The sequence below is a fragment of the Sebastes fasciatus genome, chromosome 5 (genome assembly GCF_043250625.1).
Source record: "Sebastes fasciatus isolate fSebFas1 chromosome 5, fSebFas1.pri, whole genome shotgun sequence".
NCBI classification, from domain to species: domain Eukaryota; kingdom Metazoa; phylum Chordata; class Actinopteri; order Perciformes; family Sebastidae; genus Sebastes; species Sebastes fasciatus.
The window spans coordinates 10,885,678-11,174,035 of NC_133799.1; the positions used below are offsets into that span (position 1 = coordinate 10,885,678).

The following is a 288,358-nucleotide window of genomic DNA, read 5'->3' on the forward strand; positions in this document are numbered from 1 at the left end:
AATTTTGGACCAGGATGACAGGCCAGGCCCCAATTCAAACCCAGAACATCAGCAGTGAAGGGCAGGTAACACCTACTTCATGGTCAAAAGGCACAGTTCACAGTGCAACTGGGAATAAGTGACTTCATCTAAATATTGTGTACAGCACAAACAGAGACAAGGTCAAAGTTAGCAATGAATGAAAGCAGGTAAACAGACTCCCTTGTCTCTGTGTTGTTCCTCTCAGCAGCCAGAGTAGTGAGTCAGTGACCAACGGCCTCACTGTGTTGGCCTGAATCTTTCCTTTTTCCCATCAGTGGAAAAGCACCACACAGAAAAGCAGAGGTGGGGTTCTCTGACTGTAAAAGACCTCTCTGTCCGGACTTTGGCTCGCAGCCAGGCAGCGGCACCAGAGACGTGTCAGACCAGGTATACCAGAGAGACTCTACACTGAGCTTCAAATACTTGAACTGAGAGTCTTGTGACTCCTGAATGACACGTTGTAGATGTAAGAGTTGTAAACCACTAAAATATACAGCCTCTTCTGAGATTCACACAAGGACTTTAAGCGAGTCTTGAAGATAGAAGCTGGACTTTGAATCAAGAGTTTTCATATAAAGTACAGGAGAGGGGAAAGGAGGTTATTTTACCCGACAGAGAGAGGAAGAGAGAACGAGGCCATGGCCATGTGGAGGACCGCGGGAGCTCTGCTGCTGATACTACAAGCTGGTAAGAGATGATGTTTTTAAACTATCACTGTAAAGTTACAAAAAAAATGTCAGTTTTTGCACATATATATACAGACGTGGACAGAATTGTTGGTACCCTTCCGTTAAAGAAAGAAAAACCCACAATGTTTTTTTTAAGGGTACCATCATTTTTGTCCAGGCCAGTTTCATTAGTTTGTTTTTTAAAATGATTCTGTTGAACCACAATTCAAAAGCAATGTCTGATTTTCATTAGTTAATTTTCAGTAAATTTTTATTTATTATTACTTTTGGCAGTTTCAAGTTATTTCAGTGACCATTGTGGGTTTTTCTTTCTTTAACGGCAGGGTACCAACAATTTTGTCCACGTGTGTATGTTAAGCGATGTGGTCTGCCGTGTAAAACCAGTTGTCTTAGAGGCTGACTAAAATGTATTCAACTCATAACCACATTTTTCCAGTTGACCTCAACTTATTGTTTATGTATGATGGCCCTAATAAGAAACAGAAAATGTAGATGTATACTATTCATCAGACACTGACTGGTTCATAACCTTTTTTTTGGCTTGAGTAGCAAAGTCTACTCATTATCCCTTTTCACAGTTCAACCAAAAAGGGATGTGCTCTTCTCAGTTTGTTTAATTTGCATAGTTGTTAGAGGTTTAGAGAGCTAAAAAATCTCAAGCACTTCACAATAAATCGAAGCAAAAAGTGAGAAGCTTAAGAAAACATAACTCTTTCCATGTTATTATTCGTCAGATTTATATTGTGACCCTTTGACGGGGGGATCATCAGCACTGTACTGATGCAGAAAGTACAGTGGATATGGCAGAATATAGTTCTAGTTGTTGGATACTTCAGATTTTTTCATGAATCATTTGGTGGAATAATAAGAGCATGATGAGTGGTCGCTGTGTGTCTGTGTCTCTCTCTCAGTGTTCGGCCAGAGCAGCATCAGATGGTGCACCATCTCCGAGGCAGAGCAGAGGAAATGTCAGGCCATGTCGCAGTCTTTCGCCGAAGTCTCCATCCGTCCGTCCCTCAGCTGTGTCAGCGGATTGACAGTTGAGGGCTGCGTTCAGAAACTACAGGTCGGATTTTGACAACAGGAAGTCAACATGTTTGAATAACTTGTGATTATAGTTGTTACTTTATAATCGTACAGTCTTTTGCATTGTAAAATATTTTACTACTTGAGACATCTATTAATCAGTCAGCACATCAGAGGACTCATTAAAGGCTAATAAAATACTTTGAGTGGCAGAACACACAATCAGGCATCAGATAACAAGACAGGAACTACATGGAAAGATGCAATAAACTTCTAAATAGTTGATACAGTTATCAGGCAGCACAAAGCACAACAGGCTGTTTATGACAACCACTAACTGGAAGATTTCTAATCTCAGAACAGGACGTCCCAGTTACCTGAAGCTGAACCGGGAGCAAACACATTTATACATTTCCATATAGATTATATAAGGAATACCTGATATGCTCAAATAGCTATTAAATATGCCATTTTCTCTCAAAAGCATTTCTAATCTGGTAATGAATCTTCAAACCTCTTGTGGATCTGAGCCTGACAATACTCAACTAGTTTTCATTAGATTTAGCTAGACTTTCATGTTCTTATTTTAAGAGGAAAGATATGGTTGTTTTGTTTGAGAATGTTTTCTCTAACGCTACATTTTTAAACTCCCAATGTGTCTTCATACAATGTTCTCCAAATCAATTAGCTGTCCTTGTGAAGCTTTGAACATTGCAGCCATTTTGGCATGTGAATGCAGGGTAAACACACGTGTAATTGCTACAATTAATTATGGTCCTGATTTATTTAGTGTCACAGCCATTCCAGTGAGCCAGCATGCACAATACCAGGCCCACCTAAATGAAACAGGGCCATAGCCTAATTGCTTTTATTCATTACACCTGTGTATGACATGTCAAAATGGCTGCAGTTAAAAAGGCCTATATTGAATGTATAGTGGAAACTCTAAAATAGTGATATTTATAACACTGTTAATCTTTTTGGTTGTTGTGTCTCCGCAGAACAAACAAGCAGATGCCTTGTCCATGTTCGGCACTGACATCTACAGACTGGGAAAGACCGCTTCCTTCAAGATAGCTGCCGGTGAATCAAAGCCTGATCGTAAGATGTTTTTTTTTCTTTCTGAAAGAGAGACTCAAACAGAGAAACATGGAAGAAAAGAGACAGTTATTTAGAGAGAAAAACAGGTGTGAAATGTGATTTATTAGATTTGAACATTTGCTCCTCAGTCAGATTAACACTTTAGAAAGACGAGTTAGCTCATTCAGTATGTGCTGTTTTAATGTTTGGCGTTGGGAAATTTGCTTATTCTCTTTCTTGCTGAGGTAGATGAGAAGTTTGGTACCACTCTTGTTTCTTTGCTCTAAATGTGAAGGTGAGCCAGGCAAGCTTGCCATTAGCTTAGCTTAGCATAAAGACTGGAATAAGGGAGAAACAGCTAGTCTGGCTCTGTCCAAAGGTAAAAAAAAAAGAAAAAAGACACACCTCGAAAGAAAACTGATTAACACTTTATATCTCATTTGTTTAATATGTACAAAAAGAGTCAAAATAACATTTTAGCAGGTGGGTAACATAATGCAGGAAATGCAAAGGCATAATGATAGAGGATAAAGATGAGGCTGTTAGGAATATCAACATTTTCCTCAGACCTATTATGAAATTACAAAGAAAAACAATATAAGCCGTACAGTATTAAGGTATTATGTACCGAAAAATTAACTTCCATGGCCTCCGCCATTTCTGACAACGTCAACAAACGCATCACAACTCATGAACTCTGAGCTTTCAGAAACTTTCTACTTACGAGGTCATGAATAACACAAGAGGGGGGCGTTCATATGGACTCTTCTCGTGAACACGGTAAACACGACCCCATTTGAAGGCACCAATAGGAGTGATATCTTCTCGACAAGAAAGCAAGCAAATGAATTTCCCAAAATGTTGAGCAGTTGTTTATTATGGATAACCTGGACCAAATTCAGACAGGCATGTCCTGGGTTATCACACCTGTTGCTCTGATTATAATCACTGTCCTGCATGTGGGATGTTTCACAATAGGAGTGGTGGTCTGCATTTTGATCTCCTACACACTTAGATCTCAGAGCCACATTGCTGTCAAAGCACTCACAGCACTTGTTGTCATATGTGTTTCAACACCTGTACTGTTGTTGCCTCAGGTACCGGTGCCTCCTACTACGCAGTTGCTGTGGTGAAGAAAGCAAATTCTGGCATCAACATCAACAACCTGGCAGGAAAAAAGAGCTGCCACACCGGGAAAGGCCGAACAGCCGGCTGGAATATGCCTTTAGGATACTTCATAGACCAGGGCTACATGTCGGTGGTGGGCTGCAAAATCCCAGAGGGTAGGAAACATACACCGTCCACATATACATAGACGTACATAGACATACATACAGAAAGCTGGAGAGACATGTGCTTGTTTTTGTCAGGTGTGGCCCATTTCTTCAATGCAAGCTGTATCCCCGGAGCAAACGAAGCTGGTGACCCCGCGTCTCTGTGTGAGCTGTGTGCAGGAGATCTTCACGGAGCGCACAAATGTGAGAAGAGCAACAAAGAGATATACTACAGCTACGAAGGAGCTTTCAGGTAACACAGAGAAGCTACAGCTCTGCAGAACTATGTACTGTATGTACAGTATGTATGTCATTTTCATTCACTCAAAGACCTATCTTATCCTCTTTCCTCTTTTCACGTCAGCCACCTTAGTTCTCCTACGCGCTTGCTTGGCATATGAGAGAAGTTTCAGTTGGTTGCAATCTACAACTTCACCACTGCCAATCTTACACACTGCACATTTAATAATGCAGTTTTATCTAAATTAATGTGCAGGAAACACTGGTACTGTGTCCCACTGGCCTATTATATGTAATTTATGCATTATACATTTTACATAAAATAGGCCTACATAATTATATATAAATAAAAAAAGCTGTTTTTGTCAGTTTCAGGGCTGTTTTAGGATACACATGTTGCACAATGTTGTAACACTAAGATAAAACGTTATCATCCCTAGAGCCACGCTGCTAGCATGGTTAAAAACACATGCAGGGCAATAGAGTGCACTGCTACAGGAATGAGTCCTAAAACTGGGAAAGGAGTTAACATTTTAGCACTTACGGTTCCCTTGTCAGGAAGTCAATGGGTTTTTTGAATGAGTTTTCAGTTAGATGCCTGAAATAAGGTCTGTGGTTAACACAAGATTAAGAGATTTTAACGTTTTGTTCTAGGACATGAAATACGCCAATAAATACCCTACTTGTGAATTTTTAAGCCTTTATGTGTCTTAAAAAAGGCGGTTGCCAACAAGTGGCTAAATGAGACTAAAAAACGTCATCAAGTCGACTCGTCCGCCTTTACAGCCTCGTTGTGTATACTCGCGCTGATGCGACCGTGGTGTAGTTCGTCTATAGCCTAACGTTAGCTTTTTACTTCTGGCGATTGCATCTACACTTCAAAAATCATAAAAGTGGTGTTCATTTGTGAAGATTATCTTGCTGAACAAAATGTATAAGTATCATAAATGTTTGTTTGCCACAGAGCTTATTTTCTGCAATAATCCAAAATCCAATGGAAAAATCCCATTGGCTTTTTGTCGAGGGAACCCAGGGCGATGCTAACTTCCTGGTTGGCCAACAAAAATACGTCATCCCTGGAGCACTCTATACCAAAGCATGTTAGCATCCTCTTTGTGACAGGAAGCAAAGCAAGTTTTATGAAAAAGTGGATTTGAGGAACACTAACACTTTCAAAGCAGCTGGTGTGAAATTCTGCAAGTAGCTTGCATCTTTAATTCTCAACTTGTCCTCCTTTTTGTTTCGTCTCTGAAGGTGTATGGCTCTAGGTCCAGGAGAGGTGGCCTTCATCAAACACACAACTGTCGAGGAGAACACTGATGGTAACATCTTAGTTAGCTGGATAGTCAGTAGTTAGTTGGTTATAACGAGTGACACATTAAGGCAACTTTGTTGTTAGCATGTCAGCATGTCTGTTCGCTAACCAGGTATTTTTGCACCAGGTCGTGGTCCAACCTGGGCAGTCCCACTGAAGTCATCAGACTATGAGCTGTTGTGTCGTGACGGCACCAGAGCTCCTGTCTCTCAGTGGAAAACGTGCCATCTGGTTCGCGTCCCATTTCGTGGGATTGTAGTCGGCAATGACGTCACTCCGTCTGTGGTGTCCAAAATGCTGTCGGAGGGCCTGGTACGTCCAAACAGCTCACAAACAGGACTGCTGCTGAAGTATCTTAACACACAGTGAAGCAATCAGACTTCGATATAACCACATTACTGTGAGATTCTGAGATTAACTAAGAGTAACTTGCTGTCTGCAGGAAAAGTCGAGCTTCAACATGTTTTCATCTACGGCGTATGGAGGAGGAACTGTACTCTTCTCTGAGTCATCCACCTTGTTTCTGGGGGCCGAGTCAGACGACCCCGCAAAGTGGATGGGTCGCTTCTATAATAATGCCCTGAGAGCCATGGACTGTAAACCTGAAGGTGAAACAAAAATGGCACTTGTGGCTTTCTTAGTAGCTTCTGTGTGAAATGTATTGATTCATTTAACCCTGTTTAGTCAACTACATACCTACCTATCCATCAATCTTTCTTTTCTCATTTACCACCCACCCGTTTTTCTACATATATCCCAGCTGTCCTGCGGTGGTGTGTGTTGACCAGCGGTGAGCAGCAGAAGTGTGCTGACATGGGCACGGCCTTCAAAAGTAAAGGTCTGACTCCAGACATCCAGTGTGTCTACGGGGACTCTGTGACTGACTGCATGAAGAGAATCAAGGTAACATAATGTTTCTTACTGCCGGATCCTGAGGAACAGCTATGTGGGATTTTCATTCACTTCAAATTAAAACATTAAACATAAGAGTCTGACAGAGACTGGATTTTTTAGACTAATACCAATTGTTATATTTCAGCATTTATATTTGTAACATAAACAAGCATTTTTGAAATTGATAATCAATGATTTGGTTATTAAAAGGTGTGACTAGGATAGGTACTGAACATGTATTGGCATGAAACGGGCGATACGATATATATCATGATACAGGGGTTACGATTCAATGTATTGCAGTCTGTAAGAAAGGTGATATATTATGATTGTAATTTTAGGAAAACTGTCATAGCATAAGGAAGAAACCACCATATGCATAAAATCTGAGTAAAAACAGTTTACTTTTTTATGAAATCAGAACAGTGGGATTACAGTCCCTGTAACATCCAACATCATAGCACAACCTTTTGCGCAATCTGAGCCACTGTCTGCCACGAATCTCAAAATTAGTCTTTAAAAAAAACTTGTCTGTGCTCTCTGGTGGAAAAACTATGAAACAGAGACACTGATTCTAACCTAGCACAAACCAGAGGTGTGGACGAGAGTCATATGACTTGGACTTGAGTGAGACTTTAGATGGGCATGTCTGGAAGGTAACCCACAGATTGCAAAAATTCTCAGGAGACTTGCTGCCCAGCGACCTATCCTCACCTTAACCATTCAAGGTCAATGCTTTACATTAAACATCTACAAAGAGTTTCGCACCACTTTCAAAAACAAAACAAAAAGACTTGCAACTCGATCATGCTGTGCAAGCAGGAGGGAAGGGAGCATTTGTCAGTGCAGACCAGCAGCCAGACAACAGTCGATATCTCAAATGATCACATTCAGATGTCTACAGTCATGCCAGCAGCTCTGTGAGGGTGTACGTAAGCTAAATGCTAACATTAACATACTAACATGCTCACAATGACATGCTGATGTTTAGAAGTAAGATTTACCAGGTTTACCTTCTTAATTGAGCTTGATAACATGCTAATATTTGATAATTAGCACTGAACACAAAGTACAGTTGAGGGTGATGGGATTGCCATTAGTCTTGCAGGTATTTGGTCATAAACCAAAGTGTTGGAAACATATTTTGACTTGATGATGGCGCTAGATGAAAAGTCAGGGAATCGCCAAAGTGGTTCTTTAAATCTATTAAACTAACTCTTGTTAGTATTTAGTCTGTTAAAACATGTAAACTTGGTAAATAAGGTCACATAATGACTTGTTTAGGACTCAAAGTTTAAGACTTGGACTTGACTCGAGACTTCTTGGTCTTCACTTTGAGACACAAGATTTCACGGCTAAGACTTGAGACTTAGGAAAAATTAGGAATTTGGCATTTCTGTAGTACAATTTCTTGTTACCTCATCAGCCAACATACACCGATACTGATATATCTATGTGATAAGCTGATATCGGTCATACTGATCCATTAGGCTCTAAAAAACAGAAATCTGTGACAATAAAAACACCAAATGATGGCTTTTTTCTAGCAGTTCTGGCATCTCAATCTCTTCTGTTCCTTTTCATATTTGTGTAGAACAACGAGGCTGATGCCGTCACTCTGGATGGAGGTTACATCTACACAGCAGGCAAAGAGTACGGCTTGGTACCTGCCACCGGCGAGAGCTACACAGGTAAGAACACACACTCACAAAAACAAAAGTCACACATTCTCGTTTCGAAGACGATAGATACAGGTTGTTGTTTTTTTCTCCAGAGGACCGTGATGGTTCCATGTACTATGCAGTCGCGGTGGTGAAAAAGAGTAGCGTTGACATCCGTAACCTTGACAACCTGCGTGGCCTTCGCTCCTGTCACACCGGATATGGTCGTACGGCTGGCTGGAACGTTCCCGTAGCAACGCTGATGGACAGAGGCCTGATCACCCCTCAGCACTGTCAGATACCCCAAGGTCAGTGGGATGTTGGTGTGTGCGTGTAGCAGAGGTGTGAGCTGTAGTAAACATGGCTTTGGTTTTAAAGTCACATGTTTAGTGGGGCTGTCGATCGATGCAAATATTCAATCGCGATTAAACGCATGATTGTCCATCATTAATCGCTGTGATGACCTGACTATGACTTGCCCCAAACTGCATGTGATTATCATAAAGTGGGCATGTCTGTAAAGGTGAGACTTATGGGTACCCAGAGGACCCATTTTCATTGACATATCTTGAGGTCAGAGGTCAAGGGACCCCTTTGAATATGGCCATGCCAGTTTATCCTTGCCAAAAGTTTGGAGCGTTATTAATCCTCCTTCGCGACAAGCTAGTATGGCATGGTTGGTACCAACTCAATTCCTATTTTTTGGTTTCATATGATACCAGTATCTTCACTCTAGCTTTAAAACTGAGCCCGCTACAACCTGAAAATCGCAAGTTGCGTTAATGCATTAAAGAAGTGAGTGACGTTAAAACAAATTTGCGTCAACGCGTTATTATCGCGTTAACTTTGACAGCTCCAACGTTGAGCTTTGTGAATTATGTAATCAGGCAGCAGTAAAGTAATAATCACAAGAACAACTGGGGAACTTAGGCATATGTGGGTTCTTGTCACTTAAAAACTATTTGGCAAATTAGGTTAGAAAACGTATTTGGTTTAAAAGCCTGACTTTCCCTTCCAGTCTTTAACTTTCTATTTCCATGTTTCCCATGATGCTTAGCGGTGGGAGGGTTCTTCAAGCAGAGCTGCGTGCCAGGTGCCAACCAGCCTGGTTTCCCCGGCAACCTGTGTGGTCTGTGTGTGGGTGACAGCTCAGGAAAGAACAAATGTGAGAAGGGAAAAGACCTGTATGATGGATACAACGGTGCCTTCAGGTAACATCCCAAACGCCTGCACCTCATCAGGATCACATGTTTCAACCCCAATTTTACCCATTCTGTGTTCACATTATTTTAATAATATCCTCGATGTTACTGAACATAGAAACACAGGACTCTTAGATAATGTCACGATCCTATAGGTTTATGTTATAACCCAAGTTTAATTATTTCAAGTTTGTGAAGTTGCTGAGAAATCTTGAACAGGAAATTGAACTTATGCCACACACTATACTGTATGTGTCCATCCATCTGTCTATTCAGGTGTCTGGCAAAAGGAGATGGAGATGTGGCTTTCGTCAAGCATTCTACTGTCTTCCAAAACACCGATGGTAAGACGAGTAAAATGTTCTCCTTCTAAGAGTCTCGTAGTTTTAAGGGACATAATTAACCACCTCACTTTGTGTGTTTGTTCAGGTAACTCTGGTGAATCGTGGGCAGTGGATCTCCTGTCTACAGACTTCCAGCTGCTCTGCGCTCAGGACACTAAAGCCGAGGTCTCCCAGTACAGACACTGTAACCTGGCCAGAGTCCCCTCCCACGCTGTAATGGTACGGCCCGACACCAACATCCACGCTGTCTATGGACTCCTAGACCGCGCACAGGTAAGAGTGTTCATACGTCTGCACTGTTTGTGAGTCAGAGGCTGAGATTTGAGATTCTCGAAGGTGCATTCAAAGATACTCTGACATCTGAGAATTGATAGTTGGCTTCCAAAAAGCATCACAGTGATGAGCTATGTTGTCGGACAGTCAAATTAAGAAAAAAACATGTGAAATAGTTTTTATATATTCAATTTTAGTAGAGATATAAACGAACCAAGAAATTATGCATTGTGTTGTATAGTGGACAAGGACCATGCTTCACAAGTTTATTTATTGCATGAAGTGATAATGTGCACCCTTCAAAATAAAACTCTCCGCTTAATCCCTTTAGGATTTTCCAAGAATTTATAATGTGCTGTCCATAATTAAGCTCATCAACACTATTATAATCATTGATTACATGTCCCCAATTATAAGTAGGTGGAATAGTTTCTTACACTGATAACATTTCTGTTGAGCAGGCAACTCTCAACTCTCAACTCTCCGATGTATCCTTGAAGTCAGGGAGTTTTCAAAAAGGAGCCTACAGGATTACGATGTGAATATTACATATATTTGAGCAATAAATAAGTAAATGCATAAATTATTAATAAATAAAGGTGACAAAATAGTCACTGTCATAGATCAACACTTTCTCAGATAAGTGTCATGTCTCTACAAGTTTGAAAGTGAAATTAATGGAAATCAATGGCTAACTGGAATGTAGGAAATCAGTTTTGTTGGTCAGTTTTGGAATTTATCTCTGATTCACTATCTGTCTGTTTCCTTGTAGACATATTTCGGCAGCGACACGGGTACTGGTTTCAGGATGTTTGACTCGACGGCCTACGAGGGCACAGATCTCGTCTTCAAAGACTCCACTGTTCGCGTCGTGGGCGTTGCTGACAGAAAGACCTACCAGGATTGGCTGGGCCAGGGCTACATGGACTCACTGGTTGACTTGGAGTGTAACTCATCAAGTGCAGGTACACTAAAACACACTAAATCATTCCTCACAATCCAATGATAATCAAAGTGACTGCTGTTTTTAATGTTCAAATATACCTTCTAAATCCTCTAAATTAAACAAAAACACCCACTTTAAAGCAAGTGATGGATGTTCTTCAATTCACTTAAAGGAATAGTTTGACATTTTGGGGAATACGTTTATTCACTTTCTTGCCGAGTGTTAGATGAGAAGATTGTCTAAACGCTAAATAAAAAGCTGGAGCCATATCCAGCGAATATCTCCCAAAACGTCAAGCTATTCCTTTAACAGTGTGAAACTGCTGTGGTAAGAAGTTGTCTAATGTTCTCAGGCCTATATGACAGCACAGGCTAATGTTTAAACCGACTGTGCTGACAATACAATCAGTAACAGTTATGTCACCTTGTTTTGACATGTGAATAAAACTCTCCCTTACTCCAATAAGTGTAAATCAAAAAAAAAAAAAAAAAGATTATGTCATGCTGTAGTGAAATGTGTTTCATCAAAATCCAGCCATGGGTGTCTGAGATATTACAGATGATATAATGGAAATATGGATGAATGATATAGCAGCCTCTTGGGTTTACCGGTATCATTTAGAAAATACTGGAGTGCAGTGATGAGATGAAAAATGATGAGAAATGATGGACAGATTGATGAAGGAAGACAGAAAGACTGATCCATACATAAAGAGGGAAGCTTCTACTGATTCCCATTGTTTTCTTAAGCACAACCTCTCTAATATTTCCCATTTTTTTCTTCCTCTTGCAGTGATGTCGTCTGTATGGCTGCTGCTGGCGGCCCTGTTCAGCTTCATGCTGACCAACCTCTGGATGTAATGTGACACAGACGTCCAGCCTCCTCTCCTACTCCCTTCCTCCCCCACTTTCTCTATTCCTCATCCCTCACCACTTTATATTTCCTGTATCCCTTCCTGTGTCTTCACCCTCTCCACATCTGGCTCCTCAGTCCAGTTTATCCCTTCTATCCCTGAATCTGTGTTTTTATCTTAAAATTGCATAATTTCTACCTGATTGTGTGTTGTTTTAATATGGGATGGCACGTTGGAGATGCCTTTTGGATTTAAATAGTGCTGGTGTTGAAATGAAGCACACTGTCTCCTGTTTTTGTGGCAGATAAGCGAGATTAGCTGCCAAAGCACTTTGGGCTCGTGTGAATCAGACATGAGGAGAGAAGGTGTTGCTGCCACTTTGTTTACTGAAGGTGAGCTGCCATATCAGTGTGTATGCTGCCACCTGTTACATTCCTTAGTGGGTTGGGCATGCCTGTCTCTCCAAAGCTGGTTTTACAAAGAACAGACAATCTGATTTTTAACTTCACATGAGCCACAGATAATGTTGGTTTACCACAGAGTCCCTAATAAGATCTAGGTCACTTTACCGTCTATGTTAAGTGTACGTTTTGAGATCGGTGACCAGGCCATCTTGTCTTTTAAATAAGAGTTTGACATTTTGGGAAATGCTCTTATTGACATTTTTGCAGAGAAGAGATTATCGATCTGTCTCTCATGTCTGCGCTAATTATGGAGCTAGAGCGAGGGGTTAATTAGTTTAGCTTAGTTTGACCTTAAAGCTTATTGATTTTAACCGGCTGTAACTGACCCCATATCAGCTCCCCCATTATCAGAGGCTTCATGTGAATATAGACGTCAGACTGCTGTGCTGTTCTGCTGCCTCTTGCTCTGTGAGTACTACTAACCAACACGGCCTTCCCTTCAGTTTAGGCCGTGTTTCTACTATAAGCTAATGCCATATCAGTGAATATGCACTAGTTTTGCCTCCATGCAGAGCTGTGCTGGGAATCGTGTGATGATGAGTGACTGAGTGATCGTCCATAGGCTGTCTGCTTCGTGCATTCTCCTCAAATACCTAAAAAAAAATCAAGAATATAAATGATTTAGTAATTCTTTTATTATTATGATTATTGATGGGAACTGCTTTAACAACAGATAGTCAGAATACCTCCCACCTGCAGCCATCATTCACTTCTTTTTAGCATTTCAATTCATATATTTGGACAGAAATGGAGCGGGTAACCTTGACACTGGTCAGGCTCCATCAGATTTGGGGAGAACATAAAGAAAACATCCTGTGGTTTGTGCTGGAGAGTGAATGAGTTTTTGTTTGTCTGGATGTCAAAGAGGAGTTTGTGTCAGTTGAGGAAAGACAACAGGCTTTCATTTGTTAATGTAATTTCAATTTGTTATAGTTAAAAAGGGTGTTTTACTTACTTACGTCATGCAAGAGTGTTAAAGGAATATAATTAAAATAATATACATGTTTATACTAGACTGCTCTGATGTCCTCTAACCCAAACAACCCACTCCAGAAACGTCTCCTTCTAACTCAAACTAACCCGTTCGTAGTTTATCTACTGTACTTCCTGCTGCTTGATGCCGTTTCCTGTTTTTAAAATGTTGATTGGATGTGTATTTTCCTATGTTGAGAGATTTATTTTTATATGAAGTTCAGATGCCATATCAGTGTATATGTACTGACTCATGCCGTCAGAAACGAATTGCCTTCTCTTCCTCCCGATAGAGATTTATTTCTGTGTGAAATGATGTAACATGTAACTAATATTTAGTGCCAGGCCAGTGAGTCTGCACAAGTATTGCTACATAAAGCTGCCGACTCTGCCTGTTTTCTGTGCTTGTTCAAATGAAATAAAGTTATATTAAATGCATTTCGTTGAGCTATTCTTTCTGACAATCTATTGCTAATAATGTTAGTTTTCTGCAGATGTTCCAGGCTGTGTCATATAAAGACCCTTGTCATGTAGCAGTTCTGTAAAAGGCCTCTAACCCAAGCTACTAAAAACAATTTATTTCCATTTGAATCAGAACAAGTGAATTTGGTTTCTTTATTCATACAACCAAAGGATAAGATCAGCAGTAAAATGTTTTTATACATTTTTTTGTTTGTTTTAAAGGAGTAAAAGTAGAGCGGCAACTTATGATTAGTTTCATGATCAATTTATCTGCCCAGTGTTTTCATGACTGATCCATATGACATCAGTAAACAGAGGAAAAAGACCATCAGATATTTCTAGAGCCCAGGGTGACATGTCTTGTCATGATCACGTCTTGTTTTGTCCAACCAACAGTCCAAAACTCACAGATGTTGAATTTTATAAGGTGGTAAGAAAAAAAGCAGCAAATTTCTCTGATTCCAGCTTCTTAAATGTGAATATTTTCTGGTTTCTTTACTCCTCTGTGACAGTAAATTGAATATCTTTGAGTTGTGGACAAAACAACACATTTGAGGACATCATCTCAGGCGTTGGGAAACACTGATCGTCATTTTTCACCATTTTCTGACATCCTATAGACCAAACAACTAATCAATTAATCAAGAGATCAATCGACAATTAAAAATAATCATTAGTTGCAGCCCTAAATCATTTTCTGACAATAATCTAGTCGATTAATCACTGCAGCTCTATGTGACAGTACAATATACAGTAACTGGGTCAGGGTTGTGTCTAGACCAAAGATAGATGGAACATGAGGGGAAATAGAGGCGGGAATCAAAGTCATTGCACTCTGACCAGACCATTAGTGTACATGTACGCAGGTCTTTGAAATTTAAAGGTGGATTACCACTGCAGTGACCAATAAAATGTCCTCTTATCTCTCTTATTATGTAATGTTTCATATCTCTGCTGTTGTGAAAGCAACTGAACTACAAGTTACAACTTGAAGGCAGTGAACTGTGAACTTCACTCCCTCTGACTCTGCAGACCTGACTACTTTTCTTACAGTCAGTCCCTGATATAAGTCCACACCTCAGTGGTTGCATTCACATAGACACACAAAAAATTATCTTTTTAAGATCTAAACTTAAAAAATTATAGTTTCCATATCCCTATCTCTGTTTTAAACCTGCTTTATGTCCATATCAATGGACAGTCTAGCGGTCTGTGTTGTAAATTATAATCTTCATTTATACAGTCAGAACAAAATGGTGAATTCATTATCTATACATATCATAATCACATATTTCTATATACTGTATGTACATTTTTGACCAATAAAATGATTTACAAAGACAACTTCATGAACAGATCCATAAAATCTTTTCAGCAGGATTGGTGCAATAGATGCATGAGTGCACATCAGTGGAGGGAAATGAAAAAAACCACATCATTAGTTGAACTAACAGTATGTGTCATATAGATGACTGTGAAGAGGGTCTATTGACATTACTCTGAATGGTCTATTTGCTTTAGAAAAGTGCATTTAAAGGGACTGTTTGTAACTTCTTACACGTATAAATCAATCCGGGTCGGTGTCCCATGCGCGCTCGCGTGTGGCTACGCTGTTCAGACAAGACTCCAATACAAACTACACCGAAGCACCAAAACCGCAAAGTTATATCAAGTGAAGCCCGTCTTGCAAAACAGTGTTGGCCGCAGTCGGAGGGCGTGGGGGAAACCGTAGCTTTGGTCTCCAGGGCCGGAGTCTCGGCTGTACTCTGCTCCTCTGCCTGCCTACCTCCACTCACACGCTGCGCTTGTTCTCGCTATTTCGCTCCACTCTTACTTGCATGCGCGTACACTACACACTGCAGAAGAGTTAGTTTAGCTCTGAGAATATCTAGTGAATGTACAGTGGACGTTTGTGCAGAAATAAATGCTGCAGCTCCTCCAGACCAACAGAGATTTTCCGTGTCTTGTGAAGTGACGGGGCTCCGCAGCGTGAAACGTTACCGTCTCGGACCGGGTGCCGGTGTCTCCCTCCGGCTGTGGTCGGGAGGCTGAGGCTGGAAAAGCCAACACTAGGATCAGCAGTGATTCATGGAGAGACCTTCATCTGGTCAGCTGACATTACGGCCAAGCAGGTGAAATATAGAGTGATATTGTGGTTTTAGCTGACGTGTGTCGCCTCACTGTTTTGAGCGATGCTCGCTCACATTCAGGTAGTGCATGCACACGGGCGAGCGCGAGCAACAGGACGCTGACTTTCGTTGACTTAGCGGCCACAGGTGTCGCTGTTACAACCAATTTCGGATTCTTACAAACAGTCCCTTTAACCTTTCCACACTAATCCAAACTTCAATTTTCCAAGACAGTTCCTGCTTTCCCACAGGCCTTTTGAAAGATGAAATAAACACTTCAGATTCGCACTCATTCTGAGAAATGTGAATACAGTTAATTTATTTATTTTACCCCACAGTTTATCATAAAACATCTGGCCACAGATTGCACATCAGTGTGTGGACCTCTACATTTTATTAACCACCATTCCAGATTGTGAACATGAAGCCACTTTTCTCTGATGGTTTGCAGGTTAACCACCACCACACACTGTTGGAGTGCATTACTGTTGGATCAATAAGTTATCAGTACATTGTCTTTAAGCACAGCATGTCCTCTTTATTTCTTGATCTGTCTGGAGCCGTCCTTCCATCCGTCCTTCACCTCGTTCACAAATGTCTCTTTGACCCTCTTGAGGCGGCCGCCCATCTCTCCCAGGTCTCCGGGCACTTTGCCGGCCTCCTCTCGGACCTGCCGGAGCGTCTGGGACCTCATGACCCGCTGCGAGGTTTCCCGGCCGGCTATCTGAGCCTTGGTGAGGACGTAAGCTGTGATCTGAGCCGCCCGGCGCATCGGACGAGACTCTGCCAGCTTCTCAACAACATGGAGGTTGTTGAGGAGGTTGAATAACATCCGAGCGAGCATGTTGTCCTGAGTGTTTCCAAAGATCCTTCACACGGTAGCTTAGCTTAACCTCGTCACTCTGGTGTATTTCTGCCCTGTAATGAGAGGTTTATAATCAATGGGTTATACTCTCATATATGTTGGTGTAAATATCAGTAACTACACATATAAAAGTTGACTTACCTTAACTGAATTAGGTGACCACCACTAGGTTGCAGGAGATGACATGTAGGACTGTGAAGTGAGACTGAAGTTGGTTGGAAGTCTTCTTCTTCTTTGAGGTTTATTGGCAAACCAGCTTATAGGTGCATTACCGCCAACAACTGGACTGGAGTGTGGAGTAGTCGATTGTGCAGAAACAAAAATAAATAAATAAAATAAATAAAATAAATAAAATAAATAAAATAAATAAAATAAATAAAATAAAATAAATAAAATAAATAAAATAAATAAAATAAATAAAATAAATAAAATAAATAAAATAAAATAAAATAAATAAAATAATAATAATGAGGTAAACTCTAGATTCCTTTAACTAAATCAGTTTCTCTTAAAAACTGAATAATTTCACAATATATGTTATCTGCTGTATTCCCCAATAAGATAAGATAAGATAAGATAAGATGAACCTTTATTAATCCCCGGAGGGAAATTCAGGGGTCAAAGCAGCAACATCAGCAAACAGAGTGAAACACAGGAGAGGTAAAGGTATACAACAAATTATAAAAACAATAATAGAGATATAAAAGACACAGAGTGAATGGGTGAACATAGTGTGTGCAGTCCGTCAATAAATAAATGTAATATGTACAATAAATAAATGTAATATGTACATATGTGCAGTCTATAAAGTGGTATATAGGATGTATAGTGTAAAGTAAGTGGTTAGAGTCCAAGATGGTTGCAGATAGTGCATGTTTAAAGTTCTTAAAGTAATAGACCTGACAATGAAAAGTCCTGATGTTTTGCCTTCCTTGGAGACTGTAAAAGGTGATTCCTCTGGATACTGTAATTCCTGCAGTGTATCAGTACATGTTCGACAGTTTATGGTTGATTACAATATGTGCATTTCCCAGTTGGGTGCTTGCCTATTCTATATAATGAGTGGTTAAGACCTGTGTTTCCAATTCCCAGTCGAGTGATGATATTTTCTTCCCTTCTTTTCTAGCCCACCTTTCTCCCTGCTCCTACATGTTTTTGTATATTGTACAGATGCCTTCCAGTTTCCTGATCATCCCAGTACTCCTGCCATACTGTTTGTGCATATGTCTCGATGAATGGTTTAGCCTCAGCTTTACTTAACTTGTAATTCAATATTCTTAATTCTGAGTGTTTGTTTGGCCAGAATATCTACCTGCTCATTTCCCTCAACACCAACATGAGCAAGAACCCAGATGAATCGTGCAACTGTGCCTTTCATTTCCTATACATTATGAGGAATATTTCATTGATTATAACTGTTCTGATTGATGATCTACCAGATCCTACGCTTGTAAGTGCTGAAAAACTGTCAGATGCAATAACGGTGTTGTTTATTTCCCTCTCCTCTATCCACTGCAGGGCCAATAATATTGCCAATAGTTCTGCGCGAGACTGAAGTTGATTTGTAGTCGACTCCTTTAAATGTATTTCTTATCCACCAACCAGGACTCTACGAAGCTGAAGCCAACTTCAGCTATGTGACAACTAGTGATGTGTCGGTCACGAACGAGTAGGCTCAAAGAGCCGGCTCTTTTAAGTGAACGATAAGAGCCGCAACGTTCTGATGCGAAGCGCTGCGTTGTGGTGCGCCTTTGGTGCGGTGCGATGAGGTGCGATGAGGTGCGCCTTTGGTGCGATGCGATGCGATGCGGTGCGGTGCGCTGAGGTGCGTTGCGCTGAGGTGCGTTGCGCTGAGGTGCGTTGCGGTGCATTGCGGTGCGATGCGCTCAGGTGCGGTGCGGTGCGGTGCGTTGCGTTGCGTTGCGTTGCGTTGCGTTGCGTTGCATTGCGGTGTGGTGCGTTGCGATGCGTTGCGGTGCGGTGCACGAATAGCAAGCAAGATGAGTGACAGTCGGAAACAAAGCAGCATGTAAAATTATGGTATTCTGGAAATTATAAGGTTTAGTATAATTATATTGAATAATTTAAGTGATATATGTGCACACATACTAATCATAGGTCAAAACAGCGCTAAATTTGGCTGAATTATAAAAGGCAGAAGTGGTAAAACGGCTCTTCTTGATGAGCTGAGCCAAATGATCTGGCTCACTAAAAAGAGCCGAAACTCCCATCACTAGTTGTGACTAGTTCCTGTCGTTTTTCTCTGGTAGCACCAGTAAGTACGTCCGGGTTGTATCGTACGTACATCCTCTTTCGGTGCCAGATTTTACCCTGATTCATCTCTCCCCAAAAAAAATTTCTCGCACGGAGCCTTTGAGAGTCTTCTCCAAACTAAAACCGTGAAACTGTGAAGCTGTTACTGCAGAGCCATGCGGGTGATCGTGTTGTTCGCCGTCACCGTGCTGTCTCTGTCTCTGAGTCCGGCAACAGGCAGCGGAGTGGAGAAGAAGAAGCTGCAGATCGGCATCAAGAAGAGAGTAGACAACTGCTCCATCAAGTCCCGTAAAGGAGACGTGCTGAACATGCACTACACGGGCAAGCTGGAGGACGGAACCGAGTTCGACAGCAGCATCCCCCGAGACAGGCCCTTCACCTTCACCCTGGGAACCGGCCAGGTGATCAAAGGCTGGGACCAGGGCCTGCTGGGCATGTGCGAGGGCGAGAAGAGGAAGCTGGTGATCCCCGCGGAGCTCGGCTACGGAGACCGAGGAGCACCGCCGAAGATCCCCGGAGGAGCCACGCTGATCTTCGAGGTGGAGCTGCTCAGCATCGAGAGGAAGAACGAGCTTTGATGAAGAGGAGGATGGCAACACTCAAAACGTGAGTTATTTATAAATGTGTGTGTTTTTTTTAGCTGCTTTGGAAGCAACAGTGAGCTGCTTTGGGCCTTATTGACCCCACATGCCTTCTCTTCTCTGTGTGCATTACTATGGAAATACAACATGGCCTCCTGGGAGGTAATTTGATTAAAATTAGGAAAAATGTCAAACTATTTCATCTGTAAAATAAAATCTTCTGCACACAGGAGTTTTTCTTTAAGCTCAAGATCAGATAAAAAAAAATGAAGGACTTAAAACTAGATTTCTTTTTTCGATTAGTCATTTTTTTATGATTCTTTCATGCTGATTGACTTAAGATAATATAAGATAAGATATTCCTTTATTAGTCCCGCAGTGGGGACATTTGCAGTGTACAGCAGCAAAGGGGATAATGCAAAAAAACAAGATGCATCAGCTAACACAGTAAAAAAAAGAGCGAAACAAAGTGTAACAAAATATGAACCATTTAAATAGAAGGAAGTATAAAAATAGGAGCAGTATATACAGTATTGACAATAAACAGACTATTAACAAAATTGCACAAGGGGAAAATGATATTGCACAATGAGAATGAAATTAAATTCCACCTGAAAATATCAGGTAAAAATCATTAAATTAAAATCATTATTTCTAAGAAACTTATAAGCACATCTCTGGTAAACACAAGATTTAAAGTGTTTTTTTTTCAATATTATATATATATATATATATTTTTCATATTGAAACAACAGAATAAAGATTCACAAACATCCCCAATAATAACATTCTCGGTAAAAAGAAACGTAACAAACGTAATATTAATATAAAATAAGCCAGTAAAATGTATGAAAGGTTTCCACATCATATAAAAATCCCTAACTTTAGCTGCTTTGGAAGCAACAGTGAGCTGCTTTTGGGCCCTATTGACCACCACATGCCTCCTCTTCTCTCTGTGTTACTATGGAAATACAACATGGCCTCTGGTTTCCTGTGGGGTAATTTGATTATAATTAGGAGCATGCACCATGTAAGCTCAAGATCAGATAAATAAATGAAGGATTTAAAACTAGATTTGTAATCGGAGCACATACACCAAGACACTATTTATGTATAGTATAACAATACATGGTATATTATGGTATATTATATATATATATATATAGACAATTTTATATATTATATAAAAAAATAAAATATAAAAACAATTTTATATATTATAAATATAGACAATTTGTCTGGATTTTTCAGTTATAGCCATTCAATATATTTACATTCACTAAAGACTAAGGCTGCCCCCTCTTAGTCAGTCTCAGTCGACTAATTGGTCGTTTTGGTCTTACTAAGATTTCTTTATTCAATTAGTCTTTTTTTATGCTTCTTTCATGCTGCTTGACTTATTTCCAAGAAACTTAAGAGCACATCTCTGGTAAACACAAGATTAACTTTTGTGTGATTCTTTGTAGGGAAGCTCAGTTTAAATCAACTAATCAATTAGTTGACAAAATCGTATGAGTGTTAGTCGGCTCAGAGTTCCTTTAGACGTGGACAGTCCTTGTAAAAACCTCTTTGTGTAGCAGTCTTTATTGTTGTGGCGGAGTCCGCTATCGCAGGCAGTAGGCTATTCAGTTGCCTTCAGTGTTTCACAAGGAACTATGCATGTATTTAATCCACAAATCATGTGTAGATACAAAACAAAACATGGTTATTTTGGGGATTTGTCAGTGGATACGCTCTGAATGTTGGAGGGAATAATGGAACAAGAAGGAGCAGCAACAGTGAGCTGCTTGGGCCCTATAGACCCCCACATGCCTCCCCTTCTCTGTGCATTACTGTTGAAATACAACATGGCCTCCGGTTTCCTTTGAGGTAATTTGATTAAAATTAGGAGCATGTAAGCACAAGATCAGATAAAAAAAGGACTTAAAACTAGATTTGTACTTAGAGCACATATATGTGTGTATATATATATATATATATATATGTATGTGTATATATATATATATATATATATATATATATATATATATATATACATATATATGTATATATATATATATATATATACATATATATGTATATATATATATATATATACATATATATGTATATATATATATATGTATGTATATATATATATATATATATATATATATATATATATATATATATATATATATATACATATACATATATATGTATATACATATATGTGCTCTAAGTATATATATATATATATATATATATGCACACGCAGTATATACACACACCAAAACACATATACATATAATCAATTAAAAAAAAAAAATCTGTCTACAATTCAGTCATCATCCTGTTCTATCTCCCTATTCACAACCATCCTGCTCCAGCAATGATACAAATTACAAGCTACCTTGGAGTGACGGTGGTAGCACCAATCCTTATACGATCACAGGGATCTACAGTCAGGCCGTTCATAAAATGTATGAAAGGTTTCCACATCATATAAAAATCCTCAACTTTAGCTGCTTTAGGAAGCAACAGTGAGCTGCTTGGGGCCCTATTGACCACCACATGCCTCCTCTTATCTGTGCATTACTCTGGAAATACAACAGGGCCTCTGGTTTCCTGTGGGGTAATTTGATTAAAATTAGGAGCATGCACCATGTAAGCTCAAAATCAGATAAAAAAAATGAAGGATTTAAAACTAGATTTGTACTCAGAGCACATACACCAAGACACTATTTATGTATACTGTAGTATAATTTTTTATTTATACAACACAAAACATGGTTATTTATGTGGATTTGTCAGTGGATATGTTTTGAATGTTGGAGGGAATAATGGAACAAGAAGGAGCAGCAACAGTGGGCTGAAGACCTGCAGGCGACAGGAAGTAGAAAAAAGTATTTACTATTGATCCTGAGTTCTGAACTTCAATAGAGTTACTTATTCTGAGAAAATCATTCAGCACACATGCTTCTTCGCACCTTCGGGATTACATTTTAAATGTTGAAGTGTTGATATCCTTTAACCTCCAAGGCCTCCTGACAGAAAGCATCTGCTCTGCTGAGGTATCCTTTAGTAACACACTAAATCCCGACTCCACCTGCTGCTCAAACCTGACCTCTGACCTCTCTTTGAGGGACGAAATATTTTGAGATTGAGAAACAATTGCTGTTATTTTATAACATAAATGTTATAATTTTCTTTCAGGTTCCAGGAGCTGCTGCGGCATTACGTGGAGATCACCTGACCTCTGTTGAAGACTACATGGAAACTCTTGGAGAAGAGTTGGCAACATCCGTCAGAGCCACTGTCCTCCTTTCACTGGCTTTGCTTATTGTTCTCTGATGTATTGGTCTGAAGTTATTTTATGATACAAGAAGTGATGTATGTCTTTGCTAAACTGTAGTAGAACTGACGGTGAGCAGCTAAACCCAGTATTTGGCCGCAGGTTGATAATAAAGTAATGCCCTGCCGTTTCTCATCTTTGTTTTGAAATGTCTGTGATTTATAAGCGGGTTCATTCATATTTGTTTATTCTTTTAACAAGATAATTTAGGTTGTTAATTTAGTTAGAAGTCAGGCAGGGGACAGATTAGGATAAATGTTTTAGTTCACTTTAAATATTTGAATTATGATAATAAAATGATAAACTTAAGGGAAACTTTGTAGTCTGAAGTGGTTTTATTTGACAAGAAAATGTCAATTTTTTTCCTTGGTTTCACAAATGTTTATTTTTTGGATCTTAGCCGTAACAAAAGCCTCCTGACTGTGGAACAAAATACAAGAGATAAGTTTGATACCTCTGTATGGTGTATAGTAGATCTACAGTTGGGTAGTGCAGTCTATAAAGCACTTTGTTAATGCTTAAAAGTCATCCATGAAGTTTGATTTATGCACTGAAGTATTCTAGTTATTACACCATGTAAATGTATTAACACTCAATCATTGAGGTTTCTCAATTTACAATTTTGCATGCTGTTAGGTGCAAATACTGTGTGAATAAGGCTAGTTTTTTTGGCATGTGATCTTGATCAGAGTCCGACACATGAACATTTAAAGTTTAGTCAAAAAGCAAGTAAAGAAAATAATATAAATAAAATATAAGTATATAAATATAAGTATCCGAAAAATATTTGAAAAAAAGATTAGTATCCATAAAACCATCTGTAAAATATCCAACAGATATTAGTTAAATCTCTGAAGAAATATTAGTTAAATATCCGTAAAACCATCTGTAAAATATCAAACAAATATTTTTTTTTACAATATCTGAAAAATATTAGTTAAATGTCTGAAAAAATATTATTTAAGTATCCGTAAAACCATCTGTAAAATATCCAACCACTGTTGTCTTTTTACAATATCTGAAAGATTTTAGTTAATTACAGTATCTGGGGAAAAAAAGACTGAGGATAAAATGGGAAGTGAAACACAGTTCAATTCAGTTCAGCTGCAATAGTCATGTGACTTTGGGCAGTTTATAGTTTAAATGCTAAAGAATTAGACATTTGGTTTATCAACAATACAGTCCTACATCTAAAATAACGAATATTAAGCACTTGATTAGATTCATTAAAGTTATGCAAGAGTGTATTATAGATTTGACTGAAAAAGTGCGGTTATGATGGGTGCAGTAAAGTTTAATTCCTTAGACCTCAAAGGTCTCAATATTCCAGCACATAGTGTTTTTGGTTTATGTGAATTTTATTACAACATGCGTTTATAGAGTGAGATCTTATTTTTTATATTCTTTTTTTTTATTGTGTTATAAAGTGATTACAAAACAAGTGAAGACATGTGCAGGGACATATATAAAAAAGACAAAATATATTATACAGAGAAAGACATACATGACATATATCTACTCTTAAACACATATACTGTAAGCATGCACACATAATCTACACACACACATACAGATGTCCTTCCTATGTGTAGAACAAAAAGAAAATAAATGAGTAAAATATATATATAATACAGTATATACACATATATATGAATAATATAAGTAATAATAAAGATGATGTTATGTTATGATGTTATTTTTTATATTCAATATACATCAAAACAAAAATCAGTACACATTAAAAACACACCAACAGGAGGCGCCACTCAACGTTGATAGAATAAAGATGTTCCACCCGGAGCTCTTCAAAGGAGGGACACTTGACCCGGAACTTGTTCCAGTGTAACAGTTAACTAGCTGCGGCTCGGCTCTCTCTGCTGCAATGTCTTCAACAATGGCTGTTAAATTAAACGCGCTGGTTAGCGATTCTTACGTTGATATTAGTCAATACAGAGACCAACATTTTAAGGTAAGTTGGGGGAAATATCCAGCAATAAACTGAGGTTTAACGACACGTAACAGTTTATCTTTTAAACTAGCAGTTAGCAGCCGTTAGCAACCGTTAGCAACCGTCAGCTAACAACAAGACAACGTGTGTTCACTTGACTCACGTTACTTAACTGTGAAGTTTACTGTCCATCTTTGTACCAAACTTGAGCTCTAAGCGTTATTCAGGCTAGGTCAGGGGTCAGCAACCTTTACTATCAAAAGAGGCATTTTAGGCAACAACAAAAAAAACAAAAATCTGTCTGGAGCCACAGAACCTTTCTTCATTGTGATGAAGGTAACGTAGTTTATAGTCTAAGTATAAAGTCTATAAGTCTAATGCAGTGAGGGGCTCAAGAGCAAATCTACTTAGGTCTAGTATTAGGGCCACACTGATGGAAAAAACATTTGAGATCTACAGAATAAATTCATAACTTTACGAGAAGAAAAGTTCAAATATTAGGAGAATAAAGTTGTAATATTACGAGAAAGAAGTTATAACTTGACTAGAAAAAAAGTCGTAATATTACGAGAATAAAGTCATAATTTAATGAGAATAAAGTCATAACTTTACGAGAAAAAAGTCGTAATATTAGGAGAATAAATTCGTAATATTACGAGAATAAAGTCATAACTTTACGAGAAAAAAAGTCATAATTTAATGAGAATAAAGTCATAACTTTACGAGAAAAAAAGTCGTAATATTACGAGAAAAAAGTCATAATTTAATGAGATTAAAGTCATAACTTTACGAGAAAAAAGTCGTAATATTACGAGAAAAAAGTCATAATTTAATGAGAATAAATTCATAACTTTACGAGAAAAAAGTCGTAATATTACGAGAATAAAGTCATAACTTTACGAGAAAAAAGTTGTAAAATTGCGAGAATAAAGTCATAACTTAACGAGAAAAAAGAAAATAACACGTAAAATTACTACTCTATAATATTATGACTCTATTCTCGAGATCTCAGATTTATTTATTTTTCCTTAATGTGGCCCTAATACTCTGTCGTACCATTGTACCTTAGACCTACAACAATGATAAATAAAAATGAAAATGTAAACAAAAAACAGTTATTCATTTCCATTTTTATAAATCCACAGGGAGCCACTGGAGAGAGGCTAAAGAAAGGCATGTGGCTCCGGAGCCGCAGGTTGCTGACCCCTGGTCTAGCCAGTAATTTGGTTTGAAGTTAACATTAGTAACGTTGGTAACGGACGTTACATTCAGTTTGCATTTAAACAAGGGAGCTCAATTGAGGTCTCAGACATTGATCGGTGTTCATTAAAAATCATTTAATACCCAGTGGCGGTATAATCAGATAATCTCTGAAAGGGCTATACACTCAGAGGCCTAATGCTGGGTTTATTAGGTAACTACAGTGGTGTTTAGTAACTCATATGCTTGTTGCTTGTGTTTTTTTAGGGTAACCGCTATGATCAGGAGAATCTGCTGAAGCAGAGCCACACTTTGTATGTTGGAAATCTATCCTTCTACTCCACCGAGGACCAGGTAGGATACACCTTCATCATTACTTATATTGGCCAAGGATGTGTGCACTGCACATACAGGGCATTTGACTCCGGTTTTTGCATTGCTCTTATTGTACATGCACAAAAGTATCGTATAATGTTCTTTTATGATAAGAAGCTGAAAAAAGTACACACAGCATCGCACACAGTGAAATTTACTTTCTGCCCCCAGTATTAGGAGCAGTGGGCAGCTTGGGGATGCGGTGCCTTGCTTAACTGCACCCCAGCAGTGCCCAGGAGGTGAACTGGCATCTCTCCTGCTACCACATAACAGTCCGTACTTGGTCTGTGCAGAGACTTGTACCGGTGACCCTCCGGTTCCCAAGCCAAGTCCCTATGCGCTGAGCTACCCCATGTAGCTCTGTGTTACTAAAAGTTCTGTTAAACTATTTTTTCATCTTGTTATGGCCTGTGACATTATTTATCAGGTTCCCAAAGTCTTGTGACTAGAAGTTAGTGAGTTGCGAATATGAGTGTGGTATACTTTTGCATCCTGTATTTAAAACCATAGACAAAGCTAATGGATTATTTTGAAATGATGATATATTTCAAACCTACAGTGTTTTGTAATTTTATGAGTGTATTTCCAGGATAGTCTCAACAGATACATCTTATCATCTCTTACACGATTCTCACTTCTGTCTTCTGATGCGCAGGTACACGACATATTTTCTAAAAGTGGAGAAGTGAAGCGCATCATCATGGGCCTGGACAAAGTCAAGAAAACAGCCTGCGGATTCTGCTTTGTAGAGTATCCTTCTTAATATGAGACCCAAATTAAAAATAGTTTTAAAATACTTGCATTCACCCATATGCACAGCAAACACACCTCGATATCAAGTCAACAGTCTGCCTGCTGGGTTACTAACCAAATCACCATGCATTATTAAGCTTTACCACCATAGCATGAAGTGTGCAAGTTTAGGTTAATAGACCTTAACCCCTGCTGTACCAGATACTACACACGTTTAGGTGCAGAAAATGCCATGCGCTTCATTAATGGCACACGGCTGGACGACCGTATCATCAGGACAGACTGGGACGCCGGCTTCAAGCAGGGACGGCAGTTCGGCCGCGGCAAATCTGGAGGACAGGTGAGGATTCTCACATGTGTTTGTTATGAGTTATTTTATGTAATTATCCCACTATGGATGCTGACAGGTTTTTATATGTAAAAATGTATGTGGAAAGCTCTGGTTACCTTACTTTTTCAAACCATGGCCCCCAACCGGAGTGATTTTCTTTTAAAGGTACCCTCTTCGAGCTAGGCCGTCAGACGGGGGAGAGAGAGAGAGAGGGAGAGAGAGAGAGAGCAACGATGGTGGAGCGAGCTAGAGAGTGAACAAAGTGAGGGACCATTAGTGAGAACAAAGCAGCGAATCAGAGAAATAAAACGCAATTTTCTGATTGTTTCCCAGTGATTAAGTTCTAAAACACAAATAAACACACAACTAACTCTGCGGGAAGTTGCAGAGTTGCCGGATTTTGAACTAGAAGTGCACTCAGAGAGCGCAGACCTCCGCCAAGGCAGGTTTCATGTACGTCGCATGAGGAAGGTAATGAATGCAGCTGAGGTCTGTGTGTGTGGCTCAGCGCTGCTCTCCGTCAAACTACAGACACACACCGATCATAGCAGCACTTGCACACAGCAGATGAGAGGCAGAGGAGCAAAGGGATCACTGGAGCACATGCACAAAACACAGCCCGTTATCATCCGTGAAATACGGACAATTTGTAACTGACGGGGCTAAAAGACTTGTGTCTTGGTATCAGAAGCTGAGGGGCGTGACAAAGCAATGATATTTGACCACCTGAACGGGCAGCACACCCTGCACGCTGTTGTTGGCTGGGACGTTACACCCCCATGTGGGGCCCAAAAGCTGTTGGCAGACGGCCAGCAGCATCCCGAGTAAAGCAAAATATGCATAATAATAATAATATCCAGGCAGAGGTTCAGTCTCTGCAGAAGCAGACACCACCACACACTTCTAGTGGGGCAGAAGTGATAATTGAGAGGGAATTTTTTTCTATCTTTCTATACATTGTTTTTTAGGAAATTCTTGGGTATTATACCTTTTAATGCAGATATATCACTGTCGGTGTATATGTCGGCTAATAAGTAAGACATTGCAGCACAGAAATCAACTATGTTTGAGGTCATTCAGAAACTGTCACCATGACATAGTTTGTCCACAAGAGAGCACTGAGGTTGATTTTTCAACCGTAAAATATCTTGCTCCTTATGTATCTTGGCCACAATTTATAAAAGAAAAGCAAATATATAGGATCTATATCAAGATGGTTTGTTTATGCTGTGTTTTTATGTTACAAAATGACTATTGGATTTAATATCATGGGCATAAATGCATATTTCCTCACTGTCAAAGATCCACTTCAGTGGGAAACGCTGAATGCTTATTTTGGCATAAAATAAACATTGCATATCAGCAGCTTCAATCCACAAATGCTTATGTGTGCTTTTTAAAAATCCATATCTCTCGCTCAAATTAAAAGCATCCCGGACAAGTCACATTGTACCATAAAATAAAATATATAGTTTGGCAGTGTTTTCCAAAATAGAGGGAACAGATAACTAACTACTATAGTAGTTTGAACCATTTCTGATGTTAAGGGTTAATATGTAGTCTATTACATGATCAGATTTTAAAACACTGCCGACCTCTAACGTCCTGGGTGTTTATGTCATCATGGTGTTCGGGGTCTCCTGGCTACCCGTTTTGTCTGTCCTTCATATTTATAACAAGTTTTGGAAAACAATATTAAAACACACCATATTATGGTATTTGAAAATGACATATGCTGAAATGGCATTCAACAAAATCAATACACTACATCATGACATTTTAATACAGCAGTATGATATTTAGAAAGTGATATCCTGTCCAAAAATAAATTATGCATGATTAACCGTGACCTTTTGAAGAGACGGCATTACTATAGCGTGGCATTTGAAAAATGAAAGTATATTATGCTGTTAACAAATACATAATCTTGTCCACTTTTGCTGTCGTGGTACACAATGAGCTTTCTGGGAGAGTGTAAATGAGGAAATGTAAATATTGGACTAAGATCTGGCTTATTGTGGGTGAAAATACAGACTTATCCCCTCAGTGTGTACCTTTTAAAATAAGACCCCCCCCCCCCCTCCATTAAACAAATGAATGGTGTGTATTTTACATGTCCTCTGGTTGTGTTTTTGCTTCTTGTGTAGGTGAGAGATGAGTACAGGCAGGACTACGACCCAGCCAGAGGCGGCTACGGTAAGCTGGCTCAGCAGCATCACTCCACAGAGGCACGTAATACGTTTTAGACACCACAGCAGTCTGCCTGGACTTCCTGCACCAGATGAACTCTCCAGCAATGCCTCTACATGCTACCACAGATTGTTTGTCCCAGCAGGTCTGCACGGACCACTGGATCTCAGAAATTAGCAGATGTTATTTATTTATTTCCTGTTCTGACTGCCTCTCTGACTTTCATAGCTGTTCTCAGTCTACATGATAGCACAGGCCAAACCTCAACATTGCTATATGATATACATATTTAGTGATGTTATCCTGCGCATTGACATAACATCAGTTTCCCCGCAGGCTGGGAAAGGCGCTGATAGCATGTGGTGACTGGGTTGATGATGTATCAAATATCAAGACAAAGTTATGTGGCGTCTCCATGTCGGGTTAAAATAATACTCTGCTGAAGTAATAGATAGGAAGCATTCTGTTATCTTACTGATTGCCATGAATGAAAATTTGTGTCCCAAATTGGGTTTACTTTTTTAAATAAAGATTTTTTTTTTTTTTTCCTAATCTGTGTGAGGTCTGGTAATCCAGCGGTTTGTGCTTGATTTTGTGAATGTCATTCAGCTCAGGCTTTTCAGGGGAGAATATTACATGTACTTAAATACATATTTAGCAAATAAGTAGATTAAACCTGCATTAACAGATTTGGTGGCCACTTGTGGGAAGTGGAAACAAGGTGTAAACACAACACTGGCATATAAATTGACAGTTACGTATTTACACATCCAGCAGACATGTAGCTCTTATTTGGAGTTTGTGCCCACCTTACAAATTTAAGTCAAATATTCGCTCTCCTTTAAGGTCAATTTTGGTTTTCACAAAATCCTGAGGGGAAATAGTTATGCTGGGTGAGTAGTGTGCAGCCGAGTTTTGGAGTTATTTCCTAAAAACATTTGCCTGCAGATGCTGGAAACGATGCTGGTGAGGACTGTGAGAGTGAACCAACACGGTAAAATTGTGGGCCCTGAATCCAAAACATTAAGCTGAAAGATGCTAAAGTTCTCAGAGCTGAGATGAACTGCAGAGTCAGGTGATAACAATTTGCAGCTACGGGTGACTCCTTTCATATTACACATTAGTCATCTCATCCATTATTGATGTAATATTGATTCTAGCAGCTTTAAGGGTAAAGTTGGACACTAAATCAATTGGAATCTCTGAATAGCCTTGTATCCTGAAATGATCCTGAAGTCCACGTCTTCCATGGCTGCATGTAGATATACAGTATATCCTCAGTGAGGGTAGTGGTTTGATGCCCCTAAACAGCTATATATATATATATATTTTTTTTATTTATCTAGGAAGTCACATTAAGATTAAAACCTCTTTTACAAATGAGACCTAGCCAATACATGGTCAATAGCAGCATACAACACATAACAAGCCAACAACTTTGAATCACGGCAGCAACAACTGGTAAGACAAAATACATTACATCATATAGTACAGCATGTTGATCATGTGTTTGATTGTTTATTCCAGAAGAGGAACACCTCCTTTGTATATTTGTATGATAAGCATGTTTTTTTTAGTGGACTGTGATTTGTAAGTGGGCATTGCTCAAGGATGTCCAGGCACCAATGCCATCAAATAATGTCCTTTCATATGAGGACTTCTGTGGGATTTGAACCAAAGACCTCTCGCATCTGAAGCGAGAATCATACCAGTAGACCAACAAGTCAAAGAAAGTTACCACTTCCACCACAGCTGTTTCTCTAATTGGTAATTTCCTCTATGAAGCAGATGTACGGTTCAGTAGGGATAAAATTTGCCATGAATTAAAATACAACCTATTTACCTCACAAAGCTGGTGTTTACCTCATTACCTCAGAATTATGATTATACATTATATTGGTGATCGTCTAGCTGAGCAGTTGGTCACGGCTGTGTTCCTGGACAATCCTCATTTCACTTGTAATAAGGAAAGTTCTTGGCAGTTTCTGAGCAGTCAGCTGGTCTCTATATCTCAAAGTGAGCTGAAGCAGTGAAGCGAGTAGCAGAGCAGGATACTGAGCAGTTGAAATTGGCTCTGCTTCAGACACACTTATGCATTATAATCCCCACCACTAATTCCTGCCATCAGCTACTACATTTCATTCTTATCAAGTCCTCTATACGCAGCACACATTGAAAATGAACACAAGATGGCAGAAGAGGAGGTGGATTTCCTTTTAATGATTAGGGACAGAGAGATGTGACAGTGAACCGACAGTCATACACTCCCCATGTTGGCTCAAGGTTCTCACTGTGATGAGAGAAACTGCCGGTTGGGACCTTTATTAGCAGTAGGAGCATTAAAGCTGGGGTAGGCAGTTTATTTTTGCCGTTATTGGGCAAATATTTCATAATAACCTTTCAGCATATTTTTTAATTGCTTGTCACAGTCTTCCTCTGTCCCTCCCTTCAGCCCCATTCTCACTTCGTCTGCATTCTTCATCCATCCACCAGATGCCTTCAGACTTTCCCACCTGTCCCAGTCACCTGACTCTCTCTCATTCACCTGTTTCCACTTTCCCTCATCAGCCCTGCAATAAATAACTGGCCGATTTCCCCTCATTCCCTGCCAGATTGTCAATGTTGCTTATACCACTGCTTTCCAGCCTTCTGAACCAGAACCCATCCTAACCCATCCTAACCATTCATTTACAAAGGAGCTAAAAAATAATGGCTAGTTGAAATAATTATCCAAACGTAATGGATAATCAGTTGAAATAGACAGATAAAACTAATGTATGGTAAAAGGTCAAGTTTCTGCCACTACATGTGGTGGTGGTGGTAGTAGTAGTAGACTGTATATAAGAAGTGGATGTAGTTTCCGTGACGTCACCCAATTAGTTTGTGGACTGCCGTTTTGAAGCTTTGAGTTGAGTCGTCGACATCTTAGTTTTTTGCAACCAGAAGTGACACAAGAGGGTGAAGCTAAGTACAACCGAATACAGAATAAGACATTTTTAGGTGACCAAACAGGATACGATTTACTTTCATAAGCTGAAAACACACTGTGAAAGGTTTCAAGCTGTAAGACGAAAACACAGACCGCTCCCAGACCGGACAACGTCGTGGTAGTGAACTGTCAATCACAAGGTAGCCACGCCCTAAAGCATACCCTCCTTTATGGTCTATTTGACTCTAAATGGGACCATACTTTACTAAATGAACATCATGCTGTATTGAAGAAAACTTGAAACTAGTGATTGATACCATAAACTCATGTTTACAATGTTTACTGAGGTAATAAATCAAGTGCGAAGAAGGGTCATTTTCTCATAGACTTCTATACAATCAGACTTCTTTTTGCAACCAGAGGAGTCGCCCCCTGCTGGCTATTGGAAAGAATGCAAGTTTAAGGCTCTTCAGCATTGGCTTCACTTTTCAGACCCAGAGGTTGCCCACTAAGTAGTAGTAGTACAAACTGACCTAAACAATTGTATATACAGTACGTATGTAGAAATCCACTTTTTATGTAGTACTACAAAACATCCTCTTTCAAAGTCAATTGAAATGGACAAATTTGGAGCATGATGAATGGGGTCAATGAAGGGGTATACTTCAGTTCACCTGACAGGGCTGTAGGGGTACGAAAAAATGTTTGGAACCACTAAAGCACTCACAGGATGCAGAGATTTGAAAGAAAGCTGAATTATAGGACTCTGTTTTTCTCCTTTTCATAGACGAGATGGACACCACCACTGCTGTTTCAGACCCTTTTTATTACTCTGCAGGCGGGTCAGAAGGAGCTGTGGCCTCAACTGCTGACAGGATCGTAAAATGATTTCATTCCGTGCTCAGCACCACACCATACCATGAACCTGTTCATGATCCATAAAAGCTCTTTGCATCCAAATGAAGTGTATTTGACACTTTGTGTGAGCCTGGGGATTTATCCTCTTCCATTTCTTCTGCAGCAGAGGAGGTGAAGCTCATCCAAGTGTGCCCCACATGATACGGCTCTTTCACATTTTCAACATTAGCTGTTATCATAGTCTGGTTCAAAAAGTCAAGATCAAATGGGGTCAAGCGAGAATTAGACAGTGCCAAGGCCAGACCCAGAATTAATGAGACGCTGATGCAAATGAGAGGGCTGTTTGGGAAAAATGGAAAGAAATGCCTCAAGCTTGAGCTCTGTCTCACTGAGAAACTCCTTATTAAGGCAGCTGTCATTGGCTGCCTACAGATGATGCAGTGAGTGAAAGGACATCATAATGTATAGACAGTGATATTTTAGAGAATAGTGTCCAACTTTGTGTCAGCTTTAGGAAGCTCCTATTCTGTTTCAATGTGCCCAAATGCAAAAAGCCAGGTCTATAAAGAAATGGTTTTCTGAGTTTGGTTTGGAAGAAGTTAACTGGCCCACACAGAGCCCTGACCTCAACCCCATTTAGAATGAACTGGAACGCTGACTGTGAGCCAGACCGTATCGCCCAACATCAGTGGCCGACCTCACTAATGCTCTTGTGGCTGAATGTGAGCAAATCCCTGAAGTCGGCTTCCAAAATCTTGTGGAAAATCTTCACAGAAGGATGGAGGCTGTTGTAGCATCATATGCTCACAGTTTTGGAATAAGATTTTCAACTATCACGTATGGTTGTAATGTTCCCGTGTCCACAGGCCTTTTACTTCTAGGCCAGTTAGTGCTTTTTGTACTTTTGGCCATAATTTAGATTTTATATCTGATATTGCATTAAGTTTTATCTGCAGCAAATGTACATGAATCTAATCTAAGACAATACTTTTGGGACTGTACAGTGGTTTGTCAGGAGAATCAGGCTGACAGACTGTTGCATCTTATTAAAGTCCCTGGATAAAACAGAATCCCAAGTACAAAAATGTAGAGGATGTTATGCTTTGGATTTAAAAAAAGGTTTTCATAACTATGCACGCAATGCATTTAGTCATAACTCACATTTTTAACTGTCACCTGCTTGTATTTTAAATATTTTGTTTTACCTAGAGTGGAGACAATAAAATAATTGAGAAACATGCTTTCAACTAATACATTTTAATTCCACAATTAGAAAAGGATATTGAATGCATAACACAAACAGACCTTGAAGTGTCAAATCAGTGGACTTTCCCTTAAAGGTTCTCTATACAATATCCAGAGCATTAATAAAGCAACAAACAACTATTTGCTGTGTAAAGATATAGAGGAGTAATGTCTACCTGAGCAGAGAATTAAGTCACTATCTCTCTGTATGTGTGTGTGTTGTAATCCAAGCTTCTCCATGCTTTGTTGACATTGCCGGGCCAGCTGAGCGTGCCTTTTAGTGCAAGTTCGTGCATGTGGGGCACCTCACAGACTGCCAGCTGAGCTCTTGCCATGTTGAGAGCCGTACAGAGGCAATAAAAATGCTCCCAATCTCGCATTCGGCACCTTCAAGTAAATCTCATAATTCTGATTTAATAAGACAACATTTTGACTTACATTAGTGTCATATTTTGCCTTTTAAAATATAACGATTTTGACTTCTCATAGTCAAAATCTCCCAGTTTTAACTTACCAAAGTATTTCTATTTTTGTGACATTTTATCTATTTGAGCAGATACATCTTTGTGTTTGGGAGACAGAAACATTGTATAGAAGAAAGACAAGTTTAATGTAATTTAAATAGAGAGAAAAAGTAATGCATCTAAAACAACATTAGGCCATTATATAATACAACCCGATGTCACTGATGGATAAATACTTCCATCACCATTCAACAGTGTCAGGAGAAACATAACCTCCTCCATATTTTTATTTGCTCCAGGAGAATAACAGCCGACAGCATTTCAAACAGTCCAGTGACTAAACATGCAGATTTCCTGTTATTGAGCTGAAGCGTGCCCATAAAGAAGCTAAAGTAGCTTGACATTTCACCATAGGGGAAGTATTTGTGGGAAATGAGGTGCTTTATCTGGTGACACGCTTTACATTCAGCTCAAATGTGAGCATTAGTGTCGGCCTAGATTGAGACTGAGCAGTGTGCTGTGATAAGGCTGAGGAGGAATCACTGAAAAGGATTTGACAGGTGGAAGCTCGATGTCGAGGCTTATAAAGGCACCTTGTCCTTCCACACAGATGCTACTGTTGTACAGTGTTTCATCATCTGTGGTTTCATTTCATCGGTTTCATCTGCCACCACGTACACCATGATGGGGTGATGCAGGGAACATGAAAACATGAGTTTCATGTCAGGGAAAATAACTGCAGGACTTCAAGTCAACACTATAAAATCCACGTCAGGGAACAGAAAAAAGTTATGATCTATTAAATGTCTTCCCTGTTTTGGACTGGGGTTAACGGCTTTCATTTGGTTGTTGAGGAAATTTGAAACGTGACCTTTTGAATGGACAAATATCCTGTTGCATTTCCACTTTTATTGTCTCTCTGTCTCAATTGATTTGTGTGGTAGATCGGTCCTCCATCTGTCAGCTGGTGAATGACTAACATGAAAGACGTATCCTCTGTAACAGGCAGGTGCTGTGGGGAGAAAATAGCATGGATGGGAGGGTGAGTAAGAGATGACAGAAGGAATATAAATTACATTTTGGAGGTGGAAACCTCCATTTGATTAGCAGAATATAACCTGGGGCAGTACTAAATGTATGAAGAGCAACTGAATCGCAAGCAGAGGGTTTCAGGGAAATATACATTATTAGAAAGGACATTGTCAAAATTGCACAAAATGTATTTCCTTTAATCAGTCTAGGTACTCAGTCTCAAACTATACAGCCCTATCACTATCTTGGATAACTGATTTGGTTGCTGGCGTGTAAACTTCTCATAAAGAGCAGGCCGAACTGCCAATGATAGGGACAATAAAGCTTGACTGTTCTGCAGCGAAGATGCAGTATGGCAGAAATGTGTCCCGATTCTAAAATTAGTCGAGGGTGATCAATTTGGGGATAAAATCTGTACACAGCAAGCTCCATTTAGTAGTCATCAGAAGTCATTTTAAGCCTTTGAAAACAGTTGTGTAATGTCTTCTGTGACTCCAAAGAGGCTTTCAAAAGTCTGAGAAAAATAACCCTACTAGTTTGACAAAATACTCTTGACTCAAAGTCGACTAGCTTTTTTTTTTTGCATCTCAGACTACAAATCTGTAACGTAAAAATTAGTTTTGCCCGGTCGCATGGAAAGGCGTGTGAATAACACGATAATGCGCCAGGAACAAGAGTGTAAACAGAACAGCATTCTTACTGTAGACATGTCATTTTCACGCCATGTAGTCTGTACTGACTGTAATGTAATGACATAGAATAAAAGAGGAGAAAGGGGTTGGGTCCAACAAACACAGGACTTTCAACCAGGAGACTGGTGTTCCAGAAACATGTTTTATTTTGTAAGCTACATTAGTGATGTTTGTCACCATTTTTCCGTACTGATTTTACGTACCGTTTCGCATATTATTTAGTTTGTGTAGTTATTTTAAGGCCAACTGTGACATTTTTTCCGAAACCTAAGTGAGTGGTTTGTTTTGTTGCACCCTGCTGGTACTGCACCTTCAAACACACGTGTAATATTCATGCCTTGGCGAGGCAAAACGTGACATTACCCGCTATCCTCTGGTGGACAGGCGGGTTTATTACACGCTTTGTCGTGATATCAAGTTGGACAGCAACATGCCGGGTTGCGTGTGAATGATGTGATCATATACCAGTTAAAGAAGGTCTAACAAAGATCTTCATTGACCACACCCATCTTCGAACTCAGCCTTCATTTTCATCTCACCTACACACCAGTAATCATCTGGCAAATTACTCAAAACCGCCTCGGCGCCTCTATGACCTCCTCCAGTGTGGAAGGCTGATGTTAATATAGTTTATTTTCCTTCACTGACACCGAGCGTAGCCAGTGAGTGTAAATCCCAAATCCAGAATAGTTTCATGTGAACATAATTCAGAATAAAAAGGGCTGTCTTTTTCGGACAGCAGCTCTAACTCTTCACCATCCTTTTCCATGTGTCGTTCCGGCTGGGAGACCCTGTCTGTCATAGCTGCTGGACTGGTGATGCTCGCCGGTCGTTACGGCTGGTAGACCTCTCGGTGGGAGGCTCTAGCCCTAATATCACGCTCCACAACACGCTCAATACCCCGCAGCTTTCTGGAGAGCTTCACCTCGGCCTCGGTGCTCAAACAGTGCCTCAGTACATGTGTTCCTCTTGCTCACTCACTAAAGATCAATGTCACCTGAGTGAAACACTTACCAGTCCAGGTTTTCCAGTGACAGACTCGCTGTCAAGCTCGAGGCTAAAAGTTTCCGCCCCAGTGTTTTTCCTCTGATACCTCGGCGTCTTTAAACACGCTGTTCTAAGTGTAATCTATGTGCAGAAACAACTGTCACGCTTGAGCTCCTCTTGCTTGAACCACGAAGCACCTGGTCCCTTCAGCAATCATGTTAAGGCTAATTGAACACAATTATAATTCCAGGAGAATTTTTCAGCCGCTACTCCAAAAACAGTGGAGGTGAGATTTCATCTCTTTCCAATATCTCAACATCTCTTTACATTGTCCCTTGTTACTGTGGATAATCCACTAAAGCACACATCAGATCTCACAAAAATAAAAAAAATAGATTCAATGAAAACTGTTCATGGATTATCCAGAGTAACCACTGATGTATTGTTTCTGGGAAGATAGGTTGCTGTATTAAGTTTTAAATGTATCCTTCACGTCCATTGTATGTGGGTGGAGACATTGGAGGATTGGTCATTTAGTCAAACACTGACAATGACATATACTATGTTTGTGTTTTTCTGATAAGCAACTTCTTGTATGTTGTATGCTAGCTAACTGTAGCCCCACTATGTGCCTCTCACACATAGGCTGTTTATAAGAAGTGGACTTAGTCACTGTGACGTCACCCATTGGTTTGTGGACTGACGTTTTGAAGCCTAAAGTTCAGCATTTTGGCCGTCATCATCTTGGTTTTTGGCTGTTGCCATCTTGGTTTTATTGGACCAGAAGTGACAGGAGAGGGTGGAGCTAAGTACAACCAAACGCTGCATACGACTTTTTAGGCCACCAAAATGTTACAATTAACTTTATCGAACTGAAAACACACTATGAAAAGGTTAAAGTTGTAAGACGCGAACACAGACAACTCCCAGATTGGACAACGCCGTGGTAGCAACCTGTCAATCACAAGGTAGCCGCGCCCTAAAGCATACCCTGCTTTATGGTCTATTTGACTCTAAATGGGACCATAATTTACGAAATGAACATCATGCTGAAGACTTGAAACTAGCAATCAAGACCATAAACTCATGTTTAAAATGTTTACTGATGTAATAAATCAAGTGAGAAGTAGGGTCATTTTCTCATAGACTTTTACAATCAGACTTCTATTTGCAGCCAGAGGCGTCGCCCCCTGCTGGTTATTAGAAAGAATGCAAGTTTAAGGAACTTCAGCATTGACTTCAGACCCGGAGGTTGCCCACTGGTCTCACACATAGCTGCTGGTAGCGTTAGCATTAAGAAGCCTGATAAACACAGGTGGAAAAAAGGTCATACATGGACGAGATGTATTCCTCTCCAGTGGCAGTAAACACAACACATGGGTCCTTTTTTTTAAGAAAAACAAAGTAGAATATTACATAAATAATAAAGTCTATACTATTTGGATTCTATTTTTTCCCTTTTAAATGAAAATCCTATATGCTAAGAAGTAAGAAAAAAAATATTTTCAATTATACTTTCATCAGCTTACATCTCATGAAAATACTTTTTAAAAATGAATCTCAGGTATTTGGAAGTCCTATTTCCACTGGTGGGAAATCTTTATAGTCACAGGAGGTGACAAATTAAAAGCAACGAGAGAAAACTGAGCTCACCACCACCAACAGAACCTCTTCATCATCTCCACTCTGAAACACTTTTGTATTAGTTTCCCCCATCTTCTGCTCATCCATGGAGAAGATTAGATAAGACTAGAGCTGTTGGTGGGATGCTCTCAGCAGGGTGGGGTCCTCCTTATCGTCCCCTCAGGTCAGTCGGTGATGTCCAGGCCGAGCTGAAGCTGACAAATGAGCAGAATCCTGCTGAGTAAATGTCATCTGTGGGTTCATGTCGGACCCTGTCAGCCTCCACCTGCTTGGGATGCGAAACCTATATTTATCCTTCCTTGAAATGTCTGTCTGGGCCTCTGTCTTTCTGCCAGCTTCTGTGGGCTTGCTTGTGTATCCACCTGAATCTCTGACTGTCTTTTCTCTACTTGCTACTATATAGTGTGCCACATGAGGCCAGTTCTTAACTGAGGTAGGCTACACCCTTGCGTCAAGGGGTGAGAGCAAGTTTCATATTACAAATTGCATTTAAATAGTTTATAGTTTGATATTTTGGGAAACACGCTTATTTGAGTTAAATGAGACTATTGATACCGCTCTTCACTATGAGAGTGACATTGGGCGAAGGCGGGGCACACCCTGGACAGGTCGCCAGACTATCACAGGGGTGACACATAGAGAAAGACAATCACTCACGCTCTCATTTACACCTACGGCCAATTTAGAGTTAACAATTAACCTAACTTGCATGTCTTTGGACTGTGGGAGGAAGCTGGAGAGACCGTAGAAAACCCACGCTAACACAGGGAAAACATGCAAACTCTACACAGAAGGGCCCCAGAGCTGCAGCCTTCCAGCAACATGCAGATCGGACTCTGATTAATTGATTTTAAACAAAAAAATCTTTTAATTAAGTAGGTGAAATGAAATGCTATTTTTAGATATAATGAAAATCAGTTCCCCTTTTGGATTATTAATGCATAAAAAAGACAAAAATTACAATTTCAACCAGAGTGAAAACCTGAAACTAATCAGTTACTGTGAAGCCCGGATCAATGAAGCACCTGTGAGGATATCGTCTTGCCGTGGTTAAATGGATGTTATGCCTCTCTGATTCCAGCTTGCATATAGTTATGACTGTGGTATAAGGCAGGCACTTAAATTTGTAATTAATACGAGCTAAATGGAAGTAAAAACTGCTTTTCCCTAAAGAGCTGAATCCCTCTTATCAGCGCCATTAACGGTCTCTGGAGGAGAAGTCAGATTTACACAACACCACTCATTTCACATCGGAGGGCTGCAGTTACCGCTTGTTATCTGGGATTTCTCTCAAGCTGCACTAGCACAGCTGTTTTGGGGGGTATTCGTATCAGACAATGATTGTTTGTGATGATTTTAGTCAGAGATGATAATGTCAGGCATGATGTGCTGGCAGGAGGCACAACTCTGCATGCCTGGAGGCTCGTTGTCTGATCCAAGAGAATGAGTTTTACTTTAATTAATCCTGAATAAATAATAAATAAAGCTGAGGAGAAGTTCAGGGGAATACAGTTTTTTCCTGGAAATCAAATTAAGAAAAGTGTTTTTTTGTAAACCTGTAATATGAGAATGTTTCAAGGATGAGCCAGAGAAAACATGAATACTGATATCACTTTTGTAGACTGTTGTCTTCTCTTCTCTTGTCTGACCTCGCTTAATAAATCTAGTCTCATAAGTAACACATTGAGGCTGTGTTTGTTTTCATTACAAGGGTGACTGGAGCATCTCTGACTTCACACCTGAATATTTTACAATGGCCTAGTGCCATCTTACACTTTGATTATTGGACATCAATAATATAATAATAAGAAATAACAGATTGCACATAGGTGTGAAACTGAGCCCGTGTGTTGGATTGGGCTCCTGTATCTCTTCCTTCCTCCCAGTGCATGCTGGGATAGGTCATGTGACCCTGAACAGGAGTAAGTAGGTTTGGAAAATTAATGAATTATACAACTAAGGCATATTGAGGCTCTTCCAGGAGCTTGCGGCAGTGGAGACACTGAATATTTTTCCAGCCAGATGACCTGCCAAAAGACTCGAGAATCCAGCAGCAGATGTTGTGAATAAAAAAGTTTGAGGAAGACTGCATTCATCACTTGGCTGGCTCCATTTGGTTTGCAAAATATATAAGAACATGTGGGGGGAAATAAAATGGGGACAGGAGATCATTGAGTGGCTCATGAACAGCTGCAAAGCAAAAGGATTTATTTCATTTAGAAGCAAATTGAAGCATAATATCAGAGGTGGTTGTAGCAGGATAGGCCATACTGCCCGGTAAACCTCAAATTACTCCCTTATCACCTGACTCTGCCAAATGATTTGCTGGAGTGGAATAAGAGCACACTGGAAAAAAAAAAAGAAGAAAAATGTTGATTATTTGATGTTATCTTCATATTAAGGTAATTTTATATATGGGGAAGCTTTGCTGAGCACACATGCTCTCTTTCAACAGAAATTACAATTACACCTGCAGCACAACCGCACACTCTCAGTATTCTCCCCTGAGAAAGTACAATTACCATGATGGGCACGGCCACCATTATAAGCTCCGATATGAAATTTCATCATCTCATATCGGCTGAACTCGACCATAAAGGACTCTGGGGTGACATAACATCCATTTTTCTATCAATATTCAGAAGAAGTGAATACACTGACACGTAACTGCTGAGTTAAATGTGCTGTGTTCAAATGTTCATCCATGTATATTGCGTTATCACTAATTCCATATCAAAATACGTTCCACAATCCAGTGAGTGTTAAACCTGCGTCAAATGTAAATGAGCCAGCTAAAACTATACACTGGAGATAAGAGCAATAATTGAAGCAAACTGTATGCATCAGCAAAAAGTCCCTGGTGTATCTGGATTCTCAGACCTGCATGAAACCGTCACCAACCCCAAACTCTCCTCATATTTTCCTCTTTTTAACCTTCATGATGTATGAAGTGGTTCCCAACCTTTTCGGATGAACTCTCAATGCCCTCCTTCATGGAATTCAATTGATTTCAAACTGGAAGTTATTTAACACAATTGACGATATAAAAGTATTTTCATACAATTGAACTGTCAATATTTAGGTTGGTTTGGTCATGTTTGTAATCGTGTACTACGACATCTTGGAGTAATCTACATTCTCTACCTGTCCACCAGATGCCCTCAGACTTTTCCACTTGCCCCAGTCACCTGACTCCCTCATCCACATGCTCACCTGTTTTCTACTATCCCTCATCCTCATCTGCCCTGCAGTATCTCCTTTCCCTCCAGACCCAGTCACCTGACCTTTCCTGCCCACCTACTCACCTGTTTCCCTCGTCAGCCATGCAATGTATAATCAGCCCATTTCCTCTGCTAGATCATCAAAGTTGCCATGTTGCGTTGTGCCTTTGCTTTCGAGGCACCAAAACCTGGACCTGACACTGTAGCTAACTGTTTTATACTTCTCTGCTTGTTAAGTAGTTTTCACGTTGTCACAAAGGTGCTAAATACAGGATTTGGAGCATTTCTATTGCAACAGCTCTCAACATGGCGACGGCGAGCTGCGGGTTGCAGCTAATGTACTAACAGCGCAAACAGTTGCAAACAACTGCGAAAGTGCTGACAGAGATAACAGTGTTTAGTTGAAGGGCAACCGGAAGGTGGGTGCTACGCTTCCACGACAACAGCGTCTGTTGGGACGGCGATATCAGCTGTAACTGTCGTATGAGAGCAATGCAGAGCAGCGGCAGTGAGCTAGCCAGTGGGGCATGCTCACATACAGGAACGTGCACTAAAAGCACACGCGGCCGACCCGGCGATGTCAATAAAGCACGGAGAAGCTCTGATTACAACCCACACAGAGGGAGAGAGACTTCATTCTCTGCTCAGGTAGACATTACTCCTCTATATTTACATAGACAATAGTAGTTTGCTGCTATATTAATGCTCTGGATATTGAACTTAGCACCTTTAATGGAAACATGTAGTGGTCAGGTTAGGCTGTCTCAATACAATATGTGGATATATAGTTTTTATCAAATCGTAATTTACTTCTTTTTTTTCCAAATTAGTTGAGCTACTCCACAATCTCTCCACGTAGCCCTTGGCAACTGTAGAAGTACCCCCTGGGGTGCAAGTACCCCTGGTTGGGAATCACTCATGCATAGAAATAGCACGCTGAAATGCACTCCAGAGCCATTAATAAGCTACCTCCATCTCTCCCCTCATCTCATCTATTGAAATGATGTTACAGGCGAGCTGAAGAAATATAAAAAGCGAAGCTGAAAGGAAAAATCAACTATAGCGATGTGAACAAATGAAGAGTTAGGTGCTTAGTGGGGAGCTGACATTACTGGACTCACTGGTCTGAAATCTACTAGCTTTGACTGGAGTAATATCTTGACAAGCAAAGGCGAGAAAGACGTATTGTGTTGATGGAGGAATTCTGTGTTTGTGACTGCATGAGGGGGCCTAAGTATGTGAGCATCTGTTTATACATATTAATGCGAACAATGATTTCAATATCAAAGTGAAGCGGATGTCTGGATAAATGAGGCAATTACTTTCACCGACTCCACTGAGACTCATTTGCACTATATGCTAACAAGGGCTAACAGCAGGTAGAAAGGAATGAATACCAACAGTCGATGCTATCTGACACAGCAACTTAATCCTGTCCCCTAGATAGATGTGGAGACTATCTAAAGGTGCAGTGTGTAACATCTGGTGGCATCTCATTCGAAGGTAACAAAAACACGATTCTTATTTTCAGGTGATTATACACTAAAGAAAACATACTTATTAATATTTAATTCCATTTCTGCCAATAGATCCCCCAAAATGTTGCACAGTGTTCCTTTAAACTTTGTCAAGAAACCCAAGATTTATAAAATGTATTAAGTTTGGGATAAATTCGGATCTACAAGAGGTTAAACACAATAAATAATTACAACTTAAACCTGCACAGAAAACCTTTGTATAGCCTATGTCTCTTCTGGATTGCGATTTCATGTTTTATTTGACCTTTTACATTATTTTCATTCACCCTGTGTTTTATGATTTCATTGTTTGTTGGTTCTTTGCTTGCCCTTAAGTTTGCTTCCCTGTAGAGCACTTTAACTTTGTGAGGAAAAGTTGTATTTATTGTATATTATATAAATAGTTTCTGAATCCTTGCCAGTTCCAGGACTAACTGCTCCGTGGCCTCCCTGACCTCTGACCTCGTTGCAGAAGCAGAAAGAGTTTTTATAATGAAAGTCAATAAATGATCAGCCTCTTGATTCAGCCTCCTTCATTAAGTGAGATAAATCTTTCTACACAATAAATGGGCAACAGACAACATCTCCCTGTTAAACACAGGAATCCATTTAACAATTACTGTAAAAGCGAGGGTGTTTTTAGTCAGCAGCAGCAGCAAAAGGTTTCATAACATCAGCTACTACTTCTCTTCCTTATTGCATTTTTCACTGGGGCTTATTACTAAGCCAGGAAGCCTTCACTTTTGTGCTTTTGCTCATCGAAGTTTGACTCTCCCTCCGGAGCAGCTCTGCCTCTGAGAGACTAAAACTCCAATCTGCAGTACAGAAACCTGAACGAATGAGTTAATTTGACAGATCTGATATGAACCAAGTACTACTTACTGTCTCTGCACCTTCATATCAAGCTGCAGCCTGCTTCCTCCTGTCACCAGGACTAAGCTCTGCACTCGGCCCCCAGGGGAGGGAACCAATCGAGCATACAGACAGAGGATGGTTTTAAAACTGGACTGCAATTTTTTTCAAATCAATGCTTAACTTTTCTTGTAACTGTACTGTTTTTCATTCTTTTCAACTGTGGTCATTTTGCAGTTTCCTTTTGAGTTCCTATTTTAATAAAAGGTGCATGCAGTACATATTCATTATGATGAAGCTCAGAGGTAATAAGTATAACAATAATAAAACATGTTTATATGCGGAGTAGAATGGGGGATATTTTCATGGTAATATTTTAAAGACGTCTCTGAGAGCGAACAAGTCAGCCGGCTGAGATGAGACGATGCATTCTCACAATGTGCGAGAAATTACTTTTCTCACACCTCCGCTGCCGAATGGTTTCACATTCAGTGTGATTGTAAGGCAGTATCATCAGTTCCAATCTATGACACAATGTCCTATTGAGAGAGTGAGTCTCTCTTTGTATATTCAATGTTTTGGGGGGAGATCAAAATCCTTGAGGGACCGAAGCTGGGAAGAAAATACAGATAAAGATGGACATGACATAGAAAGAGAGGAGGAAAAAAGAACATAAATGACTACTCAGCTTAGAATATTTATATTTTTCTCTGTCACGGTTTAGTTTGAAGAATACAACTTAATACCTTTAGATTCATCAGACACTTGGTATCCAACTTCAAGCCTCTTGAGATGATGTGTAATTGTCAATTCAAATAAGAGGCTAAATATGTGAAAGAGCAACTTCAAACCAGCTGAAAATCTTCTCACGCAGCGAAAAAGGTCACTTAATGAGAAGACAAGACTGTTCTATGGTTCTGACAGGTTGTTTCATTGATTCTTTTTTTGTTCACCCAATCATGTGTCGCTTAGGTGACGCCAGACAGATGATTGTGAGTGTGAGCGAATGGTAGACAACCACTTGTGCATGCACAGAAAAGTAACATTAGATAGTTTGGCTTTTGTGACTTCAGTTGTCTTATTTTGTTGGTTGTGCTGTCAATTATAAAATAATAAATGTTCTTTCTGTTCTTTCAGTTAAAGGAACAGTGTGTAGGATTTAGGGGGATCTATTAGCAGGAATGGAATATAATATTCATAACTGTTTCCATTAGTGTATAATCACCTGAAACTTTCGTTAGCTTAGAATGAGCCCTTCATATCTACATAAGGAGCGGGTCCTCTTCACAGAGTCCACCATGTTGTTCCGCCATGTTTCTATAGTAGCCAAGAACGGACAAACCAAACACTGGCTCTAGCGAGAGCCTTTTGCGTTTTTATGTTACCTGAAGGCCACCGTAGTTTTATGACACACTTGTGAAGCTGCTGTAACGTGAGCCGCAGCGTGCAAAACCCTGGTACCGCCAGCCACCGTCTGACTTCCGTAGCTCCTAAAGTAGTGTTATTATGGTAAGGATGGCCTCTGAGCGAGGGGAACAGCGTTACCATGGATTTGCACTCAGCAGCCCACGTTACCACAGTCTTGGAAAGGGAGGAGTGAGCGGAGGGATACTCAGTTGGTTGCAATCTGCAACCACACTACATGCCACCGAATCCTACACACTGTACCTTTAAGTACAGAGTGTGAGATAGAGAAGTCGTTAATTACCAACTTAGGTGGGAAAGGAACGTTGTAAGCTTTGAATTGCTTTTAAATAATAGTGTTTTTGTTTGTAATTTGATGAACGTTACAGTCTCTGCACATCGCTTCACACACATCTGATGTTTTCTTCTCTTCAGTGAAGCAGAAGTTTTAGTGGACATTTAAGTCTGCTTCCATTGCACTTTGTCCCATTTTGGTTTTAACGATGCAGCAGCTTTTCAGCCAAGCATAAAAACGTTTTTGCAACATTTCAATTATTTTTTTTTTTTACATTTTCAGCAGCAGTTTCCATCCACCTGTTTTCATGAAAATGTGCATAAAAACAGGTGGATGGAAACACAGCTAATGCTCCTCACCCTCCCTCCTTTACTGCACATGAACAGGTGCCTCATCTCATTCCTGCTGCCAGCTATCTTTCCTTACTGTGCATGCTTTGTTGAATATGATCATGCAGCAGCTTCATCAGTGTTGGCAGCACACTGTGTCAGTGGGGAAATGAACCGGGCGCTGTGCTGCTCATTCTGGCTCACCACTAAGGTCTTGTTAGTGCTCATTTGTGGGCTACAGTAGAGCAGGAAATTGGAGCCATGCAGAGTGGATTTGTGCCAAAATAAGCCTCTTTGCACCTGTATGTCCATGCATATGCCAATTGTATGTAAATCCCTTCATGTTCTCGCCATTGGGCTTATTTTCTAGGTGAGGTGAGCCTGTGATGGATTCCCTAATGCATCAAAATGTAAACACCCCCACATTTCTGCAACACATGACGCCATTTGAAAGGTGGTGTAATGGTGTTCAGAATGGTACCTATCACTAACTGTCCTCTTGTGTTCAATACCATGTGACATATAGCGAGACTGTCCCCAACAAAATAATGACTGTCCTCTCTTAGAAGCAAAGGCAGAAGTAGTGTGATGCCGGTATACCGCCTAAAAACCAGTGGACTACCTCCGGGTCTGAGAAGTGATGCCAATGCGGAAGTGCCTTAAACTTGCATTCTTACAAACACAAACAAACAAACACAGGACTTTGACGAAGGAGACCACCGTTAGTGACATGTAGGCGACGTGACAGCCTTAACAGGTTGGAGGATGATTTGAGTGTCCAAAACTCCACCCACACCCCCAACCCTGTTGGTTCCCCTCAATGTATGATGGAAGATTTTGCCCTTGAGGTAGAAAAGCAATTTCTTTTGTATTGTACCCTCCTGTAATAAGACCCTCAACCTGCAACACATGACATTGATGGGAAACAGCGTGCTGTTGAGAGCAGGGATCAAAGGTTGTGTGGGCGAACACAAGGCTAAGCTACTGCCGCTCCCACTGATGACCTTCACAGGGAACAGCAGAAGCCCCACTGCTGTTTCTTCCTGGTTAGAAGGTCAGTCCGGAGGTATTTGTGGATGAATGACATTTATGGGGTGTTCATCTAAAGTTTGTGACGTCTTGTGCTGAGCTATGACCCTGGGGGATAAATGTAGATTTGATTGATGTGCATCTTCTTTTAAAATTCAAGTGCTCACTCACTGAATATACTGTGTCGAAAAAGCACATGCATAATTATAAAAGTGTTTCGGTACTTTCTGCCAAACATCCTAATTGAAATCAAAATGACTGATGAGGTGTGTCAGAGCAAAATATTAATTAATCTGAGGTCTAAATACTCAGATTTGTGTGAGAAGGGCTCAGAAGTGACACTTTCTTTTGTTGTTAAAAGGTGTCTTTATTTGGCTGGAGGTGCATTGCAGCTGTGAGGACTCTTGGTCAAATCCAGCCTTCACTCCATGTCCAATTTTTGTCTCTTTTTTTGCCTCTGAACTTTCTGTAGAGGCAGAAAAATTTGAGTAATATAAAAAAAAATAAAATAAAAAAAAACACGAAAAGCTGGTATACAACATAGTCCCTAACGATTTTATTTGGGATGAATATCTGCTTTTCAAAGTGAACACGACCTTCCAAGGGAGGAAATGCATTGTAGCCTTAATATTCATCCCAGTAAGAGGTCATTACTGTAATATTGTCTACTTTTTTTATACGGATTTTGTGCTTATGAAGATAATTTCTAAAATGAATTGTGTGTTTTTAACATAGTGCTGATATTTCTTGATTATTTCCCTTGGTCCACACAAAACCCAAGGAATTTTATTCACCAAAATGAACGTTTGAGAGGTCTGTCTGTTCTGTTTGGGGCTTTTATTTGCTGCAGAGTACCGGAGACCATGTGCTACTGTAACCTCCCTAGAAGGATGTGAAAACAGGTTTTTAAAGAGACATGTCATGCTCATTTTCAGGTCATTCTTGTATTTTGGGTTTCTACTAGAACATGTTTAAATGCTTTAATGTTCAAAAAACACATTTTTCTCTGTCCGAATATACCTGTATTCACCCTCAGTCTGAAACGCTCTGTTTTAGCGCCTGTCTCTTTAAGAACCCCTCCCAAAAAAGCCCAGTCTGCTCTGATTGGCTTGTTAGAAAAATACGCTGCACCTTTGCAAAGGTAGTTCTCAAGCTGCGGGCGGCATATTCTAATGAGCCTGCATGTAACATAGTGTGGGAGCCAAATCTGAATGGCTTGTTGAATCACATGTTTTCTGATCTATACAGCCCACAAAAAAACAAGTAGGTGGTCTTATTTCACAGTTTGTGGGTTGGTAGGCACTCCAGACACCCAAATGTATGAGCACAAGCAATGAAAAAGTGAGTTTTTTCATGATATGTACTCTTTAAATGTCACAAAATGTTCCCTACAAAAATATTTTTGTGAGAACAATCGCATGCAATCATCACCTATTTGGCACCTGATTTGACTGTTATCAGGCCGTCATATAGGTGTTATCAGTCGCTATAAGCACCATAGATGTGGGTCATTAGGGGCCTACTACACCTACTACGTTGTAAAAGTGAAAGTGAAACTTAAAAGTAACGTGTTCTAACATGTTAAAACTGAATAAAACTTCACGTTTTAAACACAAACAACACGGCTTCTTTAGGTTTAAGCAAAGAGTTAGGTTTATGTGATAAAACTATAACTTATTTAGGTTTAAAGGCAAAAAAAAAAACATAGTTAGGTTTAGGCAATAAAACTACAACTTCTTTAGGTTTAGGCAACAAAACTACAACTTCTTTAGGTTTAGGCAAAATAAACAGTTAAGTTTAGGGAAAAACATTGTGTTTTGGGTTAATATAACTACGAACAAAAAGACAACTACACATTGTTGGTTTCACACAGGATGTGAACTCTGGTCTCCTGAGTGAAAACCCTGTGTTTTCCCGCCCTCCACCTCTTATGGAATTTCACACTGTCTATACTACATCACCTGACTTCCACTTCTGCTCCTGTCATAATTACTACAGTCGCTAGAGGTCGCTGTCTTCTTTTATACCTTTTTTTCGGTGATCTACCATGTGAATGGATGATAAAACCTGCCAGTGGGTGTAGGAGGCCCCTACTGAACCACAACTATGGGGCTTACAGCAACTGATAACGCCTATTTAATAGCCTGAAAACAGTCTAATCTGCTGTTAGGTTTGCACCACATAACTGTGCATTAATCAGATTTTGAGGTGAGGATTTAGACATGGTGGTTATTTTCCTTTTCTTTAAAGGGACTGTTTGTAACTTTTTACACGTATAAATCTACCTTGTCAGGATCCCATGCGCGCTATGCGCGCTCGTGTGTGGCCGCAGTCTCTGCTCTGCTGCCTGCTTGCCTTCACTCACACAGCGCGCGCGTTCTCGCTGTCTCGCTCCACCTCTACATGTGCATGCGCGCACACTCCACACTGCAGAAGAGTTAGTAGCTCTGAGAATATCTAGTAAATGTACAGTGGACGTTTGTGCAGAAATAACTGCTGCAGCTCCTCCAGACCAACAGAGGTTTCCCGTGTCTTGTGAAGTGACGGGGCTCCGCAGCGAGAAACGTTAACGTCTCCAACCGGGTGCCGGTGGCTCCCTGCGGGCACAGTCGGGAGACGATAATGCTTCTCTTCCTGCTTCAGCCCCGGCACCGACCTGCTTTTCCTGCTTCAGCCCCGTAGGCTGAAGCAAGAAAAGCCAACACTAGGATCAGCAGTGATTCATGGAGAGACCTTCGTCTGGTCAGCTAACATTACTGCCAAGCAGGGGAAAATATAGAATGATATTGTGGTTTTAGCTGACGTGTGTCGCCTCACTGTTTTGAGCGATGTTCGTTCATGTCTATTTAGAGCGAGCAAGCGCGAACCCGACGCTGACATTCTTTGACTTAACGGCCACAGGTGTCGCTGTTAAGATGCATTTCTGAAAGTTACAAATAGTCCCTTTAATTGAGAATGAAATAAATGTGAACATAGTAAACTTACAACTCTCTATATTTGCATGCAAAGAAAGTGCCCTTAATTTTCAAACAAATGAAAAAATAAAAAATAAATAAAAAATGAAGCGTTGATGTATAACATTAGGGCACAAGACAGTACTGCTAAACAAAGTTATAAAAGAATCAGGAAGTCACAGCACCACTTTGTAGTGTCCTCGAGCAGTGATGCAGTGATGCATTTAAAGTCCCCCCCCTGCACTCTAAATGTGTGTTGCCTATTGCTGCTTCACTTGACCTTAACTGTGCAGAATGATGTATGTGCAGAGTTTGACACCAGAATTAAATCAGAGTTTAACCAGCCACATGCTCTCTCCCAGTCCTGGGACTCTCTCCTTCAGGATCTCATTGTGGGAGGAGGAGGCAGTGCATGCCTTGGACTCGGACCTGCAACAGTCTCTTAAAAGCCCTCCCTCCTCTTTTTTCCTCGCTCATTCTTTCCCCCTCCATCACTTGACGGAGGGCAGGCGGTGTAAGAGCATCCCCACCGGGTACCGGCCGGTCCTCCACACTGTGGCAGCAGCAGGGCTCCTGCAGCGCAGCGCACCAGAGCGCAGCTGAAGGAGAGGAGAGAAGAGGAGAACAGGAGGAGGAGGAGGAGGAGGAGGAGGAGGACGGACAGACTGTCTCCTCTCCGACTGCATGGTGGGATTATACTCTGCAGCATCCCGTCGCTTCAACATGCCTTTGCGGAGTAATAGAGTCGCTGGGATTACTGTGCTGGTCGCCTCGCTGCTGCTGCTCGGCTCCTGTGGGACAGCAGGTGGAGAAGGTGAGAGAGCATCTCTGGTGCGCCTCCTGCTCTTCAGTGTTGTTAAAAGGGACCACTATTATTGCACTATAAGACATCAATTTGTAACAATGAGGTTGGGGAATACTGTATTTGGCTGGTTGATGACATGTAAACTGTTGATGAGACTTTAAACTCTCTACATAATGACAAATCAGCTCATTAAGAAAGACGAAGAGAAGATTAAAGTGTTTTTTTTTCTTCTTCTTTGTCTTGATATAATAGCTATGGCAGAGTGTAAATTGGTCAAACATGATAAGAGCTACTTATCATTATGAATCCAAATAAGTGAAATATGTTTAAGTATATCTATTGATTAATCAAGAGAATCCAAACTCAAATAACTATTCTAGGGCTGCCAAATGACACCTTCAGATGTCCTGTTTTATCTGACCAGCAGTCCAAAGACATCAATTTGTAAGGGCACGGGCTAACAATGAGGTTTGGGAATACTGTATTTGGCTGGTTGATGACATGTAAGCTGTTGATGAGACTTTAAACTCTCTACATAATGACAAATCAGCTCATTAAGAAAGACAAAGAGAAGATTAAAGTGTTTTTTTCTTCTTCTTCGTCTTGATATAATAGCTATGGCAGAATTAAAATTGGTCAAACATGATAAGAGCTACTTATCATTATGAATCCAAATAAGTGAAATATGTTTATCTATTGATTAATCAAGAGAATCCAAACTCGGATAACTATTCTAGGGCTGCCAAATGACGCCTTCAGATGTCCTGTTTTTATCTGACCAGCAGTCCAAAACACCCAAAGATCTTCAAATTACAATGAATGTAAGAGAAAAGCAAATCCTGGCATTGTAAAAGCTGCCGCTTTGGTAATTTTGCTTGACAAATTGCTTCAACATTTATCAATACAGTTAATCTTATGATTAATTGACTAATTGTTTCCAGCTCTAGCTTATTCCTAAAAAAAAAAAAAAAGTCATGAAATCTGCATTCATTCATTTTGTACGAGCTCTCACTTTTATTTTTCTTATAAATAAACGCAGAGGGAAGTTAAGGCAGCATCTGATCTGATCTGTGACCTGTTTCTCCAGTTTGGGAAGAAATGTTGCTCATGCAGTTTAATCTTTGAATTTATCGATTTAAACAGTTTGCTTGGTCTGATCCGACCACCGTGGGGGCTTGTTGTTGAATGGGAGCTCACGTCCTCTGGGGATTTACAACTGTCAAGTTTTTTTTTTAAGAAACAGCGAATCCCACAAGTTGTGTTCTTATTTTAGCTTTTTTTCCCCAGCATTTGATGTTTCCTCATGAGAGAAAGAGAGGAGAGACTGTGGTCTTTCCGTTGAGATGTAGGAGGAGAGCTGCACAAGAGGATGCTGCTGCTTCGGCTCCAGTTTTATACTCTGAGCAGGTTTCAGAAAAGATCCCAAAAAGTGGGTAAAGTGATGATTTCAGAAGTGAAGTCACCTAAAAAGTTGCTTATTTAATGGCTGCTTGAGTGACAGATTTTAAGGAATGAGTTAATTTACCCTGCAACAAGTGTGAGCAATAGATACAGTAGATGACCTATTCCCCGCCGTTGTTACGTCCCTAGGTGCATATGAGCTGTTATTTTCCTCTCGGTCCTTGAACTCTTGAAGTAGTGGCTCTTTACAATCTGATGAATCTTCCAGCCTGTAATACTGTACTCTCTTGGAATGATGCAGTAAATAAGGGCAGCTTTTAACGTGGCATCCCTGTAGGCACATAGACAAAAACATCACTAATGAGCCTTTTCACACACACAAACACACACACACACACACACACACGGTTGGGTGAGGAGGGTAGAGAGGAGGGATGAGCATTAATAGGCATTGTGGTTTCTCAACTGTATTGATTTGTTTGGGAAGACAACAGCTGTAGAAGGAAAACAAGAGGTATTGATAGTATGGATTGGAATTGACCCAAATCCAGATGAAATGGGTACATTGTCTGTGTTGGCTCAGACACAACATTTTCCAAGAGACAAATCACTAAACCTGAGATTGTACTGTATCACCCCACTGTGCTTCATATATTCTGCTCTGCAGCACATTGTCCATCAGTCAGAGCCTTTATCATCACTTAATGACCTGTCTACTGTCCAGATTATGCCTCCCAAGCAATGAAAAGGTTTCAGCGCAGTGAAGAACTATGATATCACTCATCCTGTTTTGTACATGAAGGACAGGAGGTTTCAGTCATTGTCATATCCATCATCTTCAGCGATGCTCTCTCTGTCTTCCTCTGTTAATATACTGTATGTCTCTCCCTCTATCTCACACTCACACACACGTTCATACTAAAGCTGACAGCGTGGTTCATCACAAGTTGATAGTTGAACAGCTTCGGAACCAGACATTGTCTGACAATTTCTGTAACTTTATGAAACCGACAATCCAACATTCACGGCCACTTCATGCAGCGATTCGCCAGCTGTGTGGAAGTTAGAGAGTAAGCAGCTTCTCTCTCAAGCTCTCTTTTTTCATGCGTTTAACAGCTATCACTATGACTTGCTTCCAGGAGAGAATGTCTGTCTGAAAATGTGCACCATTATTCCCATATTTAAACATTTATTGTGTCCCACTTCTCTCTATGGGAGTGTGGGCGTTTGAAATAGCTATAAACACTTTATCCAGCATGGTCGGATAACGTATCATACAAACTCTTGCAGCATAACTCGGCCCTTATGCTTGAAGTGAAGTGACGATCCTCACTGATATGACCCTAACCCAACTTGTGTTGACCCAGAAGACGGGTGTACACTCAAAATGACTAGTTTGTTTAAGACAAGTCATCAGACTGCGTCTGAAGGCAAAAGTGTTTCTAGCTGTTTTGAACATGTGGAAAGCCTCCTATCACAGAGAGGGGCCAGACACCATTAATCTCTCAAATGGGGATAATGGCTCACACTTTCAACATATACACGAAAAGTTAGATAAGTAATTGTATGAAAAAAAGAGATCTTGAGAGAAAGCTTGAAAGTTATAGAGAGGGTTTTTTGATGCTGTTTAACCATACTACAAGCACTATTACAATTACATCCCTAACCATAATTTCACCTGAACCTAATTCTAAAACCAAGTCTAGAGACACCACAAACAGCTGTTTGTTAAAGCAATAGGTTGTTTGTGAGTGCCTTCCAAAACAATTTAAGAGTTTCTTGCATAGACTGTATATAAGAAGTGGACGTAGTCACCATGATGTCACCCATTGGTTTGTGGACTGCCTTTTTAAAGCCCTTAGTTCAGCAATTTTTGCAACCAGAGGAGTCGCCCCCTGCTGGCTGTTAGAAAGAATGCAAGTTTAAGGCACTTAAACATTGGCTTCACTTCTCAGACCCGGAGATTGCCACCTGGTTTCTTGTGATCTGCCATCTCTATTGTAAAGTTTAGGCAACTAAAACTCAGTTAACATCACAGGAAAAATTCCCGTCAAGGTAAGAAGACACCAGTGGTGACTGTTGGTCAGAGATGGCTCAGCCTCCAGTGTAGATGTCATATGCTTCGTATGCGCAGCCTTTCACTCTGACCTCTTTCGAAGTGGTTTTGTGGCAGTATAACAATGTCATACTACTGCTGCCTAGTGAGAAAGAAAAATAATTATTTGCCTGACTGCAAGAGGTCACTTGTCAGGAGCACACAAGTCGTTGTGAGCATTCGAGCAAATTACTTATGCTATCTTTTTTTCTGGTGGGGATTGTCAACTAGTCATCATCATAACATCATCTTTATCATCACCATCATCATTAGTCTCTGGAATGCAATCCGTACCTTCTTCCTCCCTTCAACTTCAACTTTATGGTGTAATTTGTCTACTCACACACTCCTCCTCAGTTTCACTTCATTTTGCAAATACAGTACCATCGGTACCACTTCACCACAACAAGCAGTGTACAGGTATAGACACATTACATTTTTCTAAAACCTTACAGAAAACACAATTTGATCTGCATTTTGATTATTGCACCGGTGTTTCATCTCTCAGGTGGCTGAGACAGGATGGTAGGCGTGTTTGATTATTTAACTAGCTAAAGCGGAGATCGGAAGGAAACATTAAGGCACTGTTATTTTCTCAGACTGCTGGAAATTCATCTCCTCCAGTCCATCGTCAGACAGAGAATAAGGTGGTAAAAAATATGCTGGGAGAGGAGTTGATTTAAATATGGGCCTAGCTCCCTGTTTCATATGCGAACAGCCCTGTCTCATAAGAATTTATTACTTTTCAATGAGTTGGTGGTGTGCACTGAGAGAACATAAAACTCTGAATAAAATCAATTTGGTGTGAATGCGTGAGGCATTTTCTCTGCGAAACCCCGCTGTCCTTTGTGCTTCGTGCGACGGTGGCGGCGTCTTAGGGAACCGCCATCAGGAAAGAGCAAAGTAGTGGAGGATAAATCGCCCCTAACTTTTCCTCTATCGCGCCATTTATGAAAATGTGTTTAGTAGAAGTGGAGTCATGAAAAGGTTGTGATTAAGTCAAGGTTACATAAAGGTGGCAGCGGCTTGGTGGTGTGAGCCTGGAGCTGCCAGTCATGACTCCAGATTTATTAATCCAGGGACAAGTAGTTAAGCGATAAAAGTGACAGAGAACTGCAGTCCATCCATCTGGCTTTGTGACCTGAGGAATTTTGTGTTTGCCCAAGGCCAACTCCCCAGTGGATGCCTGCCTCCCTAAAAACAGACCCATTCATCAAATGGCCCTGTCATTATCTCAGATGACTTGTTATTGGTCCAAGAAGCCACATTCTGCTGAGGTCACTATTCACTGTCACTCTCTGAAGCTGGAGGAAAGTAGAAACTATGGGCATCAGCTATTAGCAAAAACACACAGTCTTAATGATGAGGGACATGATGATATACTGTGGATTCATCACCTTTTTTTTCTGACAGCCCGTTGGGGCTTTATGTGACTCATAAATTCAGTGACAGTTGATATCCAATTCATAAAAACATATATTTTTCTCTTTTCCAAAAAGCAAGGATGGTGGGTAAGAAATTTCTCTTAGGAAATAATTTGTTCTCTTTGCTTTTAGACTAGAAAATCAGTGGTGGAAGAAGTATTCAGATTAAATAGTAGTATAGTAAACAGTACAATATTTTCCTCTGAAATGTAGTAGAGTAGAAATATAAAATATCATAGAACGGAAGTAAAGTACAAGTACCTCAAAATTGTACTTAAGTACCTGAGTAAAGGCACTTGGTGACTTTCCACCACTGCAAAAAACAAGTCAGAAACGAGTCCCCCCAATGGTAATATGCTAAAAGATATATTGATAGACGTGTGCGCCTTTTTAAGCTGTTGATACTGCACATAACATAACTTAAAAACTCTTATAAAACATAATGAAAAATTGAGAATTTTGTTTTCAAATCATATTTGCTCCAATACTGCAACTTTAAAGGCAGGGTTGACAATGTTATCCAGTATACACTATTTGTTATATTGGTTGAAATGGCCTTTACACCCCGACAGCGATCCATTACTTATGAGCTCTGAAAAAGGACTGGAAAAGAGCAGTCATCTGTAGCTGCTGTAATCCTGTAAAAACGTCTACCAATCACTGCCTCGCGGTCTGCTTGGAAAGAACCTTTTTCGTCTCTGTCTTCTAGTGATTTTATTTTTTGTTTTTAGAAATAGAAAATGAAAATCAACCCGTTTTTTAAGTTAAGTTCATCCCTTTTTGACCCTGATAAAGAAAAACGCCTTGTTTTTAAATTGTTTTTGTATTTTTAAAACGAAAATCAAATAACCACTAATTTTTTGTTTTTTAATATCCGTTTGTGAAAGGAAAATCAAATGACCAAAAGATACACTGACCAATTTCCATGATACAACTGGTCTAAATTTTCAATGTTTATTTGATTATCTTTCAATATTTCTCAGGGCGAGTGTTTAGTTTATTATATTTATTATTTATAATTGTGTTCTTTTTCTCCTTGTTTTTAAGGAAGTATAACAGCTATACTATACTATACAAATTTAGACCAGCTGTATCAAGGAAATGCTACAGAGTCTAATAAAATATTGATGATTCTAAGCATTCATAAACTATAGACCTCAGATCATTTGTCACCATTGAGGAACCCCAAGAAAGAAAATTATATAGTTTTTCAAACCATACTTTGCCATAGAAATCAATAAAATATTAGGTAGTTTTTTGCTTTATGCTGTGCGTGCTGCCCCGAGGTGCATGCAGATCTCGGTGGGCATGCACAAACTTGGCAGAACCCCAGCAAGTTGCGTCAGCAAATGCTATACCGTGGGTTTCAGAATAAAAGTAGTGCTTTCTCTGTCTATTGTTCTTAGCGACCCTGTCTTTGAACCGGGACTTGTGAGTCAGTATCAGAAGCCGAGGGGCGTGACATTTGACTACTACTGTTATTGGCACCCCCACGTGGGACCGAACGGATGTTTGTTGACGCCCAGAAGCGTCCTGAGTAAGGCAAAATAATAAGAAAAGAGAAAATACAGGTAGTTTCTGCAGAAAAAGACACCGCCACACACTTCTAGTGGGTCATAAGTGATGATTGAGAGGGATTTTTTTATCAATCCATACATTGTTTTTTGTTAATTCTTGCATATTATACCTGTAAAGGAAACGGGTGGTAACAGTGGACAAAGCTGAGCCGCAGCTAAACAATTGAAGTATGTCTATTAGTGTGATGGGACAGAAGAAAGAAAGAAAATAGAAAAACAAGAGAAGGAGTTTGTAGAAGAAGAGTGCACAAAAAAAAGAGAGCGAAGAAGTGGAGGAGTTTGGTTCAGTGCCCTGCGTGGACATTCATTGTAGTTGCCCTCCGTCTTTAAGCCATGCAGTGACACTCCCAACTCCTTCTCTCATTTCACCCATCAGTGGGTTTTCTTTTTTTTCTTTCTTTTGTGTGTGTGTGGGCGTGTGTGAATCTGTGCGCGTGTGTGATGTCAGATTAATTCGCCTGACTCCCCTCATCTCACCTTCACACAGCTGCAGCTCTGTGGTGCACAGCAACACAAGTTTCAGCAATAAAATCCTGTTCTTCTGTATCATGATCATACTTTCCCGCCAGCGGGGTGATACTATATTGTAACATGCAATTACCTTTTCTTTGAAGAAAACCTTGCTTTTATGAAATAGGTTGAATGCTCTATTTGAAAGTCATTGCCACTTTCTCCATGGCAATGATCATGATCTGTGAGCAGAACTAAATTCACAAGAAATGAAAACCAATAATAAAACGAAGTAGGATATTGCAGAACATTTTAATAGATGTCATGCGCCTGTGAAAACCAGAGTCACATTTTTTTCCTTCAGGTTTTTCGCTAATTCCCTTTCTTGTATATTATCTGGTACAGAGACTACAAGCATGGCACCTTATTGTGAAGGTTAATAGCTTTAAAATGTAGTTTATTTATCAGCGTTTATTGGGCAAATATGACTTCTGAAAACTGCCTAACTTGCACAGAATATGGTGTTTAAACATCAAGCCCTCTAATGTATAAGTGCTATTAACAATATCTCTTAGACAAAACAAGACCCAAGTTGTAATAAGCTAGAATTTTCTTTTAAAGTGTTATTGTTATACATGTATAAATAGTATTACTGCACGCCTCATGCTACTTAAAAGGCTTTTCCTACACAAGTATCAGTATGTCTCAGCATTGTCCCTCATTGCTACTCCTGTCTCAATCAATTAAACAACAAATTAACATCAGATTAGCTATAAATACAGTTTACAATTACTTAACCTGTTGCTTTGACCTTCCTCCTTTCCGATTAAATGACAACCTCTTATATCTGTTGGCTGGAGGAGTGGAGTGGCACAGTGGGAGCAGGCCATGTAAGTGCCTCTTGAAACACAGTAAGTAGTAATTATACCCATCAGGACTTGTATTCATGTACGGATCTTATTCTGACCTCCTCTTCTTTGTGAAAATAGCCTTATGTAATGACATTAAACTTGCTCACCCCGAACCAGACACCATCAAGTTAATACTACTAGATCTTATTTCTATTGTTCATCACTTTTTTTTGTTATGGTAACATTTTACATTAGACAGTTTTTAAACAAGTCTATTTTAAATCCAGTTATGTTATTTTAGAACGACCAGAATGATGACCTAAACGACAAAAATATGACCCATGTTGCAAAAGAAACCTTGAATTCTCCTTTTTCACAACAAGCATTTATCTGTGAGGGCTATTATTTAAGATCTGAGAGTTGGTGAAGAGGCCTTGAGGAACAGAGTTGTTTTTCACTTACAGTTTCCAAGGAAACTTTGTCCTTGCTCACCAATCAGAAAATAAAAAATAACAAAATAGGGGTCAAGAGCATGCACTGTAGATACAGTAGTTCAATGTGAAACGTTGAACATAGAGGTTTCCATATTTTATTGTTTTAGAACAATGAATCAAAGTATTTAATGTTGCTTTTTTGTCACTGATCGACAGAAAAATATAAAGTACATGTTTGCATAATAGCGAAAAGGTGATTGAAGAGCACAAGTCGGGATAAATACAATAAAAGTCTATTTAACATTGTTTAACTGTAACTTTTTATACTCACCGTAGGTCAATGATGTACTGTATATTCCATCCTACTCAGTAACACAGTGTTTTTTTGTGTGTGAAGAATATAATCAAGTCAAAGATTACTGTGCTTAATTTCTAGCTGGATGTTTTTATTCAGCTGCTAAAATACATCCTCTGTTGTAACCACAAGAGATGAAGCAGGAAAAAAGTTGATTTGTTGGTATTCAAAACGAAATGTTCATGCAGCAGCTTAATTACAGTCTAAAAGTATTATTTGCTCAATTTAGGAGATTTTCCTCCCAAGAAAAACATCAGCGTCAGTTGTTTCAGCAAGTGTCCCAAAACGCCACTTGTTTACTTTCAAGTGACAAATATACTTGCCGACCTTGAGACATTAAAAAAAGGGAGGATTTGTAAACCAAAATGGGGGTCTGAAAAATTTGAGTTACAGAGACTTTGTTTCCTGCATTCTGGTGACTTTTAAAGAGTGAAAATAACAAAAATAATAAGTACACTGCACAGCATTTTTATGTTAATAGTTTGATTTTACCTTTAACTCCCAGGAAAGAATACAGAATAATTTGCCCCTCTGCTGTGAACTAGTGTGAATCTCTAGCATAAACTAATATTCATCAGTTTTTATTTATTTTGCTCCTGCTTGAGTATTTCTTTCTCTTAGTTCTCTCCATTTCTCTCTCCTTCTCTCACTCACTGAAGGTCCTTTCAGACACAACGGCACCACTGCGCTCCAAAACCCGGTATTTCTAATGGCTTGGGCCATACCACGACGGCTTTTCGCTGCATTGAGCAAAGCCCAACTTTGGGCGCTGCACGCTGTGGCGAGCGCAGCTTAAACATGAGCTCAAACTGCGCTGTGTCGCGAGCATAGACTGCTTTCTTCCGCCGGGAAATGACCGTTGGAAACAGTAGGGATTATACACACTGTTCAGTTCCAGAAACAGGTTAAGATAACGAAAAGGAAAAAAAGTGTGAAAATTTGCCATAAATCAGGAGAAATACGGGAGAATTGTGACCTCGGGAGGAAACTGGGAGAGGGCAATGAAAAACAGGAAGCTCCTGGGAAAATTTGGATGGTTGACAAGTAACCCCTCTAGCGGCCAGGCGGATTAAGACCCTTGTCCATTGATAGAAAAGTTGGCAGTAGCATGACTTTGTGATAGAGCCTTGAAGTATGCAGGAGGAGGTCGGGTGGATCAAAACAACAAAAACACTGCTGATCGTCTCCCGTTTCCCTCCAAAAGTCAATGACAAAAGTCCCATAACCTTGATTAGTGTTGTTCTGCAGATCAATTACAACATATTTTGTAGTTTAATTTGGAGGACTTGCTGCAATTTATAGACACTGTCCTACAAGATCTATGTAGCTCAAGGTTTGAGTCATGCTCAAGTCAATGCATTGCTTGATTATTTTAAAGAAAATGTTTTAGAAATGTAATTTCTTCTCCACCCAGAGGGAAAGCCAACCCTAAGTGCTGGAGGCAAAAGAGGAGCAAGATAATTTGTAGTGTCTTTTTTTTTTTTTTTTAACAAAGTGACTTAATGTCCTCTAAATGAGAAAAGGAAAAGAAAAGAATGCCGTTCAATTTCTTGTCCCTATTTTGAAATGCAAATATGATCCATTAATGAAATGCTCATCACGTACTCCCCCTGGGTCCATTAGTAGAAGTGATGCAACCTGCAGCAATTCTCGCAAATCTGCATAAGACTGACATAATTCATTTGGAATGATTTTTGAATCTTCCCTATCATTACTGATGTGTTTTGCATTCATTTTTTTGTTGCTTGTCTCAGCACTCCGCATGTATGCTAATGTGATGAGCGTAAACCTCGCAGACTCCAGATAAATGTTTTAATTGCTACTTTGTGGCAGTGCAGTTTTCTTTTGATCATTTAATTCTGCTGATTAGGTTGGCCTCCCATGGAGCAACATATTAATACAGTTAGCACAGAAGAAATTACAGCATTGTTTTCATACCGTTTTACAGAGAAATAGCAGTTAATTATGTTGCGGAGAGCGGTTTATCTACAGTGTACTATACATGTAATGTGATTTTCTAACAAGGGAGGTTTTAGATGGCGAGAGTCAGCAGTATTAAGGGACTGCCTGATGTGTCACCAACAGACAGATGAAGGGCTGGAAATGAGGAACAACTATTTCTCTCATTGTTCGCAGTCAGCCCGGCAGCAGAGCGTCTCATTTAAGCTGTCAGGCTGTCAGGATTCACATCAGTCTCAGCCAAACTGCTTTACCAGGCTTGCTATTAGTTTGACTTACGCAATTCTGGATGACTCAACGAAATACTTTTAGGTTACACCTCACAACTCGGATAGAAAGTCACAAACTGAGTCAATAAGTAAAGTTGATTTACTTATGAAGGCTTTTGGAAATCCGTTATCAATCACAGCTGATTTGTAGTTTAAAGTGGGCATAATTTGGAAATAGAAACTTTATTACAGACAGGCTCAGTGAGACTATAGCGTTCATTGTAAAGAAACTACATTTTTTGATATCTCAGTCTGTGATCTGCAAGAGACAGATGACAAGGCAGAGATTTTTTACTCATTGTCAGAATACAGGATGTCATCTTGAGTAGTTAAGACAGTTTTTTGACTTTGGGCATTTTTAAGTGTCAATCCTAGAGCTGTCCCGAATACCATTTTTTGGGCTTCGAAGCTTTGGTGAGAAGTATTCGAAGGTATTCGAAGCTTCGCAACGTGCCTCAAGGCAAAGCAGCGCCACGCAACCCGGGCGTGGTGCAATGCAGCAGGCTGACATGTTCTTCTGTCTGGCTGTCTCCATCTCCCCCGTTTCAGTGTCCGGGACAGTGCCGCTGCCACACTACTGTACAGTTTTTGTGTGTAGAGGTACACACCTCACACAACACATACACAAACTGCAATATCCGTCTGAGAATAACTAATAATAACTAATGTTGAATATGAATAATGAATAATGTTGAGGGATTATTCCTTATTTTTATACATTATTATTACATATTTATATAAAAACAAATTAAAAAAACGAAGCATTCGAATGCTGATTTGGAGGTCGATTACCATGGCAATGGTTGAAGCTTCGACGCATTCGGGTCAACCCCGATCAAACCTCTTTTTCTTTCTGGTCATGTTCCTCACCCTTCTTTCTTTAGATACACTAATGGCGTGGCCGTTTGGATTGCTTGGCTCCAAGTGTTGCTGCTTGCAGCGTTGTCAGCGGTCATGCCCGTTCAGAGCGCATGGAGCACAGATAGAGATTCCTTTCTTTATAGTTAGATGTGGGACTAGACAGAATGTATACTTGTTTGAGTGTATATGGATTATTCCTGTTTTTACCCCTTTTAGTTTGAGTGTCTATCACCATCTCAAAAAAAATACAACAAATAGTAACTGTCTGAAAATAAACTCTTAATGTTTATATCCATTATTATGAAGACAACATAAACAGAAGTTTGATTCCCAGTTTTTTTGGGGTTCAGGTAGTAAGTTTGAGTATGAATATTATTGTTATTAAATATTTATTTTAGTGTTGCCTCTAAGTTCGAAAAGTTGCTTAGAGTTCAAACAGTCCCACAGTGTGTAATGCAGATAAACTAGGGCTGTCAATCGATTAAAATATTTAATCGCATGATTGTCCATAGTTAATAAAAATGAATCGCAAAACGATTGCAGATTTGTCAGTATTTAATACTCTTATCACATGGGAGTGGACAAATATGCTTGCTTTATGCAAATGTATGTATATATTCATTATTGGAAATTAATTAACAACACAAAACAATGACAATTATTGTCCAGAAACCCTCACAGGTACTGCATAAAGCATAAAAAAAATATGCTAAAATCATAACATGGCAAACTGAAGCCCAACAGGCAACAACAGCTGTCAGTGTGTCAGTGTGCTGACTTGACTGTGACTTGCCCCAAACTGCATGTGATTATCATAAATTGGGCATGTCTGTAAATGTCTTGAAAATGGCCATGTCAGTTTTTGCTCCCCAAAATTTAGCGCAAGTTTGTGCGTTATTTAGCCTCCTTCCTAGAATGACATACTTGGCACCAATAGATACCGAGGTTTTCTAGTTTCATATAATGCCAGTATCTTCACTCTAGCTTTAAAACTGAGCCTGCTACATCCTAAAAATCACAAGTTGAATTAATGGGTTAATGAAATTAGTGGCATTAAAATTAATTTGCGTCAACGCCTTATTAGTGAGTTAACTTTGACAGGCCTAAGATGAACCTTTGTCTGCTGTCACCTCTTTGGTAAAGGGTGAGAAGTTTGTAAAGACACAAACAGACAAGCACAGCTGTTTTCCACTCGGCGGTGGCTGTTAGATCCTGCTGACTCTGAGAGAGAGGGAGATCACACTGATCAACAAGTCCACTCTGACTGTTTGGGACACTTCTACCGCTCTGAACTCTTTTACCTTTTGTTGAAGTGATGGATGGTACTCATCAGTATTCAGCATCTCTGGATCTGCTGTTGTCTCTCTGGGCACTCACTATTTCACTAGAATGGTAAACTGGATGATATACTGCAGACATATGGACTTTCTGTCTCTGCTTTTGTTTCTCTCTCTCTCTCCTGTAACCCTACGCCTCAAGCGCAAAACACACCAGCCACATCACAGTGTTGTCATTTGACTCGCATCAATTGATTCTTCATACAAACAGTAGTTACAGTGATGTGGTGATCCAGGGAGCAAATGTAATAAAATTGCTGCCTTTCTAAAGAGTTGATGCCCGTCGATGCTGGAAAAAAGCCCAGCGTTTGAACTTACATCGAAAACAATGGCCACAGATGTTTTGACAAGTGTCATAAGCTGCTTGAGTTTGCTGTCCTTTAGTCTTTCATAGAAAACTGAACTGAAACTGGAACTCCTCGGTACGGTTCCAGATGTAAGAAAATCATATTGACATTTGTAGTTACGCAAATGACATCCATTTGTCCAAAGAATAAATAAAAAAATAAAAAAACATTTGACATTGTTGTTTATTAAATATTTGTATATATATAGTGGTCTTTAAAGGTGCTCTATAGGATATTCAGAGCATTAATATGGCAGCAAACAAATGTTTGCTATGTAAAGATATAGAGGAGTAATGTCTACCTGAGCAGAGAATGAAGTTTCTCTCCCTCTGTTTGTGTTGTAATCCGAGCTTCTCTGTGCTTTGTTGACATAGCTAGGCCGGCCGCGCATGTTTTTAGTGCATGTTTGTGCATGTGTGCGTGCCCCACTGACTAACTCATGGCCGCTGCTCTGCACGGCACTCATATGGCGGTTACAGCTGATAACGTCGTCGTCGACTGACCGCGCCGTTGCGGAAGCGTAGCACCCAACCTCCGGTCCCCCCCAGGTTAACACTGTTATCTCTGTCAGCACTGTTGCAGTTGTTTTCACTGTTAACGCTGTTAGCACTGTTAGCTGCGAGCCGCCACTGAGAGCTGTGCGGAGGCAAAAGAAATGCTGCCAATCTCGCATTTCGCACCTTTAACAAATATCATTTCCCACAAGCCAGGTTAAACTGGATTAACTGGTAAATTTGAGGCCATTTGAGAGGTTATTAAACAGGAGATGTTGACCTTCCTGGACCAGATGTGGCTGTAACAATAGCACACCTCCGTAGCTTTTTAAAAAAATATTTCTAAAGCGAAGAAAGAAGTGAAGATAAGACTGATGAAGGAACAGGGGAAAATAGTTTTGATGACATCAAATCTGCGCCGGAAAATCTTCATATTTGTTAAACGATAATATTGAACTGTGATAAAAATTCTTTGACATATTAGGTTTTTACTTCGGTCAGTATTGCAATTGAATCCCCTTCTGCTGTCAGTCTCCTTCTGTCAAGAGTTCAGTAAAGAAACTGTGCCTTCCTTGTAGCTCTGTTTTAGAAAAGCTTTTTAGATCCATATATATCTGTGTCTGACAAAGCCCCAGCCAGTGGCTGACAGTTCAGCAGCCTTTTACCCTCATTTTCCTCTAAGCTCTCTGTATTTGTGCTTTACCTTTTTTCACAGTCACCTTTCAAATGTCACTACTCCTCCGAGGAAAATCAGCCTCGCCTGTTCAAACACCTCTGCTTCTTCTAACCCAGCTTTTCTTGCCAAGGCCGTGCTCTCACGACACATTATCCCACTGAGGTTTTACAGCGCTCATTTCACCTCTCTACACTAATTCTGCTGTATTCTGCAGTCGGTGCTCTGCTATAATCCACAGCTTGCTCTCTGGCTCTGTCAGCTTCAGGCCTGGCAAGATGGAGATGAAGAAACGGTAGCATTATGAAAGATGTTAGGATCTGCCAACATCTAAACAGGTTGTTTTCTTTAATTAGACATCATTAGATCAAGAGTGAAAAAAAATGTAACGGATTCATTTTTGATGCACTGATAGATCCAAATAGTGAACAGTCAAAAGACCCTTTTCATAGTCGACGTCATCAAAAATATGTGCGTGCATGTTGGCAAGGGAACGGAAGTGGCGTTTTATTCAGCTAGTACCTAATGAATTAAATAAGGGCTATTCAAGTGTTCGTACTGGGAAGTTGATTTACCCTAAAAAATATATATATTTATCCGCTGAGTTACAGACGTCTCTTTCCCAATGTAAGCCTATGGGAACAAGTTTTTTTTGGGCCCAATAGCATCATGTGACGGACACGGAAGTTGTAATTCCACCGTTTGGCCACTACGAAAGTTTGCTTCAATGTCCGGCGCTCTTCCTGGTGGCTTGCTTTAAACATTGAATCAAAACTGTTACCAGCTCAAAATGTCTGGTTGTTGTGTGTTCGGTTGTCAGAATCAATATTCAAACAGAGGACTCAAGCTCTACAGAATTCTACTCACTGACTAATCTGGATCTGGAAAGTCAATTTGTTTAGGTTGCATTCACTATCCTTGGTGATTATTGCCCTTGCATAGCTTGTCAAGCTATTGCACTCCGCCGTACTTCTGTTGCCAAACTGCGTGCGCACACTTGCGTACGTCATCATTGTTTGCAAACTGTAAAATGGTCCATTGACATTAACAGTACTAGGAAATGTGCTCTTTAGCCCATTTGGAGCACATCACAATTTTGACTCTTTTTCCTTTGTTCATGTTGTTATGAAGGACTTTCTGAGTATTGCCATATGTCAACATGTCACCGGTGTCAGAACATGTTCTGTATAACTATAAGCCAATCGAGCTGGCTGGGATGTTTTCAGTAGTTTCTTAATATTACTTTCTTATTTTAAGCTGTGCAGTAGTTTGCTTGGATTTGCATTTTAAGGCATCTTTTTTGCATCTGAAAACTTAAAAACATTAACCAAAGTTTTGAAAATTGAGAACTGAGAGGACAATTTCACATGTTTGGCTCATTAATAACAAACACATGAGTGGTGAGCAGAGGAAGCTTTAGTGGGTTCAAAAGAGATCTTCCAATATATGACGGTGCACTACCACATAAAGCCATGACTTTCCCGTAGATTCCTTTCTGTTTGAAGATGCAGCAAATGACCTGAGCATGAATGGAAATACACAGACAAACTCTGAAGTGTCTGCAGAGAGGAGTTAGGTGGATATGACAGGTTATTCAAAACTTGTCAACAGCCTGTGGTTTATAGTCTCCGGTAATGAAAATCCCTCTGTGCTTGAAATGAAGTACAATAATGTTGACAAAGTAATCTCAGCTGAAGCCTTGTTGTCAGTGGAGGGAGACAGGACCTTAGCACTTCTGAATTTTTTGTGAATAATTTGAACTGGCTCTCTTCTCAGTGGTGGAAAACAACATCCATTAAAAAAAGAGTTTTAGATTACACTTACACAGTAATCATGGAAACGAGTGAACATCTGATAATTACTTAATAATCAGGTATTCTGGGGAAACCGCTTCCCCGTGGATACATGACAAATCAAGTCACCACTCCTGTTTCATAACTGCTTTTGTCAGCTGCAGAAAAACAGCCTTCAAAGTAATTTCTAGCTGAAGGACTCAGAGAGCAGGACAGCAGAGTAGATACTGGCTGACCCAGAGATCTTCCATGGACAGGTGGCTTCCTACTTTCTATTGAGAAGTGCCTCTTACAGTAATAAAGTATAGCAACACATGCGAAGGCATATCACTTGATAATCCCTAACTATAACACTTAAAGGGACTATTTGTAACTTTCAGAAATGCTTGTTAAAAGCGACACCTGTGGCCACTAAGTCAACGAAAGTCAGCGTCGGGCTCGCGCTTGCTCGCTCTAAATAGACATGAACGAGCATCGCTCAAAACAGTGAGGCGACACACTTCAGCTAAAACCACAATATCACTCTATATTTCACCTGCATGACAGTAATGTTAGCTGACCAGACAAAGGTCTCTCCATGAATCACTGCTGATCCTAGTGTTGGCTTTTCCTGCTTCAGCCTCCGGGGCTGAAGCAGGAAGAGAAACGGTCGGAGACGATAACGTAACTCGCTGTGGAGCCCCGTCACTTCACAAGACACGGGAAACCTCTGCTGGTCTGGAGGAGCTGCAGCATTTATTTCTGCACAAACGTCCACTGTACATTCACTAGATATTCTCAGAGCGACTAACTTGTCTGCAGTGTGTAGTGAGCGTGCATGCACGTGTAGAGGTGGAGCGAGACAGCGAGAACGCGTGCGCTGTGTGAGTGAAGGCAAGCAGGCAGAGGAGGAGAGACTCCGGCCACACACGAGCGCGCATATGCGAGCGCGCATGGGATCCCGACGTGGTAGATTTATACCTGTAAGAAGTTACAAACAGTCCCTTTAGTGACGACTGAACAGATCAAATTTAACATTGGCACACTTGTATCCTTCATTTTGATACTTCCTCTTTGAGACTGTTGCCATATATCACAGTCATATACTTACTGTTCATGGGTCACTAATTCAGAGTTAATTTGTACTCAATTTATAACTCCAATTCCCACCCTTGACATTTATACACATCAAACTGTATGAGGCATGAAAAGGTCTGCACTGACTTCCCTCTCCCTCTGAAACCAAGTTGTCTTATTCAGGTTCCTGCTCTGTGTGACCCATTATCTGTTAGAGAGCTTCAAGTTTAACCTTTCAATTAGTAGAAAACTTCCTCCTTTCCTTCAGTCTGCTTTTCACCATTGTTACAGTGAGCTAACACGCTGTAACATATTCATCCACAGGTTCAATGAAATGATCCATGATTCTAAACTGTCTCTTCTGCTTTGTGATTGGTTCACAGAGGCATGCGACAGCCCACTGGTAGCCAATCTCCCGTTGTCATCATTCAGAAGCTCCTCCCAGCTAACCAGCAGTCATGGGCCGGTCTTTGCTAAGGTCAACAGGAGAGAAGGTGAGGAATCATCCAATGCTATGTCCATTGTCCATCTTAAATATTTTACCCCTTGCAGAAGAAGCACATTTCAAAATGGATTTATTGTTATAAATAATCTCTGAGCTCATCGATTGACTGTGATACATACTTTATTTGGTGCAGGACTTTGTTTCAGCGACTCATATTTAAAGCTACACTAGAAAGCTTTGCACTTTGGCAAACCTGAGTGTTTTAAAGGAATTCATTGCTCAGTCTTAATCTAATATAGCAGTAAAATCCTTTGACATAAAATTACAGTGTAGAAGATGTGATGATGTTCAGTCATTGTTGGTGAATTGAGGTTTCCCTGGAGAGAAAGATGTCACTCACTGCAGTTTAATAGATTATTTTCTCTTTGACTGGTCACTTTGTGGGAAGAGTTCATTTGACTGGTCAAACGCACAAAACATGACACATTGAGGCGTCATGATTAGTAAGAATGACACACTCCTCCCTGTTGCAGCCATCATTTTAGATTGGAATTTATATATATTTTGCAATTTAACTTAAATTACACTCCTCAAGTTGTTTCCATTCCAGTCTACTCTGTGGTTGAAACCAGCTGTGGAAATACATGTTTTTTATATGAAACTCCATGGCTGCATATGTGTGCTCTCTCTATCTTGTGTGGCCACATGATGTGCCACATTGTAGTTGGCCTTACAGCCACACACACGTTTTTGACATTTGCTTAGGTTGTTTTTTCCCCCCTGGATATTGTCCTGATGTATATATGTAAATTTGGTGTTCATTTTCTGTGTGTGATAATGCTCCTTGATTGGGCCTTGCAGGGTTATAAATTATCAATTGTTTTAACTTGTTGGCTTCCTGACTAGTAAAAAAAGAGTGATATAAAGATTGTGCGATATAAAGAGTGTGCCACAGTTGAGTGAACAAGAGAAACAAAACGTCATAGCTTCACGGCAGTTACATACTAAATCAGAGATAAATTACCATCAAACACTCAGTAGATTGGATGGATTGAGATGGAGATTTCAGTCCCTGTTTTCATCTCTGTTTGTCTTCTTTGCATTCATTCATTACATCCAACTCAAACAGCATAGCAACAGTAAACGGACATCAGGGTGTCTGTGTTGTTTCTCATGTGTGGGATTGAATTTCAAATGCTGGCGTGTTTTTTAAATCTGCCATTTTTCTAATTTGCCTAATTTTCACAGTCCCTCAGATGTGGTGGAAACACAGATGGCAGATGTGCAAAAGTTTAGTTCCTCTGATTCCATAGTTCTTGGAACTATTTGGTTGAAAAGGGATAAATGTAAGAGGTTCCTGCTAGCTCAAGCTCCATGGTTAACGCACGTCTCTACCCTTTTCTGTTACAGCTGTGACCTTTTCCATTTTCTCGCAGTTGTGTTTCAAAGCATAAACAGTGAGGGGTTTGGGGTGCCGGCCATCTATAAAAAGTTTCGCCTTGTGCAGCTTAAAACTTTATGCACTCGGTCAATTGTTGACATCAGCCGTCAAGAAGCACCTTCAGGCCAGTGAAATGTTGGGAACTAATGGAGAAAAAGCACCTCGACTAAATCTTCCTCGTTTTTACTGAAATGTGTTCAGTTCTGTTCTGTGAGCTGCAGTGGTGCATTTCCACTCAGTGCAGGAGGGAATCTTTGCCTCTCTATAGGACGCAGAGCACCAAACATCAAAGACAAGCCTCAGCTGGATTCACACAGTCTGAGAGATACCTCTGTGGAGGCAAGAGAAGGGATAAAGAGGCAGAGATGGATAGATAGACAGATAGAAAGTACAGCCTGGTCTCCTAAAAATTACAGTACGTTACCATTAGGGGTTTGTATCTTTCCCTCACAAGACCATTCGATACACATCTGGATACATGGTCTGCGATACGATACAAAACTGATACAGTTAACCATGTAATGATTCAATACGTAAGGGATATTGTACAGCGAGTCGGTCATTGTTGTAAAAAAACCCCGACAGGGCGATGCCGCAGGGAGGGGTGGACCCCAACGCCAAGCGGAGGGGTCTCTCATCGCCCTGAAGGGGATTCTTTCACAACAATGACCCGCTAGCTGTACATTATCCCACTTATTACATGGCTTCTTACTTAAAGGGACTATTTGTAACTTTCAGAAATGCTTCTTAACAGCGACACCTGTGGCCGTGAAATCAACGAAAGTCAGCGTCGGGCTCGCGCTTGCTCGTTCTAAATATACCTGAACGAGCATCGCTCAAAACAGTGAGGCGACACACGTCAGCTAAAAGCACAATATCACTCTATATTTCAGTTGCTTGGCAGTAATGTTAGCTGACCAGACGAAGGTCTCTCCATGAACATGATTTAGATCTGATACTAGTGTTGGCTTTTCCTGCCTAAGTGCAGGCTGAAGCAGCGGGGCTCTGCAGCGTGTCTCCCTGCTCTCTCCGCCCGCAGCCGGAGAGAGCAGAGGAGACACCGGCACCCGGTCGGTAACGAGAGGGTAACGTAACTCTCTGAAGAGCTCCGTCACTTCACAAGACACGGGAAAGCTCTGTTGGTCTGGAGGAACTGCAGCATTTATTTCTGCACAAACGTCCATTCACTAGATATTCTCAGAGCTAAACTCTTCTGCAGTGTGTAGTGAGCGCGCGTTCACGTCTAGAGGTGGAGCGAGACAGCGAGGACGCGCGCGCATTCTGAGTGAAGGAGAGCAGGCAGTGGAGACGAGGCTCCAGCCACACGCGAGCGCGCATATGCGAACGCGCATGTGTGGCGACCCGCTACATTTATACGCTTAAAAAGTTACAAATAGTCCCTTTAAGAATTCAATAATTTGACACAAAAAGGGTCTGCCAGAGTCCGACATCAGAAGTGCGCCCTTAGCAACGGCCTGCTATACATAGCAACGGTCTTCTAAAAAGAAAGAACAGACCGTAGAACGCCGTGATTGACCATCAGAATCGAGTTTTCAATACAGCCGTGTAATAAAGTTTGATATAATACTACTTTGATACGATCCATTCGGCTTTGATCCGATTCAATTTAACTTAATTCATAGTATTCTCATGACGTGTCCTATATTTCCTGTACCAATATGGCTCACTGTGGCTCATTGGCCATGGTTGTAATTTATTGCTAGTAACTTGCTTTATTTTCAGCTGTTGTTTGCCTTATATCTGTCATGATGATGTGATGGAATACTATGAATTAGTGACATTATTGACATATGCAGCCAGCCCTGTATGCAACAAACTGAGATGCACTGTGTGTTCTGACACCTTTCTACCGGAACCAGCATTAACTTTTTCAGCAATTTGAGCTACGGTAGCTCTTCTATTGGATCGGAAAACACGGGCCAGCCTTTGCTCCCCTTGTGCATCAATGAGCCTCTGGTCTGACCCTGTTACGGTTCACCGGTTTTCCTTCCTTGGACAACTTTTGGTAGGTCCTGACCACTGCAGACCGGGAACATCCCACAAGAGCTGCAGTTCTGGAGATGCTCTGACCCAGTCGTCTAGCCATCACAATTTGTCCCTTGTCAAAGTCGCTCACATCCTTACGCTTGCCCATTTTTTCTGCTTCCAACACAAAGTTCAAAGTTCAAAATGTTCACTTGCTGTCTAATATATCCCACCCACTGCCAAGTGCCATCGTAACAAGATAATCAATGTTATTCACTTCACCTCTAAGTGGTCTTAATGTTATGGGTGTATATAAAACAAAGTCAGCATTCTAGGTCTTCTGGAAACCGTTGATGCAAAGACAAGTGTTATTTCATGACATCCACTGACAATGGCCAAAAACTAGACTGTGAAGAATATGTTGGCACCATAGACTGTGTTGACACCATCTGTACGCAGTTAGCTGCTATATTAGTGTAGCAGTGGGACGCTGGGCTGTCTAAGCTAATGATGCTAGTTTATTAGCACTTGCTAATGTTTTGCCAAAGAAGGTAGCCAAAACTCTTGTGTGCTACTGTTGAATGTAGCTTAGCCTCCCGAATACAAAACAATCGCCTGACACATTTCAATACCTTTTGTTTATGTGACTCTTCTACCGCAAATTGTCATGGTGGCCAAACGGTGGTACAACAACTTCCATGTCCGTAAATCAGAGGATCATTTTTTTTTTTTAGGTAAATCAACTTTCCACTACAAATAGTACTTGAATAGCCCTTATTTAAATCATTAGGTCATAAAAGTTGATGCACTAAAAGCCGAATCCAGAGTTATTTTCCTTCCTCCATTCATGTGAATGAGACCCAGACCGAGGCTGGAGCGAGGGCTGGGAGGCGGAGTTAAAGGAAACGCTACTGCGCCAGCTCTATGGGCCCAATGGATGCGGAAGATCGACGGATGATCTGGGTCACTCTGCAGTCGAGCCATTTTGGCTTCATGAGCCACTCAGCGACTTTCATAGGAATGAACAGGAGCACGCCTCCAACGCGGTATCCAGTTCTCTTTATTCATCCATGGCTTGCATGCATGACTAGCCAGCTAGACCGCTCCACTCCTCTCTCTCTCTCTGTATAAAGCTGAGACGAAGATGAGGGGTCAGGTCTCTCCCCTAGTAACGGTACCCGTACACAGACATCTTGCTCTCTCTCTTCCACTCTTATCACAACCATGTCATACACACACATAACACGTAAAAAGCAGCTCAAGTGGAGCTATTTCTGACTGTATCGGTTCAGGGTATCGATTTTTGACTGATTCACCTCAAAATTTTAATTGGATTCAGAGTTTTGTTGTCGATGGAGCCTTATCTAAGACTATTGTATCGATCTGCATTGTCAATTACGTTTCGAGTAGGGCTGTCAATCGATGAAAATATTTAATCGTTATTAATCCTATGATTGTCCATGATTAATCGCAAATTAATTGCACATCTTTTATCTCTTCAAAATGTACCTTAAAGGGAGATTTTTGTCATTTAACCTTAAGCTTCATATGATATCTTCACTCTAGCTTTAAAACTGAGCCCGCTACAACCTCCGAAAGATCGATTGTATTGATGCATTAAAGAAATTAGTGGCGTTAAAACAAATTTGCATTAACGTGTTATTATCGGGTTAACTTTGACGGCCCTAGGTTCGAGGGAACGTTTTTTCTCCCGGAGTTCATTTGTATTTGACGTATCACAAATACATTTAATCAAAGTCAACACGGGACCGGTGTCCGTGTGAAACCAAAATTAGTAGTACTTATTGTAACCCAGAACATGATCTTTTACTAAGCCTAACCAGGTAGTTTTGTTGCCTAAACCTAAACATAATTGAGAATGCAGGTTCGAAACAGCAAAAGTGCCACAAGCGGTTAAATCACTATAACGTTCATATACACGTATGTAGAAATGTTGATATGAAATGTATTTTTGGCTCAGAAACGTAGAGATTCAATGTAGCAATGATTTGCAGAAACGTACAATGCCAACATTTTATTCTGGCGACTGGGTTGGTTTGAAAGGACAGCAGTTACTGCCAACCCATCTGTATGCATTGGAATTATATTAGACTAGTACATCAAAACTCTCCACAGTGCCACCTCCTCTCATAAGGGATATAAATCTGAGTTGTCATTCACCCACCACAATGAAAATTCAAGAGGGAGTGCGCTACAGGATGCTGTTGTGGGGCTTTGTTAAGGTCTATCATGGCTGGTTTTGGAGCTTCTTTCGGAGGGAAAGATTTGCAGGTTTCTCCAGAGCTCAGTGGGAGACTGTGTTCCCAGAGTACAGAATCGTCTTTTTCTTTTATTACTACTGTAATAATAATTTGACCAACTTGGAGACAAATTGAAGATAAGCCAGCAGAATGTTATTTTCGGAGTAAGTGCCATTGTGAAGGCAGCACAGTTTTTTCCTGTAAACACATTCCAACACATTGCAGGAAATTGATATGAGAGCGAAATTGTTGGGCTCATTTCTTGGGTCTGTAGGCACCGCTGAAACATAAAGCCAATCATACAGCTGGACCCATTCCAGCAGCCTGCAGCAGGGGTTCACAAAGTGGGGTGCCTTCAGGACGGGCCAAATGTGCCGCTGGATTTATCATACCATTGTTCATTTATTGTGTATTTTTAATAACGCTTCACCACGTTAAAAAAATCAGTGACATTTACATTAAATTTGCTTTATATTATGTTTTCAAATGCACCAAATTAGGAGAAAAAAGCAAGAAATAACCAAACACCCTATTGAAACTGTGCAGTTATGCCGCAACAGTGACATGACATCTCATGGTTGCCAGTAGGCCTGCACGATATGAGGACAATCTGCGATGTGCGATATCATTGTTCAATATTGCGATAACGATATGACTTGCGATAAATTCTTTAAATTCAGAACCGGGTTAGAATTGAATATTTTAAATATTAATAGGCTAAATGTTGTTTCTAGAGCAGCAACAAGCAGTAATGTGTACAACAGCAAAGTCACTATACAAACTCATTAATATCTCACTGGAAACAAATCTAAAATGTCAATAGAATACATAATATTCCTGAGTGGCGTTTATGAAGAATGAAGAACACAAACATCAGTCTGTATCAGTCTTTCCTCCTGTCCTCTGTCCTCCTCCCTCTGCTGATGTGATTCACTGCTGCAGGTAACGTTACCGCTGGTAGAGAGAGGAGGAGCTGCTTTGTCTCAGCCAGCTGATAAGTGTACCAGTAAGATACGTGGCGAACTAAACTAGACTATATACAGACAGCTTTAGTTTTAGCTTGTGTAGCCGAGGGTTATGTTGCGCCTATACTTTATAAAGGTAATAAATTAATAACACGAAGGCTCCGTAGTCTACACCAAGACTCCTTCATTTCCACTCATATACATAGATATCTATCATTCTCCAGGAACACATAAACACTGTGGTATTGCACGTTCCCAACATCATATATGCGTGTTGTAATGAGGCTCCCTCATCTCTGGTATATATGAAAACAATGACAAGACACTCCTTGTCAGACCTGCGGGTTGCCGTGTTGTTCATTGTTTATTTTAGGCTAAATATGTATTTGTAAGTCTACATTGCATCTGTTGGCTTTTATTCTGAGTGATTGAATACGGGCCTTAATTATTGCCATGACATGAAGGGATGCCATGGTCTAGAAAAAATTTGGAATCACAATCTGACAATATTGGCGTGTCTTTGTGCACAACACTCTGTTTATTTAAATGTGAAATTGCAATAAAAAAATGTTTTGTCCCTAATCTTCAAATAATCATGAAAAATAATCAGGATCTGAATATGATCAAAATAATCGTGATTATCATTGTGGCCATAATCATGGAGCTCTAATTTGTATGTTGTATGGAGGAACTACAGAAATGGCATCCTCTTGTTTTGCGTCTGATTTTCTTAGCTTGTGAATTTCTCAGGATTCTCCTGTTACTCTTGTTCACCTGGTATTCACCAGGAGAAGCCATCACTGACTCCCTCTCGCTGCTGAACAAGGGCAGGGGAAAGAAAAACTGAAGAACATAGCCAGTCGAAGTGTCTCGTCCATCACAAAGTAGTTATAACAGACTCCAAATATCTCTATCATAGGCCAAATGGCCAGCTGGGGTGTCGAGGTTACAGAACTCCCACATGCCTCCTTGGCCTTGGCTGCTGCCAGTTAAACCCATCTTGGCTGGTCAGCCCATATGGAGGGCTGGCATTGACAGAAATGTTCACACATGGCGGCCATTTAATTCCACTACGGTGCTGCCTCCACCTCCAGTGTTGTGCCCTACTATGGCTGGACACTGAATGGGGCCAACAGCAACGGGAGGAAGCACCGTCCTGCACTGACATTTAATCTTATTACTCCCAGGTGCATAACTACGTGCAAAGTGGACAATTAGTGTGTCATGAAGTTGGGGAGAGGCCAGAGATGGGAGCTTTGACACGAAGCTCAGCAGGGTCGCTCTAACAGATGGCTGTGAGGCCAAGGAGGCATCGAAGCTGATGGTCTCAGCAACAGACTTCATTATGTCATCAACAAGGGAGAAATATTGTTGATGTAAACTGCACTGCTGAAGACTAGTTGAGCACTTTCAATCAAAAGCAGCTTTTGCCAATCTTGACCCATGTGAGTTCTGTCTGCACTCTGAGCCACAGAGCCAAAATAAGCAGAAAAATGATCACACTCAAATTCCACCAGAGTTTATGGGGCAAAACGTTTGAGCACAGTGTTGAGGATATTGTTTGTTATTTAATCAAGAAATAGCAACTTCACATTAACTGATGTTGCTTCTAGATCCCATCAAAAAGAGCTGAAAAAAGCATTTACAGTAGCATATGTGGCACCATGCTCTAGCTGTTTGAATAGTCCACTATTATTAGGCCTTAACTGTGCCATTCCTTAAAATACAAAATAATGAGGCCAGTCTTGCTAAAAATCTCCTTCACAGTGGCAACCTGGTTTTCCCACACTAAAGGTTAATACATTAGCAACAAGTGCTCTTTATACAAGCTGATCAGTCCCAGCGGCAGCTTGCTCTGTGCCAAGACACTTGGAAGTATTTTGTAAAGCGCCAGATGATCAGTGATCCATCTAAATCAGTCAACAATCTAATCTTTGACTGTATTGTTTCTGATATGGAGCTGAAGAAAAGTAAGTGTTGAGGGGCATTCCCTACGGGGTTGATTAGGCTCATCCTAATTGGCTGCATGCTCATGTGCAAATTTCAGTATGCAGAGACGAGTAGCTGAACCCTGCAATGAATCTGACATCAAGTCGGGACCTTAAGAGCCTATTGACTGGATGTGAATCTGTTCTTTAAAAGACACAAGTTGTTGGATGTTTATCTCTCCCTCGTTTTGCCACCCATTTTGCTGCTCTAGTGTTCCTATCTCTCCAAAAGCTTTTACTCTTTCATTTTGCTTTCCTCCTCTCGCCTTTCCCCTCTTTCATCATCTATTCCTGTATTTTCACTCTTCTCTGCCACATCCTGCCCTGCTACTCTCTTGTCGTACTCCGTGTAGAGTCGGGTCTGCTCTAATTGTAATTTTAACTGCCAAGAAAACATTGAGATAACTTCATTCCATCTTATAGCCAAATGTTAATGACAGCATTTAACATTTATAGGCAAATGTTAATGGAAGTATTTAACATCTAAACTGTCTGGGTTTTTCAGTGGGCCATACTGATAATTGCACATTAGAACCACTGTAATTACGCTGAAATAGGCTTGGAACACTTCATCAATCCCTGGTAATCATTTTCTGGAAATGCTAATTTAGATTTGAAAAGAGGATTTAAACATTAGCAGGGGGCTGTAGGTTGAAATTAACTATGTGAAGGGAACCATAGAATGAGGTATTGATCTTTGTGAGATGTTAATGCGCCACCTCTGCCTCTGCAGGTGCCCATTTAATGCTGCTCTTAAACACCTTATCTGGTTAAATACCAGCTCCTCCGCTCAAATCCTCTTAATCTGAGGTTGCCACTCTCCATAAATCTAATTATATGGTTAAATATTGTCTGATTCCTTGACAAAATGCAGCTAAAATCCTCTCATCTTTTTATATCGCTTACACATCCCACACTCAATTTAAATCATAGCCAGTTATCACTTCTGTAATGTATGTTTTCCAGAAACTGCAAGAGAAGCAGATGTAATAAGGCACCGCGCTTACTTTTGCTTTACACTTTCGCATTGTTTTACAAGTAAAAGTGAAATCATTTTTAAAAAAAGGGCACATTGGTCTTTTAGAAGACACAAATTCTCTATTTTCCAGTTTTGTCATTTATCCATGATGACATGTTGCTCATGTGTGACACCGCCATCAGCTTTTAGACATGTACTACTTTTAGAAAAACACCCTTGATGCCTCCCCAACTGCAAACTTCATTGATTTGTTCTCCTTTATAAACTCCTTGTTAGCTCGAGTCCCATTACTTAGCAATCCTGTTACTTTATTTTCCACCTGCCTACCACATTTTGTTTAAATTCCCCAAAGCCAGCATCTCCAGAGTCCGGTCCTAATTTTACTCTGCTGCAAGACCCCCTAAAACTGGTTTCATTGCTGCACCTGTTTTCAAGGTCTTTATAATGGACATTACCTCACACACATGTTCCAGTGGACTGCCATATTAAAATCTGCCTCTTTTAGGACTTATTTTCTGTTTTTATTTGTGGCCTCCCATCTCTGAGAATGTTAATATAGCTGCTTGTTTGCTCTGCTGCTGAGTCATTTTTTATAAATAGCAGCGTATTATCTCCCGGGTTGTCAGAAAAACACCTTAAGCTCCACCTTAAATCCACTGCAACTTTATGACTCTCCAACTCCAATCAGCTTAAAACCCTATCAAATTCCCCCAAGCCCACACAGACGCATTTCCAAATCTTGACCTGGTAATACCGTCTGTCTCTCTGCTTGGCTGTCTGCGTCTTACACCTCTCTTTGAAACTCCATTTGCCTGTAATGGCTTGTATCCTTTTCCTCCCATCTGTCCTGTTTTTGTCTCCCTGTCCCCCTTAGTGTTTTCACCTTTCTTTACCCATTACTAGGTGGAACAGCAGTGTCAGTTCTAACCAAACATTACTTTTATTTGGCGTACACATTTGCTCTTAGTGAAGCCATTGCACTGACAAGCGTTATGTCAGCCTCTATTTCCCAGTCGACTCTTAACGCGGTGGAGATTGCAATTAGAACAGAACGGACAGAAATAATGTGTCGGGTGTTGTGTTCTTCTTTTACTGTCTTATTAAGAGAGACGGGGGCTGAAGTTGATTCTCCTTGTGGAGATGGCTCTGTCTAACACCAGGAGGGACTAGCTGAGGGTGTGGTGTTACAGAAGCCGGCTGATAGCTTGAGGGGTCTCTCTGTGGTCCAGCCTCCACTACTTACTGTGGTTCTCGAGAACAGGATTAGATTGCTCCAGCTATTCATAAATCCATCACCAAGTTTGTATGTGAGGCAGGCTGTTCTCATACATTATTCGTACCTACAAAAAGTACTGCACTGTAATTCGTATGTACCCCATGAAATCAATTTGTATGTAATCCACATAATTGTGAACCAGGAAGTATAAAGATCTTTTCCTAAACCTAACTAAGTAGTTTTTTTTGCCTAAACCTAACCAAGTTGTTTCCTGTGAAGACTGAAATTTATTTTGAAAAGACTGGAGCGCAAATTGACAAGTGTGTCACGTGTTGCTGGACATTCGTAAGAAAACACATGAAAAATGAGGAATAACTTTTTGTTAGATATCATACGAACAGTTGTATGAGGAACAATTGGTGTTAAGTCCTGTCTAACTTCTTAGTAACTAACTAAATAGGGTTAACCCATTAAAACGTAAGAAATGTCTTAGTCAAGACTTTTTAGTAATGAGTAAATCGGTTGCTGGAAGATTTGTAGCTAAAGCTAAATGAACTCTTGATCTGGTGGGCGTATTGTTGCTCACAGCATCATGTAGAACATAGAGGCTTTCACAGCAGCTTCAGTGTTGCAGAAGTACTTGAACGCATAGATATTTAACCCTCACTGAAGAACGAACCATGAAAGCTAATGCAGATTATGTCTGGTATTTCTTGTACGCTTTAGTTTATAGCATATGAAACTCTGCAGATGGATTAACATCTTGAACCTAGGGCTGTTTTTGCTCGTCCTTTACACATAGACTGTATTTAAGAAGTGGACATAGTCACCATGACGTCACCCATTGGTTTGTGGACTGCCGTTTGGAAGACTCAAGTTCGTCATTTTGGTTTTTGCCCATCGCCATATTGTTTTTTGTAACCAGACGTGACACGAGAGGGTGGAGCTAAGTACAATCGAACGCTGAATAAGACATTTTCAGGCGACCAAAATGTTATGATTATCTTTCATGAACTGAAAACGAACTGTGAAATGCTTAAAGTTGTAAGACAGAAACACAGACCGCTCCCAGACCGGACAATGTTTACAATGTTTACTGAGGTAATAAATCAAGTGAGAAGTAGGGTAATTTTCTCATAGACTTCTATACAGTCAGACTTCTTTTTGCAACCAGAGGAGTCGCCCCCTGCTGGCTATTAGAGCGAATGCAAGTTTAAGGCACTAAGGCTTCATTTTTCAGACCCGGAGGTTGCCCATTGCCTTTACACCCTAGGATGATTACATACTCACTTCATGTTCCAGCCAGGACAGGTTAGGCCAACCAGAAATGCCATCATTTGACATTTAAGTAGCAGTACCATACATGCACACATGTGCTATACATACATGGGTATAAAATGGTTGAAGGGCTAAAGGTAAAAGATTTCCAGTTCCACAAACTTGATCCTGGTGTCAGAATGTGTTCTTGTCTTTAACATAGATTATAGAGTGATATGTTGATCCACAAATTTCTCAACTAAGATCTGCTCCACATTTAAGATAATCCCAGTGGCATATGGAGGTTTCCCAGTTGGTTCCACGAATGCAGATTCTTATTTTGATTTAAAATGATGTTAGGCACTGCGATGGTGCTCTTATCAAGAGTAAATCAAGGACACTTGTGATCTCTGATGGGCACAAACTGGCTGCTGTGGGATCTGAACTTGTTATCTCTGAGTTTGTGTTCCATCTCCCACTCCTCCCGCCATAAAAAAAGTCATAATCCAGTCCTGACACGCGTCCTTGGCCTGTATCCTAACACTGTGCCAGGAGGAAAAATCCAAAATAACATTCCCTTTGATGCTTTCATGCTAGTCCAAATAAAGCCGTGTATGATTTGCAGCAATGAACTCATTTTCGAAGACTTGTTTTGGACTTGTTGGAAAACTTAAGTAAATGAGAACATGGACACCAAAATCCTCTATGTATCCTCAGTGGATTAGCACAGGATTGACCCTTTTAGTAGACAAACTGTTTGTTTTCATTGGCCTCTGGATGAATACATTTTAATAATGAAACGTTGAAACATTCTGCACTCAATACTGCTATTTAGCTAGGTTTATATTAAAATCGGTCTCTGTTGAGCAACCATGTAATCAAACTTGTATTGATTTTAGCTGCACAGTCTCCCATCGACTGGAAAACAAGAAGGTCACACTCCAAAGCTTGTAGTTAGAGAGACCTTTTGCTATGAAATTAGGCCGATAATTAAAAAGAGGAAGTGCTTTATCATTTTTAATTCAAAACTTAAACCTTATTATATGAATCCTATACATACAGGTACATACATGAAATGTGACATCTGCATTTGACCCATCCTAAGCATTTAGGAGCAGCATACGGACAAGATGCGGACAGGAGGAGCCAGGGATCCATATAATAATTGTCTACATATTCTTTAATCAGATAATTCCTGGTTTCAATTACTTTTTTTGATGTTGTTGCCAATTTTAGACTATATTATTTTGGAAAATAAAAGACTTATGTTTATGTTGAGACTAGGGATGGGTCATGATTTCATTAAATTATAAAAAATCAAATAGTTTACGTGACTATCGTTTTCTTTTAAAAAATATATTTTCCTTTGTTTTAACCGTCGCAGGCGCCACCTGGTAGTAACGTTACTATTGGTAAAACGTGTGTGGCATGTTCAGTTCAGCTCTTTTCTGTCGGAGCAGTTGTGTGTGTGTGCGCGCCCCTTGTAGTTTCAGCAGGTAGATCAGCTGTTCCAGCAACATCGTCATTCCAACCTGACAGAAACAAATAAAACTCACCAAAACCGTCTTAGTTAGTCTTTCCACTGGTCTCTTCCATTGTTCCAACAATATGGTAAAAATTAACTCTTAATTCATCATGTTAGGCTAAATGGAAAAATGTGGGGGGTATTTGCAGCGATTTTTGAAAAATGATCTGCTAGTTCCCAGTGATTAATGAATAGTATTTTTGCTTGAAATGCACATCCCTAGTTGAGACAAATTCTTTTACATATGAGAACTTTTGTTGCGTTCCTTATATTAAATGAGAAAAGTTAGAAAAACATGTCTATATACAGTGTTTCAAGGACATCATGAAAGTCTTTTGCAAAAAAATGTAACTGTATTGATGTGTTTTTATAGGCTAAATCACAAATGCATGGCATGCATACTGTAAAAAGAAAATGAAAAAGGTCTGCCTTAGGAAATCACATTCCCATCCAAGAAGTTTCCCTTGGTTATGGGACTGTTTTTCTGTGAACATAATCCAGGCAGCAATTACATTTCTTGCAAAATGTATGTGGAAAAACAATCTACAGTAGTGGTATATTACCGTTTATGGGATGCCTGTTATCACTGGACATACTCTGATGTGTTTGCATTCAGCTAAAGTGGTTGTATCACTGATATGTACTGTTTGAACAGCTCTTCATGGTTTGGGGTTAAGAGTCTTTTGTTTCAGGACACTTAAATGGTTTATTCTAAGTGTGGAAAGGAGCTTTATTCACACATACTTATCCTCTGGATTGATGACCTTCCAGCCCACTCCTACAACCTCCGACCACCGTCTCTCTTGAGGGTGTTTGGTCGGTTGGTTTTCTGATGTGGTTGACCCCAAAAGTCACGGTGTCCTGACTGGTTTATTCATTGTTGTAATGTGCTAATTTGACTGTCCTGCAGAGCAAACAATGCAATGTTCCTGACCTGTTTTTAACCTCAATTACCTTCCTGAATGGAGGGAAAAGTTTGGTGTCATTACAGACAACTAGGTGGAGAAAACAAGGAGATTTACTGGATCAGAGCTGACAGGCATGCATGACAGACACTATTGTTTTGGTGATCAAACAAGTGATGCGTGACTAACAAGGTTGGTTTAGTGAATCATTTTCTCCTCACAGATTTCCATGTGTACACTCTGCTCTCCTTCATTTTGGGCTCTTTCTATTTTCTTCTCCAGTTCGTGATGAGGTATCTACCTCTCTCTCTTTTCTCTCCATCTCTCTGCAGTCCTGTAGATGTCAGTTTATCTCTCTCTCTCTTGTCTGTTCCTCACTTCTTTCCTCTCCAATCCAGCTGTAATGAGTAAAGGTCAGCGTGTCTGCTCTCTCCTGTTGTGCTGTCAGTGTTCATGTCTGTTACCGCGGTACTTATTAGCTCTGGCCTTTAGCTGCAGCCCTAACGAGCCGGCAGCACAGCACTCAAACAGCTGGTGGAGGAACAAACACAGAAGCAAGAGGAAAGAACATGGCGTCAGACACAGCCTATTCAACCCACATACATTTCCTATCCATAAATCTGATTTTAATAGGTGTAGAAACAAAAAAAAGTTTTTAGGTAGATAGCAGTGCTTTGCTGTAATACACCAAAATAAATAATGTTAGTATAAAGGTCAAAACGACATGAAAAAACACTTAGCAACTTTCAAAGTGACATGATAACCGGTGCAGTTTGGTGAAAATGGTTTCCTTTCCCAAAAACAGTTAAATTAAGTTCTAGAAACTCTTCTTCATGAGTACATTACAATCATGATAATTCTAGCATTTATTAACTTTGTTTTAAACACTCATTCCTTAAATTATATTTTACATAAACATCCCCTTTCACCTGGAAGTGGAATATGAAACTACCAACATTTCCAAGTGATTTGGGCTTAAATGCATACATTTTGGTGCATGTGTAAGTGCATAATGCACATAAATGTTACAGTCCAACAAGACTAAAGCTCCCCTCGAGACTGTAACTCATAACACACCAGAATTGTTTTGAGAGAATTATGACTTTGCAATCGACTATGGGTGTAAGAAAATATTGAAAATATCAAATATTGCAATATTATGTTTTGTGATACTATTGATTCTCAAAAACACTTTTAATTAATAGTTTACATGCAGAGATTAACTCTTAACTTGATTTTATTTGCAAAGAGATGCATACTCTCAGTGTGTATGTGTCCTCTCAAAGTAGTGCAATGATGTTGGATGTTACAGGACTGTGACAAATGCAAATGCAGATCCCGCTGTTCTGATTGCATAAAAAAGTAAACTTTTTTACTCAGATTTTATGCATATGGTGATGTGTTCTTTATGCTATAACAGTTTTCTTAAAATTAGATAAAAAAATTGCAATATATTGCAATATATTGAATCGTAACCCTTGTATCATGATACGTAACGTTAGATTCTTGCCAATACACAGCCGTACAATCAACTAATGATTAATTGTGCAGCTCTAGGTTCTATTTAGGTGGGACAATTTTAGGGTGTTGGTATTGTGGACTCTTGCTCACTGGAATTTTTTACAGGGACACAAAACGAGACTGAGCCATTGTTAAAGCAACAAGCTATAACAAGTAAAAATATCTGTAGACGTTGAGATGTTTCACTCTATTTCAACCTGAGCTACTCCGCTTCCATGGGTAAAAAAAACTCCGTCCAACAGCACATTATGTGGAACATCCTAATGGGGTTCACGGTGTGTTGTGTTCTGATCATTTGCCATTTCAGAATAAAGTAGCTTCATAATAGATGTGATGAGATGAGGGAACGTGTCAGGCTGTGCGTCTGAAGTGCTGGGGTATTGATTTGTGTTGGCCTCGTGTCAGCATGACATCAGCTTGGCAACACAAGCTCAAGCGCTCTTTAGGCTCTTTAGTTTTATCATGCGCGAGTGTGTGTGTGTGTGTGTGCGCGTGTGTGTACTCTCTGTAGGGGAGAAACCCCTCCATCTGCTTTTCCGGCGCCATGGGTTTGCTTTGCCCTGACTCAGCACTTTTTCTTCTTAAACACGCACACACAGACACACCCATCTCAGTATTCAAAGTGTCGTTATCTTGTAGCAGCCTTTTCCATCACCTCTGATGTTTCTTCATAATCAGGTTCTGCCATAGCTCTCGCCTCTCTCTCTGCCTCCCTCACACACCTACACACACACAAACGCACACCTACACACACACACTTTGAGTAAGGGATGCCAGCAGCATCCAAAGTAGAAATGAAATTGCAGCTGGATGAATTTTGGCAATGTCTCTGCAAAGGTCAGCGCCTGTTTGAAGGCACAACTCTCACTCTCTTTCGCTCTTTCTCCTGCAAGCACACGAACCACACTGCCATCTTTTCTTCCACCTTCTCCCCCCCTCTGACTTTCTGCAACAGGTTCAACATTTTGCTGAATAAAAACACATCCACCAGATCATGAGGGTCCTTTGTTTCCCATTTGGAACTGGACTTCTCGGTGAGGTTAATTCAGAACCGAGACCTAGCCATTTCATTACTTGCTGTTTGATTGTTTTTTTGCTGAGCCATCTGTTTTAAATGCCATGCACATTTATATCTCTTCTTAAAAGGATGATTGTGCCAAAAGATTAAATTAAAATAAGAGCTTAGGGCATTAACTGGACACGAGCAAGATAATGTGAAACTGGTGCTTACTGGGGCGGCTGTAGCTCAATGCGTTGAGCGGGTCATCCTTTAAACGCAAGGTTTTCCTCCTACTCTCTGCAAGTCAAAGTGTCCTTGAGCGAGACACTGAACCCTAAGTTGCTCCCCGGGCGCTTCACAGCAGCCCACTGCTCCTAAAGGCTTAGGCTGGGTTAAATGCAGAGGTCAAATTTCTTGTATGTAACTGTACTGTATGTATATGATGATCCTAACGAAGTTTAAGTTTTATATTTAAAAAAAAATCAAGTAATATTTCAATGATTATTTTGAATGTTTACAGGTGAGTGAAAAGATCAAAATCCTGGGTGGGAATCAGATTTTAAAAAACTTTTTGCAGCATAAACATGAATGTACCTCTTATCCTCCTTTCATAGCACAAACCACTAAGTACTCCTTTCTTTACCTCCAAACCTTTTAATGGTCTGATGGTGCACACAGTAATAATCATGCCATTTGTGCTTTTTCCTAATTTTTCTCTTCACTTTCTTTTAACAGAAGTATACATTATACTTACCTGTTTTTGTTGCTTGGTGATCAGCATCTTCATGAGGCAGGAAAGACATTTTGTATGCCTTTAGGAAAATAACCATGGGGTGAAATCAGTTTAACAAGCTCCTTTTTAAAAAACAGGTGAAATGTGTTAAAAAATCTTCACAGTATACAGTTTTGCTATCACTGAAACACTGTCTCCGTATAAAAAATACACTGTAACACTCTGCAGTGATACAAAGCAACACTATATGATTTTTTCTTAATATAGAATCTTTTTTTAAAACAATTTTTGGGAAAAATGTCAGTCTCCAGATGTACAAAGCTAGTAGAAACCTATCCACACAGACTCAAGGTTGATGCTGCTGCCAAAGGTGAAGGGGGTGAATACTCCCGGGACAGTTCCGCTGCCGCACTACTGTACACAACACACCTTTACACACAACAAACAGCAATATCCATCTGAGAATAATTAATAATAATTAATGTTGAATATGAATAATGAATGATGTTGCTGGATTATTCCTTGTTTCATTGGTCATTTGGGGATTTATACATTATTATTGCATACTTTATAGAGATGTGTCATCACTTTAACATTAAATGGCCTTTTTCTGTTTCTCATTGTCAAAAAACTCCATCAAATCTACTTTGAATCAGTGTTGTAAGCCAGTAAAACAGGAATACTTCTAAAGGGGGGTGAATGCTGGTGAGAGATGTGTGTCTGCTGATGTAGACTTTTGCCTTTTTCCACCTCAATATAACTGAAAAGGTGTTAAAATACCACACAGTGTTGATGTAGCCACATACTGTACTGTCGTGCTGCGTTCCAATGAGGTTTTACAAGTTAGTGTCTTTTGGTATAACTGAAGTCATTCCAGTTTCCTGCTTTGCCTCCTATTAGTGTCAAATCACATTGAACAGTGGGTGTATATTAATGCCATTCATGCATTTTAAACTGAAAATGAGATGTTGAAAATGACCAGTCACACTGTACTAGTCAAATGATTATTTTAATACATACAGTGGTATCAAAATCTAATCATTTTCATATAATTGGCATATTTGCCAGTGCGGTGACACACATCCTCCAGGGTTGTACAGTTCTGATGGGACTAACTTTTTTTAGACTACAATATGGACACCGTGTGAGTTAATCTCATACATCCCTGGATGTCCTCTCCAGCTGCTGCAACAGCTGTCGCCAGGACGGAAAGGGCGCGTGTTACCCTGAAAAACATAGGAGGGACGTCAGCGCTGCAAATCACTGTTGAAAGGACAAATGCTTTAGCTCAGTGATTTAGGTCATATCAGTGTGGATGAATGTGAATGAATGATTTGTCAGCATATTCCACTCGCTCTTAGAGTTGTCGCCTTGGGAGACCCATAAAAACCAGAGGCGATGCATTAAATGGAAGGACGCATCATCATCAAATAGCTTTTAATACCATCCTAGTGCTGCACAGTCCGTCATGTCTTTGATTATGAGGATTTAGTATTTATCATGAAACCAGAGGAATAGTTTGAAGGCCCATATTGCAGGGTTTTAAATGTGTGAGCATGTAAATGGACTTAAATCAAAACCACACATTGGATAAACTATGTTAACCCTTCTCTTTGGCATTCCTGTCATCTGCAAACTCCTCACCACTAATCTATGGCTATTACGCAAACATACTGTATAAACAAGCAGTTTGTATTCATATCCAAACTGTGAGATTGATTATTGTCCAGCTTTAAAATCGCAGCACGGAGCTTCTACTTCACCCTATATATTCAGTTTTAAAGATTCATTTCAAGTAGATTAAAATGTAATGAATCACATTTCAGTCCTACAATTTGTCTCTCGATCTTTGCTCTTCACCTCTGCAAGCCTCTGCATCTCCCCTCTTCTCCATCACACACACACACACACACACACACACACACACACACACACACACACACTTGTCATCATTAACACACACTCTGTGTTTCTGTCCGCTGTGCAGGAGCTGGAGGTTGGTCCCCTCTCGTCTCGGACAGATACCAATGGTTGGAGGTCGATCTGGGGAGGCGGACCCGGATCACCGCTGTTGCTACGCAGGGGCGCTACGGCAGCTCTGATTGGCTGACGGCTTACCTGTTGATGTTCAGCGACACAGGACACAACTGGAGACAACATCGGCAGGAAGACAGCTTAGGGGTAACTCTCCTACAGTAATCAGTAACCAAAACAGTACAAAAAGGAAAAACACAACTAATTTGCAACAGCAAATACGTTTTGAGAGAAACTCAATGTTACTTTTCTTATTAACATAATGAGGACATTTTGTTAATTACCATATTTGCCAAGATTGCTGCATTTTCCGACTCTAGAAAAAACATAAATCGTAAAATATAATACACGTATATCAACATAATTCCCAGGAGACAGGGCTGCTTATACTGTAAGTGCAAAGCTTTTGGAAAACAGCATCAATAAAAAAGCAATTCTTGCATACTGACTCCAAACCACAAATTTAAATTTAAAATGTGATTGACATTGAAAGTTTGGAGAGTGCAGGTTTTACAAAGTGTGTTTGACGACCAGTTTATCAATAAGTTGTCTGCAGAAAACTTTGGCATTGCAAATAAAAGCACAACATGTTGGTCAGCTGAAATAACATAGTTACATAAAGCTGATACTGCAGGTCAGTAGGACTAAACGCATCAGCAGGTAGGGAAATGCTTGTAAAAACAACATTGCTTCAGACAGCAGCTAATTAAGGCATATGCTCCAACTAAACTGCTTGTCAGATAGTCAAACAGCATCTGAAACCTCCATCCCACTACACCTTTCTGACATCAGAGATGGGAGATGGAGGTGAGAAAGTGGGCATGGTTTTAAACATCTCTCTCAAGATCTCTTTTTTCCTTCTTTACGCAACAATTTCTATCACATTTCATGTGAACAAACAAGTGCAACTCTACGAATGCCTTCCAGAAACTTTTGTCCAATAATGTGTGCCATAATCTCCACATTCAAACTATTATTGTGTGTGGCCCTCTCTGTGACGGCAGGCTTTTCACACAAACTTTGAGTATCGCCGTTCAGAACACCTAAAAATACTTTTGCCTTCTGACGTTGACACGTACAAACTAATTTTGTTCAAACGTAATATATCTGATAATTAATTTCACTGTGGTATGAATTCACTTGGCTATTGAAGCATCTTTCAATATGGTACAAAGGAAAGTTTCCAAACTGTTTCTGTGATGTCTGCTGGAATGGATTACCTATTCCAAACAATTTCCCACACAAAGTCCATACAAAGCAATTTGGTTTTGTACTGAAATGGATTAAAACCACTGGATTCATGTAGAAAAGTTATTTAAAAACTTCTAATATGCTTTTAGAAATGGACATTTGTAGTTATTTGGGTTAAAAAATCACACATTTATATCATTAATATTTATAAGAACACAGCTTCGGAGGTAGCGCAGCTCAAAACTCGGGTTCATTGAAGTTAAAATATATTTGGCCCCACTATCATAGACATAATTTACATGATCTGTGGAGACTGGTACTGCCTGCAGCGGCAAGCCTGCTCACCAGGAGTCTTTCACTCTTTATTAATAATGGATGGAGCAATGAAAGGAACCTGGGCAGGGCTCTGCCGACTGCATGGAGTTGCTGTCAAACAGTTGAACCTCTGCTGACGGGAGGCTGGTGCTGTTGTTAGAAAGACTGCCTGGCGTACAAAAAGTCACAGCTTTGATTCCTGCAGAGGCAGAGGTGTCCATCATCAGTCTCCAAGCAAGATGCTGATGGAACACTTGCCAGCGCAGTCATTGTGAGTTAGTCTAAACAGGGGCAGCTCAGTGTCTAAAATGTAAATGTGAATGAGGAAGCTGACTGAGACATGAGCATGTGGTGACTTAAATATTCTGATATTCAAGCCCATGTATGAAGTTCTCCCTGCAGACTGGGGAGAAATCACAGCTGAGGTGCTCTCCTCTGCTTTCATATTTGCATATGTTCCCCAGTGTTTCGTTTTCACTCTTAAAATCCCTATTTTCCAGCATTTTATAGCACTTTTTAAGCTAGTGCCCCATCTATGTTTCAGTAAGGAGAGAGAATACTGGACTGCAGAATGACTGATCACCACCAAGCAAACTACAGTATGTCAGAATGACAGGAAGCCATGCCGGCCTCCATTGATTGAACAGCATTAGATATGATTCAGAGGCAGTCAAGCATGTCAGTACACCCTTCTTGTTACAGTAGCAGCCCGGAGAACAGCTTTTGAGTCAGATTTGACAGGATACGGTTTTCTCACAGTGAAGGATAGAAACTGTCTGAAGCCTCAGAGTCATCACTAAAAAGAGAGAGAACAGGGTATGACTCCTTAAAGCTTAAAAACTTGTTGGTTTAACAGTCAGCATGAAAGGTGATAAGCCCAGATCAGCTCTCGGAGTGTTTCTAAAGCTCCATATATTAGTCAGGCCAGCTTAGCGTGTCAGTTAAGGAGGAGATTTGACTGCAAAAACAGCTGTATCAGTCGCAGCTTCTCACCGACTTGTCAGCTTAGATGCTCCGTCTTTCTCCCTTTGCTCTCCAGTGGTGGAAAATACATGAATACATTGACTTAAAGGGCCAGTGTGTAATATTTAGGGCGTCCTATTGGCAGAAATGGAATTTAATATTAATAAGTTTGTTTTCTTTAAAGTATAATCACCTGAATATAAGAATCGTGTTTTCGTTACCTAAGAATGAACCGTTTATATCTAGATACAGAACGGGTCCTCTTCACGGAGCTGGTTGCCATCTTTCTACAGTAGCCCAGAACAAACAAACACGGGCTCTAGATGGGGCCATTCGTGTTTTCCACTCGGCCACCGTAGTTCTCCTACACGCTTGGCACACAGGAGAAGTTTCAGTTGGTTGCAATCTGCAACCTCACAGCTAGATGCCACCAAATCTTACTCCTAATCCTAATTCAGACTAATTGCTGCTACTTTATACTAATCCACTACAAGGCAAATATTATATATTTTATTTATGTATTTGACTTTAGTCAGTAGTTACTTTTGAGATGAAGATTTTACATAAAAAACATTGGATTAATTTATGTACAATGCATTGTTAATGCATATGGCTTATGTTTGTTTGGGCCCCTTGTCACATGTTTGTATTGGTGGAAAGTGCTGTACTTAAGTACCATTTTGAGGTACTTGTACTTTACTTGAGTATTTCCATTTCATGCTATTTTAGACTTCTACTCCCTTACATTTCAGGGGGATAGTACAATACTCATAAGCAGTGTTTCCTCTGCATGGTACAGCTCTGCTTGACTCGACTCGACTCACTATCGGTACCAGGTCCTTTTCTTTATGCCCTGTTTCCATCATGGAGAGTACCCCCTCAGTGTAGGCGGGATTCTCCGCTGATCGCCGCAGCGGTGTTGCATTAAATTGCCACGACATCATCTTCAATGGGACACTTGTTGAATAATTTCAACGGCAACCAAAAAGAGGAACGTCTGCACTTCGTCAATTGTACGGCGTAGTTTTGCGAGCTGCTTTTTTTAAAAATCGGGGTCGAGTGACTTCAAAATTGCAGTCGCTATTGACAGTAGCTTGGTTATTAAAATACGGCAGGTTTGTGCAGGATTTCCCGTGTTACCCTCGTAACTATTCTCACTGACCAATCAGTGGTCTGCGGTGTTTAACGCCATCTTCTAGTATCGGCTCAGCTCGCTTGGAACCCTGACCGAGGTGGCGCCAAGAATTGAGTGGAAACGCGAAAATAACCATTCTAAAGTGTAACAAACTGAACTGAACTGAACGGTTTGGTGAAACATGCCAATAGAGTCCATTTGCTGCATTGTGTATTTTTAAGTACATTTTGCTAATGATACATACTGTATGTACTTTTACTTGAGGAACATTTTAGGACTTTTACTTGTATTGGAGTACTTTTACAGTGTGGTATTGCTGCTTTTACTTAGCCTAAGTAAAGAACCCGAGTACTTCTTCTGCCACTGTTCTCTGATTCTTTCTCATGCCATCCCTCCTCCTCCTCCTCCTCATCCTCCTCCTCTTCTTCATCTCATGCTCTACCCTTCTCCCTCTCCTTGACTGAGGTCTTGTCAGAGGCTACTCATATTTCAAAACATGCTCGGGCAAGTAAATGAGATGCCGCTCTCCTCGGCCTCCTCAGCAGGAAACAGAGCCGTTTGTTGAGCTTAACGCTCCGCTGCTCAGCCGGCTCAGCCCTTCAAAGCACTGAAGACGGCACTGAGATCACAATTATGCAGCACCGGGGAAGCCAATTTCACTCACATAGCCACATCAGTACACACTCAGCGGACACACACTCTGAAGTAGGGAGGACAGACACTAGCAGAGCACATGCACACATTACCACAGATGCAGCTTGTTTTCGTCCCCTCACCGATGTTAATGCAGGTGTTGCTCTACAGTATGTGAGCTGTTTGCCTGTCAACAATCCCACTGGATTCCCACAGGCAGCTGATTGGGAAAATAGAGCCCATTAGTCTTTTAAGAGAAGCTTGGTATACGGACACAGAATAGGTCCCAGAGTTATTGATCACTGGACACAGAGAAAGGGAGAGACATCAGCAGTTAGGATCAATGCTCTCTGTGAGCTCGAAGTTTTAAAATGCAGAAAGACTGTCTTAGGATCAGGGAAGTTAGAGAGTTTTTCTGCACAAGAGCTAGTGCATCTCTTCTTTTTAAATATTGTTTAATTACAAACATGTTTCTATTTACATGTCATGCTTTGTCAAAAGAAAGTTATAACTTTTAGTCTCTAGGATGGCCGCAAAAATTCAAAAGCGAATACATTCCCTTAATACCATGAGCATAACACCTATGAGCATCAAAGTACAAAAGAGATCCTCTGTCATTGTCTACTAAGGAACTAATTACTGCAAAAAGTTTCCCGTCAGATCTTCGCTGCTGCAGCTACCGGTAAAACATGGGTGGTTGTATGTAAAAATGAGGCAAACTAACATGTGGTGTTGTTTCAGGCTTTTCCAGGTAACAGTAATGCAGACACTGTGGTCCAGTACAAACTTAAAGAGCCGGTGATAGCCCGCTACCTCCGCCTGATTCCTCTGGACTGGAACCCCACTGGGAGGATCGGACTCAGACTGGAGATATACGGATGTCGTTATAGTAAGTCCGATCTCTGTATTTGACTTCTTTGTCAGTTTTGGATCTTGCTAATCCTTTAAAAAAAAGATGTCTAAGATGTCTATCAAATGAAGATATGAACATAAAATTATGTATCAATCTTTTTCTGTGCAGGCTTATTTACATTATAGTAATTATTATTGCAATAAGTGTAAAAGTACTAGAAATATTCATAGTTTTAGAACATTTATTTATATTCAGTGGCGTAGATCAAAGATGCTGCATGTGTCAAGATAATACCCAATAATTATTTTGAGGCATTAATTATTCTTAACCATAAACGAACAGATATAATACAGGGTTGGGTTAGGCAGGAAATTGATTGATTGTTTTATGGCTCAAAGAGAGCTTACTTTATGGTTCAAACAGGCTCAAGTTCTTCTATTCATACTTAACAATTGTGACTTGTCACATCTTAGAATAAGAACGTATATTGGCTGTAGTTATCAGCACCGGATTTTGGGTACAGAAAAGAACAGACTCAAACACTGTCTTTGCAGAAGGTTTGATTTTGATAAAATAAAGATATAAAATGTAACTCCTTCAAAAGCATGATCAATGCCTTAGTGTACTCAAGAATATATATGTTTTTTCTTTTTAGTCACCATTTAAGGGTGATTTCACAAGCCAACATTTATTTCATTTTAATCAAACTCTGGTGTGGTTCAACCCCTGGTGTGGTTCGTTTGGGCGGTTATGAACGCAGTAATCATACTCTGGTGTGAACCCAAAGCAACTGAACCGACTCCGCTTGTGAGAGGTGATCTGGAACCATTTCTAAGCGAACCAACACGCAGGCTGCCTATGTGGGCATTTGTTGAGATGTACACAGGTCAATGACAGGTTAACATGAGTGGGAGAGGACTGACCTGGACTTCTGCAGAACTCCAGATCTGCAGATGTTTCCTTGACATCTTGGCCAAAGAAAACATACATCCATTCAGGGTCACGGGTCGGCTGAAGCCAATCCCAGAAGACATTGGGTGAAGGCAGGGTTCACCCTTGACAGGTTGCCAGATTATCACAGGGCTGACACATAGAGACAGACCATTCACGCTCACATTCCCACCTACAGGTAATTTAGATTCAACAATTAACCTAACTTGCATGTTTTTCAACTGTGAGAGCAAGTACCCGTAGAAAACCCACGCTAACAAGGGGAGAACATGCAAACTCCACACAGAAGGGCCCCAAGTCGGGTTTGAACAGAAAACATACAGAATATGCTAAATAAAGTCTGCAAAAAAGTGACGTTTATACAGTCCTTTGAGATAAACTGGAGGAGAAGGGATTCAACAGCAATATTTCAAAGTCCACGATTCCCTGTAAGTGGCAACTCTCGAGACGAAAAGATAAATTCGATTTTGATTTGGTCGGCTTTAATTTGTGCGCTGTGAAACCGAATTAGACTAAATAGAAAACTAACCAAAAGTATCAATTTCACTCGGATTCTGACTGGCAAAACAGACTATGGCTTGTTAAAGGGCCCTAAAACAATCACCACAATGGTGCTTAGGACCAAAAACTTGACTGTGAAGAAACCAAAGAATCTAAAAAATAAACAGAGTACAAGTGGTCGACAGTGTGCATGATTCTTTAATTTGAGCGTTGAGCATTGAGGAAAACACTGATGATACTGGGAACACAGTTATGTTTATTTTACAGATTCACATGATTTCTGCTTTCACAACACTGTAATTTAATTACTCTCGCTGGTCTTTTTTGCTGCTCTGTAGTCAGTAGCAGACACTAGACCAGATGGTTTTACTACGGTGTTTGGAGGGTTTGTACATCAAGGGGCCAACAGTTTTCTTGCTCATTAGAAAGTTTGTTTAGAGAGGAAATCGATACCTTCAAACAACAATAAAAAATACAGTCGTGCACTAGAAAATATGGGCTGTTGTTGGTGAGGTTTACAGTGACCACATTGTCTCATATGGTGTTCGATAAGAATTGAATTGAAATGGAAACTTTCAGTACATGACAAATTCCTCCACTGTGAAATACAGTACAAGCGAATCAAGCACTTGAGGTCACTGCAACAAAAACATCCTAAATTGAATGTCAGTCAAGATTGTTCCTGTTGTGTTGTTGGCAATAATATTTCTTTATTCACAAGCTCACACATCCTCTATAGGTGTGATAGTCGCCAAGTTACAACAAGACTTGACGTTTTTCACATTAACCTCTTAAACCCCACATGTTGCTCAATACAAACTCATACTTTTTAGCCAAACATTGTTCAAAACTCACAGACGTTTTATTTTAAACTCTAGTGGGGATTCAAAATATACACGCTGGATGTTAAGAGATTAAAGCTACACGCTTACAACTACTACTAGCAAACTGAACGCAACACATGTTTATACGTCAAGTATTACTGTTATTGAAGAATAAAGTGTATCTCTGTTTGTATGATAAAGCTCTTCCTCCTCCTGTCGTTCTAAAGCTTCTGACGTGGCCAACTTTGACGGCAGCAGCAGCCTGGTCTACAGGCGGAGCGTGAGGCCGAGCTGGACGGCGATGGAGGTCGTCTCTTTGAAGTTTAAAACCCTGAGGAATTCTGGGACGCTGCTTCATGCGGAGGGACAGAGAGATCACAGCCTCACTCTGGTGTTGGAGAAGGGACGGCTGCTGCTCTACCACCAACAAGGTATCAACATTATTCTTTCCATATTTAGAAAGATACTCGAGGGAAAATCACATGTTAAAGCAGCACAGAGACAAGAAGACAGATACAGAACTATTTAAATGAAACTAATACAAATTAAATATGGAATTAAGGAACCTAAAGAGGTGGCATTAAATAGCAATATACAATATATTACATTACCTTACACTATATAAGAGCATTGTGCAAACATTTGTGTAAAAAGAAATCCCCAAATCCAGTAGATCAACTCCTACAGCCATGATGTGTGTACAATACAGTTCAATGTAGGTATAACCCTGTGTCTAGGCCGCAAGCGTCGCCTCAGCGTTGCGCTCACGTCATGACAGCATTGACACAACACTGAAGCCACTGTCGTTAACCGTTTCTGTCGTGTCCGCAAATTTCAAATCGTCGAGCATTGAAATAGCAGCCAAACTTTCTGTGGAGTGTGCAGTTTTCCTGTTATATGTGTGAGTATTCCTGATCTATTTTTCCATCAACACTGATGCATAAGATTAATTTGAAACAGGTTGTATCTTTCTCTGAGCCCGAGCAAGGCCTGCACTAAATATTTTGACAGCTAGGTGACAATCTCACACTAAACAATGAATGTTTTCCGGCGGCTGATAAAGTTTGAGAGTTTGACAATTTTTTATTTGTATACCACTTTTCAAAACAGAATCACTAAACAAGCAGCAATAAATGAGAACAATGTAATCAAAGAACAAGGTCAGATAATTAGAGAATACAAATAATATGATCAAATTATAATAATTAAAATCATAAAATAATGTTAAAACACTAAAATATGTAGTAGATCATAGTAATGTATTAAAGATGTAGTGTTTATTGGCCATCCACCTCACGTTTACGTGCATATTATCTAAAAAAAATAGGCTTCAAGCCTAAATAAAGCCTTGGCATCATCGGTCTGCGACCTCCAGCACTCACTGGATCGGTTCGCAGCCGAGTGTGACGCAGTCGGGATGAGAATCAGCACCTCTAAATCTGAGGCCATGGTTCTCAGCAGGAAACCGGTGGTTTGCCTACTCCGGGTAGGGAATGAGTCCTTACCCCAAGTGAAGGAGTTTAAGTATCTCGGGGTCTTGTTCGCGAGTGAGGGGACGATGGAACGTGAGATTGGTCGGAGAATCGGAGCAGCAGGGGCGGTATTGCATTCGCTTTACCGCACCGTTGTGACGAAAAGAGAGCTGAGCCGGAAGGCAAAGCTCTCGATCTACCGTTCAATCTTCGTTCCTACTCTCACCTATGGTCATGAGGGTTGGGTCATGACCGAAAGAACGAGGTCGCGGGTGCAAGCGGCCGAAATGGGTTTCCTCAGGAGGGTGGCTGGCGTCTCCCTTAGAGATAGGGTAAGAAGCTCAGTCATCCGTGAGGGACTCGGAGTAGAGTCCTTGCTCCTTTGCGTCGAAAGGAGCCAGTTGAGGTGGTTCGGGCATCTAGCACGGATGCCTCCTGGGCGCCTCCCTTGGGAGGTGTTCCAGGCACGACCAGCTGGGAGGAGACCACGGGGAAGACCCAGGACTAGATGGAGAGATTATATCTCTACTCTGGCCTGGGAACGCCTCGGGATCCCCCAGTCAGAGCTGGTTAATGTGGCCCGGGAAAGGGAAGTTTGGGGTCCCCTGCTGGAGCTGTTGCCCCCGCGACCCGATCCCGGATAAGCGGTTGAAGATGGATGGATGGATGGAAGCCTAAATAAACTCGCAGCTGAAACGCAAGCCTGCACAGAGCCGGTGTAGACAGCTGCACAGATTAACCTGAGACCGTATCTGTTACGTGATACGCTTGCGGTCCAGACACAGGGTTAGTATGAATAATAAATTCAGTACACAAAATAATATATTAAAGTATATAATGTTCTATATAGTGTGTGCAGTATATGTAACATACACACACTATACAGTGATGAAACACTACTATGAAATATATATGAAAGCACCATTCAGTGCTTCTTTACTCAATATAAACTTCTGCAATCAAAAAAGGTTTTCTAAAAAAGAGATTGCAATCTTTTTAACACAATTCCTGGTTTAGGTGAGGTTATAGATGAGTATCTGGATGGATCTACAATCATTTTGTGCTTTTGTTACTTAAAGCTTTAAGTCCTGCTGGTTTTCAGTCTTGCCGTACTGTATAGTTATGGACTATTTTACACCTGGAACATCGAGTTAACGCAGTTTAAATTGTTGGTAGAACAAAACACAGCCACAGTCGACTTCCTGAGGACTTGGGTTGAAAGCCGGTGATGTAAGTTGGCTGAAACTTTGGATATTTGAATTTAATTAAGTGCTTTGCAACTTGGACGGCTTTTCCAGCAAACTCTGCAGCTTTATCTATCTGTTCATTGCTCTGAGTAAATGTCAGCTAAACGCCTAAACCGTACAGTGTAATTATGCACTCTCTCAGGCTCCAGAGCATCCTCCACCCCGTCTCTATACGGGGAATTTAATATCTTGCACATTTTTGTCCCCACAATGAAATGGAGGGAGCTTCAAGTCTGTCTCCGTCCATCTGCTGGATTGCTTGCGTGTTTGTCAGATGTGATTTCTAAGATACTCCTGATCCAATTTTGAGGAAACTCACGGGAATTATGCTTCTTTCTGCTTATGCTGATTAGCTCCGTACAGTGTTTACTTGTTTATCCATATGTCACAAGCAATATCTCAGACAAAACTAATCAGATTTTGAATAAACTTGGGGAATTGGTGCAGTTCACCATTGCAGGCGTGCAGCTGCAGGTCAATGACTGTGGAAGCGATGACAGCATTGTTTGTTGGGGAAAACCTGTTCAGTCTCGTCTCCGTTTTTCCAGACCTTTTCCTCACTTTCCCTCGATCAACTGTCTCTCCCTGTCTCGCTCTGTTTCTCTCTCAGCTTGACATCCGCTTTCATATTCTCTCCCTTTTAATCTATGATGGATGTTAGCAACATGTGTTAAGGATGAACTCTGTGGAGCACAGTGGGCTAGCACAGCAGGCTATGGGAGGTAATGTGTGTGTGCGTGTGTTGGTGTAAACAAGGTTAAACCTAAGGTGTTGTTGGACTGCCAAACCGTTGTATTATTGCCATATGGCAGAGCTCTCATCAACCATGCCATCTGGCTGCTTCCGTACTCTTTTGCATTTAGGATTGAAATTTTAAAATTATATCCCGTAAATTATTACGTCGCAGGAATTTGTAATAATATTTCCTGGCAAAACAGGATTTCTTGCCCTAAATTAAAGGGTAACTTTTTCAACGTGGACCTTATTTTTGCCATATTTTTGTGTCTAAGTGACTAATGGGGACTACAATTGTTTGAAATTGGTCCAGTAATGAGGGATAATGCTGTAACCGGCAGCCAGAAAACGAGCTGCGAGGGCAAGTGAGGGAATGTAACGTTACATACGCAACTGACAGGCTCAGATTGGTATTATAAGTGTCTGGCAACATTATGGAAATGACCCTACAGAGAAATAATGCAATTTGGCAGGTAGCAAATAAGTCATAGAAATAATAAAAGAGAGCACATCTTTTAAAATAACAAAATAACATACATCAATCAGAACAGCCCTGTCTCCTAAAAATTACGTTCCCATAAAATGAAACTGCATCGTGAATTATGTTTCGAGGGAAATGTATTTTGTTGCGGATTACATTTGTTTGTCCCCTGTTCACTTATTTTAATTTACGTCCGTAGCTTAATAACTAACAAACGTAGTAGTTTTAAGCCAAACCATTATGCTTTTTTTACTAAATCTAACAAAGTTAAATAGTTTTTTTTGTATCGATATCGATACTGGATGTTTGAAACGGTTTCAATACTCATTTCCCGCAATATCTATACACAGGTTGGTACCACATGTGTTTTCTGCTCTCTTCTCTCCAACAGCGAATTGACACACACACACCGCTATTTATCTTTTAAATCTTTAATTTGATGCCCTCAATGTTGTGTCAATATTTCCCTTTGGTAGCAAAAATTTGTTATTGAATATCAATATTTTTCAAGGTATTGTATCGAAGTTAGAAATTCCACTATTGTGACAACATTAGTTTTTTGAATTGTTTTGTTTGAAATTACAGTGTCGACCACGTGTTTAATCCGTATTCTGGGAGGAAAACGTAATTGAGAATGCAGTTTAGTTGTATGGGTAATTTTGTAAGAGACAGGGTTGAATCAGAAATGGAGTAGATTATAAAGTGAATGTAAATTTGCTGTAGTCAGCTGTAGTTCATACCTCCTTCTGCTTCCTCCCACTTATCTTAACCTCTCTCTCTCACTCCTTCTCTACATCTTGATAATAAAAACAAAATATTGTCCAATTTCCCTCCAGTTGGGAAGGGGTGGAAGAGTCTCAATTCTCTGGTTGTATTGTCTGTCTGTCAGTAGAGAGGCGTTATCTGCAAAAGCCATCAGTCTGACATCGGCTCCCTGAGTGACGCCTGTCACATCTCGCTGCTAGACCCATGCTGATAGTCAACAAACTGCTCAAAGAACTCCGGGTTGCCGGGAACGAAAATAAACACTGATCGTTTTTGTGATGGAGCAGAGATTAGATTGAGCTATGATAATCCAGTGTTGCAGCCAATAGTGGAAAAAAAACAAAAACTCAATCACATCACTGTCACTGTATGCTTCTCTCTCTGGCTCTTGTTGTTTCCTGCCTGCCTTGCTGCCCCCTTTCCCTTTCATTTTCTGCCTTTTCTATTTTCCTCTCTCTCCATTGTTATTTATTACAGTCTTTCTCATATGTTGTCGCCCCAATTCTGCCCCTGCTAGAATTTTTTCAGAGGTGATTATTTGCCTTTTTTCGATTGCATGCTCTTTGTCTTTCTCTCCTCTCTCTTTCTCCCTCCCATTCACACATCCTCCTCCCTCCCTCACACTCTCCCAGGAGTTTGCAGTCTGCAGACAGTGTAATTTAAATCAATAGCTTGGAGCATCCACCCTGAGCCACAGCATGCTCCTCCACAGTCAGCTGTTGGCTCAAGAGAAGAGAAGCAAAGCTTAAACTAAGGGAGCAAAGATAAAACCTGAAGATTTAGATGCATTATATCTATAGCTCCAGAGTGTGAGCTACTCTCTGGGGCTCTTCATACTTTTATCTCTCCCATTTGGCAAGCTGATCCTGTCGGTCCGGGGCTTCTCTTTAACAGTGATGCATCATGAGATAAACAACAAGCTGGCCGAGACACAGAAGAGCCAAAGACAGCTAATGATGGCTAACATTGAGCATCAGTGATATGTGTAGCTTGTAATCAAACAAACATTAAGAGCTTGGCCAGAGCAGATGTGTTTTTGTTAGACACAGTGCAACCACCATTAGCATAAATTAATGATGAATGAAAACAGAAAGACAGACATAACAAACAGATAAATACAACAGTGAGACAGTTAGACCCTCTCTATCTGCCTGTGGCTGTCCAAGCATGTTGGAATAAAGTGGCTGGCTCATTAAGATTTATGTCCGCTATCCAAAACCATCTCATTTCCCCTCTGCTTTACATTTATCAAAATGTCAGTTTGCTCTAATGTAGCCAACTGCTTCATAATTCAGTTCCGTTCTGAACTGTCACGGGAAAGCTGTAATACACAGCAGTAAATACACGGGAGGGCTGGCGTGTCTTGCTTCAGTGCGTTCTGGACGAGTGGTGTTAAGTATTGCTGACTAAATTGGGATGGCATCAGGAAGGCGTGCAGGGCAAGTTGCATGTTAAGCGAAATCCTGTCTTTTCTGCTGTGGTTGGTTTTGTGGTTGCTGGCTGGGTTATGATGTGAAAAAACACTGAATATTTCAGATTTTACAGTCACGAAACATCATCGTAATCACAAATGTTTTCACTAATCGCACAGAGCAACAAAAGCTACAATCAGATGAATGTCTCCGGACAAAGTGTGCTAGTTGGCAGAGAAAATAGAAGACAATCGTGGCGATTACTAATGCATTTGCTTACTCTATTTCCAGTTTTTCTACAGTGATTTACAGTGAGCCTCCAGGAGTTACTGTTGTAAACAGCCTCATAAGAGTTTCAGTCAGCAGCCTCTGTATTTTCAGAGGAGCCTGAAATTGCTAAGATAGCCATGGGATTCTTACTGTAACACACTCCCCTGCTGTATAATAAGTTGCTTACTGCTGTTTACTTCTGTGTGCAGCCGCAATACAGTTTCTATCTCAAAATAGAAAAGATGATAAACTACACACATAGCTGCATAGTCAAGGAAAGGTAAATGACTGGCCACTCTGAAGACAATAGGAGAAAGAAAGAGTATATGGTCTTACTCAAACTGGGGCATTATGATTCAGCCCGGTCGCATGAAAAGGCGTATGATAATAATGCAATAATGTGCAAGGCAAAAGCATGCAAAAAGAATGCTGTTGTTGCTTTAGGTGTGTCATTTCTGCATTTACATTGCTGTCTGTACTGACAGCAATGTAAATGCATCCACGTAAATAAGCTACGCTCAGAGCTAGTGACTTAGAATAAAAAGGGAGATGGCAGGCGGGAGGGGAGGTGGATGGTCCAACAAACACAGGATTTTAAACCAGGTGTTTTGTTTTGCAAGTGACGTTACTGACGATTATGATGTGGTTTCCGTACTTATATGACATTGTTTCTGTATGTATTTTACTTAGTTTACGTACTTATTTTAAGGCCAACCATGGCGCTTTCTTAAACTAAACTTAGTGGTTTTGTTGCCTAAACCTAAGTGAGTGGTTTTGTTGCCCCCCTGCTGGTAATACACCTTCTACTACATTACACATGTGCAATATTCACTCCTTCATAAAATGGAACAAAAACTGTGATATATCACCATTTCTCACAATCACAAATCCTTATGACATCTTCAAGTCCCTTGTTTTCTCCAGACAACTGTCCAAAACCAAAGATAATCGGTTTACTGACACATATATCACATTTGAGAAGCTAAGAAGCTGAAACCAGAGGATTTTTGGCTTTTTTGTTTGAAAAAATACTTAAAACGTGTAATTAAGTATCAATTAGTAGGTGATTGGTTTTCTGTCAACAACTACAATTACATAACTTATTATTTTAAAGTAAGACATACTTTCATGTATTGTTTCTTGCTGATCTTTAAACGTTTTATTAATGTTATCACGTGTTAAATAATATTGTTTCAGTCTATATACTGTCTTGTCAGTTTATGTATTATTTACTTTACTCTGTTTATACAAATGCATTGGCTACAGGGTTTTGATCAAAACATCATGCCAGTAAAGCCTGCATGAATTGAATTGAAGAGACAGAGAGAGACCAGTGACATTCCTCCCATTAATATCACTGCACTGCCTCCTTTTTTCCAGCTTGTTTTATGGCAATAAACTAAATTCTCAACTGTGACTAAAGCTGAGAATTGGTTTAGAGAAAGAACATCATTTTTACAGTCAAGCTGTATTTCAAATAGCAGCACCACGTGGCGCTGAAATGCTGAAACAATTATGACAGTCACTCCTGATAAGACCTTGTCATTGTCGTCCTTCATAAACAGATTTAGAGCTCGAGCAAAGAGCCATAATGGAATAGCAGACAGAATATGATAAGGTGATATTGCCTCAGGGAGCTGTCTGGAGCGGTAGACTCCGGGAAAGTGGAAAGTAGTCTTCAGTGCAGCCTCCTCTGCTGAAAGACAAGCACATTCAATATTAGTCTACTCAGTATGGATAAATCAAGCAGTTATTGCAGTGTAACACAGTTGTGCTCCTTAGTTTGGGTGCTCTCAGACTGAACCTCCTTCCTCACAATGTCCTCGAAGGCGAGGCGAGGAGGAGAGGAGGAGTGAGAGGAATTAAGACTGATGGAGAGTAATAAAGGGAGAGGGAGTTTCATGAATGAACGTCAAGTGTTTCTATAATTGTTTGCCCTCAGACTTCTTGCATCGATCGCCACCTTTCTATTTTCCACTTATTCAAGTTGTAACCAAATATGTCACCTCATCACATGGCATTAAAGGAATAGTTAGACATTTTGGGAAATGCTGTTATCAACCTCAGTCTGTATATTAAGCATGGAGCTGGACCCAGGAGGCGATTAGCTTAGCTTAGCATAGAATAAAGACTGGAAGCAGGGGGAAAATAAGAAGCACTGTAAAACATTTTAAACGATAACTTCTATAGTTTTCAACCTGGGCCACGTTTTTCTGTCTAAGTGATTAATGGGGATAACACTTTTTGTGAAAACAAGCACTTTTAGCAGACGTAAACTGATGGTACCAGGTTTCCCCAAATAATTACATTACAGCTTGTTTAGCGGCTGCAGCGTACTTCCTCAATACTGGACCAGTTTCAAAAAGTGTTGTCCCCATTAGTCACAAAAACATGGGAAAAGTCCAGGTTGAAAAATACCCAAGTTATCCAAGTTAAGCTGGTTCAACATAAAAAAAGTTTGGGTCATTTGTTCAAAGTCTTCTAATGAGTTGTGAAAATGTTAAACTAGGAATTAAGTTCAATAACTTACAGTATATATTTACATTAAAGTAATCATAAAAGAAGAGTTGATTCCACAAAATTGTAGTGTGATGTTTTACAGCATACCAACAGTTCTAAAGCTCACTAATGAACACATTGTATTGCATTTTGTTTAATCTATGTGCAGACATGTAAAAACAACAATTTGTGGTTTTGTGAAGAGTTACGTGCTGTTTCTTGGTGAGCAGCATGGATGTATAAAGAGGTCGGGCTCCCATTCATTCCTATGAGAGTTGCTCAGTGGCGCATGAAGCCAAAATGGCGATCTTCCGCATCCATTGGGTCCATGTGAGCGTGAATGGTTGTCTGTCTCTATATGTCAGCCCTGTGATATTCTGCCGCCTTCGCCCAATCTCAGCTGGGATTGGCTCCAGCCCCCCCTCCCCTCGAACCTGAATAGGATAAGCAGTTACAGATAATGGTTGATTAGATGAGCTATAACCAGGTTTGGAAAAAAAGACATCCTTTGGTATTATAATTAAAAGTTTAGCACTCGACAACTAGGCTACAGTGCTGCCAACATAAGCAATCAAACCCGTAATCACAGTTTGATTCAAAACAGAGCTGTTTAGATGGCAACAACACCTGAAAATACAATGCTGAAAACAAAGCAGACAAACACACAAAAAAAGTCCAGATGGTTTCTACAAATGAAAGAATATAGATTAAGGTTGCCTTGAGGTTTGAAATAACTACCAACCTTCAAACAAGATAGCTAGCCTCATTTACACAGAAACATGAAATAAAAACAAAATAAATGTTTACTCTGATTGGTGCATGGAAGTAAATGACATTACCTTTTTCCAATTGAGCCTCACTTCAAACATATGAGATGAGCACAAACGAAATACAGAAGTAAACAAAACTGTTCTCAGTTGAAAAATGAGTGTTCATCTAGGACTACATCACTCATAGGAAGAAGAGTGATGAAGAGTTCTCTGGTTGAGAACATAGGTTTTCAGGGACTTTAACACAGACGTATTTTCCAAAATGTCAAACTACTTCTTTAAATGCAATCTATGCATCTATCTATGATAAAGATATCTCTCTATCTCTAGATATAGAGATAGAGAGATATAAATATAAATCTCTATATCCATATCTATATCTCGCTATGTCTATATCTATATCTCTATATCTCTCTATATCCATATCTATATCTCTTTATCGCTATATCGCTCTATATCTATATCTGTATCTCCTTTTGTCTTTATCTCTTTATATCTGTATCTCCATTAAAGGAAATGTCATTCATAATTAATGGCTTAGTGTATCTCGCTCCTTCTGTTGTAGCTCCTTCAGTCAGCAGAAACTCTTTCCTCTCCCAACACGTTGGGGGATGCAGAGATGGATCCACCAATTTGGACCTGCTGGTGTTGGGTCTGTCATTAATTATGTCCTGCTGTCATTTTGCAGCCTCATCATTTATCGTACTCGGCCCTCCTCCCTGCCAGCATACAGATATGTTCGCTCGCTAATGAGAGAGGGTGACCTCGGTGACCCCCTCGCTGTTTGAAACAAAGATGAAAATAATCTTCTGAAGCTGCAATGTTTCCACGACTTTTTGTTTTGATAAATCAAACATGAACCTTCCTTTAGCATTTCCTGCACTGCCAGACAAAGGAAGCATTTTAAAATGATTTCTTCAAGCATGTCCTTGTTAAAAATGCATTATGGAGGAGGACACAGAATGCTGACCTCGACGTGTTTTTTGAGGTTGTACACCTCAGGAGAAAAAATCAAAGTTCCTCAGCAGGAAATGCACATAAGAGGATTTCTGTATTAGCTACAGTCATTGCTCAGCCACCATCAAGACAACAACACAATTGATTGTTTTCCACATCCTCACCTTCCTTGCAGGTGTGAGTTCGTCCTCCGGCGGGCAGCTTCTTGTTTCTGTGGGTAGTCTGCTGGATGACCAGCACTGGCACCATGTAAAGCTGGAGCGGCTCAGCACTCACCTCAATCTCAGTGTGGATAAAAGCACTCATCAGGTTCACATACCGGCTGAGCTCAGCCACTGGGACATTCACCAGGTGAGAGAAACTCTTCAGCACATAGAAGGACACGTTTTAAAGTGGTACTCTATTTAGAAGTTAGTCTTTTATGTATCAAACACCTGTACACTTGAAAGGTGGCTACAAAAAGTTTTGTCCTTTATGGAATATGGCAGCCAGGGTCTGAAATTAACTTTTTTTTTTTGTCTGCCACTTTTGAAATCTATGCGCTAAATGAAGGAATAACATTTTATATCTGATGTCATTCAATTTTTGATATATTTTACATAAAAAACATTATATACATGGTAAATTACAGTGTTTGAATTACACCGTGGCTTCCAGGGAGCCCTGTTTTTCGGGGATTGGGAGGGTACTGTACTGTACCGTACTTTACTATTGTCATCTATAGTGGTTGTTTGCATAAAAACACACGATTCAAATGATTACGATTATTTAAATATTTGCTTTAATCAAAAAAAAAATCGTGATAAGTTGTTAGGAAGTTAAACATGTCATAATTCTCTCTCTACATTTGAACACATCATGATAATGTTGTAATTTACCTTCACCCAATAGTCATTTTACTGAGCAGAGTTTGAACGCCTCATAATTGTAACTCAATGGCACCTCCGTTAACTATGTTATTTAACCAAACAGAACTGTGTTGCCCACCTGCTTCTAACAGGTAACGTTACAAATTCTCCTCCTGCCGATTTCAACACGGATTTGTTGTTCACACTGTCGCATTATCAGGGAAAAACAAGGTGTGCCCCTCAGCTAAATAGCGCCATGCTTTTGAGTGTTTTTTTTTTCTTTCCGCCTGGCTCCAGTCCAAAACAAACTGAAACATGATACAGTGTGCGTATGCGTCATTGTGCATGCGTAACTGTCAGAAATTATCAATAAGAAAAATCGATAGACACGCAGGCATGAGATGTCACGAATCGGATAACTGCTGTTCTCTATTCCCATCATTAGAGTTTCTGTCAATGTATATTATTTACACTGTGAAAACGTCAGTAACCTTTGAATCCTACAGAGGATGATGGTGACTTGTACATTTGTTTTTACGTGTGTTTTTTTCATGCGCAGCTAAGTGTGGGAGCTGTCCAGAGCCACGGACTGCAGAAACCCATTCTGTCCAACAGGAACTTCCATGGCTGCCTGGAAAACCTGCTCTACAACGACCTCAACCTAATCCACCTGGCTAAACAGAACAACCACCAGGCCTCCGTGGTGGTAAGTTCTTGTGTTTCAGCGTCTTTGAAACATTATTATGGAAATCTGCCATTCAGCGTTCATCAGAAAGACAAACCGGGGACTGTGAGGATGTGTTAGTTTAGAGTAGGAGAGGTACATAGTCCAGATTTGGGAAGGACTAAATCAGGTGGCTTCAGAAGTAAAAGTACAGTTTATTTTTTGTGATTCCTAATCTTTTAGGCATGTGACCCTAAAAATGATGTTCTCCAGATTGTTTCATTTTAGTAATAAAAAGATACAATTATACAGTATTTGAAAAGCAAATATTTGAGAAATGTCAGAAAAAGTAAACTTCACCTCAGTTTGGGAACCAATGTCTTAGACAATATTGGGCCTGGCCATAGGAGCACCTCTAACTCGTGAATTGGTGTGAATCTTACCTTGTTGAATCAGTAATGCTGTTGAAAAATCTGTTTCAGTGAACCTGATTTTCTTTCTGTGTGCACAAAAAGAGAGAAGGCAAATGTAAATCCCAAGAAACATCTGTTCAGCAATCTTAAAATTCGTGGATGGAGGAGTTTTAGTTGCAGATGCAGCTCACACATGGGAGAAGTTTGCCTTCAGGGCTTTCTGCCTGGAAGGGTTTATTTGATCCCAAACCATGATCTTCTCTTAAACCTAACCAAGTAGGTGTGTTGCCTAAAGCTAAGGAAATTTCAGGCAGAAAGCCCTGAAGGCAAACTTCTTCCATGTGCTCTGTGCATAGAGCTCTGTAAAACTCTATTAATGCACTCATCAGCTTGAATCAATTCAAATTTGGATTCTGGGTCAATTTTGAATCAGTAACTGTGGAGATGTGTATTTTTTATTTGTATTTTTCACTGATTACTAAACCGAAGCATTCTGAACAGTGTAGAATTGTAGATTTGTCTCTGGGGCTTATGGGTATTGTAGTGTTGAGTGCTATTTGACAGAGTTGACTAGAAAATAAGTGATTTCTCAGATAAACATAAATTGTTCTATTTACATGATATTTATATAAATACATTGAGTATTTTTTATTACATTGGTGTTGTATCATTGCACACTATGATGACTTTCTTTCTTGTATATTGCCTTTGTGTTGTTTATGGTGAGCTAACACACATTCAGTGTATCTGTGTTATTTACAAGAGTGCTGTATGTCTGACATTATAGCCATCTGTTTATACATCTATTTATATGTTGCATCTAGAGTGTATCATTTACTGAGCATATGTTCTGATGTTTACTTTCTGACTTCATGTAATTCAACTTTGTAACAACACATACATGAAACCTCATGTTTTTTTCCAGTAGTTTCTCAGTTGTTAACATCATTTACCTGCATTATAGTCAGATGCTGCCATGATCAAGTGTTCACTTGAGACTTTTTGTGCTCTTCCTCCCACAGTTTTTTCCCTCATGCCTTTTCTGCATCAGTGTCATTATTATGCTAATGATCACTGTCACGATTATTATTGTCATTATCATTATTTTCATCATCTGCATCATCATCCTCTTCATTTTTAAACCCGCCATCATCATTGTCATTAGCATCCTCATAATCTCCTTCATTATCATCGCCAATGTCATCACTTGCACATTTTTTTGAGTTATAAAGCCCAAAGCAAAAAAACTAGCGACAAAAAATAGAGACGTAATAATAAATTAATGGATCAGAGAGGAAAGGAGGTGGAGAATGAAAATGAGGAGAAGTGAGGGAAGGAGACGCGGAGGAGGGAAAGAGAGAAAGTGGCAACTTGCACTCTGGTGCAAAGTAGTCATCACATAAAAGTTGATTTAATACGAATTTTATGTTAATGGGGATCAATGTACAATTTGTGCCTCACATTGTGCTGTATAGGAGATTTTCCTGAATACATTATACTAACCATATCATATATATTTATTTCCCTCCATAGGTTATTTAGTTTTTGCAGTGTGTAATGGAAACTTAAATCATGCTAATGCCTCTCAAATTTTTCTGAAAACAGTTCATCCATTGTATAATTGCTATTTCCTGATGCCATGCTGGGATTAGGAGATGTGAGACAAATGGTGAAAGTGGGTGCAAACGCTTTGTGACCCCGATGCTTCTGGTTTCCCGGCTTATTTTAGCTCCTCGGCTAATGTCAATATGGTAATACAGATGTCCTTTTTCAGAGAGTTGCTGATGAGACCTCTGTGACATCGAGTCAAACCGAGTCAGCCTCTGCAACTACTGAATATTCATGTTTTATTATCTCTTTCATAATCATGTCTCTCTCTCCCTTCCCTCGTCTCTTTCTCAGGGCAATGTGACCTTTTCTTGTGCAGAGCAGGTTTCAGTCGCTGTGACGTTCACTGACTCCCAGAGCTTCTTGCAGTTGCCAGGACTGACATCGTGGTCGTCAGGGGTCGTCTCTGTGGAGCTGCAGTTTCGCACATGGAATAAGGCTGGGCTGCTCTTGACCTTTGACCTCCCGCAGCAGGAGGGCACAGTGTGGTTGTACCTGAGTGAGGCTAGACTCCGCCTACAGATCAGTAGAGCTGGCAGGGCCCAGCTGGAGCTCAGCGCAGGTCGGTCCAATCAGGAGTTACACCTACATAGAGGTGTGAATCTGTTGCCTTTGTTGTTTAGTTGTATAACAGAGAGGACATAACATGTTCTCATAGCTCAGATTTATGCCACAGACATAAAACACCAGCAGATTTGTTCTGTCTAAGCGTAATAAACTAACCAGAAGAGTGTTCAATCAAAATCTTTAGTGTGAAAGTTGCTTCTTTACCTTGGAAACCCTCAAGGTCCACTTACTAGCTTTCTGGGGCTTTGAAGTCAGTGTAATAACGTTACATACAGTAACTTAGACAGCAACTCCCGTGTCCTCGAGGTAAAATTACTTTTTTTGTGAATGGAGTCTGGTCTGGAAGCTTTGAAGGCCGCGATATAACGGCTTCTGTCCCCCGTCGCAAAGGGCTGTCTGATGAAGGTGAAGCCGTGACAATATCATAAATATAGTGTACCCTTAAATTAAAAATTTTTTAGGTGGCTAAAATACATTTTTCTGCTGCTCCCATCCACAGCCGCTTTACCTCTCCGTCAGACAGCCCTTTCTGACAGGGAACAGAAGCAGTTATATCGTTCGTCTTGAAAGCCACAAGATTACATTCACAAAAACAGTGATTTTACCTCGCAGAACACTGGAGTATACAACCCCACTTCAAGAAATCTGAACCAACCCTTTCAATTATTTCCAAACTTAGGACAGCTAACTGATTCAGCTAATGCTATTGTTCACATTATTCATAACCTTATTGATTAGCTTACTTTGGTTACCTACGTCACTGCTTTTTGCAACAGCTAAGTGGGCGTTTCCATTTGAAAAGAACTGAACAGAACGCAGATGGACCCGCCCTTTAACCTACCACATACTTAAATCACAACTCTATACAGCTCCACAACACTTTCATCAAGTTTAATGAAGTTTAATAATTTAACAGATTAATCTTAATTTATTATCTTTTACTAGAGCTTCCAACAACATCTCACATCTTTCACCTCCCCGGGTGCTTCACAGCAGCCAACTGCTCCTAAAATGTTTATGATTGGTCAAATGCAGATGTCAAATTTCATGTATGTACCTGTATGTATATGATAATTGTGATGAAGTTTATTTTATTATTTAAGGAACTAAAAAAAAGGAGGCACGATCCTGATTTGCTGCAAAGAAAATGAAATCACTTGCAGGTCATATTAAAATGAAAATATGAACTCACCCAAACTGTTCTTTCATTTTGCATTTAACTGTGTCTGTGTGTGTATAAAGGCTCAGGTCTGAATGATGGTCAGTGGCATTCTGTGGAGCTGAACTCTGGACAAGATCATCTGAGCATCACAGTGGACACTAACGACGGAGCCACCGCTCACATCAGCATCCCACTTCCTCTAACTGCAGATAGTCAGCTCTTCTTCGGTGGTAAGAAGATGAAAGAAAACTTACACCATGTGTGCTGTTTCTATCTGTTTTTGTTAGTAGTTAAAAAAAATATTATAGCTAAGGACAGCTGCCAAAAGGTATTTAAAATTGTACTTCAAATAGACCTCGGGATGGGAAAACTGCTGACATGGACGTTTAGGACTTGTTAAAATTCACCGAGGTACTCTGGGAATAATTATCATCTCCAAATCTACTTTAGAGGTTTAGTGCCACCCAGAGAGGGATGCTTAGTCTCTCCCTCTCCACTTCCTCCTCCTCTGTCCTCTCTCTTTCTTTACCGTTTATTCAAAACGATATCTCTCCCCTTTTTTCTTACCTCTTTTCCAATTTTCCTTTCTTTCCTCCCTCGATGCATTTCCCTCTCTCCAATCACTTCCTTTTTAATTTATCTCAAGCCCCCCTCCCATCTCTGCAGTGCTTGTGTATACTCTCCCCCCAATTATTCTACACATAGTCCTGCATATACAAATAAAGGCACATGCTGTAGATGCCTACATTAACCCTACACACATCTCATCCGTCTGTTAATGAGATTGTGGCCTTAAACAGCCTTTTTCCAACCACAACATAAGTCACATGGAAGTTCACCTGTAAGATAATAGAACTCCTTATGATTAAAAAAATACAGTGAGTTTAGCTCCAGCAGAGATTTAATGTGAATTTTAATCTTCAAAGTGAAACACCAAATATCGCTCCGCCATGAGGAAAACAGCTCCAACAAAATCTTCTTCTGAGCTCCTAAAATTCAAAGTGACAATAAACAGTGACTCATCCTTCCTCCCTCCTCCTCTGCTGGGAGGTGTCGAACTCTGCGCCTGATGGGCTGACTATAATTAGAGCAACGCAGAGCCCGGAGCAGGAATGCTGTATTTGGCCACAGATAGATTGCCTCCATCCAGGCTTAACCTCAAGCATGAATCACTGATGGATAAGACATGGGGCTAATATACATGCTTTGGCGAAGAGTGGTTTTATATATATTATATACAGCCACCTCAGGTCTGCCTATGTGAGAAGGGCTTAGATGAGTGTAAACATAATCAAAAATCAGTCTCATCTGATACACAGATAATGAAGTGGAGAACGAAAGCACTTCTGAACTTAAAACTAGGTAAAAAGAAGTAAGAACGAAGTGTCTTGCCCACATTGAAACTGAAAATGCAACGCTGCGGAGGGGAAACAGGAGTAAGGAAAGCGTAAGATTTTGTTTTGGAGAGGAACCGAATAGAAGCTAGATGCAGTGGTGGAAAAAGTACTCATATCTTTTACTTAAGTGTAAACACCACAGTGTAGAAATACTTTGCCACAAGTAAAAGCCATGCATTCACAAATTTACTTAAGCACAAAAGCATTAGCATCAAAACATACTTAAAGTACCAAAAGTAAAAGTATTCATTATGCAGAATGGCCCATTTCAGAGTAATGTATATTATATTATTGGATCATAATGATCATTTTACTGTTGCAGCTGGTAAAGGTGGAGCTAATACCACTACTTTATACCCCTTATCTTATCTTAACCTATAATAATGCATCACATTTTATTTGTTGTTATTATATTTTGTATTGTTAATATGAATGTGCAAAGTAGTAACTAAAGTAATCAAATAAATGTAGTGGAGTAAAAAGTACATATGTCTCTGAATTGTAGTGGAGTAGAGGTATAAAGTCACAGTCTCACTGGGATTCAACAAAAAATCCTAACATTTTAACCCTCATTAATGTGAATAATGTGAGGTTTAACCCCTTATAGAATATCACAGTGAAGATTCAGACTTATGACAAAGCTGAATGAAGTGATGAAGTTAAACATATACTGACACTGTTTATTTAATTCAATGTTTATCGATGGTCCTACCAACAAAACAGCATACAAACAAATACAGAGCTGTAGACCGACCATTGATTGAGTGTCATGTGCTTCCCTCCCCAGGTTGCCCCATACAGGAGAGCAGTCAGGAGTGTAAGAACCTCTTCAAAGTGTTTCAGGGCTGTATGCGTCTCCTGACTCTGGATAACCAACCTGTTAACCTGATCAAGGTGCAACAAAGGCTGCTGGGAAACTACAGCCACTTGCAGATTGATATGTGTGGCATCATCGACAGGTTAGTCTCCAGGAATACCATCTGTATTATTTTTTTCACTGCAGTGTTTAAACCCACGCTGTGTGTGATTGCTCTCATTAACTGTTAATGTTCCTCTGCTTTGAGCGTTGATTTGATCCAAAGTTTTTTACACTGTCAATTGGGGATTTGTGAAAATGGTGATAAGAATAAGTACTCAGTTTATGATTTATTTGCATTTCACTCCTGGTTTGGCCCACGTTTAAACATAGTCCCCAACAAATACACAATGAAAGTAAATATTCTTGATGCATACGTAAAGATTTACAAATTGGCTGAGAACGAGGCAGACAAATTGTTGTTTTTGGTCTTTTTATGGGTTGTGTTGATGATGTGTTGAACTAAAATATAAAATTTCGGCAGCCGTATTCTTTTACTGAGCTATTTCAGAGACACAGAGAGACGGGGAGTAAACTGGAGAGGCGTTCTCAAGACCGACAGAACAAAACTAGTACAGGGTATATTCATACTACCAAATCGATGAAATCAAGGATTAGAGATGGCCAATGGCTGTCAGTGTGGACAGAAGGTAGCACCTTGGACAGCTCCCTTGCTGCTGACTAACTGCAGGTTCAGGACCTTGGAGAGCGCTGCAGCAGCCTCCAGTTTCAGAGTTAAGGGGAAAAGTTCTGGAGGAATCCACACTCCTCCTTCCAAACACACTAATGTAAGTTTCCAAATCTGAGCCATCTCTCTGGGGCGGCTAAATAACTTGTTTATAACACGGAATGAAAAAGATCATGTTGAAAAATCCCTCCCTGAGGCACTAGAGAAATCAGGGATTGAGAGGGGAGCACTAGTATCCATTTATTAATCCAAAGCTAACATTCTTGGCCGCTGGCTACACCTAACTGCCTTCATGAAGAGAGACTGAAAGACTTACTGTAGGTGTTGCTAAGTAGATTAATTAGCACCGAGAGGCAAATGTATTTCATCTCCTCGTTCATTTAAGGTGATTATCAAAGACAAAATGGGATGGAGGTTCTTCCTAAGTTATCATTGAGAGAATAGACTTTAAGTATACCTGAGCACGGCTATACAGTTAGAGATTTTTTTGTCAGGTCCTGCTAGGGATTCATACGTGCCAATGGAAGTGTTGCATTGTTCCTGCTATGAGTGTTGGGGTGTCCTATGGTTCCAAAAACCTCCAGGAACTTTTTCAACTTTGGTGTTTTTTGTTTGAATTCATGCATTAAATATTACAAACCATGGAGGACACAATAACTGGCAAGGATAAATATTCAGTACGACATTTAAAGGAAAGAGTTTTGGGAAATACACTTGCCGAGAGTTAAATGACAAGATTGATACCACTCTCATATCTGTTCATTAAAGGTGCGGTGTGTATGATTTTGCGGCATCTAGTGGTGTGGTTGCAGATTGCAAGACTGCAGTAACATGAGCAGCCGAGTGCAAAACTGTGGTAGCGTCGTTCGCCTCGCTCAGAGGCCATTTTTACCATAATAACACTACTTTAGGAGCAATGGAAGTCAGACGGCGGCTGGCGGTACCACCGCTTTGCACTCTGCGGTTCACGTTACTGCAGTTTCACAAGTGTGTCAGAGAACTACGGTGGCCTTTAGGTAACATAAAAACATGAAAGTTACTACATGGCGGAGCAACATGGTGGACTCCGTGAAGAGGACCCGCTCCCTATGTAGATATGAAGGGCTCATTCTAAGATAAAGAAAACAAAGATTCTTAGTTTCCGGTTATTATACACTAATGAAAACATAGTTATGAATATTATATTCCATTTCTGCTAACAGATCCCCTGAAATGTTACACACTGGTCCTTTAAATGTGAAGCAGGAACCAGGATTAGCCTAGTTTAGCATTTAAGACTGGAAATGGGGAAACGGCTACCCAGACTCTGTCCAAAGGTAACAAAATCCACGAACCAGCACCTTTAAACCTCTCTTAACACGCCATATAGTGTTTGTTTAATCAGTACAAAAACCTAATTGTAAAAAATTTGTTTTGAATTTGAACAATTTGTTGTTCTACGGGACCACAGTTTATCTCTAATCTAGTCTATGTGCCAGACTATTTCTTGGGCTGGGCGCAGGGGCTTCCTAGAGTCTTGTTGTCACCGTGATTATGCATTTAACAAAAAAAAAAAGTTCCGCCACGTCTATTGTCAAATGTGTTAATACCTGTTCCAAGTGGCCTCGCTCAAAGGCAGGGCATCATGCAAAATGAATCATGCAAATGGATAATGGCTCACACTTTTGGACACTCTCTCCCTGTTGCCATTCATGGTGTCGCACTTGGCTTTACATAGAAAAAGTGACGGAAGCAGTTATGTAAAAACTGAAAAAAGAGAGAGAGACAGAAATTGCTTTTCAGATTTCAGAGGAAAAGTACAAAAATTGTTGGACACAACTCCAAAACCTGACATGGGAAAAGTGCAGAGGGAGGGGGGTGTCAGACATTGTTTGAACAAGCACTTTGTTTGAAGCACACTGACACCTTTAGCACACACTTGCTTTCCAAGGCTATGAAGTCTCTGAACTCACTACTCCCTCCTGCCGACCTCTCTCCGCACTGGATGAGGGTGTGTTATGAACGAGATGGATGAAGCTGTCAGAAGGCAGTAATTCTGACCTCTTTGCTTCTGTCAGGTTCCTGACACCTTAATAATACACCTTGTCAAAACACACAAACACACACACGCACACACACACACATAGCCACAAATAAAAACAAACACAGGTCACCAAGAGGTCCCGTCTTCTTGTTTTGTTTGACTGTGTGTCTGTCTGTCAGCCACTGACTTTGTGAGATGTCTGTAGAGACTCACACTTACACACACATCTTACCCTTCACACTCCTGTGTCATTCCCAAACTCTCCCCTGTGTGTGTGTGTGTATATATGTGTGTGTGTGTGTGTGTGTGTGTGTGTGTGATGTGGCAGCCTATCCAGGACCAGGTACAGAGCCGACTGAAAGCATTAAAAATACATACCTTTCCTCTCTCTCTTGCTGTTCAGCAGAAAGCAGCTATTTGAAGTCTTTGTAGGACATCCCAGTCTACCTGTCCAGTAATAGAGTGCAGATCGGACGGGGGCTGTGCTGTGTTGGTTAAGCCAGGGGCAGTAATAGAAACCGGGGGAGATTGGATGCAAACCCTGTGATCCAACGTTATAGGACACTGTCACACCACACTAGAACCTTTTAGATAAGCTACAAAGTCTCTTCGCTCAGTTAATCCAGGAGTCCTGTGATCTGAGCTGCCGTGCTGTACGCTGTCACATTGCATTGGAAATTGGTAGCCAAGCTAGGAGCCCTCCAGAGATTTATAGAGGACAAAGTGTTTGCAAAACTCAAAACTTTTTAGCCCTGAAAAGATTTATAGTAGATTCAGTGATACGGGCTACACTGCAGTTGACCCAGGCATGTGTTTGTGAACCTCTGCAATTTTCCCTGTGTGCCTGTGTGAGGCTGCATGCTCCATACGCTGCCGACAGCAAACTGGATGGTGAGACAATGACTGAAAACTCCACAGCGCTGCAGGAAAGAGTTGCCTACTCTTGGTTCTTTCTTGCCAAGGAAAGTTTAATTTTCCCAACTTTTACAGAGTGCAGTGGGAGCAGGGACAAAGTGGTTGTTAGAAGATCCAGCAAAACGGGTGCATGCAGAGACATGTGTCTTGTCTGCTCTTACTTGAAGATAAAGTATTTTCTCTGGGCGATCATTCTGGAGCCTGCATGGGAGAAGAAGTGGTAAATTGTGTTTTTAATGTGCTTGGCCTCTAATTCATTTACAGAAGAAATTAGGTTTAATAGTTTAAAGGAACAGTATGTTGTATTTAGGGGGATTTAATGGCAGAAATGGAATTTAATAATAATTTGTATGTTTTCTTTAGCGTATAATCACCTGAAACTACAAATCGTTGTGTTTTTGTTACCTTTAAATGAGCCGTTTATATCGATATCGAGCCGCCATGTTTCTACAGTAGCCCAGAATGGACAAACCAAACACTGGTTCTAGACAGGGCCATTCACGTTTTCGTGTCGGCCACTGTAGTTTTTCTACAGGCTTGACACACTGGAGAAGTTTCAGTTGGTTGCAATCTGCAACCTCACCGCTAGATGCCGCCAAATCCTACACACTGTACCTTAAATCAAAATGTCAGTGAATGTTGAAGAAATTTTAAATAATTAGTTAATTGTTAGTATTTTCCCCCTGTTTTAATCAGAATAGGTCTATAGGATTGTATGGGTGAATAAGGTCCACTTATCTATAAATAATATAATATAATATATAATATAAAAATAATAAATTCAATTATTTGCTTTGCTGCTAAGAGTTAGATGAGAAGAGACCACTCTCATGTCTGTATGATAAATATGAAGCTACAGCCACAAGACAATTACGGACGAGAGTGGTATCAATGTCCTCATCTAACTCAAGGCAAGGAAGCAAACGTGTGTATCTCCCAAAATATTGAACTATTTCTGTTAACATTGGCTATTGTGTTTGGACTTAGCTTTGAAAAGGACTACCATAACGATCAACTTAGGAAATAAACACTTTGGACTGAAACAGTATCCTGAGAAAATTGAAAAGAACAAGACAGGATTGGTAACTATAAAACATCCAGGATTGGGTGGGAAGTGGAAGAAATTGATTGGACATAAAAACAAAGTTTCACTCGTTTCGCCCTCTAATGATCGCACCTGTTGTTCATTACAATTACAGTAAGAAAGCAGTGTAACCATTGCTATTTCCTGCCATGATTCCAATCAGCATCATTTTCTAACTCTGCGGTGTGATCACAGCTCCTCTTTCAGTCTCTCTCTCTCTCTCTCTCTCTCTCGCTACAGTCCCCTGACCTCATTCCCTCAGGTTCACTGTCCAAACACAGTTGATATCCAGTCACTGCCTCCATCTCGCTGCTGCTCACTTCATCTTTCCTTCCCTCCATCACCCTCAGCCCTCTGTCTCACCTCTTCCTCCCGACATCCTCTCCTCTTCCATCCTGCACCATCCATGCTTCCTAATTGCTGAATCCTCCCATTGTACCTCCTTTCTTTTATCCTTCTGGTTACCTAACTTTGCTCGAGGAAGATTTTCTCTGAGTGTGTATAGTGTATATACTTCTGTCTTTGTGAGGACCATAGTGACTTTTAGACCTCGATAGTGAGGACATTTGGTGAAGGTATGATGGTAAATGTTAGGCTTAAGGCAAGGGAATGCATTATATCATTAAGGGTACTAACAAGTGAAGTGGTACAAACGTATGTGTGTGATTGTGTGTGTTTTTACACTTGAGGGTCAACAAATACATAATTCTGTGTATCGATCGTCATACCACTGTTTGTATGATATCTTACGAAACATTTTTGAGTTTTGAGCTAAATATAATGATTTTTCTTATTCATCGCATTTCAGGCAGCGTTTTGCGATGTGTTTATCTTGCATGTTCCTATTGCAATGAAGTTGAAAATACAATTTATTGGTAAGCCCTAACTTGAAGCCAAACTGTTTCTGAGCAACACAGTAATAATCTATAGAAATTATACAGGCAGATGTTTCTTATTTAGACCGTACACTGTGTTGTATAAACCAGTGTTTCCCACTGGTATAGAATTTACTGTCTCTGGGTGGCTCACCCAATTATATTTTTTAATTCATTTTACAGTCAAACTCTGCTGGAATTGCACATTAATGTGAGATTGTATAGATTGGAAAACACATTGTCCTTATTGGATGTTAGAATCACTGTTAATGCAGTGCTCTTGTGTGTTGGGCATTCTGCCCATGCAACTGCAACTGCAAATACAAATGAGCTTATTAGTGCTCAACTAGAGTTGATTAAATTGCACTTGCACAGCTAAATATACAATAAATTAAACTCCTTTGTCGCTGACTTCTTAATGTTATAGGCCCCCAACAGCAAATGACCTCCACTCACTTCTAAAAGCAACACATCAACCACAAATACAAAAACGTTTGACCTGAAGCTGTTTAGAAAATGTCCTGTCTACATTTTTGGGGGTAACTCAGCAGATGGAAGACTGAGGAAGGAAATATGGCTCGATGTCTTGATAGAAGCTTTTTGGCCCCGTAACATGTAAATACATAATAAAAGGTGACTTGGGTGGGAGTTTAAGACTCTTGTCTCTGGCTGATGCAATGCTAGTTAACAACACTAACAAAGAGATGTTTCAACCTCAGCTTTCTCTCAGAACATGCACCTGTGCTCCACTTGACATGACAATAAAGACTTGTGAAGTTTTCATTTAAAAGATTGAAACTTTTTTTTGTTGTAAGATTGCTTTTATTCAGATCCCTCCTACGCACCTGCTCATAAGAACCGGCAGGTGTGCTGAAGGCCTGTTGTTCCTTTTCATGCCAACATCCTTGAGAAACTTTTTAAGAGAACTTTTTACAGACAGACAATAAGGATCTCTCTTTCTCTCCCTCTGTCTATCTGTGTCTCTGTCTGTCTCCCAGGTGCTCCCCCAGTCACTGTGAACATGGAGGTAGATGTACTCAGTCATGGAGCACCTTCCACTGTAACTGCTCCAACAGCGGCTACAGAGGAGCCACCTGCCACAGCTGTAAGCAACCAGCAACAGGGCATCTGCAGGTCTTTAAAATGCTTGAAGCCTAAAATATAATGATGAAAATAGAAGTTATTCAAGTGTTTTAATGTGGTCAGTACTTTTTAATGTCCCTATTTTCTTTAGGGCCATTAAAACATTTTCATTATGCTGTAAGTACAGGCTTTAGTCAAATTAAAGACATATTATCACCTTAGAAAGTTGTTATGATGAACGTGTTGGCTAACAGTTTTCTATTTAACATAGAGACTTCAAATGAATGCAAATGTTGCATTCATTGGGTTAATCGCTACAAGCAACGCCTTTCACAAACACAGTTATTTCACCCATTGTTAATATGAAGATATTCATTACTGCAGCTTTCAAAGTAGTTACGAGGTAAGGCAAGCAAAATGAGAACAATTTAAAGGTGCTCTATTTGATATCCAGAGCATTAATATAGTAGCAAGCAACTATTTGCTATGTAAAGATATAGAGGAGTAATGTCCACCTGAGAAGAGAATGAAGTCACTCTCCCTCTGTGTGTTGTAATCCGAGCTTCTTTGTGCTTTATTGACGTAGCCGGCCAACGTGTGTGCTTTTAGTGCATGTTCGTGCATGTTAGCGTCAGCATGGTTGTCATTGTTTTCACTGTTAGCGCTGTTTGCACCATTAGCTGCATTTAGCCCCTTTAATTAATTGCTTCTCAACATTTTTAATATAAAGAGCAGTAATGTCTGTTTTATTATCTGATTTTGCATTTCAGTGTTTTGCTTCCTATGTGTAGCTTAACCTTTGAACTATGTGGCAGTAAATGCTAGAAGTTAATAGATGAGTAACTGGATTTCAAATTCTACACATAGTGGCTTTAAATCCACCACGTTATGTTGAACTTTATTTCATTATTTATAGGAAAAATACTTGAAAATGTGTGTTCCTCTTGTATCTGTAGTAGAATTATAGTTACGCTGGACTTGTGTTTTGTGTCTGTTGTGACTCAAAAAGCTCATTGTAGTGAAATATTATTCATTTCATGGGCTATTGTTGTGTTTTCTTATAATACAGTACAGTTGAGAACATGTTTCACTATTTGAAAGGGGATTTTTTTGTGTCTTAAATAGCTGAAAAAGCGAAATACTATAGTGTACACATAAATAGTCTTCACCTTTCTCCCTATTGACTCTTGAGTGCTAAATGTTAAGTTCGGCTGAATATCAAATGTTGGAGAAACATTTAACATATTGTGAATGAAGCCTTCGATTAATGGAGAATAGTATTAGAGTATTCCAGACATGTTCTCATTGCTTCTACTTTAATAACAGTGAGACTGCATGTCCCCTAACACTTAATGTTTTTTCCTACTCCATTGTTTCAGAACTTTAATTAGCCGCGTTCAATCGGGAATAGACTAAACAGATTGTTGGTACTTTATTATACTGAGTAAATTAGATTTCCATTTAATTTAAAGTCTTAAAAGCTATTTTTTGGCTTTCTGGCACCTGCAGATGGCCCATTGTCTCTTATTTATTCATTTTAAATGTGTGTGGATATGTGTGTGATATGTATGTGTGTGCAACTCTAGCCCAGTCTAAAGTGATGTGAAAATGATGAGGCAGAGGTTCAACACCCATCACACAGACTGTACCATTTTGTAACAGACAAAGAACCACTTCAAAAATGACAACAATATCTCCTCTTTAAGCAACTACAAATAATTTTGATTTTGTGTTGATATCGGCGGCCCCTGTGGACAAAAGCGGTAGTGTTTTCATGAGTAACACCACCTCGTATCGTAAAGATCTTGATCTGGCTAGTGCCTGCATTTGTTTTGTAGGCGAGCAAAAGAATGACACAACTTGGTCATCAATAGGTTTACTCACTTCACTGGCCTCTCAACTTTATACAAACTACTGTCGATTGCCTGGTGCATGTTGGTCATCATGCTCATAATCACAGAAAGCTTTGTGGTGCTTGCTTTGCTCAACAAACGCTGCTAATGTTAGCTACATTCGACTAACCTAAGCCAAAGCCTAGGTTAGCCACCAAAGTCAATTCATACAGTATATTGATGCAAAACCACATCTTGCAATCAGTGTTTCTGTTATATGTAAATGTAAATCAGTTTTTAATGTCACATTGTATTGTACATATATACACATATTATACACACATATTGTACACCGCACAGAACACAGTGACATTTATTATCTGCATTTAACCCATCCTAGTATTAGCCACTTTTTGCAGTGGTGGCTCGCGAAATATAACGGCTACAGTAGCTTGGAAAATAGCAATATGGGGCTCTGAATTTGATGAATTTACTGTTAATCAGATGGAAGTGAACCTGATCGAATTCAGCCAGCGCAAACCCCAGCGCTGGAGCTCAGAGAGAGCCTCATGCTTCCTTTTAACTGGTTAACATACTACTAACTGTGAAACGGTGTGTGTGCCGACTAAATCAGATACTTCAAGTGCAAATCAAGTTAAATATGCTTTACCAGTAGTGCAAAAAAAAAGTAATGCTTTTTTTTCTCAAACTTCTACATTACCGTAGTCCTGTGGAGACTTGTGAATAAGTTTGCACCAAATTTGATATGCTGCTTCTCAACAAAAATAGCCTGGTTGGTGATATATTATGCAGAAATAAAGTGTCACTTTATCCACTGAGAGAAAGCTGGAGAATGAACAAAGGCATCCTGCTGTAGCCACTTCCATTTCAACCAGAACACATCAACCACACTGAGCAAGCGGTGTGAACTTCTTTCTACTTTATTAAATTAAATTTAATGCAAATAGCATGGCTTATTATTTTTTTCTAAACTGAGAGAGAGGACATATTGTGGAGTCTTTTCTATATTATACATATCATATGCTCATTTCATTTATTTAAGTCATGTTAATGTTGCAGAGTGTTTTAAATTTTTAGTTTACAGTTATTGTAATGGCTAACCTTAACTGACATATTGGAGCATAATTCAATTCATGTATTTTCTTTTGTAGAAATGTTTATACTATAGACACAGAGACGGTCAAAGTGCAAGAGAAAAGTGGAAATTAAGTTGTGTCTACCGCAGACTACCTAGGCACAGTGATGCCGCTTTCTTCCGCTTAAACATTGGAAGACTGTTTTTCTGTACAAATCTATTGAACTTTTGTGCAAAATGTTCTATAATTCTTGGGAAAGAACGTTGGGGTTCCTTATTGAATGTTTGAACGTTTGTAAAAGTGTGGGATGAAACACTTCCCTCACACCTTTTTATATTTAGTCTTGAAAGCAACCAACTACAATGTATGAAATGTTTTTTTCCAGCTCTAAATATTGCTATGTAGGTCAGAACATTTGAACTAAAATGAAAGACTTCTTGTTAGGCTCAGAACAAACCACAAAATCATTTAACTCCTTCCCCGGCGTTATCAGAAAAAAAGAAAAAAACGATAGGAGAGAAGGGTAGAGATATAGAAAGATGAAAAAAGTAAAAAGTAGAAATGAGGACTGGAAGAAGTCGAACAGAGATAAAGATAAAGAGAAAGTGAGGATAGGAGCAAGAGGGAGATATACAGCAGAAGAGCATGTCAGGAAAGGAGAGTGAGTCCTGAGGCAGACTTTTCTCTCTACATAAATGGATTTAAACTTAGAGACTGCCTGCAGTATTTTAGGTGAGTCAAATTAGAAATTATAGAGATTCTGGCTTTGATTACACTGCCGAGCATTGATTGAATCTTTCTATGCTCCGGTGGTGTGATCAGCTCCAGGCTGGATCAGAACGAACTCAGGTTCACACACACACACACACACACTCACACACACTGCTCACCTCTGTGTTTGATTGTTATATTCGAGTCAAAAACTCTCTTGAGCTGGATCAAGGAACTGTCTTAAGTCACAGACTGACATGAGAAAAAGAAAAAAACACACGTATACAATGTGGGAAATGTTCTTCCACTGTTTATGACTCCTGTGACTTCTTTTCCTGCACCATATTGTAGATGGTGTGTGTGTGTGCGTGCAAACATTATGTAACCAGAGGGCTTTATATAATTGGTTTTCACCTGTTTTAGTTCCATAGCTTATTGTTACATAACTGTTTTTAATTGGTTGATCCTTTTTTTTTTAATTGTTAACATTTTAATTGTTTAGAATACAGCACAAATGCACTAAAAGGGTTAGGGATGTGCTTTCCTTCTGTGCGATTCACACCTAAAAGGCATTCACAATACATTCTAATACAGTTTGGATACAGAACAAGCAGCTATCACCAGGGTTGGGTATGGTTTTGATTTCAATTTCAGTTTTTATCAACAACTAGTTGTGATAATTTACGTACTATTTAAAGGTGCTCTATACGATATCCAGAGCATTAACATAACATCAAACAACTATGGTGAATGAAGTCGCTCCCCCTCTTTGTGTGTTGTAATCCGAGCTTCTCACTGCTTTGTTGACATAGTCGGGCCAGCCGTCAATGCTTTTAGTGCATGCCAGCGTGCCCCACTGGCTAGCTCACGGCCGCCGCTCTGCACTGCTCTCATGTGCAGAGGCAATAGAAATGCTCCCAATCCCATATTTAGCACCTATAAGTAAGAAAAGAATATGTAGAAAGCAAAGTCATCTTTATTTTTGTTAGATTTTGGTGAGAAGACAATTACAATAAATGAAAAGGTATTTTATTATTTTTGATGATCGAGTAAAATTAGGGCAAATACTTGAGTGGGACGAGACATAATTACCATTATGATTCTGATCATTTTAATATGAGATGGATTGCTCATCTATTGAATTGACTTGACCCAGATCTTTGACATATATGAAGCATAGTGTTTGTTCAGGCCGAGCACTGAAGCCGCACTCACGTTCCTTAATTGCTATCAGCTGTCACAATATTATTGGCTTATTGATACGTCATCTGTTCAGACTAGAAACATCCAGTCAAATTCATCCAAGTGTTTTATAAACTCTCAGTTTTCACTGTCACTCTGACAGTAACTGATTGCTGTTGCAACTCCCTCCACCACTCCAACTTCTCCATACATCATTGAAGCTCTGGTATTGTTATCTTGAGAGGTGGTTCTCCAAGCTGACTCCTTAGAGCTCCCTCAAAGTGCAGAGCTGTTTCCGCCAAATCTAACTGTATAACCATTTGCAATAAATTATCAATTTTCTTTGTCATAAAAGTCTCTGACTGAAATGGAGCCGGCAATGTGGACGGAAGTGTAGTTGTCCAAAACTTTGCTTTTAGGAATTGATAGTGGCAATGTTTCCTCTCAAATCAGATCATTGTTGATATCCTTTTATTGCATTTTCTTTCACAGCAAAATATGAACAGTCATGTGAGGCGTACAAACACAAAGGCAACACATCAGGACATTATCACATAGACGTGGACGGCAGTGGACCAATCAAACCCCAGCTCATCTACTGTAACATGACAGGTAACGCACAAAGACACACATCTTCACACATGAACACACGCAGTATATCAGCATATATATTTATTTATTTATTTCTCTCTGTCTGTTTGTCTCTCTGCCAGAGGACATGGCATGGATGGTGATCCAGCACAATAACACAGAGCTGACCAGAGTGCATTCGTCCCCTGAGAGAAACCAACATTTCGCCCACTTTGACTACGCTTCTGAAGAGGAGCAGTTAGCAGCCGTCATCAGCCAATCAGAGCACTGTGAGCAGGAACTGTCCTACCTCTGCAGGAAGTCCCGCCTCCTCAACACACCAGGTAAGCCCACTGATGTTTTCTGTTGTGTCTAAGTTAATGAGATGGGATGTCTTGGAGGACAGATGTGAGATATGTAACTTTTATTGTTGTTGTTTGTGTTGTTTTACTGTATTGAGCATGTTTGAGATGGAGGAGGATGGTGTAGTCGAGTGGTGTTGTTAAAAGGGAAATGGTACCAGGCACAAAGTTCTTTGCAAAGCAAGCTTTTCTGTATCTGAGGGATCTATATCTGGAACAAGAGAGAGTTGTGAATTGCTGATTTAGTTCATTTAGAAACTAATTAAAACTTCAGTTAAATTTAAAATGTGCATTTTCTCCTCCTCACTCCACTGCAGCGGCTAAAGGTTTATCTGCACTACTTTATTTCTCAAGTAAATCATCAGCTGTTTTTGTTTCTGGGTTCTTTTTGTTATCTTTCTTTTAAAAAAGGACTTAAACACACAATAAATTGAGTTTACAGTGGACAGGTTCAAAAGAGGTACTTACAAGCTGCATTTGTACTGGTCTTTGCTGGTCTTCTTGCCAGTAGAATCTAAATGTTAACATCACCTTACCTTTACTAAATAAAAGGGAAAATTTAATAATTGAGTTTCAAACTGCATTGAAGAAAGAAGCCCATCTTGTTCGACCCTGTGAACCACCATTGTGTACACTGGAAAGCTTCAGACTACTAGTGAGGGAAAGATGTGTTCACAAAGTAGCCGCCCGTTCTCTTTCCTTTTGTAGCTGAGAAAAAAGCAATGATGCACATTCAAGGCTGGAAAAGTTCAGTAAAGAGCAGGGACAGAAGGTGGATTGTGTTGAAATCCTAAAGAAATGGATGTTGTCAGACAGGCAGATGGAAGAAGGCAAATAGAAAAGGGGAAGGAAAAAGACAGGAAAACCTTTCTATGTCTCATTTGATATGCAAGTCAAGTGCCGACTTAAACAGATACATCTACAAAATGTGTTGTGATGAAAACATAGATGAGTGGAAATTCACTCATCTGTCAGCTACTGTAGGATTTATTGTCATGCGAAATTCGTCTTTGTTTTGCAGTATAATTGTTCCCTAAATCAAAACAAGCGAGAAATCATAATAGCTGCGACCACGTATGCGCATGCATCCATGTGTTCATGCATTCACACTTTACCTCCATGGCAAATTTCAGCCTCATAGATAGAAACGTGACGTGGCAAAATAGTGTGAGTCTTTCTACAAAGTTTGGTCATGTTAATGTGAATCCGGCTTTTTGCAATAGGCCACTCCCATTGCCACGCCCCCTTTTAGCCAATTGGCGTGAACACACACAGACGCACTTGTCCTCCATGCGAAATCTCAGCCTCTTAGGGTGAAAATTGTGGCCGCTGTAGGGTGGGGAAATTTGTGTGGACTGATCAACCAACCAACAGATTGAGCTATAAAGCTGCTGGTCGCAACTAAAAAGGATTTGTGATGTGGATTTGTGTGTGTGTGTGTGTGTGTGTGTGTGCGTGCGTGCGTGCGTGCGTGCGTGCGTGCGTGCGTGCGTGCGTGCGTGCGTGCGTGTGTGTGTGTGTTTCAGAGGGTGCTCCGTTCACCTGGTGGGTGGGCGGTCCGGGTCCAGGTCAGATCCAGACGTACTGGGGCGGGGCTCTGCCGAGCAGCCGGCAGTGTGCCTGTGGTCTGCAGGACAACTGTCTGGATTCAAATCACTACTGCAACTGTGATGCTGACTACGACCAGTGGTACTGTACTTTATTACTGTGTATGTTCCTGTGTCCTTCAGGTCACATCCATTACATCATAACTGTTGTGAAGAAAGAGTTAGGATGTTATCCAGAAATATTAATGAATCCAGTAGAACTCTGTTCAACCACAGTATGTCTTTATCAAAATGTAGGGGTCTTTAGTGGCATTTAACCTGCAGCTCTCCCCTCTCCCCTTTCTGTTCTAAGCCTCTCCATCGACTGCCGAGTATAAAATGACCTGGATCTTCTGCACTGCTTCCACATCCATTGGGCCCATAGAGCAAGCGCACTAGCATTTCCTTTAACCCCGCCTCCCAGCCCTCGGTCTCGGCTTGCTCAAGAACGGCAGTTCATTATGTCGAGGGAACTAACTCCAGATTTGGCTAATAGTGCATTTTACAACTTTTAGGACCTTATGATTTAAATAAGGGCTATTCAAGTGTTTGTACTTGGAAGTTGATTTACTTCAAAAAAAAAATTATCCGCTGATTTACAGCCGTCTCTTTTCCCAAAGTGTATGGGAAAAAGTCTTTTTGGGCCCAATGGCATCACGGGACGGACCCAGAAGTTGTAATTCCACCGTTTGGCCACTACGAACATTGGCTTCAAAGCCCGGCGCATCTGTATTTCTAGCACAGCCAATAGGAACGCTCTCTCTCTGAAATGACCTGTGATTGGTCAAAGTCTCCCGTTACAGGCTAGATTTTTTAAAGCCTGAAAACAGAGCCATGATGAGGTGCAGAAGTCTAGTTTTCTCTCAGAACACTTGAATTACAATATGCTGAAAGGTTATTATGGGATTTTTGCCCAATGACGCCAAAAATATTCTGCCTACTGCAGCTTTAACTGGTTATGTAGAGTGAAGTGTTATTTCTGTTGTTACCTGCACTTTGAATATACTTTGACCAGTAATTTATGGTGGTGTCTCATAGATGAAATTATAGATAGAATACATTTTCAGCCATGCTAGTGACACGGCTCTAGAGATAGCAGTGTTTGTTGTTCGGTCAGTCTAGCACTTTGGTCCAAACTGAAATAACTATTTAATGGATCGCCATTCAAATTTGGTGGAGACATTGATGGTCCCCAGAGGACGAATCCTACTGACTTTGGTTTTACCCTGACTTTTCCTCTAGCGCCATCATTGGATCAAAACTCCAATCTGTCCAATATTATTAATATAAATTAAGATGGTGAACATGATAAACATTATAACTGTTGAGCATGTTCGCATTATGAATGTGAGCATGTTAGCATGCTGATGTATTTAGCTCAAAGCACCACCGTATCTAAGTGCAACCCCACATAGCTTTTCTGTTGTAGACGTATCAAAGTAAATGATAAAAAATGTTTTAATTATTATAACTCAACTTTAAAAACAATGATTTGGTTGGACCAGCTATGACAAGACCAATTTAAATGATTATTTTAAGGACACATATAAATCACTGTAAGATGTTCTTTTAAAAGACATCTATTGTTTCTGTGACTCTTCAATTAGTCCTACTGCTCTGATTAATTCAGTGTTTACCGTCGCATCAGAAAAGAGCCATGAGACATCCAGGACAAATCCCAAGATTTTTAAACATCCCTCTCCATGTTTTATCCAATCCTGTATTCAAATCCTTTTATCCATGCTGTAAGCAATTCTGTATTTAGGTCACCTTCCCCAATCCTGTGACCAATTCTGGCATTTTCCATTTTCTCATAATGTAACCAAGCCTGCCTCTGTCTGCGTAGCCAATGGTCCTTCTTCTTTCTATTATCGCTGCCTAAATCTGAGCGCCTCCTACTTTATTCTGATAGATTTTCTTCTGCCATCAATATCTCATCACATTCCCCAACACTGCGTGTGCATACAGTCCTAGATTTATTTTTTGACACAGCAACAAAGCTGACTGCTGGTATTTGAAACACCACAGATCTGAGAGAATGAATGGTGGTGGTGAACGTACAGATGAAACACTCAGCCTACATTAATTCGGAAAACGTTTCCACAACGTCAGTCAGCTGAAATGCTTGTCTTCATTTGAACGTCTACCTGTAAACCTCCGAGAACAAATGAAGACGTGTTACAGTGTGTCCCACTTTTTTCTAACATTGTTTTTTTTTAGTTCAGATGGGTTCCCATTTCACACTGCATGATCATTCAACTTTCTAATGTTGACCTCACCTCCTCCTCCTCCTCCTCCTCCTCTTCCTCCTCCTCCTCCTCCTCCTCCTCCTCCTCCTCCTCCTCCTCCTCCTCCTCCTCCTTCTCCTCTTCTTCTCTCCAACTTTTCTCTTCTTATTCATCTTCTTATCCCTCTCCTCTTTTGTTTTCTTGCTTCCTTTTTTCTTTTCTCTGCTCCTTCTCTTTTTTTCTTCTCCTTGTTCTATGCCTTCCTATATCTTCTTCTTCTGTGCTTCTTCCTCCTCTTTCTTCTTCTCTGTCACCTTCTTCTTCTTCTTCCCCTCCTCTTATCTTTTGTTTTATTGTTCCTGTTTCCCTTTCTTTCACCTTTCCTTCCTTTCCTCCTCTTTTTGTCTTCTCCCTCTGCTACACCTTCCTTCCTTTATCTTATTCTTCTATGCTTCTTCCTCCTCCTCATCTTCTCTTCTCTTCCTCCTGCCATCCTCCTTCTTTTTCACCCTCTTGTCATCCTCCTTCCTCTTCCATTTGTCTTTCTCCTTCTCCATCACTTCCTTCTTTTTCCTCTTGTCCTTTTCCTCCTCCTCCACCATTCCCCTCTTCATCTTCTAATCCACCTTGTCTTATTTTTCTATTTCATGTTCCTTTTCTTCTTTCTCTTATTATTCCTTTACTCCTCTCTCTCTTTTCATTCTTCTCCTTTGTCTTTATCTTCTTCTGTGCTGCTTCTCCTCCTCTTCCTTCATTTCTTTGTCCTTCTTCTCCATCTCCTCCTACTATTCCTATTCACACCATTTTCCTTTTCCTCTTCTTCTACTCCTCCACATCCTCCCATCCACCTTCTCTTGTTCTCATTCCTCTCGTTCTGTCTCTACTTCCTTCTTCTGCTTCTTCTTCTCCTCCTTTTCCTCATCTTCCCCCATCCTCTCTTCCTCCTTTTCCACTTGTCTTTCCCCTCCTTCTCCTTCGTCTTGTCTTTTTCTTCTCCTCCTTCTTCTTCCTCTTGTTTTTCTCTTCTCCTTGACCTCCTCCTTCTTGTCTTCATCGTTCTCCTCCTCATCCTCCTTATTCTACAGGGCTAATGACTCAGGCCTGCTCACCCATAAGGAGACCCTCCCAATTAGATCTTTGGTAGTGGGTGACGTCCAGCGGCCGGGGTCAGAGGCGGCCTACAGGGTGGGACCCCTCCGTTGTCATGGAGACAGTAAGTCCATCTCAGTTGCTGGTTATTGTTTCACATGATGCTGGTGTCAATGTTGACACTTGTGTTTTCTCCACATGTAGTATTGCCTCTTTAGATAGTTTGATTTTACTCATAATGAGTGTGTTTTTTAACAGTGTATTGACAGGATATTATTCAGTGAATAAGTTTTATTCAACTCTACAGTGAGCTGAACTAAAGGACTCCCTGTATCCAATCTTCCCCCTGCCCTTTCATTTCTTAATGGAAAAAATAATGGAAAAATAAGCTGCAACCAATCACACAAACTAATTAGAAAACCAGCAGCTAAAATATGACTCCCTTCATGCTCTTAAATATCAACTTCTAATGAAAAGCTACATAATAAACTAATCTAAGTGATATATTTTACCTTGTTTTAATTGCCTCTAATTTTAGCTTTCAGTTTAATGAGTAAATGAATGAATAAATAAATGCCATGCGAGATAAATCAACATAAATGAGATAGCGGATGAGTTATGCCTTTGTTCTCAGATAATTAGCTGAACAGTTGGTGCATTTGTTTACTACACGATTTTCATTATACAGCCATCATAATGAGATTTCTTTTAATAAGCTGCGTTCCAGAGTGATAATATCCACTTTTTAAAAAAAGAAAAAAAAGATTAGGTCCCTTTATATTAGAAAACAGAAATATAAGGAAGCATATGAAGCATTTAAGCACTTTGTCTTTCAGAGAACTTCTGGAACGCTGCGTTTTTCGACAAGGAGACATCGTACCTTCACTTTCCCACCTTCCATGGAGAGCTGAATGCAGACATCTCCTTCCTGTTTAAAACAACGTCCTCCTCTGGGGTCTTCTTGGAAAATCTGGGCATCCAGGACTTCATCCGGATCGAGCTCAGATGTAAGTGAAAACAATGTTCTGCTTCATTAACTCATAAATGTTTTCTGGTTTTGTTCTAAATACTTGGTAGTGGAAGACTATCAAGAAAAATGAGTTTTTCTTATTGTTATTTCACTTGCAGAGTTTGACCTTAGAGGGCTGTTTTTACTCTCATCTGCTGAAGGGGGAAAGTTTCTCTATGTTCGCCTTAAATCTGAGTTTAAAGACGTGTATGTACAAGCACGATTTTGTGAAATTACAAATAGTGTGGAAGCCAATATGCAACTTACACAAGTGTGATGTGGAAACTTGAGACCACCAGAGCACACTGAAGATGGACTTTCAGTGAAGCAGGAGACACCTTGTGGCAGTCAAACTTTTGAAATGCATAATTGAATGCAAAAGCATATTCATAGATTCTGGATTTTTTCGATGAGGGAGAAGGAGTAGGTGCAATTTAAATCATTTTTAATGAGGTAATTAAACTTTTCTTTGTGGATAAACCAAACCAAGACTAAAACTACTTCTATGTGACTGGAGAGTATCTTTAATGTTTAAGTGACAAAGCCCTCTAGCAGCTGAAGGTCGATCACTCTTGTCCGTCTGAAGCAAAGGAGGAAACAGTGTCAAGGTGAATGAATGGATCAACACGGGAGAACGCTGTTCACTTCCTGTTTTCTACTGACAGTCAAAGTGTGTTTCTTTTTAACCATGATATTGAAGGTCCCCTAACCTAGAAAAATTTGTATTTTAACACAGGGCAAGGCTGGAGATCTTGAGAAACTATCAAGAGTACATTAGATTTTTAAAAATGATCCAGCCGAAAAAACCCTGCCCATTGTTTCCAACTCTTTTCCAATGAAAGTAGCTAGCAGCACTAGCTTCAAATGTTGCTAAATCTAGCAAGAAAAACACCCAGCCGGCAAGACTGACAGTTCGCGCTTGTTAGTACTCACAGTTGTCAAGCTAGATGCTTGTGGAAGATTACGGTGATGCGCAATGAGTGCACGGGCAGAGTGCACGCAGGTAGACCGGTAAACAGACAATCTTATTACAATCCCGCAGCCACATATAACGGATTTTCTTTTCTTTTTCGTCAGAGCATTTGATTTATTGATTGCTGTAAGGATGTAATGAGAATTTCAACTAATATAACAAAAACTCTTTCTAAAATCTTAACCAACCCTAGCTTTAACGATAGAAAAAGAACAGAAATGGTTATTGGTTGGATATTTTTTAATTTGTAGCAGTTTTGGAAGGCATTATTATACACTACTATATAATATCCTGCCGATAGTGGCGTCAAATCACAAAGTGCTCGCTTATATGTGTTGTTCTTAAATGATTCTGCTGAACAGAAAGCAGTGCTTTTATGTTAGTTAATTTTGAGTAAGTAGAAGAAAAAGCATGAAGTAGCATGAAGTCCAAGGAGCAAATGTTACATTACTGGCCACACTGTTCGACAGGTGATCTGTGAGAGCTAAAGCATACAGTAATCTCTCTTTAATATATCTTTTTTTCTTGCTTTCTCTCTACCACACACACACACACACACACACACACACACACACACACACACACACACACACACACACAAACATACAGTACAAATGGTACCCCTCCTCCTTAGGGAAATCCCGACATTGTTACAGTGAAGCGCGTCTCTTATCTCGCTGCAGCACTATTACTGCTATTATTAAGACAGCTGGTGTTGAAATGACTCTGTATCATTATTACTGCTGTTACAGAAACATGACTGGGCCAGAGAGCAGCCTCTAAATTAAGTTATGTCTCTGGGTTATTCTATCAAATGGTTCCACAATCCCACAGCAGTACAGTTTTACCTCCACTGACAGCATCATCCACGAGGGACAATGATGTTGTGTTCATGCACAGATGTCACCTCTCCGCTAACTTCACCCCTAACTGTGGAGAGTAGGCATGCTGGCAGTGTTATGATGGATGAACAGACTCCATGTGGCCTTCAGCTCACCTCACCTCTCTTTATTATAGGTTAACTTTTTAACCTAATAGAGCTGTGAAGATTAATGACCACAGCGTGCTGACCTACATTAGGTTTGGAGTTTCAGTCCCACTGAGATAACACATACTTACAACGCGTATTTTAAGCAGAAAGGGCATTGCATTAGATTTGTGTCCACTTGATGATATAAGGTACATTCTCATGTCTTTAAATTGCTTGCTGCTAAAAAAGTTGAATGTTGTCTTTCAGTGTGATCTGATCGCACGTCTGATCTATCAAAAAAGTCAGGGTTGGAAAGTAGCTAATAAAATGTTTAGGTACTTGAGTATTTCCATTTTATGCTACTGTCTATTTCTACCATTTCAGAGTCAAATGACAGTATATTTTACTCCACTACATTTGTTTGATAACTTTAGTTTCTCGTAACTTTGCAGATTCAAATTAAGACAATAAAGACCTGCTGTCAATGTATTCAGCAATTTCAAATGAGTTCCACCTTTACTAGCTGCAACATTAAAGTGATACACACATTAATGCATCAATAATGATTATATGATATAAGTTATTTTGAAATGGACCATTCTGAATAATTAGTCATTTTACTTTGGTACTTTAATGCTAATTTTTTTGTACTTTTACTCAAGTCCGATTTTGAATGCATGACTTCTTACTTGTAACTGAGTACTTTTGGAATTGCTACTTTTACTTAAGTAAAATATCTGAGTACTTCTTCCACTACTGAACAAGTGGAGAACAGTCAAATTTACTATTACTGCAGGTTTACCAAAGTAGAGGTGAAATTACAGGTAAAGGTTTACAGCTGCGTTATCGGCTCTTTGAGGCTGTACTGGTATAATATTTATCATGTTCACCATCAGTTTAATGTGACTGCAGCTAACATTTGCTAATTAACACTAAACAAAAAGCACTGCTGAGGCTGATGAGAATGTCGTCATTAGTTTTGCAGTTGTAATTATAAATCAAAGTATTAGACAAAATACAATTTCGACCTGATGATGGCGCTAAATAAAAAGTTAAGGGGATGACCAAAGTTATCAAAGTACAATCCATCCTGATACTCAAAACCACAAATGTCAACCTGTTGATAGTGCTGGAGGAAAAGTCAGGGCATCACCAAAGTCATTATTATTAATAATATGTCCAATATTTGTTGAGCTATTTCAGTCTGGACCAAAGCGCTGGACTGACGGACTGATAGTGGCATCACCAGAAAAATTAACCATGCAACTATATCCAAATGGGATTATTAAACAAATTATACTTCTCATTCACAGTGAGCCTAAAACAATAGCACTAGATGTGGAAATTATCATTAGATGTGATTTCAAATGTTGCAAAGAATAAAGATCTGAAGTAAAGAGCAACTGAACTAAGAGTTGCTTGTTTGCAGACGGTGCCGAGCTGGACTGAAGAAGGTGAAAGCTACAGACACGGTTGAACCACACAAATGTAGACAACAGAGACTTGGTTTCAGCAGTGCTGGCACACTCACACACAGAAACTAACAGATGTGACTCTGTAGCTGTAGCCTTTCTTTCCGGCCTTGGACGGGTCTCTGGATCATGTCAGATCTGTGTCCAGCTGTCTGTCCATCCTGCCAGCAGATGGACGGTGGGAGGAAGTCACTTCACACTTCTGCCAACATACGATGATGGAGGAACAAAGCTGACAAATGGGTTCACTGAAAGATGGCACAACCTGGAGACAAACTGAGGAAAATGCTTTCCTGTTAATAATAATAACTTTTATTGATAAAGCACCTTTAGTTTACAAAGTGCTTTGACTGACAAAGTAAAGCAAAAGCAGGATTACGAGACAAAGGACAAAACTGAGGTAAAATTTAAACACAAAGACAAAAAACACAGTAGAGAGAAGACAAAGGATGATGAAAGATAAAAAAATTACAATAGATAAAAACAATAATGTCAATAAAATGAATACAAATCAAAAGAAAAAAAAACATAAAAGCAATGAAAAGACGACCTCACATAAAAGCAAGTCTATAAAAATGTGTTTTAAGAAGTGATTTCAAAGAGATTACTGATTCTGTGAGCCTTATCTCCTCAGGCAGCTTGTTCCAAAGCCGACAGGCCCTGATGGCAAAAGCATGGTCACTTTTAGCCTATGTGGGCGCAAGATAGCAAAGCGCCCGCCCATAACCTAATTTTAAGCCTGGGCGCACATATGGGCGCAAGTACATTTACTGCTTACACAACATGGGTGCTGGGCTTGAAAATGACAACTGCATCGGTCTGAAACTAGCAATGACAGTTGCGCTGCACTGTGCGCCGCTTTGCCCGGGGCATTGTAAGATAGGACCCATAGAGTTAAAAACATGGTGGCGGACAGGTGAGCTGTGAATAAAAGGTAGTTGGGATAAAACCACACTGAATAAAACTGCTTTGTGATCAGGCACACAGATATCCTTAGTTTCAAAGTTGTCAGGACTGAGACTGCTTTACAGAACCAGATCAAGGGGCTCCTGTATTGTCTAAGTGAGGTTAAACATTTCCAGAGTATCCATAAAATCAGTGACAAAAGTCTGAGAATGGCATCAGACATGAATGTTAAAAACACCTTAAAAAAATAATTTTGTCATACTTTGATATAAAATGGGATATGGGATGGGATAAAAACAATAAAAACATTGTTTGGGGCAGTCTGTAGATTATAAAAAAATCAGTGGATCTTTAGAGTTTACCATAAAACCAAGATATTTGAAAGATGTACATCTAAAACTACTATATAGTCTAATTTATTAACAATGTGACAAAAAAAGACCCACAATTGTGTCTACGTCTGTCGTGTTTTTACAACAAAAAATATGGTCAGAAAACAAAATGAGATTTTTTTTTGTACATAAAAAAATTATCTTAACGCTCCTTTTGTTATGTTTGAAAGGATATTTTCTTAAACAGGGTTTTAATGAAATGCCTCACAGTCATCACAAAGTTAACTGTCTGGGAATAATTGACAGGACAATTATTTTTTTCTTCATTCTTCTGCTGTAAACTGTTCATCATTGGTTGGATGGATTTCACACATTTCACTTAGAACATCAGAAAATGAGGCAACTGCAGGATCTGATCAGGTTCTCTTCATTTTCATCAATCATAAATAATGTTAAAGTAAATAGAACTTACTTAGCATGCTACAGCTTTAAGAGTATCAACAGTTCCTTAATGGATTGCTTAAAGTGTGTTTCACTCTGTGCAAAGTGCAAAATTAGGGATTTGCAGGGTCTCACTCATCAGAGGACACAATTATCTCAAAGTGTCAGGGAGGGTTTGTTAATCAGCCCGTTCGAATTCGGCGGGAACAAGTCAAACTCACTCTGCTGGTGTGACAGTCACCCAGGCATCCGAATGCTTCTTACAGTATGTATGTACGAACCCTTTCACTCTTTTACGTGTTTTTTATCTGCTCTAACTGTTCTGACTGTTACCCTCCTCTCCAGCTGCCTCTGAGGTCATCTTCTCCTTCGACGTGGGAAACGGTCCACTGGAGGTGCGAATGGAGACGAACGTCCCACTGAACGACAACCGGTGGCACAGCGTGCGAGCCGAGCGAAATGTGAAGGAAGCTTCGCTACGTGTCGACGAGTTCCCAGCCACCACGCAGGAGGCTCCTGCTGACGGACACATTCACCTGCAGCTCAACAGCCAGTTATTCATAGGTGAGAGGCAGGAGTGTGAGTGTGAGTGTGAGTGTGTGTGTGTGTGTGTGTGTGTGTGTGTGTGTGTGTGTGTGTGTGTGTGTGTGTGCGTGTGCGTGTGTGTGTGTGTGTGTGTGTTTCCAAATGCCTTCAAAATGTTAGACGTATGAGGAAAATTCAAAGTGAGAGAATTTAGTAGTGTTAGGATTTGGGTTTTAGGTTAAAGGAGTCAGGGTTAGTTTAAGGTTATAGTAAGGATTAAGATTATGAGGTGGAGAGAGTTATGGTGTTTGAACATTAATCTCATTAGCAGCTGAGTGCTGGTGATAATTGCTACCATATTCTTTCTTATCTGAGACTGTGACAACTCATCCTGAAGTAGGCAGCTATTCCGAGAAATTAAACTTCGGTGGACTTTATTTTACAAAGTAAATTCTGCCCACTTTGCTATTCACTTCATATTAGACAGCATTATGGGATCAAAGTTGTACTCTGCACCGCAGAAGTCCCACATGGGCAGCTGTTGGAGTTCAGGAAACCAGGCAGCTGCGTATTTCTAGTAACAGTAAACCTCCTCCTCAGAGTCCTTTATAACCCAACTGGCCTGTGGTGCTTAGAAAGTGGTGAGTTGTGTTAACAAATGCTGCCAATATTGCTGCATTGAGAAAAAAAAAACGTTGGTGCTGTACTGGAAAAAGGAGATAATGAGTGCTTGCTTTCTAAACACTGAACAATAATTACCTTTGATGAATAAGTGTAGCCTGTAAAAGTGCACCTGCATCTGTATGGGGCCCAATAAACCCGCTGATTGGAAAATTGCATGAAAACAGATGCATTGCATTCATTAAAAAGAGAATGGAAAACTATGCTTGAAGAGTCCTTTTCCATGCAATTTTGGATCCTCCAGACAATGTTTAGCTCTCATTTTGACAAGCTGCTAAAAAATTTGCAATTTTAGCTGATGACACATTGACTTTGGTACCTCTGAATACTTTCCAACTTCTCTACCCTGTTTGTGACACTCAACCCAAAGTCCATTTGTCCTAATGATGATGATGTCAATCTTTAAAAAGATGTCACAAATGTAAAAGACTTATTCACTAGAAGACCAATACACATTTAGTGCTCTTGTGACTATTTGTGGCAGCAGGACAGTGTATGTGGGATTGACTCTCAATTAACTACAGTGGCCGTCTTCATTGTAGTAAAGTAAAGGACAATGGAGCACAAAAGACTAAGCCATATCAGGCTTTAGCTATACAGGCAATGCTTGTTCGTTGGAACAAGTTCAAGATCAAAGTTAGCTATGTTTTTCTTCATGGGATTTGTTAAACATAAGAACTTGTAGCTGGAGTACACCGTAAAGTAACCATGAATTCAATCTGAATATTTGATACTAGGGCCCTGTTCAGACTTGGTATTAACATGCGTCCTGAGTGATCCGAACACAAGTGGACAGCTTTAAGTACATCTGTTCACACCTGGCATTAGAATGCGTCTCCACATGCGTCTTGAGTGGTCACTTGTGATCCAATCTCGCTTCCCCGCTCTATATGCAAATACACACGTAGTAAACACATGGCTAATACAGCAGATGTTGTGATGTAATATTACATGAATGTCAGTAGTAATATCCTACATATTTGTGAATTTGGGTACATTTTTATTAACATCGAAATATAAGGTTGTACCAGTGGTCCCCGGGGACCGTCCGTCTGTGCCAGGCAACAGCGGGGTACAAAGCTTTAGAGAACCGGGGAGGAGAGAGAGAGAGCTAGCGGGCGTCATCTCCGTGCAAAGCAGCGGAAAAAAACCACAGACACATCTCCGACAGTATGATAATAATGCACTTTGCGTGCCTAGTCTGATCGTCTGTAGATATGTAGCCTATATTTAAGATATATTTTAATAAAATACAGTTGTACTGACAGAATACAGTAAAGCACAGAGGCCGTTTCCATGCTGCAAGCCTCTTAACTTCATTAGTTTAAACTCTCTTATCTTCACTTCATCTTTTCCACAGACACTCATAATTCTATTTAACCTTGCTCTAATCTGTTGAACTGTGTTTGAGGGGATGAAAATCGACCTTGTATGATGAGGCTTTATCTTTCTGCAAATATTATGGACATTCATTCATTCGTAAACACGCATTCTGAAAAGAAAATCAGCCAACAAATAATGATGTGGAGAGATGCAGAGAGATGGCGGTGGGCATTGATTGGCTGGCTGTGTTAAGCTAATAATCCTTCCTGAACAGCCAGAAAGAAGTGACCACGTCGTTCTCCTTATACGGGTGGCACTGTCTTGGTTGATGTTTACCAGCGATGCAGAGGTAATCATATGTTTGATTGAAAATGTGATGGGATTATGAAATAGACCGCTGTGGGAGAGGGTGTTTATGTTTGACAAATACTTGATTCACAGCAAAGCAATATGCATTTGGGCGTCTCTCCTCTCTTGTTCTGGAAAGTTAAGGGCCATGTGCTCTAGAAATTGTTATTGTTAATCCATAATGTTAGCAGCCTCCCCTCAGTGAAATCATAATTCACAACACTGCAAAGACATCTATATTACTATGAATAGTGTGTCTCATTTTTAATATATAACATTTCCTTGTGTAACTTAATAAGACAGGGCATTCCATAGTTTGAATTAATGAGCCGTAATATTGCCGTGGGTGAATTTATATGACACAAAGTTATTCTGGTTCAACTTCATTTATTGCCGTAGGAAAGAATTAATTTTGTGTACACACTGCAACACACATCCTTGTATGAGCAAAATAATGCTCGTATCAATAATTGATTGTATTGTTATAGTTTCTGTGTTGGCTGATGTGAACAGATATCTGTGTTTATGTCCTCCTGCTTAGTTCTTTGTGTCACATGAGAAAATATATGGCCGGATAAAATATGGAGGGACGGAAGTAACAAATTACATTTACCCTCATTACTGTAAAAAAGTATTTTTTCTGTTCCTATATTGTGTATTTTAGTCATTTTCAGTCAAAATAATCAGTATTTTCTATTTTAAGCATTTTATTTTGCTACATTTCAAATCGCAAACAAAAGTCACACGCATGGGTGGGGGGTGGGGGGTGGGGGGGTTATATACCAGTCCAAACATGTTTGTGCAATGGATTGTAAGAGTTGTATTAGCAAAATGTATAAATAAACTCTGTTTAAAAAAAAAAAAAAAAAAAAAGTCACACGCCAAGGGTAGAGTACGAGCAGGGAGGCATCTGATTGGTTCTTTCTAAGCGGACCGCGAGGCAGTGATTGATAGACGTTTTTACAGGATTACAGCAGCTACAGATGATGGCTCTTTTCCGGTCCTTATTCAGAGCTCATAAGTAATGGATCGCTGTCGGGGTGTAAAGACCATTTCAACCAATATAACAAATAGTGAATACTGGATAACATCGTCAACCCTGCCTTTAACTAGCGGAGTGTCAGAATTGGCGAGGGGTGCAGTCGAACCTGGAAGGATGACTCGGCATAGGTAAAGAGGGTTGCATCTACCTTAATTAGTCACTAGTTTAATGCTCCAACCGGTGAGCACGCTAAAAATCAAAAACACCCACAATGTTGCACAACCAACAGGTGCATGCTGGGTCTGGCTAAAATGCTCATAGTTGATCTTTGCCACTGTCATCTTGAATATACATGTTTTGGTGAGGCCTTATTCTGCCTTTAGTTCTACAATAAGTGTAGCTTTATAATGTTTGTTGCACTGCCACAGTGTCCATAGCATCTTTTATATTTAATGTTGGTCATTGTTATTCAGTGGGGTTGGAACGGTGGTGCAGTGGTCGCCTCACAGCGAGAGGGTCGTAGGTTCAAACCCATCTTGGGGACCTTCTGTGTGGAGTTTGCATGTTCTCCCTGTGTTAGCGTGGGTGTTCTCCGGCTTGGATGGACGGCTTTTTGTTTAATTGTCTTGAGTTTTATCCGCTTTTCTGGTTAATCTAGTAAGGCTGCACTAAGGAAGGTGGATATATATGTATTATTGATAATCAGTTGTGCGCTCAGGCTGCAAATGTCAATGTATAGAAAAGGAAAGAATTGTTGATTTGGACATAAGGGCTCTGTGGTGCGGTTCATAAATCATTCATCGGGAACGGCGTGATGTTGTTCCGCTAGTGTATACGTTGACATTTTATTGCACTTTTGTAGCCTAAGAGCACGGTCACACATGCGCGAAATTAACATTCCCCTCCCGTTCACTTCCATTCTATGCGAGCGAAGGAGCGAAAAAACATTTGCTTCCGGTGGCGAAACAAATTTGCATCTTCGCATTCGAGTTCAACTTTGGTGAACTTTCAGCACAAACATGGCCTGAATTCGCGCATGTGTGACTGTGCCTTAAAGGTGTTCTTTAATGTAATAGTTTTACCATACGTATAACATTACCATCATTATGCAACCCCCTCTTTTAAAGATGTAACGCTGTAACCTACGTTTTACATAATCACATGTTTACATGTCATTTTAATTTTACTTGACTGAAATATTCTAGTACTCTTTCCATCGCTGACAGTATGTCAGTGAAACACTATAGCCCTCTTGCTTTTTATGCAACATCAGACTCTCTTGGTGTTTTAACACCATGAGGTGAGCCTCTAAAGCTGCTGAGTGGTTGACATCCTCACTGTCATATACAGGGTCTTTTGACTCCTGCAGGGCTACTATTAAGTAGTTCCTGTCCTTTGTTTCTCTCCCTCTGTCAGAGTTTCTCCCTAACGAGTCTACCATCGGCCTTTTAGCCAAAGTGCACTAAAAATGTTATCATCTTTTGCAGTCACAAGCAGTATTTTCTATACACTCCATATTTTAGCTTCTGCTGGTTAAATCATCATTTAATAGAAGTTTGCTGTGCATGTTTTTCATTCAGTGTAATCAGATGTTTCCTTGAGCCGAGGAGAATGCTAACTGTAATGAGATTTCCCACTCTGTGTGCTCTTCATGTGCTGTCTGTGTTTTATAACTGTTGCTGCAGAAGGAGACTAGAGCCTCACAGAGACTCGAGCTGCGAGAGTAATACTCTGCCAATTCCAGTCGGCAAGAACAATAATAACTGTCATGCGTGAATATAAAATAAGACGTCGCCAGCTTTGAACTCTGGGAGGAATGTAATTTTGCCAAGTCTAAACTCAGTGAACAGTGTGAGGTTGCTATATTAGAATGCGTATCGTCAGGTGAAAGGAGGAAGAGTTTCCTCGTCTCGCCTGTTAGTGGAAAAGATGATATCAGACACCAGATGGCTCATCATCAGCCACGCAGTTAGCCAATCTACAGCCAGCACAGTGATACAGGCAGTGTCAGGGTCTCAGAGCCCTGCAGAGCAGACATGGCCTTGTTGTGCTGCAGTGGCAGCATGTTCCTGTCAATCATAATTTTCTGCAGAGAAAACAAAAAATTATAGTTTTACAATCATACAGGAGGAATTTGACCTATCTAGCTACTTTTTATTTCATTGGGCAGGTAGGAATTTTTAACCTGACACGCCGAATAGTTTGTTACACAGAACCATCTGAGAAGTCGTCATTGGAAACTGTTTGGAAAAGAGCAGGCACTTTCATAAAGAAGAGCAAAAACATCTTTTCCATCGAGAAAAAAATCGTTCTTTGCTCTTCTTTCAATGAAGGAATACTCTCCACTTCTGATATACAGTAACTGATGCTATTGCAGCATCTACGCTAAACTCTTCAGGAGCTGCAATTGTTTAGAACGAACTGTCGCCTCTCTGTGTCTCACACACCTAAGCCACGCCTGTAGCTGCCGCTAGCTAGTCGGTTGTCTGGCTTGCCGGACACAAACGCATTACTTGAAGCCTGACAAGATGATTTTCGTGTGATAAGAGACCCTGCAATTCTCGCGTGATCTCGTGACATCGCGAGAATCCAGCTGCCGTGCAAGGTAAGGAAATTTGGGCCGGCTTGTGAGAATTTGGGCTATATTTCCCCCCAATGAAAAGTTACGCAACATTCAAATGAATTGGCCCTTCACTTCTCCAATTAGTATAGCTAAACTGATCAATGAGATCAGTTAAATAGGCCTGAAATACTGACTAATAAAACCAAATCATATTTTTTCCTTTTCAAATTATTATTAAGTCTGCCATGTGATGAAAGTCTCATAAAAGCGTACATCTGTCCATATAAGTGAATACCATTTGTGTTGAATGTTGTATAAAGAACTTGGTGGAGAACATTTTGTATTATTGTGATCGTCGATTTGGGTTGATTACAAGAGGCACATAATGGGGATGCTCTTGAACAAATGAGGACTGTGCAGGTTTTAAACTCTGGTGTTGGTCAAATACGGGGCAACTCACACTGAGTGTGCTGGTACTAGTGTATCATGTGTACAGTCTTTTTTTTTGTTGGCAGGAGGCACTGCGTCCAGACAGAAAGGCTTTCTGGGCTGCATCCGCTCCCTGCAGCTGAACGGCGTCACTCTGGACCTGGAGGAGAGGGCGAAGATCACCCCAGGGGTCCGACCCGGATGCCCGGGCCACTGCAGCACCTACGGCTCGCTCTGCCAGAACCAGGGTCGCTGTGTGGAGAGAGCCAATGGTTTCTCCTGCGACTGCGACCAGTCGGCCTACACTGGAGCCTTCTGTCATAAAGGTACATACATTCAAATACACTCTGATGACTTCCTGCCAGTAAAAACACAGATCCAAAGCCCTGATATCATTGACATTCTGTGCCTTAAAGTATCAATCAATGACATTTTAATGTTAATAAAGGACAGTGTTGCTCCTGTTTCTATTTTTCCAATTTATTTCTCTTTCAAGCAACTAATAAGTAATATGAACTTTCATCATATGCACAGATAACATGATTTCAGCCCTTTGAAGTTTTAATTTCTCTAGACATTTTAAGATTTAACACTCTCCAGACAGATCCAATTATATTTGACAGACAGGTTGGCACACTGGATGAAAAAAAACCTTAGTTAAACATGGTCTGATATCATCTTAAAAATAATAAAACAGTCTCTCCTCAAACTTACAAATTCTCACATTTAGTTTTTTGTCCCAACAATTGCCTTGACAAGTTAATTTCCTTGTGCATAAGAGATGATAGACTAATTTAGCATGAAGTTCATTGTAGGTTTGTGTCTAAGGACGGCAGAGTGAGTTTTATACTCCAGACAAATTTCATGGGATAAAGAATGACATAGAGGAGTATTAACAATATGGTTTTATCTGGCTTACCATCCCTTGTTGTTTCTATAACTAATGAGAATCTTGCTAAGCCCCACCCACCTTAGTTACTGTTGCTATACCTGTCAAGCTTTTTATTTTTGATTTGCCAGTCAATTTGGATAACAGTGGGTCCTTGATTTCAGACAGAGGAAGACAAAAGCAGCCTCTCATTTATAGCCAGCAACTGTTGGTTTACCTGCTGAAATGACAACCCTCGCTTGCAAATTTGATCAGCAGTATTTATCGAGCTTAATAAGCAAACTTAAGCCCCAGTTTGTTGAAAACACTGTCTCTGGCTGACTTTTTAATGTTTACAGCTGAATTTTAAAACAAGAATCCTCTAAAAGTGTCTTAAATATACACTTGATGTTGTGCTAAAAGACTAAAAGCTGTGTGTCACAGGCAAAAAGTCAGCAGCATCCTAACCAGTTGGTGGTGATCCATGTAGAAAACTGTGGTTGGATTGGCTATGATTGGACATTCATTGTTCGGGGGAGGGGTTTAGCAAACAGTCAATTAACCTTTAACCTTTAATCTCAACTCTTTCAGACAAATAAAAAACTACAACAAGTTGACTGCAGCTAGTTTTGATTAATTTGTGAGCCAACAGACGGGTTTATGTTAAAGCTTTACAGAACACAATTATTATGACCTACCCGTGGTGCTTTAATGAGGAGGAGAGAGCAAAGATCAGGCGGCTTTCTGAAGAGGATCCTTCAGTCTACAGACATTAGACTGACCCCGACAGCTCGGCCTCTCTACACTCATTTAGAGTGGGTCATAATGAGCACGCTCTTTCCTGAAGGTCAAGCATCAGGATTATCTTAAAGGACTCTTCTAGCCCACCATGTCATTGTGTCCGCCATGTGATGCGTCAAGGGCTTGTTGGACAGTGTTGAAAGTCAACATAATATTAAATGGATTTCACTCTCATGTTTGTCCGTTCTGCAGCCAGCAGCTGGTTAGCTTAGCTTAGCACAAAGACTGGAAACGGAGGGAAACCTGTGCTCTTCTGGCTCTGTCCTATACTAACAAAATCTGCAGCACCTTTTAAAGCTCAATTATTAATAGGGATGGAAATCACCAGAGGGCCAATGATACGATATCACGATACTTAAGTCACGATACCATCTTATTGCGATTTTAAACATTTTGCAACAGGCAACAACAGCTGTCAGTGTGTCAGTGTGCTGACTTGACTATGACCTGCCCCAAACTGCATGTGATTATCATAAAGTGGGCATGTCTGTAAAGGGGAGACTCGTGGGTACCCATAGAACCCACTTTCATTCACACATCTTGAGGTCAGAGGTCAAGGGACCCCTTTGAAAATGGCCATAACAGTTTTTCCTCGCCAAAATTTAGCAAAGTTAGGAGCGTTATTTAGCTCCTTCGCGACAGGTATGACATTGTTGATACCAATCAATACCAATTCCTTAAGATTGTTTAGTTTCATACGACACCAGTATCTCCACTCTAGCTTTAAGACTGAGCCCGATACAACCTCTGAAAGACAGAATAGCGGCCGTCGGATTGATGATTTTTAAGAGGTTTATAGTTTATATCATCAAAGATCGATACTTGACGTCCATGTATTGATACAATATTGCCACACAAAATATCGCGATACTATGCTGTATCGATTTTTTTCCCTCACCCCTAATTTTTTTTTTTTTTTTTTTTTAAATCTGTATGAAAACCAAAGCATAAAAACAATGCCAGACTGAAGATGGAAACTGAGTTGACAATTATGTCTGATATCTGTTATATCAGGCAAGGAAGTTGCAGCAGCCAGCCAAGAAATAGTCCCACACATTAACACTTGGCTGGTCTTTCTCCCTGTTTCTAGTCTTTATGCTAAGTGAAGCTAACCAGTTGCCAGTATATGCTTCATATTAAAGTGAAAGCAGTAATCCAAAAATGATATTCCTTTAAATCATAAACAACTTCAATTCTAAGAGTTAATTTAACAGTTAAAGCCAAAAACTGACAGAAGAGATTTGATTTTTGACATGAAATCTAAACGTAACATGGCTACACTTGGCTTTTATCTGCTATTATTTAAACTGTAAATACATTTTATTAAACAAGTTAACATGTAACAAACAAGAAACATATTTTTACTCAGGCCTAAGGACATGTCAGAGTGAAAGTCATACATAGGAAGTTCACTTGTCAACTTTCTAATTTTCAGAGGTTTCAGCCAGCTTTAAGTCATCAACATCCATCACCTACAACCTGAAGGAGCCCTATGAACTGAGCAGGAACAGCAGCACCTTGCCTTCCTCCATTTATGCTGATGTGACGCTAAGAGGAGAAAACATCTCGCTGAGCTTCAGGACCAGTCAGAGTCCGGCTCTGCTGCTCTACGTCAACTCTTTCTATAGGGAGTACCTGGCCCTGCTCATCAACAGTCATGGTGAGGACACCCCCTCTCCTCTCCTCTCCTCTCCTCTCCTCTCTCCTCTCCTCTCCTCTCCTCTCCTCTCCTCTCCTCTCCTCTCTCCTCTCCTCTCCTCTCCTCTCCTCTCCTCTCCTCTCCTCTCCTCTCTGTTTCTTTCTCCCTCTGCATCCAGTCTGTCATCTTCTGCTGCCTCCTTCTCCACACAGCCAGTCTAATTGCTATGCACAGTGTCAGGTTCAAAGAAAACATTTGGTGCAGTTACTATTAAATGATAATTCTGCTGGCAGCAGGGGGTCCTCCTTCCCTTGTTCTTGCCATTGTGATTATTTATTGTGTTCAAATTTTCATCACTCGCTTCACTGTAGGGCTTTACAGAGCTCCAGTTGGCAGGGAGCAATGCCAGCATTCCTGCATAGCATAATAGGATTTGCCATCATCCAGTGACTGCAACTTGTAAATATAGCTGTTATTTTTCACTAGCGTGAAGTTGAGGTGTTAGAGATTTATTTTGTAATTTTTAACACAATCCATTGTCAAAACAGCAAAAAGTAGCAAACTGAAACCTTTGATGAACATACTGTATTTTGTGGCATCATTTAAAGGACCAGTGTGTAACAATTAGGGGGATCTATTAGCAGAAATGGAATATAATATTAAATTTACTTTTCATTAGGGCTGTCAATCGATTAAAATATTTAATCACAATTAGTCGCATGATTGTTCAATTGATTGCACATTTTTTATCTGCTCAAAATGATACCTTAAAGGGAGTTTTTAATATTCTTATCAACATGGGAGTGGGCAAATATGCTGCTTTATGCAAATGTATGCATGTATTTATTATTATTAACAGGCAACAACAGCTGTCAGTGTGTCAGTGTGCTGACTTCACTATGACTTGCCCCAAACTGCATGTGATTATCATAAAGTGGGCATGTCTGTAAAGGGGAGACTCGTGGGTACCCAGAGAACCCATTTTCATTCACATATCTTGAGGTCAGAGGTCAAGGGACCCCTTTGAAAATGGCCATGCCAGTTTTAAAAAATGTAGCATAACTTTGTAGCATCATTTAGCCTCCTTCGCGACAAGCTAACATGACATGGTTGGTACCAATGGATTTCTTAGATTTTCATATGATACCAGTATTTTCACTATAGCTTTAAAACTGAGCCCGCTACAACCTCCGAAGGATCGATTGTGTTAATTGCGTTATTATCGCGTTAACTTTGACAGCCCTACTTTTCATATCATTATTATGAAGTTTTTTTTTTTTATAAATTCTGCTGTTAGTAGAAGTAACTTTCTGCTTTTTTATGACCGAGAGAAATAGCGGAGAGATAGTCGTCATCAAGTATCTGCTGAAGTATCTAATTAAATCCCAGAGAGAGGTTTCTTTTGGATGCACCACAAAGGCTTTTCTCATGTTTCTCTCTGTTGCTGCTGCAGTAACAGGAGCCTCAGCTGCTGCACACAGAGACACTTTACTACCTAAGTCACTCGCTGATTGTCTGAAACACTCTTTGCCCTCTGCAAGATTGTTTTTATTATCAAGATGGGCTTTTATGACAGGGGAATTGCTTCCTATTAGTTTGTGAAAAAAGTAACATAGTGAGTTATAATTAGAATTTTGTTTTGGGAAAGCGCAGTAAGTTATATAGTGTTCGGATCTTTAAAAAAAAGAACAATTATTTCCTATCATTTCTGCTCATCTGTAAAGTCTTCAGACATCTCGCAGAATTCAAATTATCTCAGCGACGTGGAATTTATTAAGTGTAACTGTAAAAGAAAAGACAAAGACACAAAAAATGGGGAAATTATTTCATATCATGGAGTGTTATTCATAGAGATAAAGTATTAATCCTAAATGATTTGTAGCTTCTTAATTCAGCAGCTGGTATCTTTGAAAATTCAGATATCTGGATGAAATGTTCTTTCTTTGACAGAATGAATACACGTCTTCTAAGATGTTCAGAGCCAAGAAATGGGGATATTTTTTAGGCTTGAGTGCATAATTAATTATCAAAGACTGAACATTAAAATGTGTCTCTGGTCTTTAACTTTTGACATGTTTCCACCAAACAGCAACACTGTAAAGATTAGATCATCATCTTTGTCGTTCATGGCATGGGCTTCCCTTTATTGTTGGTGGTCGACCAAAATAACTATATATTATAACTTTATTTTACTTTGGTTTACTTCAGTTTTCAGCAACGGCTTGTATTATATCTGTTTTATATCTCATGAGTAATATTCATTATTCAGTGACTTTTGTCTTTAGAAGTCAAATTGGGACAAATAAAGCTCCTCTCTACTTCACCTTAATATAATACGTATAATATGAAACTAATTTATAATAGCGGTAAAGTAACAGAGGATGGTTCTTCGAGTATGTACTAAAAAAAACGCTCCATTGCTAACAAATACAACTTTCTGGATTGCAAGTCTCTTTGATTCTGTACATGCTTGCATTAAAGAGTACGATTGTATTGTTCTGTGTTTGCAAAGACGAGCTGGAACTGAGGTACAAGCTGCACAGCAGCAGAGATGTGGAGGTGATGGGGAGCAGAGTCACGAACTTGGCTGATGGACATCTGCACACAGTGATCATCAGGAGACTGGTAGACACCGTCTCTGTTCAGGTACACACACACAACAAATGATTCACACTGTGTCACACAGATCACCAAAAACACTGCGAACCAAAGAGTAGGAATAAAACGCAATCCTCTTTTATTAAAGGTGTGTCAGACTGACAGCCAAATTGTGAATTATATTGTTAAATAAACCCACTACTGCTCACACTGCACCACACACCTGATAATGAGGTGCAGGCTGCACAGGGACACTACTGGGGCTCATGCCTGTTGTGAAATTATTCATTGACACTGCTGGCTGACGCTTGTTTTGTGACCCTGTGGTTTATTCTCCCACTGCAAATGAATCATGTATACATGGATATATGTTCCACACAGTTATAGATCCAAACTGGGATAATATCATGGACTGTATATTAGATGGACAATGCGTCTCCACTTCCTTCCACTGTACAGAAGTGAAGCCAAAATATCCCAGATACGGGAGCTGCCATCCTGAGATTTTGACGTCATTTGGAGCCAGATTCTGCGCAATAGTGATTGGGGAGCTGGAGCCGAGGTATCGAGGTCCCGCCCACAAACCTGGCTGAGCCAATCACGAGCGAGTGTGGCCATAGCTTGCTAGCGTGAGCCACCTAGCTGCTACGTTAGCTGTGACTACCTCACTCAGAGCGGCTGTCAATCATGACGTCTCACCCCCCTTTATATAGCATCAAATAACTAATTAAAACCAAACTTATCAGAAAAATTAACACTTGAACAAACATCAGCGTGATAAGAACTACCTAAAATGACAGAAACCATCTTTGGGAAAAATGTATTTGATGTGTACTTTGACTTTTTAGTCGTCCATCTTTATATACAGTGTATGGTTAATACTCATAAACAAGAAACTTTGTGCAAAGGTGCATCCTAAACTTGTGCCACCTATAAGATAAAAATTATTAACAATAATCTACACAAAAAAATGAGCATCGGGACCAATCCAGGCATTTTGATTAATAGGTATTGACTATAAATCCAGATGTTTGCTCCGTAAATGACAGCTGTCAAAGGCATCCCACTGTGCTCTGTTAAAACATTGACCGCAGCATGTGAGTGAGTGACCTGCCACAAAATATAGAAACAACCGCCAGCAGTTCAATTAATATGACAGTGAGCTTCAGTGGGCAATAAACTTCAAATGGTTATATTATCAGAGAATAGATTATAATTGATAGATCAGTCCCCTCAGGCGTGGCAGTGGATATCTCACTTATAGTGCACCAAAATGTCCAGATATTCCTCTGACCACAGGCTTTGGGAAACCTAATAGAATATAAATTCATAAATGCTACATTTCCTCTCTGTTCTCAAGCTACTTTCTATTTCTCTGTTTTCTGTGGCTGCACTTTACTCTCGGGTTGATCAGCATTAGCAGATGTCTTGTTGATAAATGATTCACTAAAGCCCAAATCTCTGTGTTTGCAAGCAATACATCACACCCTCTCTGTTATTATAAAAGAGTGTCTCTCTCTGAGGCATTTGCCACATCACAACCTGCCCCACTTCTCTGCTCAGCTACTGTGAACCACTGCATCTCATGGGGGTCTATTGGTTTCCAGCTTTGGGGTTTAAAATCATTTAAATAATGCAGGTCAGACGAGAGGTTCAGCCTCCGGCTAGCTTTTCGTGTTTAATTGCTTTCTTCTTTGTAGCAATTTGTCGTTTCTTCACGGAGCAGCCTTTGTTTAAACACTTGGGAAGCTGTCCTCGACTGTTTGCCGCTGGTATCAGTCTTTGCTTTCTACCTGCTAAGCTTTTACCTTTTACAGATGTGACATACATTATTTTTCAGATCGACCAGAATGCCAGAGAGGACTTCAACTTGACATCTGATGTGGAATTCAACAGCATCAAATCGCTCATTCTGGGCAGAGTGCAGGGTAAGTGAGGCTCTCTCAGCGCAGACTCCAGCACTTAGACAGACTCATTTGAATAACAGCACTGAGATGTTTGGGCCCTATATGCGACAGAAACACTGTTCAAGCTTTCTGCTGTTTTCTATTCATCATGTTGGGTGGACCAGGGGAAAAAGCTGCAGTCTGAGCAACAGCTGCGGCGCTTTTAGAAACAAGTTGACATCCATATTCAGATGGTCACAAAGAGAGCACTTTACTGTGCAGATGCAAAATAAGAAACTTAGAAATGACTGTAGGCGGAGCCACACACTTAAGTCGTTGTTATGTGGCATTAGATGCATTTTAGAGCCATATGGGGGGATAAATTATTTGTGCAAATGGTATTGTTTTTTCACTAATGCAGAATTTCAGAAAATACAGTAGCCTGTACACTGGTGAACTTTCATCGAAGCGGTGAGTAATACAGTCTTTATGTTTGTCTCGCTAAGCAGGGCTTCAGACAGCTGTAATGGTAATAACTTTGGAAAAGGTCCCTCACTTTGTATGGTAATGAGGAGAGATTGAAAAGAACAAATTACTTAGAAGATTGGAGTCAGCACCCTGCGATATAGCATAACAACCAATAAGTCACAGCCGCTGTGGGTGGGGTCAAATTAAACCAGGAAGTCAGACAGTACAGTTCAGCCTCTCTCTGGCTGACAGAACATTTTACTTTCACATCACTCCTGTCGTCCTCTACATGACAGATCTGTCTGCCCCAAACTTCTCTTAACGAGGAAAGACGTCGTACCAGAGCTGTGGGGCCTTTGTGTTTTCCTCTGTGTCCTCAAAAAATTACTTTTGGATAGTGCCATCTGAGACAGACAGATGCTGTTACAAACATGTGGGGCTTAGGTAGGGTTGGGTATCAAAAGAGGTTCTCAATTAGAAACTATATGAAATGCACATAATTAAATGTAATTAATTGAATGTATAAGAACCAGAGATTTGTTAAAAAAACAAACACTTATTTCTAAAAACGTACCTCAGTGATTATGCTTGTTGGTTAGGGTTACTGCATAATTCATTACCTCTAACCCTAAAGCTGGATTTATACCAATGGGCAACCTCTGGTTCTGAAAAGTGAAGCCAATGCTGAAGTGCCTTAAACTTGCATCCTTTCTAATAGCCAATTTCCTTTGGTTGCAAAAATGAAGTCTGATTGTATAGAAGTCTATGAGAAAATGACCCTACTTCTCACTTGAAACAAAAATGGCACGGCAAGCGTTGCTTACCTTGGTGATGTAATGGAGTTTTGATGTTGCCACCAGCTCCATCTAACCAGCTCATTATGGCTGTCTCTTGAACTAACACCAAGGATTTAGCAATCACTAACGTTGGTGACTAAAGCTATTGGAAGCTGCAATTGCTTCACAATGAAAGTCATTCAGTCGTTGGCTGGTGGAAGGCCTACTGGCAGCGTTCGATTTTTTTAACAGAAGTTAAACTGAGACAGATATCATCAAAACAGTTTGCTATGTATAGGATTTGTTGTTGTTGATGGAGACATTGAAGAATCACATAATAGCTAGTCATCCATCCACCCATCCATCCATCCGTCCAGGCACTCATCCATTTTCTAACCCACTTATCATGTTGAGGGTCTCTTGGAACTGAAACGTAGCACACATTGGGTGAGAGGCAGGATTCATGCTAGACAGGTTGCCAATCACAGCGCCTACTGGCTGTTAAGGGATGCCTGTTTCTAATTAAAGTAAGGATGGTTATTGCTTTCAACGTACAATATGTTGTTTTCTGTCTCAAATATTATGACACCAATTAAAATCAGAAAGAAACTAAATCGATAGGCAGAATCAGAAACAGAACTAATCTATTAAATATCCCAACCCTAGGCTGAGAGGATAAACCACAGTAATTAATGTGTTTTTATTATGTTTTATTTATTCGACTACTGGGACATTTACTTTTAACAGTTCTGACTGTGAAAAAACAAAAAGTGCTCTACTCCTTTCAACACATGGTACACTGTAAGAAACAAGTACAAATTGATGCTGGTGCTGTTTTTTTACATTCACCTTCTTCTTTTTTTGTTGTTGTTGACCCGGACCATGTTAGTGTGTGACCCAGCCTTCCCTCTGCTGAGCCAGAGGACTCAGGCAGTCATATCAGTATCAGAGAGGCAGCAAGATAGTTGATGTACTGTCACTCCCTGCCAGCGCTGTCATCCGTCAGCCTAACTAATGGACCAGGAAAGAATGGAGAGACTGAGCTATTCACAGAGAGAAGGAGAGAGGAGGGAATGATGAAGAGAGAGGGACGGTGAGATAGTGATACAGAGAGAGGTGGAGGTAAAGTGCAGCAGCTGGGTGGAGGTGGACAGTAATAGTCAGTTCGTGGATACAAGGCCGGTGCTGCCAGTGTGGGGTCTGACTGCTCGCACAAAAAAATCCTTCTGAGTGAAGGCACAGACTCTATTCAGCAGCTTGAACACCTAATATCACCAGTATTCAGAAATTTTACCAGATCATCCTATATAGTATTAGTTTTCTTTTACATACTGTGTTTTGTTCATTAATCTTTATTTAAAGAGAAACTCCACATTCTAGGATCTCATATGCTTACTTTTAGTTGTTTAGTTCCAAATATTTGGCTTTTGTTTTGACCATATTCTTAGATATTCTTTTATCACAAATATGACGTTAGACTTCTTAATATAACTAGTTAACTAGGATGAAGCAAATTTATTTTTACTTAAAATACCTTGGAGACAAACTTGACTGCCTGCATCTGCTTTCATATGTTAGGGGAATGTTGGAGGAAAAAATAAAAAAACAACAATCTAATGCTACAGCTGTTACTTAAAGGTGCAGTGTGTAGGATTCAGTGACATCTAGTGGTGCGGTTGCAGATTGCAACCAACTGAGTACCCCTCTGCTAACTCCTCCCTTTCCAAGACTGCAACAACGTGAGCCGCCGAGTGCAAGACCGTTGTAACTCCGTTCGCCTCACTCAGAGGCCATCCTTACCATAATAACACGACTTTAGGAGCAGCGAAAGTCAGACGGCGGCTGGCGGCTGGCGGCTGGCGGCTGGCGGCTGGCGGCTGGCGGCACCACGGTTCTGCATTCTGCGGCTCACGTTACCACAGTTTCACAACCGTGTCGGAGAACTACGGTGGCCTTCCGGTAGCATAAATATGTGAAAGTCTCTCTCTAGAGCCAGTGTTTGGTTTGTCCGTTCTATGGCGGAGTAACATGGCGGACTCTGTGAAGAGGACCTGCTCCCTATGTAGATATGAAGAGCTCATTCTGAGCTAACGGAAACACGATTCTTAATTCCAGGTGATTATACAGTAATGAAAACATAGTTTTGATTATTATATTCAATTTCTGCTTATAGAAACTTCTAAATGTTACACACTGTTCCTTTAAATCTGTTGTGTTATTAACTTTTCCTCCCATCTCAATCATTAGCTCTCCATCTTGCCGGCTGCTCAAGAGATATACACGTGTCATGAGATATATAATTCAAAGTCAAATTATTTCCCGCTGCTCAGCGGATCGCATTTAATTTAAAACTTAATCAAAGCCTGATCAAATATACAGCTGATAAACAGCCCTCTCCAGCCAAGGCCACTCTGCAGTGTCTCATTTATGTGGTGAAAAGTTGCTTCTCTCCGGTAATAACTTAGATGAGTGGCAATGATGTGCTGTGTAATCAAATTGCACTGCAGGAATAATTGTTATTCACACTGACGTTTATAGCTACTGAGGATTTTATTTAGCACCTGCTGTCAGAAATAGTAACGTAAGCACATCAGCCACAAAGTGAGACTCAGTAGCAGTTTCTTAAGGAGGTGTGTACTTCCATGTTTCTTTGTTTGTTTGTTTTTTTACAAAGTTTTGTTATGACAGCTGAGAGGCAATCCAATGAGTGACACAATCTCACACGTTTTACCTATAAGTAGTCGCATGTCCATCATCTGGTAAAATGGTCCACTTGACCAACACTTTGGCCCAAGAAGGTATTTGAAAACTAATATCCAAACAAGTATTTTACTTTGCTGAGGATACTCATGGTCCCTGGAGGACGAATCCTAATATTTAGGTGACCCCTTGGACCTTTTCCTCTCAACACTTTTAGACTAAAACATGCACTTGTACATAAGAAATATAATAATGTAAAAGGCAGATTACCATGAATAATTATGCTCCAAAGGGGATACATCGTTTAGATTTTAATGACCCAATATCCTCCCATTAGCACCACCATTACTGTTAAGAAGAAAAAGTATCTGTTATGCAGTTGAATTCACCCAGCACTTTCATATTGTACAGTGTAAGCACCATTTCTGTCTCCACTAGTGTGGCTTTAGACTTGCTGCTTTACCAGATGTTTATTAAAGCTTCCATTTCAACAAAACAAGCCAACACCTTGCCTCCTCCTTCGTTGACATTATGGTGTCCGTGTTCTAGACTGTATACTGAAAGTGACACGAGCGAGCAAGGTTCCATTGAGTTACAGTATGGTGCGTTCAGGCTCTATTCAGTAAAGTGAAAAAATTGTATTAAAAAAATTACTTTTGAGCAAAGATAAATTATAACGTTATGTGTTCAATCGTAATCTTGTAGAACATTTAGGTTTTGGTCGAGAAACTTGAATAGATACAGTTGTTTGTAGATGTTTTCACAGAAATATAAAATGGATATTAGAGAAGGAATTATGACCTGTTTAACTTCCTAACACCAGCTCTAAGGCTTTAAGCAGCTTATAAATCATAATTAAAAACACTGACACTGGCAAGATTATTTTTTTTTATCAAAGCAAATATTTACATAAAAATGCAATTATGTCTTTCCTAATCTTTTGAATTGTGTGTTTTTATGCAAAAAAAGATAGACTGTATCTTTTGTAGTGTAAGCACTAAACTGAGACAAAACTATGAGAGAACAAAGAACTTCAGTTTTCAATCTAATAAATAATTAAACATTTTCATTCTGTTAATGTCAGAGTTAAGCAGCAGTAGGTAGAATTGTAGCAAATATGATTTTAAAAAGTTATTGGTAACGGTCACTATATCCTGACAGTAGTGCATGAGACAGGTAATCTGAGAAAAATCATGTGCCTCTGTGTCCTCCGCTGTCCTCCGGTGCTCCTAATAGGAGAATAGAGCCAGCAGTCTCTGAGCATCTTTAAATCACTCGCAAACTTCGATCAAACGGTCAAACCAGGCAATGCTGATCAAATATGAATCAATATTCTGTTACTGTGATGTCTATTTCTCGCCTCAAAAAGCCATGTTGAGATCTGTTGAGGAAATGCCAAGCACCGCCCACCAGCTGGAGCAAATTAAAAAAACTAAAGATTGTTCATTTCCGACAGTGTCTTTTTTTTCCCCTGGGGGGGGTATCGGTTGACTTCTAGTACAGAACACAGCATGTTTGACTGAACACTGATTCCTTTCACATCTCCGGCAGTTTCTTTTTATATATGTAACAGCAACTATGATATTTTTTTTGTGTTTCAGTAGCCTAACCTTCCAATACCATAACCAAACTACAGTAAGAATGCATGAATATTGTAGGGATAATTGTTTCAAAACATGTCATTTAACATTGAAAAACTTTGCCTTTGATGTGTGGTTTTTCAGTTTCATCCACTATCAGTGTTTTATTTGGTGAAAAAATGTCAAAATGGATATTAAAATGATGAAGACATGGATAGATACCACTTATCATCGCAACCGTGGCCTCATCAACATAAATGTTTATCACTGCTGTATTTCAAATGTGTAATTGGAACTTGCTGGTAACAAATGTGTCTCCTTACTCAGCCTCTCCTGCCTCTGTGTTTCTCTCTCTGTGTGTTCAGAGGCTGATGAGTTGGATGCGGAGCTGGCCGGCTTGGCCTCCCTTGGGTTCACCGGCTGTCTGTCAGGTGTTTTCTTTAACTCCATCAGTCCTTTGAAAGCCGCTCTGCTGCACCCGGACAGCCCTGTTATTGTCAGCGGCCCGCTGGCCCCGTCCAGCTGCGGTTCCTCCTCTCTAGCCGATCCCTACGCGGCAGAAACCACACACTCCTTATCAGGTACAAGGAGCACACTCAGCCCTTATGTCCCATATATACTGTATATCATTAGCTAACCAACCCAGCTCTCTCCCTCTCTGCTATGCCTTTAATAGTATTCTTAGGGCTGTTCATTAGACTTTTTATGGGCTCATTAACCATCCTCCTCGAAAAGCAGACAGAGTGATGGCACTACGACAGATGAGATTAGTCAGACAACTGTAGTGAAGTCTTTTGAGGCTTTTCTGAGGCTTTCAATGAGCCCTGTCTGCGCTGACTGATGGTTCTCACAGTGACTCTATCTGTCCCCATACACTATTTTAGCTCATCTTTCTTCTTTTTTTATTCTATTTTTTCTAACTTTTTTGTTCTCCGCCTTTTATTCTTTCTTTTTTCTCTGTATTTTTTACCTCTCTTTTCTGGGCTCCTTGTCTGTTTTTTGTTATTTTTTCTTCTCTGTCTTTCTCTCGACAGACCAGCCTGGTTCAGTGGATCCAGGTCAACCTTTGGTCAACGCCATCAGGAGTGACTCCGCTCTAATTGGAGGTAATGCAATCCATCTCAGCAAGAGTAAAAACAATTCATTAAAATATCATATCAAACTTTATATTTGGGGAGTCTAACATTGTGAAGAGGGCAATTCTCAGTTTCTGAGCAGGATGCAAGGGAGGAGGGAATAGTTCTTTATCTTGGAGGCTGAGGAGAAAAAAAAGAGGCAATGAGGAGAAATAATGGGTTGGCTGTTTAATGAGGAGGTTTTGGGTCTTAATTCACACATGAAAACTTTGCTGACAAAAGGATTTTGGACTTGCGTTTCCATTTTAAAACCACTTTAATGCAACGTTCAACTCAGTCGAGCAGTATTTTGTGTCTCAAAGTTAGTTCGGTTTACAAATGAAACCAGAAGCTTGAGTAATATAAATTAGAATTAGTTTATACCTAAAACAAAACTTTAGAAAACTTATACAGATTAGATACCAGACCAATGGCCCCTTCCCCCTTCCCCCTTCCTACCCCTGTGCTTTTGGCGCCTTGCTCGGACCACACCCATCTTCGAACTCAACCTTTATTTTGATCTCAGCTGCACATTGCTGTGTTTCTCAGCGAATTATTCCCACCTGTAGATCAGTGGAATAGCATCAATCCATACACTGTGTATCACGTCACCCTTGTGCACGTGCCTTTAGCGCCCTGATTGGCTGTTCAGCTTAAGCGATTCAGTGCACAAGAAGAGAAACGGAAGTGAGGAAAGCAAGCCAACGAGTAAAGTCAAGAGGAAAAAAATAGAAGGCTCTTCTCATTTTTCATCTTCATCTCCTCTGATCATTCCAATACATGGATATTTTCACAACGACATGGTCATCTGGAATGAAGCCATGTGGTGTTAAAATGGTCGTCAAACGGCGCTTTATTTCATGTACGTATCATAACAACGGATTGTATATCCGCCGTCCTCGGTCTTCTTAGGTCTTCAGGTCTTTTTGAATGATGAATACAGACTATCGCGACCTGCTGGTGTGGAGTGTTATTTCATCTCACGCAGGCGCAGAACGTACGTGGTAGTTGGCCGTTGGCTGTAGTCTTTGCGGTGTATTCAAGTTCAACTTGTCGGCCAAGACACAGACGACGTGAGGTGACGCAACAGTTCTTTAATGTCGGTTTGGTGTGTCTGGACCTTTAGACAACGAAAACAGGATACCTTTAACGCACAGACATGAGAGTGTTATCGATCTTCTAATCTATGTAGCTCTTGGCAACAAAAACAAAATATGGATTGTCCAAAATGAACTATTCTCTGAAGAAATCAGTTTACCCCTGAAAGCTGGGTTACTTACGTTCATGAAGGTGATTTTGAATTAAAAGTCTTCTCATGTTTTTAGGGGTGATCGCCGTGGTGATCTTCGTCACCGTGACTGCATTGGCGATAATGGCCAGATTCATCTGCAGCAGGAAAGAGACATATCGAAACCAGGAAGTCAAAGCGGCGCAGCCTGAAGACGGCCATGAGTTCCCCTTCAGCAGCCAGGCGGACTGTCAGAGCGCTCCCAGTGAAAACCAGAAGGAGTTTTTCATTTAGCAGGATCCCTGACCTCCCACTGACCTGACAGGACAGAGCGGGATGATTCACCAAGAGCTCAGTGCTTTATTAGACACACAAAGCCCCTGAGCCACTGGTATCAGAGGATCAATAAGATGTGAAGTCAAAAACAGAACAATTTATGATTTTCTTTAGTTCCTTTCTGCTGTCACTTTGAGGATGTAAATATTTAAAAATGTAAATGGTAATTTGTGTGCTTATAACAATATTTCTCAGCCATAATGGAAATAATTTATCAAAAGGAAACATGCAGAATTAATGTGTTGATCAAAACACAACTTCGTTCCAGTTAAACTAAACTTTTGAACTTGGTGTTCTACTTTTTCTACGAGGATGATGAAACTTCTGTGAAATTTGAGATGTCAGAGCCATACAGTATGTGTCAAAATATGGGAAGAATGACCGGAGGACTCACATCTACACATGAGAGCTCAGCCAAAGTCTCAGTATCAACTACAACCCAAGTGAACATAATTTCAACACCTGCTGTATATATGAATACAAAATTAAAGTCACTTTAAAAACTTATTTTCCACACTTTATGTCTTTGAGTTAGTCGAAAAGCTTTTATGTTACTCGCTGTGCTTTTTCTTTATATCTTGACAAAAATAAAAGCTTTACAATGAGACTGGGATTTTTTTTTTTTTTGTACTTTTACTTCCAGCCTGCACCACCTGCAGTGAGCAGCAGACACCAAAAAACTCAAAGTAGCTTTCAACAGCGAAGCTTTAAGCAGCACGGACTATAAAACACCGACTGTCTGTCACTTTCTTCGCTCTGCAGACAATTAATGTGTTTTTGCTGGAGCACTAATCTGTGCTTGCCAGACAGGTACACTAAGAGATAATCAGAATGGGAAACAACTGAAGAGAAGCTGATAATGAGATATAAGTGATGCAATGAAACCAGCCATCCAAATATTAATATTGGATATTTATACTTCCCTGTCTGCAATACTTTGAATCATGGGTGCGATTTCTTTTTTAGGGAAAAAAAATGTTTTTTCCCCACTCAGTATGGTTGGACTCACTGATTTTACCTCATTATTGCTGAGTTGAGGTATTTGCTCTTTGTCTTACCCACACAGCTCTGTCTTCAAGATGGTTTTATGGTTTTTCATACACAAATGTCTCTTTTATACTCCAGCACAGAATAATCCCACACAATAATGGTTCATGACAGCATTTAACCTACATTTGCTCCTCTAAACACCTGCTGTTTGGTAGCTCTTTCTTTGAAAATGCCTGTAGTGCAAAGAAAGCGATGCATTTTATATTTCCTCAGTAGTTAGCGGGAGTTGTGATTTCCACTGTGCAAGATCAATGAAAGGAGCACCACAAAGCTTAACTAAGGGCGCATTCACACCAGCGTGGTTCAGTCCGGTTGAACACAACCCTGGAGCGTTTAATTTGGGTAGGTGTGAATACCGGACTCATACTCAAGTGTGGATCAAACAACTGCTCTCAGGCCATTTTACTAAAGGGGTGGTCTCACATATCACTGTCAAGTGAACTCTGGAGCGGTTAATTTCTGGTGTGAACACCATTCAAACCAATCACAGGAAGCGTACCATTTATGTGTCATTTCGTTGGTTAAAAAAATGGTTTGCTTTTCCTGTTTTGGTGAACTAGTAGCCTATTTGCTACCATTGATTTTGATGAATTTACTGTTTATCAGACCACAAATGAGACAATAATTAGCTAGCTAGTGGACCCTGCGGTCCCTCCGCCTCACTCCCCGCCACTAGGAGACTAGTTCGCTGGTAGGAGAGCGGTCTGCAGCTCCTTAGTCTCCTAGTGGCGGGGAGTGACTGACGGACTGTCTAGAGTCTAGACTCTAGACCCAGCACTGCCGCTGGTCATCAGCCCGCTGTTCAACTCATTTTCTGTAACCAGTGTAGCATGAAAGCATGGTGGAATTAGCAAGCTTGCTAGCTAACTAGCCAGCCACACACTCTTATGACAGCGCAGGAAAGCACATCACACGTGTCGAGGCAACCGTTAAGTCCTAAGTGGAGCCAACTGTATGACACAACTTTTATTTACAATTTCTGGATCATTTGAGTTTTGTCTTTGTGAACATAAACTCTGCAAAGTCGGTAACCAACCGAGGTGTTGACATGAGTCAAGTCTCAACCACAGAATCCAAGTACTGTCTGTCAAACCCTTGTCAACAGACAAAGATATAAAACAACAGTTATATATTTAAACTGGCTTTTGAGCTGCTGTTTTCTGAACGTTAAGGAGTCCTGTTCCACTTTTGTCTGGCAGTGGATTACTTTGTGCTGAGCCTGCAGAATTAACCTGAACAGCTGTAACTACAATAATGTGACAATGCTGTATTTGTGAATAATTGTAATTTGAGTGACTTTGAGTGATATTCTTTAAAACAATCTAGCCTCTTCTCTGTTACGATGGTTTTGTTAACTAAAAACTCCTGCCCCATAATAATAAAACAGCTTTTTTCTAATACTGAGATGTTTGATTTTACTTGCAATTTTCTGGAGTGTCTATCTTTCAACACAACAAAATAACTGTCCAGCTCATCGTAAAGGAGCATGTGTCCCTTATGTAAGCAACTCAAATACTGTAAGTATTTTGCCATACTAACTAACAACTTTACCGCCAGCAACATACCTCGACTTATTAGACCCATGCTCTACTTTATAACCGCGGTTATGTCAAAGCAAGCGACTATGCCTAGATTACATTAATACCAACGTTAAGTGTATTTCACCGAGGTTTCTGACCGCCACGTGGTTTGTTTTTCACTTCGGTAAAGTGTGAAAGATATTGACAGATTCAAACTTCCTGGATCAATAACTCATAACAGAAATGTTGATAAAACACAAACGACGGCTCGTTCTAACCGTAGTAAGATAGACAACGAGCTACAACTTCATTTTAATCAACACATAACACATAACGTTGGTCTCTAATTGCAGCGGAGAGACAGTTGTCAGAGACTGTCTACAAAATGCAACGCGGAAAAGAGAAAAATATTCAATAACTTAATTATTATACAGTGTAGTACCACCAAAATAACTTCAAACATGGTTGTACTACAACAATTAGTTTGGAAAAATATGCTTTTACATAATTTTGGTAAATTTTTAATGGGAAAAATATTCAATAACTTCAGTATTATACAGCGTAGTACCACCAACATGTCTTAATTTGTTTAATAACTATAATAAGGAAGAGACCATTGATGTGTGAAGTGATTTTGATGGTACTACACTGCATAATACTGAAGTTATTGAATATTTTTCCCATTAAAAATTCAAAAGAATTATGCAAAATTATATTTTTTCCAAACTAGATGTTGTAGTACAACTATGAGGACATCATTGATGTGTGAAGTAATTTTAATGGTACTACACTGTACATTACTGAAGTTATTGAATATTGGAATATATATAAAAATGTTTTATTTTCAGCATGTACGTAGTCAGAGATGTCCTGAAGTCAAATATATCTCTATATCTGTATCTATCATTGTCAGGAATCATTTATGACATTATTTCCAGTAACCCAAAAATCAAAGAATAGACATTTCTCTTTCCTTTTAAAATTTATAAGGGACATGTAATGTTTTATACTTCTGGTGAATATAACATAAATCATTTTCTACGGCGGAGAGGCTGCCTTATTGTCGAGTGATCAATTTACTCGTTTTTGTCAAAACAGTATCATTAAGCAAAATTAAAAGAAATAGTTGATAAATAAGGTGTAACATAGTCTATGCTTGCATTTCTTTGATTTCATGTGTTTTTTATGTACCATCTTGAATCCTTAATGCAACACCTCTCTGGGCTTCCCCTCGTCACCCCGCGTTTCACATCACTAAGCTATGAATTGTGGGTAATTCCCTCAGGCAAAGTCTGCAGAAATGCGGACTTGCGAAGAGTGTTCATAAAGGGCTCAAAATGTCTGCGAGAGAGCCCTGAAGGACTTGACGATTTGACAGTGGGACAGCCCTAAACCCTCACGAACTTTGCGGGAACGCGTCTTTAAGTCCGTGAGTCTGTGAGTGTGGACATTGGGATTGGGCTTAACTCTCCTGTCTGACCTTCAGTACCCTCTGTTCCCGCCATTCTCCATCACCTGACTGCCCCACCCACCTGCTCACCTGTTCCCACTTCCCTTACCAGCCTTGAAGTATACTTCAAATCTGTGTCTAAAGGCTAAAGGGTTGTAAATTTCCTCCTGGGTCCAACTGAGGAAATGAGATGATATGAGCTGTGCAAACCCTCCTTTTAACTGGCATAACAGCTACAGTACTTATCCTGCTCCCTCTCTATCTCTCAGTCCCAGTCTTTGATCAGATTGAAGTGACGTGCAGCCTTTTATCTGCGCTAGTCTGCTGCTGAAGCCCATTACGACTGACGCGGCTGCCCTCAATATTAATGAAGACTGTCATTACCAGTCAGATGAGCTTCTGAAGTCACCTTTGTGTTTGTTTCTTTAATCAAAATGTTCCCAATATATACAACTACTGAAAATAAGTTACTATATATTTTGCATTTGTGTTGGATTTACCCGTAATCTTCGCTGATGGCCTTAAAGTAAACTTTTATGAATTGCATGAAAATTCAAATCCTGTTGTAGAAGAAAAAAAAAAAAAAGGATCATTACAGTAGCATAAAATGTGGTGGAAAAACAGTGTTTAGAGGCAGCTGAGGTCTTTTGTTTCCCTGTTAAATGAGCCTGAAATACAGCAACACTTTTCTGTCTCTGGAGCAAATTAAATTAACATAAATTTACATCACAGATTGTTGTTCCTCCTAAACTTTTCAGGGAAGGGTTCTCTTTATGCACTACATGACATTATTGATGGGTATTAATATGCTTCTGTCTGTGGAGTGGAAATAAAGACGGCTGACTAGTTGACTAAAACATCCAGGAGATAGAAATGTCAACGTAATTTTTTTATGATGACATTCCCTCCGAATTCCAAAAGTTGCAGGTAAGCTAAAAGCTAAAGCAGCATGCTAACTCTGTCATGGACAGGAAACGTTATCGTATTGCCGTAACGTGCGGTCAAGCCAGCTGTTACTCTTATCTCCATGGTCAAATCAGCCGACGCTACAACTGTAGAGCACCCACATACTGACATTTATGTTAAATAAATTAAAAAGAAAATGCCTTGAGGGAAATGTCTTTATTCTTAAATTTTTTTTGGTACTGGGAAAAATGTAATAAGTTTGTGTTAGAAAAATACAAACATGTGCACATTCCTAAGGTCAATGCAGGTGACACTCATTGCCCTTAAGGCCTATTTCTGTTTCGGTGTCGGTCACCTAGTCAACGAACTTGTAGCGCCTATTTGAGGAGAAGTAACCCTAAAAAGGACAGAAGTGTCAGTCAGACAGACAATGTGAGATATACGACTGTGAGCATGCACGCAAGGGTATAAATGTCACGAAACTGAGAGCTTCAGGGCTCTCAGCCCTGAACATTTATGTTGATGGTTATTTGCCCACTTGCAAGTGTTTATTAAACCTTTAAAAGACTCTCTCTTGATTTTCGAGTCCTTCTTTACAGAAATTGCCTCCACATAAATAATGCCTAAAAATAACTTATATATTTGACTTCAGGGCATCTCTGACTACATACATGCTGAAAATCAAACATTCATACTGTATTCATTTAGATATTTTCCAAAGTAAAAGTCCCTAGAAGTGTATGATTCAACTTTTTCCCCATGGTCTACAGTAAAAAAAGTTAACAAAAATCGCAATATCGAATCAGCACCCAAGTATCGTGACGGTATCGAATAGGGAGATAGGTGAATTGTCCCAGCCCTACTATAAAGATAGCGGAAGTAAAACCTTCCACTCGCTGGACTAGTGGACATTGGGGGTTAGGTTGGTAGGTTAAAATTTCCCACAGTAACCTAATGTGTTGCCGCATAGCAACACATAATGTATACCTTTTATGTAATAGAGACACTGTGAAGTCTCAGAGGGGTAATCTGTTGAAATGGAGCTCAGACTCGAACCACTGTCCTTCTGCCTGTCACCTCACATCTGTTTGTTCATTCTCTCATCTCTGCTGTGGTTAGTGTGCACATGAGGTAGTCTCCCTCTGGACCTCATCAGATGATGCAGGATGATGTGCGGGTATTTTATTTACCCGGTGGGAGTAATTCAAGCCTCTCATCAGCAGCTCCCTGGGCAGAGAACGGAAAAGGATAAAAATCCAGAGGAGCATTCTTGCACCCTGGCATTGAATAAACAGAAATGTGACGCTAAATTCATAAAAGTTTCAACTTATTTTTTTCCGTTTTTTATTATTCCAAGTCATTGAAGACAAATAAACTTTGACCGTGAACTGTTTAATTTAGATGTTGCTCTCTTTTTTCATTGTTTTCCACAATGCAGAAGCTTGAGTGGCACTGAAATAAAGAAGTGGGTTGAATGTTAATAACGAAGGGAATCTGAGCCCGCTGATGTTAGACTCTCTGGGACTGTTCATCTGATAATCCATCTACAAATTAAACCCTGTCTACTTGACATGGAGAGAGGTTTTTGGATTAGTTCTTTGAAGTTTGAAAAGTGGACCTCTGTGTATTCAGTGCATATCATCGCTCGCTTTTGTTCCTCCGTTGCAGTCATTTTAATGTTCAAAGTTCCTTTTCCATTTGATCATTTTAACAGGACGTTCCTGAGGGTTCATCTTCACTGAAAACCGAATTTTAGTCTACATGCCTGTCACAGATTATATTACAATCCCTCAGAGCTTCCTGCCGTCATTTTGAAATAATCATTTTGTATCAGCTTCACTACATGCTTACATGATTCAGAATTACCTAAATACCGTTAGGATTTCTGCTAGTCTCTAATGTAACGTGTGGGCAAATCATTCCACGGCTCACTGGAATGATAATTGAATTTAACGCACTGCTCACTCAAGGTTGGTGTCAAGCGTTATGTATAAATGGGCTCTCACTTGAACGAAGAGAGTTGATTAATGCTTCTCCACGCAGATGAAACAGCAGCAATCAGTGGTAAGAGAAGAGGCGGGCGGCGAGTGCGGTGACTCTCCGCTGCTGCTTCCTGCTGCATTCTGGAGGTGGGTTGGATAATTACCAGCGGCCTTCTCCCTGATTAGCGATCTGATGAGACTGCGGCGCCTCGCGCAGAAGCGGCGCCTCCACCCACCTGATTATAAACGACATCGCAGACCTCTGTTGTCAGTTTGTATTCATCATAATCGTTCTGTAAAATGTATCTGGCATAGCAATGTGGCTTTAACGGCGGCAGAACATTGTGTCTGGTTTAAAAAAATATGATTGAGCAAGCAGGTCTAACAAAACAGACTTGAAAGTGCCCTTTCTATCGGCATTATTCACTGCGCCGTGTAGAGTATGTAGAGTATGTATTACGTTTCTCCAAATCCACGGTTTGATTTGACTTTCGATTTTAAGGTCACGATTCGATTTTTGATTTAAACATGCCATTGACTATCGACATTGGTTTTATGCCCTCTTTATGCCACTGTCATTTATACTTTCAAATTCCTCTTTAAACAATATAAAAAGCTGCATCTTTTCAATACCAGTATCTGTGTACATATATACCTTAGTACACATATCATTACAAAAACAAAACATAAATCCTCCTGCAGTGCATTTCAAGTGTGCTGTACTCTACAAAAAAATACAGTTTTGTTGTCATTTACTGTAGCGCTCATTTCTCTCCTCTCTTTTTTTCCTCTCTCTCTCTCTCATCTGATTACTGTCTGTCATCGAGGGCGGAGGCGGAGCTTGTGTGTGCAGAGCTGAGAGACGGCACTCAGCATCCCGCTAACTTGTTGCCACTATCAGCTGCTCTGATTCAACAATGTTGAGATGAAAAAACATGCATGTGGGCTGAAATTCAACCGTGGTGTTCTGTCGGGAGATGCAGTGACTTAATGTTAAACCAAGTTAGAGTAGAAGAGCTAAAGGAAACTAACTAACTAACTAGTTAAAGTCCGCTGGCCGTTCATGCAGTGTAAAATGCCAAACTGTAGGCATGCAGGAAGAGCACTGACGGCTCACATTTCCCATCATGCCTGCCTAGTCCTGAGTGCTGGACTGAGTAGTTTAAGTTTGCTGTTTTATGTTTCAAAATGTAATGATATTTTTGTTAGTGTTTTTAATGTAAGGTGTGTATTCAGAACATGTTTTTTTATGTTGGTAATTGTGATTTCTGTGATGGTTTATTTTTCAAACCATGAGTGAGGGTAGTACTGCTGAATTGGAAGCTAATTTTGATTGATTTCCAATTTAGAATTGAACTCGTGACACCCCTAGTAAGTATGTATGTTTCCATAAGTGCCAGAGTTAAGCAGTGTCATCATGAGTAACCAATATAGGGTCATATTTTGATTGCTCGACCAGAATAATGCAAGAGTTTTGTTTTTGCCTGAACATCTGGAGGGTACTCTGGAGATGAGAGGGGGGGGGTTCAGGATTACCCATCTCCTCAGCACCTCCAGTCTCCTCTCTTCCACAAGGAGATTTAATATTCCTCCCGATACATATCAATTATCACCACCAAGCCACCTTGGGGCTTCAAAGTTTGGTAATAAATTAAATAATCTTAAACATTTTTCAACTTCACCTTTGTCTCTTATCGGATATGGGTGTGGAAGAAGGCGTATAGTGCCGAGGTTAGAAGCAGTGGTTGGTTTTTGACACCGCAACATCTACACAATGTAGACTATTAATTAGGAACATTGCTACATCTCGTCCCTGCCCCGCAACCCTTCAGTGATCAGATAAGAGTACCGACATAGATCACTGGGCTTTGCTGCTGCGCTGATTACATCTTCAGCAGCATTATGCAGAAGTACCTCCATAAATAAAAGCGATGTGGCGGACACAAAGTCTCTAAACACCTCATGTTTTATTGATATTATGCACGCAAACAGTCGGAGTTCATCCCTCAGATCGTTCACCGGTACAGTTCATCACACAAGATGTCAGCAGGACCTCAGTCTCACCTCTTTAACCTCCAGGTGTCGCAACAGATGATGTGTTGCAGTAACATACAGTACATACTGTATGTGAAAGCTGTTTACTTGTGATAGATGCAAGAGGTCGTAATGGCTCAAGTTGGCATCTATTTAAAAACTGTTATAATGTCTGAAGGATGTTAACGTTGTGTCTTACAGATGTCCATCTCAAAACAACCTGGTGACTCTCTGCAGCACCTTTTGCTTGTCAGGAGGAGGAGACTGGAAGGTGTGACGACAGACAGGTGAGTGTGAATGACTTTATTATTTTATGATTCATGCAAACTGGCTGATGTTCTTACAGAAAACAAAACAATGAGCTGAATGAGGATATCCCATTGTCCATGTGCTACGTTATGTTTTGCTATATGTGCTATGTGTGTGACGGTGAGTTACTTTAGTTTCAGAATATAAACACACTGGTTACTAGCCTTTTAAAAGCAACTCTGCTTGTACTAGTGTGTCATTTTAACCACCACTGCAACTATTAAACTAAACGTTTGTGCCAGTGGATCTAAGTTTTGCTTTTACAATGCATGGACAATTTTGTGACAATTTTTCTGGAAAAAGGAAATTACTAAGATTTTGTGGGAGGCATAAATATATATTTATTCCATTGAGTGTTATTTGTTCAGGGCAAAAACTAATTCTTGGTGAAAATACAACACTCTTCAAAAGAAACAAAAGCACAATACAAGGGAGTTACTGACATTTGCCTTTGGTCAGTGTAAACTTAATTAAAATAGCATTTTAAATTAGGGATGCACCGATTGTGAAATTCTGGGCCGAAACGATGTTTAAAATAACAATATGGCCGATACTGATGTTTTTAATGTTGCTGCTTATTTTGTTTTTGTTGTTATTTATTCCCCCTTTTTTGCCAGGGAAACAAAGACATCTTAATTTTAAGGAAAATAACTGAGCTTTATTAAAGGTGTTCAGCATTTCATTACACTGTTTTTGAATGAGCACAAATTCAATCATACACATTTATGAAACAACCTTTACTATACCTTCTTTCACATGAAAAATTATTTTTTTAAATTTGTATTAGTTAACACAACATTTAACTGACGCAAAATTGATGCGACACAACTGATAAAAATATCAGCCAATGCCATTGGCAAATGCCATCTTATTTGCCGATAGTCTGATGGCAGTCAACAAGGAGAATATCGTCCGATACAGATGTTCGACCGATAGATCGGTGCATCCCTATTTTAAATACAGAAAGACTGAACACGAGCTAATAACAAGATAGACAACAAACTACAAATAATAGAAACATCTTCTGTAAAACAAAGTTAATTTGTTTTCAACAACCTCTAATATTTCTTGTCCAAGCAGCAGGTTTCTTCTTAGTCTAACCTTCTGGTTGCCTACAAATCATATTCATCAGCAAATATTTTACAAAGCAGTTATGTTTTGGCAGCAAGGTCACAGTAATGTGTTTAATTTGCATTTAACAGAGATGTCCCTGACCTAAACCAAGTGGTTTTAGTTGCCAAACTTGAATGAATGATGCTGGAGGAAGTCAGACTCCTCGATGCCATGCAAATGAATACAGACGGCTGGAATCAACTCAGAGACGATGAAGTAGCCATTAGCAGCGTTGATATGACCTCGAACTCAACTTTTCATTACAAAACAGCGAAGGTAAGACATTTTATGGTTATGGCTTTATAAAATGAAGTTTGTTTTTTCTCTTCTTCCGCTGCTGGTTCAGCGAGTTTTGGTCGTAGAATGATATAATAATAAATAGAGTGATATAATACTATAATAATAAGGGTTATACCATTGGAATCTGTGTTTTTGCTGTGTGCTGATTTAGTTGCTTGGTGTTGGAAATGTTCTGTTTAGATAAAAATCGTTATCATGAGCTTTTAGTTGAGCTTCTTCCGGTTATGTGGGTTCGCTGGGCCTCTTCTTCTAAAACCTCTCATTTAGTCCGTGGCATGAGTCCCTCCAGTTAAACCTGCATTCTGGCACATACTCTCACCTCCTGTTTGTTGCTGCCATACTGATGGCATATTCTCTGTAGGTTGGCATTATTTATTTTCCTCCCATCCCTTTCAGTTTTCAATTACATTTGCCCGCTATCCCCATGATTTAATTACTTCAGTGAAATGCAAACTAAGAGGATTTGAAGTGACAATCACTCCATTGGCTATTTCAGTCATTCAAACTGATGTAGATGACAGGTAGCTTGTCTGTTGTAATTACTTTAACTAAAGGAGCTGTGTGGGTGGTTTGCTGTTAACTGTAATGACATTGAACATACAGTATATCCTGTCGTGTGTATCCTGCAGTTTGAAAACAGGATATAAATCACACAAACATACCTGAGAATTAAGTTCCCTGTTCTATGCAGATTCTTCTGCTTGGTTTGACACCAGAGGACATATCTAGAGAAATATAGCGAAAAGTTACAAGGCATTGCTATTCTAAATGTATGGTAGTCTAACAAAATAAATGTTATTATTAGAACAACAGATATAGCTGAATTCATATACAGAATAAATGCACTTGTTACCTCTGCCTCCACCCTCTCTCACTGTAGCTCGTGGGCTTGCTGTGGTTTGATTTGTTGTTTTCAGCTCCATCCTGAGGGTTTTAACCTGAGTTGGCACAGTTCAGTGCTCCTCAAGTCTTCCATAGCTCTAAGGACATCTTAATGTGAACAAACATTGCACCTCAGAGGGAAGGTTGGAGGGTTTCTAGAAAGTTCTTGTGGTTTAAAGTCTTAAAGGTAGACTCAGAAATATGAGGCTGGATGGTGAATTTGATCTGAAACCTCTGATAACTGATTTCTTTGGCCTCTAGGGTGCAGCGGAAAAAAGTTGGGAACACAATAATGACAAATCATCATGTTTTAAATTGCATTTGCAAACCTGTTAGCAAACAGTTGCTTATTTAGACATCCAGCAGTTACAGAGCAACATTATCATTCATTTGGAGTTGTGTTTTCTGTCATTTTCCAAAGATTCTTTATTGCTGAGATCCAGGTTGCTCGACAGTCAGCTACAGTTCACTTACAACTGAAAACAACAGCATGACTGTTATTATTAACTCTGAATGAATCACATTACATTTACATTATGGGGCAGGCTCCTCCTCCTAAAACACATGTAGGCCTATAACTCGTTTTCAATTTAGAGCCAATAAACACATCTGTTTTTTAAAAAAATATTGTTTTCTTTCTTTAGATATGTCCCCTTACATTGCCAATAGAAAGAAAAGAGGTAGAATCATGTTTTGAGTGGAGTAGCCCCAGATGGGGCTGAAGACTACAGTTCCACTTCCCCATCAGGTAAATAGAACCGTAGCTACAACAGATGCTGCGCCTGCTTTTTTCCCTCTGTATGCGGGGAAGAAGGTCACATCAATATGCAGAAAATGCTGCAATTGAATGTTTCCTTGCCCAGCAGCACATGCACCTGTTGTGCTGCCGACGAAAATGGTGAGGAATGAACTACGGCTGTGTGAAAAAAACTTTAATTTTGGCGTCACAGAGGCATGAAAGCGGACAACTACGGTTCTCTATTCCCATCACTAGCGTTTTCCTTGCATGCCAAAGTGGCGGGTGTCCTGATGATTTCACCCACCAATGCCAACAATTTACCCGCATTTGGCGGGTGCAAATTTCAGACCCTGACTGTAAGTAATACACCTACTATGGATAAGTAACTCATACAACCCCACTTCAAAACACCCAAACTATTCCTTTAATGGTGTAGTAGCCGCTGTTATGACATGCTCAGGCTACCCAACACAGTGTTTTTCTTTGTAATGTGATATCTATGATGGATCCTAAACAGTCTTTGCTCCAGCCTCACCATAATCGCCACCCACATTTTGATTTTACCCCACACAGAATCATATTTGTAGGCGTAGCTCGACTCATATGACATACAGTATTTATACCCATCCTTGCCGGCAACATCCAGCCCCTCATGCTTTGCGTCAAATTCCCTCCAGTCCTCCGTGTAATTATTCAGTCTCTGCTCCTGTAATACATCAGTAATGCTGTTTATGGCCCAAGGTCAGAGCAGAGGGGCCGGGGAGCCAAGCCTGTGATAGATTAATAGTCTCCAAGGCTTTGAACTTTCTGAGACAGTGACACATTTCAGCAAATCAAGAAAGGTCCCCTTTTTTAGACTCCTTTTCTCTGACACTTGAGAGGAGCGGGGTGAAAATATAGCCTCAGTGTTTCAACCAGTAAACTTGAGGCCAAATCACGTTATTTATGTTGAAAAAGGCTGGGTCGGTGTTTCTGTGAGAGGCAACTTATCCACTTCAGATTAGTTACATTTTCAGCTATCAAAGTCCATATGATTAGCTTAAAATGAGTGTTTGCACACGTGTTACTTACTGATAAGAGAATTTGTAGAACTAGTTAACACTTTTCATTCACATTTCATTGTTGTGTTTATTGAGGGCTTAGAGCATTGATGCAATTTATCAATGAGTGATTCTGCCTTGCACTTCTTTTCATTTGCAACTAAACATCTAATCATTCAGCCTTGTTCCACCTCAAAATCCAGATTAATTCTTTTATTCTTGTTTGCGCCGCTCTTCACTCGCAACAAAATAATCATCCGTTGAGCCGCCTCATTTTCCCCTGAAAAGATGTTCAGAATGCCACAGGAGATCTTTTGGCATCCACCTTGAACTTGAAAGGAAAGTTGTTTTTGCTTTGGGGTTCTTGTTCAGCCGCAGTTCAGTTGAATGCACATACAAAATAAAGGACCTTGTTACCTCCGCCTCCAACATCTCCCACTGTGGTTAGAGGCCATGATGCAGTTTAGTTGCTGCAGCCACAGTCTCCAGGGTTTTAACCGGAGTTGGCACAGTTCAGTGCTCCTCAGGGCATTGATAGATCTATGGACAGCTCGATAGGAACAGATGAACAGGCTTTTGGAGTTTCAAGAAAGTAGATTGTTCTGTGGCCATGAGTTTTAGTCTTGATATAGATATTTTAATCATAGATTTACATTTGGTCCATTGCTATGTTGAACGAGCCACATACAACAACCCCAAGTAACCAAGTTACTGTTGCTATTAGGGCTGTGTATTGGCAAGAATCTGGCGATATGATATTTATCATTATACCGGGGTTACGATTCAATATATTGTGCTATATTGTGATACTGTAAGCAAGGTGATGTATTAGGAAAACCCATAGTGTAAAGAACACACCTCCATATGCATACAATCTGAGTAAAAAAAGTTAACTTCAATGATCAATGATCTGACTCTCAGTCTCTCTTGACTGAGACTGCTGTGATATAAAACTGAACATGGACAGACCATATAGTCGGCATATCTTTCAGCCATCTGCGGCTCATATTTTTCTTTTTTTTCCTCTTATTTTCTGCTCATAGTTGAATTGCATTTCTCTGTTTTTCATAATTTTTGGGGATGCAGTTGTCTTGTTTGCTTTTGGAATAGCAAAAAAAAGACACCTCTCCAACCTCTTAAAATGCTGAGTATAGAGCCCCATGCACACTGCTTCAATGTGAAGAAAGCTTGACAAGCTTGTCATGCCCAGTTAGGGCTGTTAAGCTATGACTTGAAAATTACTGTTTGGGGAAGGGTTTCACAAATGGCCAATAACTTTAGCTAAATTCCAACCAGCAAGCTAATTATGAGGTTTAAATAAATATTTGCTACAAATATCCAGCCTGATGCCATGACAGATCCACATTCATATAAATATAATTATATTCCTGGCCAAAAAAAAGTGCACAACTTTTACATATAAAACTTTGCAGTATACCAGAGTTATGGTGTCTGGTGTCGCGGTGTGGCAACTTTCCCATGCTGGCGCAGGAATGCCTGTCAGTGAGCTCGCCGCATCTCCCCCGCCTCCAGGAGCGCTCTCTTCAAGTCTTCCTGTGCACCTTTTTTCACTTTAATACTTCTTCTGAACGCTAAGATGCATTTTTTATCTGGAGCATCCACTCTAGAAACTTTTCTCGGACACTTTGTAGGATTTTCTGCCACGCTCCTAGCTGCTGCTCCGTCGCTATGGTCACTCTCATATGGTAATTACTCTCAGAGGGAGACAAAACTTCCGCACTGCAAGGTTAAGTCAATTATTTGTTTATTTGTAAGTCACAATTACAGCCTCAAAGGGCTTTAACATCACCTACATTATCAAACAACACATTAAGCAAGATATGAAAATGACAGCCCGCATATTATATCCTTACTGGGGAAGAACAAAGTGTTCCATTAAACCCACATGTGGAAAAAAAAAACGAGAGGAGACCTCAGGAAAAGCTTCAAAGACAAGAAATTAAACCTGCTTATTTACATATTTTGATAATGTCATCAAATAAGATGCATATTTTAGCTTGTGTGAGAAAGTGTCCCTGCGATATGCAACACTGACAATGCCACCTTGGGTATTTCAACCAACAAATTAGATTCATAAGTCTAATGCAGTGTAGGCTCTTGAAGGGAAAATTGCATGTTTTTTTACAAACTGGGTTTTGTTCTCGTAATTTTATTTCCTTTTGTTATGATAACGTGTTTCTCACCAGCTTAGGTGAGAAGACATAAGCCTCCATGAGACACAGCTTAAACCACCAAATAAATTTACACCTCAGTGTACCTTTGTGAAGCTTATAATATCAAGTTTTTTCCTTGAGATTTCACATTAAATTGCAATTGAATACACAGATGGTGTAGTTATTGTATGAAGAAGAAGAATAGATTGTGTTTTTATTTTGTTTTAGTTGTTTCACGGTGGACAGAGGTCTCTACTCAACTGACCTGGAAACACTGGTGTGGATGCAAATCAATTACACAAGAAAAAAATTAAGATTTTGTGTAATTAATGTAGATGTAGTCTCAATACACTGTAAAGTGCATCTCACTACCTGGTCCCAGAGGCTCATGGATACTCCATTCACTAATGTAGCAAGTGTCATGCCGTTGTCAGACTGAACTTGTCAACCTTGTTGTTAAAAAGTCCTTGTCATGTTTCTCTCTCGCAGACACAAACTCCTCTTCCACCGTGAGTGTCTCTTAAATGTCCCCTGTACACTGAATATGCAGGGAAAGCTAGTGCGATAATTATTTCTCTCTTCGACCAGCACACTTATCAGAGGCTAACAGCAAGGACCAAAGCATGCCAAAAGCTTCCCAAGGGGATATAACTGGCCAGAAGATAAGTGCTCAGTGAGTTATGAGTTAGAGGTTAGAGGTGTGAAAGTCAAGTGAACAAATGAATGCTGCCCCCGCGACCCGGCCTCGGATAAGCGGATGAAAATGGATGGATGGATGGATGGATGGATGGATGGATGGATGGATGGATGGATGGATGGATGGATGGATGGATGGATGGATGGATGGATGGATGGATGGATGGATGGATGGATGGATGGATGGATGAATGAATGAATGAATGAATGAATGAATGGAGAGTGGGCATGGGCAAACCCACACTAATCCGATGTGGGCCCCCTTTGGTTTGGCCCGTGCAGGGCCCGCAGCAGTTTTGCCCTTTGAGGACCCAATGAGGGTTTTCTGTGGGCTTGCCCACTGTGGGTTAGCCAACACAGACATAAATAAAAGTCATTAATAATTAAGGTTTATTTTTTTTTAACAGAATGAATGTGGTTGTATGGTTGAAGACAACTTTTATGAGCCTATAGAGGCTGAATAAAGGGGCAGGAAAATCTCTGGCTGATTAGCGTTTTTTTCACTCAACTGCAGAGGGTACCTCAGAGCCACTAGTCTGGATGTAGACTCTTAGGCTGCAGTCGAAAAGTCTTTTTTTGCTTAGGAAGTGAGTGAAATGATCGGAAGTATTTAAGTGGGAGCCATGAAAGGAGCTGGTTGAATTCTCTAAATGCTAAGGAAAGGTGCTTTAATGCTTCCTTTCTTATCTCCTTTAGCGATAGGATAGACTGGACCATCATTTACTAAGGAAAAGAGATAATGCCGTCCCACAATTCCTTGCAGCTGCAACATTTAAAGTGACGCACCATTTGGTGTTCATGAAAACAAATGTTATGTCTATCTTGCATAGATTTAACAATAGTAGTACAGGTTTCTCTGTCTATAGCGATGTAATTGTTACCTCTCATATGTTGGAAAATGAGCACCTACTGTAATCTGTGTCTGTGATAACATTTGGCCAAGTCCAGGGCAGGATGTTGAATTAACGTTGATAAAGTTGGCGCTCCAGCTGCTGTCCGTGATGCTGATCTAAGACTGGTTTGCAGTATGGGATTTGCATAGGGAGCCTCTTCATGGTGGCATAGCAATTGTCTGCATTGCAATTGTCTGGAGTGGTTGTGCGTGTCCGTGCTTGTGTGTGCACGAGCGTACGCTTGTGTTTGGGGTGAGGAGAATGCCCCGCTCCCTCTGAAGTGAGAGTCTAACTCCACTCTGGATCAGTCTTTTCTTTACTCACAAAACCCCTATACTCTCACAGGTTTCTCCCCAAATCCCAATTTCATCTTGTGCCCCAATCTTCACCTCCGGCCCTATACTCAAACCACTCTGCAGGGACTCATCCCTACCGTCCTCACTGCTAACCCTCTGTTTTTATTTTCCTCTCTCTTTAGCCACAAAACAATCTTTTCCATTGACCCATCACGGGTTGAGCAGAGAGGCGATGGTACAAGAAGTGCATTTTATTTGTCCCTGCAGTATGGAAAGCTGAAGTGGGATTTTTTTTCTGTCTGTATAGTTTTACTAAAGTTGTAGTTATCCCCCATTTTAGTTTCTCTGTACCAAATTACCTGTTATTCTTCAGAATATAAATATCCCATAGATTTTTTTTCCATTTCTATAGCAGTCACAACTGTAGGGAAAAATTAGCCCATTTTTATAAAAATATAACATACATTTACCCAGTAGGGATGTTAACGAGTAATTGATGATCGATTACACATTGAGGGTGGAGGAAAGTTGAGATGATGCAGGAGGGATGGTAAAGTTTGGAGTCATATAACCGTCACCCACTCCCACTGACTGCTGTATGCAATTTGACTTTTACTTGTCCCGTGCATTGTTTATCAGCATTGTTGTTTCAGAACCATGGACAGCGCTGTTTGTTGTGTGTGGAGGGTGCTTGTGTGGGTCCGGCGCTGTCCGAAGTACTGAAACGGCAGAGGATTGATAGACAGAAAACGGTTTCTTAGTTTGGTTTCATAGCCTGCTTGCTTTTCATGGTTGTAAAGAGAGAGAGAAAGAGAGATGAAAGCCGCAAACAGCTGTTTACATGTGCTGCAAACAGCTGTTCTCGTGCAGCAAACAGCTGTTTATACGTGCCGCAAACAGCTGTTTCTAGTGGGCCGCAAACAGTTATTTCTACACGCTGCAAAAAGCTGTTTATACGCGCCACAAACAGCTGTTCTCATGCAGCAAATAGCTGTTCTACTGCAGCAAACAGCTGTTTCTAGTGGGCCACAAACAGTTATTTCTACACGTTGCAAACAGCTGTTTATAAGCGCCATAAACAGCTGTTCTCGTGCAGCAAACAGCTGTTCTAGGGCAGCAAACAGCTGATGGTGTCCATCTTCTGCATTGGCAGTATTAACCGTTACATTGGAAATCTATGGAGCACAGCACACGACACAGCAGGCCTCTGAGTCGCTTGTCAACAAACTGGAGAATATGGCTGCATCCTGCAAATTTCTCAAAGAGACAGGTGAAAATACAAGAGCCAGTTGGAACAGATTTATTACAGATTGTGCTGTCAAACACTGAGCCACATATATAAATGAAATACCTGGAGAGATGGCAAACTGGGATGATTGATGGCAAACATACTAACACAAAAGCAGGCACGTAGACAGACAGGTAAAAAATGCACACAAAGAGTCATACATACATACATATATATATAAATATATATATATATACACACACACACACACACACACACACATTTTCAAAAGATACGCACCCGTCACTGGTGTTGATATGGCTTTTCTACCTATAAGAGTAATGACTGGGCTGAGACAGTTTTCCTGGAATAACATAGATACCTATACACCCTGCTCATCCTGCTCTTGCCTTCACACACCGTACATCCGTCTTCCCCGCTGAAGATTTCAGGATGATTTCTCAGAGAGTGTAATAATGGCTGCCTGGAGAAGATGAGTTGGTTCTATTTTTTCAGCAGTAGGTTCATTTAGGAAAACTTTAGTTTCAAAGAAATGCAGATTAACCCCTGTGGACCTATGATATTAAATTTTAAAATCTGTGTAACAGGGTTTTTTTTCTTGTCATATTCAGCCTGAATTGCCAATTTGGGAAGGGGTGATTATTTTGCTCAGACTGATTGCAACACAGAAGCTGCACGCTTGGTGTATATGAACATTTAACTCTGCAACATGTTGATCTTCACTTAACTATTATTTCATTGTCAGTGTGCACTCTAAACTACAAGCCTCTAAGCTTCTTTTATTGATCTTCTTTTATTTAGGGATTGTTGTGAATGCTCTGATTAATAAATGTAAATAAATAATGCTTTGTTTGTGATGACAGTTTTGTTGAGTTTAGTTGAAACAGCTAGTACCTGGGCATTGTCCAATGTGCTCCAGGCAACGTGGATTTTTGATGCGCTCTGTTACTTTTTCTCTTCCCCTGACCTGCCAGAAATGCATGTGCACCAAAGAGAGCCATTAATGAAAGACATTCCTTTAATATCAATATAAAGAAACCGTTTTGCAAAGGGAAATAGTCTAAAATCCCTCCTGGCCAATGTGGAGATGTGATCAACACATGCAGGAAACTACTGCTGTAAAAACAAGGCTTAACCAAGGGTTTGCTTTCTTTTTCTAACCCGACTTTGAATTTTAAAGCACATAATTTAATAAATACAACAAAACATGCAACTGTTTTTATGTTACTATTTCAGGCAGATGTAGCTTGCCCATTATCGTGACTTTGAAGAATATTGGACCTTATTTTATGACTAAATTATAAATAAATATGCTGAAAAATCCAAGGGGTTCACCTATTTCTTGGCACTGCACCTAAAAGTGCTGCAAATTGATGTAGATCATTTTAGAGTGGAGCCTCTTGTGTGTTTGTGATGCTTGAACTACACAGATTTCAATTCTGCATAATGAGGCATACAATTCATGTTTTATTTTCAGAGTGATGGCAGATCATGGAGGAGAAAATGTGGGAGTAGTAGAGTTAATGTTCTCAGTTTGTGGAACTAACATCAACAGCTTCATTGCAGAGAAAAGCATTCACAATCAACGGTGAGTTAAACCTCATTTTGGAAGCTTTAAAATAATATTCATTCATCAGCAATTACTGTATTAAGAACAATCAATTCCTTGATGAAAATGTGCGTTAAAAAATTATTTGGCCATGATCATGAACATTTTTAAGCAAAAATGTACTTTTAAAACTCATTTCATGATGTTGTGTACTGCCCTATGTCAGTATTCAGTTAGAAAGATCACTAGATTCAATAGTTGGGGCAAAGAGGACAGTTCCTTAAAGCTGTGGTTCCCAACCTTTTACCTTAGAGGGACCTTTTCTATCATTGAGTAAACTGACGACCCCTGACTAAGTGACACATTTTATGGATATTTCATATTATATTCAATGCATAACAATAAAAGTACGAAACAACTGATAAATTGTACAATTAACCCAAATAGTGAACGTAAAATAGTGTGTAAAACGAGCCATTTGTACGAATTCTGAGCAGATAATTTCTATTGACTATTGCATCAGAGATGTGTTTTCCTGTTATTTTTAGGGACTTCTAATACAATTCTCTGTATTATGTTTTTTTTTTTTATTTAACAATCATTTATACTTACTAGGCTTCATTTTTGACATTCAGTGTTTCTTCTCCCTGATGCTTGGACATTGTTCTGCGTAGTTTTCTAATTCAGGATGAGGCTGTTTAGCAGAGAGAGAAGGCTCTGTGAATATAGCTTGTGTTCAGGTCTTCACCGTTCCCTTTTCCTGTGAGATTTGTTTAAGTTTATATTTTAATTAATAATCCAAACTTTAAAAATAACAATTTTTAGTTTTCTCTGCAGAAATGCTGAGATTTATACCAACTCTATATTTTAAATAACAGTTGTCTTACGCCCCTTAAAATCAAGAAGGCCTCACGACCCCTTGTGGGGGTTAGGACCCCCGGGATGGGAACCAGTGTCTTAAAGGATCTTAAAGTACATGTTATGAAAAATTTCTTATTTTTTTAAAATACAGAATTAAACACCTCTGGCGTGATGTGTTGCAGGTTACGGCACCCTGCATTCTTTCGAGGATGAACACCTGCTCGACATCAGCAACATCCTGCACATCTTCGGCTGACACTATGTTTTCCCGCCACGCATCCAGGCCAGCCAGGATGTCTTCAGTGAGGCGTGGGCCAACCATCCATCCCATCAGGACAAAGCAAAACCTGACACCAAATCAGTTGTGGCAGGTGGGACAGGCACGAATCCTGTTGCAGATCCTGAGGTAAATTATGCATTATTAAAATGTCACATCACAATATCTTGTTGATCCTTGATATAAAAAAAAAAAAGAGTTTTGATTCTCTACCGTTAACCATTAAGTACACTCCCCTTCTTGGATTCAATAAGCCTTGGTGCAAACAAGATTAGAGTTGTTTCCACCACAACTGTACAGTTCCTTGGGGAAGTGGAGAGAATCGGAGCATAGCAGAGTATTTTCCATAATATTCCATGATTACCTTCACATTTTTCCACAATCATTCCTTTTATTTATAGAAAGTTGCATCCCCTTTTTCTTTATTCCATCTCAAACTATTTTGTAATAAGTAGTCATAAGGGCAACGTGCTTGTTTACATTTGTTTATTTGATAACATTTAATATGCATAATGTTAATACACACAATCTGTTTTTGTCAAAGTATACTCGTACCAGAGGTTGACTGGGAGGAAAGTGGATACACGAATGAGCCTCATCCTGGGATCAGCGTCCCTCCACTGGACAGTCCTCTCTCAGATCCTAAAATGATGCAATTGCAAGACAACATTGATTCATAGCAACAGTCAGATGTTTTCAGACTGGGCATTTACTGCAACACTCCAATACATTGAGGACTTACTTGAGGTAAGGTAAATATTACAGGCTGGTTGTGTCACAAGATTTCTTTGCCACCGACGGGAGTACGGATCCCGAGTCTTTTGTTCAATTAGTTTAGTTGTTGGAAAGCCTGTATGGGCAGAAATGTGTCAGTAGAAACTGAACTGCACAACTTGAATAATTGCATTGAAAAACTGAATCTGAATAGTGTAATTTGAAGTTGTATTGTGAGAAATGAATGTGGAAGTATAGAGTGGATTTTTCAGTTTCAGTGCAACTGAATTTAATTTACATTCAGTTCCAAACTAATACATTTCAAATTATGCTATTCAGTTTTTCCAATGCAATTATTTAAGTTGAGCAATTAATTTTCAAATATAAATGATTTAAAATTCATTTTCTGGTGACACATTTCTGCCCATTTCTGCTCCTCCACTTCCCTTTTCGGTTACTGCAGTGTCCTATCTGTGGCGTTAGATTGTCATATGTAGCGAGTGCGATAAAACATGCTCACAAGCAAGATACATTATTTCACACTTCCTCACGCACCAATTCAACAACAGAGCTGTACAGGCAGCTGCGAGCGAGAAACAAAACATAGGGAGAGGCCAAGAATGGTACTTGAGTGTGTATAAAGCTAAGCAGGGAGCGCTGGAGGGCATACACTCTCACAGGTAACAGCCTGATTGGCTCCTGACATGCTCGTTCACATGCTGTCCAATGAAATGAAGGGGATGCTGTGCCTGAACTCCAAGTGAACTGCAAACCTTCTTAACACCTGCCTTGGTTTCCGCCCCCAGGCTGTCAAAAGTCAGGTCAATTCACATGAGCAGGATTAAACTTTACCTGTGAGAGCAAAGCAGACCCTCTCTCTCTCGTGTGATGGCTGCTGCCTGTATAACTGTTGGATGTTGAAGTAGTGCGTGAGGACTTATATGATATTGTGCGGGTGGCAGTTAATATTTGCGTGTGAGCATGTTTTATCGTGCTCATGACATAAATCGGATGCAATACAAGCATTTAAATGCTTATGTTTTTCATGTTTTATATAATTGTTCATTAAAGTTGAAATCCCTTTAATAAACCAGCTTAACTTGGTTGAACGATTCACTTCCCCTTTAACGAGCAGTTTTACATGAACATTGTTTTTACATGAGCCTCTCTTGCATACAATTTGTGAAAAATAATAAAAATGACTATCATTCAATGTCCTGCTTTACTGCTGTTCAAGGGACTGGTCATTGTAAAGGTGCAGCATGAAGTCTTGTTGTTCCCCATTAAATGATCAAGTCACTATGACTTTGTGATTAGTTCACAAAACGTCTATTCTCATAAAAATAGGAAGCAATTTTTAATCAAGAGGCTGAGCAAATGCATGGTCCTCAAATAAATATGTGTAGTAGGAATTCAGCTAATTTGGTCACATATTAATGTATGAAGTGACTAAATTAACATTCATTAAGTGTGAACTAATCATAAAGTCATAGTGACTTTATGATTTGTTAATGGGGAGCAACAGGAATTAAGATACACCCTACATGATTTCATCTTGCATTAAATCATCATGAGTCATGCATTTGTTAAGCATTACTTATGTAAATGATTTGTACCCTTATTATGCAGTGTTACTGACCTTTATATGATCGTAGTTGATTGCAATGCAGATATTAGTTCAATCGTGCTCCGTGATGACATCAGGAAAGTACACAAAAGAAGACAATACCTGGAGAACAGATCAGAAGAGTTAACATAAGCAGTACACAGACATAAGATAAACACCAAACCAACCCCCACATCTCTTAAGTTTAAGGAGCAGAAGCTGCCTGACAATCAGGTGGAAATAAGAATGAAAATAAAACTAAATGGTACGTATTATATATATTATATATAATACATATTATATATATGTATATATAAATAATATATAATATATATATATATATATTATATATTTATTTTTTTAATATGTATATATATATATATTTTTTTTTTTAATATATATATATATATATATATATTAAATACTTGACAAATCTCCCTTTTAAGGTACATTTTCAACGGATAGAAAAAGTGTGAATAATTGTGATTAAATATTTTAATCGATTGACAGCCCTAGAAATTACATGAAACTCTTTGCAAACAAATACCAGACCAGCAATAACATTAATGCAACAAAGACACAAGGCAGCTTACCTGCAGGTTAAGCTCCTTATTCGACTCCCTTGAGAAAATCATGGGGTGGACATCTGGCCTATTTGAAAGAAGCAGCCAGATTCCAGTTTCTTTAAGGCCTTTCTGGATCAGTTTAATGGGCTGCCTGACACAGTGAAGTACCTGCAAGCAGAAGTGACAGGACAGAAGGCAACATTTACACTGAGGCACTACTTTAATGGAAAGACCCCACAGATACAGATGCGGCATGAGTTAAACAACCAACATCCAATATACATCCTAATTAGTTAGACTTGTCATGTTACCATTATACTGTTTCAATAAGGTAATTTATAAAAGTATTACTGTATGTGAAAGCAGTTCCTGGAAAAGATAGTCTTGATAGGTGGGGGTTGGAACAGGGAGATCCCAGGACAGGCAAAGATCAGTCACGCTGGTGGTTTCTTCTGCAGTGAAATTGGTTCAGTATAGAGGGAGAGCGCAGCAGACAGCAGCCGCTAGACAAGCTGTAATGAAATAACTTGGGGCAACCTGGCACCGTCATTTTACGTCCACTAAAAGTGCTTGTTTGTGCTGCTGATAGGTACAGATTGTTATTATAAGTGTCTGACATGGAAAGGACCCTACAGAGAAATTAAACCTTTTTCTGACCTTTTGCCTTCCGTTTGTCATTGAGTCATGTGACTTGTGCCGGAAGACAATGGTGGAAACATGAGTGAGAGTGGAGAGAGGAATGCTGCGGGACACCGGTGTTGTCAGACTTTGTTGTGTTTGAGTAGAGAAAACATAACTTAGTGTTATCTAAAAGTTTTTCAATGTCATGGCTGAATATTTAGATGATTTCAACAATGTGGATGCGACGCAACAATTCACAACTAGGCTTCTCCGGAACCAGGTAAAGCCAACGGTAAAGAAAAACATTTCACTTCTCTGTAGGGTCCTTTCCATAATGTTGTCAAAGACACACATAACAATCTGAGCCTGTCAGTGGTAAAGACGAGCACTTTTAGTGGACGTAAACTGACAGAGCTCTCCTCAATACTGGACCAATTTCAATTTCATGAGGACTGCTGTCCTGCGATGCCTCCCAGTTTTCCTCTGGGACGATGGGAAGTGATTTCTTCAAAGTCTATTTTTTGTAAGTATTGCATAATTTGGTATGTTGAAGGTTTTGCACTGTGAAGCCAACATTTTCACATCAGGTTAATACCTTTCTTTATATCCACAGGATTTGGATGCCATTGCATATTTCATAACAGGTTCTTGTTGGGAAATTGACTGTTATACCTGAAGACAGTCAGCAGCCAGGTCCAAATGCCCTGCACCTTGAACCAGCCAGCATTGGTATCATATTGGAAAGTAATGTTGTCATGGATGACATTAAAAGCTACACTCAAGCTATTTGCCTTTTAGTTTTGGATTTTAAGATTATAGGGCTTAAAAATGGATTTGCAATTGTTTCCACAAATACTGGCCGTGGTTTAAGATGCTCAGGCATTTTGTTTAAATAGAAAATAATCCTGCAAACTAATCATTCTTTGTTGTGCTTTATTTATCTAGACAATAGGTTTCCTAAATTCGAAATCCTAAAAACAACTGTTCAGTTAAGTCAGACTAATTTGTTTTACTTAAGTTACTAACACAAGTTAATTTCACTTTGCCATTTTTAAGTTGGAACAGCTTCATAAAAATAAGTAAATACAACAAAATTTAAGTAAATTTAACAAGTAGATATAAAGTAAATATAACATGACTAATAGTTATTCAAGGCAATCAGTTTCCTAGATTTTTTTTTAAGTAAGACCAACTTCTATTTTACGGTTTAGTAATTGCAGTGAACAGTACAGAGTAGTCACTGTGGATTTAGCACTGAGGATTACTCTTGTATCCAATAAAGTAGTAAATTTACTGCACGGATAATACGCAACAGATTGTAACATCAAGTGAATTTTAGAAGCATTGATTCATAATTAAAATGCCTCATTTGGACCAATAAAATATTGATCACTGGCCCAAAAATGATTATAATTTACAAAGTCAGATTTACAAGAGATGGTATAACAAATGATCAACGGTGAAGAGTAAGAAAGTCAACAAATGCCTCCGTAGGAAACTGAAAGTCAACAGCCAATCACTGCTGGAGAAACCCTGCATGCAGCTAATAGTACATGCTGTTCAGCACAGAGCAAGAGCAGCAGTACTGCGACTGTATTTCACAAGAAACAATAAACTTTCATAGCTATTGCTGAACCAGATCTGCAGCCTATTTCTCTGCCCTCCTCTCAATCTGTAGTGTGTGCAATAAAATCTTCTCTAAGATTTACGCACATTATTTATCATCTTTACTCAACTACAATCCCAACATAGCTTCTTCAGACCTGCAAATTGTGGTAGTGCTACAGTATAAAATATTACAATCCACACAGGTCTATAGTACAGTGTATTGGCAAACATTCGTAAATGATAGAAAATATTACACTTTGGTGGAATTTTCTGTTCCTGCATGCTTTTGGTTAAAGTTGTAGAGAGATCTTTGGTCCAGATCACATCTGCAGTGTGACATACAGTACAAGTGTGACTGTTGCAAGATTGATGCATGAGAGCAAGGAGAGACAGAGATGATCTCAGAGTGAAAAGTAAACCTAGCACTGTAGCTTTAGGGCATATGACACATGACACCAGAATCTCAGCAAGAAACTCCATCTGGGCCACGAAATAAAACACTGGGATGGGCCTCAGCAGGTATCTGCCATTGAATCCACCAGCAGCACTCCCTGCATGGTGAGCTATAACTCAACTCTTTAATCACCTCTGCCAAGGAGGTTATGTTATGGGCCAAGGAAAAACCTGTTTATTTTAGGAGCAGATACAAATCACACGGCGGATACATTATTTTTTTTTTCACTTTCGTTAACAATGCGAGATAGGACATGGCCTTGGCGGAGGTCTGCGCTCTCCAAGTGCCCCTCTAGTTGTGACGTGTTTAAATCTACAAAGTGAAGCAAGATCAAAACAGTATTCCTGGTGTGCAGCGCAGCACAGTAGTCCTGTGTGCTTTCTTTGAAATTCTGTTGCAATGGGGGGGAATGGTAATTTAACCAGGAATATAAACCATTGTTGGAATACAAAAAGTTTTGTATAAGAGCTATGAAAAACAATAAACATCATTACTCTCATCCATGAATTCATTTAGATTTGAATACATTTATTACGGAGGCTGATTGAGCAGAAGAGGATGCAGTTTAGAGAGAGGAAATGAGAAAATTCAATCAATTTAATTTTGTAAGATAAAAAAAAGGAACATTTTGTAGGAATCCTGCCTATATTATGCCTTTTTTCTCACTGCCCTTTTCCAGACCAACTCCACTGTTGACATGAGAAAGTCAACATGTTATTAAGATGTATGGTGTGTCATCTGCGCAGCACATCCATAATGTTAGCAGATCACACAAACAGGTATGTTTTGCAGGCAAAATATAAGAAATCAGTCATCTGAACAAAATGTTATTCACAGAAGCACATTGAGTCCAATGTGTTTTTTTTCCTACAAAAAAAATTGCATTTGGTGGTGCACAGTTTTGGACCTGGGGCTCCAATTCTGGTAATAGCACGACATTTATAGTCCATGTCACTGCACCAGTGACTTATACTGGTTGGCTGTAGTACCTGCAGAGTTAAGGCTGGATCTAGGGCTATAGTACAGAATTGCCTAATATTAATGTTGTATGATTGGAAGGCTCCTATTTTCACTGTAATGTTAGAAACTGTTTGGTTTAGTAGGCTACTGTATGTGTTCTGAAATCCTGTTTCATTTGCACATCCAGTTATTGTTTAAGCTCGTTAGCTGTCCCACTTACGTACATGTTTTCTTTTCTTTGAGTGTGGGGAATAACAGAACCCACATGGTAGTGGAAATTCATAGAGTAGTATGGAATACAGCGAAGATATGCATGTGTGACAGGCAGAAACAAGAGAAGGGAAACAACCTGTCTCGTTATTTTTGTGCTCTTTACAACATAATAATTTGACTACAAGCCTCTCACCTGGGGCCTGTTACATTAACAGCTATTTCACCTGGCGATGAACACAGTTTGGTGCAGATTTTGTACAGTTAAGTGATGCAAGGCTGTTCTCAAAAAGGGATAATAATTTATGGCATGTGTGATAAGCCGTGACGTTAACAAGGCTAACTGGCAGGACTGTGTGGGCTTGTACTGGGTGAATCCTTGGAGGGCTGGGTGTCAGTTAGGTGGCAGCTCTTGGCAAGAAGCCTCTGAGACAACAGGTGGTCTTGGTCTTTACGGACGGGTCCTGTCTCCCAGAGGAAGGTTTTTCGAACAGGTGGTTGCCTGGGTGGAAAAGGTTGATGACAGTCCTTGCTGCCCTTTTCTTCCCGCCGGCGGCATTAGACTCATCAATGTGGCTGCTGACAGCTTCTGACCTGCTCAGCAGTGCAGACAACACTCTGCAGCTTGGCGTCAGGGCCAGAGGTGGCCTGCTGATTGATAGGTCTGGAGGGCATCTGAGCATCTCAACTAATTATGATTAATGCCTCGGTGTCTGCTGGATCACAAACTGCAGATGCGTGAAATTAACTTTAATTACTCAGTTTGTACAGTTCAGTTGTTTTTGTTTTGTTTTGCTCTGATAGACCACTGACTGAGCTACTGTGTGGATGGGCTAAATACATCAACCGTTTCAAAATGGCTTAGGGCGTGCATTTAAATGTCCTATGTAAATGATATATCCGTGGTTTATTATCTGCTTATTATTAATAATAACTACTGAAGCCATGCATATTTTATTCATCAACATCAAAGTCACCCTCGACTTAAAAATGTGTTTTGCTTATTGTTACTTAACTGGGATGTTTGACCTTCACTGTGTAGAATAATGTACGTTCACTAAAAGGAATGGGAATCAGATTTTTTTCACAGATCATCTGTCTCATATTCTACTGTCAGGATATAGTGACAGTTTGAGCAAATATGACAAAAATGTATTTTTTATTAAAGTTACTGACTGTAGCTTTAATTATTCGTTTTATCCATTTACACTTGAATTTAATAAAAATGGTTAAACCATAGATACATCCAGTTCAAATGTCCAAGATGCACGTTGATGGCAGGGATAAAATGAAGTTTCATTCCCATCCGATGCGTCAGACTATAAAGCTGACTATGGGCACTATTTATCACCATCCTATTTATTATTTCCCACACGGGTTTTGCATAGCTGTGCGTACTCCTGGCTTTTCACACCATGATACATTTCAGGCTCCAGAATTTATATTCTCCACTGCTTGAGTTTATATAAACATATTTCATGATGTTATGGTACACTGCTTTATGAGAGGAGAGGTGCATTGTGGGGAGGTGTGAGCATTGTTTACCATTGTGCTTGATGTGCTCAAAGCAGAGTCCCATGGAAAAAGAGCGCCAGTAACAAAAGTAATTTACGATGATGAAAAACACTCTCTCGGTTAACGTTTTGGAATAAATGCTGTCAAGGCAACGGTGTGGACCATTTGTGAAGTTAATCTGGGGATTTATGGATAGTTACTTAAGTTGAAGGCCATCCCTTAAAGGGTTATTGTTGTGCTACATCAGATGAAGTTAGTGTCAGTCATCTGGGCTGTGGAGCTTATTCAAATAGACTCATGTGCTTAACTACAGGTAAGAGACTGCGATTCCCATACTTTGCTTGGCATTTGGCTATTTGGATTCTGCTTTGTCATACTATACTATGACTTTTTTCACAAACTTTTTCGACATATTATACAATGACTTTCTATCATGAAATTGTTCGACATACTATACTATGACTTTTTTCACACAATTTTTCGACGTACTATAATGACGTTTTTTAATTAAATTTCCCGACGTACGAAAAGTATGACTTTTCCACATAAATTTTTTCGACATATTAGACAATGACTTTCTATCATGAAATTGTTCGACATACTATACTATGACTTTTTCACAAACTTTTTCAACATACTATACTACCACCTTTTTCCATGAAATTTTTGACATACTATACTGACTTTTTTTCACTAAATTTTTCGACATATTACAGTATGACTTTTTGTCATAAAATTTGTCGACATACTACACTTTGGCTTTTTCATGAAATTGTTCGACAAACTATACTATGACTTTTTTCACAACATTTTTCGACATACTATACTATGCATTTTTTTCATGAAATTGTTCGACATAGTATCTCGAAAAAAAAGTCAGTATAGTATGTCGAAAAAAGTCATAATATAGTATATCAAATAAAGTCATAAAAAAGCATAGCATAGTATGTAAAAAAAAAAGTCATAGTATAGTATGTCACAAACGTAATAGTATAGTATGTCGAAAAAAGTCATAGTATAATATGTCAAAAAAGGTCATAGTATAGTCTGTCAAAGTCATAAAAGTCATAGTATAGTATGTAAAAAAAAAGTCATAGTATAGTACTGTATGTTGAAAAAATGGTATAGTATGTAAAAAAAAAAACATAGAATAGTATGTTGAAAAAGTCATAAAATGGCATAGTATAGTATGTCAAAAAAAGTTATAAAAAAGACAATAGAGTACGTCAAAAAAAGTCATAGTATAGTATGTGGAAAAAAGTCATGGTACATCCATGATTCAAGTGCATTCGTGTATTGAAAAGAAATAGTGTGACGTCATGCGCAAGTGTACTACTGAATGGTTCTTCTTCTTTCCGGCAGTCTATATGCCTTGCGGCACATTGCTGCCTCTTTCAAGTCGGAATTAGGTTGCAGTTGGGCGTATGACATATTTCCCAAAGGTGTAATCCTTCTGCAATGATGTTGCTATCTTTGCAGCATTTTTGATTTCCAAGGGTTTAGTAGATACACACTTGCTTAAAATTTAACATGCATAACACCAGATCATCCACAATATTTGGTTGATTTTCATATGCAGCGCATTTTTAATATGGATTTTTTTTTTTTTTTAAAAACTGATTGATAGACTGGAAAGAGATCCAAGCATAAATGTTGGGAGGGTATGATCCAAGCATGTTAGTGTTAAAGAGATAGCTAAACATTTTATCAACCTGCTGTTTGTGATTTAACTGGACAAGACTTATTGTAGTGTCCACTTGTCCTCTGTGTGCCCTTGTGATTCAGAGCACCACTATCATACAAGATAAGAAATGACCCCCAAAGAAAACAGATAAACTCTCACTGTAGGCAGCCTGATTAATCCCTGCTCTCCCCAGGAGGTTCTGATAAGCATGAAAACAGAAGAGTTTACGAACAGTTGTCTGAACACGCAGACAGTGAACAATTAGGAGCTCACATATTAGAATAATTGGACAACAATTTCTGACTTCTCAGCATGGATTTGTCTGACACTTTATTTATGACTTTAATAGCTTTTGATAGTTGATTAAAAGGTGCAATGTGTAAGATCTGGCCAGAATTTTAGTTTAAAACATTCAAAAACTAACATTATCGACCGCATGTGCAAAGGTAACTGTGTTGACATTATGTCAAAGACAACTATGTATTGTGTTGCAAACATATCTACTGAAATGAGCATGATAACCAGCTAGTCTTGTAATACCATGTGTACCTCTAGAGGCATTAGTGAGTCACTGTAGCGTCCAGTCTGCCCTCAGTCCAACATGAGAGGACAAAGAAGTAGAAATTTGCATCTCCATTACAACAGGGCAACCGGCTTGGAGGTGTTTGCAACCTTGGCTGTGACTCGTGGTCAAAGGAGCGGCTGTAAAACGGTGGATAAACATTTAATTTCCTATATTCTTCACAATAAAAGTCCCGTTATTTTTTCTGCTTGTACTCTTCCTCCATACAGTATTAGTAGACTTGTTTTGTATTTCTTGTATTGAAGAATAGCCGCTAACAAAATTCTAGTTTATTATGAGGCAGCAATATCAGGAAATGTTTTCATCAGCAGAAATTTAACATGACAGCAGAAAGCAAAACAATAAAATAAAGCGGGTATCAGAAATTACAAAGAGGCGGTTCATTTAGACACTTGAAAAATGTCTCTCTCTGGTCTCCTGCACAGACATTTGTTGAGTCTCGCAATACACTCTTGTTTGACGGGGAGAAGGGAGGTCGTCAAGAGTTGGCTGGTTGGCTGCGGTCGACGAGACATCACCGTTGGGCGCACTTTGGCCCGACTCTGGAGATGGTCCATCTTGGGTGCGGCGCAGCACAACTCAGCAGGCTAAAACTGGTAATGGAGACGCGAATCAGCGCAGCATGGTTTGACTCGGCACAGAATTTAGCAAGTGCAAACCCCAACGCCGGGGGTCTGATCCCGGAGGACTACCCCGACTCCTCATCGGATCAACAAACCTTCTATTGCTGCCGTTACACGGGTTACACTCAGCGCTGGGTCAAGGCCAGCGGCCACTAGTAGAGGTGAAATGCTGCCCCCTATTTGTTTGGAGAATATGGCACATTGCATCCTTTATTTAATTCAACTTAGTCCAACTAAGATTTACAAAAGCGCAATAGAAAACCCGGCCAAAACAGCAGCAGCAGCAGCAGCAGCAACAAGATTAAGTGTGTGTGATTACAATCTTGAGCTTTAATGCTTATTCATCCCAACATTATGCTTCATATCCTGAGTAGTTGTTTTTTACCTATAGCAGTCCAAGTCAGGGTAAGATACACATCAGCATCCCATGACTGGAAGGAAATCAGTGTTGGGCTCAAGGGCACTTTGGTAGGGCAGATGTTTGTCAAGACAAATTACTGTACTGTATATCTTTAAACTGGTACAGTACAGAAAATGAGGAAACTCTTTCAGTGTTTCTTTCTTTAGTGGCCATGTTTGGCTGCAGGAATTAAAATTACCAGCATATTGGCAGTGATGAATGCTGGGCTCCATGGGATATATTGCTATTATTTTCATGGTGGAAGAAGTACTCAGATCTTTTATTTAAGTAAAAATAGCAAACCACAGTGTAAAAATACTTGGTTATAAGTAAAAGTCATGCATTTAAATAATAATACAATTTTTAAATAATAAAATTAAAAAAGCATTGGCATCAAAATAAACTTAAAGTACCAAATGTAAAAGTAAAAGTATAAAGTAGCATGCGTACTTATTATATTACATCATTGTTTTCTACTTTGTGCAAGAGAGAACAGTCTCCACCGCCTTTACTGTGTGACATCCAGCCTGTTTCGGAAAGTCAGAAAACATTTATAGTGTTTAGGGAGAAAGACAAAATCTGATTCACCACACACACACACACACACACACACACACACACACACACACACACACACACACACACACCAGAGTCTGGTTTCATCCCTTCTAGGGAGCAATTAGAGGTTGGTCTGGTCCATCTGGGAGCCCCCTCATCAAACCCCATTGCACATAGCTACTCAGCAGCAGCAGCACTCGATTGTTGCTGAATGAGTCACCAAAATATTTTCAGGGGAACTCAGCGGCATGAGATCCAAACAGACAATCTCAGGATAAAAGGTCAGCTCATCCTTAGACAACTCATTTTTTCCCAGTACTCACAAAAAAGGTCAAGCTCTCTCCTGGTCTCCTCAGCAGCACAGCACCCAGGGAGGGAAACAAGCTTAGACTGGTTAAAGGTTGGTTCTGATGCACATTATTATGCTGTACAGGAGGAGGTCCAAATATCTGATAAAGGAAAAAAATAATTCCTGGTAGCCTGTGTGTAGGCCTACTCATACCTGACCAATCAAGCTGATTCTGATCCAACAAGGCAAACAACAGCATGGCATAGTCTGGCACGGCGGCCACATATTCACACACACAGCTGGCAGCAACATCAGCATAAAATATTCACATGAGGAACGCAGAGACCCGCGGATCCCCTCTGAAAGATCCGATATCAATGCGTCTTGAGTGCGTTCACACCTGTACTTAGAGCTGTCCATTTGTGATCCAATCATGTTAATACCAGGTCTGAACAGGGCCTAGGATTCAGGTACTGTGGCCTACATAAACTTGCCTGACTCCATACGCATCCTGCCTCCTGGAAGGCACATTTTGCATGTTGGACGGCATCTTGAGTTGGACAGCTCCTGACTAAAGCCCCATCATCGTTGGCTCAGCTCTCCCGCGCTGGCACATCAATCAAGGTGTGCATATGTAACTGACATGGGGGCTAATTAGATATCATTTTGGACATGTAAATGTATTTACAGAAGCTGACACTGAACTCCATACTGACTTTCACAGCAGTGAGGTCACCAGTGTGACCCCGTAGTGCATGACATTCACTGATATATTTACCATTACAGGTTGATTTTCGAGTGGCTAACGTTTTATATCACCTAACCCCTTGATGAGCCCCTGTGCGAAATTCAGTGTTTGTATCACAAAGTGAACGATTCAGCCAAAATTTGCACTTAGCTGCCCCACTATCAAGGTTTACGCAGTGAGAAATTCAATGCAACTTACAAATATTGAGATATCATCATCCATATGAATCTCATATTCATGGTGACGTCACATAATTTTCATTTGTAGAAAAACAGCTGACCCGTAACAGTCTTTTAAGAGATTCAGCAGTCTACAATGGGTAATAAAGCTTCGCTGTCATCCAATAATTACTTCCCATCCTTCAGATAACTTCTCTGACCCCGCTTACTGGTGTGGAAGAAGAGACAGAAATTAAATGTCTGCTCCTTATTGACCTGCTTCTGTAGGGTCCTGTTTGTTTCTTTTGTCCTAATAATGCATGGAGCAGCTGGGGCCGAGGAGAGAAGAAATACAAGCTTTTCTGTTCCTCTCTGTCAGCTTTTCCTCACAGCTCCTGTCAGAGCTCCCAGATCTCGCCTGCAGCCATTGCTTTTGAACACAATGCCAGTGTCTCTCCCCTGACAGGAGCCTTCTTTACCACATTATATAGAAACTGGTTGAGAGTGTGAGAGGGTAAAAATAGGGTTTGTTAGAAGAACATGGAGACAATAAGCACAGCTACAAGCAGAAGAACCGTCTTCCAGAAATACAAATACAGGGAAACAGCTGAAAAATAGCCTTTAGTCTAAACCTGACGCATGTACACTGCCAAGGTATAAGATATACAGCAATTGGTATTTCAGGGTACATACACATATTGTATACACAGTTGGAGCTACTGTGTTAAATAAAAGTTCCATTATTTGATAACTTAAGTTGAACAATTGATGGCTAATGTTACAGTTTTAACAGAAAAGAAAGTAAATGGACTTCTGCACCTGACAACTCACATCTACATGTTATTAAAGCTGGTGACAAAAATCAACCAAACAAAATATTCGGGGCATGTTACTTCCTTGCTAATTTTTAAATAAAAGCATTGGGGCTGTCAATCGATTGAAATATTTAATCGCGATTAATCGCAAATTAATCGCACATTTCATATCTGTTCAAAATGTAACTTAAAAAGGGAGATTTGTCAAGTATTTAATACTCTGATCAACATGGAAGTGGGCAATTATGTACTTATATGTATATATTTATTATTGGAAATCAATTTACAATACAAAACTATGACAAATATTGTCCAGAAACCCTCACAGGTACTGCATTTAGCATAAACAAATATGCTCAAATCATAATATGGCAAACTCAAGACCACTGGCCCTGCTCGTACTAAACAACTAAAACTCCAGTAAATACTGGATCAAACCTGGTTCACATGCTTGAATTGAACATGTGATTTTTAAGTGGTCCAGTAAATTACACTTGACCTGCTCATAATAATAGAGCATGACCATTGGTAGACATCTACTGACAGAAACCTCATGTAACAGGGCCATGAGATACAGAGGGAAATGAAAAGTAAAATATTTATAAATAGTGGTAAAGGTCCTGGGAATCTATCCTGATAGAAAATTGCAAAGCCTTGTCTGGCAGTCAAACCTGCGGCCTCTCACATTCTCTGCACCTCGTCTACTCCACATAATTCATATTGCATTTTCTAGCACCAGCCTTTTGACTTCCTTGTAATTGCATTCACCGTCTATTTCATCATATTTTTAGCCAGAAGCCAGGAAAGCACGGAGATGCAGGCACCCTGAGCGATTAAGATGCCTTGGGGTGCTTTACGGCATGGAAGTTTAATTTCATCAGGGTAGAGAGGAGTGTTGCTGGCTGGATGAAGAAGATCACCAGTCAACACATGCACCACAGTTTAGAGTAAGTGGAGATGTACCAGACGCTATTTTGACACATCAATATTCCTAACTTTATGTCTGGTTCCTCCAAACAGCGCACCAAATACTCTCCAGCATATCACGGAGACAAAATAACAGTGTTTGAGTCGTTCTGTAACACCCAATGTCGAATTTGAATTCATAAGCTTGTTGCTGTGAGACCATCGAGCAAAAGTTTGCCACCTCGAATGTTTCCAATGAATGTCAATGAGAAAGTGTTATGAAGTGGTAGCTCAAGGCTGCAGAGGACGGAGGCGGGATGGCAGACTGTGTGTGTGTTTTCCCAATTTACAGAATATCATCAAACACTAAAGGATCTCCGATACAGCATGATAATTCTGTGAACTCTCACCGGTTTCTCCCTGAGCTCCAGCCCTTGACTGTGGTCAACGATACAGTAAATGCCTCTCAACATGAACATGACTAAAATATGGATTTAGCATGTATCCTGTGTTTGTCTAATGAGGAGGAGAGACGGGTGGCGAATCAGAAAGACAAGACAGATTGACAGGTTTTCATTAGATTGTTTTCATACAGGGTTTATAATTAATTCTTCTGAGACTCCTGCTGACTATCCTCTCCACCAACAGAGAAATTAAGAAGTATACGGACTGAATGCAGATACAACAAACATAATACTGTTGCAAAGCGTGTCCTTCCACAGAGAGTTAATGCACACACTCCGAGAATGAGGTTGCACTTGTTATTAAATATTTGCTACTTTAAAAATAGGATTTTCAACTTCAAAGTTTCTCTAGCTTGCACAGCGTGACATGGCCTCACAAAAGCATGGTGATCACATTTCAATGTGACACACAGTAAGAGACAGACACAGAGACAGGAAGTAGCCAGTTCTTAGCTGTACAATTGCAATCGTGCCACCTTGGCACCTGCTTTGCTGTATGATCAAGACTGTCCTCACCAGAAAGACAACAGAAATATTAATTCGTTCAAGCATTTAACACAACCCTCAATGTGTTTCAGTCTCCCTGACGAGGACCGTAAAAGTATAGTTTGAGATCCGAGACTGTTGTCCATATCCCAGCTCCTACCAATGTCAGCACTGGTTTCCTTTAACTAGAACTGTGATAATTCCCTAATCAAAGCTTAACCATAGAGGCGGCAGATCAGAAAATGCTCATAAGGGTTGTTTTGCAAGGCAATGAAAAACACCAACAATAAAAAGGAACAGCATGTGCCTCTGACGGTTCGTTGAAAAGATGTTGCTCAGCGCCGTGGATCAGTTTGATGACAGCCAGGTACAGCAGGAAAGCCTCGAAGCCCAGACCGCGAGCCTGGTTCATGAGTGGGTAGCAGGGACGTCTCTGCCTGGCAGTGCAGTCATGTAGTCCGGCGAATTGAACAGTGTTACCAGCGACTTCCACAGGTGTTCTCCTCGACTGGTTCAAGATGCGGTCTCTGTCTGTGAAGCGCAGACATTTCACTATCATGACTCTTGGAGCAGCCGACGAGGAACGCGGTGGTGCGATGCGATGAGCCCGGATAAGCTCTGGTGGATTATCGGCGAGCCGTGGGAACAACTTGGGGATGTTGGACATCAGGTAAGCCAGTGCGTTTCCCCCCTCCTCTCCCTCTTTCAGGTAGATGAGGCGCAGGTTGTCTCGTCTGCTTCTGTCCTCCAGAGTGTGTTGCGATGTGATGTCTTCAGCATTCTTGATCCGTGCCTGCAGCGTTGCAGTGATTGTGCGCTGGGCCTTGATATCCTCAGCATGCTTGGATAGGGTCTCTTGTATGGTTCCCAGTTGAGTTTCTAGACGTTCGAATCTTCCTTTGGAGTTTTTCTCAGCCTGACTGAAGAACTTTTCCAAAGTAGCTTCCAGAGAGGCCATTGTCAGCTGGCCTGCTGCGGCGGTCTCATCATCATCCATTGTTTGTAGTTTGTCAGCCGTCTCTCTGGGTTTGAAATTGCGCGATTGCGTCAACATAATAGGCGAGGCAGGCAGAAATTAATCTTCTTGTTTGCAAGTTTGATTGACTAGAACAACGTCTGATCAAAGGTTTTGTAGCAGAAAGGTTTGGGGAGTTTGGGCAGAGGGAGATCTACTCCGCCATCTTGATCACGTCAACCTCAGCCTTTTAACTTTCTAAGGAAGTTTCTGACTGTTGTTTGGGCTTATGCAATTTATGGCTGAGGCCCCTGTCCGCAAGGTCTTCAACTTCCACCTCTGGAAGAATTTTTCGGGAATCCTGGGGGAGGGTGGGGACATGGAATCTGAGCGGACCATGTTCAAAACCTCCATTGTGGAAGTGGCTGCTAGGAGTTGTGTTCGGATGGATGGATGGATGGGTGGCCATTAGGTCAGTAAACCCCGAAGTATCATAAACTGCCTCCTGTTGAGAAGTAGGTTCAGGACAAAGTTATTACATTTCTCAGTGGAAAGATTTTAGAAGTTGCCTAATTGTCTAAATCTCCTCTGTTTTTTTCAGCTTCCATGTCTTGACTACCCTCGTGGCTCAATAATATCTGTTTTTCAAAGTCTATGTCTCCCGTTTTCAAGCAGACAAATTCCTGAGGCTGTTCAACGTCCAATTGGACTGCTGAATGACAGTAGTTCTGAGGAGGTTATCTGCAGCAAGCCAAAACAATTGACCCATTCAGGTAAAGGACAGGTGTGACACTTCCTATTAGAGCGCTCAGGATGCGGGACATGAATGAAATAAGACACTCCGATCAAATGAATCCATGCAAAAAAATAGCCCCTCAGCAGGAACCTGTGATGGTAGCAATATGACATCCTGCTGAGGATCTGTAGACATCCTGTCTAGTTTAGTTTGACATTCTGTGAGAGTTGTCTATTCTCAGACACAGATTAGCAGGACAAAGCACAGGCATTATACTCAAGTCCCACCAAACCTATCCTGCGTCCTCAATGCGGAGGCTCGTCTCTCTCAGGTCCCTTTCTCTTTAATCAACCAACAGCAGACACGAATCCTGTTTAAGGGCTGAAGCAGTGCCTGTTTAGCTTTTGTCTCCCTCCCTCCGTCTCTTCTTTCTGACACAAGACCAAACAGGATGCAGGGTAAAAATGCTGTTCTGACAGAATAAGTGCTGATACTGTAGATGTGAAAGGTCAGCAGTATGGAGGAGCAGAGGAGGGTCGTTAGGAGGATTTCAGAGCCGTCTGCCTGTCAAAGTGAATTCCTTTGACATGGGATCTTATTCTTTTGGGAGACCAAGACAGACTCATGGGCAGACATGCAGATCATCAAACAGAGCGCAAGACAGGCAACCACAAAGACGGTAAGGAAGGATGACGGAAAGACAGGCCAATAATACAAATAAGAGACATACATGTGAACACATAGACAGACAGCAGCCAAAGAGAAACTGATACGCAAGCAGATCATCAAATTGACTCATTCATCAAAAAGACAGTGAAACTCAGGACAGCTTTTTGGATGACGTTGACAATATTTCCTTCCATCTGTGCTTTTGTGCAGAAGGTAACAGATTATGATGAATGGACCATCAGTTTGAGGAAAGAGAAGTCTAAAAAGAGAACACGTTGTTTTGAAGCAGTGTCTAATCAATTTAAAAAAGTTTAATGATTGTCCTCTCCAAGAAAACAGCAGCATTGGATGTTTGTTCACAGGAAGGGTTGAATTAGCATGTAGTTGTATTGCAATGCAAGTCCTATCTTGGGTGTCTACTGGAGGCAGCAGAAGTGGAGCGTCTGGACTTCAGCAGCCACATTTCCAATATTCTTACAAGTATTTTGTCAAATTCTTTTGTGTTTAAGAAGTAAAACAAGTTTTGAAAAGAACATTTGGCAGTACTTTACTTGTTTTAATCACGATACACACCATGCTGTATCCTTCAATCTTTCCTAAATATTAGCAGAAGGAAAACCGTAGCATGCCTTTTCCTCATTCACAAATGGATGGTAAATGGTAAATGGACTTCCAACAACTCAAAGCGCTTTACGCTACATGTCAGCATTCACCCATTCACACACAGATTCATACACTGATGGCAGAGAGGCTGCCATGTAAGGTGCCAACTTTGCCGATCAGGATCTAATCTAAATACTCATTCACAAATTGATAGCCTGCCTTCGGGAGCAATTTGGGGTTCAGCATCTTGCTCAAGGACATTTCGACATGTGAGCAGGGGATTGAACCACTGACCTTCCGATTGGTGGACGACCTGCTCTACCTCTGAGCCAAAGTCGCCCCAAAGTTCACAGATTTCATAGAAGTGATATAAACAAACAAGAAAAAGCTAATTTTTCTGTATGTACACAGAGACAAAGTCAAAAACTACTCAACGTGTCATTAAATAGTAAATTCATATACAGTATTCATTAAAGTAAATGTGAACAAAATAGGGCTGTCAATCGATTAAAATATTTAATCGTGATTAATCGCAAATGAATCGCACATTATCTGTTCAAAATGTACCTTAAAGGCAGATTTCTCAAGTATTTAATACTTTTATCAACATGATAAAGGGGAGACTCGTGGGTACTCGTAGAACCCATTGTCATTCACATATTTTGAGGTCAGAGGTCAAGGGACCCCTTTGAAAATGGCCATGACAGTTTGTCCTCGCCAAAATTTAGCAGAAGTTTTGAGCGTTATTTAGCCTCCTTCGCGACAAGCTACTATGACATGGTTGGTGCCAATGAATTGAGTTTTCTTGTTTCATAGCTTCAACAGCTTTAAAAGTGAGCCCCCTACAACCTCCGAAAGATTGATTGCGTTAATGCGTTAAAGAAATTAGTGGCATTAAAACGAATTTGTATTAACACATTATTATCGCGTTAACTTTGACAGCCCTAAAACAAACAAAAACAAACAGGACTTTCACCCAGGAGATCGCTGTTCATGTACCATAGTTTTGTTACGTAACTTCCACACTTTGATAACGCCTGTTACAGTACGTGTTATTTTATGTAAGAAACTTACTTACTAAGTCATAATTTTTTCCTAAGCCTAACCAAGTACTTTTGTTGTTAACCTAAAAACGAAGTAAACCTATGTTGGAAGTTTATTTTGAAAAGAGACTGTATGCATGGCACGAGAGGAAACTGTACATTTCCTGTGAACACGGAAGTTTATTTTGAAAAGACACTATGTATGTAACGAACGGGAACAGACTAAAATGACATGCTGTCCCTGACACGACCAAAACTGATTATAGAGGGGTACGTAGAGCGTCACAGTTTGAAGCGTAGGGACACTGACCAAGCTGCGGTATTTGATGATTGGCGAGTTAAAAGGTGATGTCATGTTAGCCATGAGTGAGACCAGTATAGCACACCAGCTAGAATGGCAGTGGATCATCTCCAGCAGCTGCGAGGGAGCCGGACACACAAAGACAGTGATGTCAACACTGGAGACAACAGTTCACGCTCCATCTCCTTCCAACAGTCATAGCTGGTTTCCTTTTAACTTTGTTTTGAAGTCGATCTTTCCCTTAGCTCAACCACAATCTTTTCCTACCATGATGGAGTAGCGGCTAAATCAGAAAGTGCTCAAATGAGTTGTTTTTAGAACTGTCGTATGGGTAGTTTTGGAAGCAGGATGCCGCCAAATGACCTTTAAAGCTTTTTAATTTACTACACAGTCATGGCAAAAGTCTGTCTGTATGTCAGCCGTCTTTGCAGAAGCCCACGTCCACTGTCAGGATGGGAAGGATCACATTTTGCTGCCCTAAGGTCTGCTCCCCTCCTCACCCCAGAGCTCCAGCTCTTTGTGCCTCCCACTGATAACAGTAGACTAATATCTGCTAAACCCAACTGCCTGCATGGGAGATAATAAACACAATATTCTCACCTCTACTATCGGTGCAATGAAAACTGGAATCTAGCCACAAGTCCATTGTTATTCTGAAAATGAAACCTATTGAAGGTAAGGCTCTGTAAAAGCAGAGTAATACTGTAGCTGTGTGATCTACGAGGTACCCGGTATAGAGGGGGAGTGGAAGAATGAAAGAGCAAAGCAATACGCAGAACCTTGGGAAGAAAATCACTTCTGTCTGATGCATTGGTTGGCCATTCCTCATACTGTAATTACACAGATCTTTGGATTCCCAGCCTATCTGGAATCTGACCACAGCTCGCAGGAACATGAATAATGGAACTCCTAAAGGAGTCTCAATTAGGTTTTTATATTGTGGGGGAAATGAATGATTTACATCTTAATATATTCAGTGCTAAAGAGGCTTTTGGAGATCTCTGACAGATATTGTGTTATATTAGTAGTAAGTTATTACCACCCATTCAGCTGCAGCAGCTCAGCCCTCAAACCATCAGGATTCACTGTCAGAGAGTCAGAGAGGCATGTTATTGTAATTCCACCACATCCATTTATGTTTCATTAAACAGCGTTATAATATACAGCGTAAGCCCACGATGGATGGGGGGATATGATGAGCAGCAATAATAAAGGAGCTGACATTGATGGTCAGACGAATGTGTGCGTGAGTGTCATTTTAGACTTTTCATGTCGCCTCACTTCTGTCTCTTCTTGTCTTCCTCCTCCTCCTCTTCATCGTCGATGCCTCGGGTGATGAAACTGACTCTGTTATATCAGACCAACACTCCCCAGCCTGCCTTTTCTCTCCACCCTTCTACACACTCACACTCACATTTCTTTGCCCACACTCTACAACCACATTAGTGTGTTTAACCTTATTGATTAGGTCTTGTCTATTGATGCAAATCAGGGTGATCCATCACTGAGATCAGTGTTTTACGGGGCGGAGATGAGTTGATATTGATGGATGGACGGATTAATCAGTAAGCATGGTGAAGTGAAGAGCATGGACTGTTTAGTGACAATGGCCCTATTTCAGCTGCGGGATAAAAAAATATTTTAAAAGGAACAGACCCTATTTTTGAAGAATCTTCTTTTTTTCTTTCAAATTTAAGAGCATCATTTTTTTTCCTTTAAGAATATAATATGATGTGATTAACAAGGATTACCTGTATTTTTAATCAGATTAACACATTCAAAAAAAGTCACATTGTAACAGGAACCCAAAAAATAAGTAAATCTATACTTGAGTGTGACAGCAAAAATGGTTGTGGCATATTCAGGCTTATTAATACCATTATAAAGTGAAAACAAGTCTTCACATCTCTGCTGCTGATGTTTATCAATCACTCGAGGATTGATAAATATGAATACACTTAAGTAAAAAATGTAGTTTGCATTTCTTATTGTTGGCACTATATTATCAACAACAAACTTTCATTTCATTTGCATGTTGATATTAATGTAATGTTACAGCACTGTATGATAGACCTCACTGTATGGGTGTATTTGATCCATTTTCCTCAAATTAGGGATGCACTGATACCAGTATCGGATATCGGGTCCGATACTGTGCTCATGTACTCGTACTCGCAAAACGGCTCCGACACAACGGCACCGATACCACTTTATGGCAGCATGACGTTAACCTCTCGTCACCATCTTTTGGATCCTATCATGTGTGTTAGACTCCTTGGTTCGTGTTTCAAGACGGGTCGGGTGGGTTGCAGACATCGCCGCAGACCCCTGGCGCCTTTTACATGGGCCTAGCCCGGCTCTGGGGGCACGACGCGGCTGGGGCGCACTAAGGACAGTCCGCCCCGGTGACACTTTGGCCCTGTTTTTGTTTAATTCACAACATTAAGCATGTGTTTACTGTGAGCGAAAAGTGACGCAGAGGTGCCATTAAGCACGCTCCGAGGGGTTTGACAAAGTGTCAGTATGTGACGAGGTATGTGACATCACATGACGAACACGTTAGATGATTACATCCTCTACAGTGATTTATGTGGCGCTCACCATCACACCTCGCTGCTCTTAACCTAGTGGGAAATGCCAATAGCCAGACAGTGGAATGAGTTGACATGCAGTTAAGTCCACCAGCGGGGTTAATTACATTGAGGAGACGAGCACAGAACAGACAGGCTTTTAGTTCATGTCAACCACGGTTACCTTCATACATCACAGAGCTTCTGCCTTAGGTCATCAGGGCTGCTTTTCGATGTACAGTACAGCATCAATGTGGGATAAGGCTTGTTGTTGTTGTTATGAAAAACAAGATATTTTGCCTCTAGCTCATGGCGCCCTTTACCTTCGTTATGTTCTCTTTCTGCTGCAAAACACCAACTACATACTGTAGAGCTAGCTAACGAGCAGAGACAGAGTAAGCCAGGTAATGAAAAAGGTACACTTTGAAGCCACTAAGTATGTTTACATGCTCAAAGGAAAGGGGTTATGCAGGAAATTGGACAAAAAGACGCATTTGTGCACTGTAGTGTTTGTTTTGTACTTAAAGTGTGTCTGAATTTTGTAAAAATAGTCAAACTTTAATTGGTGGAAACTGACTAATTTAGACAGAGGTTTTTTGTTGAGGTTTTTCAACTTCAGTTTTATGGACGGACAGCTCTGTAACATCAATAACGCTTCAATTTAAGTGTAAGTATAATATTCCACTATGCTGTAGGCGTAATATATTTTTAAATTAGTCTATGAACCACAGTTTATGATTATCAAAAATCATCATTTGGCACGGGTTACCGCTGTTACGCGTCTCCAACCAAGAAGGAGGCTCTCAGGAAGTGACGACGTCAATTACTGCTCAGTGCGTCTGAAATTATACATATTTCTGTTTATTCACACAAAAGTATGTTGAGTGCATTCTGTAGTTTGCGATTTTGGACAGAATTGTGTGCATGGTTCCATTTTTTGTGTGTATACAATTGAGAAAAACTGTAATACAACATTGTTTTTCCATAAATATCACCACAGACACCCATTTCATAATACTGCAAATTATATAAATATTGCAAAATTTTAATCAGTGGAACGAAGGCTTAATCACAATTTTGTTGCTTTCTTCAGCAATTGTGACTTAACAGACATTTATTCAAATGAAAATTCAAGAATTGCATCAGAACAATTGTGTATTGTGTTTGCTTTAATGACGTATTTTTAGATTAAAACTAATCAAAAGTCATCTCATCGGGTCACATTTTGCAAAAAAAGAGGAAAAGCAAATCGATCAAATTAACTTCTCCATTATTCCCTACAATCCTCAAGTATAGATTTTTCTTGAGTCAAGGACAACTTTAGTAAAAAGGATGAAAGCTTTTTAATGAAAGGAGAGCCTTAAGGGATGAACCAAGGACAACAGGAGAAGGCTGTGATTTCCAGAGTGAGAGCGCTATCTCTCAGAATGGCTTCTTAACCACAAATCCTCGAGAAAAGGTAAGTAAGAAAGACTTTCAGGTAGTTTGAGTACTGAACAAGCTGGTTGTCTTCTGTAATGTTGACAGTTTAAAGGGTTTAACTCTGAAGTTGAAAGAAAGTGATGGTTTCATCAGCATAAAGTAAAATTTTTGTTAGTGTTACAAATCGGCACTGTTTTCTGATCTTACAACCCTTAAGTTAAGCTTTGGTTTACAAAAATGATTTGGTTAGGTTTAGGGAAAGATCTTGGTCATGGTTAATAGAAACCAACTTTGACTGTTGGTAGGAAACAGTGGTTTTGCCAACCCACTCAAACACCCTGACCTCCTCCCTCTGTGGACTTTGTTGCATAAAAGAGTCACTTTATATCTGTCTTTGCTCCCAACAGACAAGTCAAATTATTGATTTCTTAAGCAAGTATCCGTGTAATAAGTGGGACAATGTACAGCGAGTGGGTCATCTAGAAATAAAAGTGTGGGAAGCGGAAGTGACGGAAAAATTTGAATCGTAAGAAATAGCAGACATGGAGGAATACAAGCAGAACGTTAGAGAACTTTCACCAAAGCTAATGTGGTCACATCAAATTTCCAAAGAAATGTGAAAGTGTGTTTTAGTTTGAGGACTAATGCTGCAGGGACTCTCTGTAGTTGAGGCTGATATAATGTCTTCGGCTACTTAAAACGAGGTGGTTGAGGGTCAGTGTGTTACTCAGAGACACACGGGTGTTGATGGACATGCAATCCATGGGTGAAATCAGTTATGAGACAGTCCCTCGATCCGACAGGCCGCTCTGCCACCCACACAGTCTGCACCTCCAGTCTGACCAAATCAGCTGTGTAGTCATTTCCTCAGCTCATTGTTCATTCAATCCTTTTTAAATCACTGGACTTAAAGAGGGAAATCCTCTGCACTAAATACTTCCCATTCAGTTTGGTCAGGCTTAGTGCAGAGGACAGAAATGATTTATGACTTTAAGCTGCTCACAACAATGAATTCATAATTACTTTTGAGGTGGTGCTGAAAGGTTATCAGTGACCCGAAACAGAGTGACCATTCCTGGAGAAACTGGCTGAAGCTGATGGGGAGTTGAGTGGATATACGGTGGTGCTAATGCCAAGCAGAGCCTACAATAATAGCAGCCTATTAAACATGTAGTTAGTGAAAATTGATAGCCGCTAATGAAGCCTGTGCGTTTCAAATTGGCTGAACAATATACAGCATGTGTAGCCTTTTAGAGGAAAGACGAAAGACAGACGGGACATCTGACAGCAGCGGATATTCATGTCCTCCGGGGAGTCTTAATCTGCTGTTGTTGAATGTTGCTGAAAAACTTTGAGTCTTAAGAATCAAAGTCCCCAGATTCGCCAGCACATTGTCTCAGAGTTTGACAGCAACAAACAAACCCAAGGTCATTCAATCACAACAACATAGAAGAGGTGTTTCTCTCAGTTTTTCTGTCACCAGGAGAGTCGACTACTGACAAAAGAAACGTCAGAGCGCATAGATGTCCTTGGCTAAACTCCACTTGAACCGTCTTATTTTAGACAAGATGACCAGTTGGCACTAAAAAAGAAAAAAGAACAAGCTTTGTAATTCCAGCTGGACTTTAAATTCCCCAGACTGTCACTTCGCCTTTCCTTTTTGTTCTGCACTAAAACTCTGGATAAGAAGAATTAAATCTTAACAGGAATACCACTTTAAATCAATATTTGAAGCGCTTTTAAGATGTCTCATGGTAATGATCTGGCACCAACTACTGTAAAAATAAAACTCATCCCTCCACTTTATGTGCAAATGTTTGTTGCTACAAGTGCTGCTCTTGTCTTTATCTCAAATTAAATCCTTTAATTACACTGGTTAGAGTACAACTGCACCAGTCTGCTTCACAGCCACGGTGTCTGGCAACGACATTTCTTTCTTCTGGAAAGAGAAATTACTCTCATATGATCTGTAATCATCTTCCAGCTATCAACAAGGTGACACACCACATGCAGCATACACTTACATGTACACACAATGTTACATGTAAAAAGTATGTGAACATTTGAGCAAATCATGTAGACACCCAAACATTACACCAATAGCAACACTGCCTCCTAAAAATAACAATTAAACAACTAATTTGAACCAGAAAATACACTTTGAAAGAAACATAATGCCTCCCGGATTACATTTTTATCCACATAAGGAGGAAATGTTTTTAATGAACATACTTGCAAAGTCATAAAATGTTCATACTGAATGAATCTGCGTAGTGTTCTCTGTTAAAGTACTGATTTGATTTGTTTACAACAGCGGTGCCCAAGCTTTTTTCCCCTGGAGGGCCAAAACTGGAACCACGGGGCAAACGGGCCAAAAGCATACACCTATTGTATTGTATTGTTAAAATGCAAAATGGTACTAGGATCCTAAGTTCCCCTAATATTCTCTTAGCTTTTACATAGATAACCCCTTAAAATCCACCTGCTGAATACAATTGGTCTCATTTCCAGTCATACTCAATGTATGTAATTCCAAAACTGTTTAGGGACCCCAGTATCCAGAAATATTCAAACACCATTTTAGAACAGGCGAAAATAACACATTTATACTGCATTCAAAAAACGCATTTTTTTTCCCTAAAACTAAATATGATTATCATAAAGTGGGCATGTCTGTAAAGGGGAGACTAGTGGGTACCCATAGAACCCATTTTCATTCACATATCTTGAGGTCAGAGGTCAAGGGACACCTGGGAAAATGTCCATGCCAGTTTTTCCTCGCCAAAATTTAGCTTAACTTTGGAGCTCCTCCTTCGCGACATGGTTGCATGACATGGTTGGTACCAATGGATTCCTTAGGTTTTTCTAGTTTCGTATGATACCAGTATCTAAAACCTAAACCGGCTACAGCCTCCGAAAGACAGTAATGTCGGTCGGGATTGTGGGTCTTTTAATTAAAAAACATTAAAATCGATAGAAACATCTGTTGGGCCAAATCAAAGCTTACGGCGGGTTAACTTTGGCCCGCGGGCCTCACTTTGGGCAGCCCTGGTTTAATATCCAGTCTTGGCAACTAAAGCATGAATCATGTTTTTATGGGTCTGTATAGGCAACTCAAAGTTGGTTATGGTTAGGTAAAGATTTTAGTCCTAGATGAATATTTTAAAAAGTCAAAAGTGTTTGTATTTTTAATATTGGACCAAAACTACCGGTTTCCAAGGTCAAGAATAAACCGTTGATCTACTATAAACAAAGAAATGACGCAGGATGCTAACCCCATTTTCCAGTTATCCTGACCTCCCGACAACAACTGCTGCTGCTGCTGCTACTATGGTATGGTATGTGGTTTTACTCTTGGACTTCCCAGACTCCTACTTGGCCTGGCTTTGACAGGATTTTTTTATTCTGCTGACAGGTGGCTGTTTGGTGTTTTTCTCCTCATGGGAGAGCAAGGAATTAATGTGGTGTGTTTCACAGGGTTTATATATTCAGCGTGAGAGCCACAGAGATCACACATGTTGTCCCCTGACACCAGACCTGCTTCGTTTCCATAGAAACGAGTGCATAAGTATGTTTTCTTCCAGCCTGGCCGGGGGAAACAGGACCTTTTCTTCTTCTGTGGTGCAAAAAGTCAAGAAGGTTTTTTTTGTTGTTGTAGTATTGCACCTATTGCATATTGTAATATATTGGTGGTTTATCACATGAATGTCATCTTGTAAATCTCCTGATTTTAATCTGGTTTATGTTTTGCTGTGATGTACTTTAACTTTAAAGCCCCTTAAAAAGGTTGGGTTGTTTTTAGGTAGATTTTAGAAAAAAATATTGTTATATTAGTTGAAATTCAATCAATAAATCAAATGCTCTGAAAAGAAAAAAGAAAAGAGAGGGTGGAGCTAAGTAAAACCGAATGCTAAATAAGAAATTTTCAGGGTACCAAAAATGTTACAATTAACTTTATTGAACTGAAAACACACTGTGAAAGGGTTAAAGTTCTATGACAAAAACAAAGACAAAACCCAGACCGGACAACACCTGGGTAACGACCTGTCAATCACAAGGTAGCCACGCCCTAAAGCATACCCTGCTTTATGGTTCATTTGACTCTAAATGGGACCATAATTTACTAAATGAACATCATGCTGTATTGAAGAAGACTTGAAACTAGCGATTGAGACCATAAACTCATGTTTATAATGTTGACTGAGGTAATAAATCAAGTGAGAAGTAGGGTCATTTTATTATAGACCTTTTATACAATCAGACTTCTTTTTGCAACCAGATGAGTCGCCCCCTGCTGGCTATTAGAAAGAATGCAGGTTTAAGGCACTTCCGCATTGGCTTCACTTCTCAGACCCGGAGGTATCCCACTGCTGCATGTGCGCACACTTGTGTGCTATTGTACTTTTGCTAGTTTCTCCTTTTTCTGCTTAAATTGTACGTATTTCTCTATAACATTATATTCATGACTAAATAAGCAAAAATTTAAGTTAATTTAAGTTAAATTGTTCACAATTGTAAAACTCAAAAACTCTGCTTAATCAAGGTTTATCTGCTCTATCGACACTGTGTGGGTGTGGTTTGATTGAATGTGCTGCTAGCATGAGAAAACAATCCCACAACTGTCATCACATTTTGATTCAACTGCCACAAAACTCAGTTTGGTGCATGGAAATACCTGACGTCACCTTTTCCCCCAATGAGCCCTGCCCACTTCAAACCAGTGAAAAAAAAGCAAAAACAAAAACACAAAAATCTCTCTCGACTAACAAACTCCAAACTACTGAAATCATCCAAATAGACTTGCATATCTTACACATGGGTGACTACATCTATAGAGTTCAGCACAAGCGGCTGCTCCCTGTAGTGTGAACGCTCACAGGGAGCACAGCCTTCAGAAAACATCTGCTTTGTTTAGTTCTTAGATCTGCAACTTCTATCTTACTCGCAGCATGCTGAAGAGCTCACACTGGGCCAGTTTTGAGTAAGTGTGTGAGACACAGAGAGAGCATGTGGGGGAAGCATGTGGTACGAAATCCCTTCACATCGTATTACCAGCCAGTTTAGCTCTTACATTTGGAATTCACGCCCGTCTCCGTGCTCCTTTTAACGCCTCTGCAGTTATCAAATCATTAATTAAGCTTATGTCGAATCTGCCCAGAGAGCCTGGTGTGGGAGAGAGATACGACTGCAGGCACCACCAGCCATCTGCTTCCAACATGCTGATGTTGCAGGCGATCAGTCCTAATAGGCCCTCTGTCCAGGCAGAGCCAGAACGAGCATTTGTTTCCGCAGCACACTAACGGGGCTTATTCAGGGCCTTATACTGGCAGTCGGAAAGCAACCCACTATAGACCATAGAAACACCTCAATGTAATCACACACACTCAAAAAATAGATGCACAGATTGCATACACTTGTACAGATGTACCATAGCATGCACATAATGAGCACTCACGGGAGCTGATTGCATATCTTTAAATCCACAATGAAACGGTAAGTTTCTCATAGTTTAGGGTGCAATTTGTACTGATTCAGCCTGAACTAAAGGTGGTAACTCAGGTTGCAAGCATTGGTTTAAGCATATGAGAGGGTTCACATCCTGTTATCCCATTGAGAGCTAGACTGTCTCTCTTATTGGCTGCCTGAAGCCGCACTTCCCACAAACCAGTGGAAGTCTGGCGCTCTAATATGCGTGAAACAAGAGGGTCATGAAGATTGAAGCAGAAACTGTGTATTTTGCCAATCAAACTGATCACTGATTAATTGATCATACTAGTGCAGTGCCCGTCTAGAACGGGCCGATTGCTCGGCCGCCAGAAGTTCTGCTTGCAGCATTGTCGAGAGCCGTAGTATGGCTGCTTTTACCCGCCAAGTGTGAAGTTGACTTGATGAACGGTTATCGAGATATGCGAAGGACAGTCCTACATATATACACAGACTGAATACCTGCTTTATGGTTAGATGCTGCTGCTTTTACAGTTAATATGTATCATTCACATACGGATGGCACAGCCTTCAGGAGCAATTTATGGTTCAGTATCTTGCTCAAGGACAGTGGAGGAACCGCCTATCTACCGATTAGTGGACGACCCGCTGTACCTCTGAGCCACAACCGCCCCTGCCTACCAAGCTGAGTCTGAGATGTCTTAACCAGTGGCGTAGGCAGAAATCACAGTGTGGGTGGGCACAGAGAAAATCAGGTGGGCCTAGCCCGTCCAAGACCAAACTTCTACTTAATATTTTCTGAAACACATAACCAAAATAGGCCATTACAACTATAATTGCCTAAATGCACCACGGTTTAATCATACAAGCCTTACACACCACCACCATCATCATCATCATCATCAATCATCAGAGGTAATACAGGCACCTGACATGTATAGGCCTACATGCATACTGTACATATCCACCTATGTCGTGTATATAAAGCAACCTGTTACATTAATCATTCAATATTTGTTCCAGCATATTTGCACTCTGCACTATTACACTACTGTATTATTGTTTACAATGTACAGAAACAGCCTGACATCGTATATTGTATTGTTCCTTGTTTTTAGCCTTGATTTCTATTTCAATATGTACAATTAGAGCAAAACAACCAGTCAAATTCCTGGTAATCTCTATGTGTAGGCCTCCTCATACCTGGACAATCAAGCGGATTCAGATTCTGATCCAACAAAACAAACATTAACAGCATCACATAGCCAGATGGCACAGGGGCCACATATTCACACAGCATCATGAATCAAGCGTATGGATCATAGAGCACCCTGTATTAACATGAAAAATACACTGTAACATAGCTGGGCACGGCAGCCACACACAGCTGAAACACATAACCAATCATACAAGCCTTACACCACCACCACCATCATCATCATCATCATCAAGGCAGCTGACATGTATAGGCCTACATGCATACTGTATATATCCACCTACATTGTGTATATAAAGCAACCTGTTATTTTAGCATATTTGCACTCTGCACCATAATACTATTGTATTATTGTTTACAATTTACAGAAACAGCCAGACACATTATATTGTATTGTTCCTTGTTGTATTATATACACACACACACATACATACATATATATATATACAAATTACTCGTTATATATATATATATGACCTTGTTTTTAGCTGCATTTCTAGTTCCATATGTACAATGAAAGCAAAATAACCAGTCAAATTCCTGGTTAGCCTCTCTGTGTACAGGTAGGCCTCCACATATTCAGATTCAGATCCAATAAAACAAATATTAACAGCATCACATAACCTGGTACAGAGGCCACATATTCACACACAAACACAGCTGGCAGCAATCAACATCAAATCCAATTAAATCGGCTTACTTTTGATGGCAGCAGGGGACGACACACTGAAATGACTTCATCATGGTCTCTTTGAAAGGAGAGTTCAGTCTGATATGAGGCCCTGTTGAAAGAAGTCTTTCTTTCACCAGTAGGCCTACAGCTGAGGGTGATGAGAGCATACATTAAGTTATTTACTTGGCACTTTGTTGAGGAGAAACTGGAGGTCTTTGGTTGAGAATCATGGCTGAACTTCTTCCTCCTGCTCCTCCTCAGGCTTCTGCTCCTCAATGCACAGACCTGTTTCGGTTACCTGGTGACTTTCAACTGGAATGCATAGTAGGAACTTTTATGTAACTTATTGACGTAGATATAAACACAGAGGAGAATTTATTTAAAACTGATAAAAAGTAAAATTCAAGGCTTTCTGTTCCTGATTTCAACAGTCACAGCCACAGAAGACATTCCACAAATGTGTACCATGATCTGCAAATATTTCACTATCCACAAACGTATTTTTGGATTTGTGTTGTGTAAAGTCACCTCCACAAAAATAAAGGGCGATTTGCAAATACACATAACTTACTCTGTAAATATGTATTTTAAGGTTTACATGTAAAGTGATATCTACACATTTGTGCTATTTCTATGGAAGTTTTTTTTGGACTTTATTATCCAATAAAAACTTCCATAGTTTTCAAATAAGAAAGAAACTCACTTTCATATACTTGGATTTATGTCAATACAATTTCCCAAGAATCAGAATGTTATATCATATAAAAAAAACAGTAAAATACAATTCACATGAAAGGAATGTAAAATATGTGTAAGGTTTGTGGTAGAAACCTTATATAAAAACCACAACCAAAGGACATAGTAAATATTACCATGACAAAAAATCACCAGTACAATTTTAATATTAGTGTTCAAAACATTTCACATATAAAAATATAAAGGGTCGGAGTAAAGTTCAAACCAATAAAAAAAATACAAAGAAGCAGGAGTAATTGCCATTTTTACAGTTTCTAAGAGTGATCATTTTTTTCCAAATCAAATGTTTTTCGGCTAAATGGATATTTTCATTCCCTAATATAACTCCACGACATTTGATGGAAAACTGACCAGTGGATGTTTTATACAAAGGAAGATGAAGATTCTGAATGTTATTAACCAGAAAGTCATCTTTGCTATTGTCCATGATGAGTCCATAAACAATGTCATTTTGAGAAAAGTTTCCAATTTGAAAAACATTCAGGCAAAGCCATGTAAACCAAGCCATAAAGCTTCAGAATACATACACTGGATTAATAAATGATCCATAGTTTCAGTATCATCACAAAATACACAATTCTTTTGCTTTGGGAGTTATGGGGAATAGGTTTGTAACATGTGAATAGATCTTTTCAAATAGATTTGTGAAATTGAGTTTCTATAAGATACTATAGGGTAAGAGATGTCATTAAACAAATTTTTAATCATTTAGTTTTGGATATTGACTACAAAAAGTTGCAGGAACTGTTTTATGGCCATAGTCAGATAATTGAAACAGCGCTGACTGCTATTCACTGGATGATCCAGCAAAAAATAAACCTTCTGATTGAGTGGGTGGACCCAGGCCCACCTGAGGCCCACCTGAGGCCATGCAGCTGGTCTTAACATGGCCAACTTACAGATAATAAACCCATTTTATTTGGGTAACATAATCTTACCTCTGGTGACAACCTCAAGCCAAACTTGAAGCTGTCCATCTAACATCCATGCAACAGTTTTGTTTTCGGGCGTGTACAGTATGAACGTGACAGCCTCACATGTTGCCAGCATGGCTTTCATACTTTGTATTTTGTTGTTTACAAATCTTACAAAATTGGGTAAAGCCACCGTAGTTGAGTGAGAGCGAGTGTCAGGCAAAGTTTCATTAGTTGAATGTGACAGAGCTGTTGGCGCATCATTGAGATTCGGTACAGGTTTAGATCCGAGCCGACATTATTGGCCACATTTCATGGTCTGAATCCTTTAAATTCCATTTCCTTGCCAGTTAATGGAGGACTGCAGGTGGCTGCTTAGACACTGATCTGCACTCTGTTCAGTGAGTGTGTGTGTTTCGTGATGATAGCTAATCCTCACAATCTCAGATCCCTTTGAACAATGGAAAAGGGCAAAATCAGGATAAAGTGGCTCCTCACAAGCCTGTCAAACTGCGTATTTATTTTTAAAATGCATTTGAAGCTTTTATCTGATCTAAAGTGACTCATTGCATCTTCTATTTATGGAATTATTTCCAGAATACTAAACAGCATTGTCGAGCACTTTCATCGTGACACCGCTCACAGGCTTTGTAGGATACGTGGCACTCAGACGGGAGGTAGGAGCGATTGAAATGGTTCAATTTCTCATCAGTGCTCTCGAACTTACTGCTCCTAGTGAAAAGATCTCACTGAAATCTCTGGTAGCACTCATTCATTGGTACGGCCTTCACTACTGAAACTGGCTGAATTGAGCCGAGCCTAAAATGTGTTATTTCTGGGCAGAGCCGGCCCTAGGTATAGGCAGTATAGGCGAATGCTAGGGGCACCCCAAATGAGAAAATAATAAAAGAAATAAAAAAATATTAAAATTTAAATTTTTAATATTCTTTACTAACACTATTACTTTTATATATTACAAAAAAAGCCCACAACAACATATCTATGTAGCTTGTTAAATAGGCCCTATTTTCTGAGTTGTCTGCAGCATCACCCTAATAGCTAATAGCTGGAGTTAACATCAGTTGCACCCAAAGTCATTAGGGAAAGTTGGAAAAACTATTCAGGTGTTTGGGGAATAACCTACAACATAATTTTGAGAAATAGTTTTTCTTACAAGTGTGATGTGCATAGCTTAATCTCAAAGACATAAAGCTGAGCCGTTTCTGAGTGAGTGTATGAACACAATGAATGGTTGTGTAATTGGTTGCGATGCAAGGGGGCACCAGCTAAAATCTTGCCTAGAGCCCCAAAGAGGTCAGAGCCAAATGACTTGATCAGTACATCCCTACCTGACTGTAATCAGTCAGAGGCTCTTCCGGAGGATGCAGATTTCCCCAACAGAAGTGTTAGTTCACTAGTGTGACAAATGATTTCTGTTTCAAAACACAATGCAATGATAATGTACTGTCAGGCTATAGTGCCCCCTGCTGCCTGACTTCTGTCATTACAGGCCACACATAGTCACATTACAGTTTTTCTCAATTGTTTACACACAAATACTGGTACTTGACACACAATGACCACAACATGTAACTCATGCACCAACCCCCTGAACCAATTCTGCTAAACTACAAGCACAATTCCTGCTTTACACTCAAATTGCAGTTCTAAAACACACTTTTTTCAGAACACTACACACAATTCTCTGCATTTGGCACAATTTTCATGAAGAAAATCTAGTTTTTACAAGGAACACACTGTCATTCAAAATTCTAAAGTCAATTGCCCTACTATGCACACTGACTCATCACATGGGCAAACACCTGTCACACAGTGTAACAATTAGCAATCAGTTGATGCTTTTCATGGCTGGATTCGACATGCTAAGCGATATTTCCCCCGCTGCTTGGCCAGGGAAAACATTGCTTGTGATGTGGATGAGGTGCTGTGGCCAGACCGAAACAGAAGAGAGGATGCAGCATAGTTTTTTTTTTCGTTTTTTTTTACTGTAACTGTATACAGTAAATTCTTCTGTTGTTTTGTATGTAGACCACTGTATGTGCAACTTTGTGTTGGTTGGGATGTACACTGTGTACATTGTTTTTGTGGGGAAAATAAAATATATTTGTTACCGTGTATTTGTGTATTCTGAGTATAAAAACAATATTCTAAAATATTTTACAACACACTTATGTATGTACTGTCTGTAGTAAGTGTAACACTGAACAAAAAAAAGGCCTAAGTCATTATGATGAATGGAGAAGAAGTGTTTTCCATTCATCATAGTGTTTTACATTGAGCATATCAGTGTTCAACTGGTTCTTATAAATGTCTATTCATATGATGGTTTGTGTGTGTCATTTGAAAACAAAATACCATTTTGAGAAGAAATAACATTGTTTTGAATGTAAAGTTTCATTTTGCAGGAGAATTGAGGGGTTTTGCCCATTGTGTGTGTGTTTTTTGATTTGTGTGTAGAGTTCTGAGAGTATGAGGCATGCTTTCAGAAAATGTGTGTAAACAATCGAGAAAAACTGTAAACTGTTAAATGTAACTGTTTCACTAATCTTTATTTATTTGTCGGTATTCTTACAGTCTTCAGTGTCATTTGGTAAACATCAAAGCAGTTAGAGAATTTGAAAAAATGCACATTTTAAAATAAAATTACCTGAGATGTGATGTTTTATTCTGAGCTGTAATTATCTCGGCTTTGCACAAGTAACTGTTCATATTAATTCACAAAGAGCGTTTAGTGAATTGGGTCCGGAAATCTAATTCTAGCTTGTCTCTGCGGTGCTCTTTGTGGATCCCTTTTTCCTCAACTGTTCAGCCAAAGATTCCCGTCTTCTTTGCTGTTGAAGAGAAACAAACATGTTATTCCCTGCACAGCATCCTCATTATCCTGCATTACTATTCCACTTAGTCTGACTTTGTCTCCCTGTCCAATTAGTGTCCTTACCTTTCTCAGTAACAGTATACATGGCCTCCATGCCAGCTTTAATGTGGTCGATGACATGACAGTGGAGCAGCCAGGTACCAGGATACTGAGGACGCATCTTTACTGTCTAAACAGGAAGGAAGAAGGGAACGCCACGTGATTCACAAGTTTCATTTTTTTTATTAATGTTTGACCACAGTGTCAAGCCAACAGACAGAGTCTAGTTTCCCTATAACTCACTGATACAAAATGTTCTCATTTTAACTGGATATATAATATAATATAATATTATTAGGGCTGTCAATGTTAACGCAATAATAACGTTTTAACGCAAATTTGTTTTAACGCCACTAATTTCTTTAACGCATTAATGCAATCGACCTTTCATAGGTTGTAGCGGGCTCAGTTTTAAAGCTAAAGAGAAGATATCATATATAGAGATACCATAAAGCAATTTTCTTCATTTGCCCACTCCGATGTTGATAAGAGTCTTAAATACTTGACAAATCTCCATTTAAGGTACATTTTGAAAAGATTAATATGTGCGATTAATCATGGACAATTATGCAATTAAATATTTGTATCGATTGACAGCCCTAAATATTATATAATATTTATTTGCTGTTAAAGATGGTAGGATTGGCAAAGGAAGACTTAATATTCAAGCTTGCTATAATGTAATAGTCACAAGTGTAGCATGATCATTTTAACAACATCTGTTGTTTTCTCAGTTGCCACCTGTTTTTGAAAGTCCATCTGATATAGCTATTTCAATTGTTTATATGTATTTTATCGTTTCTACTTCTCATTTGCATATTTTTTCTGACCTGATTTAGGAAAATATCTTTTGAGGAGATTACCTGTTATGATGAACAATTTACAATCCAATTGATGGTGAATAACAACTTTTAAAATGCAGCATGCTGCACCTTTAATGTTGCAAAAGGCAAATAAAATCAGCAGAAGCCAAGTCAGGATGTTTTGAAGATTTACCTGGAAGGTGGCTGGAAACAGCTCATACACGTCAGTCCGATGAGGACCTCCACCCAGCTGGAGAGAAATAACAGAGAAGAGTTGGTATTTGTATGTATCAAGTTTGTATAGTGTGTGATTGTGAAGGTGTGCCTTGCATGTTTGTATATTTTGTATACCTTATATTCCACACTGTGTCCATGCCAGTGAGCGGTGTGTATGTCCACTTCGTTGCCCATTCCCATCAGGTACCAGTACACCTTATCACCCACCTCCATGGTCAAACCATTCAGATTTCCATACATAAAACCATTAATGGCTGCATACACAGAAAAACACACAAACATACATATTGGAAAAACATTAAGGATTGTTAGATGTCTATACAAAGCAACAAAAATATCATTCCATCTGTCAAAATGATACAGTTCATTTTGTGTTTATGTTTATCTCACAGTGCATCTTGTTGCTCTCTATAAAGGTTTCATCATCCTTCAAGTTTGTGCGAGGGTTCCTGATGTGGGTCCTGATATTTTCATCCAGATACCTGGGATAATAACAGTAATAGTTTGCCAAATATTGTACATTAAATATACAGCGGGTTATCTTCCTGGCATTGCTGCAGACAGTCTGATGTATTCAGACAGTGATGAGATAAATGAGGGCTACGAGGACGACATAATGTCAAAGCGGGATTAAAGGTGATTTGGACTGTTGAACTAATTCTACTGATGAAATACTCCCAATGGAAAATGTTGACAGTAAGGTCTGTGGATTATTCTGATTATCTGTGAGAATATTTCTAGAAAGGCAAGTTACAAGTATTCAGTGTTTCAAATGTATAGTGTTTTTATTCACAATCAAAATTCCATTCAATTCCATCGTATTGTGGTGGCGGCATAAGTTTCATTCTATCTCCAAACCTCAGAATATAAAACCAAAACTACATTTGCATTGCTAGATACTATGAAGTAGAGGGAATCTGTTTTTGCATTTAAATATACTAACTACTAAAGGTCTAAAAGGTTAATAGTTAGTTTTAAGGTTAGACTCTACTTACCAGCTTTCATTCTCATCAAAAACCAGGAAAAGCAGCGCAAACTCTTCTACTTCCTTCTTCAGACCAAGACTCCTGGAAGCAACACAGTTTAATTATGTTGTTGTGTGATGCAGAACAAAAATTCATCTACCTGCATTATTACATCTGGAAATCACACAAGCTCGCTGTATATATTGCATGAAATAAGTAAATATGAACTAGTTTGGGTGGTTCTGTATTAATTAACAGAAGCAGAAACACTCACCTGCCCCAGCTACGGCGACAGATCACCAACGGACCTATCAGACCGCTGTACAGGTCCTGTTATAGGCAGGGAGACAACATAAGTGTGTGAATGCATATGTGTGCGTGTGTGTGTGTGTGTGCGTGTATTAGCGTACCTTGGAAACATCAGCAGTGGAGTAGTATGCTGACACAGAGCAATCCTCCTGCTCTGGGGTTGGTCCTGTATTCTTTGTAACGTACCAGTGGTAGGAGTGAGTCTCACCTGGGAAAGACATTTGTTCAAGGTATTGAATCCCACGCTATATTAAAGCTGCAGTCGGTAACTTTGAGCAAATATGAACAAACTTTCTTACAAAGAACGATTCATCACTTGACATGACTGTCTGTCTTAGTCGACCATAAAATATGTAGGTCGTGGAACCACTTGGTGTGAAGGAAATACGATGGAACGGAGGAGGGAGAATGTGACATCTAGTGGCTGAATGTTATCAATGTTATCCATAGCCCCTTTAAATAAAACCACATCTAAAATTAAGCATTTTGGAATTTTCTATTTCCAATGTTTCTTGATTGTCTGCCTCTCTGTCAGCTGATATTCTGCCCGTCTCTACCTGCAGGGGTGATATGAACATCCGGGGTGTCTGTCTTGACTCCATGGGCGTGGATAGAATAAGGCCTGGTCGCCATGTTTTTAAAAACCACCGTCACCTTGTCTCCCACATCAGCGTGAATCATTGGACCTGGAAGAAAGGGAAAGTGTTTGAATTACAAGACCAATCAGGCTGGAACATAAATCCATAATGTATTGACTATATTATTTGTGGCTTTTCATTTACAATCACAGTTTGTGCATTTCTGCTGCCCTGAAAGCCTACCCATAATGCCGAGGTGTTCCATATCGGCTGTTCTTTCCACCTGCTTGACGAACTTGTTATTGGTGAACTGGCGGTAGACCACCTTCTTGTAACGGGAGCCTATAAACCCACCCTGCTGGTCCAGGAAGACTGGAGCAGGGCTGCAGAGGGAGAGAGATTAGAGCTTATTTTATAAGTGAGGCTCGGTGTGTGTGTGTGTGTGCGTGCGTGCGTGCGTGCGTGCGTGCGTGCGTGCGTGCGTGTGTGTGTGTGTTTACCATGGAACAACCACCTTATGTGGATGTGTTTGAGCATGCACTTCCATTTGCATATACATATATTTGTGTATGAATCTGTCTTTGTCTTTTTGATTATCAAACAATACAAAACATTGAAGACGACAAAAAAGATAAATATTTTAAATGACATAAGATGTGATATATTTATATCTCAACATGAATAACTGAGCAGAGAGGATTTCTTTTTTTTTTTTTTAACTACAAAGCTAGATTTAAAGGATAAGACTGGTGGTTTTCTACAGTCTATTTTACTTATTGTCAACAAAGCCCATGAAAACATCAAAACCAACGTGTTAGTCCACCTCTCAGTCCCTTTGGTTCCTTCTCAAGACCTTTAAAAAACAGGTCTCCAATAAATATTTAAATTTTCAAGAGGCTCATTTTCTAAAACAGCTGGGAACTGTAGTTTTAAAAAACGTTACTCAAACAGGAGTAGATAACTTGTTGGGGACTATTTTTAGCTGCGGATTAATACCCATTTGGTGCTCTAATGAGTATTTACAACTGTATGCCGGTGTATGGGATTGACTCAAAATAAAGTATGTGTGTGTTTTCATGGTAATGAAGGAACATGTCATCCTGCAGAGCAACAGTGTGGCTCACTGATGTGTTTTTAGTAGTTTTTCGGCAAAAATGGAGGTCTAACATACAACAATACATTGATCACAATACTACAGGCAATACTTGTTAGTATCATTGTTGCTTTTGGTCTTTTCATGAAATTTGTTGACAAGAAAAATAGAGGCCAATTTTGCCACCAATTTTTTTCTGCTGATATTCTGTACATTTTCATGCTGTACATGTGCAGGTGGCGATATTCTTTTCCTAGGATGGCAAAGGCATGACCTGCCCTACTCTGCCTCTGATTGGCTCACCCTGATATTCTTAGCCTAACCCTAACCAGTTTCACTCCTCGTGCCTAAACCTAAATAACTCAACCAACGAAGGGAGCAAGAACTACCCAATCAGAGACACAGTAGGGCGGGTCTTTGCCAAAAAAAATTGGTTTGCAGGTGGTACCGTACTTTTCCAGACCGCGGAACATCTCAGCCTCCCAGGTGCGGTTTGGAGAGAAGTCCCAGTCCATTTCCATGGCGGCGATGTAGTAGGTTTTTGAGTGGAGCATAATCTCACCCTGACGTTGAAACATGCTGCACTTATTTACCGTGTAGTTGGCTCTCATCCCACCACGGTAATGATTCACTGTGGCGGACACCACTTCAAACTGACCTGAAACAAATACAGACATCATATTATGTGCAGAAAAACACTATCCACATGTGAGGCTTAATATTAACCTTTTATTGTCCTCACTAAGAAAAAAGCAATGGATAAATGTTCTCTTTGCATTTTTTATGTCCTTGGGGCAAGTATAACATCAATGTTTTTTTAAACATACCCTACAAGTTTTTTTTAATATAGGCCTCATCAAATGGCTGAGATGACGTTTCATGGTAAAAGAAAAATACAGACCATTTACTGTTATTATGCTAGTTATAGGTTAGTATACCAACATACTGTATGTCAATTTGTTAACATGAAATTAGTAGTATTACCAGTACTAGTATTTTTTCCATGTATTTATTCTAGATATTAACAGTACGCTAAAAACATATCAGAAATGGTGAAAAATCATACCGATAATTTTTTGACCAAATATATAATAAAATAACATTAAATATATGATATTAACAAACAATAAATGTTCAAACGTTTTTTTAATTTCACAAAAAATAATGAATTGTTAATTTAAATGAATCAAATTATTATTATCATGTTTTTAGACAGTAAAAAAATCCTACTTATTACATTATTTCAGAATACATATAATGGAATAACATTAAATGCATCATAATAACACCAATTTTATTTAGTGGCAAATAGTCAATTTAAATTGCATCATTAGCTTTACTACCTTTGCCATAAAAGGACAATTGAACCATTTTGGTAGAGCATGTTTTTAGAAAATGATTTGCCCCTTATTAGATTACTATCAAGTTACATAATTATGTTCAGTAAGGCCTCTGAAACTATGATATGTCGAAAGAATATGCATTTGAAAATTAGACTTCCTGTAAGCAGGCTGACTGAAAATGCATGCTATTTAATTAAATATTTATTTGTAGAGATGGCTCAATCGGGTTGAGTAAAGTTCAACACAAGATCTAGTGTTTCAAAATGTGCTCTACCAAACAGTCGAGCAAAAGAATTAAATGGTTGAGCCCAGACACCTGTGGTTGGATATGTTTGGGTCACACACACATAAATGTTAAGCTTGTTATATCCTCACTCTGTTTGAATTGTGTGATCAAAACAAACCTTTTCTAGCTTGTAACATTGTGTGTGTATGAGAGAGAGAGAGAGAGAGAGAGAGAGAGAGAGAGAGAGAGAGAGAGAGAGATGTATACCCATGCTGTCTGGCTCCATGGTGACGGTGTGTGATATATGAGGGAAGACGCTGATGGTGTCTCGTCTGTTCTGGCGGTAGATGAAGCGGTTTCCCTGAAAGTAAAGACTGATGATGTCCGTCTCTGAACCCAATCCTGACACGTGCCACGTCACTTTATCCCCCTTACACATGGTCAGGCCTGGGAGGTTCCTATACACAAAGCCATTGATGGCTAAAAGAGAGAGACACAGAAATAAAACAGTGATTATTTCAAAAATTATAAAACTATTCAGGAAAAGGCTCCTATATGATATGGAAAAATAAGAGAAACAAAAATAAAACTTTTTTGCTAAGCGTGACAAACTCACATTTCTTGAGTGATCTGAGCTGTCAGTGATGAATTGTGAGTGAAGTGTGTGAATGTGAGTCTCCTACACACCATGCATCTTATTGCTTTCTATAAAGCCCTCATCCTCCTTGTTGGCGGTAGTGGGAGCAATGGTTAGCTGCCTAATGTTGTCGTCCAGATACCAGCTCAGGTTCTCGTCAAATATTGTGGCCATGAGGTGGAACTCTTTGTTATAGTTTTTCTACATGAGGAGAAGAGACACAAAAGCAGAGCAGAGGAGAGGTGTCAAATTGTGGTTTCATCAATACATTTCAGTTTTAAAGGCGCAGTGTTTGGCGACATCTAGCGGTGAGGTTGTAGATTACAACCAACTGAAACTTTTCCCGTGTGCCAAGCCTGTAAATGAACTATGGTAGCCAACGTGAAAATGTTAATGGCCCTCTCTAGAGCCGGTTTGTCCGTTCTGGGCTACTGTAGAAACATGGCAGCTGGCTCCGTATGTAGATATAAACAACTCGTTCTAATGTAACGAAAACACAACAATGCGTATTTTAGGTGATTATACGCTAAAGAAAACATTATCTTTCTGCCAATAGATCCCCCTAAATGTTACACATTGTTCCTTTAAGTCTTTTATCCTTGCATTGACATTCCCCTGTGGCCTCATTCAACTTCCTATTTCTATATGCTTCCTGTGTCCCTTCATGGCAGACCTCCATTGAAGCTGTCCTCCATCCTTCTTACCACAAACCAGACATGTATCAGATTTAGGACCGCATGTACTGCAAATATCCCACAAATCAGAACAGAAAACACCAGATTCAGTGAGATGTGACCTGATCAAATACACGTTTAGTTTCTGACACTCTCTTCTCACCTGTACTCCTTTTTTCAGTGATCCAGGTCGACAGACGAGGAGCGGTCCAACCAGTCCAGAGTTGGTGTCTTTAACAGGGTCCACTCCAGAGTAGTACAGATAGGACAGACAGTCAGCCTCCCCTTGTACTGGACCGGCACCCAATGGCACCGTCCACTCGTAGGTGTGCACCGTACCAGGTCTGACCAGAGCCGCTGGGGGAGGGGTCACCACTCCTGATTGCATAGATTTATATAAAGACTGAGAATATCATAATGATAATAACGTTAATTAGGGCTGTGTATTGGCAAGAATTTGGCGATACAATACATATCATGATACAGGGGTTTTCATACAGGGGATTCAATGTATTGCAATACTCTAAGCAAGGTGATATACTGTGATTTTTTTATCTAATTTTAGGAAAACTGTCATAGTATAAAGAACACACTACTATAGGCATACAATCTCAGTTTACTTTTTTATGAAATCAGAACAGTGGGATCTGTATTTGCATTTATCACAGTCCAACATTATAGCACTACTTGTGCAATCTGAGCCACTGTCAGCTACAATTATTTGCACTTAAATTAATTAAAAATCGATGGTGTTTTTGAGAATCAATACAGTATCACAAGACATAATATCGCATGTGTAACGATAATTTCTTACACCCCTAATGTTAATGCAGACTAACTTAGAATGGTGCTGTAGTAATTCAGGTTTTAACTCACTTGGTTGCCTCCTTAGCTCCCGCAGTTTCTTTGCTGTATGGGACTCTGAGGAGAAGAAGTGTAGGGGAGGAGAGACATAAAACAGGATGAGGACGCGTTTCATGTATAATCTAGTACACTGATAACAGTGTGCGTGCTTGTATTAACCTTCCAGTTCATTGTGGTAGAGCGTCCCATCCTGTTCTATGCTGTACTGAACACCATGTGGTTGTATACTGTAAGGCCGGCTGGCTTTGTTCTTAAACACCACCTTGATAGTGTCCTTCTCCTCAGCTCGCAGCACAGGACCTGGAGACGTGATTGGACACAAACAGACACACAAGCACAAATTTAGGACAATGAACTATTAGGTGAAATTTTGCTGGGAGATATCTTGTCATGGTAAGAAGATCCCGCCGACATATTTGTGTTGAAACTAGTAAAGCAAGGAAGGAAGTCTGTCCACAATATGAATAAAGACAATCATCAGAAGATAAGGCTCCCGAATAGCTGTTTCTTTTTTTTTCTGTCATTGTACCCGAATATCTTTGGGTTTAGATTAAACAAGCAACAAGGTATTTGAAGATGTCCAGGAGCTTGTGATGTGCATGTTTCATTGTTTTCTGACATTTTATAGACTAAACAATAAATCAGAAATAATCTTCGGATGAATCGATGATGAAAATAATTGTTGGTTACAGTCCTAATACAGCTGTGTGGCTAGGGGAGCAAGACAAACTAGCTAGTTACATAGAAATACCATCGACAAGCATTTTTCATTTAGTAACAACAGCGTTTGTACTAATATCACTTTATTTCTGCCTCCAGACCATCTCTGACTCTGAAAAAAGTGCTTCCAGCCCCAGATCAGCCTGGATTACCCAGAATTCCAAGGTGTTGCTCCTCAGGGTTGCGTAGCATCTTTGTCATGAAGGTGTTGTCAGTGTATTCCACATAGCGAACCTTCTTATAGCGGCTTCCAATACGGTTTCGACTTCTGGTTACAAACATTTCTGCTTCACTACACACAAACACAAGAACACATTTTTAACAGGTCTCTTATAGAAACATCAAAACCAGCCTGGGCCATTTCTGTGAAAATGTGTGTGTGTGTGTGTGTGTGTGTGTGTGTGTGTTTGTGTGTGTGTGTGTGTATACAGTAACCTACCCTTCAGTAGGCGGCGTAGGAGCGTAGTCCCAGACTTCTTCTTCAGCAGCGATGAAGAACGGTCTGAGCTCACCGTGTGGCCGGGGCTTATGGACGTTGGGGAAACACTTCTTGATCTCAAATATAGCCTGCATTCCAGCTGGTAAAAAAAAAACACAAAACAAAAACTCACAAACAATTACTAAACAAATTCAATAATCATCCAGTTGGGTGACAAAACATGGAGGAAGTGAGCTCACCCATCAAATGGTCATTAACGGTGCACGTCAGCAGCCAGTGTCCGGGGTTGTCAGCCACCATTTCAACTGTAGTGCTGGAGGCGGGGAAAAGACTGACTGTGTCTGTGTGGTGGTTCTGAGTGGTCAGGATCTGGCCATGGAAATGAACTGAATGCATGTCCACCTAAAGTAGAAAGTAGAAGTAACTTTTTAAATGTGCTCTATAAATAAACTAAACTTGAAACTTGGAGTCATCTCGTTTCCTTCTCATCTCTGTTGAGTTGCATATGCACAGTACCGGTCGGGCACTCGCAAGATAATGGCGGCAGGTATCGGGTAAAGACAAAGTTTATGAGCTGAATTGCTAGCAAGCATTTCAAATGTCCTGGAAACAGGATTTCAGATGGGTGGCGTTAGAGGATGTGGGCAAAAGTCCAACCATGAATTGCACAATTTGCCGCAAGTTTGACAGCAAGGCAGATAAAACATGATGATTAACTTTAGTCTTTGTTGTTATTTGATAACCACTGATAAATAAAACAATTTGTATAGGGGCAAGTAAAAATTTACTTCGAGCAAGTAGATTTCTGACCCGTATGCCCGACCAGGCACGTTAAAACAAAAACATTAACGTTGAACACTGGAGAACAAGTGTCTTTTTGACATTTTGAACTCAAATTATTAAAGATCATTAGTGAAAGAGACTGCGACAGACTTTCAGCTACAAATTGAGGAAACTTAACTTGCATCCTTAAAAAGTTTGGTATATGTAAAAAGTACTTAATTTGAACAACAGCATCTGTGAGATGTATATTGACAGGGACTCGATGGCCTTGTTAGCATACTTTAGCATTTTGTCAACATCTAGACCCACTCAGGCTGACTAAGCTTTCCAAATGGCCTTTTCTGAATGTAGTTAAAAAGACAAAACAGACAATAATGAACCATTTATAAAGATTAAAGGGCTAGTTATATATTTTGAATTTTGGTTGGTTATGTTTCTTAAATCAGATTGTCTCAAATATGAGACATAAAACTTAATCATAATAAGAACAATTTTAAAGAAACCCTGTACCGTCAGATATTCTGGTTAGTATATAATAATAATAATAACACAATATTTACCTCATTGCCTAATCCAATCATATGCCAGTGGATCTTGTTGCCTTGGCACATGCTCAGTCCAGGCAGGTTACCGTACAGAAAACCGTTTATACCTGCAATCCACACTCAGAGTTAAGGTATTTGTATTTGTATGTATGTACTGTGTATGGGTACGTGTATGTGGACGAGGACGCTCCCCCTCACCATGCATTTTGTTGCTCTCAATGAAATCTTCGTCCTCCTTCAGGCCACTGGCAGGATTCGTAATGTACGTCCTGATGTTGTCGTCCAGATACCAGCTGAAGTTTTCGTCTGACACCATGAACAGCAGAGCGTACAGATAGTCTCCTGACCTGTCTCCATGTAAGTCCAGAGTTCCTACACAAGAGAGGAGAAAACATTTTAGGATAATGTGCATTCATGTACTGAAGGGGAAACCTATTAAAAGGTCGAATAAACCTATTTTTTCAATTAACTTCTTACTATCAAATAATGCATTATTGAACTAATCATTGGGAAGTACCTATATATACTCTGAAATGTAGTACAGTAGAAGTATATACTAGCAGAAAATTTGAGTCCAAGTACCTCGAAATAGTACTTAAGTGCAGCACTTGAGTGAATCTACTTAGTTCCACAACTGGATACTATAAGGCTAAAAAGGTTCCAGTACCTGTCTTACAGACGATGAGGGGTCCTATCAGTCCTGAGTTGATGTCTTTTGGTGGGCTGACGTGGGAGTGGTAGAATCTGGTCATGCAGTTGCCGTCCTCTGCTGTTGGGCTGTGGCTCTCTGGGAGGGTCCACTCATATGTCACTATTGTACCAGTAGCCACCGAGTCGTCACGCTTCAGCTCTGGACCAGTACCGTCTGGGTATAGGGCTCCTGCAGAGACAGATATAACCACATAAAGTCATACATTTATCAGTCGGTTAAGTCTTCCCATCAATTAGACCCACCACAGACCCGTTTGTCTTTTTTAGGGTGGGCAGAGGATCTTTAGGAGGAGATAGCAGGTCAGCAGTATATGTCACATAGAAGTGATGTACATCATCTGAAAGCTGGGAACCTGAAGATAATTTGAGATGCAGCTCAGCACTGTGTGTCAAGTTGTTCTAGTCATTAGTTAAAATAATATGTGTAAGTGTATAAAGGCTAAGAACATTATGATGGAAGTATATGATGGCCATCCTCATGCTCTATCATGCCTCATAAGTTGTTGCAGCAATTTTTGGGTTGATACCATTTGTTACACAGATTTGGTGCCAAATTTAACCATTTTTTACCACTCGAGAATCAATACAAATGATCAATAATCCCTCCAAAATACCACATTAAGACACAAAGACCTTGAGGAACAGCATAGAAAAAAGCCATGCTGTGATTTGGTATCAAAACCTTTTGACATTTGGAGATTTCTGCTGGAATTGCATTTTTCTGCAACTGAAAGGCAACAACTTCTTTTGTGTGAACTGCTCTGAAACCCCCTTATTGACAGTATACCTAGGAAAGCCATACACCCTCTGAATGGTCTAGGTCTCTAGTTTGTGGTTGTAAAGTTTCATGAGATTGTGATTATCTTAGAGGTCACAACAGGTCATTTTATACAGTGAGGTCAAGTTTCAAAAACTGGTCTCACTTCAATGAAATGGCCACAATGGGGAATAACATTATCACACATGAATACAATTGAATCTACAAGAGCCTCAGCTTTACAGTGATACCCAATTTATACAATTCCAAGACTGTTAAGGGACCCCAGTATGCATATGCATAAAACTGCATGGTTTCTGCCCAGAGCTGCATGTGATTATCATAAAGTGGGCATGTCTGTAAAGGGGAAACATTAGATATCTTGAGGTCAGAGGTCAAGGGACCCCTTTGAAAATGGCCATGAGTTTTTCCCTCGCCAAAAATTTGCCTAACTTTTTAGCGGTATTTAGCCTCCTTCCCGACAAGCCAGCATGACATGGTGGCAGGTTTTCTAGGTTCATGTGATACCAGTAGGGCAGCTCTAAAACTGAGCCTGCTACAGCCTCTGAAAGACAGTAACGTCGGTCGGAGGGCTTCCTCACCCTCATTTCCCTTGGTGTAGTTCAGTCCATGTGGGTGGATGCTGTAAGGTCTGTTTGCCGTGTTCTTCAGGTGGACGATCACTGTGTCTCCCTCCTCGGCCATCAGCAGGGGTCCCAGGTAGCCCAACCAGTCCGCCTTCAGCACCTCTGTCCTGTAGGAGGAGTCGGTGTACTGCTTGTACACAGCCTTCTTGTAGATGGAGCCGATACGCTGGGGGCCTCTCTTTAAAAACACTGAGGCTTCTCTACAGATAGAGAGAATGAGGATTATTATGGATTACAGTTCAAATATTTCTGTAACTCGCTAAAGATACTGAAAAACAACACAGTAATCATAATGTAGATGCTTAAAAATATAGCTAGTAACTTAATGATTAGGCCTTTTCACATCAGACATTTTGATTTGTGATTGTAGGAAAAGCAAAGGCGTTACTTTGGCTCTGATCTATTCAAGTAGATCCATGTGTGTTTTTGAATGTATTCAATCAAGTCAATTTATTTAAGAGTACAGTTGTTGTTGATGTTGTTGTTGTTGTTGTTGTTGTTGTTGTTGTTGTTGTTGTTGTTGTTGTTGTTGTTGTTGTTTTAAAGCATGCTAACCAGAGAGGTTTAAAGTACAAATAAATAATGCACGGGGTCTTTTCTTGGTACTAACCAGGAGTCTTTCTGCTGCATTTTGGACTAAGGATGCACCGATACCGGATCGGTTATCGGGCCGATACTGATGCAAATAGTTTGATCGGATATCGGTGACAATGGGGCCGATCTGTTCAATTAAATTCTATGTTTATATACTATATTCATTATATACTGGAATTTGAATTCCTGTTTAAGTTTTGACCAATTTGTTGCTGCATTAAAAAGGTTTACACTTGAACTGCAATTTCTGTGTGTAAGATTTTTTTACCAAGTTGCTGGTGTACGATTTATTATTTTAATAATAAATAACAATTCAGTAAATTTATATCTAAGAATTTATTTGTTACATTTTGTTTTACAAAGTTAGGAAAGCAATGTTTAAGTCAAGCCTGATGTTAATTTACACATAAAAGAATGACCCCAGTCACTTCCACACAGTGAGGCATACAGCTTATTAATTAAACAGCTGGTATTGGATCGGTACTCGGTCGCGGCCGATACCCTAAGCCCAATTATCGCTATCGAGACTGAAAAAGTTGGATCGGTGCATCCCTACTTTGGACAAACTCCAGGAAAGCTGACTGGACTGACTGACTTGATCACAATCAAGACAATGTACTGTGCATGTACTTACTCATCCTCCTGAAGTGTGCGGTTTTGAATGATGTTCATCCCACTTGGGGCGTAGTTCCAAGACACCTCCTCTATCCTGAGGAAGTACTCTCTCCTCATCCCAGACACACATACTGCCGTACAACACAGCAGCAGCAACACTCCCCTCGACCCCAACTGATGCATTTTGAAGATGTAGCTCTGGCACTTCACCAGCTACAAGTCCACTGTCAAACTGGAGGAAAGGAGGAAGATGATATGTCTGTTCAGCGATCCAGAGGATGATAATGATCCAGACAAACAGTGCAGACAACTGACAGCTGTTAGTCAGACTATTTGAGAGACTTTAGACCCTCTGTGTGTGTCTATATACACTGGCTGGGAACAGCCAAGCAGAGGGGTCATTGAACAACAGATCGGGTCTGAGCCAACCTATCACAGAGACAGCCTGTCTGATCAAATGGTAGGACTTGCACAAGAACGGGAAATGTTTTTCTATGCAACGTCCACATTTGATAGTCCAAACATTAAGAGATCAGATTTAAGTTACATTTACATCACACTTTATGTAGTCTCCTTTTAGTCGGAATATAGAAAGCCAAATCTGTACCACAGATAACTACAAAAAGACGCTGAAAAATCTGAATTCCTTCATACTGTACTTAAAATTACAGTCCTAAACCACTAAATCAGTCCAAGCTAAGTAGTTTAATTACTTTAATACTCATTTGAATAGCTCCATCTCCCTCTGAAGTCAATTAAGGCTACATGACTCTGCTTTCAAAAGTGGTTCATCATTGTTTTAAGGTTTGTAAAGCAATTTTATTTATAATGTGCCATGGACAGAAAAGGACTTAAATGACTGGTAATGGGTTTGGCTCCCAGGGTCAGAGGTCCCATTTACTCAGTTGGGATCCTGACGTCGATCAATAACAGGCAACCCTGGAAACTCCAGGACAGAAACTTTAGTCCGGGAATTGATTACCACACATGCACACACACACACACCTATCACACATAAGCTAATACTGCATTTGTGTCAAAGACCCTCCTCCTCTGTAAGAGGCATCAACTTAGCTTTACATTCACTAAAAGTGCTTGTTTTTGCTCAGATTGTCATTACAAGAGGCCATTTTCACAGCTGCCATTTTCACAGGTCATTGCAGGATAAACACAAGTGTAATTAATAACTTTAATTATGGCCCTGTTCCATTTAGGTGGGCCAGGGCCCTGGTATACACGGGTTTCTTGTATACAAACATTACTGGGTGCGTGCAGATTCAGGGGGCAAAACCACTTTGGCAGCCGTTGTAATCAATTTAGATTTGCTGGCTCACTGAAATGGCTGTGACACTAAACAGGACGGGACCATAATTGATTTAAGCAATTACCCCTGTGTTTACCCTGCAATATTGGTGCATTAAAATGAAACTCGTGAGGATGCGTTTACAACATGTTCAAGTGGTTAAGTCGTGAAGAACACCGCTGCTAAGCAACGGCAATATTAACGTTACTGTCGGCGTCTAGAAGCAACAGAGGCGAACAATTTGGCAAGCTAGCAAGTGGGTAACATAATGCAGTAAATGTAAAGGCATAATGACAGAGGAAAAAGATGAGGTCACTGGGAATATCAACATTTTCCTCAGACATATAGAATTACGAAGAAAAACAATATATGACTAAAATTACAATATATTCACTTAGTAGGCCTATGTACCAAAAAATTAACTTCCATGGCCTCCGCCATTTCTGACAACGTCAACAAACAGGTCACAAGTTGTGAACTCTGAGCTTTCAGAAACTTTCCACTTACAAGGTCGTGAATACCACAAGAGATGGGCATTCATATATTCTCGTAAACACGGTCAACACGACCCCATTTGAAAGCACCATATGACGTCATGACATGCTGTGAAAAGAGCCTAGTGTCTGACAACACTATGGAAAGGTCAAGGACCAGACAGAGAAATAAAATGTGTTCTTTCCTTTCACTTGATCCAGTCTGTTTGAAATTGTATCAAAGTCTCACTGAAGGAGAAGTGTCGTGAAACCTGAATATCAGGCAGCAACAGGTCCCACAGCATTCTTCCTGTGTGGGCATCACAGCACCTTCAGGCTTTTTATAGCAGCTGGTTCTTCCTGCTCTCCCTGTTGCCCCTCTCTCTCTCTCCTTGTCCCCTCTTCTGTAGAAACTCTTCATCTGTACTCTCTAGATAACACTAAGCTACGCTTTCTGTAACCCGGCTGTCACTCGCGTTTCCGCCGTTGTCTTCCGGCAACACGTCACCTCACGATATTTCAAAACGAGACTTCTCCTTGAGCGGGAGCAAGTGTTGACAGATTGGGTTGGTTTCCGCCCAGCTCGGCTACTTTTTAAGTTGGGAAAAGTAGCGTTGGGCTGGTAGATAATATATTTGGGCTGCTTTTGTCAACATTTGAAGGAGGTTTTTTTAAAGTATTGTGAAAACAATATTACCAAACAAGGTGTCATTTTATGGTCAAAAACACAGATACTCAGTAAACTTCGTTGCATTCACTATTGACTCATTTAATTAGAGAAATATGTGCCCGACAGGAGTTATATTTAATCTTTGTTGGGCATAAGGGAGGACCTACTCACCTTGACATCATCATTGACATTGACTTAGCAATTTGTGTATTTGGTTGAGAGCCAGATAGTATTTAAATACAAACAATACTCCAGTTAAATATGGGAATTTTCTTTTTCATAAAGTGAGCAAATAAAGACATGGCATTATCAAAGTGATAAACCTTTTAAAGAATAACTCACTTTAAACACACTGGATGTAGACAGGGCAGACAATAATGTTCTTCCTCCTCCCCTCCTTGTTATAGTAGCACTGAAAGTGGGTAGATTGAGCTCACGTTACCTTTAAACAGCACAGGTGAGCGTGTGGCTCCTCTCTGAGCTCATTAGGGTTATGGCAGACATGAAACACTTTCTAACAGGCAAGATTATGATTTGTGCTGGTTGTTATTGAATTTGGCAGGTTTTAAGTTGTGATTGGGCTGGAAACTGTTAATCTGATCTGGCAACACTGAGCGAGACTCCTTCCATAATGTTGTCAGACAATTACAATAACAACCAGAGCCCGTCAGAGGCAAAAACCAGCATGTTTAGTGGACGTGAATTGATGATGCCAGATTGCACCGATATGATTACATTGCAGCCTGTTGAATTGTTTCTCCTTATTAGTCAGTTTGACACAAAAACATGGGAAAATAGGGTCCAGGTTGAAAAATACCAAAGTTATTGACTCACTGGACAGGCTACTTAAAATGTAAATAGTAATTTTTTTATTCAAGGCAGCACAAACAAACATACATTATAAAAATATGGCACTAAAATATATATAAAATGTCCTTTAACACTGATCTAGTGTCCGAAAGATGTAAAGAAAACAATTTACAACAAAATGCTCTGAAAATGAAAACAAATGTACAAACACACACAAAAATCTGCTGGTAATCCTCACGTGATCCAACAGAGTGTATATAAATGTTGGAACCACAAGAGTCAAAGTGGACAGAAAGGACACTTCCTGGTGCATCAAGATAATCATGTCAGCCAAGACGCTGATGGACTAAATAATGTAAATGTGCCTCTCTTCTTTCAAGGACACCGTCAACAATGATACAAGAGCTTATGTCATTTCCAACATTATCAAACAATACATGGCTGTCATCTTAAGCAGCCTAGTTTAAGGACATTGATTTGAATTGTAGTATCATTTGTACCAGCAACCTTGACATTAAGAATATAGTTTGGCACATGAAGGTTTCACACACTGCTTTTGAAACCTACTATCCCATATTATTATTATCAAGGAAGCTGTACTTTGTCTTTATTATTTGTGCATGTCTGCTTAGCCTCCTTTCACCGGGTATAAAGTCAAATGCATCCTTTTTGTATGTTTCTATGAAGAATTCAGGACACACAGACATCTACATTATTATGAACTAATAACCTGTTGTTGCCTTTGAAATGTTAAGACTTGTTGCACCAGAAAGACTAATCATCATCATCAATGATTGCATAGTGATTTTTGCCACTTTGACAGGGCAAATTAAAAGCTTGAAAATCTAGTGATTACACTAACGTGGCTGTCAGGCGTCCATGAAACTGCGTGTGTACTGTAGGTGTGTCAACGTGCACACATACACATGGTGCTGGGCAATGAGGCTGTGTGTGCAGACTTCCGCGTATGCATGTGTCCATTAATGTCCTGTATGCATGCATACATGATGAGTGTGTGATTTGTTTACGTGTGTGTGCATATGCACTTGTGTCTCAGCAGGTGAGTCTACATACTGTACATGTGTGTGTGTTGATCTAAGCATTAAGGCTATACTCCTGCTTGTAGCAACAGGGCCGGCAAACGGCGTTGACTAGGCCGTTTCCCAGCTGCAAGAGACAGATGATGAACTCCAGCACAGCAAGGCCCAGTAACACACACAGCAGAGTCATGTTCCACTCTACGATGTGAACCGGTTGAAGACACCGTGACCAAGTCTCTGGTTGTAAGAGATACCTGGGACACAGAGAGAGAGAGAGAGAGAGAGAAGAGAATCAATCACAGACAGCAGCTGCATTTCTACCAACATGTGTGGATTGGCTGCACCTCATTCTGAGTGTTGCATTGCATTCTTAAAATGCTGAAATACTAGAGGGAGAGTTGTTTCTAAGTACACACTGATGACTTAATAACATATTAAGTGACATGACACACATGATAAGGTGTCCTGATATACAAAAAATAACAAACAAGGTGGAGGCAAAGTCCATTGTTATCTATATTAGGGCACCTTGTTCTGTATTATCACGTTTATACCTTGGCCACTTACCACAGGCAAAAAGGAAAACTGACCATTTTTAAAGTTTGTTTGTAGTTAATTTTACCCGTGGTTTCATCACTGACAAAATGGTAAACATAAATACATACAACATAAATGATAACATAGCATTAAAGTGGTGAAGTCATAGACTATAAGTGGACGTAGTCACCGTGACATCACCCATTGGTTTGTGGACTGTCGTTTTAAAGTCTCGAGTTCGGCATTTTGGCCATCGGCATCTTGATTTTTTTAGAAGTGCAACCGAATGCTGAATAAGACATTTTCAGGCGACCAAAAAGGTTAAAAGTAACTTTAATGAACTGAAAACACACTGTGAAAGGGTTAAAGTTCTACAATGAAAACTCTTAACAACTCCCAGACTGGACAACGCCGTGGTAGCAACCTGTCAATCACAAGGTAGCCACGACCTAAAGCATACCCTGCTTTATGGTCTATTTGACTCTAAATGGGACCATAATTTACTGAATGTACATCATGCTGTATTGAAACTGCATGTAGCCTAGACTTGAAACTAGCGATTGAGACCATAAACTCATGTTTACAATATTTACTGAGGCAATAAATCAAGTGAGAAGTAGGGTCATTTTGTCATAGACTTCTATACAATCAGACTTCTTTTTGCAATCAGAGGACTAGCCTCCCCCCCATACCATCACACACACACACACACACACAGCACAGTATCTTCCTACCTGCCCCCCTGGTCTGCAAAGGGGTACGACCATCCAAACGAGGTGAAGCACTGTGGGCCCTGCATCAAGGCGAATCCTGACATGACGAAACAGTAGCCAGACCCCACCATGCCGACCACAGCTGCCAACACTGACCCGCACATCTGGAGAAACGCAATGCAGACACACAAAAAGATTTATAAAGAGGAACGTGCACATGCTTGGATGCCTTTGTGAATGAATGCGTGACTGCCTGTCTGTATGAATGTAAACTGTTTCATTCATCCGAATCATAGATCAGATATAGAGGCAGCTGCTATACACACACACGCACACACAACTGCAGCTGTGCATGTGGTTTGAATGGTGTGAGCAAAGCTTACTTTGTTGAGTTTTGACTAACAATGGGACCCTTGTTGAATTATCATAGCTGGATTAGCATTAGCATTCCACCTCATAAGGACACAGTGTTGGCTGGCTTAATGACAACTGTACAGTATTATTCTCCAAGTGGTGAGAAAGAAACAGCAACATGGCAGTAAAATGGGAACATTATGAAGAGTTACAAGGGGTGAAAGACCAAGAAAAGGGATAACAGTTCATAAATAATGATCTGCATGTAGCAAACAGAAATATATGAACATAATATTAAGTCTTTGGTTATGTATTTAGAGAGCAAATGTTTGGGAAATAAGGATTTTCTTAAATAAAAGGAGTTATTTATTACCCGATGATACATGTCAGGCTTGTACTAATCCAGCATAAACACAGTATGGGGCTTCTCTACCTTAGCATTAGCTTAGCATCAGTGTCATTAGGCCACACAGGCTGCGCATAGCGTACTTCCTGTAGGTTTTGAGTGTTATTGATAGTTTGGTGAGTCCCTTACCATCAGGCCCTCATTCCAGCAGCAACTACATTTCCCCAGAGTGATGAAGGCCACAGCTGGAATCAGCATCTGTAAATACAGGGACATTTCTGAAGAGCAGCATTTTTTTTTTTTTTCCATTTTTAAGGAAATGATACACGTAGTGTAGTATAGTATAGTAAATATAGATGCTAAAGCTACGTAATGATTTTACTACAAAGAAAGAGTATTGATCCTGCTTTTCTTTGCTGGCAGTTACTGTGAGCTTTTTATATCAATACCACCACCCATATTCCTATAGCCCAACAAGTCAAGTCCAAGTGAAATGTATTCATACAGCACATACGTACACATACAACACCTTCTATCCTTAGCCTAGACGCACTTCTTGTCCCACCTGTCATTCCCCATCCTTGCTAAAAGCAGTATTGTTTATTGTTTGCAACATGAGGCTCATTACACACTAGAATCAAGATGTTTGGGATCCATTTTAGACTCAGCCAGGTTCAATTATACCTGGTCAGATGTGGCTCACCTTTCAGCAGTCTGAGTAGTAGGCTACTTTGTTAGGCCTAGCCGTGCTTTACTAACATAGTATGTAGCATGTCAAATAACATGGCGGAAAGTAGTCCTAAATATGCTGCACTGCACAGTAAACAGGGACTTGTTTTGGACACAGCCTTAGACTGTTTGCATGCTAACATTAACATTACCATAGAAATGAGATTTAAAGGTATCCTGAACTAAAGTGTTGCATAAGTGAAACTTTTGACCTGTTGTTGGTGCTACATAAAAAGTCAGGAGACACCTTTACCAAGCTGAGGGAAAGAGGAAATAATGGAAATCCTACATCTGTTTGTTTCAAGCTACTCTTTCACTATCCCTCCCTCCCTTTTTCCTCTCCTCCTCTTTCCTGTGCTGTTGTCTCTCTCCCAGCGGTCAAGGACTTTAAATCAAATCCTAACAGAGGGAGGGAAGTTCCCAAGGTTTTACACACACACGAACGTACGCAAACACACACACACACACACACAGATCATACACATCCTGGATGTCCCCCTAAAGCACTATCCTCGAGCAGAGGCCGAGAGTAACACTTACAATACAGAGGGAAGTGCACAGCAAGAAAGGAAGAGAGGGAAAGAAGGACAAATGAGGGAGGAAGAGGGAGGGAGAGGAAGGGAGGGAGCTAAAGATAGATCTCTCTCAGAGGGGTTCAGTTTGCTCTTTGACTCTTTAGTGTTCTGTCATTTCCACAAAGAAAGGAAAAAACCCAAAGAGGAAAAAATAAGGACAGCATGGAAAAAGTAATCTCAGATAAAGCAAAAACATAAATGAAAATCTCCAGAATTAACAGCAGGTAACCTGTGCTTGCAGAAAGGTTTTCTCCTCTAATAACAGATGCAACAAGAACGTGTAGGCTATACAAGCAACCCAAACACAGATTAACTACTGTGTTTTCCTAAAATAGTGAGTAAACTGAAACAAGATCCAGGCCATTATTTCAGATAGGCTCTTACTAGAAGTCTTTATTTCTAAATTCCCCTGATTTAAATGTATGTATTTCCTCCTGTTTTGTGGTCCATTCCCATTTGCTGCTGTTTGATGTTAATACAAACTTCCTGCATAGTTCACATTAAGAACCTTCCAGCAGTTCAAGGGGCATGATCCCCTGACTTTTATTGTGAAACATCTACAGGAAGTGTCATTTACAGCATGTGAAAGGAACATTTTAAGGATCAGAACGTTCTCTCTCTCATAATTTGACTGGACTTAATAATTCATTGATCATTGTTCTGCTTCCTCTTCTGGTTTTGAAATGCTTGGTCTCCAGTTTCTGTGCTGATTCATCACTTCTACAAAAAGTTTCCTAACAATGAGATACTGCAGCACCAAAATGTTCAAGACCTGTTTTCCCTTTCACTTGTTTTCACAGTTATGTATGCACTAAAACATTTGCGGTTAAATCATCCCTCTTCTTCTACTAAGAAACTACAAAAAAAATCTAGATATTTTACAGAGTGAAGCTTTGTGTATGCAACCGAAGCGCTCTGCTGGTCAACAAGGTTAATCTTGTTTGGGAAAATACAATCTCTCCTCTGTTCCTCTTTAAAACCAAACTAAAGGTGCAGCTCATTTCTGCTCAGTTGGAGCATAAACCCGTCAAATCAGCAGCATGTAGCACAAAGATTAACTGTAGTTAAACCTACATCCACGTTTTTTGGGCAAAATAATCCAATTCGATTATTTTATTTGGAAAGATGCGGCCACATTGCCCAGATAGCAAACGTTTCTACTAATTTTAGTTGTAATGACTGATGATTTTTGTCATAATCAATGTCAAAGGTTTTTATATAGAATAAGACAAATGATATACTGTATGACATGATGAAATACATACAGAAGTTATAGTTGAATTAAACGGCCGTGTGACTCTTTATCCTCTGAAGTTTCACAGCTTTCAGTAACAGCTCATATTTTTGTGAATTTTCATACTCTGTAGAAATATATGGCCAAAACAGAAACCGCAATCCGATCCTATTTAAGCGGCAGAAAATGGTTGGAAGGACGTGGAAAACGTGGAAAACGTGGAAAAAGAGCTATTATGTTTCAAATTATGAATGATGAATCAGGTTTTGGTCTAAAATCTTGTTTCATAAAAAGAAAAAATATGTATTTTTAGTTCTTTTTTGATTATTGGCATAAAAAAAACTTCATATAAAAAGTAAAAAATTCAACATTCAACCATTTTTAAAGCTTGTAAACACATTTTAAACTTAATGTAAAGCAAAATTATAAAAGTAACTTTGGACTAAAGTTAAAGGAAAGTTATCCCATGATACTAAAGTTGAGCTTTTGAAGAGAGAATAACCACACTAAACTTTGTTTGGTCCAAGTAAAATAATGAGACCTTAGCATGTGGTTGTCCTTTCTTCAAAATATGTCACTGCTAAATATGTCACTAAAGTTGACCTCCAGAAATCTGATGATGTGACCAAAGCTGGGATCAGAATACTTCGACCTGACCAAAACCTACAGTATAACCCTAGAAATATAACAAATGTTCATCATCTAATTAGTTTTTTTTAACTCACCAGTGCTCCTCCTCCTCCTAGTCCCCCAAAGTACCAGATGTAGCTGGCCAGGCGGTCCTGCTGGATGTAGGTGATCTCTCCCATGGGGAACAGCAGCAGCAGGTTGGCCACGATACAGCAGAGGGCCAGAGGCAGCAGGGCCAGACCCAGAGACCTGGCGAAGCCCACCGAACAACACATCGCTCACCCTAAAACACACTCACAACCGCAGGGAGGAGAGGAGAGGACTGGAATGGGCCGAGGAGAGCAAGAGAAAGAGAGAAAGAGGGGAGGGAAGGGTCGGAGCAGCTGGGGAGCCAAGAAACAAAAACAAGTGACGAGAGTATGTGTGTGTTGAACAGATTCTCCTTCCTTACTGAGAGAGTTCTGCAATCACACAACGTGCACAAGGAAACACACTCTCAGGAAGGGGGCTGACCGATAACTGCACAGAGCTCAGACAGAAATATGAAAAATCCCTCAAGTGTGTTTGTGTGTGTGTTTCCCACAGCCTCTTAGTCAGCCAGGCCTCACAAAGCACTCGAAAGAATGAATTACCCTCAGAATGACTAAGTCACTACAACAGTGGGTTTTTCCTAATCCCATGTACACATTTGTACGGTCTATGTACCCTATTATGTGTAAATACTATATCTGTACAAGGGCTTACATTATCGATTATTGAGCATTTTGTCTAGGTGAAATCAACACTTGAACACTTGCCAGAAAATTGCTGACATTAATTAGATGGTGATAAATCTAAATTAAGTGAAAACAGCATTTTCCAAACTGTTAACTTCTCAGAAAAACATATTTTGTAAATCTAGATTAAAGGAAATACGCCCCAAAGATTTAAGATTTTTTCCAACACATTTCTACATATACTTTTAATGCACTATAGAAGATTAAAACATTAAAAAGGACCTATTATGCTCATTTTCAGGTGCATACTTGTATTTTGGGTTTCTACTAGAACATGTTTACATGCTTTAATGTTCGAAAAACACGTTATTTTTGTCATACCGGATGTGCTGCAGCACCTCTTTTCACCCTCTGTCTGAGCGCCTCCTCTTTAAAGGTGAGTGTTTGGCGACATCTAGCGGTGAGGTTGCAGATTGCAACCAACTTAAACTTCATAAGTGTGCCAAGCGTGTAGGAGAACTACGGCGGCTGACGCAAAAATGTGAAAATATGAATGGTGCTATCTAGAGTCAGTGTTCGGTTTGTCCACTCTGGGCTACTGTAGAAACATGACGGCCGGCTCTGTGAAGAGGAACCGCTCCGTATGTAGATATAAACGGCTCATTCTAAGGTAACGAAACGAAAACACTTATTTTCTTAATATCATATCATATGATGATCATAATGTCATATTCCATTCCTGCCAATAGATCCCTCTAAATGTTACACTTTATTCCTTTAAAAATTGGCAAAAGTACATTTTTCCACGAGACAGTAACTTTGTTGATCAGTTTTAGAGGTACCAATCCAATACAAATGTCTCATTGAAGTTCCCAAATTTATCATAGTGCCCTTAATCAAAGCAACCTCTTTCTAGGTCAGAATGATACAACAACTCAGCAGGTTCATGTGGGGCAACAGGGCACAACATGACTCCTAATACTGCTCTGTCGGAAAGCCACAGAGACTGTGTGTATATGTGTGTTTTAGGGGCCCAGTATGTTGTGAGCTGCTTTATAATCCAGCTGGAATGCACTACATCCAGATAAACTGCGCTGTAATCTGGAAGAGGCCACTAACGACCTGCTCTAACAAGCTATTTCAACCAGTGTTAATTAAGACAGATTTTGTTTGGGTGCTGAAACACACGGCTCTTTATGGGAGTAAACGGTTTGTACCAGGTGGGGTTTGGAGCTGTAAGGAGATCAGCGATGAAACAAAGTCCACCATCATGTTTCTGCATCAAGAGATTTGGGTTGAAGTGGAATCAAGTTTGTGCTGTCTGCTCCAGTGTACAAATGGTTGTTTACCAACTCAAGCCACTGCATACTGTAATATAATTTATCCTGTCTGTCTGTCTCTGTATTTATCCCGTCTATGTGGTATGTTGAGGGGCAGCAGGGCGTTTCCTGACAGCTAAAAATTCACTAAAAGATAAAGCTCATACACAATACACAACACCCACTTCATCTAGCCTGCTTGAAAACATGCAATGCAATAGATGCATCATATACCATGTGTCAGATCATGATCATTATGTCCTTAGAGTTGTGACAGTGAAAAAGATCATCAAAACACTTGGGGAGTTGGAATAGACTCAGCTAATGTCATGGTAATCTGCATAATAAAAATATATCTTTTGTGCACATTCTGGTTTGGAGGTGCCGGACCAAAGCTCACGGAGCGTCCAAAATAGAAACGGTTTGTCCTCTGGGCTAAATGAGTGTGCTCAGTAAATTTAATGTCATGTGTGTGTGCCCATTAGACTTTTGATGGTGGTGCTCAAGAAAAGGTCAGAGAGTAAGCAAATAACATAAGTATTTACTTGTGGAGACTGTGAATATACAAAGCAAACTGTAATAAAATCCGACCACTAGTTGTTCATATGTTTTGTACGAAGTATACAATTTTACATTAAAGTAGTGCAACAAAAAAGTATTAGGATTGTTGTTTGGAAGCCCTGAATATCCACACCTACAAGTCCTTTTTGAGACATCTTGCTCCGGACCAAAGCGTTGGACAGGACAACTGAACATTTCCATAGAGTGCTGCAGGAATGACGTATTTTTGTAGGCCAACCAGGAAGTTAGCTTCGCCCTGGTTCCCTCGACAAAAAGGATAGGATTTTTCCATTGGATTTTGGATTATTGCAGAAAACAAACTCTGTGGCAAACAAACGTTTATGATACTGACCCGTGTTTTGTTCAGCAAGATAATCTTCACAAATGAACATCACTTTTATGATTTTTGGAGTGTTAATGCAATCACCAGAAGTAGAAAGCTAAAGTTTTTGGCTATAAAAGAACTACACCACGGTCTCATGAAGTATACACAACAAGGCTGTAATGGTGGACAAGTCGGCGTGAAGACGTTTAGTAGTCACACTTGTTAGCAACCGCTTTTTTTAAGACACATAAAGGCTTCAAAATTTACAAGTAGAGAATTTATTAATGTATTTTATGTCGTAAATCAAAACGTTAAAATCTCTTCATCTTGTGTTAACTACATACCTTATTTCAGGCATCTAACTAAAAACCCATTGACTTCCAGGAGAGGGAACCAGAAGTGCTAAAATGCTAACTCATTTCCAGGTTTTAGGACTCATTCCTGCACCACTCTATCAGGCCTTGTTGTTGACAAAGTAAAACCACAATTTGTAAAACAAAACACCACATTAAAAAAAAATCTATCTTGTCGAGGTGCTGAATCCAGAAAAACTTTGACTGAATTATAACTCCTAACCGTATTACCTACTCCTATTAAAATATTGTACACTTCTTTATGAAATGAAGATATTTGAGCACAAATCATCTCTCTCTCATCAGGTACAGAGGAATCTGTAGACGATTATGAGCCCATGGACAGAAAAACAATCTTGAGAATTACTTGAAAATAAGTTTGATTTATTTGTCATTTGTAAAAAATGTGCAAAATCACGAATAGATCCAGCATATTTCACAGATTATTTTGAATGAAATTGAAATGTTAAATCAGTAAATATACTTCACTTTAAAGTGTAGCAAAATGATGCAAAACAAATCTGAATAGAGATGTAACACTGATTGACTTCATTCACATTATTACATTATCTTAACTCCATTTGTTTTGTAAAATGAGAAAAGGTGCAACTATCATTTATTGAGGAAGGAGAGTTATATAAGATGTAATGATATTGTTGTCATTTCTTGACCAGCAGCAACTAATTAAAGACATTGAAACGGATAATTATCTCAACCAAAACACAGGGCTGAGGAAGGGCATCTTTGGTATGTCATGTCATGGCACACAAATATTTGTTTTCTGATTTGTTGCTCTATATTTAAGAGCAAACTAACTAGTGCACTAGCTTCTAAATGTAGCTTGAACTCAAGAGGATGTAGAGGGACATATGATGAAAAAAGACACTTTATGAAATATGCTGTGATGCAATGCTGTGACTGTTATAAACCTGAGTTGTTGACGAGTTATTATGGGGTAATATAAAATCAGTCGGCTAATTAAAGAAGCCAAAGGATAAAGGTTAGCGTTTACTGTGAATTCATATTTATAGTACTTCTGTTCTACATTTCAAATGTAGGAATTTGCCTTCAGAAAGCTTTGTGATCACATTATCTGAATATTGCATCTCCAGGGAAGAGGAGAGGAGGTCACGGTATGTCTAGTATCCCTGAGCACATCCATCCGCTCTGGGGTCTGATCCCGCCCACAGCACCCTGGATGGATGATCAGCTTGATTGACAGACGGGTTCCACCAATCCCCCACTGTGATGATCTGTCCCCACCCAAACACAGACCTCTGGTGACCTGTGTGTTTGAGTGAAAAGATAAATGGAAAAATGCATTGAGCCCATTAAACTGTCCCACAATTTATCTATCTGTCACTATTATGCACTGTAAACTAAAATATCCCACGTCTCATTCGCATGGCAGTTTGGCTGTAACCCTTACAAAAGTATACTTCAAGTTTATTTTACGAAGTAAACTTAAGTATAGTTCAAGTATATTCCCAAGTATACTTTATGTAATGTGTACTAATATCAATGTACTAGTAGTATACTTGTAAGTGTACTATTTCAATACTTCTTAGGACTAAATTGGTCCACTTTTTAATTTAGAAAAGTGTACTTTAAATATACTTTAAATGTAAGAGTAGTAAACTTTGAGTACACACCTAGTTTACATCCAAGTGAATTTATATAGGTATAAATATACTGTTAGTTTATTAGTTATATAATTGCAGCCCCCTTTTTAGTTTATGAAAATACACTTTAAAGTATACTTTCAGTAAACTACTCAAAGTAACTGCTAATATACTTATAAGTTTTCTTTAAGTGAACTTATAGTAATTAGCCAAATATACTTAGACTTTTCTGTGTACTTGTCTATAAGCTAAGGATACTACGTATAATTTTGTTAAGTATATCTCTTATGAGAATATAAAAAGTAAACTGAAAGCATACTCTCTCATTTAAGTTTAAAAGGAGTATACTAATAGCACACTTGAATACACTTCCTTTTTTTAATAAGGGAAGGAAGATACACAGTATACAGGTTTTTTTTTAGTTTGAGTTTGGTTCCTTTAATTTGATTTGTTTGTTAATAAATAAATGAAGTTAAAAACTACGAGTGTCATAACTTAAATCCAATGTGAGACCTTAAGTCTTTAGTCCACACACTGGCCAGAAATGTGTATAAAGAGCATCACAATGGCTTCACTGGTTAGTTTGAAAACAAAAGGTAGTAAAAAATACATTATGAGAGAACGGAACAGAACAGGTCAATTCTACTGTATGTTACTTGTGTTTTTTTTATTACTGACACCTTGAAACATTATTAACAATAATTAATTTAAAGAATCAGCATTCAATTAATTCCATTAAAGGTGCCACAGAATCTAAACATTTTTGCAGCATTGATTAAAAAAAATGGCCAAGAGGATTGGTAGGTAACAGCTTCTGTGTGCTACTGGGCTGTAGACAAATGGAGATTGCTCTATGTTGAAGGTCGTCCAGAATGAACGCAGGTAAAACGTTCATAGCAGACGGTAGGGGGGACTGAAAGGCTGTATGGCAGTATCACACAGAACATATTCACACTCTTCAGAAAAGCCAGAGAGCAACAGCTAACTCAGCCAGAATGATAACCGCGTAGGGAAGAGGAACAGATAAAAAGATCCTGTTTGCAACAGGAAGCAACAGGGTTTATGGGACCTATATGCGCTTCCACTAATTTGAGACTAGCAGTTGTTTCAGCCAGCTGGCTGTTACATCAATATAACAATTAATGTAACATATTAACTTTTGAGTAGGCCACATGTAGCACCTATTTATCATAAAATACGTCACTAATGAGACAAACTTGACTCATAGGTGCCTGAGTGCAAACTCTCAAAAATGACAGTTTCAGTGTGATCTTGCTGCTTGTGAAGGTCTTTTTTTCCCCTGTTTTTGTTAGTTTCCCATTTGTGTTTTATGAATGAATGAGAGAATGATCTACTTTCTGGAACCGTTGCATATTTATCATGTAAAAAACACCACGCAGCCACTGCCAACAGTATTTGTATAAACAAAAAAAGGTACCTGTGATTGGACAGCTGACGTTGTGGCCTCGTCTTCTCAGCTCCTCAGCTACCTCCTGGCCGACCCCCTCCTCCAGATTAACCAGCCACTGACCAGCTAGACACACAAAATGTTTAATCAGAATATCATTTTGATGCAGATTAATATTACTTAACTGGAAGCAAGCAGCAGCCCCTACTCATACAAATTGGATGGGAGAAGTGATGACGCATTTAGATTTAGAGAAAATAAAATTCTCATTAAAAACACAGAAGGGTAAGTTCTAGAAAATATGGTCTCCTTTTATGAATTACTTTAGCCAGACCAGAAACTGAAACATTAACAAATATTAATACCACCATCTTCATTACGAGTTTCCCACTTACTCATTAGTCACACTTGATTATAGAAACAGAATTCGGAAAGACCCTCTGCAGATACACCAATTGTTTTGCTGACAAGGGTAATCCATTTTCTAATTTTTTAATTTGTATTAATTTATTTTTTTAAATAATTTTAATATTATTATTTATTTTATTTAATTATTCGTTTTTTCTTTTTATTCAATTTGTATAATATGACAGATTGTTTATTACAAATGTATATAATTCAAATTCTTCACAATAAAAACAGTGTTGAAAAAAAAAAGAATATGATTTTGATTAAAAAAGTGCCATAATTCTCATCTCGTATACAAATTAGGTTACAGTTTATGATGTCATCTAAGAGAAGGGGAAAACCGCCACCCTACTACCTGCATCTTTAATGGCTTATAAAACATGAACTTTGCTATTGGATCCCAGCATAAAGAGCCAGAGAGCTGAACTCATAATTAGATAAAGCTGTTGTTAGTGAATATAAATCATTTTTATACTAACACACTGCTCTCAAATACTGCTCTGTATGTAACTATAAAGAATCTGAGTGTGTATGTGTGTGTGTGTGTGTGTGTGTTGGGGGGGCGGGGCGTACTTTTCTGGTCATACTCCACATAGACTCTTGGTGAGTCCAGAGCTTGTTGAGGATTCATCCCAAACTCCAACATGTTCAACAACACCTAAACACAAGAGCAACATCAGCTATTAACTCATTAACACATTAAACTCAGAAGATTTAACCATAATTAAAGCAAGGTATGTTCAAGTAATTGTAGTAATACTTCTTTGTGACAAAAAAATGCATTACAGCGTACCTGGACGTGACCTTGCGATTGCATAAAAGCCCCCATCACCCCCAGTGCAGCGAGGAGTCGTGGTTTTTGTGACTTGGTTGCAGAGTTAGTGAGAAGTGCAGGTATGATGGTGTGATATGGCCGCTTACCCCCAGCAACACAGTTAATGTGGTTACGACGCAGAGAAAAGCAGGCACCACGATTCTGTAAGTAGGAAAAGGGGATTTCATGAAAGCACTGTAATGATAAACAAAAGAAATCAACCTTTTCAATCTCCTTAATTTCATGTTTTAGCGTGTTTCTTAAAAGCAATCTGGAAATTCTACTTTTTTATTCATCCAATCCACTGATGTTGCCACCTACTCTGCAGTGACTGGACACTGACCTGTAGTGAGAATCCACAATCCTTAGGGACCAGCCCACTTCCAAAGCCCTTATAGACGCTGTTGATAAATGAACAGGCGTTGCCCTGACTGTCAATCACACAGAAATAGACCGTGTCGCTTCCTGTTGTCAAACCAGGCTCCACTTCTTCCATGGCCCTACAGAAAACACACACAACAATAAGAAAACACACATAAACCGTTTATTGTTGTTGCTGTTTTCATCTGCTGGCACCAGCTACATATTTTAGCATACACGCATGAGGGTGATATCAATCCTGCCATCCAACTCTCGGCAGAAAAATGTTTTCCTTTGCTAAGCATGTTTGTGCAGCAAAAAAAAAATAGCTTTAAAATGCACTGAAAGATAAATAATGATACAAAAGTGGTAATGTGGATTTATTTTCAAAAGCAAAATAAATATAATACTTTTTAACAAATATATTTAACAGGTAAACAAATGTCCTAAGTAGAATCACAAGGCCCCACCTTGTACATTGGAAGTACCGGCTATCACTTAGATAATCTTTATAACTGTGTGCTTTCTTACTACCCGTCCTCCCACAGTGTGTCGGTCCTGATGTTCCTATCAGAACAAAAAGGCTCTTCAGCCTTTAGTGTCATATATCACTAATAAACCATATGCCAGCCTTGCCATCCCAAAATATCATAGGGTGTTGGCTGAGAAATCTAATTGCCAGCCGCATGTAAACACACAGGTTTTACAGTAACCAGGTTATTGCAGAGCATGTAGACGTGATGTGTAATTTCCTGCTTTCACCTGATTCTTACTGTTTGTATTAATGCCAGACATTAGGTCTTTATTCACATTTAATTTAAAGTTGGCTGAATCATAAAGGTTGAGTTGGGTTGATACTAAATGAATGGAAGATGTAGGATTGGTGTATGTACAGTATTTGTATAAAACAACAGCAACAACAGCAGGATTTTGTACAAAATAATATAAGATGGGGGGGTAGTCTGATGAGGTATATGATATGAGTATATATGGTGACTTATTATATGTACATCACATAATATAAAAGCATATATATGTGTGAGACACACTATAGACCATTTCACAGTTTTGATGTAAACAAATGTGTCCCAGTTTGAGAGTTGCACACGCGCAGCACCGATCGGGCAGAATGTACGGATTCAGTGTTGCCAACTTGTCGACTTTGACGCCAGATTAAGCAACTTTTCAGAAACCCCTCATCGACTTTATTTCTAAAAAGCGACAAGCAACAAATTTGGCGACTTATTCAGACCATCAGGGAAAAAGTGAGACATATATATTATATTGTAATTCAATCTATTCATCACAGTCACAGTCCACGGCTCTTCTGCAACACAGCACGGGGTCTCTCCCTCTCCTCTTGCGCCGTGAGGCCGACACAACCACTAAGCTTTATGCAAATGATGCATGATGACGGCACCAATATGCAAATGAGTGTATGACCTCATCTGGCGATGTTTTAGCGACTTTTGGAGTAAGTGAAGTTACTTTCATTGGAAAAGAGTTGGCAACACTTGATCCGGTAGCAATCGGACATTCTTACTGGCTCCAAATAACCTGAGTCTCCTTAGATAGTAAACCCTCTGTTGTACCTTATTGCAGACGAAGTCCACATGGTAGGTCCAGGACAGTGCACCGTCTACATGCACCCCCAGGTATTTCAATAATGTTTGTGTGTGCATGTGTATTTGCATGTTAAGAGAGCATTATGAAAAGTATAAAAATATTTTTATAGTCTGTTTGTCTATTTATCTTAGAACTGCTAAAAGCCAACAGTTCAAAGTCTACAGTACTCACCAGTAAATACATATTGTTGCCAAAACATACAGACACAGACACACAGACATACAGACACAGACACACACACACACACACACACACACACACACACACACACACACACAGCAGACGGAGCAGTGCAGGAGGGGCCGAGGCATGAAGGGATTAACGTTAAGGTCGGGGGGGAGTAAAAGTCTACAGTCCTATCTAAAGTCAACAGAGCACGACAGGTACACACTGGTACCAACAGACACACACACAAATTTACACACACAGAAACACACACCTGTCTGTGCTGATGCGCTGCGCTCGCTGGCGGCTGTAGCTCTTGTCCAGTAAGGTTTCAAGAGGGACGGTCACATGGTCTGGGTCGCCCAGGTAACGCTGAGCGTCTGTTAGTGCCAAGCGCACAGCCTCCACCAGTACATGGATGTAGTCAGAGCTGTTATGACCTGCAGCTACGCGTACACACATACACACACACACATGCACGCACGCACACACACACACACACATAAAGATTAGTGCAAATAAAATTCTATGATTCACAAACATTTCATTTTTCATTTTTTGGTTTTGTCCACTTGAAAGAGTATAGGAAAGGTTGACAGCAACTTCAGACAAATACATAGTGGACATAATCTAATGTAATTTCCAAAATCAACAAGTCATCATAATTTATTTTTTTTGACTTGCTGTCGCTGAAGATATTTGACGTTGTGGGAGTTATCCCTTCAACAGTTCAAGTGCCAAGCTATAAGAATCATCCAGCCATCCTTTGTCTATACCTACTATCCTGTAAAGGGTCACAGGGGCTGGAGCTTTTCCCAGCTGACATTGACTGAGAGGCAGGGTACACCCTGGACAGGTCGCCACTAGAAATATAATATATTAAATAAATATTCTATTTCTATGGGTCGCCAGGTCGATCACAGGGCTACTAGGAGATCTACTTCATACAGTAGAATGGTTTTATTCTTGATGCTAAGCTCTAATTGCTGTATTGATTATGACTGCGCAACATTTTCAATCAGTGTGTTCATATTAGGGGTGTCGCGATATACCGTTATTGACGATAACCTTGATACTCAAAAATGAAATACTGATATCATGTTAATGATGCACATGTGATAATATTGTGTAAATAACCCAGTGCCACTTAAATCATTTTATATATACAGTTATGATAACAGACTCTCTCTCCACCTCCCTAAACTCATATTGTTTTAAAAAAGAGACAAAACGCACAATAAACAAAGTTAAAGATGAATTTTACTGATATCATTATAATTTTCTTCAAAGTTTGTCTAGATATTGCAATAATATTGTTATCGTGAATTCTTTTAGCCACGATAATCGCGTAGTAAAAATGTATAATATTGTGACAGCCCTAGTTCAAATGTACAGTAATGTGTAGCAAAGGACTGAACAGTTTTCACAGGAATCACTTGCTACTAAAGAAATAGTCCCTATGAAATCTAAAGTCAATTTTATGGATTATGCACAGAAACCAGGACATTGTTTCTGGGAACAACTGTTGCAGAGTGTCATTTTTCAATGTTTTGAGCAGCAAAAACAGAATTCCATTCACCACCATTGTACAGTAATGATGTGGGGGAAGTGATTTAAGAGGAGAATATCTAATCCCAGGTCAAATAAAACAAAGACTAATATGAGTAATAATGAGAGTATGATAGTGCTTTATTTTTTTCTATGGATTGAATTTTGACTCATCCACACTACCAGACTAATATCTACATGTATGTGCCTAATGCATTTCTGGTGGTGTGTCAGCATGCCGGTGAATACCTTTGAGAGGGAAGTTCTCCAGGATGTTGAGCAGCAGCAGGGCAGCCAATCCCTGACTGTTAGGAGGAGGCTCCCACAGACGCACACCCTGAACACACACAATGGAGTCAATCACTCTGCCGTGACCGTGTTATCAAAATACAGGCACAATAAGGTCGCTGACCTCACCTTGTATTCTGTACTTATGGGGGTGATGACCTCACTGTCATGGCTGCTGAGATCATCCAGGGTCATGACTCCTCCATTCTGGTTGATGATGTCGACGATGGCTTGGGCCACTCTGCCCTGGTAGAAAGCCGGTTTGCCACGCTCACCCAGCTCCTATCGATACATCAGTCCATCAATCAATCAATCAACTGTTCAATCAATCAACCTACTCCGCCTGTCCATCTACATGTTTTAAAACCACAGTACAAAACACAAACATTAAAGTATAATGCAACACAAGTCTAGAGTTTGAAACATATGCAGGTGACATATCCACTACTGTGTATACAGTACCTACAAGCCCAATCAATGTTAGCAAATGAACAGGATGGTTTGTGTGAATGTGTGATTTTTCACTACAGGAAAGTAACACACCGTCATCGCTGAGGAATGACCGTTATGATGCCATGGAAACCATCCGTCAATGAGGCTGAGGTCACTGCTATTGTTTCTACTGTCTCAGGAACGTGTGTATGGGGGGGAGGTGTGGGGTTATCATGGGCGTACTTGGCAGTGTTCCTGCATTATTGAATGACTAAAGACTGAGTGTTTGATGTAGTAATAAAGTAGAGCATTGATCAGTGCATGCTTTAATGGTGACACACAAGGAGACACACACACACACACACACACACACACACACACACAAAGGGTGGGATCAGCTAGTGAAGTCTCACTGACAGGAAACTAAAGAATGAGTGTGGTTTTATGAACGTTACATTGTCCAAACACACACACACACAAGCAGTCACAGCCGCATGTTCATATAAGGTACAGGAAAGTAGAAGACTTGGAAAAAATGTGCCACCCACTTAAAATGGTTTAAGAGGAGAGATGTAGCATCACATCACAAATGACGTCATTGGACCTTCCCAATTGCAATATTTTTTTTTCACAACTTTATGGCAATCCATCCAATATAGATAGAAAGATCAATATTGCAATCCCTTGGGCCATGGCGTTAGCATGGTTAAAAAAACTAAGCCCCTACAGTCTAGTGTTTAAAAGTTGGCTATGGTCAGTTTTATATTCATGTTTACAGTGGATAGAAGTTTTTTTATGGTGGGAAAAATGTGACAAAACATGGATAGAAACTTTTCAAACTACTCCTGAAGCCTACACCACTTTTGTTTGTTTGTTTGTCATACTGTATGTATAAGTGGCTAACAGTGCAAGGTACAAACAGAGGCATTGTTTTCTACTTTTTTTTGTCAACATTTGAATAAATTGCAACTAAGATCTGCTGGAAACTATTTTCAAGTGCATTCAACTATGCATGAACTATGAAAGAACTCTGTTGATGGCCTGCTATTTCCCATCCCCTTCCTATTTTGCCCACCCCTGTATTCCTCCTTCCCTCCATATTCCTTGTTTTCCTTCCATATTCAGTCCAACACGCTAATGGGTTCAGAGTTAATTACCCACGATGCCCCTGGGTTCATCCAAGGTCTTCCCATATAGAAGTCAAGTTTAGTAAAAGAAAACAACCTCTGGGAGGATGAGGAACCTGAACAGCGGTTTCTCTGGGGTTCCACATTGTTCTGTTTCCTTCTGTTCTAAATAACACAAGTTCAGAAGAAATGGCCTATGACCTATGAACATGTGTTTTAGTTTCAAGGATTTACCTTCAGGGTCTGGGCCAGGTTAGAGTTTCTGAATACTTGTCCACTTCTGGGGGCATGACCATCAATCAGCAGGTCTCCACCCAGCTCCTTCCCATCATCTCTCAGAGCAGCCACGCATTTTGCCCAGTGGTGAGCTGTTACCTCGGCAACAGGAAACCCCACCTCTGCGAGGTCCGCCGCCCCGCTCAGCACCTCCTGCAAGGACAGCTAGGGAAACAGGGAGAGGAAACACGCGCTTCTTACTCACAGGAAACCTCACTGAGCAGGAAGTATGAGTCATTGTTTTGAGAAGAAATATGTGGAGTTTGTAATTTCCTCTGAGGGTTTTCCAGACAGAAAAAAATAATAATCATTATCAACCTGTGCGAATGAGAGGATACTTCAGGGTTTGTTGGGGGTGTGGGGCGATTATTGTAAAATAATCAACTACTTCCCAGTGATTATCGAGTAGTATTTTTGCTTGGAATGCACATCCCTGGACAGTATGAGGAAAATAAAGTGTTTTTCTTAACATGACAGCATGTAAACATACTGTAGTAGAATCACAACATACATTCATAAGTATGAACCTGAAAATGAGCATGATATGTGACCTTAAAGCGTTCATTCAACTAGGAAAGTGTGGATGGGAAGTACAAGAAAAGCACTACAGAAAAAGGAAGTTTGGATGGACATACAGTGCAAAGACACATACAACTTAAGACCATGTAACCCCTCTTCATCCATTATAAAACATGAGCTCTCAAACTATGGGCACAGGTACCAATTCCAGCCTGTGAGACAATGTCAATTTGTAGTTTTATTGTTAAGTCCTGTCCATTCATTAATTAGGAATCTTTAAATTTTTAACAAGACTGCAAAATTTGACCATAAATATAGCTTGGCCTAGCATGCTGCACATAACTGTGACCAACAGCACTCTAATTTACCATATTTGCATCTGACACCGAAATGTCTCCTACTGAAACTCATAGAAAGGTTGACCTATTTCAAAAGCTTGCCCACATTTTCATGGACCTGTAGAAACCCTACCATAGATGGCTGTAACTCCTAAAATCCATGTTTATATCTCCTTGATTCACTTTCAGCACCACTGTTTAGAACACACATAAGAGTCAAGAGTCCTATTTCCAAGTGTGTTTGTGAGTGTTGGTCAATATGGTCTTTTGCAGCGTTTACATTTTGGTTTATGTCATGTAAATGATTATGTTAGATGGGCTTTTGGCTACCGGGGTTTTGCATAAAACCCAGCACACACAGTTCTTCACAGATGGATACAGAAACACACACACACAGTCAAACCTTGTGACTGCCAAACAGCTGTACGGTATCACACCAGCATGCCGGGGCCCCTGGTACTGTGACATTCAAGGCATCAAAAGGGGAAGGAGGGGCCTCCGCAGTGTAACCACGTCCTTCCAGGAAGTCCAGGGTCTGAGCTCTGGCCGAACGACCACTGAGGACACAGAGAGAGGCTCAGCTAACCCATTCTGAATTATGAAAACAACAACAGCAGCAAAAGAAGAGTCTCCACCTGCCGTTAATTCCTCGGATCTCTCCAGTGTTTCCGTTGTAGAACAAGCAGAAGGCGTCTCCACCAGGACCGGTGCTCTGCGGCTCTGTTACCGCCAGCGCCGCTGCTATGGCAACTGCAGCATCTGCTGCATTACCGCCACGCTTCAGGATGTCTGGATACAAACACAAATCCATATGTGATTGATGTAACCCTATACCCTAAAGGTCTTTACCAGAGTATGTTTAGGGGTATTTACTACCACTTTGGGTACCTCATATGTACATTCATTTTCTATAGCACATCACAAACAAAACTCATCTTCTCACTTTCCTCTAGTAGTATTTATCTGTGTAAACAATTTTGGTTTTACTCCAAATGTCCCATGATTCATGTTTACTTTGGGAGGTGCACAAATTAAATTCCCTTCATCTCCATTGCTATCTCAAATCTCAGGCACCTGGACAAATTAAACAAAAACTATCTGCATAGACAGAACCCGCCATTTAAGTCTGTACATCTGTGCATCTGAGGATGTACGGGTCTAAATATAAATATGAATGTGAAATGTATTGCCTGCTAATGCCATTGAGCTTCTTTAAACCAATCTACACTTTCAACTGAATTCCCTTACATTGACTATAAGTAGAGATGCACCCATACCGATACTGATAATGGATATCCGTCTAAAAAGTACACGTTGATTTTCATACCAGTGAACCATTGGTAGCCACTACATAACACCACATAGATAGATGAATAGAGGTGAAACAATAAGACAATCATTGTCTCAAGCAAAATGTACAAAACTTTCCTCAGCTCCAGCCTCTGAAATATGAGGATTTGCTGCTTTAATTTCTCTTTATATGATGGTGAAGGTGAACTGAATATATTTTTGTTTTATGCAGTTTGTTAGACAAAAATCAGCAAATTGAAAATGTCACCTTGAGCTCAGGGAGAATGATTTACAGACAAAACAATTAATGATTAATCAAGAACATTGCTATTATGGTACTTGAAATGCATGTAAGCGATGTATCATATGCATGTATCGCTTACAGTATGGGTTCTTCTGAAAGAACATCTTCTTCACCAATATAATAATAAGCAAGTACACATTGATTTTCATACTAGTGAACCATTGGTAGCCTTGAATGTATTCAACAATCATAAACACCACATAGATAGATGAATAGAGGTGAAACAATAAGACAATCATTGTCTCAAGCAAAAATGTACACAACTTTCCTCAGTTCCAGCCTCTGAAATATGAGGATTTGCTGCTTTAATTTCTCTTTATATGATGGTGAAGGTGAACTGAATATATTTGTGTTTTGTATGCAGTTTGTTAGACAAAAATCTGCAAATTGAATGATTTGGGAGAATGATTTACAACAAAACAATTAATTATTAATCAAGAACATTGGTACAGTATTGTCCTTGAAATGCACATAAGCACATACAGTATGTGTTCTTAAAGAATATCTTCTTCACCAAGTAGTAGCTGTAATGTTTAGTCTACTTTAAGACTATTTGTGATGTTTCTGGTGCTGCAGATCTACTACTTGTTGTGCTCTGGTACCCAGTATTCTAGAATCTAGAATCTAGATAACCATGGCAATATCCATGGCAACTGTTGCTATCCACTCACCCAGTCCTACACCCGTTGCTAGCTGCTGGCTGGACGCCACACAGCCATGTAAACACACCACAGGAGACCGACGAGAGGAGAAAGTCAAGTCGGTATCCATCCCGCTTCGATTACCAGCGACTGTAAGCAATAAGACAACAACAACAGAAACCTGGTCAAAAATTAACTTCTTGATCGGTTACTCGGGTATTGATTGAGTTTGGCTCAACTCTGACAGGCAGGCAAGAGGAGCGGATGACAGATTATATCGATGGATGCAAACATTTCAGCAGCAGCAGAAGTTGACAACTTTAAAACTGAAATGATCTCCATCCTGCAGTTTAGCATGATATTCCTATTTTATTTTGGTTCAAAGTGTTTTTATTGGTATTCTGCACAAAATCCAATAAATCCCAGAAATAATTGTATAAACAAATTATACCCACCATTAAATAAGCAGAATTAATTTCATAAACAATTACATTTATACATATAAATTAATTAAATTTGATAGAAACTTAAACGAAACATATACCAAAAAAAAGGGGGAAAAAGGAAAGGACCACAAAAAGATAAGTAAATTAAAATAATAATAATAATAAAAATTATATATGGTGAATTATATGTAATATGAGGTCAGCAGTTTAAAACTATATGTTAGTGGAATCCATTTTTTCTATGTAGATTAAAAAAAGTCTCCATATAGCATAACATTTCTGAGCACACCCTCTTGTAGTATAGCGAATCTTCTCCAGTACCAAATGATGTATGAGATCTTTAAACCACATCCTAAAGGTTGGAAGATACTTCTCCTTCCATTTAAGAAGTATAAGCCTACTTTATTTTAAGGCTATTAATAATTCAAGAGGGATCATAATGGAAAACACTAGTTAGAGGTTATATTTGTCATGTGGGGACCCACCAGAAACATCTTGCAAATATGTCACCTCCTGATGGTATTTGTTTTGCCTGTAAAACACTAAAAAACACTGCTCCTATAACAGTGATACATTAGGAATAAATGAGGCCCTTATGGGGTCAAATAGACGTAACCACAAGCATTGATGCATTTGGATAAAATGTTCATCTACCCCGAAAACTAAAAAACAAAGTTCTGAGAACAAGACAATCTAGTAAATTTGGGAGACACTCTTAGGAAACTTACCTCAACTCACATTTGCAAACTTCTAAATTCACTTCAAGCTCAGGTTTGTCACTCCAATCTGCTAAAAAATATAGGTGAAATTTGATTTTTTTTTTTTTTTAATAATATATTTTAAAGACAAATAACGTATAATAACATAGCTAAACAGGGAATGATGATTTAAAATGAAGTAGTAAAATAAAAAAATAAGAATAAAATAAAAAAAAAAGCCAAAAGAAATACAAACAAATTTGTGTATGTTCAAGTACATAGGCTTATTTACCATCACTTAGGGCTAATCAAAGAAAAAAACTACAGTGCCTGCCTAATTTTGGGATAATGGATTATTTTATCTTTTCTAACTTTGTTCTTGTTTCTAACATCAAGAGTCATAAAATCAGTTTTCTGCAACATATTGGAAAATGGCTGCCACAGCCCTCAGGGGCCAAATTGGCAGCGCCCCGATATCTATATCTTTTAACCTATAACCAACGATAACTAACCATATAAACCTACCTCTGTGGCAAATTTGTTGTTTTTATCGCAAAATGCACAATTGTTATGCTTAACTGCCCCGCCAACATGATCAACACTAAGTACGTTAAATCCTAGAAACTTCTTTGTGTGTGAACGTGAGACAGGAGGCCAGGATCCGATCCAAACACCCGTTTTGAATGTTATCAGCCCATTGAATGGTCGTTATCAGTTGATGCAGAGCAACTTTGTTAAAATGTCCACAGACTAATGACTCATTTGGGTGCCTGTGTTTTTTCTTTTTCATTGCACAAAGAGCAAATAAAATTATAAACCTTTCGAAGTCAATGATTTTATGATGGATTTCTTTTAGGGTTGTCAAAGTTAACGCAATGCTAACATGTTAATGCAAATTCGTTTTAATGCCACTAATTTCTTTAACGCATTAACGCAATCAATTTTTCAGAGGCTATAGCGGGCTCAGTTTCAAAGCTAGAGTGAAGATACTGCCATCACATGAAACTAGAAAACCATGTCATAGTAGCTTGTCGCAAAAGAGGTTAAATATTGCACCAAACTTGCGCTAAATTTGGTGAGGAAAAACTGGCATGGCTATTTTCAAAGGGGTCCCTTGACCTCTGACCTCAAGATAAGTGAATGAAAATAGATTCTATGGGTACACACGAGTCTCCCCTTTACGATAATCACATGCAGTTTGGGGCAAGTCATAGTCAAGTCAGCAAACTGACACACTGACAGCTTTGTTTGGGTTTTATTGTGATTATGTTTCACTCAGATTTCTCAGATCTGTCAGCCTGTAATACGTGATGAAACATTATTTATTATCTAGAGTTGAATTATACGGATTAGACAGTCCTAACTAATGGAGAAGTCTGTCTCGTTACTCACTAAACCGGTGGTAGGTGCAGATCAGCCACAGGGGCTCTGCTGTATCGACCAACTGTCTGTCTCTTCCTCTTCTGTCTCCATGTACACAAAACACATGGTAGAACATTAACCACTGTCTTCACCGCTGAGTCTGTGTGCACACACGGGTGTGTAACCCCACATTAATGTGTGTGTGTTTGCATGCAGTCACAAGCTCGTGCATGTGTGTTTGTACATGTGTGTGTGTGATCCTGCCATATCACAGCTGGCTGCTATAAAGGTGAAGCACTGAGAGGGATGTGGGCTATAAAGGCTCAAATATACCATCAACCAAACAAGAAACGGGACAGGCGAGCTCTCTGGGAGCTTTTTGAAAAAACAACCAAGCTTTAGAGGTGTAAGGAGAAATTGTTAGGTGTTAGAAAGCTGCAATTGGATATAAATATAGGCCTAATTCTCAGAGTACTATTATTCTCCTGACTGACTTGGAGTGGACAAAGACTGAAACTTCAAACTTCTTGCTTTGTCAGTTTGAGATCATTCAATTGAAAGATCAACCTAACTGGAGTTTTGAGATACTTTTAGGAGTCATTAATTGTCGAGGAGGTTGAAGCATCAGAGTCAAAATGTGTTCAGGCGGCTTTGCCAAGTGTCTGGGGATCAGTCTGATGCCTCTGGCGATTGTGTGTGTGCTGTGTAACATCCTGCTCTTCTTCCCCGGTGGGAAATCTGTGGAGAGCGAACACATCACTGAGCAAGTCTTCTACTTTGGAGGCATTCTGGGATCTGGAGTGCTGGTGAGTATGTTACAATTACAAAAACACTGACTGTAATAGCTGGTTAAATCCAGGATATAGTAAAGGATGCACACTGTGTGGTATCAGCTGCTTTTATCATCACTGAAGACAACTTTTTCTGGATACTTCTGATGTTTTTTTTGTATAGTTTTTCAAATTTGATATGTTGCTAATGTAGTACATGATACGTAGGGCATTTTCTCATCACGACGGTATCCTTGTGTCTGTGTAGACTCAGTTTTAAATAAATAACACAACAAAAATTCAACAAATATTTTCACTATAGATTAATCTGCCAATTATTTCCTTGTTTAATCAATTCATTGTTTATTTAAAATGTCAGAAAATAGCAGGGGAAAAAATTATTTTATAATATTCCAGATCCAAAAGTGATGTCTTCAGATCAGCAGTCCAGAATCTAAAGATATTCAGTTTGCTGTAATAAAGAAAAAATCCTCATATTCAAGAAGCTGGAATTGAAGAATGTTTAGCATTTTTGCCTTTTAAATTTATTAATCATTAATCAACTTCAGCTCTAAAATGTATACATACAGTTGTGCATCGCCTGAAAGATTTAATTATCTCATTAGGTCTTGTGCTGTACAGCTAGTTTAAATTACAAATATCGGAAATGCAACAGAATATTATCATAGTGATGGTTTTTAAACAATCAGTTTAAAGCCACTATGTGTAGAATTATATATGTGATTTTAGCATTTTTCACATTATTCTGATGACATCATTCCTGGTGACAATTGGCACAGAGCTAATAAATGGTAAATTTAGGAACTAGTTATATAATAGTTCATATCTTAATGATTATGGTGGGTCATTAGCCAGTTCAATTTCCTCCTGCATACAGCAGAGGAACAAATGATTCATCATCTGCTTGACTGTTTTATATCTGTGTGTGTGTGTGTGTGTGTGTGTGTGTGTGTGTGTGTGTGTGTGTGTGTGTGTGTGTGTGTGTGTGTGTGTGTGTGTGTGTGTGTGTGTGTGTGTGTGTGTGTGTGTCCTTGGGGTGTGTCTGGGCGACAGATGATCTTCCCGGCTCTGGTCTTCCTGGGTCTGAAGAACAATGACTGCTGCGGTTGCTGTGGCAACGAAAGCTGCGGGCGGAGATTTGCGGTGAGGAGATGTTTCACTGTTTAACTTCTCACCATAATGAAATGATTATTGACAGCTGTGGCTTTCAAAAGTTGTTTAAATAAAAATAAATGTTTTTCTTTGGTTGGGGAACAAAAATCTAATGGAAAATCACACGCACATAAGTATTAACATGTCTCGGTATCTAAGTTTAGCCTCAATAAAACACTGAGGAAGTAAGCCAACATCATAAATTTGAAAAAAGTTTGCCTAACAGCTTAACAACAGGAATTGTTTGCATGCACAATACCAGGGCACTGAAACTGAAGCAGCTAATGGGAATCGAGCCATCATTCATTTTATTATGTTCACCTGTGCTTTTCCTACTATGACATGTCAAAATGTCCGCAGTGGAAAAGGTCTATTAAACCAGCCTGTTGCTCATGCAGATCAGGCTCTGCAGCAATCGGAAGTGCAAATCACACAACACCCAAGGACCCGGAAAGTCATTTTTGTGTATACATTCTTTATAAATGCCATCCGTTAAAACAGTTCGTGCATACAGGCAGTCAGCCAGAGAACGACAGCGGCAGCAGGAAGAGGAACTAGCATTTTTCTCAAATGTGTTGCTTAGAGAGCTTTAACTGGAGTGAAAGGACTGCGATGTTTGTCCTCCCAGACTGTTCTCATTCCCAGGGCGTCAAATATCGATACTGCCGCATAAGGCACCCCTCCAACAAACACAAGGCTTTCATTCAGGAGACCGGTGTTCCGTGTCCCGTGCGTCGCGTTACAATCAGCTGTTTGTTCGTGTCACATGCTCACAACGTGTCATTTTCACTTTACAAGCGTAGTGGTTTTAAGCCCAACCATGTAGGTTTTTTTCCTAAACCTAACTATAGTGGTTTTGATGCCTAAACTTAAAGTGTCGCCAAGGGGCGTGGCAAAGCGGCGCAATGTAACGAGTTGGGATGAGAACGTGTTGGTCCTTCTCCTTGTGTCAGAGTGGTGTTAGATATTTGCGACCTAGAACATAATGTGCACTAACTTGTTAGTTTAAGTCTTTGCAATTAACTGGTGTTACATTTGAATGTTAAAACATTAACTACAGAAAATCTGATCTAAAAAACTCTAATCTGGGTGGGGATCGGATTATGAAATACAGCACAAAAATATTCTGTTGTTAAGGTTTATTTAGCTTTTGTTATTACTGTGAGGGATTTTTTGTGAATGATCAGTAGTTTGTTTGCATTTGCTCCATATTATTTATGTCTTTATATTACAACTAAACTACTACTAGTAACTTCTGCAGAAAGAAAACCCTTTTCACCACAAACACAACTTTTATATATATACATATATACCTAGGAAAAAATATGAATAAATAAATAAAAGAGAGAGAATCGAACATTAGGGCTTGCAGGGTGTTAGTTATTTTAACCACCTCTACAGGTAGATCTACGTCACCTGTTAATGGTACAGTCTCATCACTTGTAAAACAAACACGATGACACTATGTACACACCTTCCATGATTTACACAGCAATAAATGACAAAAACACACACATTCACACACAAATTGATGAGATCACTGTACGGAAACAGGAAATTCCTCTGATGGGAGTTTCAGCTTAATGTGACTTTATCACACAGAGTTGGTATTGTTCTGATAGAGACACACACACACTGATCGATCAGGAATGTGTAGGTGTGTGAGTGTGTGTGAGGTCCAGTAAGGAATCAGCAAATAAAAGTCTGTCAGATTACCACCCACAGAAGCTACAGAAGTTAAATGTGAGATCGTTAACGGTATTGATTCCCAATATATTTCTTCTCTCTTCCTGTAGATGCTGAGCTCCTTACTGTTTGCAGCTGTGGGTGTTGCAGGGGCTGGTTACTCTGTTATAGTTTCTGCTGTGGCCATAAACCACGGACCCAAGTGTCTGGTTAACTTTAACGAGACAGTCGAGCAGTGGGACACTCCCTTCGCTAATGGGTGAGACACACAGCCCGTATCAAGTATTGAAACACGTACAGTACCTCTTATTCTACAGTATATTACCTGCATAACCACCAATATAAAGATGAGCATGTGGTTTCTTTCAGCTTGTGACAAATTCTGATTTTCCTTTTTTTATAATTAGGACTAGTTTTTGTTAAAAGAATAGTTTGAAATTTTGGGAAATCAGCTTATTTCGCTTATTTGCTGATAGTTAGATGAGAAGAGCGACACCATTGTCAGGTGTATGCATTAATTATGGACCTAGAGGTGGGAATAAATTAGTTTAGCTTAGCATCCAGGGGGCTACAGCCAGCCTTCAGAAATATGCCAATATGGCAACCTCACAAGTTTCAGGAAGTCGCTGCACCCAGCCAAGAATCAACCAGGCACATAATAACAATCATTTTTCATTTTTACATTTATGTTTTTGCACTGATTAAATAAATAAGATATGACATATTAATTAATTGAGCTTTAAAGGTACTTGGACAGAGCCACACAAGCTGTTTCCCCCCTGCTTCCAGTCTTTATGCTAAACTAAAATAATCCAGCTCTAGCTCCATAATAAACACACAAACATGAGTGTTATTGATCTTTTCATCTTACTCTCGGCAAAAAAGTGAACAAGCATATTTCCTAAAGTGTCAAACGATTCTTTTAACAGATTGGTTGTGGATATAAAAGAAAAAAAGAAGAAGGGGAATAGCATTTTACCATCCAAAGATGTACAGATTTCCATTGTTTTGGTCTGGAAGTGAAAGCTCAGGAAAAAAAAATAAACCTTGAGTCAAGATTATTTTCCAAACTACTATTTCCAAGATTACGAATAAACTTTCACACTAAGAACTTTATTGTTTTCGGCAGAGACTTCATTCACAAACTTTATTCACTTCTGCTGAGGCAATAATCTGAGGGATTGATTTTATTTTTAATTTATGTAAACCGATTTACTACCTTCTAAGTAGCTCACTTTAAGAATAAAAACTATTTTTATTGGTGCTCCCTCTGCTGCTGTTCAACATAAAATAACATCTTGTAATACCAGACTATTAAAGTGGCTGTAAACCACTGAGCTCACTCACTAATTAACCTGCTTTTAAAAACCTGCTGTCTCTTCTTCTCCCTCCCTCTCCAGTGACTACCTGTCCAACAAAACTTCCTGGACGACGTGTTTAGAGCCGCCTAACGTGGTCAACTGGCATCTCTCCCTGTTCTCTGTGCTGCTGGTCATGGGTTTAATCCAGATGGCACTATGTGCTGTGCAGGTGGTGAACGGCCTGCTGGGATGTCTGTGTGGGGACTGCTGTGGAGGGGTCAGTATCTAGCCTATCTATCTATCTAGAGATGAGAGGAGTTCAGCTGAGTCTATTTGTGAGAAGAATTGGAAATATTTGAAGAGAAATCTACCCACATTTATTTATTTATTTATTTATTTGTCTATTTATCTATTTATTTATTTATTTATTTATTCATTATTATTATTTTAATTTATTATATAATATTATAATATATTATTATTATTATTATTATTATTATTATTATTATTATTATTATTATTATCAAACTGTAGCAGCAGTCCAATCAGTCGGAAAAGCACTAAAAGCCCACCCATTAAAAAGAAACATGGGTGACATAATAGATGTTTTATTGTTGTAAAACTCTTTCTGCTGGCTTCTTTGAAAGAATTAAATACTTTGATTTCAATTATACTTTAAATGATTAAATAAAGGAAAACGCAAAGAAGACAATGATAAAGCCAAAAAAAAAGAAACATAAGGAATTATTAATACGTTGTAGACTTGTTGATGTGTGAGGATCTGACAGGAAGTTTTAAAAAAGCATGCTTACCAGGTAAAACTCTTACCCAGACACTTTCTAATAATTAAAATTGAATTAATATACTGTATATTGTCCATTTAATTTGAGATTGGTGAATGGAAGTTAGCTGCCAATAACCCATTAGCTGGTTACAGCTTGAGGATTGATGTTAACAGAGAAGCATTACATTCTTCGAGTAATGAAAGTGTTGATGATGTGTTTCAGGGTGATGGAGCCGTCTGAGAACTTCCTACAGCTGTGAGAGTCTGCAGGCTGCTGCTTCCTGTATTTATTCTTCTTTATTTAGAGGATGACAGTAGTTTCTAGCTTTATGCCATAGCTATAAGAGTTCATTGATTACATTGTGTGTACTATCTAACAACACTGGTGAAATGACAGAGCTCTAATTTAAAAGGTTTCCCATTTACTCTCTAGCAAACACTAATGACTCCATCTTCTCGTTATTAAATCTGAATGTGCATTTTTTGCTCCAACTAATTCCAACAGTTAATGATTTTACTCCTGCTTATATATTATTGTGTCAGCTATTGCCCATTCAGCCAAATCAGTAAATAAAGATTATTTTTATATATGTAAGAAAAGCAGATCACACCATGAAACAGGATAGGACCATGCTATTGCTTTAAATATTGTTTTTGTTTTTTCTTATCTAGTCAAACTTAAACAAAGGGAGCAACATGTTAAATAAGTTTCAGATAAGATATTTCTGTCGCATGACTGCCCCCTGCTGGGCATTTTGGTGTCGTACGCATGAGTCTGATGGGGGTTAAAAGGTCATAGAGACTAATCTACATGTATCTACAGCATCTACAACTACTCACTGATAAATGTTGCTATTACAAAATGCTATTGCAACAGACGTCAATGCAGTTGTGTTCATAACAAATGTGTTATGGAGGTGTTTATTTGCATCTAGGTGCGCCACTGAAATATTTTACACGTAATACCCACTGTAGGAATGGATGTAACTGTCATTGGGCTTTTTTTCTCTTCTCTTTTGTACAGACTTACATATGTAGGCCTTCTCATGAGGTACTAACTTGTCTGATGTTATTAAAGGTCTTATTGGTAACATTTTTATGTAGATGAATAATTTAAAAAACACATCCACAGAGCTTTTAGAAAGGTGGCAAATAAAAGTAATGTCTTTTCCTAAAAAAAAAATTATGACTGTGAATTAATCATTTAAAAATGTTGACGGGTCCAAAATTAATGTTTTGTTTATCTCTGTGGAAGATATCTGACGTTTGGTTCCCACTTCTAACAAGGCTTGTGAGCCAACAGTATAACTACGTTGGTATTACGAGGTATCTCTGTGTCGTCAGTGATCAAGTTGCCAGTTAGTGTGGAAAAAACGGATAAATGGCTGAGTTTGACACAGGTGTCTCCATCAGGCTGAAGGATAAATGAATATTTAACAGGGCAACAAGTGACATCTGACGTTAGCACATATTAGCTGTCTTAGCATAATCGTCCGAGGAACAATAACCTATAAAATTACAATTTGGCATATTCAAACAAAATCAACAACTACCAACAGCTGTAGTCCTCACACCCAAAACTAATGTGTTGTCACTGGTTAGATTGTCAAAAATGAGAAAAATAACAGCTTCAATCCCTGAGGAGCTATGTTAACATCTTAGCATTAGTGACGGTTGCGTGCAGTTACCTAACGTTATAGTCTCCTCAAACAATGTATACACACACTACATGTTGCAAAATTACTTAATTACTCTATCACGAAAGGTTCATCGCTTGACATGACTGTCTGTCTGAATCTCACTCCACTCGACCATAAAATACGCAGGTTGTGCAACAAACTGGCAACCACTTGTTGTGAAGTGAATGCAATGGAGGGAGAGAGCGACATCTAGTGGCTAAATGTTATTAATAGCACCTTTAAAGTATATCTTTCCTTAAGTCTGTGAATGACTGATCTGATTCCATGCTGTGTAAGTGCTTACTAAAGAATCAGATATTTGCACTAACCTCTGCCAGTAGCTATTACAGCATTGTCAGGTCACAGAATTATTGGTGCTTAATTGCTTATTCAAAGAGAAAAGTGACAGTAATGTGATAGAAATCTATATGACGCTAGTATTTGTGGAATTTTCTGTAGAGTTCAACAGTGAAACCATGGTGAAATATACAGCACAGCCTATATTTGTTGTAACCATGTCTTCATTTCTTTGTTGTCTGATGAGATGAAGGAGAAGGTCTGCACACTACATTCAGGTAGTTATACTTAAGAGACTGATTACACGCAACATAGTTTATTTGTATTGTGCCAAAACGAAAAGTGACAACAGTCCATACATCCATTTTTTGCTTCTTATGTGTGTCAGTGTCGGAGTGGCAGCATATGTCCTTCTCCCCGGCCACGTCTTCCCAACCTGTTGCCAGATATTTGAATCTAAAAACTGCAGAACTCCTCTCTGAGAAAGAGTGTATTGCTAAAGACAGGACGGGCCGACGTCAGTTGTCATTTTGACTCCTGTTGGACTTTATTATTAAAAGAAAAAAATAAAGTCACCCTCTCTCCCACAGGAAAATAGATCAGAAGAAAAGGAGACTCTGGTCTAATCAGAGGCCCTATAAGTGTGGTGGTATAAAGTAGTAAAACTATATTACTTTAAAAATAACTAAGGTTACATAATCCCTCCAACTGGGTCTCCACCTGAGGCTGCTTTCAGTTTTTCGTGTCCAGAATTCCTCCACAGAGGGGAGGAGCATTGGTTCTCCTCTGAGCTCCTCACCTTTCGCCCTGAGGGGGAGCCCAGACACACTGTGAAGAGCTGTTGTTTAAATGCTTGAACACAAGATCTCGTTATTGACCATAAATGAGGGCTGGAATGTAGGTTGACTGGTTAATCAAGGGCTTCGCCTTCAGGCTCAAAAGCATAACGCAGTAGAACAGGTAAGCTCTACTCTGTTCTGTGTGTGGCTGACTTACATTATTTAGAGACACACAAAAAAAATCCCCAATAGCAAAACATAAAATTATTGTTTTTTTTACATTTACATCTACTATTCCTAAAAAGGAGCACAGTTTAATTGTAGTTGCCTCCAGTTCCAGTCCACAGCCCCACCGTCAGAAGTCTCTGCTGTCTGTTCTGTTTCTGGTTTCTAGTTCTTCTTAAGCATTTTAAGTCTGGAAAAGACTCATAATTAGAGACAATTTCAGAGGATAATATAATTTTTACTCCACTGGGCTACATTCATTTGACAACTGTAGCTTTTAGTTACTTTGCAGATCAGTATTTCACACACAAAACATCGGATCAGTTTATAGAATATAAATGCTGCATTGTTACAGATTAATCTAGCAAACAATATAAAGTAATTACTTAGCTCCACTTAAAGCTGCTAAAATGCTGCTTACATACTAATGCACCATTAATAATACCTCAATAGTGTACATAATAATAAAACATCAAATGCCATCTATATAAATGTTAATCTGCAAATTAAGCAGTAACTATATGTGTCAATTAAATGTAGTGAAGTAAATATTTCCCTCTGAACTGTAGTAGAGTAGAAGAATAAATTAGCATAAAATGGATATACACAAAGTACCTCAGAATTTTACTTAAGAACAGTATTTGAGTAAATGTACTTTCCAGCACTGGTACAGCTAGTATTTTATTTTTCTGGACAACTAACTTAATGTCAGACTCATCAGAGTTGCTAAAGCTGAGATGGCTGAAAGAAAATGTTAGAACAGATGACACTTTTCCTTTCTGATGTGTACGTGCAGAACTACACCATCCATCACAGCCCATCAGACCTGTGTTACTTGTGTTTGTCAGTGTTTGACAGACAGACAGCACATAGCTTTGGAGCCTAACACGCCCCCCAGAATGACAAAACTGCAGCAGTGCTCCTGTCAAAACAGGACAAGGCGGAGAAAACTGTTTGTCAGTCTTTTCTTGCTGAGAAGAGACAAAGAGGGGAGACACCAGACAAATCCTACAATTCCAACTGGAGGACAACAAACAAAAGATAGTGGTTTTGTATCACTGGAACATTACATTGGAACTAAGACCAAATTAAAACTTTCTGAGAACTTTCCACAGGAGGGACCGACCGACTGTCTCTTCAACTGTGTGCCTGGGGCGTTTTTAGCTTCACTCGGAGAGCAAATGTTGTCCACGTCGTCCTTCTCAGTGGAGGAACTCACCTGTCCAGTTTGCCGTGACATCTTCAAACACCCTGTAATCTTGTCATGTAGCCACAGCTTGTGTAAAGCATGTCAGCAGGAATGGTGGAGAAAGAAACCACAGGAGTGTCCAGTTTGTAGGAGTATTGATTCATGCTGCAGACCACCTCGTAACCTGGCATTAAAGAACCTGTGTGAGTCCATCGTACTGGAGACAGTTCACAGTGTTGCAGCAGGACGGGAGAATCTCTGCAGCCTGCACTCAGAGAAATTCAACCTCTTCTGTCTGGACCACCATCAGCCGGTGTGCCTCGTCTGTCGTGATTCAAAAAGACACACAGACCATAGATTTAAACACATCTATGAAGCTGCGCAGGATCATAGGAAGGAGCTCCAGAGATCCCTGAAGATCATGAAGTGGAAAGTTAAGCTTTTTAATCAAGTTAAAGAGCCCTGCAACCAAACAGAAGAACAGAGTACAGTCCAGGCACAGCACACAGAGATGCAAATGCAAAAGGAGATTATGAGGCTTCCTCAGGTTTTACAAGAGCAAGGAGAGGCCAGGATTGCTGCACTGATGGAAGAAGAGGAGCAGAAGAGTCGGATGATTAAGAAGAAGAGTGTGGGTCCGAGCAAAGCAGCAGAGGCCCTTTCAAGCAGGATCAGAGCCATTGAGGAGGAGCTGAGAGCGGATGATGTCTCAATGCTGCAAAACTACAAGTATACAGTGGAACTAGTCCGGCGCCCGCTGCCAGATGATCCAGAGCTGGTCTCAGGAGCTCAAACAGATGTGGCCAAAGAGCTGGGCAACCTGATCAACATCTGGGACAAGACGATTGTTCTACACTCCTTCTGAACTACAATACTGCCCCTCCAAAACTCACCCGGTCTATGGATCTAACTAGCATGGGATGGATAAACAGATAGCAGCTTCCTGAAAACCCAAAGAAGACTTTTTTTGGAAAGTTTTAAAAAGTGAGTCTTATTTTTTATGTAAATGTAAAATTGTAAAAATGTAAAAATGTAAAAAAAAAAAAAAATGATGGAAGTGCTGCGAATAAAGTTTTTTAAACTCACTCGCGGTGGTCTTTGAGTTATGCTATGTGGGATATGGAAACGCCTTTGCCGAATACATTTTGACGTAGGGTCTGTTGCCAAAAAGTGGGACACTGCCTAATGTGAGACACCTAAGCTCCAGTGGGTGTAGGTCTTCCTCAAACAAGTAAAAGTCAATAAAACTATTGATATTTAATGTGTTTATAATATGCCTAAATGCTTCAAAACAATTATAGTCTTTATTCATTATTTATTTATTATTAGTTATAGTCTTATTGTTTGTTTGATATTGTTCGATTCTCCATGTAACATCCACACATAAGCCTAGGTTTTGTAAAGGCAATAACATTGTATGTAAGTGGTAAAATTACTGAGCATGGGATTGCACATTAACCTTGAGTGTTTCCTACATTAATTAAGGTGATTTTTAGGCCTTTTTGTAGGCACATTTTGGACATGACTGTCCCACACACTTGGCATTGATGTACTGATATGTCTTCCATTTCTTTTATGAGTGTGATATCTGCATTTTCTTTTCTTTTTTTGGTTTGATTAGGACACATCCTGGGGATTTCAGAGTGGTACTGGGTTTGGATTTAATGTATTGGCTTCATATCACCACATATTCCAGAAATCTGAAATGCAAAAAGTGTCCCACATTAGGCCAATTCATCCTGTCTAACATCTGACTCACATGAACAATTAAAACTTGCCCAATTTAAACAAATTCCTGAAGACCTCTTTCCACTTTTCTCTGTTTCCGGTTCGCAACCTCCTACATGCTTCTACTTTGTTTACTGGGGATTACAGGTATGGAAGTGTATAGCGCATCCTTCTGGCGAAACTACTCAGCAGCCGAGTTTATTCGTTATGGAAGGTAGTGTACAGAGCTACGGTAGACTATCATTATCTGTCACCGGTCTATTCATCTGTCATCATCTGTCATCATCTGTCATCATCTGTCTATTGTTGATCATCAGAAATGTTTAAAGGTCCCATATTGTAAATAGTGAGATTTTCAGTTCTTTTACATTATAAAGCAGGTTTAAGTGCTGTATAAATACTGTTAAACTATCAAAACACTCAATCCATGGAGAAATACACACAGCCCGTATTCAGAAATTGTGCGTTTGAAACAAACCGTTAGGATTTCTGTCCATTTGTGATGTCACAAATATACAATATTTAGAACATTACACAGTTTTAAACGTAAACATTCTAAATGTGTCCCAGTTTATTTCCTGGTTGCAGTGTATGTGAATGACATCAGCTGACAGGAAGTAAACATGGACCCAAACTGTTGCCTAGCAACGTAATTCCATTGCAATTCTGTTGAAATGCGCTAAAACGAAGTGTTTCAAACAGAGGGTAAATACAGGTATATTCAAGCAGACAGTATGAGGAAAATAATGTGTTTTTTGAACATTACAGCATGTAAACATGTTCTAGTAGAAACACAAAATACAAGTATGAACCTGAAAATGAGCATGATATGGCACCTTTAAAGTACGTGTGAAAGACAAATACGCATATAAAGAGAAGCTGACAGGAGCAAAGGGGCGATATATTACAAAACTGAAGGTAGTTTATGATAGCGATTAGGAGGACCTTGATAGTTTGCCATCCATTACGATCACCTGTGTGTTTTTACCTGTCAGCAGTTCAAAATATGTAAATCCTCTGCATCCTGTCAGCTCGGGTGCGCTTTCTCTAGTGGAACTATAGTTTCAGGACGCTTCTGGGCGAACACGGAAGGAATAAGCCGCGTACCAGGGCATGGTTTCGCCCACTACGTACTGGGTGACCTCGGGAGTAAACAACATTTAAAGTGTTAAAGTATGATGCTCTCAGACTGAAACAGAGGTAATGACCGTGTCCGTTTGTTCTGGAATGTAATGTTACCATGGTAACGGTGTTGCTGTGTCGGTTGTCATCATCATTCTGTCTGAGCTGCAGAGTTGTAGTTGTAGTTAGTTAGCTGCTGCAGACTCTTTAACATGTCAGTCCAGCTGAGAGAGGAAACTGAACCTTCACAGCCTGGTTGGACTGGTTTCTGTCCTGGACCAGGGTCTAACTTCAGACCCCAACAAGTTCTCTCTGTTGGGTTCATAATAAAGTGCACCATGTTATTAGATGCTCTGCTTATTCTTGGTGCATTTTCATGTGTTGAATCTGGCAGGAAAAAAAATATATATATTAAGGTGTTATAACATTCACATTTTATTGATTTAAGAGTTGAGATGATTAGCCAATTAATTGATTAGTCAATTGACAGAAAATCTGCTTAATCAGCAGCAATTGTTATAGATTAATTCACTGGTTCCAGCTTCTTAAATGTAAATAATTTCTGATTTATCTTTTAATTTTAGTAAACTGACTGTTTACTATGTTTGGGTCAGAAAAAATAACCAACTTGAATATTTCAACTTTAAGAAATTGTGAATGACATTTTTTTTTTGCTGTATTTTCTAACAATTTATAGACAAAGTGATTGATCAAGAAAATAATCAGAGGATTTATCAGTAATTAAAATGATCATTAATTGCAGCCCTAATCCATTTTACATTTTATTCTTTTTTTATATTCATATTTTAATTAATTTTTTTATTTTATTTTAACTTTGAGTAAATCAGCCTTTAAGAAATAAGAAATAAGATGAACCTTTATTAATCCCATGAGGGAAATTCAGGTGTCAAAGCAGCAACATCAGCAAACAGAGTGAAACACAGGAGAGATAAAGGTATACAAAAATTATAAAAACAATAATAGAGATATAAAAGATACAGAGTGAATGGGTGAACATAGTGTGTGCAGTCCGTCAATAAATAAATGTAGTATGTACAATAAATAAATGTAATATGTACATATGTGTTTTACTGTGTGTTTATGTGTATTTCTCTGTCTAACCTGATCTCTGTTTACTTGTTTCACCAGATGCTCTCTACTATATTTAGAAGAAACACCTTTGCAGCCCAGAAGGTAACGGATTGTGATTTCAAAATGCTCCAAAAGCTCTTTTTGCTCATATTTCTAATCATTTATCATTTGAAAGATGAAATATATGTTAAACTTTAATTTGAAATGTCTTGTCTTTAGGTATGGCATTGGGCAGGTCCTCCACAAAGCTGCTGGACATCAGCCCTGACCAGAGCTTCTGATGGAGGATCCATCTTCCTGCAGACCTGCTGGGCCTCTACAGCAAGGCTGCCGTTTTCAGAAAGGGACAACGGACGAGTAAAACCTCCTGCTGGCCTCGGTTTCAGGAGGACCCAGACTAATGCAGCTCTATTTTTAATGAGAAATCAACATTTCCACTCCTCTGCTGTGAGGCTGAAGAAGCGACCGCAGATTGAAGCTCCCAGAGAGCTGGATCTGTTGCGCTATGACATGAAGGACTTGTGGAAAGGTCCCAAACCTGCCCTGTACCTGGGGTTTGCAGGACTGATCCCCTTCGTCACCCCAACTCTGATCATGGCTGTGACTGATAGCTACGTTCCAGAGTTGGCCTACGCTCAGTTAGCCTACGCCGCCTCCATCGTTTCCTTCCTGGGTGGAGCTCGCTGGGGATTCGCTCTCCCTGAGAGCAGTCCAGCCAAACCTGACTGGATAAACCTGGCCAACAGTGTGGTTCCCTCCCTGTTAGCTTGGGTGTCCATGCTGATGAGCGACAGCATTGCTCCTGCCGCCACCATGGTGATCATGGGACTAGGAATCTCGCTGCATTATGATCTGGCTCTGCTGCCCACTTACCCCAGCTGGTTCAAAGCCCTGCGCTCCATCTTGACCATAGTGGCGTTCTTTTCTCTTATTGGTACACTCATAATTAATGGAATATACCCAGAAAAGAAGTTGTTCTGATTAAATACAATATATAAAACTATAAAGCCACAATGTTTCTATTTTGGTGATCTTATTTCTGCCCTCCTCTGTCTTAATCACAGTTGTGATTCAATTCATTGTTTGATCTATAAAATGTCAGAAAATGGTGAAAAATGTCAATCAGTGTTTCCCAAAGCCCAAGATGACGTCTTCAGATGTCTTGTTTTGTCCACAACTCAAAGATATTCAGTTTACTGTCATAGAGGAGTAAAGAAATCAGAGGATATTCACATTTAAGAAGTTGGAATTAGAGGATATTGACTTTTTTTTTTCTTAAAAATTACTCAGACTGATTAATCGATTATCAAAATAGTTGGCAAATTAATTCAATATTTGACAACTAATTGATTAATTGTTGCAGCTCTTAAATAAACATCTAATGTGCATCTCTTATAAGCAGGGTGCAATGAAATTATGATCTTGTCTCCACATAAAGACAGTTGTTTTAAAGCCTCTGTAGAAGTTTCGTATGTTGTTAATTTACCATCTTTCAAATTTTTTTGATGAAGAATTTTTGTCAGTGATTTTTTTTAAACTACCAATAGGAGTCGCCAAAATCAGAAAATTTCAAAAGAACAGGAAAAAGGTCTTGCTCAATGAATATATCAAATAAATGCACTTTTGTCATTCAGTTTATGATGTTCTTTTGACTTGAGCTGATTTTATATTTCTAACATTTTATAGTCTATAAAGTCACAAGTTACCAGAACCAAAAATGATGCCTTAAAATTGTCCATTTTGTCTGACCCAACACTAATTAACACATTCATTTGTGAGTCGAAAGAGTAAAAAGAAACATTTGAGAGGCTGCAATCAAGAAATGTTTAGTGATTATTCAGAAATCAAAATCCTTCTCAAAAAGTATGTTTTGTGCAGGAACTGGGAAGGTGGAAAGCAATTTTCTTTCAGTCCTTTCTTTAGTGCAACACTACAAATTAGCGGATGCACTGTTAACTGTGTCCTTTTACGTGGCCAGGATCAGACAGCTAAAGTCGGGAGTATTGACCTCATTGGGAAAAAAGGTATTACATAAGATCTAAAGTGGAGTAATCTGCTCTTAAAGCCTCAGGGGTCAAATGCACACCATCACATGACACAACACACAGGGCTAAAGTGAAAGCTTATACTCAGTTTGGAATACATCTGGGTCTACAGCACAAATTTTCAGAGTTAACAGGTTTTCAGATCACAACTGATTCATTACTTTTATCAAAATGTTGTGCCAAACATCAAATGTATTCATTCAAAAACATTTCAACCACAGTGAGCTGAAAATAAATGCACTCAAAATGTCTCAGTTTTGTATTCAAATGTTTTTATTAATGTAAACTCCAGCATCTAATGAACCAAATTTTGGAAAAAAGGCAAGAAAACAATGGACGGTGGAGAAGTCCAGATATCTGAGACAAAAACATACATAAGGCACATTACTCCCATTCACCAGACTCGCACAAATCCATTCCCCAAAAGTACATACCTGCCTCAAACATACCAGAAAATATAACGTAAATACAGTTTTGCAAAGTTCCCTCAGATTTCTAGGTGAAACAGCTCCCCACTCACACAATATTTTGGGGAAACTGCATATAAAGCTGGACGAGTGTGCGTAAATGTATGAAAGATGTTTCAACTTTTGGTCTGTCTGCTTTTGATAAAGATAAAGAGCAAAAAATAAAGTGTTACCCTGCTTCAGCAAGTGTTCAAGTTTGGAACATGTGACATAACTGGACACATACCTAAAATGACTGACACAAAAACATGACCATTTCTACCCAAATAAACAAACAGAACAAAAAATGTCTTGAAATTAACCTTTAAGTGTTTTTGGTTTTCAGGTTCTTAACATCCATCTCTTTGGTTGATTAAGCTGAAAAGACTCTGAGTCTGACAGTGCATTTAAATCTGCGGGTGCATCCTAAACGCAGGCTGGACAAACAACATACAGTGGGAAACATTACAAGCCCTTAACTATTTATTTTTTTATATGGCTCAAATGTTAAACCAAAGTCTTGCAGACACTTTAAAAATGTCTGGAGAATTGGTGACCTACAGGTAAACAAGGTCTTTACATAACAGTTTTCCTAATATGTTAGAAGGGACGTGTTTTAAAGTTTTTAAAAAATTGCTGCTCACCCTCTTCCACTCTCTCGGACACACACAATCACAACTGAATCCGCTGCCTACTTTTGAATACCCAAGTTATCCCTCATGTGCTCATACACCACGTAGCTGATGCTCACAGCCGGTATGACCTTCATGAAATTGGGCATGATGCCACGGTAAAGTCCAAAGAAGCCTTCCGTTTGCAGGATCTTCTTCAACATCAGGTTCATGGGCAGCTGCTCTGAGCCTTGAGCTGAGAAAAAAAAAAAAAAAACATTGTGAAACCACTGGATTCATGACAAAGAGAAACATACCAGCAGTGTTAGTTAATGATGACAGTGCTTTAATATAATATACAAGTATTAATTTGACCGTGAGTAACCCCCCAGGTAATGGCAATGATTTTTCTGATATGTCTTTGTCTCCATTTAATAATCAGTCAATCATTTCTCTCCAAGTTTATGAGCCATCTTTGAACCCATAATGAAACCCAAACACCATCACAAGAAAATCTTTATGAGCCTTTGGATTACACCTGCAATACCAGATGTTTCACCACTTGGGGGCAGCAGAAACAAGCTGTAAGCACAACATTGACATAAATATCACCTAATAAAGTTGATATGGTTGCCTTAACAGTTGCCTTTTTACACGTCCAGCAGATACGGAGAAACATTATCAATTATTTGGAGTGTTTGTGTCCACCTAATGAATGCAAGTCAAAATTATTGCCCTCCTTCTTGCTATGTTTTTAGTCTCCACTCCTGTGGGAAATATGTGGATCTTTAGCTGCCGAATGCTCCACTATGTTCATCAACTCCTTGCTAATTCTGTTTGACTGATTGGTGCTAAGCTGGTAGTGTACAGTGGGTCTTTACAGCTATTTTGGTGGTAGAAAACAACACTATGACAGCGGTGAGAGTGAACCAAACCAGTAAAGTTGCTGGAAACCCAACACAATGAGCTGAAAAATGCTACAAAGGTACTTCAACATAATATTTACTCAATCTTTACTTTAGCTACAGGTAGTGCAGTGCCTTTCAGTGGCTATTTCTCTTCTAATAATGCAGCATTCACTGCTCAATTGATTTACTTCGAATTTTGAAGAAAACCATCCACAAACTGTGAAAGATTTAGAAATGATTTACTACACTTCATGTAAATCCTTCTGGAAAAGATCATGGAAGCTCTGGGTAAATGCCAACAGCGCTACATTAAAAGGACCAATATGTAATATATTTACTGTAATAAATCCTAAAATGACCATGATATGTCATCAGAGATTAAGGAAACATGCTGAATTGAAATATTTGTTTCTCTGAAAACAACGCTACAGCCAGTATGTTCTTTGAAATATTCATTCCGGTCCGAAACGTCTGTTTTTGTTTTGGATCTGTGTGATCCCGTCCATTGAACTTTTTAACACCCCATTGCCACATATGAAACAAATTGGCACGCAAACAGCCTTCTGCTGTTACGTTAGATTCTACCCGACGGGTGGGGAAGTGATCCTAACTACTGCTGGCCAGAGGCTAACGTGGCCGTGTCTAGAAGGTAACCCTCAAACTGTGAAAACGTGCGTTAACTGCTATCAGTCAGACTGGAGGAGCGGGCGGGCCACGGCTCCAATGTTTTGACTTTGGACTGCTGTTACCCATTTTAAATGTAAGCTGTCAGTATTACATATTGCTCCTTTTAAAGTTGGCAGAATTTTGAATGGGCTTTGGTTGGTCTCTGTACCTTGTGCCTGCATCCTGGTGCGGATCAGAGCCAGGGGGTAGCTGGCCAGCTGGCCACACGTGCTGGACAGAGTACCGCAGCCCAGCAGCACCAGAATGCCGGGGTTGGCCGATTCTTTGGCGTAGCGGGACAACCAGAAGTTCTTCAAGCTCTGGTGACGATAGGGAAGAGTTTGTGTGTGAGAAAGGAGTATCATATTTCACAAAATCAAACAGTGACATCTAGAGAACATGCCAAGTGGAAACCCTTCACTGCTTATAATGACAGATGATATCTATTTTTCAAACACGTACCTCGTACACTGCCAGATCTATGCCAGCGTAGGGGATGATGCCCAGAAGATTTGGGACGTAGCCCTTGTAAAACGACTTCAGTCCCTCTTTCTTCAGGATTTGCTTGGCACAGTCAAACATTCCTGTGTACTGTCCGGTCTTCCTCAGGGTCAGACGGGTTTTCAGCAGCTGCAGGGACAAAGATTTTAATTGAGGCTGTTTCTTTCCCTGACTGAGCACTTCTTCTGACACTTTATAGCAGCCAGCAGCTGAGCCGTAACAATAAGGAGGAAGCTTTGTGACATTGAAAATGACTTTTTTTTGTCATTATTGATACCATTATGTTATCATTTAACTGAAATCTGCATTATCTTCCGTAAAGTCACCCGCATCTTTTTACTTTGCTCTTTATTTTCAGGTTAGACTAAAAGAGGCAGGATTTGGATTTATTTAGGGTGAAAATTATGTTCAGAGGACAATTCATGTAACAACAGAGACAACTATCATCATCAAAGGTATATGAAAATACATGTTCTCTAACCCAGTGTCCCAAAGCTTTTTCTGGGAACCCACTTTTTTAAGCCTATAAATCAAATTTGTGCGTAAATTAACGCCCCTGACCATTTTTACCTGATATATTTACCTGATATTATATATATATATATTATATAATATATATTATATAATATATATATATATATATATATATACAATATATATATATATTATATAATATATAATATATATATAATATATATAATATATATATCACCTTATATTATCTTGAATAGGTTAACCAGCCATTTTTAAGAGTTATATGTTTTATAAATCACAATTTCATTTTATACACCTCTGCTCACCTCCATGGGGTAGATGACAGTTTGTGCTGTGGCTCCAGCCATCGATCCGGCCATGAACCTCTCGTGGGTCTTGACTTTTCCTGGTTCACTGGACAGCATCTTCTTATACTAATGAATCACAGTGATAAAGGAGCACTTCATCATGACAACTCAATGACTATTGCAGACTGATATTGTCTATACCAATATTATGATCTATGATATTAAAATAATGACATGCTGCAGAATGATACAGTGCATCTATGTTTACTGTCATCAGTTTGGATTTACCTGCTCATAGGCCATAAATTTAATGGCGGTCTCCGGGGCGATCTTCAGTACGTTGATGCCGTTTCCTCTCCACAGAGACTTCAGGCCTCCTTCTTTTACCATTTGCTTGAAACCACTAACCAGGTTGATTTTGTTGTCCTTGGTGGAATGCACCTGTGCATAAAAAAAACCTTGCATTGTAAATCATTGCTGTAAAGAGAGAGTATTTTTTATGTAATATTAAAAAACATAATATATAATTAAGAACAGGTTAACCACCTAAATGAGGGAATTATCTATTAGAACAGCTTCTTCACATTCTATTGTAATTATGTAGTATGTAAGTATGATCATATGTGAGATTATCCTCTTTTGATAGCACACGCTACAGCATATCACTATGAATATACATGAATGCTCTGTACTCTGCTTTAAACCATGTTTTTGTTTGGTCTGAAGTTATATGAGATATATAATACAATATACATATGATTCAAAATGTGATTTATTAAGAACATCTGACAAACAACCAATAATAAAAAAAAGTTTTGTCACACCTGCATGAACACCTTCATCCTGTCCAGCGGGGCGGTTCCTGTACGGGACACGGCGCCGGCCATGGCCCCCGCCGCCAGCTGCTTCCACCACACACCGGTCGTCTTCTCCTCCTCTGTGAACTCATCTGGGATGGAGAGGCTGTCACCGATGTCCAGCGACTACACACAACACCACAATATAATTAAATCACAGTCGGAGACATATTTTAAATACAGTGTGTGAACTGTGTTTAGTTTCTAAACGTCAACAAGGAGCTAAAAGTCTTCAAAAACTTCTCAGGGCTGCGTAGACTCTCAAACTGATATTGTACTGCCAAAACATGAGTGGATGCCCAAAATAGACCTGTGTGAATTTCACTTTGTATCAAAACAATTGAAGTCTGCTTTTGAGATTCATATTAAGTGAATCACAGAGCTTCAAAACCGCACGATAAGCAGTTTCGCCCTGAGCTTAACGCCTGGCTGAACCGGATGAACGACACATCCTCATCCAAAGTCTTATATAACCACCGGTTCACACTGTGAGATCAATCACATCTCTGCACGGCACTTTATAAAACCGTGTGTGTCAGTAACATCAAATCAAATGTAGTTTTTTTTTTCTCTCATTTGCAACACTGCAGCTATCTCATTTAAACAGACAGTTCAGTAAAATACAATGGTGTGGATAAATCATCATGTGATATGAAGGCTTGCATTGATATTAGTGATTAATTTAACATATTGTCTTGTGCACAGACTACTGGTACTTCTGTCTTATCTGTTTGAGGCAACACGGACAACATCACTCTTCACTTGAGCTGAGATCAGAAAATGGAATAAAATCTGTCTTCATAAAGACGCAGGACAAAACAACATGAACATCTGTACAATGCAATAAACTAGGAATACTAGCTTTGTGAATCTTATAACATATATATATATATATATATAAATAATATATAATATTCAGTTTAATTGAGACTTTGTGAGATGTGGTGATTTAATAGAGGGACAAAATATTGAGGAACACCTTTGAGCTGCAACAATTAATCAATTAGCTGTCAACTATTAAATTAATCGTCAACTATTTTAATAATCAATTAATCGGTTTGAGTAATTTTTTAAGAAAAAAAAAAAGTCATTATTTTCTGATTCCAGCTTCTTAAATGTGAATATTTTCTGGTTTCTTTACTCCTCTATGACAGCAAACTGAATATCTTTGAGTTGTGGACAAAACAAGACACTTGAGGACGTCATCTTGGGCTTTGGGAAACACCGATTGACATTTTCATCATTTTCTGACTGATTTTATAGACCAAACAACTAATCCTTAATTGAGGATATATTGACCGAATAATCAACAATGAACATAATCGTTAGTTACAGCCCTTGAACACCTTACAATATAGTTGAATTCAATGCAAATGCTCCATCACCAATTAAATCCTCAAAATTGGAGTTGTATGAACACCTTTTTCTCAAAGTCTCAACAAAAACTGAACATTATCAGCTGTTGTATTGGAGTGCATCAGAATAGCTCATTTAAAAATGCAAAAACAACATATAAGCTAAGGAACTAAGGATGAATATAAGATAATATAAGACAAGGAACCCTCAAATTTGGTTAATATAGAATTGTGACAAAGATATTATGTACTGAGAGAGACATTTTACAGTTGAAAAACAAACTTGTAAGCGCCCTCCAATGGACAAAGTACATAATGGCAACACTATTTCTACATTACGGCAATTTCTTTTAATTTATAGACGTACATACTGAATATTTCAGTGTCTGTGAGATGATAAAATCGTCTGACAATATCGGCCACGCTGACTTTCATTCGTGACCAGACGACATCCTGGACTGTGAAGCTAAATACTCAAACCCACCATGTCCACCTCCACCTCATAGGCCCCCCCGTCATCTTCAAAGTCAATGACAAACCAGTTTCCCTGTTTTTGCTGCTGCTGCTGCTGCTGAGGGTGCAGCAGAGCCATATCCACCTCAAGCCTTTGCTTCAGCTGCTGATCCAGCACAATATTGTCCCAGTGTTGCACAACCCCCTCCTAAACTCTGTTTGTCAGACTGATCAGGATCCTTTAGTGCACCGTCAGATGTCGAGGGTCTCCAGATACAATCCAGCCCGAGGAGAGAAACGCTAAATCCAGAGTAACCATCGAGGTGAATACTGGAGATAGTGGGAAGCTATCACTGCCATAGACGTTATCACTGATGCCTCATCTCAGCATCCTGTCCTGTCCTGTTCTAGACTCACATCCTCTCTCAGCGACCGGTCCCAATCCCACTGACAAGATAATCCTCCTGAAATTAGCTGATCTTCTCCGCCTCAGTTTAGCAGCCACAGGTTTATTTAACCTCTGAGGTTGTGCCGGTGAACAGAGGCAGCAAACGTCAGAGATTAGCCACTGACTGGACCTGGCAGTGTCTCTGACATGCAAGTCACAGTATATTTCTATAAAGCCAACAATCTACACGTAAAACATTAAGATGTGAATATTCTTTGTTTGTCTAACAAGCTGCAAACGGCTTAGGGGTGAAATATTGATGTTCATCAACAATTAAGATTACATTAATAAAACGGGACCTCAAGGTTCTCAGTTAGTGTGATAAATAAATTGACTTGTGAAATATTGTTTTCTTGCCACTTCTAAACAACCATTTTCTCTAAGAAAAGGTCATCATGAAAAAATTGAGCCACGCATCTTTCTCCCTCCTTTTCTCACCTCCCGTCTGGGAATGAATGAGTCTAATCTGTTGACGTTGAGCCGTTGATCTGTTGCTAAAGACTTCGTCCAAATCCAGCATCAGCTGACAACTCTCTTTCACAACTTTCCCTTTTAGTGCAGTGGTTCTTAAAGTGACGTCTGGGACAGTCAAAGGACATGAAGAGGGTTAACTGTTTGACCTCCATGTCTCTTCCATTTTTATTAAAAGTTCCTAACTAGTGATTTATTTTTCTATGTGAGAGCAGCTTCAGGCTGGCCTTGGCGCCAGAGCAAAATGAAGATTGTGTAAGAAATGCTTTTCATTAGTTTTCTGGGCTGTAATTGCACTTGGCATGAGGGAATTTGGGACTCCAGATGGCAAATATTGTACAACATGCTTACTGTCTCTTACACAGGAAACAAAACAACCATCCATTCAAACCAAAAGAGACATTAACAATAAGTTTAAAATACTACAATACTACTTTGGTCCACAACATGACAACAGATCTTTCTCTGGATCTTTTTTTGGCTCCATCTTTGGTTATAAGAGGCATTTATTTTGGACCGTGTTACTATATATATAAATATAATATCAGGTAAAAATATCAGGTAAAAATATAATATATATATATATATATATATATATATAAACTAACTTTTGCCAACTAAAATGAATCCATCATTATGGTCTCTGTTGTCTCCCTCACACACACACACAAACACACGACCATATGGACACAGAGTGTCACTGAGTCATGGCCTCCCCTTACCGTGGAGTGCTTCCAGTAGTGGATAATCTCCTGCAGGTTGGTGGCTGGGTTAAACAGGAAGTGCTCCCTCCATTCATTCCAGTCCAAAGTCATGGTGCCGTCCACATCGATACTGTCCAACAAGGAAAGACAGAGGACAATTATTCACATTTTACGTGTGTTTTTTTAATCTAAAATCTGAACCTAAGGTTAATTTAAGACTCATGTAACCCAGCTTTTGGCTCATGTGGACAGGAAATAAGGATGATTTTTATTAAACAGACTTTTTGTATTTTAATGTTGAAAGGAGACAACTGGGGACATCTACTGGAAGCACACAAGCAAACACCACCAACTAGGTCTGGACACTAAATCTAATTTATCCTCAATTTATTTATTTTGCTTTTTTTTCAGGCATATTTTTGGGCATTTTTGACCTCTTTCATTAGATAAATATTTAGAAGAGAGGTAGCAGCAGGAACTGAGGGGAGAGACATATGTGGGATGAAACGAAGGACTTCAACAGGGGACTTTGTCATTACATGGTCAGCGGCTTCAACTGTAAGGCACCAAGACAAATTTTGTAATTTTCAATAAACATTGAATCCTGAACAAAATGAGAATGGAAATCTAACAAATCAGCCCACAGTCCAGGAGGATCTTCAACTGGTTCTACTGTAATTACTCAGGATAAAAAAAGAACACAAGAAATGAAATACCAGGCACTAATTCGTATTTTAAAAAGATGATTTGCATCACATTTATCAAGATAAAAGTCACAGTTTATCTTCACGTCATATGATCGAGCCCTCCGCCAAAGAAAATGGGCTACTGTATTAGGAACAATGCTGACACTTTATTCAAAGTCTCATTCACTTTCTAGACCGATTGAGTCAGACAGAGAGACAGAGACAGAGAAATTTGCCTAATGTCAACAGATAGTGGTGAGGCAGCATGCAAACGAGAAATAGGTCACATGTAATAAAGATATAAGTCATCCATACCACCAATTATAACAGTAAAAAACTGTTACATTGTTACACTGTTAATTAGCAAACAAAAGTGGCTTATTTCTGAGCTTGAAACAAATTCTCTCCTTTGGTCTCTTCTATAATCAGTCTCTGTCCTCGTCTGCTCTAAATGTTCATCTTTCCTTCATTTCCTTCCTCCAAGTCATTTCGGCCGGCTGACACACACACTCATCAATTACTCTCTGTGGTTTTCAGACAAATCTGATTCACAGTCATGCACATCCTGCTTTACTTCTCTTTCTAGATCTCAAGTGTGCCAAGCGAAGTGCTCCTGTACATCTGCTGCTGACTTTGGTTATGCAAACACAGAACATCGGCCTACTGCCTACCACATAAAACCGGTCTGACCTGCAGAGCAACCAACAATACGAAGTGTTGAACAGGATCCAGCGTAGCCAGTGTTAATTTCAAACTTTTTTCTTCACTAAATCATATTTGTTCTCTACTGCTAAACATTTTCTCGCTTTGCTTACAGCATAACATGTGCGTCTGTCCAGGAAGACTGATGACACATATTAAACAGGTTACAGGCCTACACTGTAGGTCCCACAGCTTTGACTTACTGCTATTGAATGTTAAAACACAAAATGTTGCAGTGTCCCAGTTTTTGTTGAAATTGAATGAAGACAAAATGATTATTATAATTAATTTAGCATCAGGTAGCTCAACCAACATTTATGAATGCAGAGCAAAAGCAGGAAACCAAGGATGCGTAGTAACTACAGTCTGGAGCTGCTCCACATAAGTATAGCTTCTCCTATCAAATATCTGTCCTATAATAGCTTATAGTATACATCTCATACATATTCTAATCTACAACAATTCAAAGTGTACCATTATAACACTAGAGACATGTATAAAAATGTTATTATAAAAGTCAGTCTAACCACTACAGTATCTCTCCACTTCCACTTCTCCTGCAGTTGTTTTATCTTTCTCATTTCTGTATTAACGGGCACAAAACTGAGCTGCTTAAAACAATTCTGTGTCTTTTTTTATTCAATTTATATTACATTTTTTATGAGCATTTTTCTTTTGCTGGAACAACAACAACAAAAATGGTTGGTGTGGATTTGCAAGGAATTAAAGTGGCGCCAGAACTTTTGAGTAAACTTTAAATACGGTAAATATTCTCTTTGAATTTACATTTTTAACAAAGGACGTTGAAGAGCGCATTAACCTAAATGTGTATTTCCTTACTTTCAGAGAAAAGCAGGCACCAAACTGCGCTGACTTTGTAAATTTTTATTACAGAGACTAACCCTGACCTGCTCGCGTGTAAAATAGGCAAGCCTTCTATTCTATAAAATAGACGCGCGTCTCATGCGGGCAGTGTGTCCACTCTAATCTGTTAACATGGACGCCCAAATAAAAAACAACACGCCACGCAGCCGGCACGCGCGTCTCATGCGGGCAGTGTGTCCACCACTTTAAGTCCAAAAAGCAGGGAAGTGAATATAAAACGTAGGCTACAAAAACTGTGATTGCATTGGAAACATACTTTTTAAAAGGCAACGATAACCAAAGGAGCAGTGTTTGAGTGTCAACATGACATGAGTCCACACAATTGTCACAGAAAATTATAAATGACAGTTTTTGCTCTCATTTGGAAGATACTTTTAATTTACATGATTCTCTACCAAAGATGCAAAGCTAACAGAAACGGTTTTGTTTAATTGAGCTTTTATGCCTTTATTGATAGTGATAGTGATAGAGATAGTATTGAAAGGGGGAGAGAGATGGGATGACATACAGCCGGGCCGCTGCGGTAAGGACTCAGCCTTGGTACATGGACTGCCTGCTCTACCAGGTGAGCTACAGCGGCGCCCCAATGGGCAATTTTTAATCAAACCTAAGAGAAAAAACTAAATGATATGACTGTGATGTGATGAAACACATCAGTGCTGGTATTAATATTGATATTTCTGACCAAACTTGTAAAAATCTGCATTGCAGGGGTTGAAAGTGACTCAACATGCCATCTACAGTTTTAAATCAGCCCTGACTGAACCTCACAAGGCTGGCCAGCATTTTTCAGAAGCATGCAGTGGGTGGAGTTGCCACAGATGCACTCAATAAGCCCCCAGCTATTTTAATTGTGCAACGTTTCCATTTAAACAGAGATCTTCATCAGGCATTATCAGTGCTTTTAATCTAGTGTTTGGATCTTTTGACTGATTCTTGACTTAGTTCGATTTTTTGATCTTAAGGCCTACACCCTGTTTATCTGGAATCAGACCTGAGTGTGAAGTTACACTTAATAGCTTACTTCTTACTACATGTTTGGATACGTTCTCCAGCACAGTCAGACATCTTGACAGCTCTTTTATCATGTGCTGTCAGCCACCAGTCAAGTTACAGACTGAACTGGTTATCAGTCCCTCACACTGCAGGTCCCCACCTTCAACATATCTCTTTCACTTTTAAATAAAGCTTCATGAGGGTTTTGGATCCACAAGTAAGAGGAATAGAATATTTTCATGA

The 288,358-nt window shown here is 39.7% G+C and overlaps 11 protein-coding genes and 3 long non-coding RNA genes across 18 annotated transcripts in view; 7 read left to right on the plus strand and 7 right to left on the minus strand.

Moving 5' to 3' along the window:
- The first annotated feature begins 529 nt into the window (after positions 1–529).
- meltf (melanotransferrin) lies at positions 530–13,692 on the plus strand. Its single transcript, XM_074635038.1, has 16 exons — positions 530–708; positions 1,622–1,776; positions 2,738–2,837; positions 3,914–4,099; positions 4,187–4,343; positions 5,585–5,652; positions 5,773–5,957; positions 6,088–6,253; positions 6,406–6,548; positions 8,134–8,230; positions 8,314–8,508; positions 9,258–9,411; positions 9,679–9,746; positions 9,832–10,019; positions 10,792–10,984; positions 11,758–13,692. Exons 1-16 carry the CDS (start codon positions 660–662, stop codon positions 11,823–11,825), a joined length of 2,172 nt encoding a protein of 723 aa, XP_074491139.1. The 5' UTR covers positions 530–659; the 3' UTR covers positions 11,826–13,692.
- A 2,442-nt stretch (positions 13,693–16,134) lies between these two features.
- Positions 16,135–16,995, minus strand: LOC141767572 (protein NCBP2AS2-like). Its single transcript, XM_074635039.1, has 2 exons — positions 16,852–16,995; positions 16,135–16,763 (listed from the first exon to the last, which is right to left on the minus strand). The coding sequence occupies exon 2, from the start codon at positions 16,687–16,689 to the stop codon at positions 16,384–16,386; it is 306 nt and encodes a 101-aa protein (XP_074491140.1). The 5' UTR covers positions 16,690–16,763; positions 16,852–16,995; the 3' UTR covers positions 16,135–16,383.
- Positions 16,996–19,001: 2,006 nt separating this feature from the next.
- On the plus strand, positions 19,002–23,034 carry fkbp2 (FKBP prolyl isomerase 2). Its single transcript, XM_074635040.1, has 2 exons — positions 19,002–19,590; positions 22,761–23,034. The coding sequence occupies exon 1, from the start codon at positions 19,140–19,142 to the stop codon at positions 19,560–19,562; it is 423 nt and encodes a 140-aa protein (XP_074491141.1). The 5' UTR covers positions 19,002–19,139; the 3' UTR covers positions 19,563–19,590; positions 22,761–23,034.
- A 1,670-nt stretch (positions 23,035–24,704) lies between these two features.
- Positions 24,705–30,244, plus strand: ncbp2 (nuclear cap binding protein subunit 2). 3 transcript variants are annotated; one of them, XR_012593885.1, is made up of 6 exons: positions 24,705–24,868; positions 26,315–26,401; positions 27,078–27,172; positions 27,377–27,515; positions 27,672–27,768; positions 29,654–30,244. XR_012593885.1 is itself a non-coding variant. In XM_074635041.1 (5 exons), exons 1-5 carry the CDS (start codon positions 24,782–24,784, stop codon positions 29,750–29,752), a joined length of 507 nt encoding a protein of 168 aa, XP_074491142.1. In that variant the 5' UTR covers positions 24,705–24,781; the 3' UTR covers positions 29,753–30,244. The 3 variants fall into 3 exon arrangements, 2 of the variants coding, with proteins under 2 accessions (XP_074491142.1, XP_074491143.1); XM_074635041.1 differs by lacking the exon at positions 27,672–27,768; XM_074635042.1 differs by lacking the exon at positions 29,654–30,244 and having other exon boundaries at positions 27,672–27,833.
- Positions 30,245–51,473: 21,229 nt separating this feature from the next.
- Positions 51,474–161,757, plus strand: LOC141767575 (contactin-associated protein-like 4). The gene is made up of 24 exons (XM_074635043.1): positions 51,474–51,962; positions 69,713–69,823; positions 89,539–89,732; positions 94,564–94,711; positions 97,179–97,382; positions 107,735–107,910; positions 108,967–109,113; positions 111,387–111,654; positions 112,902–113,051; positions 115,006–115,177; positions 121,658–121,764; positions 127,057–127,176; positions 127,278–127,478; positions 129,023–129,185; positions 132,396–132,523; positions 133,236–133,406; positions 138,848–139,066; positions 145,440–145,679; positions 148,458–148,682; positions 151,174–151,307; positions 153,100–153,187; positions 159,035–159,250; positions 159,704–159,775; positions 161,110–161,757. The coding sequence occupies exons 1-24, from the start codon at positions 51,833–51,835 to the stop codon at positions 161,304–161,306; spliced, it is 3,981 nt and encodes a 1,326-aa protein (XP_074491144.1). The 5' UTR covers positions 51,474–51,832; the 3' UTR covers positions 161,307–161,757.
- A 126-nt stretch (positions 161,758–161,883) lies between these two features.
- Positions 161,884–163,790, minus strand: LOC141767576 (uncharacterized). The gene is made up of 2 exons (XR_012593886.1): positions 163,313–163,790; positions 161,884–163,056 (listed from the first exon to the last, which is right to left on the minus strand). It is a non-coding gene; the product is annotated as an uncharacterized LOC141767576 (long non-coding RNA).
- Positions 163,791–163,900: 110 nt separating this feature from the next.
- Positions 163,901–187,041, plus strand: LOC141767577 (uncharacterized). Of its 2 annotated transcripts, none has more exons than XR_012593887.1 (6): positions 163,901–163,915; positions 170,492–170,577; positions 171,802–171,988; positions 181,459–181,569; positions 182,574–182,797; positions 186,789–187,041. It is a non-coding gene; the product is annotated as an uncharacterized LOC141767577 (long non-coding RNA). The 2 variants fall into 2 exon arrangements; XR_012593888.1 differs by lacking the exon at positions 186,789–187,041 and adding an exon at positions 186,013–186,248.
- Positions 186,789–188,262, minus strand: LOC141767578 (uncharacterized). Its single transcript, XR_012593889.1, has 2 exons — positions 187,198–188,262; positions 186,789–187,156 (listed from the first exon to the last, which is right to left on the minus strand). It is a non-coding gene; the product is annotated as an uncharacterized LOC141767578 (long non-coding RNA).
- A 30,228-nt stretch (positions 188,263–218,490) lies between these two features.
- Positions 218,491–232,839, minus strand: cp (ceruloplasmin). Its single transcript, XM_074635045.1, has 24 exons — positions 232,434–232,839; positions 231,161–231,405; positions 229,758–229,970; positions 229,289–229,462; positions 229,106–229,197; positions 228,002–228,164; positions 227,763–227,901; positions 227,476–227,615; positions 226,763–226,903; positions 226,616–226,660; positions 225,903–226,117; positions 225,116–225,266; positions 224,696–224,908; positions 223,313–223,517; positions 222,010–222,149; positions 221,746–221,874; positions 221,290–221,396; positions 221,154–221,209; positions 220,910–220,981; positions 220,305–220,396; positions 220,029–220,168; positions 219,871–219,927; positions 218,899–219,004; positions 218,491–218,791 (listed from the first exon to the last, which is right to left on the minus strand). The coding sequence occupies exons 1-24, from the start codon at positions 232,595–232,597 to the stop codon at positions 218,766–218,768; spliced, it is 3,225 nt and encodes a 1,074-aa protein (XP_074491146.1). The 5' UTR covers positions 232,598–232,839; the 3' UTR covers positions 218,491–218,765.
- Positions 232,840–235,706: 2,867 nt separating this feature from the next.
- Positions 235,707–242,280, minus strand: tm4sf18 (transmembrane 4 L six family member 18). Its single transcript, XM_074635051.1, has 4 exons — positions 241,924–242,280; positions 238,850–238,918; positions 237,982–238,124; positions 235,707–236,964 (listed from the first exon to the last, which is right to left on the minus strand). Exons 1-4 carry the CDS (start codon positions 242,101–242,103, stop codon positions 236,766–236,768), a joined length of 591 nt encoding a protein of 196 aa, XP_074491152.1. The 5' UTR covers positions 242,104–242,280; the 3' UTR covers positions 235,707–236,765.
- Positions 242,281–245,469: 3,189 nt separating this feature from the next.
- LOC141767582 (glutathione hydrolase-like YwrD proenzyme) lies at positions 245,470–260,925 on the minus strand. 2 transcript variants are annotated; one of them, XM_074635048.1, is made up of 13 exons: positions 260,805–260,925; positions 258,299–258,418; positions 256,669–256,822; positions 256,437–256,590; positions 255,135–255,341; positions 253,471–253,623; positions 253,303–253,390; positions 251,780–251,951; positions 249,698–249,854; positions 249,334–249,516; positions 249,114–249,198; positions 248,163–248,258; positions 245,470–246,387 (listed from the first exon to the last, which is right to left on the minus strand). In XM_074635048.1, exons 1-13 carry the CDS (start codon positions 260,908–260,910, stop codon positions 246,242–246,244), a joined length of 1,821 nt encoding a protein of 606 aa, XP_074491149.1. In that variant the 5' UTR covers positions 260,911–260,925; the 3' UTR covers positions 245,470–246,241. The 2 variants fall into 2 exon arrangements, with proteins under 2 accessions (XP_074491149.1, XP_074491150.1); XM_074635049.1 differs by lacking the exons at positions 258,299–258,418; positions 260,805–260,925 and adding an exon at positions 257,707–257,995.
- Positions 260,926–261,080: 155 nt separating this feature from the next.
- On the plus strand, positions 261,081–267,583 carry tm4sf4 (transmembrane 4 L six family member 4). The gene is made up of 5 exons (XM_074635050.1): positions 261,081–261,580; positions 262,619–262,708; positions 264,514–264,662; positions 265,804–265,981; positions 266,712–267,583. Exons 1-5 carry the CDS (start codon positions 261,410–261,412, stop codon positions 266,727–266,729), a joined length of 606 nt encoding a protein of 201 aa, XP_074491151.1. The 5' UTR covers positions 261,081–261,409; the 3' UTR covers positions 266,730–267,583.
- A 5,862-nt stretch (positions 267,584–273,445) lies between these two features.
- On the plus strand, positions 273,446–275,599 carry LOC141767581 (transmembrane protein 69-like). Its single transcript, XM_074635047.1, has 3 exons — positions 273,446–273,585; positions 274,657–274,701; positions 274,819–275,599. The coding sequence occupies exons 2-3, from the start codon at positions 274,657–274,659 to the stop codon at positions 275,578–275,580; spliced, it is 807 nt and encodes a 268-aa protein (XP_074491148.1). The 5' UTR covers positions 273,446–273,585; the 3' UTR covers positions 275,581–275,599.
- A 1,300-nt stretch (positions 275,600–276,899) lies between these two features.
- LOC141767580 (mitochondrial adenyl nucleotide antiporter SLC25A24-like) overlaps positions 276,900–288,358 on the minus strand; it is a 14,890-nt gene continuing 3,431 nt past the window's right edge. The window contains exons 4-10 of the mRNA XM_074635046.1: positions 284,865–284,976; positions 281,383–281,541; positions 280,847–280,999; positions 280,577–280,684; positions 279,738–279,905; positions 279,445–279,595; positions 276,900–277,957 (exon numbers count right to left, since the gene is read on the minus strand). Coding sequence (XP_074491147.1) covers positions 277,782–277,957; positions 279,445–279,595; positions 279,738–279,905; positions 280,577–280,684; positions 280,847–280,999; positions 281,383–281,541; positions 284,865–284,976 — 1,027 coding nt within the window. The 3' untranslated portion in view covers positions 276,900–277,781. The remainder of the gene's footprint in view (positions 277,958–279,444; positions 279,596–279,737; positions 279,906–280,576; positions 280,685–280,846; positions 281,000–281,382; positions 281,542–284,864; positions 284,977–288,358) is intronic.

Coding starts and splice junctions, on each gene's coding strand:
- cp (XM_074635045.1), bottom strand. CDS start 232,597: ATGCATCAGTTGGGGTCGAGGGGAGTGTTGCTGCTGCTGTGTTGTACG. Junction 226,118..226,615: donor GGAGCTAAGGAGGCAACCAA/GTGAGTTAAAAC, acceptor CTATGCAATCAG/GAGTGGTGACCCCTCCCCCA. Junction 221,210..221,289: donor CCACTGCTGATGTTTCCAAG/GTACGCTAATAC, acceptor TGCCTATAACAG/GACCTGTACAGCGGTCTGAT.
- tm4sf18 (XM_074635051.1), bottom strand. CDS start 242,103: ATGTGTTGTTCGGTGGGCTTCGCCAGGTCTCTGGGTCTGGCCCTGCTG. Junction 238,125..238,849: donor GCTGGAATGAGGGCCTGATG/GTAAGGGACTCA, acceptor GCGTTTCTCCAG/ATGTGCGGGTCAGTGTTGGC. Junction 236,965..237,981: donor TTTGCAGACCAGGGGGGCAG/GTAGGAAGATAC, acceptor TCTGTGTCCCAG/GTATCTCTTACAACCAGAGA.
- ncbp2 (XM_074635041.1), top strand. CDS start 24,782: ATGTCTTCAACAATGGCTGTTAAATTAAACGCGCTGGTTAGCGATTCT. Junction 24,869..26,314: donor ACAGAGACCAACATTTTAAG/GTAAGTTGGGGG, acceptor GTGTTTTTTTAG/GGTAACCGCTATGATCAGGA. Junction 26,402..27,077: donor TCTACTCCACCGAGGACCAG/GTAGGATACACC, acceptor TCTGATGCGCAG/GTACACGACATATTTTCTAA.
- LOC141767581 (XM_074635047.1), top strand. CDS start 274,657: ATGCTCTCTACTATATTTAGAAGAAACACCTTTGCAGCCCAGAAG. Junction 274,702..274,818: donor ACACCTTTGCAGCCCAGAAG/GTAACGGATTGT, acceptor TCTTGTCTTTAG/GTATGGCATTGGGCAGGTCC.
- LOC141767572 (XM_074635039.1), bottom strand. CDS start 16,689: ATGCTCGCTCGGATGTTATTCAACCTCCTCAACAACCTCCATGTTGTT.
- LOC141767582 (XM_074635048.1), bottom strand. CDS start 260,910: ATGTTCTACCATGTGTTTTGTGTACATGGAGACAGAAGAGGAAGAGAC. Junction 255,342..256,436: donor AGCTGTTTGGCAGTCACAAG/GTTTGACTGTGT, acceptor CTGTTTCCCTAG/CTGTCCTTGCAGGAGGTGCT. Junction 253,391..253,470: donor CCATAAGTACAGAATACAAG/GTGAGGTCAGCG, acceptor GTGTGTGTTCAG/GGTGTGCGTCTGTGGGAGCC.
- tm4sf4 (XM_074635050.1), top strand. CDS start 261,410: ATGTGTTCAGGCGGCTTTGCCAAGTGTCTGGGGATCAGTCTGATGCCT. Junction 262,709..264,513: donor GCTGCGGGCGGAGATTTGCG/GTGAGGAGATGT, acceptor CTCTTCCTGTAG/ATGCTGAGCTCCTTACTGTT. Junction 264,663..265,803: donor GACACTCCCTTCGCTAATGG/GTGAGACACACA, acceptor CTCCCTCTCCAG/TGACTACCTGTCCAACAAAA.
- fkbp2 (XM_074635040.1), top strand. CDS start 19,140: ATGCGGGTGATCGTGTTGTTCGCCGTCACCGTGCTGTCTCTGTCTCTG.
- LOC141767575 (XM_074635043.1), top strand. CDS start 51,833: ATGGTGGGATTATACTCTGCAGCATCCCGTCGCTTCAACATGCCTTTG. Junction 69,824..89,538: donor TAAGGTCAACAGGAGAGAAG/GTGAGGAATCAT, acceptor TCCGCTGTGCAG/GAGCTGGAGGTTGGTCCCCT. Junction 159,776..161,109: donor TGACTCCGCTCTAATTGGAG/GTAATGCAATCC, acceptor TCATGTTTTTAG/GGGTGATCGCCGTGGTGATC.
- meltf (XM_074635038.1), top strand. CDS start 660: ATGGCCATGTGGAGGACCGCGGGAGCTCTGCTGCTGATACTACAAGCT. Junction 8,509..9,257: donor GCACTGTCAGATACCCCAAG/GTCAGTGGGATG, acceptor CATGATGCTTAG/CGGTGGGAGGGTTCTTCAAG. Junction 10,020..10,791: donor GACTCCTAGACCGCGCACAG/GTAAGAGTGTTC, acceptor GTTTCCTTGTAG/ACATATTTCGGCAGCGACAC.